Raw genomic sequence first — 288,358 nt, forward strand, 5'->3', positions numbered from 1 at the left:
ACTTTTGAAGAAAAATGTTAATTTCTCTTGGTCTATGGAATGCGACAAGGATTTTAAGGATATTAAGACTTCAATTGCTAACGCGTCCTGTCTGAGCAGTTTTGATCCTTCTGCGGAGAGTATAGTAACTACGGATGCAAGCAATAAAGGCTTGGGTGAGGTGTTATCTCAGTACGCAGGTAAGAGCAAGGAAAACATCATTGCATTTGCGTCTAGATCCTTGTCTCCGTGCGAAGAGAAGTACCCAATAATTGAGAGGGAGGCATTGGCGTGTGCATGGGGCCTTGATCATTTTAAGTCATTCATTTGGGGAAAAGCATGCACGCTTAGGTCTGACCACAAACCTTTAGTTAAGATTTTGTCATCTGAGGGGTCACCTAATGTCTCTTCTAGATTGTCTAGGATTTCTATGAGAATGCAGAACTTTACGTACAAAATGGTATATACCCCCGGTAAAGATAATTTGGTTGCAGATTTTTTATCCAGAATGCCAGTCAATTTGGAAAAATGTGAGGATGAGGTATGGAATGATTTCCAAGTGGCTTTAATCCATAAACAGGGCCGTTCGTCCATCGATAGAGATGAATGGGATTCTGAATTTCGCAAGGATGAAACGTTATCTAAAGTGGTATCTTTTTCCTTGGAGGGCTGGCCACGCAAAGATAGTATTCCCAACCTGTTGAAGCCTTTTTGGGAGATCAGATCGGAACTATCTTTTGCTGATGGAGTTCTGTTAAGAGGTGAAAGAGTAGTCCCCCCTGAGAGTTTGCGGTCTACTATTGTGGAATTGTGCCATGAGGGTCATTCTATTATTTAGAAATTTGAGAAGTAAGCAGCTAGATTAAGCACATTTGCACTGCCTGAACATGTCACTTTTGAGTAATGCGTGCGTTGCCCACCTCAAATGGCCAGCCGCTTAAAAGACCATAAACAATAATGCTAAACACAAGATATGAGAGGCAACGCGAGAGTGAATTGGCTAGTACAGTGTGATACACTGTACTAGCCAATTCACTCTCGCGTTGCCTCTCATATCTTGTGTTTATCATTCTGGTATTTCTAGAACTAAGGCAGTGATCAAAAAATTATTTTGGTGGCCTGGTGTGGACATCGAAACGGAGAGAGTAGTTAGAAATTGTACTACTTGTGGCAATTCGGATAAGTCTTTGAAAACGTTTAGACCTCCTATGTCGGAGGTTACTGTGGCAACAGAGCCGTGGGACACTGTTGCTATTGATATTTTGGGTCCCATTAAAGATCAGGGCGGCGATTCTCAGAAGTACATTCTGGTTCTTATGGATCTTTTTTCCCGTTGGCCAGTGGTAAAAATTGTGGAAAAGGCAGATACTTTGGCGGTACTGGAATTCTTGGATGACGTGTTTTCTTCAGAGGGTATTCCTTTGTCCTTAATTAGTGATAATGGAGTTCAATTTGTCTCGAATATGGCTAAGGAGTATTTTACAAAATTGGGGGTACGGCATAGGACCACGTCGTTGTATAACCCTAGCGGGAATGGTATGGTTGAGCGATTCAACCGTGTGTTGAAAGGGATAATTCAAATTGCTGCCAGCAATGCACAGGATTGGATCTCACAGGTTGGAAAGGCTGTCTGGGCTTACCGTGTGACTGCTACTGAGGCAACTGGGTTACCTCCGTTTGTTATAATGCGGGGGCGTAATCCTCGCTCAAAATTTAATCCTAGTTGGTTATTCCCATCAGGATTGATAAATTGGTCAAAGGAGGAAGTTTGGAACAGAATGCAACGTATCCAGAAAAAAAATAGTGATTATTATAACATTAAGCATTCTACCAAACCAGCCGTGATTGAAGTTGGAGATTGGGTCAGAGTGAAAAAGCCGGGTTTTGTGTGCAAGGGTGAAAGCGCTTTCTTTGATGCTGAAGAGGTAGCAGAGGTGCTCCACAATGCAGTGAAACTTAAAAATGGCCAAGTGTGGAATTTAAAAAGGGTGGCTATGGATCATCAGGGGAGGTTGCGTAAAAATTTGGGGGAGGCGTTTTGCAATTCAGACTGGTTGGAGGATGAATTCATCGAGGCAGCTGCTTCTTCCTCTGTGTCAACTGAGGGTACCAATGTACAGCTTCCAGTTGCTGCTCAGGAGGGGGATGGGGTGGTCTCAGATGCTCCAGAGGAGGCAGGTCCTAGTTCTGGGGAGAACATTCCGTTTCCTGACCCTCCTGTTAATAATCAGAGAGTGTCACGTTCAAGGAATGCTCCTATTTGGCTTAGAGACTATGTGGTGAACAATGAGTGAGATTGTTGCAAATTTCAGCAGGATTAAAATTGTGTGTTTCATTTATTGAATTAATATATTGTATAAGAAAGGGGGAAGTGTTGTGTTGCTAGGTAACGAATAGTTACGCTTCGCGTGACTGTGAGTTACTGGGCATCCTCGTGGGTTGGAATTGTTTGGGTTGGAATGGATAACGGGTTCTACGGGATTCCGGTATTCGTGGTGGAAGGAGAAAGATGTATCTATGATTGCTCCTCAGCAATAAAGGATTATGATGTTACCCACTCGTCATCGTCTAGGGTTTCTAGGTCGCCCTCCCTTGCCATCCTCAGTGGATCGAGTAGATCTCGGGATTTATTTATTAGTTTTGTATATTAACGACATCGCCTTGGTGGTCAAGGGGGTCCGTTAAATCGGTCTTCCAGGGGGGATGCCTCTTTCAGAGCCTCCCTGTAGGAACCTGGCTCTATATATACCACACCAAAATGAGGTATAGTGATTATAGAGTCCAGGCGACCCCAGAGGTAGGCAGAGGTTAAAGTTAGATATAACCTTACTCTCTATTTGTGGTAGAGTGGTCGAGCAGTAAGGCAGTATCAGAGGACAGTGTTAAGAAATTGATGTACACTCAGTCAGCAAATGAATTCACACACTCAAGAACTGAACTCTAGGCCAATTATTTTTGTATAAAAAATATACTGTTGTTTTATTTTTAGAACCAAGCAAGCCTGGCACAGGTAAGCATTAAATACTTTACAGTAACAAGCTGCTGGTTGTAGAACAGTTTGAAAATGCAATAGGAATTGTACTTTGTTTGATTTACAGGGGATGCAGTAGGTTGCAATACTTTTCTAACTCCTTGCTGGATACCTAGATTCAGCACTGGGACATTTCCTGCAAACAGGTAAGTAAATATGTTTTGGTTCTTCGTGCGATTTTTAAAGAATATTTTTAGATTTCAAAACTCCACACTTAGAAACTTTTTGGAAGAAAATTGTCAATGTTATCCTATAGAGGAAAACAGGTTATCGGTTCACAGGTAAGTTATCAACTGTGGGAGTTAAGGTTCTGGAGTTAGACTCACGGGTCCCCCAGGGTCAGTGATGCACTCTTGTTACACCCTCAGCGGCACTAGGGAGGTCGGGTGCAGAGTGTTGAGGCTCAATGTTATCCAATGAGGGATAGGGGGCCTCCGGTTGGTGGCTGCTGGCATGCAGGCCACTGGGCTGTGGGAGCAAAGCTCCTAGGGTTTAGGTCAGGGCAAATGGGGAAACAAAGTAGCACAAAAGGTGCACCCTCAGCGGCGAGGGTGGCCAGGTGCAGGGTGCTGTTTCGAGTTCGGGTGCCCTGTTGGTTTCAATGGAGAACCTCCGGTTTGCATAAGCACTGCCAGCAGGGAGATGAAGAACTTCTGGATGTGACCACCACTTCTAGAGATAAGTTGGGAAGTTAGGGGTTGGTTAGGCACCGTCGGTTTGGGCACACAAGGCTGTGGAGCGTCGGGTGCAGGGGTGCTTTTTGGGGTCGATTCTTCTTACCAGCTCCTGGTCGCAGTTAGGGGGGGCCTTCTGTATTTAGATTGCAGGCGTCGGCTGGAGGCTTGCGGCAGGTTAGGGGTTGCCGGATCTCGGTTCAGGATCGCCGGGGTGACCTCCTTATGATGTTTTTCCACTCGAGCTCAGGCCGGGTTCGGCGGGTGCAGAGTGTGTTGGATTCGCGGTCTCCGGGTGCTACCAGAGGTTGCAGTTGAACAAATCCAGTATTCACAGGAGAAGCAGTCTTTGGAAGTGAAGGCAGGCAGGTCCTCCGGGGTTTTTTAGGTTGCTGGCTGCAGGACACACCAGGATTTCACAGGCGCAGGTTCGAGGGGAGACGGCTTATTAGGTCCTTCTTCTTTTCTACTTGTTGTCAGGCTGGATCTGAGGAAGCAAGGTTTGAGGTGCCCTCTAAATACTAGATTTAGGGGCGTTACAGGTAGGTAGAGGGCAGGGACCAATGGGTCCCCTCCCTGGGGTGGGTACACCCCCTATTGTGCCACCCTCCAGTGGGAGGGGGCACGAGCCTGTCCCTGGTTGGTTAGGTCCCCCCATCCTCAAGATGGCGGGGACTCGGAGTTGCGCTTCACCTCTCCCTCACTTGTTTTTCCCGCCGGTTCTCCCACCCAAAGTGGGGGGCAGAACCAGTGGGGACCAGTTGCTGAAAGAAGCAAGTGATCTGTGGAAGATCATAAAGGTGTCATGCCTTTGAAGCTTCCCCTTCGTGAACCCTGCCAATCCTGGGGAGGAGACTTGGCACCTCCTCCCAGGATGTGCATTGTTTCAGGCCCCCGAGAGCAGCAGGCTCTCGACCCAGGGGTCCAGAAACATGTCTGTTGATGGCAGCCTAAGCAGCTTCTCAGTCGGGACACTAGAGGTGGGTTAGTTTTCAGGAGGCGTCTCTGAGATGCCCTCTGTGTGCATTTTTCAATAAATCCCACACTTACATCAGTGTGGATTTAATGTGCTGAGAAGTTTGATACCAAACTTCTCAGTTTTCACTGTAGCCATTATGGTGCTGTGGAGTTCAAAATGACAAACTCCAAGCACCATATACTCTTAATGGCAGCACTGCATTTACAATGTCTAAGAATGGACTTAGACACTGTAGGGGTACAGGGCTCATGCACCTGTACCCCCACCACTGGTATAGGGCACCCAACTAGAGGAGTGACTGATCTATGTCAGGGCAGCATGGCACACAGGGATGTGTGCCATGTCGACTCTTCAGTTTGTTCTGCACAAAAACATGCAGCCTGCAAAGGCAGTGTGTGAGATTAGTGGTACAGGACCTCTGAGGGTGGCACAATAAGTGCTGCAGCCCTTAGAGGCCTTCTCTGGTCACAGTGCCCTGGGTACCTGTGGTACCATTTCCCAGGGGCTGACCTGTGGCCAGAGATGCCAATTGGGTTTAGTTTTGGGGATAGAACACAGGCCCTGGGAACCTGATTGGCAAGGACCCAGGGCACACCAAGTAAAAGTGCATCCGTAGTCTGGCAAAAAGTGGGGGGGTTACTGCAACAGAAACCCACCTTCCTACACTAACCCTCGGTGATGTGTTTCCTGAGGGCAGAGCCCAACTGTAGGTATTTTAACCACTCACCCATTCCCATTTCATATTCCTGTTGTAGTGTTTCGAATTTAGTGTATGCCTGGTCTCTCAGTATATTCAGAGCGTCTCTAATACCAGTAGTTTCCATTAATCAAAGTTCTTTAACTCTTTCACAAATTGAAGCATACTGCAGTCCCAGAGTGGGGTCATTTTTGTGAGTTTGCCCTCCCAACCTAGGTATTTGTCAGCTGCGTTCCACACATTTACTACAGTTCATGTGTGGGTTTAAGTCGCTGCACTTCATACAGCAGGGGAAGGCACCCTCTTTCTCCCATGGCTACCCTATATACCCTCCACGCGGATCTGTCGATCCCCAAACATCCAGTCATTGACAGTGACCAGTTGTGAGGCCCAATAGTAACTTTTAGCGCCAGGGATGGCTAAGCCTCCTTCATACACCCCTTTTTGCAGTTTGCGAAGTGCTATGCGTGGGGTGCCGCAGCTCCAGAACAAGGAATACAGTTCCGTCTCCACCCTTTAAAAAAACCCTGAGGCATCTTGTAGGGTGTATTTTGCAGTACATATATGAGGCGGGGGAGCGTCATCATTTTGGATGGGGCTGCACGACCCATTAGCGTGAGTGAAAGCGCTCCCCACCACTTTAAATCTTTTATGAATCTCTCTAATTGAGGCATCAGATTTCTTTGGTAAAAGTCTTGTGAGTCTCTGGTCACGTCAATTCCCAGGTATTGAAAACCTTGTGTCTCCACCGGAACCTTGCGTCTGGTAGTTAGGTCAGGGTCACCACTCGTCAATGGGAACAACAGGGATTTATCCCAATTAATTCTGTAGCCCGAATAAATCCCAAAGATACAGAAAATCTGGGGACCCTGTCTACCAACTGTCGTGTTTTAAGAACATACAATTAAATGTCATCCGCATAGAGGGAAATGCGTTCTTCCCATTTCTCACTCCCTGGAATACCCCATATCAAAAGGTCTTGTGTCCAAGCCACAAGTGGCTCTAGGGCAAGGGCAAGCAATAAGGGTGAAAGGGGGTAACGCAGTCTTGTCCCTTTCCACATGGAAAACACTCTGGACAACGTGCCGGTTACTCGTACTCTTGCCAATGGCTGGCGATAAAGCAGTTTCACCCAGCCAATACATTTCTTTCCGAACCCCAAATGGCTCAACACGGTGAAGAATAGTACCATCCTAGCTGGCGTCCAGGGACAAGAGGGCCATGGGTTCTGTCCCACCTCCACTTGTTACCTGGAGGACCCCAAACAGTCTTATTAGGTTTAGTCTGGTGCCTCTAAGGGGCATAACTCCTGATTGATCCGGGTGTATCAAAGAGGTGATTACTTTACATAAACATGTAGCTAAAACCTTCACCTTGTAATTGAGCAGGGAGATTTGCCTGTAGGAACCGCAGCTTGTTGGCGGTTTCCCTACCTTGGGGATGACCACTATCAATGCTGTTCTCTAATCGCGGAGCAGGACAGCCTTCTCTCCTGCCTCCATTAGCATAGCCAGTAAGTGGGTCAAAATTTTGCTCAAAGTGCATTTAAACAATTTCACCGGAAGACCATTTGGTACCGCAGCTTTTCCTGATTGTAAGGTTCGGTTTGCATTATTGATTTCCTCTACTGTCAGGTCGCCCTCTAACATTTCTGTATCATCAACAGTAAGCTTCGGTAAGGGTATATCCCCCAGGAAATCTCTACATTCCTCTTCCGTTTTGTTAGTCACTGGAGTGTATAATGCCGCCTAATAAATAGTAAATGCTTCTGCTATCTCCTCCCTGGTCTGGTGGTGTTGCCCCTCCATATCTATTATCTCTGGAACTCATCAATTACCTGTCTTCCCTTTATCAAGCCACGCTAGGAGTTTACTGGCCTTGTCGCCCACCTCACATAATCTATGCTGAGTGGCCAAGGCTTGCGCCCTCGCAGTTTCTTTCAGTATATTTCTCAACTCTTTTTCTCTCAGTTGAAGCTGGTGCTTCAGTTCTAACGTCGTCTTCCCTTCCTCTACAATGATAGCTTGTATATTAAATATCTCGGACTCTAGAACTTTACCTTTTAACTGTGCAGACCCTCTCAACACTGCCTTAAACACCTCCCACAATGTCACCTTGGAATCCACCAAGCCCACATTTTCATTGAAGATGTGATCAACCCCCTTCCTGTTATCTGCTGAAAACGTTATATCCTTAAGGTACCATGGGTCTAACCTCAGGGGTAGGGCAATATTCCTCCAGGAGCCCGTTAGGGCCACCTCAATGGATGCATGATCCGCCACATGTGTAGCCTCTGCAAAGTCCCCCAGACTCCCGGTCTGTATGAGTAGGTAGTCTAGTCTGCACAGACTTCCATGGGCTGCTGATAGATGTGTCCAAATATCACTGAGACCCAGAGCCGCCAGAAAGTCTCCCAGGTGGCCCACTCTCCTCCCAGCGGTGGACACACCCATCACATCCAGTTCCCCAGAGACTATGTCGTTCATATCCCCTCCCATGATCAGGTGACTTTCCGGAACTTCTAAAAGTCTGTACCCCAATATATTTAGTGTGGGTGTCTGCAGCCCCGGTAGGACATATAACGAGCAGAGATTAGGTCGTTATCCCTCCCAGTGGCCACTCATTGCAACATATCTCCCTTGTTCAATTGAAAGGAAAGCGAGGCTTTGGAAAGTATACCCACCCCCCTCGAACCAGTGATGTACCCCTAGTATGCCTGCAATATATAGCTAAAGCGATTCAGTGTCTTACACCGATTGCCTCGGAGATGTGTTTCTTATAACAAGATAATGTCTGGGGCGTGTCTCTTAATAAATTGCATTACTACTGTCCATTTGATTCTACCATTTAGACCATATACATTCTAGGACCATATTTTTATATCCCTCGTTCTGTTCTATCTCCTTTCCGCCCACCCGGACTCCTGCAGCTTCTACTGTCTTAAGTTACTTGTGTGATTTATAATATCTGTTCCTCCTCTTTTTCATATGAGCACTGAATTTAAAACTTGTAACATTATAACAAAAACCCAAGATCTCCCAACTATTACCCCCTCCCCCTCCCTGCTACCCTCCTACCCTGCTGAATCGTCTTTCCTTCCCCAACTTCCCGACTTGCCTGTCGCCCCAATAACAGTTCGCACCAATCACACTGCTGGGGGGGAGGTCTAGGCCATGCTGAGTGGGTATAAGTAGTCGAACTTGTGTGAGACCCCTTCTTTTTTTTTTTTTGAAAAAACCTTTATTTGACACAGCAGTTATGTACAGTCACGGGCCTACAACCTCCGAGGCCAGCCGCTAGTGTGCAAAAAGGAAAATCAGTACAGCGAGCAAATGAGCAACCTGCACGAGGGGGCGGCTAATCGGCCCACAACTGGACTCCATACAACAAGAAGGTTTTGAATTAACATTTTATGAGAAAAAAACAACAATACAAAACTAAAACCAGGCATGAAAACTATATAAACAGGGACTTGCTCTCCCATGGGGGGGGGGGGGCAGCCGCCTCTCAGCGGCACTATAGGCAAAAGCTAATATTAGGCGAGGCGGGAGGGGGGGCAGGGAAGTACACATGTACCGATTCCAGGAAGGAACAGGAATATCCGAGCTAAGGGGACAGGGCTACATCGGAGGCGATCACCAGGGGGGGGCGTGCATATATCACCACGGTAAGAATTCCACGGACCCCACATCTTATTCCATTTTTTGGGTTTGCCTCTAGCAACATACACGGTTTTCTCCCGGAACATGCACCAGTCCATGTTTTCTCTCCACTTCGACACCGTAGGAGACCTACCCGAGCCCCACAGCTGCGCGATGTCTCTTTTGGCTATCATATTACCCAGAGTCACCCAGCACTCCTGGGCCGCGTCACAATCAGTCGGTTCCCACACATTCAACACACAGCGCCGCGCCTCCGGGAGTAGGGCCACACCAGTGACCTCCTCCATCACTGCATGCACCCCAATCCAGAACCGGACAACCACTGGACATTCCCACAAAATATGCAGAAAAGTACCAAGCAGGCCACAGCCACGCCTACATAAACCATCACTCGAATATCCCAAGCGAAGCAAGCGGGGACCGGTAACATAGACCCTGTGTAGTATCTTTAACTGCACAAATCTGAGGCGAGCGGGTATGGCCACCTCTCTCGGCGAGGCTACAGCCGCAACCCAGTCCTCATCATCCAGCTCTAGGCCATCAGCGACCCATGCTTCTCGCAGGCGGGTGAGGAGGTCAGCGCGAGTATTAATCATTTTTTTATAGATCAGGGAAATGGTGCTGTCTGGCAAGTAACCATCGAGTATACAGTCTTCCAAAGGGGAGGCCTCAGGGATATCAACCGGGTTCGGAAAGGCAGAAAGCAGGGCATGGCGGATCTGCGCGTAATGAAAGAATTCCTTATCGCTCAGGCTATATTCGGCCCAAAGGACATCGATCGTTTTAAAAGCGCCCTTCGCCCACAGATCCCCGACGCGGCTAATACCAATCGTGTCCCACTTCTCAAATCCCTTAGTGCGCCACAGCCCGCCCAACTCTTCAGAGGCATACAGCGGAGTCGCCCGAGTCAGGCGACCCTTCCAGCCCGTAGCAGCAGTGGCGCCGTGCCATGCGCGTACAGCATTGTTCGTGGGGCCCGTGAGTTTAGCGCGCCCCTTCTTGGAATAAAGCATTCGATTGAAATCCCCACCCGGCAACGGTAGCTTATCCATCTCATACGCGGGGTTCAAAGCCGGGCCATACGTCCCATGGTTCACTGCCACCAGCTGGGACGCCCAGTAATACCGTCTGATATCAGGAAGAGCTATGCCACCATCGTACCATGGAAGAGTCAGCTTAGCAAGAGCGATGCGTGGTCTCCCATCCCACACCAGCTGTCGCTGCAGGCTTTCCACCTCCCGAAAATATCGTGCAGGCACCACGTCCAGCGTATTCTGTAGGGCGTACAAAAAACGTGGCAGAGACATCATTTTAAATAAGGCCGCCCTGCCCAGCGGCGATAACGGAAGCCTCCGCCACCGGACTACGTCCGTCCGAAGCCGCTGAAGCGGCGGCAGCAGGTTCAGGGAGTAACGATCCGCTGAACTCAGGGAGACGTGAATGCCTAAATATTTAAATCCAGCCGGAGAGATTTGAATCGGACAGCCGCGAGGGAGAAGAGGGGGTTCGCCAACCAACACATATACACAGGACTTAGCCCAATTAATAACAAGCCCAGAATTGCGGCCGAAGGAGGTCAAAACATCGAACATCACCATCAATGATTTCCGCGGCGAGGTGAGGTAGAGCAAAATGTCATCAGCGTATAGTGACACACGGTCCTCAAACGTCGGAGTCCACCGGATACCCGCCATAGAGGGTTCCCACCTCAGCCACGCCGCCAGAGGTTCCAGCGCAAGAGCAAAAAGAAGCGGGGACAAGGGGCAACCCTGGCGGGTGCCCCTCCCGAGCACAAAGGGGGCAGACACCCTGCCATTCACCACCACCTGCGCCAGCGGCTCCACATACAACAGTTTCACCCATTTAATGAATCCGGGTCCAAAACCAAACTTGGCCAGTGCTGCCCAAAGATACGACCATTCCAGCGTATCGAACGCCATCGTGGCGTCCAAAGACGCCAAAATGGTGGGCTCCTGGATACAGTCGACTTTTGCGAGAACTCCATGTAGGCGCCGCAGGTTCAGCGCGGTGTTGCGATGCGGAATAAAACCAGACTGATCCGGATGAGCCAGGTCGCCAATTACAGTAATCAATCGATTTGCCAGGACCTTCGCAAGAATTTTGGGTTCGGCATTCAGGAGTGAGATAGGCCTATAAGATGCACAACCGTCTCGCGGCTTCCCCTCTTTATGGAGAACCACAATCGTTGCAAGCCGTTGGTCTAGCGAAAGGGAGCCCACCTTAAGCGATGCATTAAACATCTCACGGAGATGAGGCGCCAGCGTCTCAGGACGAAGCTTGTATAACTCGATCGGCAGACCATTCGGGCCCAAAGCCTTTCCGGAGCGGAGTGCGTGAAACGCCAGAGCTATCTCATCATTCGTCAATGCCGCGTCCATCAAATCCCGGTCGGAGACAGAGAGGCATGACAACGTAATATCTCGTAACAATTGACGAGAGTCATCCTCCGGCCTATCCGAAACCGACGCATAGACGTCACGCAGATGATCTGCAAAACAAGTCACTATCTCTCCGGGATCCGTGACACTCACACCGTCAGCGCGCACAATCACCGGAACCACTCGATTCACTCTTTCGCTCTTTTCCAGCCACGCAATCAGTTTTCCAGCCTTGTCACCCACATCATACAAGCGCCCCTGCTGTTCCCGACTAGCGAGCTTCGCAGCATTCGTAACCAGCGCCCTATAGTCCGACTGCTTAAGGCTAAGGGCGTGAAGTTTCTCCCTCGTGACTCCCCGCCCAAGATCCTCTTCCATACTAGTTATGTCAGACTCTAGGTGCACTACCTCTTCGTTTTTACGCTTTTTAGCAAGGGAAATCAGGGATAGCGCCTGCCCACGGATCACCACCTTAAAGGCCTCCCACAATGTCAAAGCTGACGCGACGGAACCCTGGTTTTCCGCGAAAAACCGGTCCAGGGACTTCACCAATTGGGCACGAACTGTGGGGTCACGGAGATACCAGGGGTTAATCGGCGCCACCCTCCCCCCAGCCCCCAAGGCAATATCCAAGTGGAGCAGCACCGGGGAATGATCCGAGATGCCACGAGCCAGATGTTTAACTTCCCCAATCATTGGGGCTTGGGCGGCCGGCATCAGTACATAATCCAATCTAGACAGGGAGCCGTGGGCCCCAGAGTGAAACGTAAACTGGGCCAGCCCCGGGTGCATCGTTCTCCAGCAGTCAACCAGCCCCATAGTGTCAATAAAACCACCTAACCAAGAATGCGCCCCAGGGAGGTCTCTGGGCGGGTGTCGATCCTCTCTACCAGACACAACAGAGTTAAAATCCCCACCAACCAGCAACAGGCCCTCAGGGAGCCCAAGCAATAGACTTCCCAGATCCGCGAAGGTGGTAGTCTGCAACCCAGGGGGGACGTAAACTGAAACCAAACATAAAGTTCTACCCTCCCACCGGCCAACCAGCACCACGTAACGCCCCCGGTCATCGTTCTTCACCTCATCAATTTCCAGCGGGAGAGAGGCTCGAACCATAATGCCCGCCCCTCTGGACCCAGTAGTAAAGCCGGAATGGGCCACCAAACGGTAGCCCCGTCTATTCAATGCCTGACAGGAGTTGCCCACCAAATGCGTCTCTTGCAAGAAGACGATATCAGGAGAGAGACGCTTCAGATATTGTAGCACCACCCCTCGCTTCACACGATCCCCCAACCCATTGACATTCCATGTTAAGATTTGCAACCCCCTACCCCCCATCCCAACCACAGCGATCGTCCCACCCACTACGAGAGCAAAAAACAAAACATCGATCACCTGGTGTAAAACTAACCTGAAACAACAACAACTCCCCCACCACCACCCCCCAACTCCCATGACATACCCCCCCACCCTGCACCCCTGCACTAGAACATCTAGCCACCCCAACTCGCAGTGTGCCTGTCGCCCCGACATAAACCTAGTCTACGAAAAGAATGAAAACTCACCCGGAGGAGGAAGAGTCTCACCAGATACCCCGCAGCCCCCCAACACAAAAGGAAGGGCAATGCAGTCCCATGTACTAGGTCGCCCCTGACCAAAGTCTGAGTTCAACACACGATTAGCCAGGAACAATAGTTCAGTAGTTCACGGGTGCTCCGCCGAGCCACCCCCGTCGTCCTCAGTCCGCTCGTCTCCCCCGCGCCGATGATGCAATGTATCAAGCCATTCCTCCACCGCATCAGGCCGGTCGAAAAAGTGGGTTTGGTCCTCCAGTTCAATACGAAGCTTAGCCGGGAAAAGCATGGCGTACTTCAGGCCCATGTCTCTCAAACGCCGTTTCACAGTCAGAAACCCCATGCGCTGTTTTTGGACTGTCTGAGTAAAGTCAGGATAAAAGCTAACGTCCACGTTCTCATACTTCAGCGGGCCATTTACACGGGAGGTCTGTAGGATGGCGTCGCGGTCCCTAAAGTTAAAGATCCTGGCGATGATAGGACGCGGTGGGGCCCCCGGCTTCGGTCGACCCCCCGAGACTCTGTGGGCCCGCTCCACCATGAAGTATTTACTGAGGCCCTTCGGCACGAGGTGGTTCAGGATCAATTCCTCCACAAAAAGATCCACTGACCCATCCTCCGAACTCTCCGGCACACCTACAATGCGCACGTTGTTTCGGCGTGCCCGACCTTCAAAATCCTCCAGCCGCTTGGTCGAGAGGTCGGTGAGGGTCCTCAGACAGTGAAGCTCCGTCTGCATGTCAGTAACATCTTTCGTGAGGCCCGAGGTCGTGAGAGCAAGTGAATTGACCCTGTCGCTGGTTTTCGAAAGGTCCGCTCTGAGGAGGTTTACATCAATTGACACGGTGTCCAGCTTGTGGGCCAGAGAGTCAAACCGCTGGCCAACCGATTCCTTCATGGCGTCGATGGCACCCATGACATCGTTAAGTGTCAGCTCCGCCGAGGATGACGATCCCTCTCGAGCCACCTCTGCGGGCCCACTCGGACCAGGAGACCCCTTCTGATGGGCATACCGATCCATGTTATTCGTCTGCACATAGCCACCTCTCCGGGTAGCCTTGGGCCTTAGCTTGTCCCCGTCTAGTCGGGCCGCCATTACCCGGCAGGGGAAACCAACCACCGGATGCCCGAGTGTTGCAGTGGTTCCCTGGGGGGGGGCACACCGCAATCAGTGGTAGACAGCTCCCACTACCGATCTCACCCGCCGGCCTCCGGGCTGCTCAGATGTGGAGCCTTCACAGGCACCCGCTCTCCACGCCACTGAGTAGAGTCAAAAGCGAAAGTGAAACCCGGGGTGCACGGGTCAGCCCGACGCTCCGGAACCATTGTTGTTCAATTGGGACACGGGGAAGACGCCAACCCGAGCCCGGGGCAGCGTCGCGGAGCAGGCCTCTTTCCCAAAAACCGAATAAGTAAAGTTCCCAGAGTCCGATTTGCGTTTTGAGAACAGGGGTGTCCTCAGCGTAGGTTCACCCGTAGTATTCCTTCAAAAGATCAGGATGAAATCCAGGATAATCGTGGGAGGCTGCGTGAGTCTCGGGAGCTCTGTGCCTACGCGTCCATCATGGTTGCGCGCTAGGCTCCTCCTGCTCGTGAGACCCCTTCTTGACTCAGACTGTAGTTTTCCAAATCAACATCTGCCATGGAGCGTTCACTTGTTGCAGATGGGGGCATAATAGCATAGTCTTGGTGACCCTGTGTGGATCAATTTCCAAAGTCGAGTCCTTTGCCTTCTATATCCAATGACTCTTGGGTGTTCCTCACCTATCCAGGCGATCCCTTATTCCGCCTCCTGTGTCCCATCTTCGTTGTGTTGGGCTTCCAGGGAGACTCCTGTCTCCCATTGTTCTTTTTACACTTTTGTCTTCCTGTCATGGTTTGGTTCTCCTCTGGGGAGCCTCGGTACTTTACCCCTACGCCGGGGGGCCGTACAGCATCCCTCCAGATATTCCCATGCTCCCTCTGGAGAGGTGAAGTGCCATGTCTTGCCCTCTGCTATTATGCAGAGTCTGGCTGGGAAAAGCATCATATAATTTATGTCTCTCTCTCGCAATTCAGGCTTTACTCCTTCAAAACTCCACTGTTGTTTTTGTACTTGTAGTGTGAAGTCTAGAAAAAAACAGATTTGTGTATTTTCAAAATGTATGCCTTCTTTAGCCCTAGCCGCTTGGAGGATCGCAACCCAGTCGCGATAGTTAAAGATTTTGGCGATTAGTGTTCGCGGAGGAGCTTCCGGCTTGGGCAATGTGCCCTCTATATCAAAAAGAATTTGGACAGTCTTTTAGGTTACAGCGTATTTACTATGAAGTCCTCTAGGAAGAGGTCTACGCATGGCCCTCGGCCCCCTCGGGGACCCCCACTATGCAGGTGTTATTTCTTCTCAAGTTTAGCCACTAAAGTCTTAGTCTGCTGTATTAACAATTGTACTTGGGTTTCTATACGTTTCCACGTGGATTGGAGCTGGGGTATTTGAGTCTCTGCCATTGTGACCTTTTCGGTTAATATCTGTAGGTCTGCTCTGATCAGGGTGACCTCCATTGTCACAGAGTCTATCTTTGGCTCTAGCGTGCCTTTGAGGTCTTCTATAGCTGCCATGATTGCTCCCAGAGAGAGTTCCGCTGCTGCTTCTCCTTCTGCTGTTAGGGGGGCTTCGGGACCCCACAGTTATCCATTTTATTGGATTGACAGGCAACTGGCCCCTTTGATTTCACCATCCTCTCTTTCTGTATGTATTATGGGATCTATCTCCCCCAAACTGTTCCGGGCTCACAGTGCCAACCTCCAGTTGGATTCACACAGGAGCGTGGTACAGGTATACTTTGTTGTTTGCTCCAGTGGCCTGATCTGGTGCACCCTGCCTCTTGGGGGAGGGGTAGGAGAAGCCAGAACGATGTTTAATACCCTCCAGAGCGTCCAGTACTCCCTAGGGTCACAGTTCCCTGTGCTTCCCACAGGGTCGAAACAGGGCACTTACCCTTGGTAGGCACTGTAGCTTACTCTTAAGTGTCTTTAGCTGTAGATCATTTTGTAGTGAACCACTGTATGTGGTGCCCCCCTTTGTATCAAGGAGTCATTGTTTACTGAGCCCCTCCGATATTGAGTTTAAATGGTGCTTGAGCTGTCTTGACACGGGAGCGCCTAACACGCTATACATGACACATGCAGCTTTACTGCACTATATTAAAAGACAGTGGTCTCCACAACGGGAGGAACCCCAAGCGAACGAGTTAGGTGAGTCTCTTTACTATATGGGACAAGGTAGCCATCTCATTAAATGGTTATACATTAGCACCCGTACACATGCCAGAATCCCCCAAGATACTGTTCGGGCACAATGGGCAATAGACATGGGACGGGACTTAATGGACAGGGAATGGATAGATATATTGGAATACCCACAGAAGATACCACGCAAGGCCAAGTTCATCTTTATTCAATGTATGATTTTACACAGAGCTTATCTGACCCCACATAAGCTACAGACAATGTACCCGGCTACTACCTATCAATTCCCCGGGTGCAAATTACCAGAAGCTGATCTACTTCATATGCTATGGGCGTGCCCATGCCTTGATGAGTATTGGAGAGGGGGTAAGAGGCTGATAGTGGATACTACTTATTAGGTGTCCGTAGACGTAAGAAGACACACAAGGTCCGGCTGCGCTTTTTGGACTTGGTGCTCATAGTTGCTAAGAGGTCTATCATAATGCCATGGAAGTCAGCCAGAGCTCCCACGTTGCGCATGTGGCATAGCGAACTGACCAGGTGGGCGGGGGCTGAAAGTGCAGCACTGTGCAGGGAGGATGCCCGTGGTCTACAGAAAAATCCAATCTCCCTGGATTGGGACGCAATGGTAGAAGCCTATAAAAATACTAATCCCGATGATATCCCTGACGTTCCAAGTATTCAACAGCTGATGTAATACAGAGTTTTATGCAGTCACTCAATGATGGTTATGGACGGAGCAGTGCGACAAGTTATTGTAATCAAAGAAACTTGTTTGGAGAGGGATGATTTCTCAGGATTTTGTATCACGCAGCCAGAGCCAGGGGAGGGGGGGCGGGATATAGAAGGGGAAGAGGGAGGTGTTATTGGGTACTAGTTCAATATTACTGTATGTATAAATGGTTTATGTCCTAACACATAGAAAGTAGACTATGCAAGTATGTTTTCGTTTCTTTTTCTTCTCTCTGACTGTTTACATAGAGGGCCATAATGCTCACGGTATAGAGATATTATATGTACACTCTTGCACAACTTATACGCACAGTATGTTTTTTATTTGATAAAAGACAAAAACCCAATAAAGTTTGTTTTAAAAATAAAATTGTGCTTGGGCTTTTTGTAAGGGGAAGGCCAGCACCTCCGGCTATAGAAACAACAGGGGGCCAAAGACCGAATTAATCTTGACCCCCCCGCAGTCACACAAGCGCTATGTATGGGCAGGGAGCACTGGTCTGGGGAGTTTGCTCCTCACCTTTGGTTCGGCACCCGCTGCATCTGAGCCAACGTCCCCGGAGGCCAAGTAGCGGTTCTCTGCAAGGTTGGATCTGGCCTCATCCCCGACACTGCTGTTGCCCCACTCAATGTCTCACGGGCGCCGCCCTCTCAACATTGCCGCTGATCTCCCACCATCCACAGTTCCTCAGGAGTAGTGATCTGCGGGCTCCCCCTCCACCGTGAAGGACAAACTATTGTGCATTCCGGTCGCCTCACTTCTGTTCTCTGGCCGTTCATTTCAGCGGCTGCGACACACCCACTGCAGCCACCACAGACATGGCACCAACTTGTTTGGGTTCTGCGGAGGCTTAGGTTCCGAATTTCACCCCAGAGCGATCTTACATTTCTCCGCGGTTCTTCCCATCGTGGGAGCGATGTCTGCTGGTCCGGATGCTGGACGGATTACAGGGTCAGCTCCCTGCTTTTATGGATCTCTCCTACAGTGCGGCCATGTTCAGCTGCGGCTAAGCCATGCCCTAAAATATGCAATTTTAATATTTTTTGTGAAACTTGCACCTAACAGCAAGAAAGCGCCACTTATAGTCATCTGGTCATGCTAGACTGAGGGAAAGTCACAAGTTCAGGCCACTGGAGAGTACCCTTCTGAATCTGGTGGAAAGAGTTCTGTTTGCGGTGGAGGAGGCTGTGAGGAATAGGAAGGGCATTGGTTGATGGTTGTCGCTGTAGAGCGAAGAGCAAGCCAGGCGTCCCAGGCTGTTGTCGCTGTAGCATGAAGAGCCATTCGGGCACCACAGACAGTCGCTGCTGTAGCTTCACATTGACATTCACCATGGGCTGTTGTTGCTGTAGTATGAAGTGTGGCTCTCGCATTGCTGGTTGTCACTGTTGATCATTGTAGCACAAAGAGCAGGTCTCATCAGAACTTCGCAATGGCGGTCGTTGCATATGGCAGAGCCTTGGCGCGAATGGGCTCCTTTGTGGTCACAAGGAGACCAAACTTCAGGATTTTAAAATTTTCTTGAGGAAGAGTACTCTTTGAAGTCAGCCAAGGGACCAGAACCTGGGAAGGCACATCTTTGGGATCATAGATTCTCTCCAGCAGAGGCCAACAGGGCCTGGGGGTGGTCATATTGCAGGTCCAGTTGCTGTGTGTCAGATGGGCAGTTAAAGGGAGGCCTCTAAAACTTGTTATGTCTCTGTAGCTCACTCAGGAGGTCAGCCTACTGACATAGGAGTCACTCTGGTTAGCCTGGAATGGAGGCAAGCTAGCCCAATCTTTCTTCTCAGGCAGCAGGACAGTCCTCTGGAAGCAGGGCAGTCCTTCTCCTGTAACTATCACAGGTCCAGGAGTGTTCTGAAGAGTGGCTCTGGAGATCCAATATTTATAACTTGTGTCAGCCTTTGTGTAAAGGGATTACCCGTTCTACCCCCATATCTGGATCTGGAAAGGTCTTCCACTTCCCGGTCAAGGCTCCAAACTGAATTGTTTGTAGCTTGCTGATTCATTTTCGACTGAGTCCTATGTAGTGGCATTTGTATAGTCCTAATAGGACATCATTACTAACAGTGATGTCTGAATACTGTGTGAGAGTTGTAGGTATCAGAAAGTATGTCAACATATTCTCACTGTACAAAACAAGTCCCTTGCCACTTTGTTGACGTGCTTGAAGTGAGAAGTTAGAGTCCATGATCACTCTAAGGTTTTTAAATTCCCTTGATGTTGCTGGGGTCGGTCCCATTCCCATAGGCCAAGAGACTACATGGTTATGAGTTTGCCCTGGTCCACAGGTGAGTATTTCAGTTCTTGCTCAGTTACGTTTGAGATGAATAAAGTACCTGAAAGCCTATAACGCCACATGCAGTCATCTAGTCGTGTTTGATCGTGGGAAAGTCCCAAGTTCAAGCCAACCGCAATGGAGCGCGGGTCAGATACAGGGACCAAGTTAGTTGCACTGAAGAGCTATCTCCTGTGTTCAGAGCAAAGATTTCCGTTCGTGGTGGAAGAGGCCACAAGGAATAGTTAGAGCGTCACTGATGATTGTCACTGTACCATATACAGCAGTGCAGGCGACAAAAGGCATGGTAGGCGAGGTGTCACATTCCTTTGTGTATGTAGTAGGCAAAGCCTTTTGAAGTGTAAGTGGGACTGGGTACAGCCCCTCCTCCAGCCATCCTGCCAGGATGGTCCAGCCTGTCCACACCAAACCCCCCTATAAGTTACTGTCCGGAAATAATACAAAAACCCCAACAGCAGAGCCATTCGTGTGACTTAGGACACTGGCCGAAGGCACAAATGGTTAGGACAAGAAAATGCCAACTTTCTAAAAGTTGAACTAACAAAAACCAATATGCAGCTGGAATTCACTCTGTAGTACTAGTGCAAACAAGCTTAACTCATATACAAAATTTTATCAAAATCACGTGTGCACCTAGTTAGGGGCTCTGCCAGCCACCTGATTCATAAGTGAAAGTTAAAAAAAAACAGATGTATATCCAGGAATGCCAGGTCACTACATACAAGTCACTATATAAGTGTACGCAAAATTTTCAAAAATTATTAATACAATTTTGAAAAATGTTGACTGTTCTTGAAAACATACACCAAACTATGATCAATGCATCCAATGTTACAAAAGAATACTTCGAACACGAAGCGTGGTTCACTCTGCTTTATTCTTGATTGTCGCCGATGAAATATATTTCATGAAGAAAAACAAATATGCTTGGGGAAAGTCTGGAATTTTAGCCAGTTCTGTTGTGTTTAGTTTGTGTCCATTGACTATGAGCACACGTTTACGCCACGTTTCACTTTAATTTCGAGTGTTTTAGATGACGTTGGTCATGCGTTCTCACACACTCCTTTTGCTTTATTTCTTTTTATACACAGGGCACAGCATGTGGTCGATCACTGAAACAATTTCTTTCTCTACATTTATCCTGTCCTCTATAGAGCCCTGATGTTCTCTTGTCCCTTTTTTAATTCTTTGACCAGAATCAGTAATTTAGTTCATTAATGTATTTCAGTTTCCCCTGACGAAGGGCTCACATTTCAGCCCGAAATGCATTGGGAAATATTACGTTGTTAATTCTTCCGCTGATATCAAGCATATTTGTTTTTCATGAACTATATTTCATCTGCGACAATCAAGAATAAAGCAGCGTGAACCACGCTTCATGTTCGACAAATTCTTTTGTAACATTGGACGCTTTGATTATAGTTTGGTGCATGTTTTCAAGAATGGTCTACATTTTTCCTAATTGTATTAATAATTTCTTTTCATTTTGCGTACACTTATATAGTGACTTGTATTTAGTGCACCTGGCATTCCTGGATATACATCTGGGTTTTTTGAACGTTCTAAAAGTGGCATTTTCAGAATAGTGACCTAAAATCTGGTTTTACCATTAAAGGGTAACCCAGTGTTAGTCAGTGGGAGAGATACGGCTTAAAACTGTGAAAAACGACTTCAACTGTCAGGACATGTAAAACCTAACTACACATGTCCTACATTTTCAATACAATGCACCCTGCCCTGTAAGCCCTTAGGGCCTACCTTAGAGGTGATTTATAGGTAGTAAAAAGGAAGGTTTAGACCTATCAAAAGGTTTATTTTGCCAAGTCGAAATGGCAGTTTGAAATTACCCCGCAGGCTGCAGTGGCAGGCCTGAGACATTTTCTGAAAGGTTACTTGACACAATGTGTGCCGCTGGCCCACTAGTACCATTTTATTTACAGGCTCTGGGTACATGTTGTAGCATTTACTAGGGACTTGTCAGGTAGATGCCAATTGTACCATAATTTAAGGAGTGAGCACAAACACCTTACCACTGGTTATCAGGGAAAAAGTGCACAGAGTCCTAATGCCAACAAAACAGATTTAAGAAAGGAGGGCAAACACCTGGAGGAGACTCTGCCAAAAGGGCCATGTCCAACAGTGTACAAATTGGGTATATATGCAGTAAAGTCATGACTATGTCACATACATTTCCCAAACATCTCTTCACACCAAACTTCCACAATGTGTAATCTAAAGTGTGAACTCCATAAGTGCAATTAAAATATAAATAAAAATTGTGGCAATACGGCAATGTAGATACTTTGCACCACTAATGGGTGTGGCATATGTGAATACAGTAGGATATTTTTTTTTCCATTGATAAAAAACAACTATTCCTACAACACAGATTTGTTAAACACCAGCTAAAGGATATATTAGGAAAATTTGAAGACTGCTGAATAATTAATTTCTCAATGCCTTCTCTTTATGATGTTTCATTTTTTATGTCCAGAAAGTTTACTCTGCACACTGGCAGGAGGCAGCCCCCAATAAACATGCATGTAGAGTGTGTGTTTTCTCATTCCTGGCAGCTCCTCTGAGATGGATGGTTGCCATCTTCCAGTCGCAGTTAGGCGGAAAAGGTCATAAAGGGTAGAATAAATCTCCAAGGCAATCTAGGGAAATCTTTATTGTAGTTGATAATTGAAGTTAAGGGTGGAAAGCAAGGCACCAAAACTACACTGAAATTAGTGTTGAGTAAGAGCCCAGCTTATGATCCTCCAGAAGAGAGAATCTCAAAGAGATCCTGAAAATTAAAAAAAGCCAAAAAACACGGTCAAAGCAATAACCAAGTGGTCAATGAAAGGAACGAAGTTAGAGAATATATTTGTTGCAATGCATCCATCTCCAGCACACACCTCCGTATATATGATCTAGACAGGAAACAATATCACAGGGAAAGAGACTGGCACCACACTGGATTGGAAACTTCAGGACAACAATGGAGAGAAGGCCATCTTGAAAAAGCACATAAATAAGACTAATCAGGCCTACTTTTCCAACAGAATGGTGTTTACCAAAATTGGCAGACAAAGGAAGGAGAACCATATGGTTGACATCCCTCATACTGTTGCATACTGCCAGATGCCTCCAGAGCTCTGCTGAGCAGTTGCCACCACAGCTTCCGACCAAATGCAGCCTGAGCATCAAAGACATGCTTTCTTCTTCTTGTACGCAAGAGAGGCCTGGGTAACATGTTGCTTCTAGTAAGACCTGCTCTTAGATGTAACAAATAGGGGGGGTTTTAGTTGTTTCTTAATTGAGGGGGTACAGTTGGTAGTTCAGTTGGGAAAAAGTTCTAGAAGAATGTAGCAGTGCCTGAGAAGGGTTTGGTTTAATGCTTGTGAGGGGCTTCAAGATAAAGACCATTTGCTAATGTGGCCTCTTTGGCTGCCTGAAATGTTAAAGACCTGAAGCCAAGTAAGGAGTCAGTTTAGTAATATGATTTTGTGAGTAGGCCAGGTGATATGGAATTCAATCCTGCTCAACGTGAGCCTAAGATAGGCAAACTGTGGTCAAAGTTTCTGAAGAATGACAGGACTGAGGCTTCAGACTGGAGTACTGCCTTGAATGAGGCAAGCAAAGCTTGAGGGACACCACTGTGTGTGTCATTGGCAGAATAACGTCCAAACATGAAATGCATGTGTAGCAGTTTTCAGCAGTGCTATTTAGGAAGAGTTTGATCTTTTCAAGGAGTGCAGATGGAAATTGGCAGATTCAATAATTCTGTTTATGCGTGGAGTGGGTGGCAATTTACCAGGTGCACAATTCAGCGATCTCACTGAAGTTGAAAGTAAAAGTGCAAAACCATCCACTCTTGGATTCACCAATCAAAGTTGGGACCCATTTGATTCTGTGTTTTTTTGTACAGCAGAAAGGATTCTATTTTCAAACAATGAAGCAGCAATAACTCTCCAACATCCAGGACTGAAGTTTGGGAAAGTTGTAGTGGAGGCTGTATATTTCACTGATGCATGGTGGAGAGTGGATGAATTCTCCCATCCATTTGAGTATCTAGGTTAGGGGGTGAAAATACAGGCTGGAAACAGCGAGGACTAATATGAAGCCCTGAGGCTTCAAATATGACACCTATGACTTGGGTGCAGTCAACAATTTTCTCTAAAAGCAATCTGTTATGAAGGAAGTGAACCAAGTCAAGACTTGGCTGGGGAAGCCTATCCATTCCCCCGTGGTTTTATCCTGCGAGGACCAATGGTATTGACCGCTGAGAGATAAAGGGGAACAGGTCTGCAAGACCCTCCACACCTAGAATTAAATACACTTCACACAGTATTTTTAAAGCTGCAGTTTCAGGGTGGTATGTTAATGCCAGCCTGGTGTTTTTCCAATAGATATTCATTATTGACATAGGACACCGGTTAAAAGTAGACACAGCTTTTAATAAGTTTCCCTAATCATGGTAGGTTCGAGATGGTGTTTTAAACTGAATCGATGATTGGAATTGAGGTTATTTGTTTCTTAGATTGGGGAGAGTTTTCTTAATAGTGCTTACTTGCAATTGCACTTTACAATACAATATTGCAATTCATCCGCTCCTACTACCACCCCAACACATGCTTTAGTTTTCAAGTACAAAAATGTCTCCATTGATTCATAGACAAAATCAGCGCCATGTGATACAATTTTGTGCCAAACTCCATTCAGTGTGTTTTTTTTCTACCATAAATAAACTATAGGAAAGATCCCCTTTTTATATGGTTACCTGCAACTTTTTGCTCCAAATGCTGATGGTTACGACTCTGATAATGCACTGGAGTCTGCTGCCCAGACTCCAGTGCCTGTGCTCTCTACCAAAACTGTTATGTTTGACTTGGGAATCCCAAATTGGCAAAGACTTTATCTCCTTATAAGTCCCTAGTGTATGATACCAGTGGTACCTAGGGCATTGGTGGTAAAGGGGTCCCCAGAGCTGCAGTACGGTTTTGTACCACCCTGGGTGAACCATGGAAACTACTGGCAGCAGGCCTGCTATTGCAGATAGCAGGTGCAAAAACAACAATTGATGGACAGAATGCAGAACAATGTCATACATTCACCCCAGTACAGAGATCTGGGCCTAAATCCATAGTTTTTTTGCTCACCATGCCGTTCCAGTTTGAACCCAGCCATATGCAAATCAGTCTTGACCCTGTGCCTCATGGGAACAGTCCAGCCCAAACTGCCAAGCCAGGTCCTCCCTGGACTGGAAACAAGCATCCTAGGACCGGTTTCGGGGTTTCACCCCTCTTCAGCCAGGATAGCTTGATTCCAGTGGCATGGAGAGCAAGGGACCCACGTCTGGGCATACCCTTCCCACTCGGGGCGACAAATGCAAAAACAACAATTGATGGACAGAATGCAGAACAATGTGATACATTCACCCCAGTACAGAGATCTGGGCCTAAATCCATCGTTTTTTTGCTCACCATGCCGTTCCAGTTTGAACCCAGCCATATGCAAATCAGTCTTGACCCTGTGCCTCATGGGAACAGTCCAGCCCAAACTGCCAAGCCAGGTCCTCCCTGGACTGGAAACAAGCATCCTAGGACCGGTTTCGGGGTTTCACCCCTCTTCAGCCAGGATAGTTTGATTCCAGTGGCATGGAGAGCAAGGGACCCACGTCTGGGCATACCCTTCCCACTTGGGGCGACAAATGCAAAAACAACAATTGATGGACAGAATGCAGAACAATGTCATACATTCACCCCAGTACAGAGATCTGGGCCTAAATCCATCGTTTTTTTGCTCACCATGCCGTTCCAGTTTGAACCCAGCCATATGCAAATCAGTCTTGACCCTGTGCCTCATGGGAAAAGTCCAGCCCGAACTGCCAAGCCAGGTCCTCCCTGGACTGGAAACAAGCATCCTAGGACCGGTTTCGGGGTTTCACCCCTCTTCAGCCAGGATAGCTTGATTCCAGTGACATGGAGAGCAAGGGACCCAGGTCTGGGCATACCCTTCCCACTCGGGGCGACAAATGCAAAAACAACAAATGATGGACAGAATGCAGAACAATGTCATACATTCACCCCAGTACAGAGATCTGGGCCTAAATCCATCGTTTTTTTGCTCACCATGCTGTTCCAGTTTGAACCCAGCCATATGCAAATCAGTCTTGACCCTGTGCCTCATGGGAACTGTCCAGCCCGAACTGCCAAGCCAGGTCCTCCCTGGACTGGAAACAAGCATCCTAGGACCGGTTTCGGGGTTTCACCCCTCTTCAGCCAGGATAGCTTGATTCCAGTGGCATGGAGAGCAAGGGACCCACGTCTGGGCATACACCTTCCCACTCGGGGCGACAAATGCAAAAACAACAATTGATGGACAGAATGCAGAACAATGTCATACATTCACCCCGGTACAGAGATCTGGGCCTAAATCCATCGTTTTTTTGCTCACCATGCCGTTCCAGTTTGAACCCAGCCATATGCAAATCAGTCTTGACCCTGTGCCTCATGGGAACAGTCCAGCCCGAACTGCCAAGCCAGGTCCTCCCTGGACTGGAAACAAGCATCCTAGGACCGGTTTCGGGGTTTCACCCCTCTTCAGCCAGGATAGCTTGTTTCCAGTGGCATGGAGAGCAAGGGACCCACGTCTGGGCATACCCTTCCCACTCGGGGCGACAAATGCAAAAACAACAATTGATGGACAGAATGCAGAACAATGTCATACATTCACCCAAGTACAGAGATCTGGGCCTAAATCCATTGTTTTTTTGCTCACCATGCCGTTCCAGTTTGAACCCAGCCATATGCAAATCAGTCTTGACCCTGTGCCTCATGGGAACAGTCCAGCCCAAACTGCCAAGCCAGGTCCTCCCTGGACTGGAAACAAGCATCCTAGGACCGGTTTCGGTGTTTCACCCCTCTCCAGCCAGGATAGCTTGATTCCAGTGGCATGGAGAGCAAGGGACCCACGTCTGGGCATAACCCTTCCCACTCGGGGCGACAAATGCAAAAACAACAATTGATGGACAGAATGCAGAACAATGTCATACATTCACCCCAGTACAGAGATCTGGGCCTAAATCCATCGTTTTTTTGCTCACCATGCTGTTCCAGTTTGAACCCAGCCATATGCAAATCAGTCTTGACCCTGTGCCTCATGGGAACAGTCCAGCCCGAACTGCCAAGCCAGGTCCTCCCTGGACTGGAAACAAGCATCCTAGGACCGGTTGAAGACGGCTGAAATGCCAGAAACCGGTCCTAGGAAGCTTGTTTCCGGTCCAGGGAAGGCATGGCTTGGCAGTTCGGGCTGGACTGTTCCCATGAGGCACAGGGTCAGACTGATTTGCATATGGCCATGTCTGAACTGGGGTGGCAGAGTGGGCTAAAGAATGGTGATAGATCAAACCCAGATCTGTTGACTGGGTGTGAGTGTTTGATTGGTTCTGATGCTCAGTCCATCACCACCCCCTTTTGTACCGCTTTGTTCGCCATAAGTTGGCAGGGTATGCTCAGACGTGAGTCCCTTGCTCACTTTGCCACTGGATTCAAGCAAGCCTGGCTGAAGACGGCTGAAATGCCAGAAACCGGTCCTAGGAAGCTTGTTTCCGGTCCAGGGAAGGCATGGCTTGGCAGTTCGGGCTGGACTGTTCCCATGAGGCACAGGGTCAGACTGATTTGCATATGGCCATGTCTGAACTGGGGTGGCAGAGTGGGCTAAAGAAAGGTGATGGATCAAACCCAGATCTGTTGACTGGGTGTGAGTGTTTGATTGGTTCTGATGCTCAGTCCATCACCACCCCCTTTTGTACCGCTTTGTTCGCCATAAGTTGGCAGGGTATGCTCAGACGTGAGTCCCTTGCTCACTTTGCCACTGGATTCAAGCAAGCCTCGCTGAAGACGGCTGAAATGCCAGAAACCGGTCCTAGGAAGCTTGTTTCCGGTCCAGGGAAGGCATGGCTTGGCAGTTCGGGTTGGACTGTTTTCATGAGGCACAGGGTCAGACTGATTTGCATATGAACTGGGGTGGCAGAGTGGGCTAAAGAACGGTGATGGATCAAACCCAGATCTGTTGACTGGGTGTGAGTGTTTGATTGGTTCTGATGCTCAGTCCATCATCACCCCCTTTTGTACCGCTTTGTTCGCCATAAGTTGGCAGGGTATGCTCAGACGTGAGTCCCTTGCTCACTTTGCCACTGGATTCAAGCAAGCCTGGCTGAAGACGGCTGAAATGCCAGAAACCGGTCCTAGGAAGCTTGTTTCCGGTCCAGGGAAGGCATGGCTTGGCAGTTCGGGCTGGACTGTTCCCATGAGGCACAGGGTCAGACTGATTTGCATATGGCCATGTCTGAACTGGGGTGGCAGAGTGGGCTAAAGAACGGTGATGGATCAAACCCAGATCTGTTGACTGGGTGTGAGTGTTTGATTGGTTCTGATGCTCAGTCCATCACCACCCCCTTTTGTACCGCTTTGTTCGCCATACGTTGGCAGGGTATGCTCAGACGTGAGTCCCTTGCTCACTTTGCCACTGGATTCAAGCAAGCCTGGCTGAAGACGGCTGAAATGCCAGAAACCGGTCCTAGGAAGCTTGTTTCCGGTCCAGGGACGGCATGGCTTGGCAGTTCGGGCTGGACTGTTCCCATGAGGCACAGGGTCAGACTGATTTGCATATGGCCATGTCTGAACTGTGGTGGCAGAGTGGGCTAAAGAACGGTGATGGATCAAACCCAGATCTGTTGACTGGGTGTGAGTGTTTGATTGGTTCTGATGCCCAGTCCATCACCACCCCCTTTTGTACCGCATTGCAGATAGCAGGAGCAGTGCAAACTGCTCGAACACGACTGTGACCTCACCATGTCTGGCCTAGTTAAAGGCAGTGCCTTTTAATGTATGTATAGCACCCTCAGCCCAGGAGGCAAGGTGCATTATATTAAGGATGTGGACAAATAAGTGCAAGCCTATATGTCTCTATAGTAGTTCCCCCAATTGTAAACTACTATATATGTTAGCGGTCCATAGGATAACAGAGGCTGCCAACCTGCACTCTCGAGGATGGAAGCTACATTATGATACCACTAAAATAAGGCATGTTTGGTATCAAACAACATGCCTTCTCATCCCTGACATGATGCTCATGTCCTGGGTGATATGGCATGCACCCAGGTGACACCTTAGAGATTCCCCATCTGGTTTCCCCAGCTTCACTATGCACTGACTGACCAGCATCAGTGGTCTGCTAATGCTGCAGTGTTTACTGTGTTTTGTATTTTTTATATTTATTACATTTTCCTGTTTTGTCTCACTTTACACATGAGCACTTCTATGAGCACCCTTCATAAACTATTTGGAGCAACCGTAATAGTAATGAATGTATACATTATTGATTGACAAATGAAAAATGTAATTTATTCCGCAGATCTTATGTGTTAGTTTATTTTCTCTCTCTCTCATTAATCAATTTGTGTTGATTACCATAGGTTAATTTATATTGTATATTTGTTTTTATCCTTGCCGCTAAGACCATTTTGTTGTTTGTATCTATTCTATCTGCCAGCACCATTTATAGTGAGGGCAGAGCCCTGACGCATCTGTGTTCCAAAAAGGGGCAGAGGCAGATCTTTGGCTCAAATTTCTTTTGGCTCACCCACCTGTAGGTTCGGGATATTCTTTTCTTTAATTTGAAATTCAGTATGCTCTCAGATAATTTTCGGTAACATTTTCTCATCAATGTTGTGTGACTGGCAGATGAGAAACTTGATTCTGTCAATTTATGTTTCTTGTACAATCATACTATCAACCATGTTCTCCAAGAACAAAGATAGGGGACATTGTTTGCAAAGATTGCAAAGGTTGCAGAGATAGACCATCACTCTTGAAAGAAAGTAAAAGATCATGGTGCACTCATGTTTGGGCCTTGGCTTTGTTGTCCTTGAGAGGGACTTAAGACTGCATCCTCAAAAAAGTCAGGAAGACAAGAACACATTCAAGGGCGGATGTATGATGTTACAACGCATGCTTTTACAACGCATGCTGTTACAACTAATTTTTTACAACGCAAATGCTGTGACAACGCAAGTCTTTACAACGCAAGTCTTTACATCGACTTGCAGTAGATGGCGTGCTAACATTAAAAAAGGGTAATTTTCTATTCTAACTCCAGTCCACGTTGCAGTAGGGAAGGTGTTTGGATAGTAAACTACACTATTTTTAATGTTAGCACGCCATCTAGTGCAAGTCGATGTAAAGACTTGCGTTGTAATGGCATGCGTTGTCACAGCATTTGCGTTGTAACAGTTTCGTTGTAATGGCAGTGCGTTGTAAAAGTTGCGTTGTAATGGTTGTTCCCCTTCAAGGGCACTGGAACATAAAAAACAACATAAGTAAGAAATGCTTGAAGTATGACCAGGATACCTATAACAAATTCAATGTATAACCACTTGTGTTCTTTTTCAATGAAGTTATGTGTTTTGTAGTTTTAGTATTCTTTTGCATACCAAAAGTATTTTGGTGAAAAATAACAACAGACAAATATTATAGAGCATTACATATTTATTCAGAACAAACTTCAATAACCCCATTTTACTCAGAAATGTTTTGCTTTTATTGAAGGAAGTCTTCTAATCGAGATGGCCTCTTCATTGACCAAATAGTCACTGCCAGCTGCTGCTGATGGTCCTGAAATATTCCTCAAGTACTGCAATTGAAACACTGGAACAGAGGTGGATTAATATGCCTTATAACCAATAGCATGACTGTGAGAGAGAAATGGATGTCTGGACTGATTCAATATGGGATGTTCACCATCTTAAAGGTATGGTTGAAGTGGGCTGACCCAAAGCTCTGTGTATTATTTCAGAACAAAATGGCTTGTAAATGTCGGATCTAAAAATAGGTGAACAAAATTGATGAAAGAAGACTTTGGTACCACAGGTGATTTAATTGACTTTCCAGTGCTGCACAGACATATAATGAAATTGCCTTCATTCGTTTACACCATTATCAAAGATGGCATCTTTCACAAAGAAAGGCCATTTAAAATCAGATATTTGCACTTGCAGGATTACTCTCAGGATTGGAGAAAATGTCTGACTTTCATGACATTCCCAAAGATACCCAAGCAAATTCTATGATGATCGTGGATTTCAGTAAGTACCTCATTGCTTAAAAATGATGTGTGCAGCATCTATTTATGAAAATAATCTGCATGCACAAGTGCAACCCTAATGTGCATTTGCAAAATTTTTACTCTTCTCCACATAGAAAACCTTTTTCTTTGCGTAGGAGCACCTATGTCTACAACTCCATTAAATGTGGCAGTGTTCCCTTCCCACTGGCATCCTATAAACACATTTACCTTCCTTTGACAAAAGTAAATTTGTGCAAGGGTGTTGCAAAGACTATGTGAATACCGGCGAAACGTTTAGGTTTGTGGGATTTCACCTACGTTTACAAGTAGACTCACTTACAAACATCCATAAACACAGTTCAAATGATAAATTTCGGGGTCATGATTTTTATTCCCCAGTTTTCCAATGGCCTCACACAACTAGCTACAAAGCGCCTGAATACTCTCACGGGTGAATAGATTACTGTGAAAACACTGATTACATAACAACACGAAAGCTTAGATATTGACAAGATAACAGAGAATTGCATTGTTCCAGTGGTCTGTTGAGCATTACCCAGTGGTCCATGGTAAGAATAGAGCATTGACACAGTGGGTACTTTGAAAGGGCAGAATGGTAAACTGTATTTGATTGTTGTAATATATCTATTTTCTAAGTGGCCAGAAGTGGCTCGTATGAGTGGCATTTCCTCAGGGGCGGTCATTCATTTTCTAGAAGGATTATTCAGAAGAGAGGGAGTTCCCAACACTTTGCTGATAGACAATGGACTGCAGTTTTGTTCCAAAGAGTTTGAAAGTTTCCTCTATTTGTATGACGTAAAATATTAGAACACAGCTCTCGATCATCCTTAGTTTAATGAGATGGTGGATAGGATCAACAAAACCATTAAAGATAGTGATATACATGCCAACATTTTAGAAGAGAGAAGTGGTAGATTTGAAAACACAATCAGAATATATTTCCTCCATTGACTTTCGACTGAAGCAGAGGCAAAATAAAGCCATTTTTATACGCAAATCATGAGTTTCCCGTCTGAATAGGTTCTACTGGCATGTATGTAGTTAATCATTGGCAAAAAGTGGAGGTTTAGAGTGGAATAAAGAAGAGAGAGAAAAATCATAGTATTTTAAAGACCATGGTCTCATGTAATGTGTTTTAACAGCCGCGAACCCAGCAATTCTGTAAATCTAAGCATTTACAACCGCTAAAAACACTTTTTAATGTACTAAACCCATTTAATGATTCAGATTTTTTTTTCCGAATTGTTAAATGAGTTTAGGAAGTATTAAGGAACTGCAATTTACAAGGGGTGCTTTAAGGGTGTCCCTTCCAAAGACCAATTCATAAAGGTATGTATTAATGGTTTGCGACCGAAATCCAGTCGTAAAACAATATTTGGTTGTAACCCATTTGTGAACCGACCAATTAATACGACCAATTAATACATAGGTCGGTTCTTGGTACCCGAGGCCCCTGTTTGATATTTGACTATACTTGTGTATGAAAATCTTTTTTCTGTTTTGGGTACTTCTATTATCTGGTTACCTATCTGTAAGTTCCTAGGTTCAGGAAAGATTATTTATTGTTGATGTTTGTATAAGGGAAGATGTGTGGAATCCCTTTCACGTCGCTGTTGCTGTACACTGATCCTGTATTCATGTTTGCCGTTCTTACAGTCTGTACACATAAATGTTGGACTGAGAGGGCATTGTTATGGTGTCTGTTGGAAAGCGGAATAAAATGAAGTAGAACGCACTTTCCAGTTTTACCTATTTATCAAGGAGATTTTTTCAACATGATGCTTTCTTAATCTGTTGAAGGATGTACTGAAACAACGCTCGAAATCAGTACTCCGATAGAACGAGATTTCAGAGGAATTATTGTGTCTGCCGATTTAACTAACAGCATCATTGGGTTTATTAAACGTCGTGGTTACAGTTAAATGCAGTGATTTCTCCACCAGATGACGCTACGAACCAGTTCACAAGCAACGGATGCATCAGTGTGTGCGAGGAACACAAATGATCCGGTTCGAAACAGAAAGAACCTGTGGTTCACTTCAGAACATAGTCCATAATTCCGTTTGTAAAGAGGGCAGGCGGTTCCGTTTTCTGTCACCGAATTTATACAGTTTGCACGTCTCTGGGAGAGCCCGCCTCCAACTCTTCGTTACCCGAGGAAAGCGAATCTTCGCAGGAGTTCTAGTGACCCCTGACGGTTTCGATTGTTTCAGTGCGACCTGTCTGCGCGTGAGCGAACGACGTGTGCTAAGATCATCCAGTGACGCACCACGACTTCGTCACGAAATAACCACCCTCCACCGATACTGCTTATAATAGACTCTTTTCATTGGTGGGACGGATATCAAGGTTGGCAGTTTCATAAACAATGGATTGAATGGTGGGTATGAACGCAGTTTGGACACAGGTGACACCATTTAGCAAATGTGCCAAATAACAGGCAGTAGGGGCCTCACGCCCTCAGCAAGTAAGAGTAGTTCTTTTGACGTCAGCTTGTTGCAAGGGGTGCTCAGCGCACACTTCTAATGAAATAAAACGACATGCCCCATAATACAAATAGCTCCTGGGCTATAAAACCAGGAGTGGCTGACAGCAACAATCAGGATTTTCGTCTGGATGGGCCAAGGGTAAGTTCGGGTGGGACAATGTGGGCCCAATTTTTGTCAATTCTGGAGGTAGCCTACAAGCCAAAGATAACATCATATCTTCTTCCAAGCAGTCATACAGTGCATCTAGAGAGTTATTTAAGAGTAGGGGCTAATGCATATTACTCAACTGCCCCAATCCTTATAATTTCCAGCAGGCCAGGCTTGAACAGAAGCACCTGGATTCCTTGCAGATTTTAATAGTAGTTCAGGGTTAAGGAGGTCCCTTTTACCACACCTAAGCCTTGACATTTCACACTAGGAAGAATGGCTACTTACTTGCAGTTTGCCCAAACACCTGTAATGCATACTGTGAACTTTGTAACTGTTTATTTTTATGTCATTCTTTTGCGGTCTACTTTCATTGATAAAAAAAGTTTAAAAAACATCAACACATTTGGAAAAAAAAAGAAAGCAGTTTTCATGCCTTAGAAGTGTAAAACCATTCTTTCCAGTCAAAACAGGTAACCTTCTGGGGCCACATTACTGTGCTTCGGTTACAGCAGGGGCTGTAGATACTTGTGCTGCCCCTTCTGTAATACTGAAGCGCTGGCACACATGTAAAACCAGAGCTATATTCAGAGGATGATCCCTCATTTGCATGGGGCGTGACCCCACGCAAACAAGGGAAACATTTTACCTCAGCCCATGCATAGTATGGATGTGGACGCGGAGGCAAACAGACACACAACATGAGAAACTAAAGCAATCATCCAGACTCACAGAATACTCCAGCATGGCTGGGTTTTGTACCAGTCTGAACTGAATGCTCTGTAAAGTGCATTTACTTCTCTCTGGTCAGGTCATTTTATGTTATGTTGCTTTTTAAAGCACACTGTCACCTAGAGGGCATCCTGGAGCCTAATGTGAGGTTAGCCAAACCTGGTTCCTTTTTTATAATTTTTTTATTTATTAGCATTTTCATGCAATCAGTACAGCTTATACTTAACATCTGCTTACAATAATAGAACAAGTGAAAAATACATATTTCTTACAGTCTCAGTATTATGCATTGTAGTCAGTGCATGTTGGCGTAGGTGTGTTACATTTATCAGTACCCATAAAAAACATTGCTTGTTATTCGCCAAGCCTGGTTCCTAATGTGGTTACTCAAAAATCCAGGTCTTCAGCTTCTTGTGAAATGAAAGAAATGAGGAAGAGGCTTTGATATGTAACGGCACAACATTTCATGGTTTAGGAGCGATGTAGGAGAAGCCTCAACTGCAGGATCTGGTTTTCCACATGAGTGGGTTGCTTGTTTATTTCAGCGTAGAGAGTGTTATTGTAGTCTAGGTTGCTGGTGGAAAAAGTGTGGGTGATGATTTTCCGCATGTTTACTGGGACCCGTTTGAAAATCTTCCTCAGCATCTTCAGTGTGTGCAAGCATAAGGCACTGATTACGTTGACTTTGGCTGTGATGTTGGGTTTGCAGTCAAGGGTGAGCCGAAGGTTCTTGCCTATGGTTATTTAGTTCTAAGGTAAGTCTAAATAAATTAGCATTAATGCCACTGTGTGTATATCATCCCACATTACATAGCCATGCTTTCGACACGGTCGACTATACCATCTTGGTCGACCGTGTCGAACAGGCAGGCCTCAGGGGCCCTGCACTGAGCTGGATCCGTTCATTTATTACTCACCGAACTCAATCGGTCAGACTAGGCTCCTTTACGGCTCCCACCATTTCCACCATCTGCGGAGTACCTCAGGGCTCTTCGCTGTCTCCCCTGCTTTTTAATTTGTATTTACGCCCTCTTTTGTACTCCCTCAGGCACGCTAAGGTCACCATTTTCAATTACGCCGATGATTTGCAGCTCATCTTTCCTTTGAACACCAAGGACTCTGTGGTAGAATTCCAAAACACCATGTCCCACATTTTGAGTTGGATGAGCTGCAATCATCTTAAACTTAATCCAGGCAAGACCGAATTGGTCTTGCCGGGACAGAGCGCCCTCAGCTGGAACCCTAGCTTCTGGCCCACATGCATGGGCGCCCCCCCATCCAAATCATCCTCGGTCAAGAGCCTCGGCATTTTCATCAGTGAGGACCTCTCTCTGAAAAAACAAGTTGGAGCTGTTGTTTCCTCCAGTTTTTTTCAGCTGAAGAAAATAAAAAAAATCGCCCGCTTCTTTTCCCAAGCTGCCCTCACTCAGATCATTATCTCCCTGGTTTTGTCCAGATTGGACTTTTCCAACAGTCTATACCTTGGGCTCCAAACTGGAGAGCTTAAACGCCTCCAGCTGGTTCAAAACCAGGCAGCCAGACTCCTCTTGAACATTCCTAGAAGGCAATCAGTCAGACCTGGCTTGAAACAACTGCATTGGCTCCCGGTCGAGCAACGTGTGGCCTTCAAAGCTGGTTGTATCCTTTTCAAATCTCTACACGACATCGGGCCCTTTTTCATTAGAGACCTATTTAAAAAATATAGTCCTCCCCGTAATCTCCGGTCTGCTCATAAAGCCCTTTTGACTATCCCTCCTTACAAGAAAAAGCGTCTCGGAGGCAGCTGCTTTGACCATCTTGCCGCTGTCCTCTGGAACTCTTTCCCTCTTCACCTGAAACTTAGTGATAACATCCTCAGCTTCAGACACGCTCTGAAGACCTGGCTCTTTACCCAGGCGCATCACTAAGCTGCTTTATCCTCACCCACCGATGGCCACGCCTGTTCCTTACTACAGCGCCATGAAGCCTCCGGGCGTACGAGCGCTTAACAAATGCCAAATAACATTAACATTAACATTAACATGGTAGCCCTTTATTGAAATAAATTAATTATGATCAGTCCTAGTGCAAGTAGATGTGGTTAGACAAAGAGTATCACCAGGGCCACTGAAGTTATGTGGTAGGAGAGGACCAAATTATGCAGCAAAGTTGACTACATTATGCAGCAAGCAAAGGCAAATTAAGTGGTGTAATGCAGTGACATTTTCTGATAGTATACTTCATTACTTTTTTATACTTGTTACTACTGTCTGGGCCTAGGTTGCACCTCATGAATACAAGTTTAACATGCAAGTAGACCAATAAACAACCGAAAGGTGAACAGTCAACCTTTGCAAAGGGTCTTCAGCTGTGCTACAACATCTTTTGACAGATTGGAACGGATTGACAGATTGATAGCTCTTTCTCGATACTGTGGGTGGTGGTGCATGGCCGTTCTTAGTTGGTGGAGCGATTTGTCTGGTTAATTCTGATAACAAACGAGACTCCTCCATACTAACTAGTTACGCGACCCCCAGCTTTTCACAATTTTATGTGTCTTTTGAGTAATCGTTTACTTTCAACTCTATTATTGTTATTGGTGTTAAATCTAATGTATTAACTGTTTGTTGTTTCTCTTGGTCATGATATGTCATAAATGTTATATGTGTAAACTGAAAAATAATTGAACTAAGAAGGTGTAATAAAAACACCATACCACTTTAGTTGACGTAGTGGTCTTTGTTGAAATAACAGTAATTTGAGATATACACTGTTACATTTCTTTGTATAAAAATATTGATGGGGCCCTGTTTGGGTGTGTTATTGAGCCCAACCCCTCTTGTGGTTGTTAACAACATCTATTGTAGCATTTTTTAGTAACTTTCTATCCCTTTGAGCTAGGTAATTTTTTTAAAAAAACTATAGATTATGCAGCAGATGATAGATTATGTGACAAATCCATAATTTTGCGGCAAACACCACAGCCATAAAAATGCATATTTCAGTGCCGTCGATTATAACCCGAGAATGTGAAATGCACAATAACAGAATATGAAATGCTCATGTTTGTAACTGTGCTATACTGGTGAGAACAAATTCAGCCCAACACAGTATCTTACTTGACATAACCTCAGCATCTGGCAAAAAACAGACAGATACACTTAGCGCCCCATTCATAAGGTAAACTAAAACTTTTGTGTAGGTTTACTATTTTTTGGTGTTCATAAACTACAAGTTTAATTTTATGAATAGTAATTTTAGGACTGTGGAGCACCGCACTGGTGGTAGATACTCTGCACATAAAAAGTTAGGCCTGTTCCATCTTTTTAAGTGCGGAGCTCTCCACCCCGACTGCAGCATCCCGGAGTCGTAAAATTACCTTTAGTAAAAATAAACTCGTAGTTTGTGAATACAAAGAAATAGTAAACCTACACAAAAGTATACGTTTACCTTTATGAATCAGGCCCTTACACTATTAGGCATTGTAATTCCACATTAATTCTTGGAGGACATTTATGATTCCCTCGCCCTGGTGGATGCTCATCCAATGAGACATGCACGGCTACTAGCTGAATAGTTTAATGCATGCCCCATCCTACAGAATATTACTGCGTTCATCTTACATAAGCAAAAATTATTAAACACTCTCAGAACCCCCACACAGACCATAATTAGCGTGCAGAAGACTGTCCACAGGCCTTGGCGTCACTGTACCTGCTGCATCTTTGGCAAGTAAACCTCAGTTTCCAATCTCCCAACTAGAGATGGGGGACCGGCTGAAAGCTTGATCTGTGCTTGTACCTGAAGCCTGGCTCAGCTTCAGGGGTGTTGGGACTTCAAACCAATAACGAGCCAAGCTTAAATGTACCTGCCACTTTCAATGTACCCAGGATGTGGCATTACAGCGAGAGCTTCCAACTTTGGGAGTGAACAAGATAGGTTTTAGTCTCGCACTGGATCAACATCCTGTTATTCTGGGTAAATGTGCAGTGCCTAAAAGAAATGAATGTGACTTTGTAATGTAACCAGGGTTCATGTAAAGTGCTACAATACTTCTAGATTGTATTAGCACTACATAAAAACTGCTGAAAACTGCACAAAGAGGTAAAAAAAAGCAATAACATAAAAAAGCAAGAAAAATAGATAGCCATTTAGTGGCTAATTTGTACAAAGTGAGAACATAAAACCTGGATATATTGCAGATTTCCCACTTAAACTGTGTGATCTTGAGCAAACATTTTAATTTTAAAAAAACTTGTTTTTCCTTCATATTTGTGCATGAAAGCACATTCAAATACATGAATTTGAAAACGGGCAATTAAAAAAACCTATTGTGTTTGATTTAATAGACTAACGTTGCTCTATATTAATCTGTGCCACCTACAGGGTCCACAGGACAACTGTCTTGCCTGTTGCTTCACTAATCTCACTGTCACCAGTGTGAGGCCGAGCAGGAATGACTCTAAGCTCATGTTTAAAAGCTATAACTTTTAATAAGCGCTATATTGTGACATATTAATTGGCCAATGTTCTTTCCCCAAACTGTACTGTTGCAAAACCCAATTGGCAACCCTCTGGCCACATGTAAGTCCCTTGTGAAAGGTACCACAGGTACCAACGCTACTGTGACCAGGGAAGGCCTCTAAGGGCTGCAGCCCTTATTGTGCCACCCTTAGAGGCCCTGTACCTTTACACACACACACACACTGCCACTGCAGGCTGCGTGTTTTGGTGCAGAACAAAGTGAAGAGCCGACATGGCACACATCCTTGTGTGCCATGCCTACAATACACTACCCTGGCATAGGTAAGCCACCCCACTAGCTGGGTGCACTATACCAGTGGTGAGGGTAGAGACGCAAGAGATCTGTACCCCTACAGTGTCTAAGTCAATTCTTAGACATTGTAAGTGCAGTAATGCCATAAAGAGTATATTGTCTGAGAGGTTGTCATTACGAACTCCACTCCAAAATAATGACTTTAATGAAAACTGGGAAGTTTGGTATCAAACTTCTCAACACATTAAACCCCCACTGATACCAGTGTGGGATTTAATGAAAAATGCACTCAGAGGGCATCTTAGAAACGCCCCCTGAAAAACGACCTAACTCTAGTGTCCTGGAAGAGTGGCTGCTCACAAGCTGCTACCACCAGACATGTTTCTGGACCCCTGGGTCAAGAGCCTGCCGTTCTGGGGGGCCTGAAACAACGCACATCCTGGGCAGAGGTGCCAAGCATCCTCCCCCAGGATAGGCTGGGTCCACGAAGGGGAAGCTTCAAAGGTTTGCTGCCTTTGTGAGCTACCTCAGCCATTTGCTTGCTCCCAGCAACTGGCCCCACCGGTTCTGACCTCCACTTTGGGCGGGAGAATCAACGGGAAAATCAAGTTAGGAGGCGAGGTGAAGCACAACTCTCAGTCCCCGTCATCTTGAAGATGGGGGGACCCAGCCAACCAGAGTGAGGCTTATGCCCCCTCCGACTGGAGGGTGGCATAATAGTGGGTGTACGCACCCCAAGGAAGGGACCTATTGGTCCCAACCTGTACCTACCTATAACGCCCCTAAATGTATTATTTAGGGGCAACCCTGAACCTTGCCTCGTCAGACAAGAAGAAACAAGAAAAAGAAGGACCGAAGAGCCATGCAGAAGAAGAGGAGGACACCAACTGACTTGGCCCCAGCCCTACCAGCCTGTCTCGACATCAACCAACTACAGCGAAATCCCAGGTGTTCTGCAGCCAGCAACCCCCAAGAACCCGGAGGACCTGCTGTGAGAAGTTGGCCTGGTATATGCTGTCCACTAATTAAAGTGGGCACCTTGTACCAGTCCAAACAACCCTTATTGATGATTAGGTTAAAGACAACCTTTATTGAAAGCTATCCTAGTGGTAGCTATGGAGAGCAGCCTTCAGGCTAAGTCTCGAAGGAATGTAAAGCAGCTTGTTTTACCAGATCAGAACCTCCTGAATGACCAAATGAAAGGAGAACCACACTAGAGATATATAAAATAAATATATTTAATACTGAACACTCTCTACTAACCTCTTTATGAGATTAGAGCACAAAGCACACAATATTAAATCACTAGAACGACAGTAAATAGCACAATACACAGCGGACTCCAGGGGGAGACCGAACCATATACTAAGAAAGTGGTATAACAACCACAACTTAACTAGACACAGTGCCTAGAGCATGTAGAATTGCTGGGACCCCAAGGAACCACCCAAAGTAGTGACACAGGGGACCCACGGAGGACGGGTGCAGTGTGTGAACACAGGCGCGAGCTCCGTACAATCCTATGTGAAAGTCGCAGTTGGAGTTTTAGAGATTAAGGACAATTCGAAGAGGACTTTAAGCAAACCCCTTGGAACATAGAAGGTTCTGAGGCCAGCACTCTTGAGAGTACCCAGATACCCGTGTTACCTATCCGAGAGGAGCCTGGTGCATAGGGGTCAAGTGGTGTCGGAAACCTTAGTCGTTTTCAATGGCGTGATGCGGAAAAGTGCTGCTGCTTGGAAGATGAAAAGTGTCCGGTGGGATCCAAGTCTGGATCTGAGGTGAGAAGACCCTGAAAGCAGAGGGGACAGAGTCTGGGTCACTTCAGGGTGACCAGGGGCACGATAGACGAATACCCACCTATGTCGGGTGCTTCAGGTGAGATGATGCGATGCTTGACTCTGCAGCCACGGGGACCAGGAGATGTCGACGATGACCAAAGTCCGGAGGTGAGATGTCCCACGAAGGATGTCAAGTGCTGGTGGGTCAGGGTCTGGATTGAACACCAATAAGCCTTTGCAACTGCAACCCATGCGGGCAGGGTAAATAAGCTTCAGTGAGGACCAGCAAGGTCCTGGGGTCGCTCCAAGCAATGGAGAGTCAGGGCACGTCTGGAGCAATCAGGAAAGCCCACTGAAAGTCAAAGTTACATTCACAGGGACCCATTGGTCAACGGACCAGGGATCGCGAAGGGACCTCGAGCTGAATCCCAAAATACCAGCCAACGGAACACCCATGGAGTGTTGGCCGGAAATCTTCAGTGGAAATACTGCTCGGGATCAGGACTACACGTAGTCCAAAGCACAGCCTCAGGGATTGCCAAAAAGCATATGCTGCTGCAAAAGTACACAGTGCACAGGGGTTTGGGTTGCACGGTCCCCACGAGGGATACGGGTCTCAGGATTGCTGAGAGAACTGACCAACCTCAGGGACGCTCGGGAACCCACCTCCTGTGTTGCAGAAATCTTCGGAGTCCTCAGGAGCTCAGGAGATGCAAACCGGTCAGATGCGTTAAAGGTGCCTGCCATGCAGGGGAATAACTCCTTTACTCCAAGGGAGATTCTTCAATCATCCAGCGTAGTGTAGATCATCAAAGTACTTGGTTTCTGTAGCAGAGTTTAGTCCAGGTAAAATCTAAAGTCCTGTAGTCAGGAAGGCGTGGGACACACTCTGGGGACCCACCTATGGGAGGGTCAGGACAGAGGGGTGGCTACACCAATGTCCTTTGCCCAGTTTCATGCCAGAGCAGGAACAAATGGCTCCTGCAACCGGTTTGAACTGGACTATGCACAGGGACACCAAATGTGCCCCCAGTGCAGACTTCAAACACTCTCAGAGTGCACCCACTCAGCCCCAATACACTAAATCCTGTCTGGGAGGTGGTCACACCTCCCTGTGACAGGAAGCCTATTGTCAAGCCTTCCCCTGCTCGAGCTTGGCTCAGCAGCAGGAGGGCAGACATGTGTTTGTGGCTGGCAGCATCCATTTTGTGATGCCCAGGTCAAGAAAGCTGGTACCAGGTGTACCGGTGTGTCACATAAGTCCCTCTAGAAGGGTGGAATCATACCTCCCCCGCCAGTTACTGGCGGGGAGGTATGATTCCAAGGTGTTTGACACCAAACACTACATGTTTTTAGGTAGCCATTTTAAAGTTAGCATTTACCGCGAGGTTATAATGCACTTAAATATATATGGTTGGCTGCATCATAAACAACCCCCGGAAAATAGGATCCGAAGGTTGCAGAGGGGCTCTGCTCATGCAGGTGCACCATCTCACATAAAACCCAGAACCCTGCCTTCAGTATTGATAAGGCCTGCCATAGGGGTGACTGATAGGTTTATATGTGCAGTGATTTAGAATAGATATAGTGAACCTATATCTAAGTAAGGGGTGCATGCACCACCTTACACAGGCTGCAATAGCAGACCTGTGGTGTCAGTTTGAATGGTTTCTCAGGGGTGGCATAATACATGCTGCAGCCCCAGGGAGGCCTCTGGGGACCTATGCCCTGGGTACATAGTAAACCATATACCAGGGACTGATAAGGGTACCCCAGAATCCAATCTGGAGTGTACCTAAAGTACATGCAATCAATTTGGAGGAGAAAGCAGCTAGAGTGGGGCCCTGAATAGCAGGATCCCAGTCAGACTAAGTCGAAAACAGTGATACATCAGCAAAAAAGTGGGGGTAACTATAAGAAGCAGATCCTACTCTCCTACACCTGCCATGCCTTCGCCATCCAAAGACTTTGTCTCCCGTGAGCACTGGACTTGCTCAAGATTATCCGACTCTGACTCCGGACGACTCCATGAGTCCCCCACCATTCAGCACCCGGCACCTTGTGCCCGAATCAGAGTGGCCCAACACCCTAAGGTGGTCCCCCAGCGATCCTAGCCTGGGTTGCGGTGACCCCTGAACCCCCACAAGCTTCTAACCCAAGCCTGCATCCCTTATCTGGAAGGTCCCTCCAACCGCGACTGAAGGCGACACCCCGACGTCCCTCTGACGGAAGCGGTCCAAGAAGCCCGACCGCCCGACCGACTTCGTCTGCGAGTACTTGCGACCACAAGGGTTCAACTCCCAAAGACCCCATTCGCCGCCCACTCGCTGACTCCCTCTCAGAAATCCTCTACCAACCCTGTTGCATGGAACAAAGCTGACGGTGTCCACTGAGAAACCCTGGGGCCCCTGGCGACCGCATCCTACACCCAGCCGCCTCTGTGCCACTGGCAGTGTAGTGCTTGTGCCGGCCATTGGGCCCTTCAGTGCTAACCTCGACACCAAGAGCTTTTAGTTCCATCAACCATACCCTACTTTGGTATAGTATGTACAGAGCCAGCTTCCTACATTGGTGGATCAGCAGTGGGATCTACAACTTTGCATTTTTTGGACTGACTTGGGCAACACCATGGGGTATCAGCGGTGGGATCTACAACTTTGCATTTGTTGGACGGACTTGTCAACAACTGATCACACGACAGAACTCTTAAATTGTCTTTAGAATTCTGAATTTTTTAATTGACAAATTTTTCCAAATTACTAAAAGTCTTGTTAGGGCCTTGATTAAGTCCCTTTAGAATTTTAGAAAAATAAAAGCTCACTGTAGTTAGGGGTAAGAGGGTTAGAAACCTTTTGGAGAATGTTTCTTTACAAGGACCCAGCTATTAGTGAAAATATCACCAATGACATAAAGAATCTGGTTAAGGAGCTCATTCTCACTCCTTATCTCCACTTAGGGAGTTAAGGTCTCTATGTAAATTTATAAACATTTCCATGGGGTCCCATCCATCCAAACAAAAGCTCCAGGAGCTGTTGGCTGGGTATCCTAATGGCCATCCCTCTGAGCAAAGGGAAGACCTCTCAGATGGGGAAGGGGCAGGAGGGGATGAGGATAACTTCAAGCCCCCCCCCCAACTTCCTAGGGAGAACAGGGCCGTGTGCTCATGACTCCAAGAATACAACTCTCAGCACCTAGATCCCACACAGTTGGGTCAGGTGCTTCTGAGTCCATTGAGGACAGCCTCAATGAGTAAACCAACCTCTTAGTGAGGTTGACCAAAAGATTAAATCTAGAGACCAGACTCCTGGCTCCAGAGAAAGAAAGAGCAGAGATGGGCTTAGCTCCCATGGGAGCAACCTACTAAATAGGGGCAAAGAGCAATCTTACGATACCAAAATCCCCAAAGGGATTGTCCCCAAATTCGAGGAAAGTGATGACATCATCGAATGGTTCACAGCTTTTGAGAGAGCTTGTGAAATGAGAAAAGTGAGGAAGTCACAATGGGGGACACTCTTTTGAGAACTGTTCACTAGTTACTGCAGGAACAGATTCCTGACCCTTATATGGGCAGATGCGGGGTCTTATGACCTCATGAAGAGCACTCTGATTGGGGGCTTTGGACTCACAACTGAGGAATATATGATTAGATTCAAGGGGGCTTGCAAAATCCAAAACCATTCCTGGATTGACTTTGTAGATTACTCAGTTAAGACACTAGATACACGGCTAACTGGAAATAATTTGCATGCTTTCAATGGACTTTGCAATCTTTTTTATGAAAGAACATATTTTGAGTAATTGCACTAATGAGAAGATACATCAACATATGGTAGACCTAGGTCTAATTTCTCCCCAAGAATTGGGAATGAAGGCAGACCACTGGGTCAAGACTAGGGTAACAAAAACAGCCACTGGTGGTGACCAAAAGAAAGGGGTTAACAAACTACCAATCCGACCCAGGAGAAAAAGGGGGGGGGGCGACCCCAAAGGCAAAAAGCCAGAGTCTTCTAAAGGGCCCTCTTACCAAGTCCAATGGTAGGTACAAATGGAAGAACTTTGATCCCCAGAAGGCCTGGTGTTTCAACTGTAAGAAGTTGGGGCACTTAACTGGAGATGCTACTTGCCCTAGGAAGAAGCCTCCTAGTCCTCCTCCAGTTGGTACTGGTGTAGGCAATCTCCAGATGGGATCAACAGTGTGCCCAGAACGAATCAGGGTTCACCCTGAAGCAGTTCTAATCACTTAGGTTGAAGTTGAGTTTGCCACTTTAGCTGTGTGGTCTGCCAACTTAAAGAAGTATTTACAATACCCCTGGATAAATGGGACTACCATATAAGCCCTGAAGAATACATGTGCCAGTGTCACCATGGTGAGAGATACACTGGTTTCCCCAGAGCAATACCTGATTGGAAAATCTTATCCAGTCACCAACGCTGACAGTGTTACTACTAACCATGCCATGGCTATGGTAATAGGGAGTGGTCTCTCCAAAACTTCTAGCTGTCTGTCTGCTTGGAAACGTCCTGGAGAGTTAAAAAACCCACGCAGGAATTCTGGACTTCCCTGAGATTGTGTGTGTCAAGACTAGAGCACAGAGCCAAAAACAGGGTAAAAAAGAAGTGTTGGAGTCTGAAAGAGTGGCCCACCCTTCCAAGAGGAAAGGTAAGAAGACTGGGAAACCAGCTTCTGACCAACAAAAGATTCAGGACCCCTCTCCCCAGGGAAGCCCCAGAGAGAACTGAGCCCATGTAACTTGACACTTACCAGGTTGAGCTCTTGGGTCCAAGGGGACCCACTATCAATCAATCAATCATAGTATTTATAAAGCACACTACATACCAGTGAGGGTCTAAAGGCGCTGGGGGGGAGGGGAGAGCTGCTACTGTTCGAAGAGCCAGGTCTTGAGAAGTCTCCTGAAAGTTAGGAGGTCTTCGGTCTGCCGCAGGTGGATGGGGTGGGTGTTCCATGTCTAGGTAGCAGCTGTGCCTTGTACTGCAGACCTGTCCAACTCTTGAAGGCCCGAGGCAGCACAGGAAAAGGGAGATGTCAGTGGGACCCACAGAGCCGATTGGGAGGAGGGACTCCTGTATACTAAGGCCAGAGACCCAAATCCTGGTGCCACTAGGAGAGTGGTAGTGCCCCAAATGTTAAGATAGTTTTTACTCACTTTGGCTCATGACATCCCCCTAGCTGGGCATCTTGGTTAAACCAAGACTTGGAAAAGGCTAGTTAGCCAATTTTACTGGCCACAGATGTCCCAGAAAGTAAAGGGGTTTGTAAGCTCCTGTGTCACCTGTCAAGCGGGTGGCAAAACAGGTGAATACCCAAAGGCCCCCTTAATTCCACTACCAGTGGTTGGGGTTCCCTCTGAGAGGGTAGGTGTGGACATAGTGGGTCCACTTGAACCTCCCACAGCCTCAGGAAACACATTTATGCTGATGGTAGTGGATCATGCCACGAGGTATCCTGAAGCAATTCACCTTAGGACAGCTCCTGCAGCAGCCAAGGCCCTCATTGGTATTTTCCTCGGGGTAGAGTTTCCTAAAGAGGTGGTGTCAGACAGAGGGTCAAACTTCATGTCTGCATACCTCAAACACATATGTAAAGAGTGTGGAGTGCACTACACGTTTACTACACCCTATCACCCACAAACCAATGGTCTTGTTGAAAGGTTCAAGACATTGAAGGGCATGATCATGGGGCTCTCTGAAAAACGCAAAAGGAGATGGGATTTACTCTTGCCATGCTTGCTTTTTGCCTACAGGGAGGTACCTCAGAAGGGAGTAGGGTTTTCCCCCTTTGAACTTCTGTTTGGCCATCCTGTTAGGGGACCACTCTGTCTGGTTAAAGAGGGTTGTGATAAGCCTTTATAAGAACCCAAACAGGATATTGTGAACTATGTATTAGACCTAAGGTTCAGAATGGCCGAGTACATGGAAAAAGCTTCCAAAAATCTTGAGTCTAGCCAGGAACTACTTTGGTATAGTATATACAGAGCCAGCTTTTTTTTTTGTTTATAAAGCGCATGAATCACCTCCCAAGGGGTATCTCCGCGCTACTGAACTGCTTTTGTCAGCCAGAGAAGAAGAACAGATCAGAACAATGCAGTCTTAAGGAACTTACGGAACTGCAGGTGATCAGAGCACTCCCGCAGATGGCTCAGTAATTGGTTCCAATAGATAGGGGCCAAGTGGAAGAAGGCTTTACCATTCAGCCAAGCTTTTTACAGCGTGGAACCACAAGTAAGGATTTGGTCCCTGAGCATAACGCCCTGAGTGGCAGATATTTAGAGAATTTTCTGCCTGATAACTGGGACCTTTGCTGAAAGCTTTGTGCACAATGCAACAGATCTTGAATCGGATCCGCTTCCGCACTGGAAGCCAATGCAATCGCTGCAAGAGGGGGAGGGAGGAGGTAAGGGGGAGCATTGGAGACCAGTCGAGCTGCGGTATTTTGGACCACTTGCAATCTGTTCAGTGACGCTTGGTTAGCTGAGAGCAGAAGGGCATTGCAGTAATCCAGGTGACATAGCACCAGTGCCTGGATAAGGGTTTTCCAAGTGGTCAGAGGAAGGAAGAGAAATACCCTTCGGAGGAGGCTTAGCACATGGAAGCAAGCGCTGACGGTGGTTGAAGCATGTTCCTTGAGAGTTAGCTTCTGGTCCAGGCAGAATCCTAGGTTTTTGTCAACAGTCTTGGGGACTGATGCGGAACCCAGCTCTGTAGGCCACCAGCTCGGGGACCATCTCATGGATGTGTCACCAAACAACATAATTTCGGTTGTTCCCGCATTGAGCTGGAGGAAATTATGCCTCATCCAGCTAGCTATGGTCTTCATGCCTTCTGAGAAGGTGAACTGAGCTTTGTATTATTTTTATCGAAGGAGAGTAGGAGCTGAGTATCATCAGCATAAGAAATAGGCATGAAACCTAAATTCCTAAGTAATCCTGCCAAGGGAGCAACATAGATGTTGAATAAAGTGGGATCCCTGGGGTACTCCTTTTGTCAGTTCAATGGTCTTGGAGCGGAATGGGCCCAGGTTAATAGTCTGGGTTCTATGTGAAAGGAAACTCAACATCCATTGTAAAGCTGTTCCTTGGATTCCTATTTCTCTGAGTCTCCTGAGCAGAATTAGATGTGAGACAGTGTCGAAGGCCGCTGACAGATTAAGCAGTACAAGAAGTACTGCTTGTCCATTGTCCAGGGACCGTCTGATGTTATCGGGGACAGCAATCAGTGCTGACTCAGTACTATACCTGTGTCTAAAACCTGACTGAGAATGATCGAGACAGCTGGAGGCTTCAACAAAGTCAGACAGATGTTTATTGATACGTTTTTCTAATATCTTGCTCAGGAGAGGTAACAGTGAAATAGGGTGATAGTTGGAAAGGTTGTCCATAGGGGCCTTAAGGTTCTTACATAAGAGTATTATTTGTGCCGCCTTCCACTCAACAAGAGATTAAGGATTGAACAGATTGGAATAGCGAGCTGTTTGGACAGCAGCGTGGTGGTCTTGGCTGGGATGATATCAAGAGGGGAGCCTGATTTTACAGTGTTGAGTAAAGACTCTACTTCACCGGGCGTGAGCATTGTGACGTTTTCTAGCTTCTGCACGTTATACAGGGCGGGGGAGTGGTCGGCTACGGGAACCTGTTGAAAACTTCCATCAGAGGTGATTTTATAATAGATTAAGTTGATTTTCTTTGTGATGTGAGTTGCTATTTTGTCGCATAAATCTTGGGAGGGAGCTTCCTCATTGTTGCATGCTTTTGGATGAGTGAAAGTTTCAAGAATTTGATAGAGGGTTTTGAGGGCATTCCCATCCTGTTCTAGTTGCAGTGCGATATGGGCTTTGCAGACATTTTAAAAATATTTTTAGGTTATTTAGTCAGCAGTTTTGTAGTTTGCTTTATCTAGTGCATTATGGGAAGGCACCAGCGCCGTTCCAATTTTTTGCAGAGACTCTCTTCTATCTTGAGGTTGGGAGAAAACCATGCTGTCTGAGTACGCCTGGCTGAGCAAGAGCATTGCTTGAAAGAGGCAAAGAGATCAATGGCAGTGTTTATAGTATAGGGGTCCTGATACCGCTTAGCTGCTATTGGAGGAACTCTTGACTCTTCCTAGATTAATACTGCGTCTGCCACCTTTTAACAATTGCTAGTTGGCTCATGCTGTTTTAAACAAATGTTATTTTTTTTTAATTAAACGTGTAATATTTTGTTGTTTAAAACATGCCTGCACAATTCCTGATTGCACTCACCCTCTTGTTCTTGTATCGAGCTGTGTTCAATGCTCGTGGGGAGATTTTAGCGCTTAGTCGGCTTCGCTTTTGGCGGCCATTTTCGGGTCAGCGTTCTAGTCACTGAAATCCGACTTAAGGGATAAATAGACCGATGAAGCGACCGCGCGCAGCGGGTGCGCCTAAGGCAAGCCCGTCTGCGCCCGGCCGGGTCCAGTGACCACGATCTCTGGTCCCTCTGCCCCAGTAAGGTACTGCTACAGTCCGGCTCAGCTATCTTTCCTTAACATTATCCCGGAGATGAACTGCCTTCATTCCCTTGATCCCCACAGTCCCGTATTAACCTGCCAGCATTGCCCGTTCGGGATACAGAAATCTCTCCCCCCTCCAAATCTTGTGGAATTGTTCGTAAAAACATTTAAGATTTTTCTACTTAATTGTAGATCCCTACCTAAGCATTCCGCCAAACTGAATATTTTGTTAACTACTGAAAACCCAGATTTGTTGTTTCTCACTGAAACTTGGACCAACTCCAACTCTGGCCCTGATATCATTCATACTCTTCCGCCGGACTATCTAATACAAAGGTTGGACAGGCCGACAGGGGTAGGAGGTGGAGTAGCCATCATTTATAAAAACAATTTGACTTGACGAATTTTTGGAAGCCCTTTGACTGAGTGTGAAAACCTCCATTTTTCTGTAGGTTTCACTCCTCTGCTCTCTCACTCAGGTATCCTCATATACCGTCTCCCTGGACCTTCGGCCCAGTTTTTATCCTCCTTACCTGAAGCAATCACCAATTTAGCTACTACAGCCTCTAATTTCGTTATTCTAGGGGATTTGAATATTCACTTTGATGATCTGACATCTAAAAGTGCTGTAGAATTCTCTGCCGATCTTGCAGCTCTCCAACTCTTACAAAGAGTACCTTATGCCACTTACGTGAAAGGACATCTTCTTGACCCTGTCTTCTCAAATCAGCAGGAGCTGCACTGTCGGAATCCCATACCCTTCCCCTGGTCTGATCATTACCTGATCTCCCGCGATTGGTTCCCCCAAGGTGTCTATCCTTTCCGCTCGGCCTGTAAAGAAAACTACCCTGTGTTGGCAGAAACTGCAACTAGAAGAATGGACCCTCTCTTTAGATGGCAGCGTACCCTCAATTAACCCAAATCTGGAAGTGGCCAATGACCAATTCAATCATTGGATGGGAGACACTATAGAGCTAGTTCTCCCTAAAAAGACCTATAAAGTGAAGGTAGGCCCCAATAAATCAGCCTGGTACACCCCTCTGTTACGGAAATTAAAACAGATCTGTAAAAAGATGGAGAGAGCGTGGAGGAAAGACTTCTCCCCCTCCAGGAAAAAATTATATAGGGACACTGTCAAAGCTTATAAGATGGAAATTAAAAAAGCCCAAGGTGGCTTTTATAGTGAAAAAATCTCTTGTGCAGCAAACTCATCGTGTGAAACCTTCCGTATTGTCAAGGAACTCACACAAGGTACAGCTGCCCCTGATGCCCTTGAGCCTACTGATGAACGCTTTAACGAGCTTGCGGATTACTTTCACAACAAAATTCAATCAATTCGAATTTTGTTTACCGAACCTGACTTAAACTTCCTTTTCGAAGCAACTACTGACAGGAGGGAGACTCACCTACTGGAAGCATTTCCTCCCTTGAATAAAGAAACATTCCTCACCATTTCTGCCTTGGTCAAGAGTGGATCACCTCAAGATCCTGTTCCCCCTAAAATTCTCAGATCCGCAGCCGGTTCGGTCAGTCCATCCCTCATAGATATGATTAACTCCTCTTTCTCTTTCGGAGTGGTCCCTCCCTCATGGAAGAAGGCGTTGGTAAAAGCATTGTTGAAGAAGTCTGGCTTAGATCCAGACTGTTTTGCTAACTATCGTCCCATTTCGCTTTTATCTTGGGTTAGTAAAATCGCAGAGAAGTTTGTCAACATGGTTCTCTCCAAGCACCTGGAAGTGGGTAAGCTCCTACATCCAACTCAAACTGGATTCCGCCCCTTGCAAGAGACTGAGACTGCCTTATTGGCCGTCGTAGAGGACTCAAGAAGAATCCTCGATGCAGGGGGATCCTTAGCCGTGATACTGTTAGATCTCAGCGCGGCATTTGATATGGTGAATCACCATATCTTAATCCATCGACTTAAGGATTTGGATGTAACAGGAACAGCGCTCGACTGGTTGTGTTCCTTCCTGGAGGATAGATCCTACCAGGTTTTTGGGGGTGAGGGGCCATTTCAAGTCCCAGACCTTTGTATTGTGGAGTGCCTCAGCGGTCATCCCTGGGCCCCACTCTTTTAAATGCCTATATGGCCCCCCTTGCAGAGATTGTTTTGCCTTTTGGGGTGCATATAATTACGTATGCCAATGATACCCAATTAGTGGTGGCATTCAATCATAAAACCGGCCCTTCAACCAGTCTGGGCCCCTGCCTGGAGGAGGTGATGAGATGAATGTGCCATTCCCATCTTAAACTGAACGGTGACAAGACTGAGCTCATGCTGCTCGGTAATCCCTCCCCCCTCGAGGTTGCCTCCATCTGGCCAGCATGTATGCGCCCTTTGCCGGCTCCCAAATCGGAAATAAAGAGCTTGGGTTTCTGGCTTGACTCTGAACTTAACCTTAAAACTGAAGCCGGGAAGGCTGTTGCCTCCTGTTTTGTCATCTTAACATTGTCGCGTAAAGTTCTGCCTTTGCTTCCCCTTTTAGCAAGGAAGCTCGTAGTCCAGGCACTTATTTTATCTCGCCTGGACTATGGTAATACTCTTTATCTTGGTGCCTCCGGTGCGGTTTTTAAAAAAACTATGCAGAATTGTGCCACCCGGACTCTTGAGGGTGTCCCTAGCCGTCAATCAGCTAAACCCGTCCTCAGATCCTTACATTGGCTTCCTATCCAGGAAAGGGTTCATTTTAAAGCTCTGTGCACCACTCACAAGATGCTTGGGGGTAAGGGACCGGATATTATTTCATCTTTTGTCCGACCCTATAAAGCTCATAGACAGTTACGCTCTAATGATCTTCATCTGGCGTCTGTTCCCAGAATTAGGAGGTCTAGAAGCGGCGGCTGACTTTTATTTATAATGCCACCAAACTCTGGAATACCTTGCCGCTGCATTTGCGTAAAGAATCAGACCACTCCATCTTTCGTAAGAGGCTTAAGACCTGGCTCTTTCCACACTGATTGCCTTAGTCCACTGCGGTTCGACCCTATCGCGCTGGGATGCCTCCGGGTAACCATGCGCTTTATAAATGCTACTTCATTTAATTTCATTATAGTAGAGTTATAGCGGGCTAGCCCGTCCACTATATTCTCTACGTCGAGGTTCCAAAATGTAGGAATTAAATCCTGAAAGTCTTAAGGAATGATTTTATGCCACTGTCTACGCCAGCTCAGAGGGGTTGAAGGAGGAACATAGTGTATCCTGGGGCCCCTAATTTGGAACTCTATAAGTGAATGGTCTGTCCATGTGTGAGGGCAGGCGGCTCTGCAAAGTATATTAGAAGAGTTGGTAAGAATGAGATCTAACGTGTGTCCCGCTTAGTGAGTGGGGCCATCGTTGATCTTATTTAAATCTAGCATTAATAAGTCTGTTAGGAGTGACGAGGCATCCTTATTCAAGGTGACTTCGCTATGAACATTAAAGTCACCCAGGAGAACATTTTTTGTAGAAATGACATGCGGGGAGATTAATTCCATTAGCTGGAATGAGAAGTCTCGGAGGGGGGGCGTTAAATCAGTGCGGGTTTCCAGCTGTATTGCGGGTGCAGGTCGATTCTAAAAACTAGTACTTCAATTCTGTCATTACTTAATTGCTCCAATATTGTTACTTTAGTGGAATCTTTATGAATTATAGCTATACCCCACCCCTACTTTACATTGTTTATCCTTAGGATGCGATATCCCTCTGGTAGTGCCGTTGCTATAGCAGGGGTGGAGCTAGGCTTTAGCCAGGTTTCAGTCAGGAAACCAATATCGGGGAGTTTGGAAAACAAAAGGTCCCAGATTTCCACTGCGTGTTTAGGCAGCGATCTCACATTGCTAAGAAGGCAGTTCCAGTCTTGGTTTCCAAAATGATTCTGAGGAGAGAGTTCTGTCATTGCATGGGGCTGTGCTGTCTGTTTCTATTAACGGGTATCGCATCATCGTTAGGGTGCTGTGTCAATTGCAAGCTCTGAAATCTGCAAGACCTGCATGCAAAGGGCCCCTCCAGTGTCACAGGGGTGCAAGGAGTAGCCTTTGCTAGGTGTAGGCATTTTTTTAGGCTACTTTGTCTAATCTCAAAGAGTTCCTCGCTAGTGTAGGTTCCTATAGCCTTTGGGCAGTTACGTGACTCTGGCATAAAGCATGAAGAGGTCCTGGCTACGACCGGGCGCAGACAGGTGCAGACGGGCTTGCCTTAGGCGCGCCAGCGGCACGCCCGCTACACGTCGTGCCTGGCATGCAAATTATATAGGGAGGCCAGCTACTAGAGCGTAGACCTCCGTTCCGTTCCTCCGGATGTTCAGCTGCACTACTTCCCCCGTCTTGCAATCTCCCGCCACACAATCGGGAAAACCCATGGTGGACCGAGGAGAGAAGCGGATGGCTATGCAAGTGCGAGTGCAACTGACAGGAGGTAATTTAAAAGTGACCACTAAAATTACTGGTTAAAAATTAGCATAAAACAATTAGCAGACCTGCTAAATGTTCCCTTAGCAGGAGAAAGCATTTAAGAATCTCACAATTCAATTTGCCTGATTCAAGCGCATCCTTCAGCCACTGCCCGTGGGACCGCACCAATACATTTGTGGAGTGGGTAACACAATAAACTTCCCCCTGGATACATGGTTGTGTCCCACTAATACATTTGCCAGTTATGTCACTGGTACAACATTACACTTAATAACATTTCCCCAAACTTGTCTTCAGCTCCAAAAGACTATCTTTCACCCTCAGGTAACTACATATCAAGGTGTTGGAGGGGGGGCATTGTGTGTGTGTGTACAGAGAGAAACAGAATAATTTAATTCTGGTTGGCGCAGTAGAGAATAGTGCCACGAGGCTCCAGAATATGATTGGGAAAGCAATTTTACTATGAAACTCATTAATTATATTACACACAGTAAAAATGTTTCTCAAAGTGTCACACATTTGGCTGTAGATTGTCACTCGGAAGTACAGGAAAACTATGGAAATGTCACGCATAGCAATTAGAAAACATGCTAAATATGCTTGACTGGATACAGCTGTGAGCAGAGGAGTTTTGGTAGATGAGGAATCCAAGTCCTGCTTATCCGCTAAATAGTTGTGGTCTATCTTATGCTTAAGTAATACTTCCATTTTAAATGTAATGCATTATATAGTGTTTATTTTCTTGAAAACTGCCATTGGTAATCCCGTAGCCACGATTGTATTGCTCTCTGAAAACCAAGACACTTCTCCCTGGCAATCGACTCTCCAGGGGCAGAAAAATGATGGTTTAAACTATAAAGCATTCCAGTAAATACACTAAAATGTCCGGTCACTACTATATCATCTAAGAAGAATAGGACTTTTATCTACTTGTGAGTAAAATGAGTTGTTCAAAATATGATACAAACGTTCTGGCACTTTCTGGAATCACAGTAGAACCCCAAGATGTTTTATAGCATTGGTCCTATAGTGTTTGTTTTTTATATATTATAACACATTCCCAATTCCCAATACCATTTATAGTCACAAAACATGCAATCAAGAGGGCCACCTCAGACAGGAAGTTAAAAGAAAGCCAGATTTTAAGTCTTTTCCTGAATACAGCTAGGGAGTTTGTCTCCCTTAGATGGAAGAGAATAGCCTTCCAAAGCCTTGGTCCAAGGACTGAAAATCTACGGGAGTCAATTGAGCTGCCAGAAGCTTGAGCAAAGAAAGGTCTTCAGTACAGGGTGCCCAAACAGGTCAAACCCGGGAGATTGGCAGCCTGGTATTTAGGAGCAAAATTATGGAGCCATCTGTGAACAAGAATCTTGAATTTCACTCTATCCTTTACTGGCAGCAAATGTAGAGCCTTTCTCAGATGAGAAACTAGTAACATGTTTTCGCAAACCAAAAATCAGACGCACACCGTCATTTTGAACAAGCTAGAGACAAGACAAAATGTGCGTTAAGTCAGCTGGGTGGCAGTTACCATAAACAAGCTTATATTATAATATTAAAATGTAATATAGAACAACATTATAAAATAATCCAGATATCAGATGGATCAACTGATATTTTCTAAATTCGGTTAAAATATAATATTTTTAATACTACGCTGAATAAGTCACAAAGAAAAAGTACAGAAAAAAACAAGATAATAATTGTCAAGAGTCCTAAATACAACCTGATGTAGATCTGTAGGTAGAAAGTGGACGTTTCTTCAGGTTTGTTACAACTTAAATAAAGAATAGTTATGAAATTTGGCAACATATGGAGCCCCACTTATTATCTGCATTCCAGATAAGACTGATGTTTTGTAGTGTCTGAGAACTTGAAGGATACATTTGACATGGTATGGCGACAGAGAAAGAAGGATAGAAGATATTCCGTTTAAGACTGTTATTCCTAGCCAATGTGCTACATTTCTAAAGCTGATGTTAAGCTCCTCAAAAGGCTCTGAAGTTTTGAGAACCTTTAGATATAATTGGGTGTCACTGGCGTATGATTAAAAAATGAAATCGTCAGAACAGGTGGCCTCGAGATAGTGTTCTTTTAGTGGTGGAGTCACTAGCACCCGCTTAAGGGGATAGAACAACAATGTGTACCAAAGAAGAACAGTTTACCATTTTAATTAAAATGAGGCAAGCACCTTAGCTGAGTCTTAGAAACTGCAGCAGAAGGGAGAGTTTCCTGTTTGCAGGTTGGTTTTAATGATTTGAAGTACCCCTAGGCATTCATCATAAGGGATTGGTTGTGGTTTGAAGTTGGGGGAGGAAGTGCTCCCTAATCATGCAGTAACATTGAGTTTTGAATGGTCAGGACCTCATTAATGAACAATTTATTGATTGTCCCCGCCCATGTTATATCTCAGTTTTTGCCCCTAATACAGAGGGGTAGAAAATGATAAAGATACTAGACCAATTTGTGTAGTTTGTTCACAGTGGTTGAGAGTTTATTAAAGATGAACCCTTTTTTTACAGACATCACCTTGTAGATCGTAGAAGCCGCTTTCCAGAAGCCTGATTGGTTGCATTCTGTGATATCTTCCAAATAGTTTCCAAATACCATACCTTTTCCTTTAAATAGAAGATGGGGTAACCAAGGACTATGCTTACATTGTAGAGGACACAGTCGGTTGTGACTAACAGGTTGGTTCATAAATAGATGTAGATTGCTCAGTATATGATACAATCAGAAGTAAAGTTAATCTGGTCTAGGGTCTCTACCAGAGCAGACCCAAGGGGCACAGACCATATTGTTTTAGAACATAACGTTAATGATAATGAATATCCAGTTTTGTGGGACCTGACCGGTTCAAGTCGAACACCAAAGCTTATCCTGTTAGGTCGCTCTCATGGAAAATTGGGAATATTTGTGACTCATCAATTTTTCTACTGGGGCAGGCAAAAACAACATAATGTACCAACCTTGCTATGAAATATCTAACACTGTCAGGTGCAGAGTTTCTGAAGTGGAATGTGGATACTCTACTAAGTAGGCGCTGCTGCTTCTAAAGGATTACACAGAATCTAGGGTGATATACAACTAGACTCAGTCTAGTCCAGGAAGAGCAGACTGGAAAAAGCCAATTCTCAGAGGAACGAAATCTGAGTACAGATTAACAAAAACTTTGCAAGGCAGGCAGTGAACATGCAGGGGAAAAGGGAAGGATAATTGAATGAAAATAACAGCTCAGACTGATCCAGAGCAAGCAACGAACTAGTACTTTTGCAATGTATTGAAACTCAATTCCTCTCTGCTTATCTAGGTAGGTATGCCCTTTGACCAGGAATTTCTTTGAGGCCAATTTGTGATGGGAGTTACATGCAAAAAACTAAAGGTTGCAAAAACAAAACCAAAAGTAAAATATGCATTGGAACAATAACCCAATTAAAGGTAGGGATCTGTATTCAACGCCTGCAATTGAACCCCAGCAGAGACATCCAAAATGGCACAGTCAGAAATGCCATATATGCAGTGGTAGCTGCAATGAGAATTACAGGAACTGCTGAAGATTCCCAAGGTGAAAAAAAATGCAACGAGGACTTATCCAACTGCAAAACCAGCCGCCAGCAAATGACGCAGAAACTCCCCAATAATGCAACACACAGCCAAGGTATTTCCAACCTCAAATGTAACAGAAAATATTGTAGCACTTAACACTCTACTGTCCACCCCTTGCTAAGACCTCCTTTATCAAAGATCTGTCTATGAAATCCTTTAATTATTCGAGGAGCATGGGCATAAGTATCTGGCTCCCAAAACCTTTTAGACATGGGAAAAACTTCCCAATCAATCAAGTATTGAAGTTTTCCTCTGAAACTTCTAGAATCACAAATATCTTTAATAATATATTCTGCATTTTCTTTTACCATAGACAGTTTGGTTGGAGTATTTGTTTTATGCATCTTAGAAACAAACATTCTTTTAAACAAATACATGAATGATGGAAGGAATGATGAATCTCATAATTGCGCCTAAAACCGTTGGAACTTGGAATGGACACAAAACAGAGAAATAGTTTTGATCTTTTGATTCTCCTCTGTAAATGAAGACTAAATAGCCAACTTTTATCTCCCACCTTGTAGTTGGATGTCTTTCTTCTTTTCCTTTTTGTCAACCTGATTTGTCTGTCTTGAGTTTTCTTTAAATTTAATGTTAGCGTGTCTTGAACGCTTTGCAAGATTCTAATTAAGTCCTGAACAGCTGGAACTGAGGTGTCTGACGTGATTGGTAGCAGATACATGTGCTACATGTGGTAGCAGTAGTTTGTTTGAAACATTAACCACATCCCATTGGGAAATAAATACAGTTAGTATAAGGAAAGTTTGCTAAAAGGGTATAACGATTTTCGATTGGAATATATAGAATTAATAAAGCAAAGGAAATATTAATCTAAAGTCTTGTTTAGTCTCGTTTTGCCCATTAGTCTGAAGGTGATATCTAGATGACAAGGCTCGATGTCTTCCCAGGTATATACATAATAAGAACCAAAATCTAGAGACAAATTGAGAACCTCTATCTGAGATAATTTTTGTCAGCAATCAATGGCAATTCCTTGGGTGGAAATAATAAATCCCAAATATTCTGCTGAACCTTGATCAAACATTTTTCAGGTATAACCTGCAAATGGTTTTCCTTTAGGTGTTTCAAAACTTACTTTACTTCATTGTCATGTCTAGCGGGATCTTTGGAATCAGTAGGTTGTATGTTAATACTGCATGAAGAAGGAGGTCAGAAAAAAAGACTTCATGTCCCTTGAAAAATAGAAAGAGCATTACATAGTTCGAATGGCATCACCCCACACTCAAAGTGTATATCCAGAATGCTGTTTCCCACTCATCTCCACCTCCAATTCTTGCTGTTTCCCACTCATCTCCACCTCCAATTCTTGAAAGATGATATTCTCCCCTAAAACCAGGTTTGGTGAAAAAAAGTAACTTATTGCAGTTTCGAGTATATCAGAGATCAGCAGTGGAGGTTAGTGATCCTCAATAGTTACTTGATTCAATCATCGATAATCAATGCAAAGTTGCAATTTGCAAGGGCACAAAAACAGGGACTCTCCTGCAGGTGATCTAGAGGGAAAGATTAAACTATTCTTTAAATTCTTCTCCAGATATTCTCGAAGAACCTCCCTTTCTTTTTTTTTTTTTTTTTTTTTTTTGAAAACCTTTATTTCTAAATTCAGGACACAGCTATTCAGCCGACAGCCCGAAGGTTCGGCAGCATTGCAAGTCAGATACAGTAATGCGTCCCGGATACAGTACGAAGAGTAATGCAAAGGTCCAATTTTAAATAAACACAGAAAAACACACAACAAACCCCAGCAAGGCAGAACATTGAAATCCCATGGCGAAAGCCCCCAGGGGAGGCAGGACCCCACTCATCTACTAAGTATAAGACTGTGTGCGGAGGAAGAAGGGGAACGGCAGAGGCCCAGAACGGGTACCAAAACCAAACTGTGCTGGAAGGTAGGTCAGGGGGAAAGCTGTTCCTCGGGAGGTTCCAGATCCGGGGCAAGACATATTCCCCCCCTGTATTGGTTCCACCGCCCCCAGATGGCATGCCACTTCCGGGGGCGACCTCTAGAGCAGTAGACCGTCTTCTCCCTAAACATGCTCCAATCCATGTTCTCCTTCCACGCGGTCAGTGTAGGGGGACCCGAGGAGCCCCATAATCGCGCGATATCCCTTTTAGCTACCATGTTACCCAGAGTCCCCCATTGGGTCTGTGCCTCATCGAGATCAGTGGGCCCCCAAACGTTCAGGAGGCAACACCGCGCCTCCGGCTGTACCACAATGCCCGTCACCTCCCCCATAACTGCATGGACTCTCCTCCAGAACTCCACAATGACCCCACATTCCCAAATGATGTGCAGGAAAGTACCCACCATACCACATCCCCTTCTGCACAGGCCATCCTCCGAGAATCCCATGTGGACCAGCCTTGGCCCCGTAACATACACCCGGTGCAGTATTTTAAGCTGCACCAGCCTCAGACGCGACGGGATCGCAACCTCCTTAGGCGAAGAAACCGCTGACTGCCAGTCCTCATTATCCAACTCGAGGCCATCCCTGGTCCACTGTTCTCTCAGCCCCAATAGCAAGTCTGCCCGGACGTTTATCAACTTCTTATATATGAGCGAAATCGTGCTCTCGGGCATATGACCATCAAGGACTCGGTCCTCAAGGGGAGAGGACTCCGGCACCTTCTCACCCTCCACTAGGACTGATCGGAGGGCGTGACGCAGCTGGATATACCTAAAATACTCTGAAGGCCCTAGCTCAAACTCAGTCTGCAACTCCTCGAAAGACTTCACCCTCCCCTTATGCAGCACATCCCCCACCCTGGATATACCTATCAGTTCCCACTTATCAAAGCCCTTCGTATGCCAGAGTCTTCCCAACCTTTCCGATTCAAACAATGGGGTAGCGAGGGTTAGCCTGTCCTTCCAGCCCAGCGAGTCGGTCGCCATCTTCCATACGCGCACCGCCACACCTGTGGGCCCCGTGAGGGACGAGTCTAGGGACCGCGAATACAACGCCCTGTAGTAGTTGCCGCCGCGCAGCAGCCACCTATCCATGGCATACCCAGGGCTGAGGGCAGGGCCGTAAAACCCATGGTTGATCGCGCTCAACTGCGTGGCCCAGTAGTACCGTCGGATGTCTGGGAGCGCAATGCCCCCATCGTACCATGGGAGCGTCAACTTTGAAATAGCTATTCGCGGCCGCCCATCCCACAGCAACGTCCTTTGGAGGCCTTCGACCTCCCGAAAGTATTTAGCCGGTACCCAGTCCAAGGTGTTCTGGAGGGCGTAGAGGAAGCGGGGAAGAGACATCATTTTGAACAGGGCCGCACGCCCAACAAGGGAGAGCGGCAGCCTCCGCCAACCTTCAACATCTCGCCTCAAGCGTGCCAAGGGGGGGAGCAAGTTCCTCTCATAGCGCACAACAGGATCCATGGATATAAAAATCCCCAAATACACAAAACCTTGCTGGGCAACCTGTATCGAACATGTTCTAGGGATCGGTGGGACCTCGCCACTAAGAACGTACAAGTACGATTTGCCCCAATTAATCACAAGCCCCGAGTTCCTACCGAACGAAGCGAGTACGTCACAGACCACTATAAGTGACTTCTTTGGTGAGGCAAGATACAGCAGGATATCGTCGGCGTAAAGCGAAATACGGTCCTCGTGATCAGGCGACCACCGAAGGCCCCGTATATCCGGGTGCCAACGTATCCACGCAGCCAACGGTTCAAGGGCGAGGGCGAACAACAGAGGCGACAGGGGGCAGCCCTGCCGAGTACCCCTTCCAAGCTGAAACGGAGCAGATGCCCGACCATTCACCACAACATTCGCTAGTGGCCCCTCGTACAGCAACCGGACCCAACTCACAAACCCGCGACCGAAACCAAACTTGGCCAGCACGGCCCATAAATATGCCCACTCCACCGTGTCAAAGGCCATCGTGGCATCGAGAGATGCCACAACAGCCGGTTCACGCAGCGTGCCCGCCCTGGCGATGACGCCATGAAGACGCCTAAGGTTCAATGCTGTGTTTCGGTGCGGGATAAAGCCAGATTGATCCGGGTGGACCAGATTGCCAAGTACCCTAATCAGACGGGTAGCCAGGAGTTTGGCCAGAATTTTCGGCTCAGCGTTGAGGAGTGAAATGGGCCGATAGGAGGCGCATCTATCTCGGGGTTTACCCTCTTTGTGTATGACCACGATCGACGCCAGCCGCTGATCCAACGGAAGGATCCCACCTCCCCGCGCCTCCAAAAACATGGCGCGCAGGTGAGGGGCGACCCTATCCGGGAACAGTTTGTACAGATCGATCGGCAGTCCGTTCGGTCCAGAGGCCTTACCCGAATTCAACGCGCGAATCGCCCCCGCCACCTCGTCAACCGTGATGTCGCCATCCAAATCGTCCCTATCTATGTCAGAGAGGCAGGGCAACTCGATATCACGGAGGAGATCAGACGAGTCTTCGGGCGGCCTGTCCGACACAGAGGAATAAACCCTATGAAAATACTCCGCGAAACACTCCACAATCCCTTCAGGTTCCACAATCGCCTCTCCCCCCTCTCCAATCAACTCTGGCACCACTCTATTGACCCGTTCCTTCCTGTCCAGCCACGCCAGGAGTTTCCCTGCCTTATCTCCAACATCATACAGACGGCCCTGTTGTTCCCTGCTGAGGGTCTTGGCGGCGTCCGTCACCAGGTCCCTATACTCCGCCTGCTTCAAGCAAAGCTCATGCAATGAGGACTCTGTGACCTCCTCCTCCATATCCCCTTCAAGGGCCGCAATCTCCTCCTCCACTTGCCGCACTTCGCAATCCCTCCGATTCTTGGCAGTCACCACCAGGGAGAGGGCCTCCCCCCGAAGCACGGTCTTAAAAGCTTCCCACAACGAGATCGCCGAGTCCACGGATCCCAGATTGTCCTTAAAGTAATTATCTACCTTCTTTAACAGGGCGCTGCGCATCTTGGGGTCTCGGAAATACCAAGGGTTAATGGGGGCCACCCTCCCTCCTCCCTCCCGACCGAGATCCAGCCGGATCCACACTGGCGAGTGATCAGAGATACCACGTGCCATGTGCCTCGCCTCGGATATCAACGAGGCATGTGCGGCCAGAGTGAGCAGGTAGTCAATCCTGGAGAGGCTACCATGCGCCCCGGAGTGAAACGTGTATTGACTCTGTGTGGGGTGCCGGAGCCTCCAGCAGTCTATCAGGCCAAACGTGTCTAGGAGGTCTGGAAGCCATTTCTGGCCCCCCCCTGTGTCCCTGGGCGGGTATCTATCCAGCAGTCCGGAACCCACAGCGTTGAAATCCCCTCCCACTACCAGCATGCCCCCCGGGAGAGTCAGCAAAGCCCTGCCCAATTCAGCAAATGTGGCGGCCTGCAGGGCCGGCGGGACATAAACCGAAACCAAAACCAAAGTCCTTCCTTCCCACCGCTCCGCCACCGCCACAAACCTCCCCCTATCGTCAACAATGGTGGAGTCCACCTCAAAAGGCAGCGATGCTCTAACGAGGATGCCCACACCCCTGGACCCAGAAGAGAATCCCGAGTGTGCAATGAATTTATACCCCTTCCTATTCAGGGCATAGCACGTATTGCCTATGAGGTGCGTCTCCTGCAGCAGTACAACGTCTGGCATTGAGCGTTTCAGAAATTGCAAAACAATCCCCCTCTTAATGCGATCCCCCAAACCATTAACATTCCAGCTTATAACACTTAGGCCTCTACCCCCCATCCTCAAACGGAAAGAGGCCCACCCCACACCCGAGGCGCCACCATGGAACAGCCCTGAGGATAATCATCATGCCTTGCAGAAATAAACCCCCCAACAACAAACTCAAACTCCCCATAACTCCCCCCACCCTGCACCCCTGCTGCAGCTTAAAAAGCCCCCCCAACTTGCAGTGTGCCTGTCGCCCTACAAAAACAAAAATCTACAAAAAGTACCCTAAGGGAGGAAAAGAGCACCCCTCGTCCTCCCGCAACCCTCCACAGTTACTGCACTCTGTTCAAATCTTCAAATATGGTCAAATCAAGTCAGGTCGGCTTTGAGTTATCAGCCCTGTCCATCCCGGCCACTGTCTCCATGCTCAGCTGTGTCGTCCCCGGTCCGTCGCCGGGGCAAAGCGTCCAGCCATTCGTCGGCCATAACAGGAGAGTCAAAAAAGAATGTCCTATCTTCATGCACCACCCGTAGTCTGGCGGGGAAAAGCATGGCATACTTTAGGTCCCGCTCCCGAAGCCTTCGCTTCACCCCCAGGAAGCTCTGTCGCTGTCTCTGCACCTGCTGGGTAAAGTCCGGGTAAAAATTCACCGACGCATTCTGGAAGGGGACTGGGCCCGTCACCCTCGAAGCTTGCAGGATAGCGTCCCGATCTCGAAAATGAAAGAGCCGGGCGACAATCGGCCGCGGCGGGACACCCGCCTTGGGCCGTCCGCCCGGCACCCTATGGGCCCTTTCCACCGCAAAAAACTTTCCAAGGCCCTTAGGCTTCAGATGATTGAGGACCAAATCTTCCACAAGCAGGTCCGCCGAAGCCTCATCCGAGGACTCCGGGACCCCGATTACGCGCACGTTGTTGCGCCTGGACCGGCTCTCGAAGTCCTCCAGCCGGCGGGCGGCGAGGTCACTCTCGGCCCTCAGCTTCCGGACCTCGTTCTGCAGGTCCGCAACCTCATCAGTGAGGCCCGTGGTCTTGTGGTCCAGGTCCTTAACGCGCTCGTTAGTCTTGCCCAGGTCCGAGCGGATCAAGTTGACATCCACCAGGATGGCGTCCACCTTATGCGCCAGGGCCTCGAATTGCCTCCCCATCGAGGTCTGCATCCCATCAAGCGCGCCCATGACATCCTGCAGGGAGAGCTCCGGGGTCCCAGGCGAGTCCTCCTTCTGGGCATCCGGCGCCTGGCTCGATCCACTCGGCGATGTCTTCAGGAGGGCGTAGCGGTCCATACTGTTGACTTGGGAATACGTTCCCCGCCTGGTGGACTTAGTCTTCAGCCGATCTCCTTCTGCCTTGCCCGACATAATGGACTCCAGGCAGTCCAATGCAGTGAGGACCGTCCCCTCTCAGAGAGAGGTATAACGAGTGAGCAGGTCCGCCTTGTTCTGCCAAAGTAGCCCACCGAGCGTCCCTGGGGTTATAGAGCCACCCAGAGCACTACAGTGTCCGGGCAGACAAAGGGAACGAAACCGAAAGTGAAAGAGCGAGGGCCTCCGTCCGGCAGTTCACACCTCACCAGGCCGTTGTTGATCAACTAGGAGTCGGGCATCCTGCCAACTCTAGCCCCTGGCATCTCCGGGAAAGAACCTCCCTTTCTGAACATGACAGCAGAGAGTTCCTGCCAAATGCTACCTTGGTATTGGATTCTAGTTCAGCTGCACACTAAAAAATTCTACAAGGTGGTATTTTTCGCACCAGATTCTAAAAAGATTACTAGAAAGTCGCAGTATTTAGTTGAATGGAGCTTATTTGAGAAATGTGTGATGGGAGTTGGTTGAATTATGTAGTTCAGGCTTTGTAACCTTTCTATCTTAACAACGTAGGCAAGGTTGAACACAGAAATTTAAGCCCAGAACCTGAATAATTGCAGACCAATTTATGAAGGAATTGTGTTTGGATAACCAACTTATTCCTGACATCATTGGGTACCTATGAGTGAAAACAAAGTTAAGAGAGATATCTGAATAACAGGTTGAGTTTATTCTGCCACAGGGCCTGAGGAAACTGCAGTACCATCACCTGCTTCAGTTAAAATGAGTTCATCTTTTAGGATTACAGAAACTTGATGTTGTTTAGCCTAATATACATCTAGGTAATTTGCAGATCCTCCACAATCGATTATTACTGAAAGGGCTATGTTCCTGTCTTCAAAATGTATGACTGTTCGAAAAATAATGAATACGAACTATTAAAATCTGACTACACTGGTGCAAGGTATTTTACTTACGCCATTCCCTTGCATCAACACAAGTCTTTTAGTTTTTCCAAAGGCTTCGTACGTCTGACTGGACAGTTATTTAACAGTTGACCCTTCTTTCTGCAATACAGGCATACACCTAGTCCTTTTCTTGTCAACCTTTTTTCTTAAGATAACTGATATCTGGTGTGGCATAACTGCATAAGCTCTTCCCCAGAACATTTAAGAGGCAGCATGTTGATGAAAAAATCGAATATCAATCTTAATTCTAAAGTGTAAGATATTGGTTTATTGCTTGAGGGGCTGGAAGCCTCACTCAGGGAACAACCACAATCTTTGTCAGGGTGAACCACAAAAGTCACTAAATTAACCTTTGCTTAACCTTCTAGTAGCATGGCGCAAAGCAGTCAGTATTTACTTCTAGGCAATGTATAAATACTTTTTTCAGTACACAAACAGTAATACAGTGAAAACACAACAGAAGAAAAATCACATAACAATTTAGAAAAATAAAGTACATTTTAATAAATAAAATGATACTAGGACACAGGTCTTCAAATTGGGGGACAAGACCCCCTGAGTGGGCCTTAAGTGATCTCAGCGGGGGAGGCACCAGTCTCTGGCCAAGAGAAGTATCATGCTTTGTTTTGAGTGTTAAAAACATGAGCGTCAGGAAGCCACTTTGTAATGGGCCTTCACTAACAACTTTTGTCATGTATATCCTGGCTGGGAATATGTGTAAGAAGGGATAACAGAGCTGAACTGCTATGTTTAAATATGTTTAGGCATATTTAAACATGACCAATTTAGCAGAATAATTGTGAGCAAATTGAGGGGAGCCCGAGGATTTTTTCTGTTTTTTTACAGAGGGGGCTTACAATTAAGAAGTTCTAAAACCACTGTACTAGGAAGGCAAACATCAAATAAGTAGAACCAGGGATATTCAATTGTAGAGTTTTAAGTAGGTGTAGCGCCTTAAAGCACAAAACGCCACTCATGGTCATCTGATCATTCTAGACTGGGGAAAGTCACAAGATCAAGATGATCGCGATGGATTGCGGGTCGATACAGGGACCAGGCTAGTCCCGTTAATGTTTGGTGCAAAGAATTTCTTTTGTGGTGGAGGCCACGAGGAACAACGAATGCATCGCAGATAGTCGAGACTGTAGAGTGAAGAGGAGGCTGGGCGGCACAGATTTTCATAGCTTTAGTGCGAAAAGGTTGTTGTGTGTCGCTGACGGCCGTTGCTGGAGCTTTGGTTTGGCGGTCATTGCGGGCTGTCGATACTGTAGCGCAAATTGCTGATCTCACGTTGGCAGTCACTGTAGCCCTAAGTGCAGGGCTTTACCGGAACTTCACGTTGGCTGTCATTGTAGGCAGCAGAGTCTCAGTGCAAAGAGGCCTGTTTGCATTTGCAAAGAGCCCAAACTTTTGGATTTCACATTTTCTCTTCTTTGAGAGGAGCACAGACTGATGCTAGCCAAGGGTCCAGGGCCTGGGGGGCCTCCTCTTAGGGATCAGGAATGCACTCCAGCAGAGGTCAGCAGGGCCTAGGTAGGTCCAGTTGCAACGGGTCAGCTGGGCAGTTGCAGGGAGGCCTCTGGAGCTTGTTATGCCCCTATTGCTCAAACAGGAGGCTATCAAATTGACCCTTGGAGTCACTCAGTTTAGCCTGAGATGAAGGTAAGCATGTCCACTCTTCCTTCTCAAACAGCAAGGCAGTCCTCAAGCAACAGGGCAGTCCTTCTGTAATGCCTACAGGTCCAGGATTGTTCTGAAGAGTTGGTCTGAGGGTTCAATAGTCATAACTGGTGTCAGCCTTTGTGTGAGGCGGGTCACCCTGTCCTATCCCCACACCAGGTTCTGGAAAGATCATCCCTTCCCCTGTCAAGACTCCAAGAAGTCTGGGGAGACAAAATGTCGGAGTCAAGTTCCTTTGTGTATGTTGGAGGCAAGCCCTTTGGCATGCAAGTGGGGCGGGGAATAGCTCCACCCCAGCCATCCTGGCAGGATGGACCATCCTGCCCACATGTAGTACCCTTTGTGTCACTGTCTGGGAAGAATACACAAACTCCAACAGCAGAGCCATTCAAAGTCATATGACCCAGGACACTGGCAGAAGGCACACATGGTTACAACAAGAAAATGCCAACTTTCTAAAAGTGATACCAAAGGGGATGATGGATGGAGCGTTTGAGCAAATCAAACACTCACCCCCAGTCAACTGATCTTGGTTTAATCCATCATCATTTTTTAGGTCACTCCACCACCCCAGTTCAGACATGGCCATATGCAAATCAGTCTGACCCTGTGCCTCATGGGAACAGTACAGCCCGAACTTTCTAAAAGTGGCATTTTTATGAATTGTGACTTTAAAACGGACAACCATTGAAGAGGATTTTAAATTACAATCATTTGAGTGTATACAGCATATATTTATCTGCTCCCAGTCCAAAGTTATCACTTATTAAATGTAATAAGGTAGCCCAGTCAACAGGGAAAAATTACGTTAGGAGTTTTTCACTTCCAGGGCTTATAACATGTACATGTCCTACTTTAAAAAAATACAATGCACTCTGCCCTATGAGCCTTTAGAGCCTATTTTATATGTATTAAAAAGGCAGGTTTATGCCTGGCAAAATGCTTATTTTGTCACGTCAAAACAGCAGTTAAAAACTGCACTTCAGGCTGCAGTGGCAGGCCTGGGACATGTTTTAAAAGGCTACTTTGGTGGGTGGCACAATGAGTGATGTACTAGGGACTTACAAGTACATTATATGTACCAATCAGGTAGATGCTAATTTTTACCATGAGAGATATTAATTCAGATATGCCAGGAGAGAAACTCTGGTTAACTTATTTTCGAGCTAATCTTTAAGACATTATGGAAGACAGTAATTAGAGAAGCAGCCGTCCAATCTATCTTTCAGGCTAAAGAATTCAAATCAGTAACATAGTATTGTAACTCTATAGAGCTTTGCTTAGATCCAGGAGTTTATCTTGGGCAGAGTATGTTTGACCAGGTATGTTGAATATGTCCTTAAAGGCTTCAAGGGATTGCGTAGACTAAGTCTCTGGCTCAGCTCTACAAGGTTTGGTTTCATACCCACGAGTGACATGAGTGACCTTAGTCCAGTGCACCAGTGCTGAATGTAAAAGACAGGTTATTGTAGCCCGGCAGGCCCACACCCAGTACATAAATGAGGTAGTGTCAATGCTTTTGGGTTACTAACAGAGAGCAGGGGGAATCCAAATGATCGTTCATTAATACAGACATTTTGCTTTTTGACCTGTTTTTTATTAGTTTTAGCACTCTGGGCACTTTAACACTTCTATTCAGTGCTAAAGTGCATATGCCCTCCCTGTAAATTGTATTATGATTGGGATATTTGATTCACTAGTAGGTCCATAGTACAGTGCACTGTGTGTGCCCAGGGCCTGTAAATCAAATGCTACTCATAGGCCTGCAGCACTGGTTGTGCCACCCACACACGTAGCCATTCAAAGATGTCTCGGACCGGCCACTGCAGTGTTTTTGTGCCGTTTTTACTGCCATGTTGACCTGGCCTGTGCACCCACTTACTAGGCCCTAATCTTCCCTTTTCTTACATGTAAGGCACCCCTCAGGTAGGCCCAAGGTAGCCCCATGGGCAGGGTGCAGTTTATGTGAAAGGTGGGACATGTACTGGTGTGTTTTACATGTCTTGATAGTGAACTACTGTGTAGTTCGTTTTTCACTATTGAAAGGCTGTCTGCCCCATAGGTTAACATGGAAGCTGTCTTCTAACATCTTACAAGCGTAACGTTCCGTTGGGACAATATAGAGAAATGGAGTTTAGGCTTCCTGAACTCAGAATTTAAAAATACTTTTAGTGAAGATGATTTATATATTGTCTGTTTGAAAATTCCAGTTTTATAAAGTGGGCATTTTCTTGATTAACAACCTTGTGTGCCTCTGCCACTTGTGTAGTCACCCTCAGGGTTTGGAGTGACAGGAACTGGAGATGTGCATTCACGCTAGACAGATACAAGAGGGAGGTGGAGGTGTTTCATGCCTTTCATGGGTTACTCATAGGCAGGCTGAATAGACCTGGCTGCATTTAGAGTAGTGGGAGTAGTTATCGCTTGCACCTGAATGGACTGTGGCTGCCTTCCACAAAGCTGTTTTCACCTTATGTAGTGCACCTGGCCTGCGCCGGACAGAACTGGTTTATGTGTGCCAGAGGAACTTTGTACCAACTTCAAAGGAAAATATGGTATAAATATTGGGGCCCTGACCCCAGAACTCTAAATTACTGCTGGACAAGGGAACCTGCCAGGAAGAAGAGCTGCCAGGAGGAGTACTGCCCCTTTGCTTTTGTTGCTTTTTTGAGTTTGCCTGCAATTGCTTTTTTTGTCTGGGGCAGGGAAAGGAATGACCTTTTCTTTCTGCATACTAAGTATCTCTAAGGGCTTGATGCAGAGCTTGCCTCCTGTTGGAAGTCTAAAGGAAATCAAAGACTTCAATTTCTTCTGGGTACTGACTTCTGGAACTGGAGGTTTCAGCTGCCACTAAGGTGAAAGGTAACCCGACACTATCAACAAAGTCGCTGCCTACTCCGTAACATGAAGGCACCGCAGAAGGCAGCGCCGCACTTTGCACTGCAACCCTGTTCTCACCGCCGCCGCCAACCAGCCGCTGACCTATGGGCACTGCACTCCGCACTGCCTCACTTCACACCACCGCACTGGTAGCCCCAAAGACGCCTTCACCGATGCCGCTGCCTGCACCGTGACATGTGGAGAACACGGAGCACCGTCCCGCTTTGCACCGCAGCCCTGCTCTCATTGCTGTCGCCGCTCCAAGCTGACATCAATGCTGTTGCCTGCACCGTGGTTTGGGGGCACTGCTTGCAAGTTATTAAAATGCACTGCCCAGTCTCATACTGCAGCCTTGGCCCACCAGCGCCAGGTTCACCGACTTCAGTTCGTCAACTGACTTCTCTGCCTGCACCGCGCCCTGTGCGCCCCGCGCACCTATCTAGCACTGCAGACTTTTTTTTTTTTTAAACTTTTATTGAAACTTTATCCGTACATACAGTTAGGACTTTGGAATATTGTCACAGACATAAAGCGATACATCAGCATTTCTTCCAGATGTAGCTAGCCCCAGCATGGCATGATTTGACTGAAACGTGCATATCTATATACAGTCATGGCTAAACAGGTTGACCCTAGGTATCCCACAGGTGCCATGCACACACGTCTCCTGAGCCTGGTTTAATTACCTTTCTCCGGAGCTGTGTGACCGTCAGGGACAGGTCCATGGCCCAGCGTGACACCAATTGGCGGGGGTAGGGGCGGGTGCTGAAGTGTCATTTTGCCTGTCTCCAGGGGTTCCCATATGTCTCTTTTTCACAGGAGAGAGTGAGAGAAGCAGCACGGTTGCAATCTCCCAAGTACTGTACTATCACTAAAGGCACTGTTGTCTACTGTTTTCCGTTATGGCTATACAGTTTTCAAAACCTAGTTTCTTATCAGATGATCCTTGAACAATTGGTGTGTCCTATAACCACTTAGTATGGTGGGATATCCAAAGAGATTGGAGAAGACGCCTCACTCACTAATAGTGACATGCTTCATCATAGGCGTCTTTCCACACCCAGGTAAGATGGTACTACCTGGGCGGACTCAACCAAAGATGTTCTGGGAGTTCTTATATAAAATAACAACTGGTTAAGCAGGGAACCAGATAGGTGATATATTAAAAATACCTACAGGTATACACAAAATCTGTGTTTTATTCCTAGGGTACCTGTGGTATGTGGAGTGGGGTTTTTTTAATGCAATTTTTTCAAATGTACCCTTTCTATAATGCCAACATGTTTCGGCCCTCGATACTAGCCCTACCGGGTCTGGGGCCTTCTTCAGGGCTAAGATATCTACTCTTTAATGTCCCTGCCTTATGTTAAGCAATGTTTTCATGCACAACACTAATGAGGCCTATTGCACTCACCTAACATTTTTTATTCATCCAGCAGTTTTTCTACAAGACAAAAAGGAACAAGGATAGACAAACAGCTTTGTCGAAAATGCCAGCAACTTCCGGAGCGCAGCCCCATCGCTCAGAGTTACACAGTCTCACAGGGCAACACAAGTTTCAGGGAGCAAGTGGTCCAGCTGGTCCCCAGTAGTGGAATGTCTGCGGGCTGCCAGTGGATGCCAGTGTATTAATTAACTCTCCTTGTCGGGTCTCGTCCAGTTGTCAACCTGTCCTCGACGCCTCTACCACATGGGCCTCACACCCCACATACTTGACTAGGATTTCTAAAGGTAGGTGGCCAGCGACAGGAAGGGAGGGCTGCCATTTTTTTGGGGGAGTTTCCCCTCCAGGCCTGGGAGAGGTCACATATCAGGCAGTGCCTCCGACAGGGAGAGGGGGGTGAAGAGAAGGCAGTCTTGCATCGGTGCCCTTGTATCGTTGTTTGCCCCCCCCCCTCCTGCTGAGTAGCACCTCCTCACCTGACCTGCTCAGATTCAGCAGATCCCCCGAAAATTCTCTCAAATGCGCGCCGTCTCTTTGTCGGTGTCCGTGGCTGTTCTACAGCACAGCCCAAAGGCGCAGGGCCTTTAACCTCGGTCAGCTCCAGGCTGCATCTCCCAGCCGCACACAGCCACCGCCGGGTCCGCAAGCCCCGCCCACAGGCCTTGCAGAGCCGGCTATACCGTGGGGCCTCCCGGCCGCAGCCGCAGCATCCTCCGATCACACCTCTGCACAGCCTGGGCCTCACAGCGCCTCGTGCCTCTGCACTACATTATTTCGATTGTTGTGGTTATATGACCTTGAATAGGCATCTGTCCCAGACTGATGTTGCACTGGGGGTTTTGTTTATGTCTATATCTGAATGACTTGACTGTTTCACAGTTCTTGGAAAGATAGGCACAGACGACATCTGCGTCAAAGGCAGACATGTTAATAATTCTGCATAATTTAAGGAAAAATGACAGCCTCTATTGTCAAAGATGGCAGCCTCCATGGTCTAAGATGGTAGCATCCATTACCTACGATGGATTCTGGGCCAAAGGTAAACCAGCTGGGCATGCTAACTAAAATAGAAACTATTGCTAAAATGTTTCCTGTCCTCAATGTGTTTTAAGAGAATATGCCACCTTACTACGCATTCTTTTTCCCCACAGGCAATTACAACGCGGTCATTGCAACGGCCGCATTATAACAACGCATACCATTACTCCGCAAGTCGTAACAACGATTTGCTCTAGGGGGGGCGCTAGATGTTGGAATAGTATAATTACTTATTTCATCTCCAGTATGTGCAACTGTAGAGAAGGTGTTGGATTTTAAATCCAACACCTTCTGACCCCTCCGCATGTCGTTGTTACGGCTTGCAGAGTAATGGTATGTGTTGTTACAACGCGGGCGTTGTAACGACCGTGTTGTAAATGCCTGCGGGGAAAAGGATTTGTGGTAAACTATGTTTACCATTTTAAGAACCTAAAACTAAAAGACAGAAGCAGTCAAAAGATTTTTGACATTCCTGGAATCATTTCTAAGCTAAATAGTTACTAAATTATCATTGAATGTGTTTTGATTTATCTTGCTTAATCAGACATATTCATTATACATTTACAGAATAAAAGCACATGCCAGAAATGTTAATTTGATGAGACAGCAATGCATCACTTGCTAGCATGTGCAATAACCCGTCTTCGAACTGAAATGAAAAATGGCTCTCTGCGCTGTAAGACTTGATCCTTACAAGATCCCCCCACTTGATAAGAACAATGTATAAAATGACATTCCTTATAGTGTGCAACATCATATGTGAGGAATATAAACAATGATTTTATTTGCAATGGAAATTAAATGGAACAAGACAATGTCTTTCACTTTCCAATTATTGCGCTGGGTACAGAAAGAGAAACAAAAATATAAAAAAGGCCAAAAAGTGTAACCTTTGAAATTCCTCTTGTTTAAAAAACACAAGTATGGTTACTTTGGTAAATAGGGATACAATTCAGCCACCTTTGTTTCTTTTCGTTGATGATGTGAACGTGAGCTCTCCATTGACTTTGAAGGTTGAGCATTGGTGTTTGGTGATGGTTTGTGGAAACACCGTGGAACAAATAGAACAGGAACTGCTGGATTAGATTAGATGGATTTGCACCTCTCAATTTCAACGGAGCAAACAAAGCACACAATTTTCTGATATTGCTGGAGCAGACAAAACACTTCCTTGCTGTTGATGGAATCCAATGAAGAAGGGATGTCTTTTGGGCTTACACTTACGAGAGCAGGTTTTGGAACTGCTCATGGATTAGTATTTGCTGATTTTGATGACCCATGAACTTCTGGATGCTTTAGGATATACAACTGCAATGCAGTGCAACAGGTTAGTGCAACCTATTTTTTTAACCGTTCCTTTGTTTGTATACTGACAAAAATCAAGTTCTCACAGATAGTTGCTCCCAAGCTAGAATGACACGTTTATGTCACTGCTTCTCTGTATCTAAATGTATTCCACGTTGCTTGTTTGAAAAGTAGACGTTGTTGTGCAACAAGGCACCCAAGTCAGTAGAAAATACAGACTTTGAAAGTTTTTCACCCTCAGATTAAAAGTAAGCTCTTTTCAGTAAAAAAATATTTTCTTGCTGCTAAAGGTCAAAATACCTTTTTTAAAACTTAGGTCATAACAGGCTCTTTTCAATTAACAAAGCGCATTATCTATCAAATCTAGATTTGTACCATGGCTTACTTTTAAAACAATATTTGTCAATTGGAAAAATAAACTAATATAAAGTTGCCATTTATTTTTATACAGTTAGCATGTAAGCATAACATAATAAGACATGAATCATTGCCTAGAAGCATATGTGTGTATCTTGAAATCATAAGGCTTTACATCAAAATCACATACAGTGAAACAGAAAATACTATTCTGAATACAGTCAAATTGAAAATATCATTCTGAATCGTTTCAGTTTCCAATCCTTGTAGCCTTGATCAGTAAGAGTTTCAACAAAATGTGCAGTGTAACTGAGTTCTGTGATTGTTAATTGTGTTATTCAAATTTCTCTGAAGTTTATCTGTTTTCTGCATGTAGCAAAAAAAAAAGAGGCAATTGACGCATCCGCAACCTTAAATAAGAGAACGTTTCCTGAAAGTTTTATGTTTATTTGTGTTCAAGCATTGCAGTATTCCTATTGTGTATGATGTGTATAACTGTACATTTCTCAGGATTCAGAGTTTTTGAGAATTTCTTAATATCTATAATTATGAAAACAGTACATTATTTTGTAATTTAGATCATGACAACATGAACCTTATTTTTCAAAGTTAGCATAAACAGAAAAATCAATCACCAACTTGTTGTACAGTATCAAAGTCCTATGAACCTGAAAAGGAATCAGGAATAATCATACAATTCATTAAAAGTTTCAAAACATATGCCATTTGCAATGTCTCATTGGGTCCCAAAACGTAATAAGGAACCCTTTCCCAAACTATGAATTCGGCAACAGGATAAGCTGTAATGCTGATGGTGTAGAGATCTTGTCGAGCTCTATGGAATAATAGATGCAGTTGAAGTTTTTGAACCATGGTTTGTGGAACAGTTCTTTCAGGGATGTAATGTCCATTCAGGTGCAGTAGAACAACCATGAGTGTTGTTAGCTACATGATGAAACAGGAATACTGTTGTAGCAATCCAAACATAGGACCACTGTGGTATCAGGAACCTGTAACAAAACGAATGATTTGCAAGAAGAAATTGATGGCGCAGAGTGACTGTGGATTGTGATGAGAAGTCCTCTATGTAGAATTCAGATTCATTTTCCTAAAGTGTTGTCGCTCAAAAAGGCATCATCGATGTTGATGTTGACTCATGCTGAGGTTTATGGTAAGCGTGTCCCTTTTTGACATGGTCACCCACACTTTTTGCCTGGTACATGATGTGATTTCTACTGGAAGTGCACTGGATTCTTGCTAACCAGGTCCCCCCTGCCAGATCTCTTTCCCCAAAACTGTACAATTGTGTTCCCAATTAGCAATACCTTTAGCACTCTCTGTAAGTCCCTATTGAATGGCACCCCTGGTACCCAGGGCTTCAGGGACTAAAGAGCGTCCCCAGTGGCTGCAACACTAATTTTGCCACCCTAGGGGGCCACTCACCAAACTCATGCAGGGATCGCATCGCAGGCTGTGTGTTTTGGTGCAGACAAAAGTGAAAACATGTCATGACACACATCTCTGTGTGCAATGTCCCCTAACACTGCATATAATTTTTGTAAATCACCCCTACAGCAGGCTTACAGCCCTAAGGCAGGGTGCCTTATATTACATGTGAGGACATATTTGCATGAGCAGATAAGCCCCTGTTCTGGTCAGTTCCATAGCTGCCAGTACAAGTGATCAGGAAAACAATTTTAACCCATGTGCTTGACACTGGTGAAAACGAGTTCCCCAGCTACACAATGGCTTCACTGAAAATAGGGATGTTTGGTATCAAACATCTTGTATTCACCAATCCACTCTGATTCCAGTGGTGGTTTTGTGAGTTCACGCACACAGAGGGCTCCTAAGAGCTGCCACCTGAAAACCTACTAGCCTCTGGTGTGTTGGCAGACTCGTCTCTGCTGGCCTGCCACCGAAGACAGCTTTCTGACCTTCCAGGGTGAGGGCCTCTGCTCTCAGGAGATCAGAAACAAAGCTTGCAAGGGAAAAGGTTGTTGACACCCCCTCCCTCCGAATGATGTGCTGATTAGCATTCCAAATGCAAAAAGAACAATTGATGGACAGAATTTAGAACAATGTCATACTTTTACCCAAGTACAGAGATCTGGGCCTAAATCCATCGTTTTTTGCTCACCATGCCATTCTAGTTTGAACCCAGCCATATGCAAATCAGTCTTGACCCTGCAGCCAATGGGAACAGTCCAGCCCGAACTGCCAGGCCAGGTCCTTCCTGAACTGGAAACAAGCATCTTAGGACCGGTTTGGCAGTTTCACCCCTCATCAGCCAGGATAGCTTGACTCCGGTGGCATGGAGAGCACGGGAGCCACATCTGGGCATACCCGTCCCACTCGGGGTGACAAATGCAAAAAGAGCAATTGATGGACAGAATGAAGAACAATGTCATACATTCACCCCAGTACAGAGATCTGGCCCTAAATCCATTGTTTTTTGGCTCACCATGCCATTCCAGTTTAAAACCAGCCATATGCAAATCAGTCTTGAGTCTGTGCCCAATGGGAACAGTCCCGCCCGAACTGCCAGGCCAGGTCCTCCCTGGACTGAAAACAAGCATCCTAGGACCGGTTTTCGGGGTTTTGCCCCTCATCAACCAGGATAGCTTGACACCAGTGGCATGGAGAGCACAGGACCCTACTCTCCCCTAACGCCCCTAAATTCAGTATTTAGGGGAGCCCCTGGCACCAGAAAGACAGATCCTGCCGTCCTGAAAGAAGAAGACGGATGAGAAGAATTGCAAAGAGCAAAAATTTAAGCCCCAGCAACTCACATGGCACCAACCCTGCCGGCCTGCCTTCTGCCTTCGATGATTGCTCCAAAAGATGACTTGTCCTGCAGCTGCTGAGTTCCCAAAGTCCGGGAGATTTGCCAGCGCTTCACCCAGGAACCTAGCACTCCTGAGAAGTAGCGGACCGGCTTCCCTGCATCCTGCAGGCACCCAAAGACAACTGAGAGGACTTTGTGAACACAGAAACACAACACCTGAAGACACCACTGCACCTGTCACTCCAAGCCCAAGTTGAAGTGGGCTAACGGCGTCTACTTGGTCCCCCAGCCCTCCAGAGACCTAGTCTCCAGTGAACTCTTCGACGTCACCTGCATCCTTTGCACGTAGGGCCCCTCTACAGTGACTGCTCCCCGAAAATAAAACCTGACGTCTAAAGACACGTCTGCACCGTCTCCCCTAGGCCATGGAGAAGAGGACCAAAGGAGTCCCTACATCCCGAGCAGTGTGAGGCCTAAGTCAGGTTGGTTCAGCCTGACTGGCCTCCCAGTCGAAGCCTGCAGCCACTTTACGCACAGACCAATTCGCTTAGAGTAACATTGGGTACGCAGCGCTGTTTTGCACCTGGCTGCCCTAGTGCCACTGGTGGTGTTCTGCTGGTGCTGCCTTGGACTTTGCCCTCCACTCACCTTAACTCCTGGAGACTGGTCCCGTAAGTCGCTGAACTGTACCTGAATGCCGCACTTGCTTTTTCTCCCATAGGATAACATTGCTGCTTCTGAAAATTGCACTGTCAACTTTTTAAACACAAAAGGTTTTCTTTTGAAAAATGTACTTACCGGAACAAATTGTTTCTGGTGCCTAAATATATATGTAAGATACATGTTATTTTTATAAATTGGTGTGGACCTCCTTACTGAGTCATGTGTCTCACTTATTGACTATTGTATGTATTTGTGAATATCTAACTCTCCCCTGCAATAAGCCTAAGGATGCCCGGCCACACTTACCACCTAGAAGAGCGCCTTGGGATTGCTAGAGCAAGCCCCTGTCCACTTATGAGAGAAACCATGGACTCTTTTTACGATATAACTCATTTTGATATATCATATAAAGAGCCAGCTTCTCACAAGGTTCCTCTGTGGATTCTGGAACTTGGTATAAAGCTGGAGACACAGTAAGCTAGGCAGTCCCTGGATTGGAACTTAGTATACCAGCATCAATGTACTCTTCCCAGGGTAGTTCCTCCAGAGTAGGGAGAGACTAAGAGGTTGTACTCTGAAGGCACTTTGGTCTCAACAGGGGGTCTGATGAACAGAGGCAAACACATGATGCTTTTTTTAATGTGACCGATGAACATCTTCTTGTTTTTCTTTGAATCAGGCAGTGGAAGCCAGATTATAGCCCATGTGCCTTCTATCCCAAGAACTGGACCGGGTGGTATGTAAGATTACTCAAATACTTGTTTATCAGGAATCTTTTCTCAAACTTTGATGAGACATCCGTTAGCAGCTTTGGAAACCTTATCTACGCAGGTGGCACAGTTGCAATGTGTCACATTAGATAATTTATTTCTGACTTCTTGAATGTTTTGCAACAACTTTTGTTCAGTTTCTGGGTCAGACAGTTTTGCTTCTGCCCCCTTGCCAGGGAGATCCAGAACAGGTATATACCACGGGGAGCACATAATATCTAGTGCAACCACCTATTACTTATCTTGGCAAATTATTTAATGCTTCTCGACTTCCCACAGATTATGCAGCCAACTCAGTCCGGCATTCAGTACCCCAGCGGTCAGGACTTATTAAACATATCAAAGGTCGTTCATCTAACCAATTGCTTAATAGTCAATATAGGATTGGCGGATAGCAGATAAACACCCAGAGCAGACATAACATTCTGTAAGTCTTTGAGGCAAATGCAGGTCCATTGTCTGAATGAGAAGAATAACAAGCATTTGCAATGCAATAGGTCTCGCATTTGTGAGAGTTAGAGATATTGGTGTTGCAAATTGCAATGTCTTCTACCTCTGTGTTTTGGTTTGGAGTGTAATGGATGTAGGTGGTGTGGAGTGGAATTATGTGTGGTTTATTGGAATTGTTAGTTGGGGAATTGTATGGTATGTAGTGTATTTGTGTAGTGGAAATATGTGGTATGGTGAATAGATAGGGGTGAGAGCTGCACAGAATATATAGAAAGGAACAGAGCGAGGGTTAGGTAGTTTTTTCAGGAAGTGGTGAATGAACTCGAGACAGAGGAGCAGAAAATGCATGAGAAAGAGAGAAAGAATGCTACAAACGCATAAAGAGAGAGCACCTGTGAATGCAGAAGACAGTCTAAGAAGGGGAGAAGGTGGGTTTGAGGGACGTAAACTTTGAAAAGGCACGTTAAAGAACCTGTGCTTGAAGCCCTGAAGTGAATCATATGAGAGAGGTGGGAACAGTGCATGAGAGAGAGGGGTGAGAGAGAGTATGAGAGATAGAGGGACGAGTGGGAGGGGCACCCAGATAGGAGTGGGGGGAGGCGAGAGCTTTGCCACAGCGTCAGTATGTACAGGAAGGTAGCATGTGTGAGCAGGCAGTATAGAGAGGCGATAGGGAGTATGAGGTAGGGAGGAGAGGGAGAAGTAGGGTTGAAAGATGAAAGGGGCAGTGAGTGTGTGGGGGAGAGATGACCGGGTTGGTGGAAGTGCAAGGGAGAGATGTATTATATTGTAAACAGGCGATGACGTTACGGAAGAGCGCTAATATCCTTGCCAAACGCACAAAGGTGTACCATATTGTTCCCAAAAAATAAACAAAACAAACATTTAAAGCTTTAACATGCTGACTTAATATCAAAATGTAATTAGAATACTGAAATAAAAAAAAGCTCCAGTCATCTATGTAGCTTAAACAACATATAAAAACGTATCAAAATTTGAATGCCATTACACGGCAACTGAAAATACAAAGGTGATTATAATAACGAACATAAAGAAATACAAGTAGTGAACACACGCAAAAGAAAGTAAAACTTCAAAGCTTTTTCTCACTGGCTCAGAGTATGAAAATTGTAAATGTCATAGTATATCTGCCACTAAGAAGATTGAAAAGGGTGAGTCACAGAGTTCGCAAGAAACACACGCATTGAAATGTTGAGAAGTGTTTGGGAGGTAAAAACAATCACTTACAAAAAATTACATCTGCAATGGTTCCCGTATGTCCTTTCTCTGCAGCCATGCATGCTAGAATCAGCTGCCATGCCGCGTCTCTGTGCCGCAGTACCAGTGCCCCCAAAGCCGAGCATGATGGGAGCATGCCCACCCCTTCAGTTAAAAAAACAGCCTAAGACATGTTTTAAAGGGCTATCTTAGTCGATGGAAGAGGTGGTGCTGGAAGTGCTCTAGTAGCATGTAATGTACAAGCCCTGGGTACAAGTGGTACCATTTAATAGGGACAAATAAGTAAATTAAATCTGCCATGTATATGCCAAACAAATGTCAAAATATTGGGATATTTAGTTTAATTCACAATCAAATTTGTAAAAGTTTTAGAATTTTCAGTTTTGCTTCTTTATTTGTATATACTTTTTAAATTTATTTTCATGTATTAATTTGAATATAATTACATTTTGCAAAACATCCGTGGACCCCCTGAAGAGGCCTTCCAGACCCCCAGCAGTCCCTGGACCATAGGTTAATAATCACTGCACTATAAATCTATTCGAAATGAGAATACCAATCTGAGTTCCATGAGCAAAACGATCTCTGTATGGAATGTATATCTCCAGGGGTTTTTAAATCTTTATTACACAATTCAAATACTCTACAACTGGAGCAAGTGAGAAAGTTGTGTATTTCTAACTAGTGTGTAAGATCAGAAACATTAATATTTGTGAAGTTTCTTTAAAACTTGCTGATAAAATGTTTGTTTCTTGCTTCATTTGGTTTGCTTTTAGAGTGGTCTCATTAAATATATCATACAATTACAAGAGTTTAATAGGAAGTTTATTTATGTTGAGGTCTTCGAAACAGTGTACATTCTAGGAGTTATTTTTTAGGTGACAAGTGAGACTGACTGCATTCTTGCATGTGTTCTTTGTTATAGTTGATAGTTGTGCAGCACCACATGTCACCATGGTAAATTCAAAGTGCTGGAAGATAAACCTACAGAATAAATAAAATGACATGGGAATGGGATTTGAGTCCAGCTGGGTTCTGGGAGTACTCTAGATCTGCCATTCTTTGATGAATCCCCTTGATGAGGTGCATTCTTCAGCATAAGGGCCACAAAGATATTTTTTCCATGCAGGTAGTTCAAGATGCTCCCTGTTAACTCATCACCTCCAAGCTGACAGCACCCATGTCCCACTGCTGGTCATGCAAAGGAGGCACTCCACCCATCCTAGATGGGGTATCCCAGCAAATGGCAAAATTATTTAGGGGTAACAGTCCATGCAACACCTGTTTTGCCTTATTAGGTAACTGAGCTGGTAAACTCTGCTGCATCACCAGCAGCTTTCACCCTAGGTCCTGGTGGGCTCTGGGTGACTCAGCTGCTCTGGTTACTTTAGGTAACTGAAGCTCGTCATGGATAAGATACAAGTCTTGATAAATGTGTTATATTTTACTTTCTATTATTCGGGGCATCAATTACACACCACCATTAGCAGACGCTGCAGGAGTAAAACAATATTTTCTTTAATAGCCCACATTGTTTTGGGGAGTGAGCTCCAGAGACGCTTTCACAGGCAAGCAAGTCAAGGCAACACGCTCCTGTGCAAGGGGTGAGGACTGGGCTTGAAGGGTTGGAGGCAGGGCTGTCACTGTTTAGTGAGCCAATATTGCAGGAGTAAGCCACATCTCTCATGCAGACAGACCCTCATCACTGTACACCAGCAGTGGCAATGCCCTCCTCTGACTGCTGCCCACTCTCTACCCTGGAGCAGCCTGCCTGGAAGCTGCTACGTCAAAGGCTGTGGGCTGTGTGGAGTTTCCTGTCCATGGCTCTGCCCATCGCAACATGCACAGGGGGGACTTCTACACCCGTGGGGTGTGGGACGAGCTAGTGTGTAGCTTCCCCGAGTCCGTGCTGGCCGCCTTCACTCAGCACCACCTGCCAGAGCAGCTGAGTCACCCAGAGCCCACCAGGACCTAGGGTGAAAGCTGCTGGTGATGCAGCGGAGTTTACCAGCTCGTACATACATACACACAGTGGAGGAGTGTGGCTCAATGGTTAGAGCGGCAGACCCTGAAGCAGAGTTCTGGCCAGGGACCAGGGTTCGATTCCCGCCTCGGCGGGGCTCAGGCTCAATTTCCTCCGACCTGTCTATTCTCGCCTCGGTGCCTATTCTAATCACGTGCCCCACGCTGCAACTCTGGGCAATAGCTTGCTTAGCCTCCACACCAGCCCCAACAGCGCTAAGGATGCCTGGCTTCACCCTGGGGGTGCCCAGGCGTGGACACTTCACATGGAAAGCCAGGAGGGGTTCCACAGCGACATGAGTATCAGCGCCAGGAAACCGCAAAGGCAACACCGCAAGGTGTCCGTCTGGTGACAGTGCGCTCTATAAGTACCTGGGCCCAACACTCACTTGGGCCCATATACATTCAATGAGCTTAGCAAATATCCGCTGGTCATCAATTTTGTTTTACCTTAGAGAACCTTTTACACCAGTATCCTTACCATCCCTGTCTCCTAAGTAAATGTACTATGTCGATAGATCTAGTTGTAGATAAGAACAGGGAGGAATTAATAACAGATTTAACTTTTATTTAAAAACCACAGACTCAGTAGGAGTTTTAAAAGGTTTATCTGAATTAATAATGTTGTGAGTCAAATCAGAATACACGTAGATACATCAAAATTCTCCATCAGGAAAAATAGTACAGTTAGCTTATAATTCAATCACATTAATAAATTTCTTGTGATGACAGTACCTGAGGAGAGAAAGAACAGAGAGCAACACCAAGCACAACCCCACAGAACTATATTTACCTAGAATGGTGTGAGGACCTGGACATCAGAGTGACAAGGATTCAGGACAGGTTCAGGACCGGGAAGCTCTTCTAGTTGCAACACCAGCGTTTCACCCCTTTCTGTTACTACTCTCTCCGGCTCGGGCTCGGGCTCGTCCGGACCCTTTCCTAGATGTGCCTCCTCGGTTGTTCCGCGATTCTTCCCTAGTGTTGGATTCTTCCGTCAGATTGCAGCAATATCGGGCAGCATCTCAGCATAGCATCGGCATCTATTCGGTCAAGTGTGTCTAACTAACTAGAACTTACCTCTGTTATACCAATTCAAATGTATGATCCACCCCCAAATGTTTCAATTCTATGTACACCCCTCAATTTGATTGGGCCAAGCAGTGGGGTGAGGGCATCACACCATACTAAGTGCAATAACTTTCTTTAGTTCTATTGTCTAATTCTCCGCCCCTTAATTTTAATACCCACAAGCTTTATTCCCACAAGCATTTCATATGTGGATCAATAAATCTGTAATACAATGTTTTGGCTTCTTCCTCTCGTAGGGTCAGAAGTTGATCTTCCCATGTCCTTGCTGGGCACATGGATTGGCAAGCATTCAATGATTTAATTAGTTTCAGAAGAAGGAGGTTGCACGCATGCGTGTTTGTCACAAAGGCTAGGGACATCGGTCACCCTCCAAGGCCCAAATACAAGCTATTAATAAAGTCAGAGAAAAACATGTTAGAATACAAATTTAAATGAATTCACTGTATACCACTTACTTCTACTCTAACCCCATTTACTTGATATATTCTTTGCATTAATGGCTTAGTAAAACGTGCATAGGTTAGTTTCAGCATAGCATGTGCATTAATGCGAGGGTTTTGAGCAGCCATGTTAAAAGCTATTGCACAGCTTCAAAGATTTCCCACCAAGCGACAGACGACGTCATACTACGTAGATGCATTAGACGCAGGCGCAGAAGAGTTCCCGCGTTTTGGCAGCCATTTTTAAAAGACACCCGGGTTACTAGTTAGTAGAGTACATAGAAAAGCTCCCCCTAGATACAATATGTAAAGTGTAATGCAAAATTAATACTCACAAACATGTTGATTATAATGTTACAGGTTATTTGAGAGAATTGCATACGAGCAAGTTTCTTGTTACACGAAACCTTGCTCCATCAATCCCTTCTCTTATGGCATTTTATGCCATCACTAACTTCTATTAAATCAGATGCCAACTTTAGCATTCTACCATTTCGATTTCTTCAAATCTTTTATCCCCTCCTTTATCCTTCTTAAATTGTGATCCTTTCATTCTTTTGTAGATATTTCCCTTCAGTTCTTCGAGTTGTATTTCGTCTAATTTTCTTTTCCTACACTTTTCATTCACTTTGTACCTTTTTCTTTTCCCACTGCATTTGTGGCAACATATTATCATCAGAACTAATAAAGTTATGCCCATGATCAGCAATAATATTTGACCTAAGATTCTCCTACCTATGTTAGAAAACCAACTACTAATAGTGGAAAACCCATTGGTTATCTTCTTCCATACACTATCAACCTCCAGTGGTTTTAGTTCTTCCAAATGTGTAATATTTTTTAATATATCTTCCAATTTCTACTCTTTTTTCAGGTATATACGTGCAACAATGTTGCGCTTTCAACATTTTACAGACTCCACCCTCTTTTGTTAATAAGATATCAAGGGTAAGGCGATTTTGCACAAACATTAACAGCAACTAATTCTGTATTGATCAATAAAAATCCTCCAGCAGTGTCAGTAGATAACCGATCAATTACTGTTGACAATTGACAGATTTGTCGAGAATTCAGCAGAACCCCCACTGAAGGTATCAATGCACCAAATATATCACCTACTATTTCTGAAAAACTAGCTCTTTTATATCGGATTAGTCCATTACTGTCATTATTGCTTCCAGTAATTCTTTTAAGATGATAAACTTTAGGGAATACTATTCCGAAATAGCAACTCCCATACCAGTGATCAGGCAACCTAAAATAGGCTTTGTTTCCACAAATATAATACATTCCAGGAAATACTGGATCAGTTCCTCCTTTTAGTCCCCAACCCCCGATTACTAAGAAGTTATGTTCACATTCACTGGAACCAATACATACATTCTTATATTCTGTTTTTAGTCTATGGAGACAGATTTTCCCTTTCTTTTCAAAATCCAGAGACATAGCAGCATGAGTCTTGCCAGTTACCAAAAGGTCTCCCCTTTCAGCCTATTTAGGTATATGAGGTTTCGGTTCTAAGGCCCTTCTTTGGAAATCCTGTCTCCTCTGTTCTACTGAATGCAAAAAAATCTTTTCTTCTTTATGTAGCTTACATGTTAGGTTGCGTTTGTGTGCATCTGCTATATCTATTGCCTTCATTGTTAGGAAATATTCACCCATGAATTGGGAGTCTCTAGTACTAAGGACAGGGTTCATGCTCTTTCGCATAAGGACTTCTGAAAATATTACATCTACATTTGAATAATAATACTGCAGTTTTCCAGTCCTATAAAATAAACTAGCCAATACGCTACATGAAATACCATATGTCAAGGGTAAGTGATGATAAGTTACCCCTTCAGCCACTGAGGTTGGTAACAATCACTAACTTCCATTGTTTCTACATAATGTACTAAGAGATTTGCAAACACATTTAAATCAGTTTCGTTTTTATCTACAGTATGGTGTAAATCTAACTCATCTGGTGTTTCTAAGTCTCCTCTATCTCCTTTAATGTTTGCTACTTCCGTAAGTGCATTAGTACTCTTCTGTTTGTCAGTAACCATCAAATAAGGAATAGCTATTGCTAATATTACCCATATTATGAAGACTAATAATAAGCTACATATACAGATCCTACACCACTTCTTTCTACTGCTTTGTTTTGGTTTTCCAGTAACTTTAGCATCAGACATATTTGGACAAAAAGATTTGTGTCTTCTTTAATTCAGAACTTGGTATGAGATAATACCTTAAGCGCCTTCTCTCTTTCAAGTCGGTCTCACTTCTTCATCAATTCGTTCAACATTCAGTTCTTCGTCACTTTCTTCATTTAAGTCGAGATTTTCAAAGTCTTCAAGAATGACATATGTCCACTCAGGACCCTTGAACTTGTTATTTAATGTCTCCAACCTTTGACTCCTTCGTTTTGGTGTTACAGAGGAAGGTCCAGATTGACTGGATACTTCGTTCACTTGATCAGGTTCTTCACTGATTATCTTAAGGCGGTATTTCAGTCTCTTGATAATTCTCGGCCAATTATCACCTTTTCGACTTTTCTTGATTTTCACTGCACTGTCAGTTTCTTCAAGGCTTCTTTTCTTTTCTTTTATTTGTGGCACAATTTGATCATCTTCGTCTTCAGATTTCCTCTCTATCTGACCTAGTCCAGGGCTTATTGTTCTGGCCTGTTCTGCCTGGATAGGTTCATCTACCTCAATCTGACCCTGTTCAGGATTGGTGATGTCTGTTTTTTCTTCTGTATCCTGAACTTATGTCTCTATGCCTATCTGGTCCTGTTCAGGTCTTTTTACCTCTTTACCTTCTTCTGCCTGAACATTTTCTCTAAACCATATCTGTCCCTCCTCAGACTCAGGAATGGGACTTTTGTTTTCTTCTGTCTGAGGATATTGTTCTCTCCTTAACTGTTCCTGCTCAGGTTCCCTAATAGTTGTTTCCCTAATTTCCTGAGCGAGTTCTTCTACACCTGACTGGTTCTCACTCTTTTCCTGTCTATCTAACTGAGTTTGGCTTTTGGTTCTTATAAATACTTCAGGTATGTCCACCACTGGGATCCAGTCATTCTGATAAGTGCTTGGTTGTTCTTGGGCAGCTACCTCAGGACCTTCTATAGGAAGTTCTTCAGCTGCACAACCTTCAGCAACTTCAATTTCTCGTTTCAATTGAAATTCTTCTTCTTCAGGAGCTGGTACTCTTTTGGTATGACTTGCGTGAATCCAATTAGGCAATCCTGCACACTTTACAGCTGTCGAAGTAGTATGTATAACCTGATGCGGTTTGTCCCACCTTGGTGCTAGGCACGATTCTCGAGCGTGATTCTTCACAACTACCCAGTCACCGGAATTCAGGTCATGCGCTTGGCTCAGCTGTCTGTTGACTGCGTTTTCCCCAGCCTGATGAGAGATAGAACGCACTCTATCAGCCAACTCTTTGCAATACTCCAAAACCAAGTCATCAGTTATATTCAACAGCTTGTGTCCTGGTACGCATGCTTGTCTCATTGCTCTTCCCATGAGTATTTCATGGGGACTCAATCCAGTATTTCTGTCTGGAATACTTCTGAGACAGAACAAGTGGTAAAGATCTGGCCATTCCAGTGGGGTGGATGCACACACCTTTCAGAGTCTTGACTTGATTGTGCCATTCAATTGTTCTACCACCCCAGAAGCCTCTGGGCGGTAAGCGCAGTGCAATTTTTGTTCGACTTTGAATGCTTCACAAATCAGTCGAATTATTTCATTATTAAAATGAGACACTCTATCTGATTCAATCGTTACTGGAAAACCAAATCTAGGAATGAGTTCTCTTAATAGGTGTTTGTCCACTGTCAAGCTTTCATTTCTTCGGGTCGGGTATGCTTTCATCCACTTTGAAAATAAACAAACTATGACAAGTACATATTTCAACCCTCGACAAGCAGGCAGTTGAATAAAATCTAATTGAAGTCTTACAAAAGGACCTTCTGCCTTTACAATCCTCCCCATGTTAACCTTAGTTTTCCTGCCAGGGTTCATTTGTTGACATGTTAAACATCTTTGGCAATGACTCTCTGCTACATTCCTGAATTTTGTGTTAAACCAATCTTGTCTGAAAAGTCGAATCATAGCATCTCTGCCCACATGCGTGTCTCCATGATACATTCTAGCCACGGGTGCAAGCATGCTGTCTGGCATTACTGGTTTGCCATCATAACAAACCCACACACCATCTTCTGCCCTTCTTTGACCTCCTATTTTCGACCACTCTTCCTTTTCTCTCATGTCTACTGCATCCTGCAGATCTTTCACCTCCTCCAAGGTTCCCACTCCTGCAAGTAGCATAAGTTGGCAGCTGATTCCACAAGTTTCGATTTTCTTATTTAGTGCAATTTTATGTCTTGCACAGTGCTGGGCAACCTGGTCAGCATATCGGTTACCGGCTGTCACATAGTCATCTCCTGACTGGTGAGCAGCACACTTAACCACTGCCACCGCTTTTGGTAATTGAATTGTCTCAATTAATTCTCTCACAAAATGTCCATTTTTGATAGGAGTTCCTGAGGAAGTCACGAAATCCCTTTGCATCCATAGTTGGCCAAAATCACGCACAACCCCATAACCATATTGGCTGTCCGTAAATATGGTTATTCTCCAATTTTTCCCAATTGTGCATGCTTTAATTAAAGCAATTAATTATGCTACTTGTGCAGATCTGACTTCTGGTAAATAGGATGCTTAGACTATTCCAGTTAATGTACACACAGCGTAAGCAGCACTCAATCCTCCCTCCTCGTGTCGCATGCATGAGCCATCTACAAATAACTCATGATCTGCATTTTTCAGGGGTTCCTCTTGTATGTCAGGACGTGGTTTGGTGCTAAGTTCAGTCACATCAAGGCACTCATGTTCGGCCTCATCTTTCACCTCTTCTTTGTTGGGATCAGGTAGTAAGGTGGCTGGATTAAGAACAGTACACCTCACTATAGTCACATTTTCAGCCCCCAGTATTATTCTCTCATATTTCGTTAATCTACTGGGAGTGAGATACTGTGTTCGGGTTTTGGTCAACAAAATCACAACTGAATGGGGAACATACACCTTGACGGGGTGTCCCATCACAATTTACTTACTTTGTTCTATGCTCACACAGGTTTCAGCTACAGCTTTCAGACAACCTGGTAATGCACATGCCACAGGATCTAGGGTATCAGAAAAATATGCCTCTGGCCTTCGCATTAATCCATGTCTCTGTGTCACAACTGAATGTGCACAATTACCCCGCTCATAGCAGAATAATGCAAATTATTTTGAATAGTCTGGCATTCCTTAAAGCAGGTGGTTCACACAAGCAATCTCGTAACTTTCTGAATGATTTCATGCTTTCATCATCCCATTCTATGGGGTCCTTTGCTCTCTTTCTGGTCATCTGTATTAAGGGTTTAGCTAATAAAGCAAATCCTACAATCCACTGCCTACAATATCCTACAACCCCAAGAAACATTCTTATTTCTTTTTGGGTTCGTGGCAACTGCATTTGTCTTATTATTCTGATTCTTTCTGAGGTCACTTTCCTAATTCCTCTTTCTATCTGATGTCCCAGGTATTTAACTGAGTTTTTACAAAACTGATGACACTTTATGTCCACCCCTTTCCAAATGATTTAGCAATGCAATTGAATCAGTGACACAATCATCTCGAGTGTTTGAAGCCACCAATAGGTCGTCAATATACTGCACCAGGACTGAATCTCTGGGCAACACAAGTGATTCAAGGCTTCTTTTGAAAATCTGATTAAAGATTGAAGGACTTTCAGTGTACCCTTGAGGCACACGATTCCACACATAAACATGCTCTTCTAATTTAAACGAAAATAAAAACTGGCTATCTGGATGCAATGGAATAGACACGAATGCATGACATAAATCGATTACTGTGAACCAACCTGATTTCCGTGGTATCTGATAAAGAATCACAGCCGGGTTGGGCACTACTGGACAGCATGGTACAACAATCTTATTAATTTTCCTAAGATCTTGAACCACCCTATACTTGCCGTTAGGTTTCTTAATGCCAATTATAGGTGAGTTACAAGGACTACTCATTATTTCTTTCAAAATGCCTTGTTCAACTAATTGCTCAATCTCTGCTGCAACACCTGCCTTTATTTTAGGACTCATTCTGTATTGTCGAGTATTCGGATAAACAGCACCTTCTTTCACTGTCACTTTTACAGGATCTACATTTGCCATTAATCCTATTTCTTTTCCAGTAAAATCCCATATCTCTGCATTTACAGTCAGTTCAACTTCAGCAGGTAACTCATTTTTGGTTATCATTGTATATAATTCATTTACTTCCGTTCTCTGTTTAGCTAACATAAACTTGTAAACTCCATCTTCATCTGGGGTTTGTATTGCAACACCATCCGGTGTGCAATATATGGTGCAATTCATTTTGCGCAACAAGTCCCTTCCAAGCAAGTTTACAGGACTTGAGTCACAGACCACGAACTTATGCATTTCTTTAAAATTTCCAATTTGCACCTCCATTGGTTCTGTGATCGGGGTTCTAATCTGTTTGTTCGAGACACCTACTACTTGGATGGCTTCACCCGAGAGGGGCAGGTTAGGTGCTGTTCTCACAGTAGACCTGGTAGCACCAGTATCCAACAAGAAAGTGATATAATTTCCTTCGACCTTACCTTCTACGTATGGACCTGATTGATCTACCGGTAGGGATGCGCCAAGTACACACTCCCCTTCCTCCCCCCTCAGGCACCGTCATTCCTGTTCATAATCGATTAGTGGGTCCTGCAAAAGAAACTGCGATGTTACAAAAAATTTCTTACCACTTCCTTCTGGAAATCCGGCGTCCACACTGTACTTGGCTTGACTCACAAAATTTGACTTAGGGGCAGGTGGCAATTGACTCTGTAGATCTATACCCTGTTGCGGATAACTCATTACCACCTCATTCTGCGTCTGTGGATTTAAATTTTGATTCGGGCCATTATTAACTTGTATGACTTTACACTCATTCTTCCAATGCCCCAACTTTTCGCACCCTTGACAGGGAAACCTTTTCTTTGCTTCCTCCCTGTTCAATCTTCCCTGTGGCTTACCCCCATTATTTTCACCGTGACCTTGCACTCTTCCTTGATTTTCGGACTGTTTATTCAATTGAAGCTCTTGCTGTTCGGCTAACTTTACTTGAGCCCTCATTACTTTTTCTTCTAAGGCTTTTCGTTTGTTAGCAATTTCATCCCCACAATATTTGGCATATTTCAAAATCTCATCTATGGGCTTTGATTGCCAACACAACATGTGCTGCTTAATCATTTGAGATATATCCAACCTCAGCCCTGTCACAAATCGATACATAAAATGTGTCATGTCCTTGTTCTCTAAACTTTCAAACCCACTGTACTGTTTGAACACCTGTAAAAGACGTCCATAGTATGCATGTACAGACTCATTTTTCTCTTGAGTTGTTCTATCTATTTATACTCAATCAGTTTCTTTCGGGGGAATTTTACTCTTCAGAAAAGTGATCACATGGTGATATTTTTTCATTACGTCTTCTGACGGAGCTCCTGTTTTTGAATCTCTTGGATATTCTTCACTAGGCCAATCTATAGTAATTTTACACTCCGTCCACAAATCTGCAGGTAAGACTATGTCAAACAGAGCATCCAGATCTTTTAACAAAACCTTTGAAACTTTCACAAACCTCTCGACTTGTCTGTACCACTCCACTGGTTTCTCTCTAAATTTAGGGAAATCATTCGTAAATATCAAAATATCCTGTCTAGTCCATGGTACATGTACGTACCCCCCTCCGGATACTTCCCTCATCGGATACAACTTCTCAGCCTTTTCTGTTTCTCTGAAGGCATATTCAGATGTCGTTCGATTTACCTGTGCTTCTTCCTTTTTCTTTGCCCACCTAACTTTCCATCTTTCAAGATCCCCCCATTTTTGTAACAGAAATAACAACTCTCTGATCTGTAATTTTCTTCCAGACACGTTCATGTTTTCCAAATCCTTATCAGAAAATTCTGCTCTATATGGTTTCTGCAACACCTTTGACTTCCCTAAGTCAATTCCCATTTCAGATGCCAAATTTGTCAGCTTTTCATGGAATGTCTTTGTGTTTCGTGTAATACTGCTACAAATAAACAGTAATTCTTCCTCACTGCATGTGTTTAATCTGTCTAGACCCACATTTCCAGCAACCATTTCTTCCAATTCTACTCTCAATTTGAAAATATCTAATAATTTTGGCTGTGACTTTGGCTTTTCTATTTCTTGAGACCATCTCTCTATATCTTCTGGGGTTACTATTGTGGCACTTATAGTTCCTGTTGAGGTTTCCAATCTAACTTCCTTTGAACAACTGGGCAAATTTCTCCTCACGGTTTCCATTATTGTCTCTCTTATGGGCGAATCCATTAAGGATATTACTGATTCACATTCACTTACTTGATCACCTATTATTACCTTTTCTTTTCTATGTTCTATAGTTGGGGTAGGTATTACAGGAACTTTGGGACAATTTGATTTTTCGCCATACAATGGGCCTACTGGACCTATTTATACTGGTATGGTCAATGCTTCTGGATGAGCATTTATTTGAGCTATTTTCTGGATCAATTCATCTCTCTTCTTATTTATCGCTTCCTTTTCTTTTTCTTGAAGTACTCTGTCTGCTGTGTCATGTACTATCTGAGGAACCAAAGGTGTTCCTATCATCGGTGCACTAGGGGTCATTTTATTGAATCCATCATTATAAGGTGGAGGACTTTTCATCAATATGTCTTCTAAGTATCCTTCTTCTGCATCCCCGCTTCCTAGCAGAGTTAAGTGCTTGGTTTTCTCTGTACATGTACCTCCTGTCTGCTCTTCTGATGTCAATACAGGATATAAACCTTCTGCCACCATGGCATGTCTCCACTGTTTCATTTGACTATCTCTAGTCTCTCGGGGAAATTTCGAATAATATTTGCTTAGGGTCCTGTTACTTCGTGGTCTATCTCGTTCAAAAGCTTCCATTTCCCATTCTTCTAAAGCCTCATACTGGGTCAATCTAGGTCTGGGTTCTAATTCATTCATCCGTGTTCTTAAATTGTACAATATCCTTCCATTAAAGCTTCCGTACTCAGGAAATGCTAATATTCCATCATCTTTTGTGTATTCTACCCAATTTTCTAACCATACACAAGTATGATTGCCTCTTTCCATCATCATGTATGATGCAGGCGTATTTGGAGTAGGAATAAGAGTCCCTTCTCTACTCTTAATGGGTTTGTCCTTTTTAAAATAATTCTTAACCTTTTGCATAAATTAAAGTTTTCTCTTTTCTCCGTACATTGCGTGCTTGTGCCTATTAAGGTACTGTTCGTAAGCAAACCCTATAAATCTTCTGTCTGGTCGAGCCCCTATAAATGTTGGATCGCACATACAAACTCCACTATCTATTATTATCCTTGGAACTTCTAGTTTGATGACCAATCAGATGCTTGCTTTAATTCCAATGTTTCTCCAATCGCAGCTCGCTTTCTAGTCCGAGGACCAATCAGCTTCTACTCTACTCGCTCCCTCAGCCAATGCTTGCGCGGCTTTTCTGTGACGTCAGTATCACTCCTTACTACTGACCCCTCCTTTACAATTTCGCATCAACTACACACCCGCTGTTTCAACCAATCCCAGCGCGCCTCTCAGTTACGTCAGTGCAGCACCCTCAACTGACCCCTCCTTTACAAGGTAATGCGAAAACTTATTTTCTCACAAACTTTTCGCACAATTTTCATTAATTAACAACGTATAAACATTCGCTATTGTGTCTGACCCACTAATTCAAAGGATAGTAAAATGTATTTCACTGCGAGTAAAACCCTTCTGCTTACTCTTCATACACTACGAGTAAAACCTTTCCGCTTACTCTTCACACAAGCACCAGAGAACCTGCTACTCCTTCAGTATTACCCTTTCTAGGTGATATAATACCAAAATTTCACCAGCGAACTCCTCGCTCTCAATTACTCTCACTAGCATACAAGAAATTATTCCCTAACGTAGTGCTTTTAGTCCTGCGTAACTCCCAGCACTTTCTCGATCCAGACCAATAACCTCACTGTGTGGATTCCATTTACCACCCGCTATTCAATATTCCCGGGAATTTCCAGACAACATAAAACAATACATAATGGGTTTGGTTAAACATAAATCAATAATTCAAATTTCAAATTCAATCCTCGCCTAACTAACTAAACTAACACTCAGTTGGGTCCATATACATTCATACATTCAATGAGCTGAGCAAATATCCGCTGGTCATCAATTTTGTACACCAGTATCCTTACCATCCCTGTCTCCTAAGTAAATGTACTATGTCGATAGATCTAGTTGTAGATTTGAATAGGGAGGAATTTATAACACATTTAACTTTTATTTAAAAACCACAGACTCAGTAGGAGTTTTAAAAGGTTTATCTGAATTAATAATTTTGTGAGTCAAATCAGAATACACGTAGATACATCAAAATTCTCCAACAGGAAAAATAGTACAGTTAGCTTATAATTCAATCACATTAATACATTTCTTGTGATGACAGTACCTGAGGAGAGAAAGAACAGAGAACAACACCAAGCACAACCCCACAGAACTATATTTACCTAGAGTGGTGTGAGGACTTGGACATCAGAGAGACAAGGATTCAGGACAGGTTCAGGACGGGGAAGGTGATCCCTTCTAGTTGCAACACCAGCGTTGCACCCCTCTCTGGTACTACTCTCTCCGGCTCAGGCTCGTCCGGACCCCTCCCTAGATGTGCCTCCTCGGTTGTTCAGTGATTCTTCCCTAGTGTTGGATTCTTCAGTCAGATTGCAGCAATATCGGGCAGCATCTCAGCATAGTATCGGCATCTATTTGGTCAAGTGTGTCTAACTAACTAGAACTTACTTCTGTTATACCAGTTCAAATGTATGATCCACCCCCAAATGTTTCAATTGTATGTACACCCCTCAATTTGATTGGGCCAAGCAGTGGGGTGAGGGCATCACACCATACTAAGTGCAATAACTTTCTTTAGTTCTATTGTCTAATTCCCCGTCCCTTAATTTTAATACCCACAAGCTTTATTCCCACAAGCATTTCATATGTGGATCAATAAATCTGTAATACAATGTTTCGGCTTCTTCCTCTCGTAGGGTCAGAAGTTGATCTTCCCATGTCCTTGCTGGGCACATGGATTGGCAGCCATTCAATGATTTAATTAGTTTCAGAACAAGGAGGTTGCACACATGCGTGTTTGTCACAAAGGCTAGGGACATTGGTCACCCTCCAAGGCCCAAATACAAGCTATTAATAAAGTCAGAGAAAAACATGTTAGAATACAAATTTAAATGAATTCACTGTATACCACTTACATCTACTCTAACCCCATTTACTTAATATATTCTTTGCATTAATGGCTTAGTAAAACTTGCATAGGTTAGTTTCAGCACAGTATGTGCGTTAATGTGAAGTTTTCGAGTAGCCATGTTAAAAGCTATTGCGCAGCTGCAAAGATTTCCCACCAAGCGACAGGAGACGTCATACTACGTAGATGCAGTCGACGCAGGCGCAGAAGAGTTCCCGCGTTTTGGCAGCCATTTTTAAAAGACACTCTGGTTACTGGTTAGTAGAATACATAGAAAAGCTTCCCTTAGATACAATATGTAAAGTGTAATGCAAAATTAATACTCACATACATGTTGATTATAATTTTACAGGTTATTTGAGAGAATTGCATACGAGCAAGTTTCTTTTTACACAAAACCTTGCTCCATCACTGGGGAGAAGAAACTATTTGAGATGGGTAGAAGTACATAGAAAAAGACCCACCTCTGCATACAAACACACAGCCTACATCATGCTCTTCTGGACCTCATCATATCACTTCCTATAACTGGATCATAACAGTCTTACAAAGAACACTTGCAAAGAATTACATCAGCAATAATTACCGTATGGCCATGCGTGCTGGAGTCACCCACCATGCCGCATCTCTGTGCTGCAGTTCTAATGCCCCCAAACCAGAGCATGATGTGAGCATGTCTGCCCCTCCAGTTAAAAAAAACAAGCCCAATCCCCTTTCAAAGGAAACCAAAACCTAAATTCTTACCAAAAGCAGCCCAACTGATGGTCGACATCAAGATTTTGCATAAAGACTAAAATAATAAGAAAACGAGCAACAGAGCGGGAGGCAGTACTAACATAACTGTGGCATTAGGAGGAGGAGGGAGGGATAAATGCTATATGAAAATATAAGCAGCTATGGCACCAAAGCTGAACACAGGGAAACAGTAACAGAGTAGGAAACCAAGAAAAAAATGATCCCCCAAAGAACAGATAAAGAAACATAGCGTAATTATACAGTACTACGTTGGAGGAATGGAAGGGAAAAGGGAATGGCAAAGAGGCAGGACTGACCACAAGCAAGCAAGTATTTTTAAAGGACACTGACATAGACAAATGAAAAGCAACGGCAAGCAATGGGTGGAGTTGGAACTCCACAAAGTATATACAACAGGTCACTATGCGACAGCGCAAGAGCTGTCTAGGCTCAACCTAAAAACTGCTCCAGTGGCATTGATATTACAAGCCTTTTCGACCGCCTAAGCATATCAGCATTCTTTGTAGCCCAAACCCATAAGAATCTGGAGCCTGAATCAACAGAAACTAATCTAAAATAATAATAGGTACATCTGTGATCAGCCTTGACAATGCCAAGGGAAAGATCACAATAAAAGGACAATTAAAATAGTGTGAGGAGTCTGCACAGGCCTTTCAAAAATAAAATGTGTCATTTATTTTACAAAATATTGCATCACTGTCCATATTTATTTTTCCTCCAGTTTGTTTAGTTGAAGATGGCTACTTTAGGCACCAGTTTCGATGCTTTAGCTTTGACACTGACGATTTTATGCCAGCATCTGCAAACCCATTAACCCCTGAGCTGCTGTGATTAATTATAATGTAGTTCACTCATTTAAAAGCATGTTTCTCTTTCGCTCCCGGTTTGAAAACCATTCAAGTGTTTTCTGAATTGAGGGTGTAGGCGTGATCCAAAGACTTATGTCCAGTTGAAGTTACTTAAATCACAGTTAAAATATCTCTGCCTCTCTTGGTTTGAGATTGGGCTACCCGCAGATTCCTTACAAAAGTATGATCTTCCTCTACAGCAAAGCAAAGTTTGGCACACAGTTCCCTTGAATGTGAATTCCTTCACTTTTATGGTCCATGGTGTGTGGCATAGACCAATAGAAGCTTGTCTCTGAAAGACAGCTACCTTCCCCAGAATTTCTATTCCTTTATACACTTTTCCTCTAAGGGCCCGATTATGATGTCATCTGGAAAGCAGTCCAACTGAATCGGGTTCAGGGAGTCCAACCGTTGGATTACGGTGTGTTCGAACACCGTTTGGTCAGACTCCCATTGACATCAATGGGACCCTATGTTCTGAATGAGAACACAGACTCCCATTGAAAAAAGGGGGGGTTGGGGAAAACCTTGCACCCTGTGGCAGGCACCATGTGCATGCAGGGAAGGGAGGGACCCATGGGTACCCCCACGGGCCCGATTCAGAGGGCCTCGGGCCAAGGGGGGGCTGCTACGTGCCCCCAAAGTCAGATTCCAACAGCCGATCCATGTCGGAACAACCAATTTGAAAAGGCTGTCCAAATCAAACATCATAATTGCTCGTCTGGAAACGCGTCCCGTAGACCTGTACGAGTCGGCTACGACCAACACCGTTAATCCGAATGCCATCCGGAACCAAGTCTGACAGTTCGAACGGTTTCCAGATATCATGATTGGTCGTCCAGAAATGTGTCCGAGTCGCTCAGAAACAAGAGTTCCGAATCAGATTCGACCGAATCTGAAGCTGTTCGGAGCCTTTCCGGACAGCATCGTAATCGGCCCCTAAATACGTTTAGGTGGTAATGCATGCAATATAACTATAAAACGGATCCCTACACAATTCTAGTGTGGGAACTAAAGGATCAGCTTTAAATAATGAAAGTAACAGGGATTGGGTATTGCTGTGCAGGTGAGACATCTAAAAAGCAATAATGTGTGTGTAGGGATTTGAGGTTGCTAGCGCCAAAAGTTTACTGACCTGCAAGACTAGCCTGCCACCGACTGTAGATCCATTCACAGAAAATAGCTCTGTTGTACTTGTATGGGTAAAACATTTAGGAGTTGCTTGTAATGTTTAATGATTTATTAATATTAAGGCTTTTAAGGCATTGCAAAAAATTGCTGCTTGCACAATATGAGATAAGATACAAAATTTGTATGAACAGTGTTTAAAAGAAGAAACTTGCTGCACCACAGATTTCTCTGTGTGGGGGAGTGAAGCTTGCTTTCAACTGTGAAAATGTGATTAGTACAGGAATGGAATTCCTTTACGACCTTCTTGTGAATTACGTGCCAGTAGCCTAACAGTGCTGAGAGAAAAGAAAAAGGTCTAAAAAATGCTTTGTTTGTTCTGTCTCAAACATGTCACTTTTCAGTTCATGTGAGATAACTGTGAGCATTTTCGCCGAAGGTATTTCAGAAAATATGAGAAAAAATAAAGCATTACAAAAGGCTTCACTTGCTTAACCTAAAGTAGCAAGTAAAATCTTGAAAGTATGAAACCCGCAGTAGAGATTATATATTTTTTTAGCATAGAATGTGAAATAATCGCAGTCTGGTGCTGGATAAATCACAGCTAAGCAAAATTGCATTAAAGTTCACAATTTTGCATTTTTTATTAGTTTCGTAACTGTGGGTGGTCAGTAATGCTCTACCCTTGTCAGGCATTTAGAAAAGCGAATTATAATTTGTGATGTGAATATTTCAAGGTATGGATCTGCCCTGATATTTTAGCTAGTTTAGGATAGCTTTTATGTCATTTTTAGGTCTCGCCTTGGCAGTGCATGCGCTGCATGCGCTGTCTCAGCGAGACTTAAAGTAATCTGAATATTGGCTTCAACTCCGTGTAATTTCTCCTGCCCCTCGCGATTGGTTCAAGTCTGGCATTGCTGTTGTTTTCTTGAATTCTTTTGGCTGTTGGCCCTATGGTAACTTCCGTGTAGTCCCGAGGCAGCGGCGCTTAACTACAGTTTTGCTCCGCTCTCACTTAATTGCCTGCAGTGTGCCATCTTGTTGGGGGCATGGCCCCCCTCCTCTCCCTCATTCCGCGCGGCCGCTTGTTATATTTGGCCTCAAAATGGTGGCTTCTCTCGCGACCGGCCGACAGGGATCTTTATCTTTATCTGCATGCAGCAGAGTGGTTCCATCTGCCTGCTTAGTTGAGCCTCCAAGCTAAGCCCCAGCAGGTAGGCCAGATGCCGTGCAGTACCGGCAGCCACAACCTCGCACCCTCCTGCGGTCCCCTTCGCAGCATCAGCACAGCTCACCGTCTCAGGCTCCCGATCGTTGATCTCCACCTCCGACGGTGACACGGCACCTCAGCTACAGTTCGCGGGCTGCAGAGTTGTGGCTCACCCGTCCCCTGTCTCGACACCCCCACGGGATCATGGACCTGTCTGTGCCCAGTCGCACACACCTCGCGTCCATAGCCTGTGCGTGCCCTCAAGCAGTGTTTCAGGACAGTATTATGCAGCGGTGTCCCTTCTGCGCTCTCATCGCATATTTTGGGGTCCGTGCTCACTATTGCAAAGCGGCAGTGAACTACACGACCCCGGAGCAGATGGCTTGGTTTCACCCGGCCTTCCTCCCCGTCTTGTTTCCTTGATTGTGCGATCATGCGCGTCGGTGCCTATTGTATTCTTGTTGCGTTTTGACTTGCAATTGCATTTTGACTGAGAGTATGATTGTGTGCATTTTGTTTATGACTTCCTGCGTCACAGGTGTTTGTGTGTTGTGTGTGTGTAGTGTATGTTGGTATTTTTTCAGGTCTGGAGTGTTTTCTGGGCTCGAACCCACATGTTGCCCGGTTTCTGGGATGGACCCAGCTCGCACTGTGTGCAGCCCCCCGCCGTGCTCCGGTGCAGAGAGAGGGCATCCTGCCCCGAAGCCCCGCACCCACCTCCGATCCTGGGTCTACGTCGTTGACAGCGATATTTACAATTTGTTATATTTTATAATTTTGAATATTTGGATTTCTGGTCGCAATGGAGTGCTTTCTTCAGCAGTTCGCTCTGCTCCTGCCCCTCTGCCTGGCTCTGGAAGGTACGTGCCCCCCATGTGTCTGGTGTTGTTTGTGCCTCTCTTCGCCAAATGTTTGCCAAACGTTTCAGAAAAACAAAAACTTGAGCCTTTGGGGGTCTGATTTGGAATGGCGGGGCGCTTCCCTTTGTCAATAGGGTTCCCCTGTGAGTGAGGTAGCCCCGGGGGCTCGTGTGCCTGACGCAGATATCAGTCTAACTCGTTAAACGACGGTCCATTACAAGTGAGGTAGAAAAGTGGATTAACGAACCTACTCCTAACATCTGAGCAACCTGCGCGCCCCGGTGCATACCCAGACATGCCAGGCTTGCATTCCACCCTCAGTGCAAAAACATTTTAATTTGTGTTTTGTACTTCGAAGTTCTGTGAAAAGCAGCGCCAAGAAATGTCAGTGTGTGGTGTGCGCTAGGTCCTTTCTAAAAAAAAATGTATTGACATTTTCATATACTTACATAACAACATATTTCTCTCCTCAGCTTCCCCCCGCCACGCCTGAGCCCACTGCACAAATGGTTCCCAAATGTCCAGAGGATGGGAGGTCTGTGGCATCAATTCCCAAAACGTGGTCAGTTGCGAATGCCCATAAGCCACATCCGCCAACCATCCCTTCACCGAAGGCACCCGGCTTCTACCCCAATAAAGCGCCACCTGCCTTTTAGCGAAGAGAAGAAGTAAAGCATGCAATTTGCGTAATTTAGGTGGGGTGTCCTTTACGTATCCCAGTACACCTAGCTCAGGGGATGGGACATCGGATCGCCCAACAATCTGATTAACCAACATAAAAACCTGAGACCCGAATCCTTCAAGGCTTGGGCAGGACCATCCCATATGTAAGAAAGAGGCAGGCGCGCCCATGCATCTCCAACATCCATCGTCCTCTCTGAGCCCCATACTATGTAGATTAATCGGCGTCCTATACAGTCTGTGCAGATATTTAAAATGTATTAGCCGTAGTCTATAATTTGGAGAGAGCTCCACTAGCTGCCCACAACAAAAGTTCCACTGTTCCTCGGATAGCGGAGGGTGGAGCTCCTCATTCCAGTGTTGAAGGGATTGTGGTCGGACCACTGGCGCCGTGTTCTGCATCTGTCTGTATAGCCTAGTAACCAACCTACGTGGAGACGGGGAGCTCACCAGGCTCTCCAACACCGGGAGGGCTGGGGGATCCAACGGAAAATTCTCGCTTAGCGCGCGGCATGCCGACCGCAGTCTGTGATACAAAAATAGTTCGGAGAAGGATACCGTCTGCCCCTCCGTTGCCACCGGGGGCGGCATAAATTTATTATTAGGGAATAAATCAGCAAACGTATGAAGGCGCATCTTCCGCACCAGAGGCATACCAATTCCGCCTTCGATACTCGGCAGCAACGGGTTCTGTGCCAATGACACAGATGGGGCATACAAAAGTGGCACACCTGCCCTCTGTCGTAGTTCCTCCCAGACCCAGCGCAACATCTCAGCAGAGTCTACATCTCCCCTAGGGCGGCGCCCCTTCACACAAATGCCCACTTTCAGCGGGACTGGCACCACAATGTCTTGCTCGACAGCCACATGAGGCTGGAAGGGAGTCAGTGCACCCAAAAGTGCAAAAATTGAGCTTGTGCACAAAGTGCATATAGGCGCATGTCAGGCGCACCTAGCCCTCCCTGTTTCAAAGGTAAGGTCAGCATGTCCCAGGATGCCCATGCCTGGCCGCCAGCTCACACCAGCGCAAGCAGGAGTGATCTCAGCGTCGCAAAAAATTGTGATGTTAAAGAAACTGGGATATTCGCAAAGAAATATAAAAATTTAGGCAATATAACCATTTTAACCAAAGCGATCCTGCCCGTAAGTGACAAAGGCAGTCTCGCCCATATCTTCACCTTCTCCTCTAGCCACGCGACAGCTCTGCCGTAGTTCAGATTCCAAATCTCCTGAGGTTCTCGGCTCAACCAAATTCCAAGATATTTAACAGCCTCCGCCTTCCACCTTAGGAGGTATTCTGAGGTGACCCTCAGGGTGCTATCAGTCAGCGGAAAGACCACCGATTTGGGCCAGTTCACCGAGATCCCAGCCAAACCTTCAAACCGGATAAATTCGCGCAGCACTGGGTCCAAGTTATCCTCCGGGTTTATGAGGTAAAGTGTCACATCATCCGCATATAGCGATATCAGCAAACACCTGGAGCTGAACCCTATACCTCGCGCCGTATGGTGCTGCCTAATATGGGCTGCTAGAGGCTCCATCGCTATTGCGAACAGCAGCGGGGACAGTGGGCACCCCTGTCGCGTGCCGCGCTAAATGGGAAACGGGTCAGAAACCATTCCGTTCACCCTGACCCTGGCACTGGGCATAATATACAACAAGCTAATCTTTGTAATAAGAAGCGGGCTAAAACCTATCCGACTCAATATTGTAAATAAATATGGCCATTCAAGAGTGTCAAAAGCTTTGGTGGTATCTAGAAATACCACCGCGGCATGAACTTCTGGGTGCAGATAGTGCAGGGTGGAGAAAATCGTACGTATGTTATGGGATGTAGAACGCCCCGGAATAAACCCTGAATGATCAGGAAGAGCTATCAGAGGTAGCATAGGTTGTACTCTGTTGGCAATCAATTTGGATAGAATTTTCACATCCACATTTATTAGAGAGAGAGGTCTGTATGAGTCCAACTCCAATGCCGGCTTGACAGGTTTTAGCAGTGTGATTATCAGTGTTTCGCGCTTTGTTGCAGGCAATATCCCCACCTCCAGAGCCTCTTCGTATACTGCCAGCAGTCTGGGAGCCAGTTCCTCAGCGTATGCCTTATAAAAGGCAGTGGTCATGCCATCCGGGCCAGGGGCTTTATCCAGAGGTAGGCTTTTGATTACTTGGGCAACATCCTCCGCATTGATCGGAAGGTCCATATATTCCCTATGGGCATTATTAAACCAGACCAGCGCTATGGACTCCAAAAAAGCTTCCATCCCCTCCGGACATTCAGCCTGAGTGGCAGTATATAGGCTGGAATAGAAGCTCGAGAAGGTATTCAGGATATCACCTTGTCCTCTAATCAGGGTGCCCGGCTTCATGTATAACTCGTGAATGTATGTCGCGGATCTGGGTGGTCGTACCATAGTTGCCAGCGTGCAACCCGGTCTATCCCCCTCCCCATACCGCCTGGCCTCATTATATTTGCCCAAAAATGTCACCTCGCGCTGTGCCTCCTCAGCATAATCTAGTAACTTAGCCTTCAGTAGACCGATGGTGTCGGAGGTGCCCATCTCATAGAATTGTTTTTCAAGGTCTTTTATGCCAGTCTCCAGGGATGCAAGCGTGCCTCGCATAGCCCTCAGCACCCCAGCCTGACTAGCTATGCATTGGCCTCTAATAACAACTTTAAATGCCTCCCAGAGGGAGGATTCAGTATCTACCGACCCTGTGTTCAGCGCAAAATACTCGGTAATATCCTTCCTAATCTCTTCTTTGAAAGCCTCACCTAGCAGGTCATGAGGCGGGAGGCACCACGAAAAGGTACGACGAGGCAGTTCTGGTATCAACAATCTCAACAAGCAAGGGGCATGGTAAGACAGAGAACAGGGCATATGGTCTACGTCCGTTGTCCACATAGCAACATCCCGGGATAGCAACCAATAGTCCAAGCGGGACCATGCATAGCGGTGATCTGAGATACAGGTGCTCTCCCTCAGCTTGCCATGTCTGTCCCGCCACACATCAATCAGCCCTCCGTCCGCCACTATTGCCCCCAGGGTGTCAGGTGCTTCCAGTACTTGCGCAGGAACAGAGATGCTTTTTCCCAATGCCCCTCCAAGGAGATCTCCATGTACTGTTTTATAAATACCAAGCAGAATCTCCCAAGGGGGGAAGGGGGAGTGGATAAAATAAATAAGAAGACAAAGAGACTGCCTGCGGTTATCTGCGTCCAGCCTTCTGTTTCTTCTTCGCCTAATGTTGCCAGCTCGGCCGTTTCCTCTGTAACCCAAAACAGTAATTTAACACAAGTGTCATATAAACTCTAATTCCCTTCTAGTATCCAACCCACGTACCAAGATAACCTTAGGCCTTGCTTATCTTCAAATGTCTTCATGTGTTCTGCTACCGTGAAGTAGCCATTCTTTATTGTGTGGTGAATTTCTGTTACAATCAAGAAACATACACTAAGTTAATCTTTATTTCCACCTACCCTGTTTGTTTATATTTTATAGTTATTTAGTGTACTGACCCTATTCTTATTATGATCTTTTTCTCATTTTCCACAGGTGAACAACGGGTGGAATCAGTTGATAGTTTTAACTCATGCAGACTTTACTGGAGTGACTAAATTATAGTTCTATTCTTCTAAATGCTCAAACATTATCTGGGTACTTAGCTCTGGCTGCCGTTGGTTTCTAGTACTTAGCTTGAGGTGTCTCAGCATTCATTTCCGTTGAACTGAGTGGATGAAGAAGCCTTTTGAGTTTTCCGCCTCCTCAGACACTATACACTCGACGAGGTAGCGTCTTCCTTCAATAGCGCAAGATTCAAGAAGTAGCGTTCTCCACAGTAGTGATGTGCGCATGAGTTCTGAAGGAAGGCGTTCACAGGAAAAGGAAATAACTGCTCTGAACTCGTATTCGTTTCAACTAGGGAATAATGTGAAGCTCACAACCGAATGCCCGACGGACTCGACGATAACCTGACTAAACTAACTAACTAAACACGAGATACTTGAGGTGCGTGCGCTTCCGTCAAGAGTTCAGGTGAAGTGCATCAACGTTCTATTGTGAGCGCCTCACGTAACTCAGCTTGCAGAGGAAGACTAGAACTGCACTCGCCGTGCATTGTCGGCCATCTTGGAGTAGTTTAATCTCCAAGCTTCTTTCCAGGTAATAGCCTTTACCTTTGGTAAACATGAAATTGCTGATTGTAGACAAGTTGAACAGACAGAGAGGTCTAGATCCTTGGAAGTCCTGACAGTACCCCCTCGCAAGGGAGGCTCTTCCGGTCTGGGTTTTCTTGGAAATTTATTATGGAAGGCCTTCACCAAACGAGGAGCATTTACATCTGTATGTAGTTCCCAGGATCGCTCCTCTGGGCCATACCCTTTCCAGTCAATCTAATAATAGTTTTTCCTTTACGTTTTGTAGAATCTAGTATTCTTTTAACTTCAAATTCTTCTCCAGACTCTAATTGTACTGCTCTAGGAGGAAGTGTTAATCTCAAATCTGGTGAAGTTTTCTTTAACAGGGAGACATGAAAAACTGGGTGAACCCTCATTCTTTTGGGTAACTTCAAGCGATAAGTTACTGGGTTAATTATCTTTTCAATTTGGTAGGGGCCTACAAACCTAGGCTGAAATTTGCGAACCCCTTTTAATCTAAGGTTTCTTGAATTCAACCATACCTTGTCTCCAATTTGTAAGACTGGGCCCACTCTTCTCTTTTTATCTGCATATTTCTTATAGGTGTCCTTAGCTCTACGCAGGTTTTCTGTAGCAGTCTGATGGACATGAGCCAGATTTTCAATCAAATCCTTTACTGCAGGAACGGAGATTTCTCTCTCGTTCGCAGAGGAATTTGGGTGTCTCCCATAATTTAAATAGAATGGCGAGTATCCTGTGGAGACATTTTTTGCATTATTATACGCAAACTCGGCTGCCCAAATATAGTCTGGCCAGTCCCCTTCCTGATCGAGTAGGAACAACCGTAAATATTGTTCTAACTCCTGATTCACTCTCTCTGTTTGCCCATCTGTCTCTGGATGAAAGCTAGTGGAGTACCTGGTTTCTACACCCAGCCCTTCCATGAATGCCCTCCAAAAGTGGGATAGAAATTGGGAACCCCTGTCTGAGACTATTACCCTGGGTATACCATGAGCCCGCACTATGTGTGTGTTGAAAAGAATAGCTAATTCTTGGGCTGTTGGGGTTTTCTTTAAGGCAATAAAATGGGCCATTTTGGTAAAGGCATCAACAAACACTAGTATAGTGTTGTAGCCTTGGTCTGAAGGTAAGTCCACTATTAGATCCATTGTGATTGTATGCCATGAATATGGGGGAGTGGGCATGGGTTGAAGGAGTCCCTTGGGAGATTGTCTCTCCGATTTTCCCCGAGCACAGACCTCACATGTCCTCACGTAAAAATCTATATCTTTAGACATTTGTGGCCACCAAAAATTCCTTTTAATCAATTCTTCAGTTTTCAAAGTTCCTTTGTGACCAGCCAACTTGTTGTCATGTTTCTCCTCTAAGATCAATTGTTGCAACTCTCGATTTGGCAGGTAAAATTTTCCGGGGCGAAAAGTTAATCCGTGTTTTATTTCTCTCTCAACTTCTTGTTTTGACCATTCTACCATCTCTTCAGAAGTCATGGCCTTTTTTATTCTTTCCTCAATGGTTTCTTGATTTACAGTTGCCACGATCTTATTGTCAGGAATGATCGTTTGTTGTTCTGGAAGTTTTTCCACTTTTTCCACATCCAATCTTGACAAGGCGTCGGCCTTTCCATTCCGGGTTCCTGGTCGATAGGTGGTCACAAAGTCGTAGTCCGCGAAATATAATGACCACCTTAGTTGACGGGGAGTAAGTGTTTTAGCTGATTTAAAAAATTTCAGGTTTCTATGGTCCGTGAACACTGTCACCGTATGTCTGGCTCCCATCAGGTAGTGCCTCCACTCCTTAAATGTGTCCTTGATGGCCAATAATTCTTTCTCCGTAATCGTATAGTTGATTTCTGCTGGGGTTAGTTTTCTAGACCTATACGCCACCGGATGAAGTTGCCCTGTTCTCTTGTTTCTTTGAGAGAGAACTCCACCAATCGCCAAATCTGAAGCATCTGTTTCCAGATAAAAAGGTTCTGCAGGGTCAGCATGCAGCAAAACAGGCGCGGTAGTGAACTCTTGTTTCAGTTGTCGAAAAGCTTTTTCTGCATCTTCTGTCCAATTAAATGGAACACCTTTCCGAAGGAGCCGAGTAAGGGGTATGAGCTTATGTGAAAATTCATTTACGAATCTTCTATAGAAATTGGCAAACCCGATGAAGCTTTGTAGTTCTTTTACATTCGTTGGGGATTTCCAGTTCAAGACAGCCATCACCTTCTTAGAATCCATTGTTATTCCAGATGGCGTTAGGACAAATCCCAGAAACTCAACTTCTTTGGTATGGAATACACATTTTTCCAGTTTTACATACAAATGGTTTTCTCTTAATTTTTGTAATACCTTTTTCACTTGATTTGGATGATCTTCTTCAGATTTTGAGTAAATTAAGATGTCATCTATATATACAATAACGGATTGGTCTATGTATTCTCCCAAAACTTGGTTTATAAAGTGCTGAAAGGCAGCTGGAGCATTACATAATCTGTAAGGCATCACTTGGTATTCATACAATCCAAAATTAGTCCTGAAGGCTGTCTTCCACTCGTCCCCTTCGTTTACCCTAACCAAGTGGTAAGCTCCTCGAAGATCCAATTTTGTATATATCTGTGCCTCTTTCACCTGGTCCAATAGCACAGATATAAGCGGTAAAGGGTACCTGTTCTTAACAGTGACCTTATTAATTGCTCGATAGTCGATACAAGCTCTAAGCTCACCTCCTTTCTTGGGGATGAAAAATAATGGCGAGGAGACTGGGGACTGGGAGGGGCGGATGAACCCATTGGACAAATATCTTTCAATGTATTGCTTCAGATGTTCGTTTTCCTTTTCCGTAAGAGCGTAGACTCTACTACACGGTAGATTTGCTCCTGGCTCCAATTCTATTTGGCAATCAAATGATCGGTGAGGTGGCAGTTTTTCTGCCTCAATTTCGTCAAAAACATCTTCAAACTCCTTGTATTCTGACGGAATTTCTGTTGTGTGAATCACACAAACAGATTCATCTTGCTTACACAAAAGCGAAGTGGGTCCTGGTTCTCTTGATCTTGTTGGGGAATCAAAACAATTTTCCTTACAAAAGCTGGAATTCATATCTACTGTTCTTTTTTCCCAATTAATACTTGGATTGTGTTCTGAGAGCCATGGAATTCCTAATATAATCTGAAATTGCGGGGCATCTATGAGGTTAAATTGTATGATTTCTTGATGGCCTTCTTTTAGGATCATTTTGATTTGTTCCGTATGACTGGTGATGGGCCCGGAAGAAAGGTTTGTTCCATCCACTGCTCTCACTGGTTCACTTGTAGCCTTTTGGATAGCTCTCAACCCAATTTTCTTGGCGTACCTTAGATCGCAAAAGTTTCCAGTCGCACCAGAGTCTAGCATGGCCGAAACCCCAGTCAAAGTATGATTTCTGAATTTCAATGTCATGGGGATTACTAAATAAGGGGAAGATGACTGTAAAGTATTTGCCAATAGATGCTCTTCTGGAGTTGATTTATTCTCTGCGACCACCAGTCCAACTCCGTTTACTGGTGGTGCTTGAAGTTTTCCTTCTCCTTTGAAAACATCTTGGGCTTCTTTGGACACATCTTCACAAAGTGTCCATTACCTCCGCAGTACATGCATAAATTATTTTGTCGTCTCTTTTCTTTTTCTTCTTTAGTCAGCGGACCACGAACTGCTCCAATTTGCATTGGCTCCACCCCTGGTTGACCCTCGGTTGTTCCAGTTGCTCTCGTTGAATCTGTCTTAGCTCTGTCGAACCTTGGAATGTTGAACCTGAATTCTTTTCTTCTTTCTCCTTTCCTCTCAGTCTGTCTAAAATCAATCTCTAACACCAGATCTATTAAGGCCGAAATATCTGTGGGACGATTGGGAATTTGGGCTAAAATGTCTTTCAACTCATCTTTAAGACCTCGATAAAAAACTGCTGCTCTTTTGCTTTCCGGCCAGTCTGTTTCAACCACCAGCTTGTTAAACTGGGCCAAGTATGCAACCAGGTCCTTATTACCTTGTTTTAATTCTAGTAATTCGTTGTCTGTAGCCTGTGATATCTTCCGCCGATCAAAGATCCGAAGAAATTCTTTTTTAAAGTCTTCAAAATTATATAACAAGGCATCATCTCTTGAAACTAAAGGCATTGACCAGTTGGCGGCATCACCACTGAGGTAAGACAACATGAAGGCCACGCGGGTCTGTGCATCCGGAAAAATCGTAGGACGACACATAAAGTGCAAAGAACATTGAGTCAAAAATGTCTGGGCCTTTTGTGGATCCCCACTAAATCGTTCTGGTGGAGCTAACGGAACCACTGGGGAAAGGGAATGCACTACATGCGTTGCTAACCTAGACGTGGAACCCAAGGTTTCTCCTCCAGAGTCTGAAAATCTCTGACTAGAAGTTTGAGTCATGTTAGCTAATATAGTTGCTAACTCTACAGTTTCTCTTCTCGCATCCACCATTTCCTGCCTCAATCCTCTATTCTCCTCTCTGACTACTGTTAATTCTTTTTGGATTAAACCAAGGACTTCTCCCAAATCTTTTAAATTTAAGCCCTCAGCCATTTCTGCTCAGGCGCAAGTTTCAATACTTGGGCACTTCACTCTGTCAGGTGCTTCCAGTACTTGCGCAGGAACAGAGATGCTTTTTCCCAATGCCCCTCCAAGGAGATCTCCAGGTACTGTTTTATAAATACCAAGCAGAATCTCCCAAGGGGGGAAGGGGGAGTGGATAAAATAAATAAGAAGACAAAGAGACTGCCTGCGGTTATCTGCGTCCAGCCTTCTGTTTCTTCTTCGCCTAATGTTGCCAGCTCGGCCGTTTCCTCTGTAACCCAAAACAGTAATTTAACACAAGTGTCATATAAACTCTAATTCCCTTCTAGTATCCAACCCACATACCAAGATAACCTTAGGCCTTGCTTCTCTTCAAATGTCTTCATGTGTTCTGCTACCGTGAAGTAGCCATTCTTTATTGTGTGGTGAATTTCTGTTACAATCAAGAAACATACACTAAGTTAATCTTTATTTCCACCTACCCTGTTTGTTTATATTTTCTAGTTATTTAGTGTACTGACCCTATTCTTATTATGATCTTTTTCTCATTTTCTTATCTCCACAGGTGAACAACGGGTGGAATCAGTTGATAGTTTTAACTCATGCAGACTTTACTGGAGTGACTAAATTATAGTTCTATTCTTCTAAATGCTCAAACATTATCTGGGTACTTAGCTCTGGCTGCCGTTGGTTTCTAGTACTCAGCTTGAGGTGTCTCAGCATTCATTTCCGTTGAACTGAGTGGATGAAGAAGCCTTTTGAGTGTTCCGCCTCCTCAGACACTATACACTCGACGAGGTAGCGTCTTCCTTCAATAGCGCAAGATTCAAGAAGTAGCGTTCTCCACAGTAGTGGTGTGCGCATGAGTTCTGAAGGAAGGCGTTCACAGGAAAAGGAAATAACTGCTCTGAACTCGTAGTCGTTTCAACTAGGGAATACTGTGAAGCTCACAACCGAATGCCCGACGGACTCGACGATAACCTGACTAGACTAACTAACTAAACACGAGATACTTGAGGTGCGTGCGCTTCCGTCAAGAGTTCAGGTGAAGTGTATCAACGTTCTATTGTGAGCGCCTCACGTAACTCAGCTTGCAGAGGAAGACTAGAACTGCACACGCCGTGCATTGTCGGCCATATTGGAGTAGTTTAATCTCCAAGCTTCTTTCCAGTTAATAGCCTTTACCTTTGGTAAACATGAAATTGCTGATTGTAGACATGTTGAACAGACAGAGAGGTCTAGATCCTTGGAAGTCCTGACACAGGGCTGCGCTAGCCATCGGGAGCAGGGTACGGGCAGCGCCCCGTCTGTCAAGTGTATCATCCAGGACAGCATTGAGGTCACCTCTCCAGAGAATGGTATTACACCCAGTTGCGCTCACCATCGCCCAGATCTTGTGAAAGAACTCAGGAGAGTCCACGTTTGAGCCATATACAGCCACTATGGCCACCGGCACTCCGCATAAGATCCCCCGAACCAATACATATCTCCCCTCCGGATCCCCTTGTGCCAGCCCTTCCTTCCAGTCCAACCCTTGTTTAATCAACACAGCCTCCCCACGAGCATAGTTTGAATATATGGCAGAGTATACGTGGCCCCATCTAGCATGACGAAGTCGGGGAGACGGGGAGGTATTCAAATGCGTTTCTTGGAAGAGGCATATATCAATGTTGTGACAAGCTAAGTAGGCATGTACCAATCTAGCCTTCCTGCAATCATTCAATCCCCGAACATTCCACGTTAAGCAGTTTAGAACATTAGCGGACCTGTGTGTGTCGCCATCAACGAATATTCAGGCAGCAATAAACCCAACAATGCCCACATCCTCCAAATATGACATCAACCACAGATCGGGCAACATTGATACTGGCAATAAAGAACAAAACAAGACCCCAACTACCCTCCCACCGCCCACTCCAACCCCCTAATCAGGTTGTAGATTACCCATCCCCAAATAGAAAGCATACAACAAACCAGGGAACCTTCCCATGGGGGCATGACTGTGCCAGCATCTACCCCGTGTTGAACAGGGTGGCCGGAAGATCTGCGGATGGCTCAGCCCGCCCAAGGCCGCACTAACGAAGACCGGTGCACAGCAACAAGGCTGGGACTCTTAAAGGAGGAGTGTATATTCACAACAATAAGGCACAGGCCCCCCATGTAGCACAACCACAGAGTCAATAGACAGCCTTGTTAGTCATTGTCACTCAGGTGGCCTCCTGTTGCCTCAGCGCTCTCGGTTTGCCTCTTGGGCTTCTTGCCACCGGAATGTTTGGCGAATTTTAACGCCGACTTGGCATCCGTGAAGAAGTGGGTGGTGCCCTCAAATGATACCTTAAGTTTCGCCGGATACAGCAGGGGATATGCGCTTGTAGGAGAAGTCTCTTGGCCGGGAGGAACTCCCTCCTCGCCGCCTGCACAGCTGGAGTAAAATCCAGGTAGAACGAAATGGTGTTTCCCTGGTGCGTAATATTGCCCTTTTTTCTAGCGAGTCTGAGGATAAGATCTCTGTCCTGTTAGTTCAGCAGCCTGGCAATGATAGGCCGGGGCGGCGCCCCAACAGGTGGTCTCTGGCCTAGCGATCTATGTGCTCTTTCCACCACAAAAACTACAGAGAGGTGCAGGTCAAAGAGCTCATGAAGTAATTCCGCAATATAGGTCTCCATTTTTGATATGGCAGTTGTCTCCGGAATTCCCGTTACGCGAAGGTTGTTGCTAGGCGATCTGGCTTCCAAGCTGTCGTTCTTCGCTCTAATGACTTGCAGTAGTTTATTCATATGCAATAGTTGCTCCTTAGTTTCAACCTGGAATTCGTGGAAGTCAGTGGTACGATTGTCAAGCGTGTCCAGACGTGACTCGTGCGTGGCCACTTGCGACTTAACAGAGTCCAATTGCAACGTGAGGGTATCCAATTTAGTATCAATGTTACGGAGGCTGGACCTCATCTCCAGCATAAGGGTCCTCAAATCATCTCCCTGATCCTCTGCGATGGGATCGCACCGACCCTCTGCCTGCGTCTCAGATTCTGAATCTGCATGTCTTGTCGTTCGCTTATGTTCGAAGGTGAGCTTCGGCTGTTTAGCGTCTTGTTTTCCCATTATGGCGGGCACGATTCACCACCTATGAGCCGTAGGGTAGATAAAACCAGCCGTTCTATAATCAGAACACACACTCCGTGGCTTCGCCGATCATCAACAGCAGTCCATCTGGGGGCGGGGGGTGGGGGGCAGGTGCACAGGACAATTAAATCTTCCTCCAAGCAGCACGGTGGAACCAGGCCACAGCTCCTCTCCTGCACTCTAGAGTGTGCTGCCCACCGTGGATCGGACAGCCCAGGATTCACACCCACCTTGCCAGCTCTTGAACAGGGGCGTTAGGGTGTAGCCTGCCAGGCAAGCGACCTCAGCTCCACCACAGCGCGGGCCCAAGAGTCTACATCTATGACTTATCCACAATTGTCAATATCAACACTGGCAACCTGCTCCGCCCAGTGATATCACTATCATGATCACAAAGCCAAGTGCCCACAAATGCAGTTAGTTCAGGCGGCCCAGAGGGCAGATCCAATTGTGTCGTCCGAGACCCCCAAGTGAGCGAGATGCATACACTTGAGTCTAAGGGGGGGCAGGAAGTGCAGAGAGACAGTGAATCGCCACCACACACCGCAGGGGGGGTTTACATTCCGCACCAGGCTCCACCGGATCTCAAAACAGGCACACGCACGTCTGTGGCATCTCACCGTCTTTGCCTCTCTACGTGGGGCACGCTCGGAGTCATCTCCCGGTTCGCCAGAGAAAATGGCGGTAACCCACGGTCCCTCCGCAGGCAGATGCCCGCAAATGCAGTGCAGGGTGGCAGATGCGGCAGGGGCACAAGGGCATCCGAACCTCTCAGTTCAGCAGCGCCCGCGCGTCTAGTCCGGCGCTCGTTGCCCCGCCACGCCGCACAGGGAGACTCCGCAGGCGATCCGATATGGCGCCGCTCTAGCAACAGCAGCGCTAGGGCTCAGTCAGCCGCCCAAGCGTCATATCCATGCACGCGAGCTGTCGGGTGGGGCCGTCGCACCTACACCGGAGTCGGCTGTAGGGCTCCGCAAGGCCTCCCTGCAGGGCCGCCCTCCGCCGCAGGTGGGGGCCTCCCTTCCGATCTCAGGGCCTTAGGTGGCGCGGGAGACCCGGGCTCAATTTCAGCATTCCCACCTGCGCACCAGGGAATTGTCCGGTCCCCTCTCGGCCAAGACCTCGGCAGGCTATTTTGCAGTTGTCCTTCGCAGCTTCACCCCCAGCTTTCGCCTACTGGTGCCCCGTAGCTTGCGTTAGCTCCACAGTGGGTCCGGACGGGCCCCATTCGATCCGAAGTGCAGGATTATTAAAGGATACTTTTCCGGCCATTTCGCAGCTCAGCAGGCCACGCCCCCCGTGTGCGCTAGATCCTTGATCACCTTCTGTGTTGCGCTGCCCCTCAACCTACAGGAGCGAGCATAGAGCTTAAAATGTGAAGGAAAAAACTCTTCTGCGTCTACTTATCCATGATCAATAAGGAGGCGCTTGGGAGTTTCTCCCGCCGCACAAGGCACTATATAATAGGACAGTAGACACAGCTCCAGGAGCATCCTAAGCACACAGGTCTTCTAGGCACTTTATAGAAGCTACTTTTCCAGATTTTGTTTTTCTCTTGCCAGGCACACGCTATGTGGCCTCTAATTGTATCCATGGCCGCCAGGCGAGGCTGCAGTTGTATAAATAAATGTTTTTGGCCCACATCGCTGCTAATGGCTCGGCTGGAGGATCGTTTGCCGACCCGCTGTGCTTCGAGGCCGTGACCTCCACCACTTCTGCGGTTTTTGCACTGGACTTGGATAGGGACTGCCTCTGTTGCCGGCCCGATGAGTTGGACCGGCCCGGATGCCTCCACTGGTTTGGTGCCATTCGGCAGAGTCTAGATTCTGGTTTTGACTGGCGTTTTGTTTCTGCACTGTTCCCTCCTCCCTACTCTATTGTTCCTTTTTTGCTTTGTTTGGGTGGGGATTGCCTATGTTGCCGGCCCGGTGTGTTGAACCGGTCCCGGATGCCTACATTATTTTTGGTGCTGTTCTGCGGAATCGTGAATTTTATTTAAACTTACGAACGTTTCTGCCCTATTCCCTTCCCCCCACTCTATTGTTACTCTTCTCCAATGTTTTACACCTTGATCCAACGCAGTGAGTGGGTCCGGCACTAGATGTTTGTTATTACTTGACCCCAACCTGTTTGTTGACTCTTTAACTCTTACTTCTTTGGTGTCCCCTCTAATCCTATCTCCCATTGCCGGTCTGCCATACCTAATCTACTTTCTAGCCCCCTGATGCTCCCCAACTATCTTCTATGCTCCATGGACTTGTTTGTGTGTTATTCTATGTTCTAGTAACTAATGTTATTATGTAACTCTGTTTGTAACGTTAACCTCATGTAAAGCGCTCTGATACCTCCGGGTCTAGCCAGCACTATATAAAACTCTGCAAATAAAGTACACAGAGCTGCTTCGTATGAGTCTTCGGCATTTGAAAGCTCTTTTCTTCTTCTCCATGGATTTATGATGCGCTGTGAGGGGGCATTAAAGGAAAAGCTGATAGATGCGAGCTTTTTATGATATTGTGCTACCAGTGGAAATGGCAGAGAGGCATTCACTCTGGCTCTCTTTATTACGCTGCAGACTCAGAACTGTTCTCCCGCCAAGAGCCATCTCTCATTGACTGGGTTAATATCACACGCCGCACATCAGTTCTAATGCCTGCGCAGAAAATCACAACCCTTTTAAGGATGAGCAAGAAAGATAAAAAGAAAACTAATTTGTGTTATAAAAATTGTAATCCACCCGCCTATAAGGTTTGATTGCTCTTTGTACCTTTGATTTGTGGCGCAGATAGAATCGTGGAGAAAACAAACTGAAAAGGAAGTTTGTCTTTGCCCTGAGCGGTCCATTTCCACCGAAGACATTCTAGTGTGGAAGTTACTTACTTCTACCTAATACTAATCGAATAATCTCACTTTCCTGCTACCTCACACTACTCTTCTACTCCTCTCTCCTTCATTATGCCTCATACTGCTCTACACACTTTCCTTCATTCAAAAGCACGCTAATCTCCAACACGCTTTCTTCCTTCTCCCTCATACTACTCTCCCCACTACACTTTCTTCTGCCTGATGCTACTCTACTCCTCTTTATACTTCATTAGCAAAGCAAACGGCTTTAACTTAAACAAAAGCGAGACCTATTGCATTTTCAATGCTTGTTAACTTCTGTCTTCAGAGTATATTAAGCCTGCACTTGCGGTCACTCCTTAAGGGAATGACATGTGGAACAGTATTTTTTATCCCAACCACTTTATTTCTGTACAGGGCTGGAGCCTATTTTAAAAGCTCACTTGCTTGAAAATTATTTTCCTGAGTTTTTCAGGTACTAAGGAGGAAAGGAGGAAAAGATAGCAATATTATTACTTCCACATTTTGAGGTACATCTCTTTACAAAGACTGGAGGCCAGTCAACCTCGTCAAAAAAAGATGTAAAAAATGATGTCACAAACATCAGATAAATGCGGCCAGAATGTTGCTTTCATTTTGTGTGGTATGCCCACATCAGTCTAAATATTGTTTAGTTAAATTTACCACCAGATGTTATTTCAAGATTCTCGTGTACTGCGGTTGCACTAGCCCAAAGCGCTATTCATGGATTACTCACATGTGTTTTATGTTTTGAATGTGTGCACATGATGTGCAGGTCTGGGAGGAACTAGTCATATAGAAGTAATTTGTATGACCCATTGTGTAAGTCAACTATAGACTGATCTTACTTGATACATTAAGTGTGTTACTTGTGGAAGTGTAAAAAAATGCATATGTCAGCACATGGTCTAAACCCAGCCAACACATGACAGGTGACTCTGTCACTCTTTAGCAAACCCTTACTAACACTCTGTGATGTATGGGGCATTTGACCACCAACCCATGTCTGGTGTTCATGGTGTCTCACAGAGACTTCTAGGTCTCAGTAGAGTACCTTTTTAACTACAAACTGTGTAGGTCTGTATGTCTAAAAGCTCCTAGTATTTGGGAATATATCATCAAACTCTAAAACTCCACCCGGTAGGTGAAAGTATTTGCATTAGAAATGCAGCAAATGTATTTACAAATATTTCAAAGTGGTATGCGGCATGTGCATTCACACTTTCTTCCTGTGAGGTACACATCTAGCAATGGGATATGTGTGCCTGCCATGAAATAACTCCTATCACAGTAGAAGCTACTTGCATCATGTTAGAAATCAAATTCAATAAACATAAGATTCATACTCAGAAGTCAAATGGAGAATAACCTTTTATCAGTCAAGCACTTAAAAGACCTATGTTAAATTGTGCTCCCTATTTAACAAGCAGGAGGTAACACACCCATGTTACGCCAGATTGTCCAGACATCAATTTTTAAGCGTAAAATTGGTCTTTTGAGTGTGCAATCAAAAACTACTAAAACTTCCAGAAAATCCGAACACCCAATGTTGGGTGGCAAATGTTACATAAACTGAGTCTCTGGCTCAGCTCTCCAGGTTTTGTTTTCACACCCATGGGTGACACCAGTGAACTTAGTCCAATGCACTAGTGCTTAATGTGAAAGACAGGTTATTGTAACCCCGCAGAACTCCACCCAGTACATAAGTGAGGTGGTGTCATTGCTTTTGATTTTCTAACAGGGAGCAGTGGTAATCCAAATGATCATTTACTGATGATTTACACACTCAAGATCACTAGAAATGGAAAATGTATTTCAACATATTTACTTTAAATTAGTTTTTTTAAATGCCGGGATCTAGTCCATATGATATTTGTAACATCACAGAAGATAATTAAAATCAGCTAAGCTTTTTGATACCAGTGAAACTGGGAAAAATCATAACATCACAATTTATAGCCCTTACACTCTCACTGTGCTATCTCTAAGTGCTATGCTAGTTCTAGCAGACAAATAAATATTAAGCCTGAATTTTGGAGGTGGTGCGCATATCTGAACAACAGGATTTGTTGTCTATTTGGAATAGCTTGTTAGGTATTTTGAGCACAAGGCCAAGAGTTAGGAGGTTCTATCTATGAGAGAACACAATCCTACCACAAGTTCATGAAGGCATAATACTTCTCAGAGCCTCTGGTTTCCTGCTGAAAGCTTCTTCGGTGAAGACGGAATCTGGTGCCACGATCATCTGTATCTGCGTCTGTGACCTGGGTGAAGTTTCTCTCCTAACTAAGGCCCTAATTAGGTCGTCGGTTGTTAAGCCTCCGACTGCTCGTCGGAGGCATACCAACTGACATTCCTGGTTTGAATTCTGACCGCCGTATTACGATAACGGCGGTCAGAATTTAATCTGGCTGGCCAATCCGGCTGGCTTCCGACGGGCTCAAGGAGCCCGTCGGCCAGTCGGAACCACCAACATAATCCCATAAGGACCGCATTTCCGCCGTCGGGATTATGATGTCGGTTTGCGACAGGCTCAAGCAACTTTTTTTCAGCAGCCTCCGGTTGCTGAAGGGGGCCATGTAAATCCCTGCACCGTGTGGCAGGCACCATGAGGTACCTGCCACATGTTGCAGGGATTTACAGTGACTCCCATTTCCCTATGGGAGCTTGTGCTGCGGACCTTTTCCGTCCGCTTCACAAGCTCCCATAGGGAAATGGAAGTCTATGACTGCACCATGTGCGGTCGCATTGTAATTGCAGTTTCGGATCGCGGACCCGAAGTCGGTCGGTCTCCAAACCGCAGGGATGTCGGTCGGAGCAAACTCCGACCGACATCCAAATTAAGCCCTTAGTGGTCAAGTGGTAGTACTAATATGTTGTATCTTATCTAAGAAGGAATTTGCATTGTCACATCAGCGATTCTATTAATATGAGAAACATGTCCAGAAGTGGACTACTCAGAATCACCAAGGGGGAAACCCATGCTAGGGGATTTGCAGTAGTATTGCTCACTATGAAACACACCTTTAGAAGCATAAATGTGAGGATTAAAAGTGAAGTACACTTTATAAGTATCCAAAACTCTGTGTGTTTCCATCAAACTTTTATTGGCATGTACAGCAAGAGGAGGTTCTAAAGCCCCCTGTTGTAGAATTGCCAACAAAGACCTGAGAGCGGCATTTCCACTGGTCTGCACTTGACAGTCTGCTTTAATTCTTGCCCTTGGCCCAGTCCCTTTGGAATTACAATCTGTTTGGTCCTGCTTTTCTGAAGTGGAATGCGGACGCTCTTCTTCCCTCATTGAGATAGGACCTGTTGCTCCTAGAAGATTGCCTAGGCTTGGTTCAGTCCGGTAACAGCAGATTCAAAAATCCAGTTTACAGAGAAAAAAATCTTAGCACAGGTAAAAAAAAAATTAACGCAGGCAATTAACAAGCAGGGAAAAAAGGAAGTATAGCTGGATTAAAATAACAGTCCAGACTGATCCAGAGCAAGCAAAGATCAAATACTGTTGAGATGTACTGCAACTTAGTTTGAGTTTGCCTATATCTGCAGCTATACCCTCTGACCTTGAATTTCCTAGAAGCCATATTGGATTTTAGGCTACCTGAAAAAGGATAAGGGCCCAGAAAGAAAATTCAAGTAAAATATACAACTGAGGTCATGGTAACAGGTAAATGAAAAGCCGATGGGGACACAAAGGTGCAGAAACTCCCTTATAACACAGTACAAACCAAGGTGTTTGTAATCTCCAAAGTAACAAAAAGTATACTCGCACTTAACAGACACTATTTTCATGATCTCTGACTCTGGATTAAAAAATGGACAACTCAGTGGGCTCAAGCTCCAGTCCTTAAGTTTTCAATCTGAAACAATAAAATGGTCCTTGCTCTCAAAACGAAGGGTTACTGCCAAATAAAATCTGGGGTGTACTTTAGGGGACAAGAGAATGTCCACGTCAGTGATAACTAGTAGTCTGGTAAGAGATATTCGGCACCAAATAAAGTAAAGGTTAAAAAATGATTAATGACTCAACTGCCTTTAAAGCCTTCAAAGGGGGTCGTGGCCAAGATGGTGGCTGCTTAAGAGGGCCTTTTCACCTCTTCGATGATCGGCCCAGCCAAACTAAAGCCTGCATTCTCCTAAACTCATTGGGTACTGCAGAAATCGACACCTCGGGCCCTGACAACAGAAACAGCAGCAATAAACGTGCGGTGCGCTCCACCACCTGGAGACTGCAAGGGGTGCTTAGCCACAAGCCAGACATAAGCAACACACGATGAATGAAGGCTGCAATGATTCAAGCTTGTTGTCCGGTCTAAAAGGAGATGCCTAGCTGACCAGCAGGCCCACCAGTGCAAGCTGAAGACCCCACTTTTCCCTACTTTGTGTTGAACAGAACTGCATCTGAGGAATGTAACAGCATAGTTGTGGTCCTCTCCCACACTCCGGTGCCAGTAGAAGAGGTCTTGTGACTGTGGCCCACCACACCCGCACAGCAGTGGATAGCTTCAATGCCGCCTCAGGTTTGCAGCCCTAGGATTCTAACGCCTGCCTCGACCTCTGGGGAACTGGTGGCAGCAGGGCACAAGTCAGGGGTACATGCAGGTACACGGCGTCCACCCACTATTTTCACAGGGTGGATGCCGTCTCCCCTGCCAAGAAGTTGGGCCCAGAGAAATATGCTGAAATTGTCCTGGTGTAAGACACCGGGACACGTTCAGCAGCGCCTGCACGTTGTCTGCTTTCCATTTCCAGCAGGAACGTGCAGGCAGCAAGGGAGCTTTTTTTTGGGTCGAGCCTTGTGTTGCAGCGCGCATGCGCTACGCTCTCTGCGAGGCATGCAGTAGTCGAGTATGCTGTGGAAGCCGTGCCTTCTCTCCGCCCATATTTTTGATCGGCTGGTGTCATTGTCCTTGGTAAATGCTGGCTTCCGATTGATAATGAGGCTTGTTAACCCCTCCTTGTTACCGCCCTGTCGCCATTTGGTACCTCCCATGAGGACTGGATCTTTTACTTGTGGCGTTACTCGGTCTCCATTATTAGTCGGTAAGCACTATTTTTTTTCAGTCGGCTCTGGCGGCTATATGTTTATTTTTGCATCGCGCTTTCACTTTAACAATAGCTGCCGGACGACCCCGGGTGTGCTATGTGGGGCGGCAGCTATTGTCAAAGTGAAAGCACAATGCAAATATAAACAAGCGGCTGCCTTTGCGCAATGCCGACAGCTTGTTATATTCTTTTTTTTGTTTGTTTATTGATTTTCATAACATAACACCCAAAAAATACATCATTGTGTTTACATAATTACAGAATACAGTGTAGCATTTGGGCCCATCGTAGCAACAGTGCAGCAGTGACAGTGAAATACAGATCATGACTTGAACAGATAGTGTGTAATGGTTTGCCATGTGGAACTTCATTAGTCCTCTTTCCTTGTCGTCATATATGCAGTAAATGGACCCCAAATTTCACGTGGCTTGGAAGTACTTAGCAGCTCTTCAGCATAACATGTAAGTTGGTCACGACAATATGCAATATCTTTTAGCCAGTGTTCTTGCTTAGGCGCAGGTCTGCCTCCCCAGTGAATGGAGACTCTTCGTTTTGCTAAGAGTAAAGCTATGGCCACCAGTTTGCGATGAACAGCTTTGATTTTGTGCATATTACCTAATAAACATATTATCATAAAACAGTCTACTTGCTCGCCCACCATTTCGGTCAGTGTACATGTAACCTTTCTCCAAAATTCATACATCTTTGGACAACTCGATGCCAAATGCCTAAAGTCAGCATTATCTTCACCACAACGTATACAGCAATGAGAGTCTCTTAGACCATATTTATAAAGTTGTGCAGGCATATAATACATTTGGTGTATATATTTGTAATGAATAAGTCTGAGATTCCCATTGGCAGTTAGTCGACCTGTCATCCTCCAACACGCATTCCAGTCATCCTCCGTCAAGGACTGGGATAGTATATTGTTCTATTTCTCCATGGGACCCATTTCAATATTCGCTGCATCTGTCTGAGAGGCTCTGCATAAACGAGTAACCAGTTTAACCTGTGTCTGTGTTGTATATATTTGTTGCAGTGCTGCTAATGTTGGGGACTCCTCAGGAAAACAGGGGTATAATGTCCGCAAAGCTGCTCGCAGTCTACTATATATGAATGCTAGCATGACGGAGCCCTCCTTATCTCCTATTAATCGTGCAAGCTCAATAAATTTCCTGTCAGGAAATATATCTCCCATGGTATTTATTCCCGCGCTTTGCATAACCTGTAGTGAGCCTGTCTCACATGTTACAGAGAGTGCTGTGTGATGCAACAGCAGCATTGCCGGAGCGTACAGCGGCAATCGCCGCGCCTTTTTCCCAAGTTCCTGCCATGCGTGAGCTGTACAGCGCACTGTATCAATTTCGTCTTGTTCGAATATAGTGGTGGTGTTAACAACCATTGCTTTGAGTGGTGTTGGGTGAACAGCGCCAGCCTCCAACGCCACATGTGGCGTGTATTGTGGTGCATGTTGCCAGTAGTAGGCATATTGTGCTTGTGCACAAAGATAGTATAATTGTAGATCAGGTACTGTAAAACCACCCATTTCATAGGGTAATGTGAGTATGTCCCATTTAACTCTCTGCTTTTTACCACTCCAAGCTAGTGTAATTAGCAAGGTGCGTAGCGTATTGAAGAAATGTTGTGTTAACTTTATGGGAATATTTTCAAATAAATATAAAAACTTAGGAAGCACAACCATTTTGATTAATTCTATGCTGTCCGCAAACGTTAACGGGAGTTTAATTACCTGCGGATCCCTATGAAGCCAAATACCCAAGTATTTAACGGGATCCATTCGCTAAATCTAGTGGATACCCCAAGTCCACCTGCAACGTACAATCTCTCAATGAGAGCACAACGGATTTATTCCAATTAATGTAGAGTCCTGAGTGCCATTCAAAGCGGATGTATTTCCGAATTAGCCGCTCTAGATATACTGCTGGCTCATGCACATAGAGCACCATGTCGTCCGAATACATGGATACTTCCAGCGGCCTCTGGTGGAAGCGCAGCGCCGCCTGTGCATGCCACTGATGTAATATATAGGCCAGTGGCTCCAGTACTACAGCAGACAGCTTGTTATATTCGCTCGGTGATACCAAACCCACCGGTTCCGCTTGCATTTCTGACAGGTGCAGCATTTCCGATGTCAGGGCTTGACCTTGACTGCATTTCTAAACGCAGAGAAGCTTGCGCCCCCCGAGGACACCTCTGCAGTGTAAGACAGCGTTGTACAAGCTTCTGCAAACAAGTGTAGGGCTGGGATGTGCAGGTCTGTGCAATCACACAACAGCCCACAAATGCCACCCTATGTAGCACTAGGTGTGGCTGGGTGGCAACAACTTTTCATCACATCTCATTTAGTGTCTTGTCCAACTCACTCATTCATTAAAAGGTGTATTTCCTGCTGCAATATTTTTGTTCAAACCACTGAGCTTCTGGTGATGTGACGCCAACTAATTCTCAAGGTCATCTTTGTCGAAGTATCTTTTATTTTTGAGGTTACGAGTTCTGTCTGAGTGTCTGTTGCTTCTCTGTTTCTGATTCATGCTGCTTGTGGGGGGCGGCTTGTGATTTCTGTCTGGTTGTATATTTTATTGTATTGTAATTGCATTTGTATAGCGCTTACTACCCCTGACGAGGCGTCAAAGCGCTTTTTCGGCGAGTAACACGCTACTCCGGGACCCATAGAGGATTAGTGTTGAATTAGTACAGTGGAACATGCAAGTACATTTTAAGTGGTGGATAGAGAAGGGCAGGTGGCTGCTGAATTAGTATGGTGAAACATGAAATTCATTTGAGTGGTGTATATGTTGGTCAGTGTTTTGGATTGAGAAGGGTTGGGGAGGGGTAGAAAAGGGAAAAGGGTTTGCATTTATATAGCGCTTGTAACCCTTGTAACCCTGATGGGGTGTTGAAACGCTTTATTGGCGCATAGCACGCTACTCTGGAACCCATAAAGGATTAGTGGTGAATTAGTATAGTGGAATATGAGAAGTGAACATGTTAGTCTGTTATTTTATTAGGTCATAGTAGTAGGAGGAGGCTTTTGGATGAGGAAAAAGGTTTTTTGGAGGGGAAGAGTCAGAGGGAAGAGTTTAGAAAGGTTTGTTTTGGGTGATCGGTATAGTAAAAGAGTTGTCAGATGATGCAAGGAGGGGTACAGTAGGAGAGAGTCTAGCAAGGGTTATTTTGGGGATCATAGTAGTGGTATGGGGTTTGGAATAAATGAGAGAGTGGATGTAGAGGATATATTGATAGATGTATGGGATGAGAGATAGGGTAGTGCATTGGAAAGTGTAGTAGAAAGAAGTTTGAGATGAGTCAGAAAGTTGGGCTAGAAGATATATTGAGAGAAGTATAGGCTGAGAAATAGGGCAGTGCATTGGAAATGCTAAATTAGAAGAAAGTAATAAATATATAGATCCATAAGTAAATTGAAAGTATATAGATGCGTAAAGAAGGTAAGTATATGTAGATTAAAGATATTGATAGAGGTACAGGATGAGAAATAGAGTAGTGCATTGGATATGCTTTTTCAGGAGAAAAGTGACAGACACACAGATCCAAGTACATGGAGGTACATAGATGCACAATGGAAGCAAGTACATGTAGACCAAAGATGATTTTTTTTACAACATAATTATTCTACATGTTTATACACATCAATACCCAAAGATAGGTACATATCTATAGTGAAAATAAATGCTTATATACAGAGGGATATGTTGTAAATTCGTTTCTGTTTGCGTATGGTGCCTATGTGTGGAAGAACCAATTCTTGAGTAGTTTTCTGAAGATAAGGTGGTTGTCGGTGGATCTTTTGTTGGGGGGGTAAAGAGTTCCATAGTTTGGCTGCTTGAACAGAGAAGGTTGGCCACCCATGGCTTTTTCTTGTATCTTGGGATTTCGAGGCGAGATGCCCCTTTAGAGCGGAAGTTCCTTTGTTGAATGTGTTTGGTGATTTTATTCCTGATAAAGAGAGGTCCCATTCCATGTATTGCTTTGTGGGTGATACAAAGTAGCTTGAACGTGGATCTTCTGGCAACCAGTAACCAATGCAGGAATTTCAAGGCAGGTGAGATGTGGTCTCGCGGTTTGATATGCAAGAGTAGACTGGCAGCCGAGTTCTGAATCCATTGTAGTCTTTTCATGGTCGTTAAAGGTGATCCATGGTAGAGGCTATTGGCGTAATCGAGTTTGGACAGAAAAAGGGAGATGGTAGCTTGGACTTTGTGTGGAAATCCCAAATGAGGGAAAATTTGTCGCAGCGTTTTTATAGTGACAAAGCTTGATCTTGCTAGTTTGTCCACTTGGGCATTCATCGACCGCTTTGAGTCCATGGTCATTCCGAGGTGTCTATCTTCCTTCGATACTTTAGGCGTTGATCCCAGTTCATCCCGCCAGGCTGCAAGCGGGTCATAATGTTTCCAATCGCCACACGTGAGTATTTCCGTTTTGTAAGCATTCAATTTGCGATGGCTCCAAGTCATCCATTGATCCACGGCTCTGAGACAACTGAAAATCGGGGATTTTCCAATGTCTTTGGGGCATGCCAGTTGAAGGGGTATTTGCGTGTCATCTGCATAGTTATAGCACGTGATGTGAAATTGATTGATCAGTTCTGGTAATGACTTCATGTAGATGTTGAAAAGCATGGGCGAGATGATAGAGCCTTGATGGACCCCTGCTTTTGTGGAGTATGGTTTGGACGAGAAAGGTGGGGTATGGATGACATTAGTTCTGTTTTGAAGGTAGGACGCGATCCAGTCTAGAGCAGTTCCATCTATGCCGGCTTCATAGAGTCTTTGTTTCAGAGTGTCATGGTCAACCGTGTCAAAGGCAGCCAAGAGCGTTGCGGTCTATTGTATCCTTCAGGTCATCCCAGATGGCAAGGAGGGCAGATTCAGTGCCTCTTCTCGGATGGAATCCTGTTTGGAAGTCTGAAAGTATGTCATTCTCTTCAATGAATTGTGTGATCTGGGCGAACGCTGCTCTTTCTATCAGTTTGCCCAGGAAAGGTCCATTTGTAATGGGTCTGTAGTTGTCAGGGTTCAGCCTGTCCAAGTTTGTTTTCTTCAGTAAAGGGTGTATGAGTGACTTTTTGAGTTCTTCTGGAAATATTCCGGTAGTTAAGGAATCGTTGATGATTCTTCTTACTGGATTGGCAGCAGAGGTTGTTAAAATAGTTGTCTTGAAAGTTTGTGGTGGACAGGGGTCAGAAGGGCTGCTGGCAGGCCTGCTTGCTTTGACCAGGTCCATAAATTCATTGTGTGAGATGTGTTGGAAGGAACGGACGGAGAGGCTGGGCTAGAGTATTCTTGGATTGTTGTTTTGTACAAGAGTTAGTGCTGGTGCTTTGTTTCTGTTTTAAGTACGGGTCCAATGTGTCTGCTTTGTCCGTGTAATGATTTGCCAGTTTGTCTGTGAAATCTTGAGTCCCAGGATGAGTTCCTTTTATGCATTTTGGTTATCAAAATTAATTGAGTATTTTATAGAATTCTTTATTTGCACATTTAGCATTTTGAATTCTGTTTGAATAGTACCTTTTCTTAGCTTTTTTGACAGCTGACTAGTATAATCTGTTAATTTTCTGTAGGTGAAGTTTGTCTTGTTTGGCGTTTGTTCGTGAGCCAGGTATGTTGCAGCTTTCTAATTTGTTGTTTTATATCTTTTATTTCTATGTTTCTCCAAGGCGCTTTTTTTCTTTTGTTTTGTTGTGTGGTTTTGAGTGGTATCAGGATGTCAAAAGCATCCTGTAGCCACTCATATAGATTTTGAACAGAATTTATTGTTTCCAGATTTGTACTGGATGTTAGTTGTGTTTTTAAGTGTTCCAAATTGAGTTTGTTCCACGGCCGATAGGTGGATGGATGTAAGGTAGTTTTAGGTGAGTTGCTTAGTGTTGTTTTATGTTGGAAAGCAAGCAAGTGGTGGTCTGACCATGTGACTGGAGTTATAGTTTGAAAGGTAACTAGTTCAGTATTAGCAAAAATGACATCTAGGATATGTGTGTGGGTTTGTGGACAATCTGATGCAGGTTCAGTGCGTCTAGGCCAGTGATTATTGTTATTGAATGGGTCATATTGGGTTTGTCAAACCAAATGTTGAGGTCACCCAGAATGCATAGGTTGGAGTGTATTGTTATCAGGTTTGAAACTGTGTCTAGAAGTGCGTCTGGGAATGTCGCCTTGCTAGGTGGAGGTCTGTAAAGGAGCAGGAAGTTAAAGGAGGAAGACGGTGTAGGATTCATTCTTGTTAGAAGAGCCTCACAGTTCTTTATGGAGATGTCGTCAACTTCAGTGATAGGTAATGTTTGCCTGAACACAACAGCTAGACCATCTCCTTTTTTGCCTATATGGTTTTGGGTGATCGTTTGAAATATATGAAACAGAACATATATGAAATATGAACAGAGCTGGGTCCCCTCCTCTGCATTCAAGATACATTTTGTAGAGTAAAACACAGTGGCAGAGCCTGACTGCAGCACCATGCAGCGCTTTGCCCTAGAAGCGCTTTTTTGGCAATATAAGTCTTCACCTTGAATGTATTTCAAACACTTTATGCAGTCAAGCAACAGCGACCTCCTTGTTAGCTAGGGCTCGCGAGCGCAGGATACAAGGGAAGTTAAAATGGTGGACTCATTGGCCTTGAGCACCCGCAGGCCCATCCAGTGTGTCCCCCTCTTCTCTGCTGAAGGTGGACCCCTCCAATTCACATGCAAGGCAGAGGACCCCCTGGCACTACCACCTCTTACTACGTGACGTCATGCATCGCGCACGCCACACTTGTTGCGCAGTGCATCACGCATCCACCCTCTGTGTGTGGAGAGGCCAGTCACTGCGCCCCAGTACAGCTCAATGCTCACTGTTTTATGCTGTCTTTCCCCTCTCTGGTGTAATGGACAGGATCTTTAGACAGAGTTATCTATTTACTTTGCAGTTTTGATAATAGGGACCAATCTGCTACTTGCCTCAGTGTACCGGTGACATTGGAAGGGCCGTTTCAAACCTTTCACCTCATGGACACACAGTCCATTTGCACAAGGCATCATATTGCTTGAGCTCCTTCGGCTGAAAGTGAGCAGGACACAGAACAGAGAGTGTAACAATCCCAGACAGTACTGTCTTCCGTTACTTAAGCTAGCTCGGCGGGTGTTGCGCTTGCCCCGGCGCTAACAGAAATGCATCGATGACACTTGGTATCTGATGCAAGATTTGCATTGGGATACAGCTTAAAAAGCCTAAAATAACCATCAGAATTCCAAGCCTTGATTCACTGGAGGCTTGGGGCCGACCTAAGAGTAGGTGGACAAGAGAATGGCAGAGAAGCACGAGCGAGTACCAGAACTCCCACCATCATGGGTAGCATTACAAGAGCAGCAGCCATCTTGTATCAGATGGAGGGGTGGAACAAGTCTTGGGGCTCATTTTCGGAGGCTGAGTGGGCCACAGTTCGGTGACCCCTGTAGTACTGAAGCAACATTTCTTAGGTGAATTCTGACACTTGGATCACAGTGCATTGGAAGGTGAGGGTAGGATGGCACAGATGTAGCTGAGCCCAGGATCACCACAGGGCCTGTTGTGGGGAGAAAGAGGTGGATGAGACAGCAAATCAGCACGGAGAGCTGCGCTAAGAGCCGGCTCTGGTTCTAAGAGCCCATGCAGGAGCCGAGCCTTGAAAATATTTTCCATGCAAATTATGCACCAAACATAATGTTACAATATGATAGTGTCTTCTAAATTCAGAGAGGTGTTCTTCCTTAACAGTGGAAGCATTTCACTTAAGAATATCAGATTATTGAAAAGTACTTCTTAAAAATTAGAGTTTTTAATCATGAACTCGGAAACATTACATTTCGCCTCCACCCATGCTCTGAGGAAAATGGTATCAGTCAACTAAGATGCAAGTCACTTGTCTTGTGCACCCTATATATGGCGCCCAGGGACATAAGACCCCTTCATAACAGACACAGACTATGCTACAGGTGTTTTTTGGGCTTAGGGAGGTTTGCTGGACGCACCGGATGCTGAGCGGAGGCCAGCACTTGAACCTGAATGCCAGTTCTGGCCACTAGGACACATCGCCTCTGTGAACCCTGGCTCGTTTTAGGCTCGAGTTGACGAGGATCTTGAGCTGAGCCAGAGCCGGCATCTGGATTGAGTTTTCAGTGGTTCGCCCCCTTGGGGTGGGGTGGGGGGGGGGGGGGGGATCCTGCTGCAGAGGTACAACAAGCTGACTTTCATGTCGACCATAATGGGGTGGGCTTGAACTTCATCAAAAGGCAATAAGCCGACTTTCTTCATCACAACATGGGAGACTGTGAGACTGTGTCCTTCTAACCTCAGCTTCTCAGTCCTGGTGTTAATGTGACTGATGTCAGTGATATTAAAGGCCCCCTCTGGGTAATGTAGTCATAAATTGTCTCAAAACACTAGCAGGCGTCATTAAAGGTGCGTTCTAGAATGATTATTGTTGACTTTCAGTGTTGCAGGACCGAATAAAAAGACCGTTTTTTCCCATTACACTATACGCCCCCTATTAGAGTTACACATCCATAATAGAGTATCCTTTGCAACTGAGCGCTTTGGGCATTCATAACTCATTGAACATGAATACATGCCCCCCCAACCACCTTTACTGTCATGCTGCTCGCTCTGTGAGGCATGCAGTAGTCGAGTATGCTGTATAAGCTTCGCCTTCTCTCCGTCCATATTTTTGATTGGCTGGTGTAATTGTCCTTGGTAAATGCTGGCTTCCGATTCATTATGAGGCTTGTTAGTCCCTCCTTGTAACCGCCCTATCTCCATTTGTGACCGCCCATGATGACTGGATCTTTTACTTGGCTCCGTATACGGTTGGCTTTATCCAGGGGATGAGCACTATTTTGTTTATGGCCACTTATGGGGACAATGGCAGCTGCTATTTTTATTTTTGTATTTGTATCCTGAGCGCAGCGCCCGCTTTAAGGACACCGCGCTCAGTTTATTTATTTTAATTTATTAATGAGCGCTTCTCGGGCACCGCGCTGTTTAATTATTATTTTTATTACTTTTATAGTTTGTATTTTTTTTTACCACAAAACTGAGTGTGGCGCCGCTTCAAGGACACCGCGCTCGGTTTCCTTTATTTGTTTTTAACTTTAACACTGAGTGCTGCGCCCGCTTCAAGGACACTGCGCTCGGTGTTAAAGTTAAAAAAAAAGAAACCGAGCGCAGTGTCCTTGAAGCGGTGCCGCGCTCAATTTTACTCTTAAACAAGTATTTGCAATGCAATAGGTCTCACATTTCCGCGAGTTTAAGGTATTGGTATTGTAAATGACAATGCCTTTAATTTACGTTTTAAAAAACTAAAATAATTGGCATTGTCATTTACAATGCCAATAGCTTAAACTCGTGTAAATGCAAGACCTATTGCATTGCAAATGCTTGTTTTTACCTCCAGCCAGGCCGAAGTTAAGGGGCCATCAGGCCTCCTATTTTTTTAATATCTTGACTGGAGGCGGCCTGGAACTTCACAAAAATGTAAATGCAACAGAGGGAAACAAAGGCACACAGCTTGCTATCTCTTCACAGGTACTTAAAAGATGCATGCGTTTGCCTTTGTTCTGTGCAGACACTGTAAGACTCAGATGGGATGGTCTGTCCCAGTATTTACACAAATAATTTAAATAGCACTATTTTACTTCTTTCATAGTGCTCCGTCGTGACATCATGTGCTGTGGTGGCATGCGTCATGATGTCACTTGCATAGTGTCTTACTTGGTCAGCCCCCCTACTACTTTTTATAGGACTTGTGCCCCGGGTGGCAGTAAAGGTCTGGAGGGCTCCTGCCTGCTTGAGAGTTGAGGGTGGCCACCTCTGGAGGGAATGTGCACCAATGCGGCTTGAGCTACTGGAGCACTGCAGATACAAAATTGAGGCCTCAACTGGCGGGTGGGGGGACAAATAATGCACTGATGGATCACTTGAGCTGAGGACAGCTGCATTGCGGAACCAGTGCTCAAGATTGTGCCCAGAAACAAGAAGGAGGGGAGGATGATGCTAAATGGCAAGATGGCCGCTTGAGGGATCAAGACTGTCAGATATATTGAAAACACCTTTAGAAGGGAAAAAAGGACACAGACTCACCTACAAAACAAGTGTAGTGAAGGAACCAGGCGGAGAGCTCAATGAGACACTGAATGTGGGAGATGCTCAGGGGAAGAACTCATGTACTGCGCACTAGCACCAGTACAATTGCCAAGAGACAGCTCATGAAAGGAGAGACAGTGGCATGAATTAGAACACAAAAGAAGGGAAGTCGGTGACCCTTGGGATTTGGTGAAGCTTGGTGCTTCACCAAAAGAGAACCTTGGCAACAAGACAACAAGACAGTGAGGGATACCTTGTGATCTGCAGCATCAGGGATCTGGCCTTTCAACTAGCCAAGGGACCAGTGGATTGTGTGGGAACGTTCAAACACTGCTGACATTAATAAATGAAAGGGGCCGCTCTCCTAGACAAATAAATCAGGCAGAGGCACTGTGCCTGAAAGGCGAAACAGAAGAGCCTTAAAAAGAGACCAGAGGCATAAATAAATAAATCCTTTTGGAATAAAATGGACAGTGGATTGTGGGAACAAATCGCTGGATGATTACAAAGCACACATAGACATGACAAGATAGGCATGGCGGAAGGCAGCAAAGACAACACTCTAAAAGATCAACTACTAAAGACCCACAGAGGTAAACAAGACTACGCCAAGCATTGGAATTGTAATGATTCCTCGAGACTGCCCACCAGAAAAAGCTGTATTTCTGGATACCAGGCAATTCATGGCAGATTGTTTAAAGAACTAAGGGAAGACATCACCGCGTTCTGGAACAGCCTCACACAGGCTATCACAGAAATGAAAAAAAGAATTGAACAATATGGGAGAAAGACTTTGCTCTAGTACAAACGGAAGGTCATAGATCGGGTGAAGGAAGAATTGTTTTTAAACAGGATCCTCTTTGGCTGCAGTACAAAAACTCAGAGGTTAGAAGATTTAAAAAACAAGTCAAAAAGGCACAATGTTCACATAAGAGGACTATTAAAGGAGATAGAATAAAGAGATTAGGAAAGCTTTGTCAGGACCTGTTCTGCTCCCTGCTAGGTCTGGACTTCAAGGAGTAATTCAAATAGGCCAGCACTCAGAAGGATGTGCTACAACAAGAACACGAGTGCCCAGGCCGAGATTCTTTGACGAGGATCAATAAATACAAGATTAAAGAGAGGCTTATTGACACAATGCAAGAGAAAGGAGAGCTTGATTTTGAGGGACTGAGCATATCTCTTTTTCAAAGTCTCTCCCCAATAACGTTACTGAAAAGATGTGCCTTCAGAAAGGTGAAAGACTTAGAACTCTGTACAGATAGGGAACCTGTAATGATGAGTCCTTCTCGAAGATTTGGAGTAGATGTTTATTAAGTAGAAACATATAAAAACCCACCAGTGAGGAGAACAAAGCACCTCCAGCACCGGTCAGCTTAAGATCATTTTCAAGTCCGTAACATTCTAAAAGCTCACCTAGCAGCACAATATTCTACATTCCGCTAAAGACACGTTTGAAAATGACATATATAGAATGCCACTCAAGTGACTCAACATAACTCCTTTTTTTTTGGGAAAGGCAAAATAAAAGAAAAGAGAAGAAGAAAAAGAGAAAGGAAAACAAAGAAAAAGAAATAACAAAATAGGAAAATGTACTCTAAAATAAAATCTTCTAATCTCTTGGGTAATTTAACAACCCTTTTCAAATGAGCATCAGATTCAAAACTTTCTAGTACAGAATCCTTAGAGCAAGGAACATCATGAACACGAAAAGCAGGAGTTTCATGAGAATTAACATCAGAATTAGATGACCCTGAAAACAAATTTGCATTACAGTCAGAAGCCGCACTGACCAGTGGGGTACCAAGTTCAGAGTTTCTCACACAGGCAACAATAGCTCCACATTTCTCCTTTAAAACATTTAATTCAAAAAATGAATCATCAGAATTTGAGTCACAAAACATTTTTTCCTGACCAGGTTTTAGTACAACTATGGAACTTTTGTTCCACCACCCTCTTTTATGTAAGAGAACAGCACTGCCAGAAACTTTGATGACCTGTACAGGTGCAGAAAACTTAGAGGTACCTTTACGTTGTAAACCAGGCTTTATGATGTGAACCCAGTCACCAGCACAAATCATTTTGGATTTGGTTCTATGCAAATCATCGTGATATTCTTAGTTTTTTAAAGTAGCTTCATCCAAACTTTTCTTAACTTTGTCTACTACGTCTTCAAACTCTTTGTGAACAGTAGTATCAAAACAAGGAGATAAAAGAGTACAACTCTCTCTCCCTCTCATCAAGTAGTAGGGAGATACATCAGTAACAGATTGTGGTGTGGTATGATAGGACCACAGCTTGTCTTTAAGAAAGCTAAAAACATTCCTTTTGCTCTCAAGAGCAGCTTGTATGCCATCCTTAATTAATCTGTTGGCCCTTTCCAATTGAACATTTGCTTTTGGACAATATAAAGGAGCCCTTTCAGCCTGAATACCACACTTTCTAAGAAATTGTACAATTTTGACTAAATAAATTGTACTCCATTGTCCGACATAAGTCATTTGGGAAAACCTTCAATTTGGAAAACATTTTCTAAAAATGCAATGACTTCATCAGTGTTAGGATTCTCAACAAAGGAATGATAAATCCACTTAGAAAAATTGTCCACCAGCACAATCAAAACTCTGTGCTGTCTGCCTAAATTTTTGTCAGGCCCAGAGAAATCAATTGATACTTTCTCCCAAGGTCTTTTAGGACCCTCCTGCAGACCAACAGGTTCACATGAAACTCTCCATGTTTATCCGACTGCACACATACAGCACAAGCCTCAACAAATCTTTCAACAGAGGCATCCATTTCAGGCCACCAATAATGTTACTTGAGAGATCTTTTGGTACTCGATACACCTGGATGGCAATAATGAGCTAATTCAATAAGCTTAGCTCTAAGACCCATCGGGGGAATAAATAAGTTATGTATGACTAGTATGCCATTCTCAATACTGAGTTCACTAGACACCTGCGCATAACTCTGTAATCCTGCCTCAAGATTTCTAGAAGGAGGCCACCCTTGAACAAGAAACTGCTTGACTTTACTCAGCAAAATATCCTCTTGAGAAAACTTGATCCACTCGGTTTCCGAAATCCTGCCATCGCAATTGTGTAAAATATCCACCAGATCAACTACACACTCATGCTGATCGACATTACTTTCCTCACTCAAACCTTTGGACGGCAGCCTAGATAAGCAATCAGCTGTAATATTTCTTCCTCCAGAGATGTGCTGAATTTAAAAATTGAACTCTTGCAACCTGGCAATGAGTCGCATAAGCCTTGAAGAGGTTTTCCCAGATCGCAAACCATCCATCATGTACACTAATGGCTTGTGATCAGTAATCAAATTAAAAGGTTTCCCCAATAGAAAATATTTAAATTTCTCAACAGCCCAGATGCATGCAAGCGCTTTTTTTTCAATGGTACTAAAATGTAACTCAGCACCCCTTAATGCTCTAGAAATAAAATTAATTGTTCTTTCTTTGCCATCCACAAACAGACTAAAACAGCACCCAATCCAATGGAGCTGGCATCAACAGTTACAGCAGAATTACCATTAGGAACAAAAGTTTTTAGTGCAGGTGCCTGCGAAATGAGTGCTTTGACTTTCTCAAAGGCTGTATTATGTTCCTCCGTCCACACAAAAGATACACCTTTCCTAAGAAGTTGCCTTAATGGTTCAACAACAACGCCATATCCATGCACAAATCTGGCATAATATTCTCCATGTCCCAAAAAGGATCTCAGAGAGTTCTTGCCATAAGGTTTGAAAGCATTGTTCAAAGCGCTGATTACATCAACTTTAGGAGAAATGCCCTCACAAGAAATTTTGTGCCCCAAATAATCAATTTCTTTCACAAAAAATGTGCATTTCTCTTTGCTAACAGTCATACCTCTGGTTTCTAACTTGGTAAGAACATTATGCAATATCTTATCATGTTCCTCATGGGACTTTGCGAAAACGAGAATGTCATCCTGGAAGGCTTGTACTCCCACTAGATCCTGAAACAAAACATCAACCAATTTTTTTAAAACACTAGCCGCAGAGGCTAGTCCGAATGGCATTCTCAATAATCTATACACTCTGAAGGGAGTGGCAAAAGCTGCCAAATCTCTAGAATCTTCAACCAAGATAACCTGATGGTACGCTGACTTGAGATCGATTATAGAAAAATATTTAGCATCATTGACAGCTATGAGTAATTCTGTATCCTAGGTAGTAGGTGACTGTCAATAATAATATTTTTATCAAGCGATCTCAAGTCCACACACAGCCGTAAATCGCGGTTTATTTTAAGTGCGATTACAATAGCCAAAACCCATTCAGAACTGTTAGTGGTTTCAATTATTCCTTCAGCACGCAAGGTCTCCAGATGTTCTCCTAATGGTACCATACGTACTTTGGGTTGAACAGGTGTGGCATTTTTTATTTTATTTAATGTGATGAGCAAAACCCTTCACTTGTCCAACTTTATCTGTAAAAACAGCATTATGTTTTGCTATAACAATATAAGTACTGGATTTTTAGGTTTCGATCTGATTCACTGAAATATCTCGTAATGCAATAGGACAATCAGTACCAGGACACAAAATGATACCTAATTTGCCTAGATCGAACCATCCAACAATGTTCTTCCCATTGACAGCAACATAAATTTTTGTGAAAATATTGCGCCCCTGAAAATTCAAATTGTCTTAAAAAAAAAAACATTTCAAAGTCAAAATTGCCAAATGCTTTAGGATTGCCATCTGTGACTTAAAGTTGTGTACCTTTCCATTTTTCTCAAAAGTAACATCAGAAATGACTGTAATAGGGAAAACGGAGTCTGCCATCACTTCTAAAATAATATCCCCAATGTGCACTTCCCCTAAAGGTGCCCTGAACCCAATACCCACAACATTTACATTAATCATAGGATCATACTAAGTGATAATCATATTCTCTAGATTGTCATTCACTTCAGTGACATAATTCACGCTTACATTTGCACAACTCCTCATATTCCTGCATAAACTTTGGAAATGACCAACTATATTGCATTTGGTACATCTTCTTCTGATAGCTGGGCATTCTGTGCTATTCGCAAGATGGAATTTGGATCCGCATCTATAACAACAAGGTTTGACCGGCGTAACAACGCTATTAGATTTAACCATTTTCTTTCCAACTTGGATTGCACAAACTGGATTGTTGATAACACCTTCATCAGATGATAACACTTTAGATGACTGAATGGATCTTTCTATGCCCTTGGCTATATCTAAAACATTATTTCATGTGGGATTGCGACAGGCTAATAACCTTTCTTGTATTTTTTTAGATTTGCAATTAAAAACAAATTGGTCCTTAATGCATGTGTCTACATTAGACCCAAACTAGCAGCAAGTACTCTTAATGCTTCTACATACTGTTCAACAGTTTCATCCACAAATTGTTTCCTATTATGAAAAGCATGATGTTCAATTAAAACATTAGGTTTTTCAGTGAATTGTTTTTCTAATCTAGCAACAGCTTCTTTAAAAATATCCCGAGTGACCTGCACCCGCTGGTGTTGCTATAGCAGGTAGATTTTCAAATATTTCAATAGCCGTTATACCTAAATAAGTAAAGAAAAGTGCATGTGTCCTCTCAGCACAAAACTTTTTTCCATCAATGGCAACGATGTAGTTCTTAAAAGTTATATCCCATTTTTTCCAGATCAACGTTGGTTTCCCAGGTACAGTTGAGAATATTGATGGTTGATTGCATACTTGTGATGTAACCAATCACAAAAGAGGGACTCTGGGCTTTTTGGAGAGGTCCAGCATACATGCTCAAACTTAGTAAAGATACAGAAAGTATACTGTTCCTAATTTCGAGACCAGGGAAAACTAGAGGAATTGGTTTTGCGTGGTCATGAGATGTAGGAGAACGGGGATTCCTCCCCTTGGAATTTGGGGCCCTAACACATCGGGTATTGATGAAGTAAAATGAGAAACCCGACTGGGGTGAGTTCATCATTTCTATCTGCAACCATGGTGGTGTTCCACCATATGTGCCTGTGTAATTTTCACGATAATAGGTCTCTCACGTTGTGTATGTTTTTAGCCATCACCACTGTGTGCTGTGAGCTTGTCACACAGAAAACACAAGTGTTTTGTTTATTCTAAAGTCTCAGATCTTAATATTTGTTTTTATTCCTTCAGCAGGGTGGTCATGTTTTATCAGATACTACACATAGTATGTGTATTGTATTGTATTGTATTGAGAATTTGTAAAGCGCACTGTGACCCTACGGGTATCCTGGCGCTAGATCACGTGGAATCAGTTATCCTAGAGTGTGATGATGGTTGCAAAGATAAAAAACACTAAACTACACCGTGGGAAAAAGCCAGGTCTTCAGCCTCTTTGTAAATGGCAGCAGGTCATCTATCTGTCTGAGTTCGGCTGGGAGTTTATTCCACGCCAAAGCTGCTGCAATGCTAAAGGCTCTCCCGCCAGATCTAACTCTAAACTTGGAAACTCTCGCCAATTTGGCTGAGGAAGAGCGAAGATTGCGTAGGGGAGCGTACCATTCGAATCTGCTCTGTAAAGTCTTGGGCCCAATGCCATGTAGAGCTTTGAAGACAATGCACATTGATTTGACTTGTACCCTCTGTGTGATTGGGAGCCAATGGAGCTCAGCCAGAGCCTGAGATGATGAAGACTGGCGAGATCTCGTAAGTGCCAGCTTAGCTGCCATTGACTGGATTCTCTGTAGTTTCCCCATCAAGTATTTAGGAGACTCCAGCAACAAAGCATTGCATTAATCCAGTCGGCTGAGAATAATACTCCTTACTACCAGCGGCCTGGTCTGTTTAGGAAGCATTGGGAGAATTCTTCGTAGCACCCTCATCAGAGCAAAACAGCTCCCAACTGTCTGGTTTAATTGAGACTCCAGGCTCAGTTTAAAGTCAAAACTGATTCCTAGGTTACAAACTACCTTTGCCGGGGTCAAGGGGGCTGTCACTGGTAGTGGCCAAAACCCAGTGGGTAGTGGATAAGGAACCTTCCCCACTGAGCAGCACAGGATCTCAGTTTTTCCCCATGAAATTGCACATAATTATTTTGAAGCCAAAGAGCCGTATCTTGCATACAGCTATGAAATTTGTCCAGTAAAAGTGCCTGATGGCCTTCCAGAGTTAAGCTGGTTTAAAGAGGTAGATTACACCATATAACCACCTGTGTGTAGATAGATTTGATTTTATAAGGTCTTGACGAATCGCCACCAGATTGATTGACTACTAGGTGAGAAACATGTTGACCACACAATAGAGCGTCCTACCCGAGACATAACTTCAGACATGCGCCTTTGTTTCTTTTAATCAGGGTGGGAGACCTATTGATTAAATTTGTTTTCGTTGGTACTTCCAAACCTGTTTTAAACTTCCTTCAGGTTACACACCTCCACTTACTCATCTACACTGGTTAGGCCCCTCACCCACAAGGCACCAAACGGCAATTTGGAATAAAATATCTCCGCCAAAGAGCCTCTCATAGGGAGCCCGTCAGGTATTGCCACACCGACCTGACGAGGAGCAGCCCTATGTGGAAGCATGACACCCAGCCAGGTGTGTGAGGGCCCCAAATTCCAAGAGGAGGAATCCCCATCCTCCTACATCTTATGACCACGCCAAACTGGTACCCTAGTTTTCCCTTGTCTCGTAATTAGGAACAGCATACTTTCTGTGTCTATACTTGTGAGGTAGCCATGACAGTTTGACTGAAATAAAACCGGTTAGTAAATTATAAATTTTGGATATGTAAAGTTCCTACGTATAATACACCTAGAATACAAGTTAAAAGTCAAATATAAGTATATTTTCAAGGTGCGCGCATCACTGGTACAAACACGCACTAAGGATGAAGTGTGCGCATCACTTGTATTAAATAATACACACACAATCCAATTGTGTGTACTCCTAAGTGTAAATTACCTTGAAATAGTTGGCCGCCGTATGCAGCATAAATGTAGAAATTATAAATTGCTCCGTGAAAGATTTGAACTGTGTGTATCACTGATACACTGCGTGTTAAGTTGCATAATGAGTTGCTGCAGGAAATCAGATATGAGCGAGAAATAGACCAATTAAAAATGGCCATGTACTAGGTCACAGACGTGGTGTTTTTATTTCCAAGAGGAATTCAACCTTGTTGAGGTGACGTCACGTGAGTTGGACAGCAGCAGAAACAAAAGCAGCACGAGCCTTGCAAGTATTGACGTGGTTATAAAACATCCCTCACGTGCATGTACAGCATAGACGGCACGAGTCAGTCATCAAAGCTCGCGCGCAAGAAGCCACTCCAACTGCCGACCGTCACAGCCAAAGATTATGGTAAGAACAATACCTTAACTGTTGATAACTGACTAGAAAACTGCAGCGGTTCTTGTAGCGTAATCCGTGAAAGCGGCTAAAGAGCCAATAAAAAACCTTTCCGCTAAATCTACGATATGTAGAGAGTCTGTCTCTGGTTCTTTCTTCACAGTGGGAGTAATCCCAGTCGTCGCCAATGTAATGATGAGTCCTTCTCGAAGATTTGGAGTAGATGTTTATTAAGTATAAACATATAAAAACCCACCAGTGAGGAGAAGAGAGCACCTCCAGCACCAGTTAGCTCAAGATCATTTTCAAGTCCGTATCATTCTAAAAGCTCACCTAGCAACACAATATTCTACATTCCACTAAAGACACGTATGAAAATGACATATACAGAATTCCACTCAACAGAACCCATTTCAGCTGATTTTTACCTGGATTTACCAGCAGAACCAGCTTAAGTGGCTGAGAGAAACCAAACATATATTAGGAATCCAGGAAGTGAATGCTGCTTTGAAAAGAAGGAATTAAACACACATAGATTCTCCCCCCACCTAGAAACCGAAAGAAGAACAATGGAAAACTGTGCAACGAGAGATCAAACAGTTTGGCCCAATCAGGTATACATGTACGGGGAACAACATAGCCCATACAAAGGTGAACTGCAGACAGTAGGAGCCGAGGAGAAGGGGCTTGGCAAGAGCGATGCGTGATACAACGGTAACTAGAGCATAAGATGCAGAAGTACATAATTCACATGGTTGGTATAAGTTAAGGTATACGTTTATTTGCATAGTTAATTCAAACCGTTGCAAAATGCCAACATGATCAAAAAAAGAACACAATTATATACATTTACAACACAATCCTTCATAGTTATTAAGTTTAAAAGCTTTATAAAAAAAATTCTAAAATTAAGCATCTTTAACAACGAAGTGTATAATTTCTGTCCAATTGCTGCCCGAGCATTCCGGACCATCCAAACAAACTTTCTGTCGACCATTGACAAGCCCTTCTAACCTTGGCGACCTGCCCCTTTTAAAAAACTACCGACTCTGTGTGGCATGCCCTCAGGTACTGTACTGTCCGACCACCGCGTACTTCAGATCTAAGAGTTCATTTCTTTGAGGGGAATTTCTCGAGTGTGCCTCAGAACATTTGCCCATGTGTTCCCTGCATAGATTCCTTATGTCTCCATTTCAGGCATTTTACTATCGCAGTTTCAGATACTTCACTAGGCTGCAATTCAGTTGTGGATCGCTCAGTGAAAAACATGTCAGTAGAGCTTGCCTCCTGGTGCAAATCCCCCGCTGATTAAAGTGTCGCTTCAACAGTTGTTTTAGTTCTTTAAGCAGTTTTTTGCAGGAGCACAATACACGCAGCAGATCTTCTGATGCTGAACCGATTCAAACGCCGAACGAGGATCTGCTTCTCCCACGCCCTCGTTGCCACCAGGATTCAATCCACCCTGCAACCCAGGACCTTCCACCGATTAACACCACGGATCCCTGAGGATTATTTCACCTCCCTTCCCGCCGATGTTCTACCCCTGACTCAGCAGTTTTTTCACAGACCACTCGATCTTCGACGAGACAGTCCCTACCAATTTGGATTCCTGATGCTTCCTTCGCCTCTCCTCCCAGATTTGTTCTAATTGACGCGATCCACCCCTTGCTGGCACATCTAGTTCTCTTTTTTTTGCCAATACAGCACCATCTTTTAACTCAACAATCCGGTCCTGAAGATGATCCTGAATCAGAGGATCGAAGCGCCGTCGACCGTTCAGCGCAAATAATAGCGCATTGTCTCTATTATGGTTCTTCCTAAATGATTTCCTTTAGTGCAAAAACTTATTTCATTCACTACTTGAACCATAATACTCTCACTGTATATATTCTGTAACTATTGTTTTGTTGCGCCGTTTTCCACTGATTACACAATTGTCACTTGCATCGCCACTTTGTGTGTCACTTACACATTCAGCACCAAATCCAATTTAGGTTGTGTCTACTTGCAATTGTTGCCTACAGTGCTGCTACAACTGTTAATTGCCTTATTTCATTCTTATGAATATAAACATTTGATGCCTAGTGCATTTTTCAAATTGATTGTTTTGCCCGAGTCTCCCTTTCTCTTCCTTGCTAATGTCATGTACATGCATTTATAATTGTCCTGTTTAATCATACCAGTTGAGAACTGTTGTCCATTATTTCTCGAACCACATAAGCAGCACACTGTGCCCGCTTTCTCTCTTAACCAGGGTGGAAGATGTTAAATGCAGGGTAACAACCCCAATCTGTACTTTATGAAAGCAATTTTTATTTTTTTGTCATACATTGAAATAGGCTTGGGTGGCTGACTCCGTATATATCTTTAATGTCATCCAGACATGGGCCCTTTTTGTCATTGTGGCCTTGTCCTCCAACAAGGAAAGATGTTTCACTGTTTTCCACACTAGTTTTTTTAAAGTAGTAGTGGTTGTTGATGTTTCCCAAAGCTGACATAGGCCCAACCCATTTATACTGCTATAAAGATATTCCGCGGCAGGTGATTTGGTATGTTGTTCTATCTCCTTCCATAGCTGTTCATTTAATGTACCATGTGGAGCTTTTCGTACTTTGTCCCATGCAATGATGAATGCTCCTTGCCTTGCAACTGTTTGTTTTTGAACACCAAATTCGCGCTGGCGAGGTGTGTTTGGGCAACCCAAAGATGACCCTATATACGGTTGTTACTACGGTGTCAAGTATTTTAGCGTCTCTGCCTTTCTGAGCTTTGCTGCCATAGGTGTTTGTTGGCAGCTGCTTTGCCCGAACTACCTCAATCAAAGGGAGGATCGGTGGTCCTCTCAACTTTGAATTTAGTGTTTTTAGAGTGGAAGCCAGTGTTAGGCCTTTGTGCCTAATGCTGTTCTTCTGTGTTGCGAAGCGACCCCCGCTATCCAACTTCACACCCAAATATTTATATTCCGCTGTATCCTCAATTTTAGGTTCTCCCCAAAACCAGGCTCCAGTTTGTCTCCTTTTTTTCCTGATTATCATGGTTCTCATTTTATCCAAGTTGATTGTTTAGGAGACATTGTAGTCCTACTTTTGTTTTACTTATCAGGACTATGTCATCCGCATACAAGGGGCAGGGTATCAAAATGTCTCTTAGTTTTGGGGCGTGTGAGTTGCAGCTGATCAGGAGTTGTACTAAGTCAGCTGTATATAAGTTGAAGAGAGTCAGTGCTAAGACGCAACCTTGTTTCAGTCCTTTTTTTGTAGGGATGCGCCTCAACAGGGAAGTTCCATCACCCAACTTCACCTGCAGGCATGTGTCTGTGGGCAAGTTTATTAGCAAATTTAACAAGGGCTGTGGCAGCCCCCATCTGTGCAGTTTGGACCAGAATTTAGTGCGGTTGACTTATACATGGTTGGGGCTTAATAGATATTAAGGCTGGCCATAGAGAATGAGAGGAGCATAGGAAAGGGCAAGGGGAGTGAAAGTAAATGGACCTCAAGAGGGACCTAAGAATGGGGCATTTGGATGACATTAAGAAGGCTAGGAGGATAGTCTCCTAGAGAAGAGTCCACTACTTACGTTTGAGAACGTTCTTTGTTCAATTTTCAGTGTTATGCAGAGTAGGGAACACAAAACGCCAGGATAAGTGGAGAACCACGCATGGCAATCACCACAACAGAACACAGGGAGGAAGTGGGCACAAAGACATTAACACCACATCATGGTGGCAACATTAAACATAATAATCTTAATGTGCGGGGTCTTAATGCCCCAGTCAAGTGGCGAGCAGTGCTCGATAAGTGCCGGGTCTCCTAGAGTCAGACCAATCTGGCTTTGTGCTGGGCAGAGATGTGGAGAGAACCCAATGAAACTGCTGCATATCATAGATAAGGTACACAGAATCTGAGAGGGAGTGCTCATGATAACATTAGTTACAGAGAAGTGTTTGATGGGGTCAATTGGCTCCTTCTTGAACACGCTGCTTTTGGATTCGGTGACAGGTTCAAAGGCTGGGTCATCAGTGGGTACAATAGAACAACAATGGTCCTTGTGAAAAACACTAGCTCCGGAAGATTTGGTTTTGAAAGGAATACCAGACAGGGCTTTCTGCTTACCCTCATGCTCTTTGCCTCCACTGTAGAGTCCCGGACAGGGAAGGGAGAGGGCGGGATCAGACAGAATATGAGCAAATAAAATTGGTGAAGGTAGGAAGAGAGGAGCATAAAGTGGCGATGTATGAAGATGACATAAGGGTCACATTGACTCCCCCAAGGCACTCTCTGACCACACTAGATCCTAACCAAATTTCAAATCTTAAACCTTTACACCATGAGAAAAAAGGTGGTGCTTATCCGGCAGGATATTCCCTTTCAGTGGGCAAAACACCAATTCACTTACTTGACGATTCAAATAGCATCCGAAAACAGGTACAGTTAATTACAATGATGAGGTGAAATCTCTAAAGCAGGACCTGTAAAATTGGCACATGGGAGGATTATCTTGATGTATTAAAATAGCAACAGTTTGTGGTAAGTTACTTCCAAATTGCTAAGTAAATCAGAAGATGAGATACTAAATTAAGTAATCAATAAGACATAACACAGTTGTAATGACGTCGCTTTCTAAAATATATATATCTTCAAAACACTACCTCTTCAAACTCCTAAGGCGCCAACAGATGATAGACAATTTGATACAGGTGGATAAGAAGAAGCAATTATCAAGATCATTGATGCAAAAGCAACCAGGTGAGGAAGAACCGGGAGCCCCTGATATTACTTGATATTACCAAGTAGCTCAACTGTGCTATATGGTTGAGAGGGAACAAAAGGAGTCAGAGAAGCATTGGCACTTTATTGATCAGACCATAGAGGGGACAAGTATAAAAGCAGTAGCTTGGGTTAGGAGAGAGCTTAGATCTTGTGATCTTTACTCATCACCAGTGACTAACGCTAATCTATGGGAAGGAGATAAGGCAGAAGTAGCACACAATCTGCCCACTTTTCCAAAGCCGTTGGCATTTGGTGCTAATTTCAGATTTATCACAGGGAATGGATAAATATCTATATGCTCACATGGTTGCAAAATACTGTGACTGATGTTTGATGAAAATGGAATAAAATCATTTGAGTCCTTCCAAAGTCCTCTGTGTTTGAGGATAAATCCTTCTGTGTTTGAGGAAGACTGGGCACAGATACTGTGATATCTAGCCAAAACATTCAGGAAAAACACCTGCCCTAAGTATCTACATGTCTTATCATAATGTAGGAATTACTGAAGGAGACGGGCACATCAGATGCTAAGAGAAAAAGAATCGCTGGTGAGCACCATCAAGGACCCTATTATGAATTTGTCCAATCATGTATTGACTAATGATGAACATAAGGTTCTCAGTAAAGGGCTATCGTACGTCCCCACCGCATACCCTAATAAATTTAATCTGCAAACTGAATTACACCGTTTCTTTCGTAAGATGAGGTTACGCTATTTCTTCCGTCAGTCCCCAAGTCAATCTACGACATCTTGTACTGGACTCCGGACTCCATCCTCATTTACTCCAACCTCACAAATGGTTTCACATCGGCTGTTAACTTATGAGAGTATTGTGCTCAAGGAGGCCCTCAACACGTGTTCCATCAAGAAATATGTAACGCATAACGTTACCAGTGGTGAAAGGAAAGCCCTTAAGAACCTCAAAAACAATCGCTCCATTGTCATCAAACCTGCTGACAAGGGTGGTGCCATTGTGCTTCAGAATGTGGAGGATTACAAGGACGAGATTTACTCTCAACTGAATGACGGTGTTAGTTACACCAGATTAAATTCCAATCCCTCCAAGAAAATCAGCAGCATGATTTTGCGGACAACTCAAGATGGCCTTGCCCAAGGTTTCCTCTCGAATTTGGAATTCGCCTACCTGAACCAGACTCACCCTCGCATTCCAACGATTTACACCTTACCTAAAGTTCATAAGAATCAACAACGACCACCTGGGCGCCCCATAGTTTCTGGATGTGGGTCTATTCTTGAACCACTGTGTAAATACGTGGATTTCTTTCTAAAACCTTTGGCTGAACAAACCAGGTCATATGTACGAGACACGATGCAGGTCATCAATTTAATTGATGGTATGTCTTTCAATCCAGATACCCAGGTCCTTGTCACGCTGGATATTGTGTCACTATATACCAGCATCCCACAGCAACATGCTCTAGATGTGATGTCAAAATATTTGGACACTAGAACACAACCCACACATGTTCCATCCGAGTTCATAATTCAGTTACTCACTATAGCGATGACACAAAACTTTTTTCTCTTCCAGAATGAGTATTTCATGCAGACTAAAGGTGTTGCGATGGGGGCCAGCTTTGCACCGGACCTGGCGATCCTGTACATGGACGATTTTGAGCAGACTTTTGTGAACAACATTACAAATCCATTTAATAGGCAAGTTGCATACTGGAAGCGTTACATCGATGATGTCCTCATGATTTGGACAGGCAGTGATTCAGAACTCAACAATTTTTTCAAATGGCTCAATGAGAGAACAGGCGACATCCAGTTTACTATTCACAAAGACAAGTCCACCATTGACTTTTTGGATATCTCTATCAAAACCGCGGATGAGTGCCTATACACGACCCTTTACCGAAAGCCTACTGAGAGAAACACGCTACTCAGATATGGGAGTCACCATCCAAGAGGCCTGCGTGATAATCTGCCCTTTGGCCAGTTCCTGAGGATCAGGAGAAATTGTACACGGAAGGAGGATTTCTTCAATGAATCTGATGATCTGATTGTTAGACTAATTGAGCGTGGCTACCCCAGACGGTTGGTTAAGAGGGCCCGCAAGAGAGCGTGGTTCAATCACAGGGACATGCTTCTAACTCCAAAGAATCGTGTTGAGGACCTCAACAGGCTAATATGCGTTACCACCTTCAGCACCAGGAGCAACGAAATTCGGCATATCATAAACAAACACTGGCATTTGGTATCATCGGAACTACATCTTCCTGAACCACCCATGCACTCCTTCAAGAAGGGCAGAAATGTCCGTGATCAAGTGGTAAAGTCCTTTCTGGACATACCTCCTAAGCCAACAATCGAATCAATGTGGCAACTACCGGCACCAGTAGGCCATGTCAAATGTGGACAATGCAAAGCGTGCAATCTTACTATTGAAACTAAAGTGTTTCAATATAATAATTGCACGGTGCCCCTAAAGACATTGACAAACTGCAACACTAAGAATGTCATTTACGCGATTGTCTGTCCCTGCAACAAGATATACGTAGGTCAGACCACTCAGAGGATCAAGTGCCGCATCCTACAACATTGTAGCAGAATAAGATGCAATACCACGGGGGCCCCCATGGTTGAACATTTCTTAGCATCTAACCATCCCCCTGAATCGATGAAATGGCTAGTTCTTGAGGCCATCACTTTGGGTATCAGGGGAGGCGACCTGGGAGCAATCCTCAACACCCGTGAATGCAAATGGATGGACAGGTTTGATTCTGTCCTTAATGGCCTTAACGAACTTGACGCTACATATGCACAATTATCCCTGTTGAATAACACCTAGCCTTAAATTTGGGGTAATCTCGACCATATATACTCTTTATGGATTTTCGTTACATGATACACTATCTCCGTCCTTTCAGGCCTACTATTGCCTTGATCCCGTTTTTTAAAATCTGAGCTAAACTCTATCTAGATATTTATTGTTAATTCGTTGAGGGCAGTTTATCTCTGCATCAGAATGTAAGCTGCCTTTGCAGTCAGGTCATTACCTCTGTGTATACATTTCAAACATGATGCTTAAATGCTCGCCTCCATTTTATATGCTGTTTTATGAATTGGTTTTCATATTTATGGTTTCCAAGTTGACGTATATTTGACAAAGTGGCATTACCTATCTTTGCATTCACGTACATTATTGAAATTACTATGCCTCAATGTTATGAACAAGATACTTAGATTGTAAGCTGTTTGACAGCAGTTTCAATTCACATATTCAAGTGCCCTTCGCGCGCTATGGAACTTTGTTTGCCGCTCGTGTGATAACACTTTCAGTTTTACAGCATCTTAGTTGTCAGCTGTGCTGATACAGACACACCCCCTGCCCCTGTCCAATGAGCGCGTCACGCGCTTATCGCTGACGTACTTGCTTTTGTCAGCTACTTAAAGGGCCACGTGACACCTCCCAGGGTTAGCTGTCAGATGTTGTTGACGCTGCCTGGGAGGTATGTCACACCGCGAAGTAAGCGCGCGCTTTCCTGGAGATTGTATCTCACCGCGCCACTCACTTGCCTTTGCCCCACTAAGAGATTAAGTGTTGCTCCTCTTCACCTCTCCATTTGGTAATCTCCCGTTGCGAGTCACATCTCTGTGTTGGGTTTAGTTGTAATAACCGCCATATGTAACTAGATTCCGGGCTTTAAGAGCCGTTAGGCGTTTTACACTTTAATTTCGTAACACGCTGCGAGACAAATCTCCTATCTTTGGTTTTCTGATGTTAACGCCGCCTTGGGCTTTCGCCTGCCTCATATCAACTGTCTGGATTCCGGGCCTTTAGAGGCGGAGGCGGGTTACATGTTAATTCTGTAGCACGCTGGGTGATTTCCTACTATAGCGGATTTAAACTCTTAAGACCCCGCAGCGTTGGCCATACTCTAACTTACCCTTGGTGTCTCCTCACGGTGACTCCTTTTTAGATACATTTGCCGCCAATTTGTTTTGTTTTTTTTAAATAATTTTCTTTACTTGTGTGGGTCCCTTTGATGTTTATACCATAATTGGTTTAGGTACATTTCCAAACCCGGTTGTGAGATTTGAAATTTATGTTTTTGCCCCCCCAGCTTTGGTTACGTTTGAACCACTGCCTATTCAGATTCATCATATACCGATAAGAATATTGCCATCAATAGCACCGGTTTTTCAACATTGAATGGTGAGTAATACACCATCTTGGTTTGACCAGTAGGCCTCAATTGAGACCCCTCACAGATGTGCATTCTCCTCCTGTTCCGTCTTTCTGTTTTGTTTTAGGAGCCGTTCGGGCCCATTCTACAAATAGTCCAGCATGAGTCTTCCCTGCTGTTGTTGGTAAATAATATCTCATTTTTACCTAATGACAATTAATGATCCCATAGACACACCGTATTAATACTACTCATTATCCCTAGGTGTAAGTCCATCTTCTCTACCCCCCACTGGTCCTGAAGAAGACCCCGCTTCCAAGATTTCCTAATTGCTGGCTCGATTAGGGGTCGAAACGTCGACGACTTTTCCCTTTGTTCAATACACGAGACTGACAGTGATTTTACAACTGCTTTTCTTGCTTATGTTATTGCATTTGTGTTATTGCCATTCGAGTGGCAGGTTAGGTCTTCAAATTTATTTTGGATGTTCTTAAATACACGACCTTCCCCTTCACATCGTCTGCACTTATCCCGATTTATGTTGCACTTTTCACTTCACTTACACCCTTAGTAATTGAAAATGATGATTTTGACATGCGTTTGTCTGTCTAATAGGTTGATATGTTGACCTTTTTCTATGCTCAATACGATTAAATGAAGTCATTTGTGTATCTCAATAAGGTGTTGTCATAACTCAATTTAAGTTTATATTCACAAACCTGTGTTCTAATTAAGCTAAATTGTTCCACTGTGACTGTTTTTTCATATACCAAGAGAAAAAGAACAGCATGAATTGCCTGAACATAGACCTGAACTATAGGTATCCTAGACAGAAGTAAGTGATGCTGTCAGTGGGATGGTATGCGTGGAACTGGGAGCCAGGTGGTGATTTAATTGATAACGGTTGAAGTTATTTTATTTGACTCACTAGCTAGCCAGCACATGTAGGCAACGTATGTGTAGTTTCCTATCCTCTGGCAAAACTAAATAAAAAGATTTAATCCTAAAGTTTGCAAAGGAGGGCAGATGTAGCTGTGATTCAGAACCCATTAAGATGTCCCTGTGGAGGGATGGGCGAAAATAATGCTTGGTAGGCTTGTCTGATTTACTAATGATGGCTCTCTTGCCAAACTCAATTGAATGTGAACACAAAGCACAGATGTAAGGGAGATTACAGAAGAGGAATATACAATCTTTGGAAGTCATCTTGAACTGGGGGGATGGGGAGATGAGTGGGATGTTCAGGAAGCCAAGTTGGATTTCTAATAATAATAATTTCTTCTGTTCCCATATTTGGCTGGATTATGCCACCAGTTTCCTCAGAAAAGGGAAGGATGCCCAGTGAGTAAAAGAAAATGACATCCCACAAGTCTTCCTTATTTATTCTGGGTGGATGGGGTGCCTTTTCTTTTGGTTATCCCCCTTTATTCTGTTTATTTAATATTCTGGGTAGTGGAGAAAAACAATCTCTTCACCAATACTCACCCTTGGTTTCGCCTCGATACGGCCCTTACTCTCAGGGTTGTCACACTTTCTGGTTCAAATTAGGTCTCTTGAGATGGCTTAATCTCCCTCATCTTGAATTATATCCATTGGGTTTACAACACACCCCATTTCATGTCCCATTCAGGTTTTCCATTCACCCTTGAAACATTAAGGCAAGCAACATAAATTAGATAGAAGAGAAAATCCCAGCGAACAAAAGAAAAGTCCGAGTGCAGGTGTCCCCATATGCATTTGGAGTTTGGCTCTTCATCACTTGTGATGCGCTCACCTGGTTCCGACAGCAGAGATGAAACTGGAGCTGATGTTGGATCTCCTATCCCACCCGAGGATAATGCAAGCCATGGACCATAACCTTAGATCTCACACAGTCCTGGAGAGGTAAGGGAGGTTGAAATAAAATAAGAAAAGAGAGACTTGCGGTACTGGATCTGCTCAGCGGCTGTGCGACACTGCATTACAGGATTTATCACTTCTGAGACCCTCTATGTTTGCAAGGTAGATGTGCACTGGATCAGAACCTCTGGCTTTGAGATGACACAATGCAGTGGAAATAACAAGAGGAGGAAGTTACCATCAGTACACTAACAAATCTTTATATACAATGAACATGCACTCCTAAGGATACTCTCAGAGCAAAGATTGGAGTTACTTGCACTCCTAGGGATACACTCAGGACAAAGGTTGGAGTTACTTGCCCTCCTAGGGATACAACTGAAACTCAGGGTGGGGTACAAGGTTGATGCATATATCAAAGACTCGGAAGCGCTTTTTTTTTGGCATTACTGTTCATCAGAGAAACACAGGACTAAAGTTTTTTTTAATCCTTGCACGGTGACAGTTCTAGCATCAAGGTTGTAGGAATAGTTTGGAGGATAACACACAAGAAGCGCTGCAGTAATTCACAGAGAGGACATGGAGGTAAAGTCTATAGTCTTTGAAGACAGGGATATTTCATCCTGTTTACTACAGTAGGAGGTTTAGTGTGCGCTAACCTGATATACAGTACGTAGCCTAGTTCTTCCACTTGACTGAAGTTGGAAGAAGATCTTGAGGCTTTGACTCAGGGAGTCACAGGGGGTTCAGCGTAGCTGTGCAGGAGGGAGCGAGGAGGAAGACGTCAAGGGAGCGGGTGCCACTGGAAGCACTGGTTCGAATGGACTTTAAGGAGACTGGATCTTTCTTAGTTCTGTCAAGATTCTTCAGATGAGTGGAAAGGGTGAAGCTTGTTCCGCACGGAGCAAGTCTAACCCACGATTCGAGTTTTAGAGGGGTTTATATACCCTCTCGAAGGCTCAGTGAATGTAGCTAGATCACGTGAGGTACGTGGGGCACAGGCCGTCTGGCAGGTTCTGGAACCTTGGGGAAAAAACGTGTTAGTACACTGTCTTTGACCTTACAGAATGGGCAGGTGCAACTTGTTGATTGGAACCACATAACAGAAAACAAATGTATCATTTTTGCTCGACGTGCATAATGGAAAACAACACCATTGGCTCACAGGATTCTGGGGGAAGCTTGCAGGAATTAAATGGAAATCCACACAAAGGCCCTAGGACAAGCGAGCTCAGATAAACCATTGGGTCATGGGACTTGGGGAACGCTTGCAGGTGTTCAAGCGTAATGGAAATTATGGGTGCTGGGGAAGAATCGGTCATGAGGATGCTGGGGGATCATCAGTCATTAAGGGTACTGGGGGAACATCGGTCATGAGATTTCTGGGGAAACATCGGTCATGAGTATGCTGGGGAAACATCAGTCGTGAATGTGTTTGGGGGAATATCAGTTATAAGGGTACTGGGGTAACAACGGTCATGAAGATGCTGGGGAAACATCAGTCACGAGGGTGTTGAGGGAGCATCAGTCAAGAGGATGCTGGGAAGCCATCAGTCATGATATCATAGCTTGCCATAGGGCATCATAAGAGTAAAGCAGCATGAGCCCTGTGAGCTTGACCACTATGCAGGGGAGGCAAAAATGGGTTGTGACAGAGAGGGAGCAGGAGGGGATCATGACATCACTCTCCTAGGCAGCCACAACTCTCCTAGGTTGTGGAGGGCGAATCCACATCCACTAGGGCTATCCACCAGTCCTCCGACCATCCGTCCTCCTCTCCACTCTCCTCATCGTCTGCTCCGTCTGTGGGTGTGTCCTTCTCCTTCAACCCTCTTGCACTTGGCTTGCCACAATCTTCCTCTTTGCTGCCTTGCAGGATTACTGTTTCTGGCGACTCCATTGTTCATCTGCTATCCGCTGTCCTCCATCTGTCTCCTCATTTGTCTCTCTCCTCCGCCTCCTTGCAGACGGTTGTCTCCTACTCTCCACCCTCTTCCTGTATGTACGACTCACTCTTTAGTTTCCACTCCTCTCTCCATCAACGCCCTCTCCCCTCCTCCTTGTCAAACTAGTGTCCTTCTTTTCTTTCTAGGTTACATGTCCGATCCAGTGCTGCCGCCATGGGACTGATACCCTCTGGACCAGGTAAGGGTCTTTTTCTACCTACGACTCCTTCACATCTCCCCGCTCTTAAATTCTTACCTTGAAAAATCTAATCCTTGGGGCATTGTGAGAATAAATCTACATTTGTTTGCTCTCTTAGCTCCTAGGCCCACCCCGGGTACATCGATTTCAAGGAGACTGTATCACCGGATCAGATGTTAAATATGCCTTAAGGCATCACAAGAGAGTAACTCTCTTTCTGCTTCTTAGGTTTTTGACAACAGATCGTTTAAAGGTGTAGCCCACTGTGAGAATTTTGGGATAAGTTTGCGATAATATCCCATAAGACCAAGAAACATCCTTAAGTATTTTTGTTTGGGGGATGGGACCTGAATGATGGCCACTACTCTTTCTGCTTGGGATTGTATCTCTCCCTTCTTCAGCAAATACCCAAGGTATTTGACAACCTGCTTTGATGCTAAATGGCTTTTCTTTGGGTTTACTTTAAGCCCCACTTTGTGTATGGTATGTAGGACTGTTTTTAACTAGTCCATATTTCTTACCATGACCTGCTGTGAATGAATATGTCATCTATTTAAGGTGAGGCTTATTGGCTTTGGAGTTGGAGTAGGGTATTCATCATTCTTTGAAAAGTGTCTGGAGCACCATGATGGCCAAAGGCTAATAGGGTAAATTGGTATAGGCCGCCTGGTGTAGAAAACACAATTTTCTCTGTCTGTTGCTTGGATTCAAGGGGATTTGCCATTAGCCCTTACACACATCGAGGGTGCTGATATATTGTTCTTGTACTAACCTTTCTATCATCTCATCAATACAAGGAATTGGGTACGTGCCTAATGTAGATATTTCGTTTACCTTCCAGAAGTCTATGTAGAAGCAGATTGTACCATCCAGCTTCGGGACTAAAACAGTAGAGAATTACACCTGCTCACTGATGGTTCAGTCAGACCCAACTATAACATTCTGTGCTTCCTCTTCTATTGCATTACGTCTTGCTTCTGGTATGGGGTATGGTTTTAACCTTATTTTCCTCCTGTTCTCTGTGCTTATGGAATGTTGAATAATATGATTGCAGCCTGGAGTTGACTAACATATCCCAGGATAGGACATTAAACAGATAGCTCTTGTCACTTAACAACACTCAGATCTGGATCAATACACTGTACATTTTCCTTAGTTGCTTCTACCCCTCCTACATTTAGTGAATTGAGTGGCCCAGCCATTTTTTTCAGCAGTTTTATGGGGTACATTTGTGTTTCTTTTCTCACCTTATGAACCTCAAGCCTATAGATTGCTGCGGTTACATTTTCCATTATTTTCTACGGGCCCTGCCATCGGCTCAGCATTTTTATTTTCCGTTGTGGGTAACAATATTAAGACGTAGTCTTCCAGTGAAAAGGTTCTTAGCTTATTCTCCTTGTCATTATGTTCTTTCTGTGTGTTTTGATGTTGTGCTAAACTCTGCTTCGTAATCTCTCTCATGTCCCTCAAGCAGGTTTTTAGGTGGCTTACATATTCTAGAATAGTTTTGGATGCATCCCTTTCTTTTTCCCACACCTCTCTGGCTATATCCAGTAAGGTCCGGGGTTGTCTATCAAACAGCAACTCATATGGAGAATAACCCATACTGCTTTGTTCTTTGCATCATAAAGCAAATAAAGCTATGGGAAGCATCTGGTCCTATTTTCTGATTTCCATCTAAAGTAGTTTTTTAGGGTGATTTTTAGAGTGGCACTATAGCCTTCCACCAGGCCATCCGTCTGAGGGTGGTATGCTGATGTCATAATCAGTTGTATCCTTAGTTGTTCACACACTTGTCTCATCATTTAAAGGTAAAAGGGCTTCCCTTGTCTACGAGTATTTCTCTAAAGAACTCCACCCTTGAGAATATCTTTTCCATGACTTTGGCTATTTGGGTAGTATTAGGTTGATGCAAGGGAACAGCCTCGGGATACCTGGTTGCGGAGTCTAACATGACTAGAACAACGCTATACCCAGTTTGAGCATGCATTAAAGGTCCTATTTTATCCATTCCTACCCTGGAAAATGGGTTCCTCGATAATGGCAAATGATATACTCTCTACAGTATTTCATTACTTGACTGTATCTTCTGGCCCAATAAATTTGTTCCAATATAGTTTTCTCTTTCTTTTCCCAGCCTTTTCTCTAAAGGAAAACCTGAGGACCTACCTCTGAACGTCTTCTGTTTCTGAGGCTCTAGCCCAAGCTTCATGAAGAAGTGTGTTTTCTCTCTCGGCCGCTTTGAAGTTTCTGTTGGACTCCCATATAGCTTCCTCTTTCCTGATCAGAAAGATTACTATATTTCTATGTATTTCCAGTCTTTTCTGTCTCTTACTTTTCTTCTCTTTAGGGATGGGCCATTCAGTATCCTCCATCTCGGAAAGGGTGCCTCTTCCCACCATTAATCCTGCTGTCTCCAAAATACCTGAACCAAAGATTCTAGTCTTGGATAATCGGTACCCATGAAAAGAGGTTCAGGTAATTTAGGCATTAAGACGACATGTAGGGGATTGGGAGTCTCTCCATTTTTTTGTATATCAACCTGGACTGCAGTCTCTGTGCACACATTGAATAATTGAAAGTGTCATTGCATTTTTATATTGCTTACTACTCCTGACGAGGCATTGAAGTGCTTTAAGCCGGGCAGCATGCTGCTCTGGACCCCAAGGTTAGTGGTTAGTTCAGTGTTATAGTTTACTCTTAGATATTGGGATTAGTCATGTGCGCTCAAAGCAAACCATTCTCTACAGTCATTTCAGTTTTTTATGGTGGACCAAAGCAATAGTGTTTTGTTGTGATCATTAGTGGAGGGGTGAGCTCAAGCACATAGTTGGTGGGATTAATACAGGAGTTAGAGGAGGTTAGGTATTGTTAGGTTGCTTAGGTATGACATTAAGTGAAAGGAGGAGAGATTGTCATCTTGTAAATGAGTTGTGGGAAAATTGCTGAAATAGAGAATAGTCAAACATGCATGTGTCAGAGTAGGTTGTGCTTGGAGGAGGCATGCAGAGGGTGAAAGGAAAGTTCAGGGACATTTCAAGAGAGAAGAAAAAGAAGAGGCGACAAACAGAAGTTTTAATTCAAGAACAGTTTTGTTTTTAATGGCAGATTTAAGGAATGTAGTGAATGTTTTTTGAGACCCCATGCAATTTGAGAATGCACAAATGTAGAAAGGAAACATTATTTACTTGTGAAGATTGTGCTATATTGCAAACTTTTAGTAGGCACTCGAATCAGGTAAACCATCTCCCTACTTCTAGACTATTGCTAGACCACTGATCCAGCTAGTCAGTTGATTAGCTCAAGGGTTGCAAGTGAGAAATAATGGCTGGACTCATGTCAAGAAAATACATGGGAAATAATGTACAAATTGAAAAATAGGAACTGGAGTTCATCCTCAGATATGACTTGTGGTATTAATTATACAGCAGAGTGGGATACATTTAAATTCCTCTGGTTGCATTGACACCAGATGGAAGGTGTGGACAGCTTCGCTCCACAGATGCACGGGCAGGGGCGAGGTCTTCCTTCTCTGTGTCAAGTTTATTTCTGCCGCTAGGCGCTACACTCAGGCTGCCTTCTGGGGACAGCGTGTCGTAATGAGGAGGTAAGGTGGTTGCTGGTACATGTGATATAGAGGGTGAGCTGTGGGGTGGGGAGGCAGCCCTTTAGGTCTCACTGAGAGCACTGTGCCTCATTTCCTAGAGGGCTGGTGTAATCTGCAGGTTAGGATGTTACCATGTCACTTTTGAAAGATGTTTTTGGCTTCAAATTACTTTGTGAAATGACGCTTAGGCAGAGCTGGCATGGAATTTCTGTAATTTTAATCGTACTTTGTGTGTGTGGCAGGGAGACCGGGTGCGCGTCATAAAAGTAAATTTCTCCTAATTTATTGACTAATGATATTTCAGGGAAGAGCTATGCTAGGGAGGGTTATGGTGGGATGATGAGTCCATGGAATGAGGGGGCACTGGTTAAAATATCCAAGAAGGCGGTGATCCTGCTGCACCCACTGCTTTTAGGGGGGTTGCGAGACAGAAGTGCACAGCCCCAATAGCAGAGATCTTCAATCTGTGGGGCACGACCCCCAGGGCGGCCCTGGAGTCCTGGAAAGGGGGTCGCGCATTCCCCAGCTTCACTTGTCCCTGCAATCCAAAAGGTGTGCTTTCCTTTTGGAAAAAGACAGCTGTCCTGGGACAGCTAATTTAGATTAGCAGCTGCTTGCGTGAATGAAATGCAAATCAGTTACCCTGCAAGTGTAAAGGAAGAGCAGTACTGGCTTTAATTGATCAAATAACACCAAGGTTTGTGATAACAAAATCAAATCTTTGAGTGGAAGTGCAAAAAGCTACCAATTGGGCTGGGAAGTGCTTGCTTGTAATTTTAACTGCATTTACACAGCCCTTAATACCCCTAAAGAGGTGTTGACCCTTATGTAAAAATAAAAATTGCATTACATACGCTCTAGTATTACTAAAATCTACATTTTGGAAGCACCATTTTATAGTAAAACGTCTTGCACGTTTTGCAGCATTCTATCTTACACTGTGTGTAACGCTAGTATAAAGTAATGACTTGCATATTTACAGTACTTTCTGTCACAGGCTGGGACCTCGATGCACTAAAAATACACATCACTATTATCCGCTGCACCAATCCAGATTTAATTATGTGGCTCCCTGGTTACACACAAACCTCTGCAGTGCATTAACTAACAGAAGTTTTGTAATGTACTGCAGTGCATTTCCCACTGAGTAACGACTTTTTTATTTATTCATTATTTACGCCGCCCATTATGTTATATGAAGATGGCTGATAGTGAAAGACCTAAAAAACCTACAGAATATTTTGGTGCTTATTTATGAGAGGCTTGCATCGCCAGAGCATCACTTTTTTTGACGCTCCAGTGGCGCAAGCATCTCAACCATACATATGAGGCGGTGCAAAGTCACTATGCATGGCTTTGCATGGCCTCATAGATATGGAGTAAGACATAGCAGGGCAAGCCCCTGCGTTGCCTTATTCTGCGTCAAGGAGGTGTTCCATGGGCTTTGTGTGGTGTTCCCATGGATTTTGATGCTACCCCATATTTACAAAATCACGTAAACCTGGGGCAGCTCCAAAAACAGACGCCTCCCCAGTGGAGGCGTAACGAGGTAGAAATGTTTTCTTTTCTCTTCGTATTTTCTCTTTCCATGTGCATTGCATTCTGCAGCTCACATAAAACAAGCATTGGCATAGTCAATAGGTCTCGCTTTTGGGACCTTATAAGTGTTTAGCCATGCAACAGTTGCATAACTAAATACTTATAAGGTCCCAAAAGCGAGACCTATTGGCTATGCCAATGCTTGTTTCTGTTTATTACTGCTCTGTAGTAATGGCGGCGCACGGGTGCCACCATTACTACATAGAAGTAATGAACAGGCTCACGGAATACATCAAAGCGGCAAAAGTGAAAGTGATCGCGATCAAACATCAAAGCGGCCGTACGGCCGCGAAAGTGAGGCGCGCGCGCCCGCACACATGCACTGTAGCTCTAGGCTACAGTGGTAGCACTTTTTTGAGCCCTCACAAAATGTCGCGCCAGACCAGCGCATGCGCTGGGGCAGGCGAGACCTAAAAAAGGAATCTGTCTTCCGGGGGTGCCCTTTCCTGTGCAGAAACAACCCTGCCTGTGTTGGTGCAAGGCAGCATATTTCATAAATTTAGTGCATTCTTGCCCTTTTACATTGGCATAGGGCAGCGCCAAAGAAGAATTGCGGCACTGCCCTACTCCAATTCCTCATAAACGAGGCCCTTTGTTTTTAGCTACACCTTTGACTACACCCCCACGCTCACTGACCTTTGGTTTGCTAAACACTGTTCAATATTATTTCCCCACAGTACAAAATATTTGCTGTGGGGATTGGGGACTTTTATGGTTATCGATGATGAGGAGTACCAGGTTCTAGAAATATTTGTCAGAAGGGGGTCCTTACATCTAAAAAAGTTTGACAAGGGGGTCAGCATCAAAATGTTTGAAGACCTCTGCCCTATAGATTAAGACAGCCGACTTTGAAGCTCCGGAGCAAAGTCTGAATGTAGGCGCAAGCATCCTGTGACTTTGGGCAAATCACTTAATCTCTCCGTGCCTAAAAATGAATGTGTCTGTCTGTAATACAACTGGTGTTCATGTAAAACGCTCTGATACCTTTGGGTCAAGTTTGCACTATATAAAACTGCAAATAATTTATTTAAAAGCCGGTCCAGCTAGAAATGGGCATTCCCTGTGAAAATCAATTTTCCTCAATTTTGCAGAAGCCATAATTCTGCCCTAAAATCCCGCAGCTGAAATGCTATTGCACCACTTTTAAAAGCCTTCGTTGGGATGCGCTGCGACACCATCCCAATGACAGGCTGTGCGCTTAAGTGTACCATTTCTTCGGAATAGCATAGTCTAGAAAGAGGCAGTTTGAAAGAAGCCGCTTTCTCCCCGGAGCTTTAAACATATTCCAAGAATATGCCTGGCAATAACTCCAAGCTCTAAGGGAGGTGGGATTGGGTGTTGGGGTTGGGGGTTGTCATTTGATATTGACGGTCCGAGGACACACATTATTTGTATGGACAGAAGGCAAATATCGATTTTACGGAGTGCTCTACCTCGCTGGGTATTCGGTGCAATGCAATAGACCCCCCCCCCCATCCCCCCCGCAGAGCTACAACAAAAAATACATGGAAAAGTGCCTCTTACAGGAAAGGGGCGGCTCATAGCGAAATTCAGCGAAGGCCAGAAGGCCTGGGAGACAGCATGTCACAGGTCAGATGAGGCTGACGTGTGATTGACTCTGACCAACACTACCGGCCCTTCAAAGGCCCGCCCCACTTGTTTGGATTTATCTGATTTTTTGGTACAAGTTCGTCAGAACGCCTCCTTTAGGCTTGGCTGGGTATCGCAGCAGGCGTGGGTGGTCTTTGTGGCAGATGAGCTTCCCATGGACACGTTCGTGACTGGCTCGGCTGCTGCGCCACCGGTAAAGGGGGCGGGGATCTAGGAATGACCCTGTGTGCATGGCAGGTCGTGCTGCGGAAAAGGAACACCTGGAAATCCTGGCCCAGCTGCTGGGCACTGGGAAAGCCCTGAAATGATGCCTTTGTGAGAAAGGCAGGTGCCGGTGTCCCCTCTGCCTGTCTATGTTGTTGTTTACCTTCTGTCGAATATCCTTGTGTCAATCCTGCATCTCTCGATGTCATCAATAGTTTGGTTTGGTTGTGAATGGAAAATGAGTTAGTGCTCTGAGCACTCTACCTGCATAGCTGCCTGCCTTTCTCATTTACCTAGTTCAGCGTTATTACTAGTAGTATAAAAATGTGAGCAGCAAGGGTCATGCACTAACATGTAAAGCTGCCTGTGTTTTGCTGCTACCTGTAGATGTCAGATTTCGCAGCTTCCGCGAGGCAGAGGTACTTTTACCCGTCTCTCCTGGTTGGAATACTTTGAAATCCTTTATCTCTGCAAGGGGCGTTTTAATATACTGTTATCCTGTCTTTAAAATTGCCCATATCCATGACAACAGGACGGAGACAGCTACCTTTCCAGGCTGACCTCCAGACACATCCTTTGTGTAGTTATGTCCCTCACAGCAGCACTGTCTCCAGACTGGAGCACCCACAGCAGAGGCACAGAGAGGTGTGAGAGCTCTGCATTGCGGTGTGATCAAGGTAGAGAAATGCTTTGCCTCCCCTACAGGGCCCCCTTCAACCTGCAGCTCCACCCCTACTCACATGTAGCATCTACAAAAAGGGCAGTTCTTCAGAAGTCTAATCAGAAACCATTTGCTAACAAAAGTGTTCATTGAATTTGTAAAGGGAGCCCTTTCACCATCCCATCACTCACACCAGTGTTTGCATCCCCTGTCAAGCAGCTACTGGAATGCAGGTAATACACTTCTGAAGGAGCCAGGTTCCACATTCTAGACTTACTCTGGAACCCCAGGCTGATTACCTTTTTGCCGGCTTGCAAGTGTGGAGGAGAAGAAAAATAATTTGCCAAGTTTTTCACAAATTCCCATGAACCCAAAGGACCACAGACTCCTAATCTAAATTATATCATTTTATTATAAAACCAAAAATAGTTGGACATATAAACACCTCAATACGAGAGTGTAGAAATATATGGCCACTAATACAAATCTGTATCTACGAATAATATTTAAGCGGTGCAAAATGTACAGAATAGCAAATTCCAAAATCAAGATGCAAATGATCATAGAAACCGCATCCGGGATGTTCTTCATTGATGGAAATGGACATGACACTATCTGTCCCTACACTACCTCTATTGTGGCATCCCTACTTAGCATTTTCCAGGGAAGCCCCAGAAAGGTGTCAGCACGTGAAGACTTTCTAAGAAGCTTACCTAATATCAACAGGAGAGGGAGGGAAAATTATATAAGTAACACTCTTGGTCCCCCAGTCAAGGTAATGAAAACAACAAAAGAGTGTGCCTTCTTACAAAGAAGAGCAGGCATGAAGAATCTTACTAGGTTCTTCAATTTCCTCACACAATCAAATAATCCTGCTTCGCAGTAATTCTGGCGTTGAAGCACACCGGGGAGGCATTCGGCCTCTCCTGGTGGGGCCCAATGATGAAGCATGTCACCAACTAGGGTGGTGAGTGAGGGCTTTCTGAAAGAACCTAGTCAAGAAGTCTAGTCACGTACAACGCCGATACATAATCTAGTGATGCATACGTCTCATATACCCAATGTCTCAGTCCCTTCCTGCTACCTTTCGAGATAAGAACTTTCTAACTTATTAACATTAGTAGTACTAGTTTGCACCTGTTGTCATAGGTTTCATGTGCAACAGTATGTGAATGTGTGGCCGTTAGCACCTCCCATGTCATGGGTTCCAGGCTGCTACGTGCGAGAGCTAGTGGGTGCCCCTTGTTCTTGTGTGTGGGGTGGTGATCCCCGTCTTGTGTGGCATCTTGGAATTCTGCCAGTAGGGCGTCCCACGCAGCTGCTATGGGATATTTGAGAAGCCCCTTAGCGTCCTCTCTGTGCATGGCAATGTATTCACGGAGTGTACCCAGCCTGACGAAGTGGGGGGATTAGGAAATGTGCCTTTTCACGTGATCTGACACTTATCGAGTATTGTGTCCATGTCCATGAACTGGAAAAAGTCTCTGTTTCTATTGGTGCAGCGCAGTTGGCTTGATAGGCAAGCGCCCCAATTATGTGATGTTGTATATTCTGCGCATCTGGCTAAGTGGGTTGTACCCGCATGACATAACTGGGATAGCAATAGGCACGCACAGAGCATGTGAAGGGAGTTTGCATCTATTGTGTGCAGTGTAAGCAGACAGCATCGGTGCGCTGGAAGTATCTGTTGATTTTTTACCTGCGATTCAAGGTGACTGGCACACACAACCAATTCAAAGTCCTTTCTTTCAGACTAAAACCTGCTCTCCACATCTTCTCCAAGTGTCTGGCTCTGGTGGCAGCTCATTTGAGACAAAAATAAGTGCAGGTATTCCCATACCTGGACGACTGGTTAATAAAGGCGGCCACATATCAGCAGACAACAACAAATACAGCAACCTGTCTCACGCTCTTCAAAAAGATGGGCCTCACAGTCAACAAACAAAAATCCTATCTCACAGCGATGCTGCCTTTCCTGTGAGTGGTTCTAGATATGAAATAGAACAAGGCATTCTTCTCACAAGAAAGACAGTTGAGGATTCAGCAACTGGCTCAGCGACTAAGCAAAAGAAAGTCTGTTTCAGGTCAACTGTACAAGTTACTCCTTGAAATGTTATCCTCTTGCATTCCACTGATCCCCAATGCCCAACTTCACATGCGAACACTGCAGAAGGAACTAAACAAACAATGGGTGCAAACCAAAGGGTCATTCGATGACATCATTTGGATTATCCAACAATGATAACATCCTTGAAATGGTGGACTCAGAGTGCAACGTCGCCAAAGGACTAGATCTCAGACTTTGTTATAAGAACAGATGCGTCCTTAGAGGGATGGGGTGCTCATCTTCAGGATTTGACAATCGGAGGGAGGTGGAACCCTCCAAAAGAAGATGCACATAAACGTACTCGAACTCAAAGCCATAGAACTGGCCCTTATCTCTTTCCTTCCCAGAATAGCAAACTCAACTGTGTTAATACACATGGGCAACACCACCTGCATGCATTACATAAACAAACAGGGAGGAACAAGATCATCAGGTGTCCTGCAAGTACATGTAATATGCAAATGGGCCCTGCACAACCAAATAACACGGAAGGCAGAACATGTACCAGGAGTAACCAATGTCCCAGCGGACACGTTAAGCAGAATGACTACAAGCTGCCACGAGCGGGAACTCAATCAGCAGATTCTAGACAACATCTTCGATCACTGGGGCAAACCTGGATCTGTTTACAACCAAGGACAACCAGCATCAACAGGAGGGGCCATGGGAGAATGTGTTTTTGATCACATGGTCAAAGATCTTTGCGTATGCTTACGATTTCCCCCTGATCCCATTAATCCTGAGGATCCTCAGAAAACTCAAGAGGGAAAGCCGCCTAGTGAACCGGATAGCTCCCAGATGGGACAGACAATTGTAGTACACAGAACTCGTGCTCCTTTCAGAACAAGCCCACATTCTGCAGAATCCCATACCAACGTTGTTAAAGATGAACCAAAGTCAGGTACGTCATCCGAATCTGACCTCACTAAACTTGTCAGCTTGGCTCCTGAATTCAATGAATTCGCAAGGTTGAATATTCCAGCAGATTGTAATGAGATCCGTGCAAAGGCCAGGTGTTAGATTTGGCATCTTTTGGTGTGTTTCCCCTGAGTTTTTGCTTTCTGCCCTCCCGGTTTTGACTCTGTTTTGGCTGGCGTAGTGTTTCTGCGCACTTTTCTCACTGCTGATCAGTGGTAAAGTGCAAGTGCTCCTGTGATAAATTGTGTTATGGATTGGTGTTTCCAGGATTGGGTATTTGATTTACTGGTTAGTCCCTAGCAAAGTGCACTGAGTGTGCCAGGACCTGTAAATCAAATGCTACTAGTGGGCCTGCAGCACTGATTGTGCCACCCACGTGAGTAGCCCTAAAAAGGTAACTCAGACCTGCCATTGCAGAGTATGCGCGCAATTTGTAACTGCCATGTCAACTTTGCGAGTGCACCCACTTACAGGCCCTAAACCTTCCCTTTTCTACATGTCAGTCACCCCTAAGGTAGGCCCAAGGTACCTCTATGGGTATGGTGCAGTGTATGTGAAAGGTAGGACATGCCCTGGTGTGTGTGGCATGTCCTGATAGTGAACTACAGCCCATTTCGTTTTTCACTATTGCAAGGCTACCTGTTCCCCTTAGGACAGAATGGGAAGTTTGTTTATATCATCTTATAAACATAACTGGCCCTGGGACCTAGGTGGGACAATAAAGTTTAGCATGCCTGAACTCAGAATCTAAAGATGCATCTTTCAGTGAAGGTGATTTTTACATTCTGTGTTTGAAAATACCACTTTTAGAAAGTAGGTATTTTCTTGCTCAGTCATCCCATGTGCCTCTGCTGGAATGTGGATTGCCTGTCTGGGTTTTGGATGACAGAAGGCTGGGGAGCAGGATTGGTTCCAGATAGTCTAGGTAGGGTCAGAAAAGGGCTGAATAGACATGGGCTGCAATGGGGGAAGGGGTAGGAGATTTCCTTGCACCTCAAAGGGCCTGGTCTGCCTCTGACAATGCCGTCTCCACCTCCTGCCAGGAAATCACACCAGAGAAGGTATACCTGGTTCTGGCTGGGCACAGACACTCTCTGCCTAAGAGAACAAAGGATTTTTGGATATAAATGTTGGGGCCCAGACCCCTGAACTTTAGCACTCTTTTGGATCACGAAGACTGCCAAGAAGAAGAGCTGGAGAAGCTGTGAGGAGGACCTACCACTTTGCTGTGTGCTTTGCTGTGTTGGCCTGCAGTGGCTGCTCCTATCTTGGGCAGTGAAAGGACAGGACTAAACATTCTGCAATCTGCTTTGTGAGTTTCTCCAAGGGCTTGAGGCAGAGCTTGCTCCCTGTTCAAGAAGTCTCAGGAACAGAAAAAGACTTCAAGCTCTTATACCCGCAGCACTGGAGACTGTGTGTTTTGTGCTGCAGCAAAGGAAAAGCAACTCGACGACGTCTATGACGCTGCTGCCGACTCCGTGTCCTGACGGCACCGCAGAGGGTACAGCCACAATGCCGCACCGTGACCCTGGTCTCACTGACGATGCCTGCTGATGCCGCCACCGAGCCGCTGCTCACACCGTGACCTCTGGGCACCACACTCCGCACCACCTCACTTCACGATGACGCCTTGGCACCGCAGAGGGCACCGCCACAATGCCGTACCGCGACCCTGGTCTCACCGACGATGCCTGCTGATGCCGCCACCGAGCCGTTGTTCGCACCGCGACCTGTGTGCACCGCACTCCGCACAGCCTTGCTTCACGACGACGCCTTAGTATCCCCGACGATGACGCTCCACCGTGGTTCGAGGGCACTGCTTGTAAAGTTACACGACGCACCACCCTCATCCCACATCGCACCACAGCCTTGGCCTACTGACGCCGGTGCCATCGACTCCAGTTCGTCAGCCGACGACAGCGCTTCAGCAACGATGACGCCGCTGCTTGCACCGTGACCTGCTAGCACCGTGACGAGCATTGCCTTCATCTCGCACTGCGACCCTGGTCTCACCAACGATGTCACCTGACGCCGCCACAGAGCCGCTGCTCGCACCGGGACCTGAGGGCACCGCACCGCTGCACTTCGCACCGCAGCACACGATGCCTGCTGACACCCACGATCCTGACTCCAACAGAGAGATCGACCTGCAACGCTTGTGACTTCGAGGGCACGACGACTCCTGCACCAACCTCCAGAATCAATGCCTGCAGACGCCGTGTTTTTGGAAACTCAACGAGAAGCCGCTGATGCCTTGCATTTCTAAAAGGTACTGTTTGCGGGTCTTCCCGACACCGTAGCTGGCCGGCAACGCTGCGGTCAGCCAGAACTATTTGTATTTGTGTGCTCATGACACCGTGATAGACCCGGACAGGGCTATCAACATCAAGGAACGGTTTTTAAAGCATATTTTGATAACTGTAGATTTTTAAGTACTTTATTGTGGATTTTTATCGTTTTTGGTCTTGTATATAAAAATATTGGATATTTTTCTAAACTGGTGTGGTGTCCTTTTGTAGTGCTTACACTGTATTGCTGTTGGTTATGTGCAAATGCTTTACACACTGCTTCTAAGATAAGCCTGACTGCTCATGCCAAGCTACCAAGGGGGTGAGCAGGGGTTATTTTAGGAATGTAACTCCCTTATCCTGACTAGAAAGAAGTGTCCCTATTTGGACAAAGGTGCAAGCCCTTGCCAACTAGGAACCCCCATTTCTAACACTAGAGGAGACACTACCAATGAAACATACAAGCTTAAGTGGAAGCATTTTTGTCTGTGGTGTCAAGTGTTCATCCTCTCTCATCCTCCCCAGAGCAAATCTTCCCATATCTTCTTCAATTGGCAAAATCTGGTCTAGCTCACTCATCCATTAAAGTGCATTTAGCAGCAATATCAAGATTTTTGAAGATGAGATAAGTTACCTTCCCTATGGTTGACAAGAGTGATCAAATAGTTTCATAAGGGACTTTTGTGGGTGTTTTCTCCAGTGAAGAAACTTCCTCCTGCTTGGCATCTATTTATATAGTACTAGGACAATTGAGCCCATTTACAAAACAGACTTAAAATATTTGACATGGAAAACAGTACTGCTTTTGACTCTAACGTCAGCAAGAAGGTTTAGCGACATCCAAGCATTTACAAATAAAGAACCATTCATGCAATTCAAACAAGACATGGTGGTATTGAGAACCAATCCTTAGTTTATACCAAAGGTTCTTTTGGATTTCCACCTTAATGAACTCATAATAATGAGAGCATATTTTGCCAATCCCCACATTATGGCAGAAAAAATGCTACTACTGGAGGTCAATAACATCCGACCTTTATTTACATGCACTGTCTGCAATTCCTCCATCTTACCTTCTACCCAGACAAACTGTTTTTTCAAACTCGAGCATCCTTCCTTCCGAAGGTATTAACTCCTTTCCATGTAGGACATGCTATCACTTTGCCTACCTTTTATGCTCTACCTCCCCCTTCTAAAGAAGAGGAGAGACTTCATCGGCTGGACCCATTAAAAAAATAGCGTTGTCGTTCTGCCTTGATCGTACTTGTGAATTTCAGATAGACATGAAAACAAAAGTAAGAGAGGTACAAAAGAGGAGATAATTAGACAATGCCCTTGGGATAGTCCCCAAAACGGCAAAACCACGATGAGAGAGGTAGTTGTTCTTTTTGTGTCCTTAATATTCTTTAATTAATTTCTTGACACTATACATATATCTTAGTCCAAAAACAGCCAAAGCATTTCACCCACACTCCGGGCTTCTCCAGGGCTGTAGACATAACAAAACAACATTGTCACCACATTTGACATAACACAATTATAAAAGGACAACATGTCCATGTACACACATAGTACAATTACATGAAAGACATAAAAACACATAAATACATTATAACACTTACAACATAGTCTCAAATCCTAGATCATTTTTTATTTAGACATAAGCAATCCCCTCCATAGATAAAAATAACAGAATGACAAACCTGTCTTATGACTTTAAGTGAACATATCAAATGTACAGTGTGGACACAGATCGATACACTCTTTATGGACCTTAATTTCCATTATGCATTACAGCGCTATTTCTCACACATTCTTTGGGATGGTGCAAACATTCGATTAAGACATCAATGTTTTGCCGTTTTGGGGACTATCCCAAGGACATTGTCTAATTGTCTCCACTTTTGGGCCTCTCTTACTTTTGTTTTCATGTTATTATATTAAGGACCATTGTTGGTGGCTGGTTCTTGAGAGGTTGGCACTATATTGGAGAGCTAGTGTGAAAGTAGCTTTGGTTCTTACTCTAGTCAAAACACTGGTAGTGGTACGGCAATTTATGCACCCTGCCACTAATATCTAGTTAATTTTGTTAATTTCAGGTAAACGATCAACCCATCATGGGGTATGTTGTGGCCATGAAAGAAAGGACAGTGCAAAGAAGACTATCTCATGATGGATAGTGCTTTGTATCAAAATCTGCTATGGATTAGTCAAAAAACAACCCCATGAGGGTTTGCGCACTCAGTCTACCAGAGCCAAGGCTGCGACTACAGTGTTAGCCCATGGAGTTCCTGTCCAGGATATCTGTCTGTGGGCTTCCTTGCACATGTTTACAAAACACCACTGCCTGGACAGTAAAGTCCGGCTTGACGGTCACTTTGCTCGTTCGGTCCTACACGACTTTTTAGTCTAATCTGCATTGCAATCTCACCTCCGGGAGGTATTACTTGGGTATCTACTCTAAGGTAAGGAAACTGCCGCTAGAAGTCTCTGTCAGATAAACAAGTTACTTTACTTAAAGTGCTAAATTTGAGCTAGTGGTTTCTGGTGCTCGGCACTAGCACTGTTATTTTCAACATCGGCTCTTATGACAGCCTGCCACATAGTGGCACTGCTTGTCTAATTTGTGAGGAGCACAACAACAGTTGCTTAATACTTAAATGTACATTAAACCCACTAGTACCTGCAATCTAAAGCTATAGCAATAGCTTGAGCGGTATCTATTTGTCACTTTTAATGTATATTTAAAGTCTATGATTGTTAGTTGTGATGGTACTGCAATTGCCAGCGCTAGTGGGGGCAATGCGTGGTGCAAGCTGCGGTGGCTTTCTGACGAAGACCCTGGAACTTATGTGTTTTGCAAATTAAGCACTGGACTTACTTACCTTTGGTAATGCCTTATCTGGTAGAGGTTATCTAGCCGCAGATTCCTTAAAGAACCTCCCATCCTCCGGCTCTGTGAACGATTTATAGTATAAGGTAATTACCCTTTGAAGGTAGCTTTTCACAACTGTGGTCAGTGTTCCTCATGGCTCCGCACTTCTGGAGTGGAAAGTTGCAAAAAGAAACTACCGGCCCGTAGGGGTATTGCTCACCAAAGGTTTCTGGATACAGTCTGACACCTGGGGAATATTCTAAGGTAAAGATCCTGTGGCGAAATGGAGTCTCTACCAGATAAGGCGTCACCAAAGGTAAGTAACTTGTTCTATAGTGTGAAAAACAAGAGTGAATCTGAAGTTGTGGATAGTTCACCATTTTCATTCTTGTAAGCAAGGGGATTATTAGTTGGGGAGGAATGTATGTCCTTCCAAGTAATAAGTCCAAACTCTAGTCAGGTCCAACACACAAGTTGAATAAATAAACAAGGGCTCAAGGTTTATTATTTGTCCATAGTGTTTTCTATATGGAACTTCAAAAGACTGCTGCTTGTGCCGGAGCCGCCTGACCTGAGCCGAGCTGAGTACCGCACCCGCTCCCTCTCCCGCCGACCGGTATTGCGGCATCTCCGAGACTGGCACAGGAGGGGGGCTGAAAAGCGGGAAGAGGATGCAGAGGCCTCACAACCGCCGGATCTCCAGAGCTGCTGCGGAGGGGGCTACATGCGCAAGGAGGCAGCATGGGACGGCAAGGAGGAGGTTGACAGGCAGGTAATTCAGCGGAGGAGGCCAGGCCGGCGGTGGCACCCTACCGAGACAGAAGCGGCTGACATTAGGCCGGTGCGGCTTGTCTCGGTGGGGACCTCGCCCCCACACATTCCTGCTGCTGGACGTCGCCGTTGCTGTGGTGCCCTGGTGTCCGGACGCCCTTCCTGCACTCTGACCCCACCCACCTGCGTCAAGGGAAGGCAGGGGAGATCACCAGGAGGCAAGGTGAGGGAGGGGGACCGCCACAGTCACACCCACTCCAACAACACCCTGTCGCCCCTGCCCCCATTCCTCTCCCACCATCCCTGTCCTACCTCCTGTTATAAGAGGACTTGAAAATCTTCCTTTGCCCCTGCCCCGACTCCCACCAGACAAGAGAGCCTTTGGGCACGTGAGACCGGAACTGGGGCTGGCCCAGGCAGCCGCCCAGGCTTGCACTGTCCTGCCCAGGGACACGCACCACATCCGGAGTCAGCCAGAGAGTGAACAAAGGAGAAGAGCGACTGGAAACTTCGTGACACCTTCCATGCAAGTCCATTGAAAGCAATCAAAAGGCAACCACATCCACGAGACTAGCTGGACCCGGAGAAGTCCAGCTGAACCATGTCAAATGACATCAAACATACCCCAAAAAACCCAGGAGAACAGACTAACTTGGAGAATAGCGACCACTGACATTCAAATTCCAACGTCATGACAATCTGCAAGTACTTCACTCCAACACCTGCCGTGCTGAGTGCACAAGCGAAAAGGGAGCCACACAGTAAGGCTACACCGTATGAACCACCCTCAGCAAACCAAAAGAAGCAACAAGCATACGACGGTCAGAGTCAGGAAACCTATTCGCATATTTGTGAGAAGCTGGCCAATGGGAGTACCTCCTACCCCTTGAAAAGTGGAGCTGGTTGTTCTTCGACCCAGGATTCGCTGGGACATTGGTTACTCCGGGCACGGGGAGACAAGGCAAGGAAAACCCGAAGTCCTAGAAATATCATCTGCACTGGAGTCCCCGGAAAGGGAAAGCAAGGCGACCCTCTGGATGAGTGACAGTGGCCCTCACCATGATCTGTCCCTCTCACAAAGCTTGTCAGCAATGAAGCCCTACACTCTCAATTAAAGCACATCTTTCTTGAGTCTGGGAGACAATAGTCCCTTGGGGGAAGAGATCTGCCACCACCTACTAGGCGTGACAAAGCTCACAACCCAACCCAGGTGTTCCCACCAAAATTCTCTTTTATCCTCAATAAACTCAACATTGACGACCGCTTTCAATGCCCTCACATGGCAAACGCAAAAACTTGATATCCAAATGGACACCATGTAGGCAATAGCAACAGCCATAATGAACATAGCAGTCAAAATTGATCATTTAGGGGGGAATCTGTAGCTGTTGAAGAAGCAGCACTCTGCGAGGTGTTCATTCCTTCCAATCGTTGAGAAGCTAAGCTCTCTGACAGAAGTTTTTACATAACTAGTCGCAGAACTAAAACAAAGAAAAACAACGATCACAGACCATCTGGACCATTACATAGAGGTAAAGGCTCCAATTAAAGCAAAAAACAACACAAGTAACGAGACAGCAGCAGCCTTTTCAACCATGCCACAGCTGATAACAATGAAGAGCTCAAATCACGCTCCGCAGAACCAATATTTAAAAGATTGGTCCCCCACCTACCCTAACAATCAAGCTAGCAATTTCATAGTAGGCCCAGACACTCCTCCAACTTCATCACAGCAGGCAACAGCGACGAGTCAAAACAAAATTCTACACGACTCAACAGCAATGGGTATAGATGGGACCAGGAGCAAAGGTCCAACCAACAACCTCAAAGAGACTAGTAAACTGCTATCCAGAAGAGCAAAAACACACCTGAAGAAGCAAACAAAAAACATCCAACACCGGCGCTGTGTAAAGGAGCTACACTTGCGCCTGGTAGCCTCAGACGATAACCCGGACTGGGAAAATGGACCCAAAGAACGACCAACAATCAAAACCACCTAGGCCACAGAAACTCTACCCAATCTTTCAAAAGGTGAGGCCCATGGTCAGTCCAGGGAATGTCCAGTTAACCACAGCACTGGTAGTACACCCCCTCATTCAATCGTGCCGCGAGTTGGCCCGGCCAATGAAGGGCAGAATCAAGCCCCAGAGGAGATCGACCTACCCTCACAAATTGACAGCAGAGGGGGTACAGACATAGCACGACGCATAAACAGACGGGAGCAAGATGGGCCTCCATCTAAAAGGGACACTATAAGAACGCCTCTCCCCCATACAAAAAGTACAGTGGTGTGGTGTGGGAGATCAATGGTGACACCAGAGATCAAACCAACTACAGGATGATAGCCCTTCTGAATATTGAGGCAAAGGCATACGCAAGTCTGCTCCTACAAGATCTACACAACTGGGTTAATGAGGATTGAGTACTACCAGTCTATCAATACAGCTTTAAGGCAGGAGCATCAACATTGGATAACATTCTAGCCCTAGCCTACCTGGTAGATCAGTCCACCCGGGGAAAACAGCGCCCCCTTTTTGCACGCTTCATTGATTACTCTGCAGCGTTCGACTGTGTCAACAGAAACTTACTCTGGCGAAAATTACAAAACTGGGGGATCCCAACCAGGCTGCTGAACGCCATAATTGCCCTCTATACCAGAAACTGGGTATGCGTCAAAGTTACCTGGAACAGAGCCACAAAGAAGGTATACACGGACCGAGGGTTGAAACAAGGCTGCGTATTGACAGCTTTACTTTTTAACTTATATACTGCGCACCTTGGCAAAACAATATCAAAAGCCAAACTGTTAGCACCCAAAATTGGGATGAACAGACTGTTCTTAATTCAATACGCTGATGACATGGTCTTAATGGATCACACAAAGACGGGCCTTCAAAGAACACTGCACGCACTAAGTACCTACAATGAAGAAAATTAATTGACAGCCAACACTAGTAAAACAAAGGTAGTGATCTTTGGAAAATATGTCAACAAACTCAACTATCTATGGAAAATGGGTAAACTCAAAATATCAACAACAACCAAGTATAACTACCTCGGGGTATGGATCACGAGCAATGGCAAGCCAACAGCACAAATTCCATCCATAGAATCAAAAGCCAAGGCGGTGACGTATGCCCTCTGCAAACTCAATCCCAAACTGTGCAGTCCAACAACTGAGCCCATCCGAAAGGTTATGAAAGCCAAGCTACTTCCTTCAGTCTCTTACGCGCAACTAGTCTTTCCTGAGGCTCTAATTAACATCACAGAGTCTGCCAACTGTCGAGCATTTAAACCGATTTTCCAGATACCGACTCAGGCCAGGAATGCTCTAGTATGACTGGAATACAGACTAAATAAACAATCCTACAAACACTGGGCATAGATTATCCGCTATTACCGAGGGATGCGCAGCCCCTCCGAACACAATGAAAGCAACCCTGAAGGAAATTTTCAAGAAAGGCAAACATCTTTGGGCAGATGCCCTATCAACTGCCCTCACTGAACTGCACCTTGATTTGTCCAACTGGGGTTACTTACGGATGTATGATGGTACAACGCGTACCATCACAACGAGGTATGTTACATCGCGGTTTTGACAACGCAAGTCGTTACATCGACTTGCGTTGGAGGGCGCTGGATTTAGGAATAGTGTGAATTACTATTCCAACTCCAGTCTACGTACAGTAGGGAAGGTGTTGGAATAGTAATTCACACTATTCCTTAGTCTAGAGCGCCCTCCAGTGCAAGTCGGTGTAACGACTTTCGTTGTAAAAACCACGATGTAACCATACCGCGTTGTAATGGTTGCGTGGTAAAGGATGTTTCCCTAAAGAACTCATAAGCAAAGATTGAGCCTTGGTCTAAAGGGAGACCTCAGGCCCAAATCAGTGAGCATATATTACGTTTTTATGGACTCCTATTTCATCTCCTGTGAAACTGTTTGAAATGTACTAATTGAAATGATACAATTTTGTTTTTATTAATGACTGAAGAAGGTCCATGGAAGGACACACCACTCATGGCCTTTTGTAACAATTTTTATTAATTGAAACAATAAATGTATTTACCGTTAACAAGGGCTCAACCTCTGGTAGCGGTGGCACAGTGCAGACAGCCTTAACTTAAAGAAAATTGAGTAAAGTATTTAGCAGTACAAAATCAATTAAAAAGTGAAACCATAATACAATAAAAACCCACAACCAATTTCTAAAAATAGAGAACATTTTAATTTGAAAAATGAAACAAATGTCATTAAAATACAATAGGGGAAATCAGAGGTATGATTTTTTAGAAGTTTTAGTCCAAATAAGCACCAAGAATTTTCCGTTATAGTGGCAGACACACAAAAATTACACCCTGCAGCTTCTTCCTCTTCTTTGGGTCAACCTGATAGAGAGTAAGCAGATCGATGCCCTTGGTAAGAAGATGTGTGGAACATCGGCATCTTATATGAAGGTTGCGAGTTCGTCTGTTTTGCTTGGGGGATAATACAGATCCCTATGGGATTCGCTAGCCAGGTGAATGTAGAAACTGCCTAAGGAGGATAGGCAGGATTTTCAAGAAGTGCTGAATGAGGATGGCCTGTTGTTGAATCAAATTATAAGTGCAGCTGCAGATGCATCAGACCTAGCACCGCATGGTTATGCACACAGCATCTGTGCAAGGTGACCTTGGCTGCGTCTTACTGGCTTGAAGCTAGAGGCACAACACCGAATCATGAACCTGCCATTCTCGTGTAACACCCTTTTTGGTACCCATGCGGATTAGGAGATGTCCAGAATGAAGATATAATTGGACACTCTCGAAGCTTTTGGTCTGGAAAAGAAAAAGGTATTCCGCAGACGGTACAGACCTTATGACAGATAATCATTCCAGCAGAGGATTCAAACTCCTCACTGGAAACATCAGCAGCATGCAAGGTCCCACTTTCCATCCGCGCAGATTATTCAGAGGAAGAGGTTCACAACAGCAGAAAAGCCTCCTGCAAAACAAGGAATAATCACTTCCCCCTTCTCTGCAGCCCGCTCCGATGGGGGGGAAGTATTGTCAATGACTTGGAGGAATAGTAATCAATCACAAAAGACAGATGGGTCCTGAATATTGTACAGAATGGCTATTCTCTTTGCTTCCGGTCCCCTCCTCCTACTGTTCCTTTGGCGAAAACATCCTTGTACCAGCTAGACCTCCTACAGTCGAGAGTCAACACTCTAATGCAAAAAGAGGCCATAGAAGAGGTTCCATGCCATCAAAGGGAATTGGGAATCTATTCCTGTTACTTTCTTGGAAAAAAGAAAGGACTGACACAAGAGTTCAGACTCATCTTAGACCTGAGAGTACTAAACAAATACACATGACGCAAAAGGTTCAGAACGCTGGCCCTTTACCAAATGTATCCCTAACTACATTGAGGACATTCGATATGGGCAATAGACCTTCAAGATGCATATTTCCACATTCCAATTTCCATAAAGCATTGAACTTTCTCCGTTTCCAAGTGGAATCTCATCACTATCAGTAAAAAGCAATACCATTCGGCCTCAGTCAGCCCCACAAACATTTTCAAAACGTTTGGCTGCGGTCGCAGCATTCTTAAGGAAACAGAACATCTTTGAGTATCCTTACCTGGACGACTAGCTGATGACTAGCTGATAAAGAGTTCCTCCCCATCACAGACAAAGGAACATTTTCACATTTGTAAACAATATGACTGGGTGATTTGATGGGCGATGGCGCTAAGAAACAAATCCACTAGAAATTTTGAAACCCGACAAATCTCTAGCACTCAGGATCTCCCTCTAAGACAAAACACATGTTGGCTACAGAAACAAGAAACAAGCGACAAAAAGAATAAAGAAAAGAAAGAATTCCCGAGCATGGGCAAACTACTTGGTTCAATCTGCATTAATGGACTGTTTATTCAATTTGTACACTCTAGTTAGCGAGTGCTAGAGATTTGTTTGGTAATTTTCACATTTGTGTCAAGACACTCACCAATCTGGGTCTTCGTATCAATTTTAAAAAGTCTATAGTGTGCCCTGCACAAAAATTACTTTACCTGAGGGCCACACTGAACACACAGGAGCATATATACAGAAGAATGGAGAAGTGTGGTGTTAAGCAAACATTGCTAACGCCATGCTTCTCCATTCTGAAAATGCAGGGATGTGCCATATTCACAAGAATGCGGCGCACCCCTGCGTTTCCCCTAGTGCTGGCGCTGAGTTCAGCTGTCTAGCGCCAACACAGGCACCCTTGCACATAATCAATCTTTAAATGCCGTTTTGTAACGTCTATGTGTGCTTCCTAATGCAGCACGCATAGAAGCTGCAAAACGGCATTTTAAAAAAATTATTATGTGCAGGAAGGGGGACCTTCCTGCGCATGAACAGTCATTGGCAATTTGCTGTTTCTATGTGAGCTGCACAAGGTAACTCACATGGAAGCAGAAAAAACGCGGAGAATCAAAGCATTTCTCCTCATTTCTCCTCATGCTGCCTTTGTAAATAGGGTGCAGCGTCAAAATCAATGGGTGTTGTGGTGGAACTCCCATCACAACACCCATTGCCCTCCCCCTTTACGCTAAATACAGCATGAGAGTGTTTTCCATGTGTCAGTGTCGCGCCGGAATCTCTGCAAGGCCGGGAGGAGGTTCCGCTTGTAGCGGGCCTTAGTGTCAGTGGTGAAAAATACACCCAGGTATTTAAAGCCTTCTTTGGCTACCTGGATAGGACAGTCGGCTGGCAGGCACGGGGGGTCCCCGTGTAGGACATGTAGTAACAATTTACTCCAGTTAATTTTGTATCCGGAGTTCCTCCCGAAACTAGTGAAGATGTCCAACACCACTCTTAAGGACTTCCAGGGGGAGGCAAGGTAGAGGAGGATGTCGTCTGCGTACAAGGAGATCCGGTCCTCCACCCCTCGGCCCATTTTAGTCCCCAGATCGACGCGTCCCCTCGTATCCAGGCCGCCAGTGGCTCCAGGGAGAGCGCAAAGAACAGCGTTGAGAGCGGACATCCCTGCCTTGTTCCCCTTCCGAGCGTGAATACATCCGAGATTTTATTATTAACTACTACTTGCGCCAGGGGTTCCGCGTAGAGGAGCTGTACCCATCCGACAATATTAGGGCCAAAATCCATCCTTTTGAGTACTGCCGTGAGATATGCCCATTCCAATGTGTCGAACGCCATGGTGGCGTCCAAAGAGACCACCATCGCGTCTTCTTGTATTGTGGAGCTGCGCCCCAGTACTCCGTGCAGACGTCTCAAGTTGAGGGCGGTGTTACGGTGTGGCATAAAGCCCGATTGATCTGGGTGTACCAGCTTGGCTATTATTGGACGGAGTCTGTTTGCCAGCAGCGTAGCTAGTATTTTGGGTTCTGCATTGAGCAGGGAGATAGGTCTGTAGGAGGCACAACTGTCTTTAGGTTTCCCTTCTTTAGGTATGGCCACCAGTGTGGCCATACGTTGGTCTCTTGGCAACAGCCCTCGTCTTCTACTGTCTTTGTACATACTTTTAAGGTAGGGCGCCATTTTTTCCAGTTTGAGCTTGTATAGTTCTATGGGTAGGCCATTAGGGCCTGATGCCTTACCAGGGCGGAGGTCACGAATTGCCCTGGCCACTTCATCGTTCGTGAGCGTATTGTCTAACGTCTCCAGATCCAAGTCCGAGAGGGTCGGCAGTTGTATGTTTGCCAATAGATCGGAGGAGTTTTCCTCTGAGAGTTCCGTTTCCCTCTTGTACACACTCTGGAAGTGTGTTGCGAATTCTCTGACAATATCGTGGGGCTCAGTGAGAACCGTACCCGTGCCGGTTTTTAGCTCTGGCACCACTCTCCGCGCCCTCTCTTTTTTATCTAACCAGGCTATAATTTTGCCAGCTTTGTCTCCGTGGTTGTACAGCCATCCGTCGCTGTCCCTAGCAAGGGCCTTTGCAGCGTCAGTGGCCAGGGCCTTGTATTCAGCTACTTTTATTTGCAGTTGGTGGATAGCAGCGTGATCCGCGCCCTCCCCTGCCTCCTCCTCCAGGCGGCTAAGGTCTTGTTCGATAGCGACCATTTGTTTCCCTTTCTCTTTACGCATCCCCGCTATTGCTGAGAGGGCTTGTCCCCTTAATACCGTTTTAAATGCTTCCCACAGTGTAGTGGGGGAGTCTACCGTACCCTAATTTTCTGAGAAGTATTGGTCTATGGCCCGCGTGAGGGTGGCTTTGATTACTTAATTTTGGAGGTACCAGGGATTTATCGGTTGCCAAACATCCTACCCTCCTCTCCCCAAACGTGAGGTGGACCCTTAGGGGGGAATGGTCCGAGATGCCGTGCGCTAAGTGTTTGATTTCCTGGGCGGTCACGCTCTGGTGCAGGTGCATAAGGATGTAGTCTATTCTGGAGAGAGTATTGTGTGCCCCCGAAAGGAACGTATATTCCCGTAGAGTGGGGTGTCGTCGTCTCCAGAGATCTCCGAGGCCAAATGCCTCGATGAAGTTAGGGAGCCAGTTGTGGCTGGCACTAATGTCCCTAGACGGGAGCCGGTCGATCGCTCCTGAGACGATCGAGTTGAAATCTCCCCCGATTATAAGTACCCCCTCTGTAAGGGAAAGCAGTAGAGTGCCAAGGTCCTTGTAGGACTGTGTTTGAAGACCTGGGGGGATGTAGACTGCTAACAGAATCAGTGTTTGTCCTTCCCGTTGCCCCGAGACGGCCGTGAAGCGTCCCAGTGGATCCGCCCACGTGTGCTGGATACTGAATGGGAAAGTGCGTTTGAGTATGATACCCACCCCTCTGGACCTGAACGTAAAACCGGCGTGCGCCACCATTGTGTATCCCCATCTGTTAAGTGCTTTACAGGTATTACCAATCAGGTGCGTCTCCTGGAGCAGCATGGCGTCCAGGAGATATCGCTTGAGGTATTGGAGTACTATACTCCGTTTCACCTTGTCCCCCAACCCATTGACGTTCCAACTCAAGAGTTTCAGACTTTTATCCCAATGCATCTCGGGTGTGACACTGGCTTTCTCTGTACAACCTGCGACCCTTGCGGTTCCATTGATTCGTTATACTATGTATTCTGCATGACCAATGAACAACCCTTCCGGTTCCCCCCCTCCGCAAACAACAAATAGTGGGCATAGCGCTGCTGACCCGGTAACACTCCCCCGCTCCCCCCCCTCCCTGCTACCCTGCCACATAGGTCTAAAACTACCCACATTCCCAACTGGCAGAGTGCCTATCGCCCCGTGAACTGGTCAACTATGACGTGAGGAAGTGGGCTAGAACCAACTCCGGCCGCCCAGAGCTTCCCCCACCCCTCCTGTAAACGTGATTATCCCCAGGCAGTTGAGCTCCCAGGGTAGGGACATCCCCATCATATAACACAGGTATCACCATCACTTTCCCTGCAAGGCCCCCGCCCAGCCCTCAGCGAGGCAGAGACAGTCTGCCCGCCCGGCACACCCCCAGCACCGCCAGGGGCGAACGCGGGGGCGGAGCGACCTCCCTCCCAGGGCGACCGGGCCGCCCCAATCACCCGCCCCCATCTTAAAGTTCAACAACAATGCGTACGTTACGATTTTCAGGTATTGTCTCTCTGAGTCCGGGTCAAGAACTCCGGTTCCGTCAGTCTCTCTGCGCTGCGTGCGCCCCCGGACTGCTCGATCTCAATCTCCAGGAGCGAGTGCCACCTCGTTCTGCGTCGGGCCTCACGCCCCTCGCCCCCGACTCACGGGTTTGGGGGTCCCTCCAACCGCCTCTCGCTCCGGAAGTCTTCTTCTGTGGCGACTGCCCATCTAGCCAGTCCTGCGCCTCTGTCGGTGTGGAAAAAAAGAGCGTCTTTCTGTCCGCTATTACTCTGAGTTTCGCTGGAAAGAACATCATGTACTTCATTCCATGCTGCTGCAGGACTGCCTTCACCCCTTCGAAGGAGCGTCGCTCCTGCTGGACCTTAAGTGTAAAGTCCGGGAAGAAACAGATAGTAGAATTTTCATAGTGCAGGTCACCCTGGTCCGCATGTAAAATTGCGTCGCGGTCTCTATAGTTGAGGATCTTGGTGATAATGGTACTGGGAGGTGCCCCCGGCTTGGGCCTGGGGATCGGCGCCCGGTGCGCCCTCTCGATAGTGAAGAGTGAGGAGAGCCGCTTCGGTTTAAGGTGTTTTAAGATGAGATCCTCCAGGAAGAGGTCCACGCTCGGCCCTTCCAGGCCCTCAGGGACCCCAACCACTCTAACGTTACTCCGACGGGCCCGCCCTTCCTGATCTTCGAACTTTAGGGCCATTTGGCGGTGCTGGTGTGTAAGATTGTTGATTCGCTCCTCGAGTTCTTTTGTTGAGGTCTGGAGTTCCAGCACGTTGGCTTAGTTTGTTTTAACCTTGTCCGCCGTTTTGTTCATGTCTGCTCGCATCAAGTTCATTTCGATGGACATTTTATCCATTTTGGTTTCGAGGGTAGTTCCCAGACCCTTGATAGCCGCCATTATGGATTGTAGAGATGGTTCTCCCTCGCTAGGCTGATCTCCCTGTGCATCGCCGTCCTGTGGCGCTGGTTTCGGGACTGCGTATTTGTCCAGTTTGTTTGATTGCACAGCTGTAGCATGCTTGGGCTTCATGGTGCTGTTCCACCCCCTGGGTCCCACCACGTTGGGTCGATAACTGTGCAGGCCGACTGAGCGCCCCCCGGGGTTGTCTGGATGCACTTACTCGGTGGAGCGTCCGGCCGGCGAGGCGGCCCGGGATGTCTGGAGGAGTACGCCCCCTCCTTGCCTTTGTGCCCATGAGCACTGATGAGGACCCACCGCTGCCGGTCTGCCGCTCCTCGGTTCCCTAAAGGATTGTACTCCGCCCGTGCTCGCCAGCCTCCGTATCAGCCCGCGCTCACGGCGCATGGCGCCCCAGCAGTCCGCAGCCGGCGTCTCGGTTCCAAACTCAGGGGAGGAAGGGCGCCCCCAGCCCTCCGGTTCCGCCAGCGCAGCTCTTCCCTCGCCGTCCGCCCCCTGGCAGTGTGACCCGGGCCAGTGCACCAGAGCTTGGCCTCCACTCTTGGAAGCTGTCAATGGAGGCGGTGGGGGCCCTATAGGGGCTCCATGCGCTTGCTGCCCGTCACGAGCTGAGGGCAGTCTGGGTGCCAGGCCCACGGGTCCTCAACCAACGTTGCCCCCTTTTATTTCTTCCAGCAGTGCTTCCTTGAGGTTAGGTGGGGGGCGAGGTAAGGCCCCCAACAAGCTTCTCAGGTCCTTCCCCCACACGGGCCCCACAGCTCCGTCCTGGCTCTCTGTGTTATAGTCACCTCAGGGGATGAGGGCCGCCGCCCCCTCAAGTCTCAAGTCACCACCGGCCGTGGGCGTGCACCGGGCCGCGGGCTCCGCGCTATGCTCACAAGAGCGTATGGGCAGCGCCGGAGCCGCCGCGCCGCTCTCCGCACTTCCTCTTCCTGATTTTCTCCGCTGCGACGGCAGTGCCACCAATGTCGCGAGCCCCGCCGTCCCCCTCCAACACGATCGGAGGGCTCAGTGACGATTTGTGAGTCTCCGGGTGGGGGAGCGCGCACTGCGCACCTCAGCGGCCGTCCCCGTATTCTCTAGCCGCGCCCCTCTTTGCCGGCCCGGCTCCTCACAGATCGAAGCGCGGCCGCTGGGCATCCGTTTTCAGCCGCGTTTTCGGCGCTTTAGTCCCACTGGATTATGACAAATCATGGGGCACCCTGGGGCTCATCCTGATCGATATTTTACGGAGGTATGAAGGGGTTAGGGCCTCGGCTCCGGCGGAGCTCGCCTCTTAAGCAGCCATCTTAGTTGGCGCCAGGCCATGCCCCCCCATCTCTCAGAATCTTGTTCATTTTCCTTTCCTTCATCCTTTAATTGTGCTTCTGTATTTGTTCCCTCAAAATCACATTGTTTTTGTCTGTTGCTTTTGTAAGTTTTAGGTCCTTAATCTACTCTTCCAAACTCTCAATATTGCCTCTAAGCTTTAAACACTTTCTATCAGCATATTGTATCAATGTCTTCATCATTATGAACAATGAATTGTGTATATTTTCTTCCCATTCAGATAGTAAATCTGGATACAGATCATCAAAGTTCTGAAATGTGAGTATTCTAAGACCTCTTGGGACCTTTTTATTTTCCAAATATCTTCAAGGTTACCCTGTCCCACCATTTGGACAATTCATTTTTTAAAATTTTGCTAGTCTTATAACTTTAGACTTAAGGTTCTTTGAGTGGATTATTAATGCTCGTTGTCCCTTTGTTCTGACCCTTGGATCCAAATAGTTGTCTGGCCATTTCCTCTCAATCATCATCAAAATTCATATTCTCACGGTTTACAACTGTATGAAACACTTGTGTGCTGGCAATCCTGTATTAAGAGACTGAACAAGTGTAGGCAGCAAGGGGACCCGTTAGCTGCACCACCACGTGTGTTATCAATGTTTTTAGGATCATAAACAATTGCCCTCTTGAGATGGCTAGCCACCAAAATAAGCCATTCATTATTCTATTAGTACACATAAGGTTTGAGAGGCAACTTCAAACAACATAAGTAAAAGCCCATTACATCATTAATCACAACAAAAGATTAATTGAGAGGTCTGTTTCTTGAATGTTGTAATTCTTTTAGTCAAGGTCTTCGTGATCCATGCAGCCAACGCGTTTTGCGTCTTCAGGGCTGCAAGCCTATAAAATATATGACTAACATTACTTCCTACTACAACACTATGCCTACAATTTAGACACTACATAAGATAAAAGGCCTGCCATTTAGGATTAAAAATGGGAAACTTCAAATACAACACCAAGAGAACACACACTATCAATCCTTACATAAACTGCCAGTCGTGTTACACTATCTATGTAATTATTTGTGTCCGTGAAGGGGAGGGGACAGAGAACTGTTCCTCTGCCAGTTGAAAGGAAAATGGATCTGTGAACTGAGATCTGTGAATCAAGGACTCAATTTAGACAATGAGCCCCACTACTTTCTGTAATGGGTGTGTATAGGATGCAGAGTCAAACATTCATGTAAAAATGAGTTTGAGTTACACCATAAAGAATATATGGAGTGTGATAGTGGCTCTGTTTTGAATATGCAGATAAGGTTATGTTTCCATTGAGGAGCTATATATATATGTGTGTATGATTGGTATTTTGGAAGGCTAATGAAATTTCCTCATGGTTTTAATTTTCTGTCATCTTTTTGGCAATATTGTTTATGTTTTTGCAGTAAATATGATTTGGCAGACTGGGTTCATCTGCCAAAAATTGGGTTTTGAAATATCAGTAAAAAGTAAGGAATATACGGAAAACAACGTGTTGTATCTTGCCTTTTAAGTGCGATGCACCTTTAGGAATGTTAGGTGTCGACTCGTTCTATTAAAAAGGAATTGTTTGAGACACACTATGTACAATATTACAATTCATATCATTGATCGACATATAGGCCTCAGCAATGGAAACAGAGACGGCCAAAGAACGTGGTATTTTTTGTAACAGAATAATGGCAAAATTGTGCCCTGTATGCTGTACGAAGCATGCTGCATTCTGTGTGGCCTGCATGCGGGATCAATGTTTCTTGATGGAGTTAGCGGTGTAGTGTATTGAACTCCAGAAGTAATGACATGCTTCTGTGTTTCAAATGTAATGAGAACACATGGGAGGCATATTACGAAGCCACAATCTTTATAAAATTGGCTTTACGTAGCCGTAAAGGATTAGCGGGTTGACGGTTTAGCTTCTCTGTCCTCCGAAGCTCTGTAACCCATAAGTATTGGTCTACGCCTGTCTGAGAAAGGGAAGTGTATTTGGTAGTTGCAACTTGTATACAATTCGTACGCAACCCGCTACAAGTATTTGCCAATGAACACTGGTTGATGGTCTAGTTTTTTCTCTCTTCTTATGTCACCTGGGTATTTAACTATTCGAAAGAAAGGGGTTCGCCCTAATACTCCACCCGCATCTGGGCAAAGAAACAGTGGAAAATAGAAGAAATGATGCGGCGGAATAGATCTGGAAATCTTTTATGTTGGAAGGACACTTAAAATAATCCTTCGCCTGAATATATCCAGAAGATTTCTTTATATATTCAAAAACCATTCACCAGTATATGGTCCAAAGATGTGTTTATATTTATATCCATATGTTTTTTTTTTTTAGAAAAGTCAATATACAACATATAGACACCAATATATGTACATAAACAATCACAAACACATCTGTACACAAATATATACAATTCCTATTTACCCTAACTGCTATTGTGGATGCAAAACACGATTTTTTGAAACACAATAATTATGTTTTGCAATCCATATTAATGAAGATAACCCATCTGTGTAAACACAACAAGAGAGAAAGTTAATAAACCCTCTTCAATCATTAGGTTGTGCTAAACAATTCCTTTTTGCGTATGATTCAGATTTTTGGGGCTTCTCCAAAATGTGTGTCGACGTGTTTCAGCCCGATTAATTCGGGCCTCATCAGGACTGGTGTAAAAATGGAAACCTTAACTTGTTCCAGCTTGCTTAATGACCCGAGATAACCAATTGCCAACTAACAAAAAAGGTCCCGGGAAGGAAAGTTTTTTGCGATACAATCAAAACGTGCCGTTTGAGATTCCCTGGAAGGAACCTCAAGTATCATGGAGGAATCGGGCCACTCTCGCTTTTTAAATCTTAAATTTCCCTGTTTCTACCTCTGCTCATGAATTCTAGCACCATGCGTACGATGAATCGTCTGCGGCAGAACTGCTCTCGCAATGGATATTTAAGGCGGCACCAAAAACTAGGGTTTTTGTAATAGATTCTGAAGAACGTCGAATATGTATGTTATCGGACGGCCGAACACGGGTGAGTGAATAGAGGGATACTAGCATTATGCCTGGACCGGGAAAATCTGTAGCATCTTGGTAGCAGTGGTTGGGGACAATAGTGCCTCCAGCTTTATCTCACATTTGCATAACCGTTACTATGCGGTCTGGAGCCATGTAGTTTCTGGAAGGAGGATGTAGCGACAAATATAATGTTCATGTAACATAATTTAAGTAGCTAAGAAGTTCCAAACTTTGACTACTCAAGACTAAATGCAATTTGATTCAGTTTATGGCGAATATGCATATACTTTAATTTGATGTCACGGTATATGCCATTAATCTACAATGACGGGATAATAATTCAGATATATTAGTTTAGTGAACTCCATTATACAACAGCCATATAAATCAAATTGCCCTTCTTTGAAAAAACTTTTTGAGGTATGGATTTCTTTTCAGGAACTTTGAGGTAGCCGTTCGTCGTTCATGCTATACGATACATGACTGACAACTGGGTATGCAATAATGCGTTCTTTAATCTGGGGGCTGTGATTGTATTATCACATCTGGAGTCTGGTTGTTTGACTGTTCAGGTTTCTTTGTTGCTTCTCCTCTCACGTCTGGTAAATTGGATTCACAAGGGATTGAAACGTTTGTTCAATGAGAAGCCATTTGGTAATAATTTATAGAATCTGGTAGATTTCCTGTACCCATTCCAGTTGCAATTTCCTTTCTAGATCCTTGCCCTCTGTAGGTAATAGAGATATGCGTTATTCAAGCCGTGTATGGATCTGGACAAACTGGGCAATGCCCTTTGGAAATAGAGAATAAATAAATGAAAAATAATTCTTTGGGTAAGCTGTAAGGCAAAGTTTAAAGATGTACATATGAATGGTTAGCCTAAGGTTTGATATTGTTAAATGAAAGTCTTTAGGTGTCTTTTTAGAACCCCTTTGTCTCTTCTTCCTTACATTGTCTCTCTTGTTTTATGAGCAAAATAAATGTTTTTATTCTCCCGTTGTTTTCATTAGATGTAAACCTATGAGTAACAGTTTAGGAATTTTTTCCCCAAGCCAGTTTTCATAAAAACAATATCAGGCATTAATATCCGAGATAGCGTGTCACAGTTTACTCTTTCTTTGTGTGGCCAGTAAATGAATGTCTCGAAAGAACACAAACGCAATGATGATGAAACAAAAAACAATAAAATGTGTAAGAAATGACAATTTAAAAAGCAGTTATAATTATGTAAGCTGATTTTATGCGTGTTAAAGATTAACTTTATGAATTTTTGGAGACACTTTGCACAATGGAATATTGTGTTTTTCTTCTATTGAAAAATATGAAAAACTGTCCCACCATATTTGGGGTTTTTATGATTGTATGTGTTGCACTATGTTGTCTTATGTAGTGTCTAAATTTTAGGCATAGTGTTGTAGTAGGAAGTAATGTTAGTCATATTTTGTATATATTTGCAGCCCTGAAAAAACCCATAACTCGACAAAACGCATTGGCTGGAGGTGTTCCCTTACAGTCAAGAAGACCTTGAATAAAAGAATTACAACATTCAAGAAACAGACCTCTCGATTCATCTTTTCTTGTGCTAAATGAATCAATGTGCTTCTACTTCACTTGTTTGAAGTTGCCTCTAAAGCCATGTGTATACATCCCAACTTTCCCTCCTTGGACTTGACAGCATGGCTCATGAATTCTTCCAATATGGACATTTAGGCCTTTCTAATGAATGTATGGACATTCTCAGAGAGGCTAAGAGACCTTCCACTAGAAGCTTTATATGCCTTCAAATGGAAAAGGTTTTATGGTGTACACAAAATTCAATTTTCTGCCAAAAAGACGTATTCATCCCGGATCTTCTACACTTGGCAAAATTAGGGCTGCACTTTTCCTCAAATAGGGCACACTTTGCACCCATTACGGCCTAAAGGAAATCTCCTTCACAAACATCTTTCTTTAGAATTCTAGTGGTGAAAGACTTTTTAGAATGAATGATATGATTTATAAAGCGCACAAATGCCCGGAGGCATCTTGGCGCTGAGCGGAACTAAAGGAGCAGATGAAGGCAAAGTGTGTGAAGATCACTGGTTAAATTACCAGGTTTTTAGACTTTTCCTGAAAATCATGACGGAAGGTGCTGTCATTTGAGTTGGTGGCAGACCTTTCCACTGATTAGAGCTGTGAGCCTGAAGACACTTCTTCCCTCCCACGTAGAACATTTAAAGGAGGCAACCTTCAGCAAATTGGATGAGCCAGAGCGCAATGCTCTGCCAGGAATTTACAGCTCAAAATTCTTCGTGAAGGAGGCTGGGGCTTTTCCATATAGAGTTTTATAGGCTAAACAAAGAACCTTAAAGGAAATCCGATGACAGACTGAAAGCCAGTGCAATTGTCTAATAGAGGCCCTGGCTGATAGGTGTTTAGGAATTCTCAAAAGGAATCGAGTGGCTGCATTCTGGATGGTCTACAATTTTTTGAGTGGACCTTTTGGAAGGTTAATGTAAATGCCATTGTAGTAGTCCTGTTGCTATAGAACTAGAGCAATGACCAGTACTTTCAATAGATCAGCCGGGATTAATCTTTCAATTTAGCTTTAGGATTGTAAGGTGATAAAAAGTGGAGGAGGAGATCTGCTTCATTTATTCTCTGTGTTTTAGTTCACTGTCCAAGAGAAACCCCAAACTTTTTACTATTGAAACTGACTCGGGCGATGTACCCAGTCAGACGGCCACCCGTGGGGAGACCAGATTGCTGGATTGTTCCCGAGCTAGATAACATCTGTTTTGGAGGAATTAAGCTTTAAACAATGATTGGCCATCCAGTTATTCATTGCAAGCCAAACTATGCATCATCCAGAAGGTGATTATCCTCCAAAAAAGGTGGAGAGTTGGCTAGTCATAATTTTTTCACCTACTTTTGCTGGAAAAGGATATCTGGAAATAGGTTGATAATTGTTGGGATCTAGAGGGTCAAGAGTCGATTCCTTTAAAAGGGGGAGCACTGACGCTGCTTTCCAGATGGTGGGAACAACGACAGTATTAAACATAGTAGAACAAATGGGAAAGAGGTGTTGTGCTATGATTTCAGGAGCCAAATGAATGATCTTGGGTGGGCACAGGTCAACTGGAGATCCAGCTTTAACCTGCAGGTCTCTGTTACTGAGGAGGTACTGTAGTGCCTAAGACTGGTTAGCGTAGGACTAAGATCTAATGCTCCTTTTGACAGACCGCACTTAGTGAAAACATTGAAAATATTCAGCACTTTATCCTGGAACGTGCTGGCTAAGAAATGATGGTCTGGAACAGAGTTTTGGAGACATTGCTAGCCGCTTTTATTTGTGATGTATAGTATTTGATTTTGGCCTCCAAAATTGATTGTTTGTAGTTACTTAGGAAAGCTTTATATTTGTCTCCTTCCTCTCTGCTATATTTTGACCGTCATATGCGCTCAGGTCTGCAGCATTCTTGTTTAATTAGTTTAAGTGAGTCATTAAACCAAGGCTGGGAAGACTCTTTATAAGTTGTTTTCAAGGTTTTGGCAGGAGCGATGACATTAAGGGCTGAGATAAGCCAGTTATGATAGTTCTCTGCCATCCGGTCTGGACTAGAATCCTTGATAGTAAGTGATTAAGAGAGTAGAGAGCCCAAGGCACTAGATTGGATTTTCGAGATATCTGATACCAATTCTGGGTCCTGGGGAGGATTGTAATATAACTTTAAATCCCATAGTACAGCATGATGGTCTGTCCAGGTTAATGGCTTGGTATGAATGAAATTAATGGTGGTATTGTTTGTGAAACTACCATCCAATCGATGGCCGGCTGTATGAGTAGGACCTTCCACAATCTACAAGGGGGAAGGCTGCTACTGCAGCTCTATTAAGGAATGTACCTATTTTAAGCCCGGATGGGGAACTCCGCTCCACCAGCGGAGTTTTGCCAACTCCACGCTCCACTGAGAACGCAAAGTTCAGGCAAAACTCCGACTCCGCACCTGAGCAGAGTTAGCCCCTGCCCACGACCAATAAAAAACAGGAAAAAAACCACTTACCTGGTCTGGCGTCTCTGGGCTGCCCTCCTCCTCGCCGTGGTCTCTCCTCCTCGCCGGTCACAAACCCCTGGGTTGTCCGTCTTGTGTGGACTGCACATGTGGGTGCGCAGTCCACGCAAGAAGTACAACGAAGGGCTTTGTGACCGGCATTTATGAGGATGGTGAGGAGGGTAGACCACGGCGAGGAAGCGGGCAGTCCCTAGATGCCAGACCAGGTAAGTGGTTTTATTTTTCTATTTTTTAATTATTGGGAGGGTGGTGTGGAGCGGAGCAGATTTTTAACTCCGTGGAACTTCGCGTAGTGCCACTATGCGTACTCCGCCCAGGCTGAAATTTGTAAAGCAGCTACATGGTAATCTGCTCATCCCTTTACTAGGTATTATTGTGTGGATTCATATGCTAAAGCAGATACTCAAGTAGGACAGGCTTCTTTGAGATATCCTTTTAGTTAATTTTTAGAGCTGCTCTTGTTTCCAAGTCTGCGCTTTGTGAGATGGGCTTGCTATTCTATTCCATGCTTAGGACTATGAGGATCCCTAGAAGAGAAGGATACATTGCTTACCTGTAATCCTAGTTCTCTTACAGGGGAATCCTCATCAAAGTCCTAAGCAACCCACACACCTCCCATGATTGAAACATTGCAGTTCTCAGCATGTCTGTAACCAGGATTCCTTAGTAGTCCATAAAAATGCCCTGTTAACTGTCACCTGTGGGGTATGATGTGATACATTGGGTGCTGTGAGGTTCTTAAAGGCACAGCGCCAGTTTTATGTGTTATTCTTTAAATGGAAGTAAACCAATGTCTAATATTTCCTTTCCTTTTCTTTTAAATAAAGGTTAGTGGAAAACTTCCTATAGTCATTTTTCATTATTGACATGAATTTATTGTATGTCTAACTTTTAAAATTAAAAGTAAAAGTAATCTGGCCATTTTTTAGGTTTCACCTGCACAATGCTTGCACTGTGCTTGTGAAATCTATTGTATTTAATATGTCTTAAAAGTGGCTTACATCCCGTAATAATAATAGAGGAATGGTACCATACAGCGGAAAGGGGGTCCCTAAACACCGATGATGATGGTGCACATGTTGACGTTTCTTATAGTCATTGTCCCTCATAGATGTGTGCATTTCTTGCGGGCATTGTTACTGCAAAAAATAATATGTAATGCAGCACCTACACCTAGCCCACCCCCTCCATGTATCGAGAAATGTAAAACAATCTTTTAATTTACACCCTCTCTCTGCATTGTTTATGTGTGGTTACGTCTGGTTATAGATATTCACGCTGTTTCTAACATGCCTGGGCAGGAACATAGTTTCCTTGTCTGAAGTGGCCCAACTAACTCACATTGTCCTTCTTCTGTCTCCATGGAGGTTAGGATGCTAAAGATCACCTCAATCAGTGGACTAATGCAACATGCGCACTTTTGTGAACTGCATTGGTGTACATTCCCAGGACAAAGTGTTCCTAAATGCGTACACTGCAACTCCTCTCCTCACAGTGCCAATAAAAACCTCCTACACCTGGCAGCATGCCCATATTGTCTGAGCGTCACCTAACATACCCAGTTTCACTGTCCACCAACAAATAGGTTCCTTGCAGATTTCTCATGTTATCTGCAGGGCTGCATCACCACCTCATGGTTTCCTTTTCGTTTATATAGTCACCCCCTTCCGAGTTGCCCATACCTTCTTTACAGATAATAGCTCTTTTACCCCTGTGCAGCCTTAAGCTTCCCTCTTTCTGGAGATCTGGACACAGGGAATGTCTATGCTAAAGTCCCCCCTCCCAACTCCTGAGGGCCCGTCCATCTTCAGACATGTCCGCTACGAAAATCTGCTGGCCGGCCTCAGCGGGGACTTGGTGTCCACCCAGGTACTTCACCCATTGGACCTCTTCAAGATCCGCTTTGCAGGAAGCGTCTCTCACTATCCTTCTTCCCTTTTTAGGCTTAGCCGGCACTGCACAGTCTTATCTCCGAAAGAATGCATGGGTACATCAATCCCTCCCCTTTGCTGCTCTTGCAAGCGTTGCACAGATCTATCCACCTCACCTCAAAAGGCGTCAGGTCTCCCTACGAAGGGCTCCAGTGTAAAGTTACTGCACCTAAATACTTTCATCATTACAATTATACTCCACAACGGATAGCTAAATTCGGTGGGAGGGACTGGATTAAATGTGTGAGATGTCGTACTTTATTAGCTGACTTCTTACATATGGCTTGGTCATGTCTGGGGCTTACAACCTACTTGCAGGACGTTTTTCATAGTGTGGCGGCTGCCCTGGATGTCACCATTGATCCCTCGTCCGTAGCTTGCAGTGATAATATTTTGCACACTGCTCACTGTCGGCAGTTCCTAGCAGTAGATATACCAGCAAAGATTGTAGTCTTAATATTTTGCACACTGCTCATTGTGTAGTTACAGTACTGAGCCCAGGTTTTGTCTGTTTCCCTGCCCGCTGTCAAGCGTACAGGGAAACAGACGAAACGAGTGCTCTCACAAAGGGAGCTGCATGTTTTGCGAGCAAAAAGAGGCAAAATAAAGGTCAGAAACTAGCAAAAAGAGGCAAACTACAGGTCAAAAACTAGCAGAAAGAAGCAAAATAAAGGGCAGAAGAGGCAAAATAGAGATCAGTAATGAGAAAAAAAGAGGCAAAATAGAGCTCAGAAACGAACAAAAAGATGCAAAATAGAGGCCAGCAGAGCAGAAACAGGCAAAATAAAGGCCAGCAACACGGAGAAAGAGGCAAAATAAAGATGAGAAAATACCAGAAAGAGGTAAAATAAAGGTCAGAAACGAGCAGAAAGAGGCAAAATACAGGTCATAAATTAGCAGAAAGAAGCAAAATAAAGGACAGAAGAGAGCAGAAAAAAGGCAGAAAATGCGCAAGGAATGAGCAGAACACACTCAGGCTCTCATGCACCCACTCACAGACGAACTCAGACATGTACACCCCCTCACAGACCCAGTCAGACACTCATGCACCAACTTACAGAATCACCCATACTCTCTTTCACCCACAGAACCATTCAGGGACTCACAGACCCACTTAGAGACTAACACACCCACTCACAGACCTACTCAGAGACCAATGCACTCACAGACTGACTAACACACTCTTGGAGGCCCTCAGAAACCCACTCCCACAAAGGCACTTAAGCACCCACTCACAGATCCACTCAGACACTCACACACTCACTGAGGTCCTCATACACCCACTCACACACTCACTCTCAAAGGTTACAGAGATGTTATAGTTAGGAAATAGAATTTAATGCACCCAGACCAATCTAAACCAGCCCTTGCACAGCCAGCTGAGATACCTTCTCACCACATGGGCTAAGCACACCTGAAACATGCACCTTCAAGATTGGAGGAGAACCCAGAATTGAAAGGGTATAATATTAGCCAGGACTGCCACCTGAAGAAAACTCCTCAAACAATTATTTCCATCGCTAAGGAGGCCCTATATATCCAGATCCTCAAGAACCAGGAGGGGGACGACTAATGAGTAATCACTCTCCCTCCAGGCTGGTCCTATGCCAGGGAAGTCTCTATGCTGATGGATGTATGGAGAAAATGAGGAACTGTTTGCACGAAAATCTGAAGTGTGCCTGACTCTGCTCCCCAACCAAGCATAGGTGACCGTTCACCAGAAAGAGAATGTAAGTACGTACAAGTTGTTTTTTCAGTGGGCGCTTCATTCTTCAGTGTGTATATTTTTGAGCCATTTTTAGGTTCCTTTCTGGTGCACAGGCTGCGTTACTAAGATAATTTCTATAACTCAGATCGCTGCATACCAGAACCAAAGGATCCCTTTGTTAATTTCCTTTTATTTCTTGACTTTGTAAAAGAATAATCAGAAAGCATCCAAAAAAGATCCAAGTATAGACAGACAGACCCCATTGGAAAACATCTGTATTAGCAATTAGTGTTTTTTTTTATTGTCTTTATAGGTTTTTTACAGGTTATGCATAATACAATCTGCCAGCTTTATTATACAAAACAGTACAGTGACATTTACACACTTGGCGCTAGGTGGGGAACCAGGCTGCGCTGAATGTTGGTGACATAAAAGAAAACCGAATCTAACTTTTTATACATGTCTATGTATTGAGGAAATATGAATTTTGTGATCAGTTATGTCCCCTATCGTAGACCCCAACGGCTCCATGTACATGCTATAAGTACATGTATGTTCCCGCCTGCTCCAGTTTTGAAGACGCAAATATATGTGCGTCCACCGTCAACATGTCCTCTTTCAGACCCGCCATGAATGGGTCAGATATTCCATTCCTAAGTATGAAAGGCCACCGACTTTATGTGGTTCACTTTCCACATTTTACAGATTCAGGCGAGTAGGCCCCGAATTCTGTCATCAAGCCTTTTCCTGCCTTCTGCCTCTGAAAGCTCCAGTCTGAGCCTACATCTGTATCCATGAACTTTGTCCTACTCCCTGCGCGGCTAACGGTGCCTGATCCAGCATATTGCTTGCCAAAAACTGTATTTCACCTTCAAGATTATCTCCACCCTCCTCATCCGATGCATTCCTGTCTAGTAGTTTAGGTAAACATTCCTCCAGCTACCGTGCAAAGGGGCCAGGCCTCGCTGTCCTCATGCAAGTAATTCATAGCCCCGTTACCATGGAATATTCCTACCCCCTCGCATCTCATGTAGACACTTAGACGCTTGTACACGCACTAACAGTCAGTATAGAATAGATTCTATCCTAGAGACCTTTCCTTTTGGATAACACAGTTCTTTAAACATAGGATATTAGATATGATTTGGGATTAGGTTGACATAACCCCAGACTTCTGTCTCCACATGTAGAGCTAAATGTCAAGTCCCCTTCACCCTCTAGTTGCACGTCAATCACACGTCATGCGGCTGCGCGCGCATCTCTGCCGAATATTTCTGCTGACATTGCAGGATTCTTTTATGGATCCACCCACTTATGACATCATGTTTAATGACGTATTTTAGTTACACCCATGTTTACGCCTCTATTAGTTACGTATGTACAGTTTATCTGAATTATCAGCTGTTACGCCTCTTGCATCTGTTTCACTGTAATGTATTTTCTATAAAACTGCTTATCTGTCAATAATATATGCCCCTTCCTTCCTGAACTTTCGTGGTGATGGAATAGAAGGCCCACAATTCGAATTGTATTCCTTTATATAGGAATAAAGCCTTTTAAAACCTCTAATACCACGGATTCTGCCTCTTATTTTTACTGAGTTATTCTTACTAAGACTTTACCGCATAAAAAATAGTACCGGTAACGAAATATTTACCACATAAATTGGCGCCCGAACAGGGACACTTTCTCATCTCACGCGCCGGCGGTGCGTTGCAGGCCCGGTCTCCTGCCACAGCTGAACGGACAAAAACGCGTACCCGCAGGATTTCCTGTATCTCCCTCCGGCCAAGCGGGAGCGACTGAGGCTGCGATCAACACCCAGACGAGGCGGTGAGAAGTGCGAAGTATCCCGACCAGAGCCTAGCTGAGAGAGCAAGATCCGAGGTATACAGAGTCCCACCGAGTTCCGAAGTTCCGAGTCCAGTCGAGTCGAGTCCAGTCCGGTCCAGTTTCAGTTCCGTTCCGAGGCCTTCCGTTCCGAGCTACCCGGTGAATACCATTACCGGGGAGGCATTTTACGTGCACATAGTCTGTGCCGGTCAAGACGGGTTTGGGTACACAAATCCGGTCTGCACTGTTTCAGCAGTGTATCTGTACTGTTTAGCAGTATATATAGTATGTCTTGCATATAAATAAGTATTATCTAGTGTCAGTATTATGTCAGTAACTAGTTTTCTATTAGTTATCATTGTTCGTTAAAACTGTTAAATGTTAAATGTTTTAATACGTTCTATACATTGTGGTGTGAATGACTGTTCATTATTATGTTCATTGTATAAAGTGTGTTCTAGAAACAAGATCTAAAAATGCCGCTCTTTTCGAAACTAAGACAGATCAAAACTAGAAAAGGTGTATTCGAAGAAGCTGTTCCCATCCCACCTAGGGACACTCCAGGATACTTTATGTATCATAAGCATGGTCTAGATGCCGTATTATTTCTTGATTTATGGGTGGACTACACCAAAGAATTACCAGAGAGTCAGAGATGGCCCGCAGCAGGGACCTGGGATGCAGATTGCATCATGAGAGTAGAAGAAGAATTATGGAAAAAGAAAGCCAGACAGTCACAGAAAGATGCCATTGAATTATGGCGTAAAGAATCATACAGACGTACAGAAAAAGCACACAGACAGGAAGAGAAAGGTAGAGAGAATTCAAATAAAACCCGAGAAAATCTATTACTTGAGGAAGGTACCCGAGTAAAATCAGAACAAATAGATAGACAAAGAAACACTCTTACGAATGGTATGTATCCTCTTCTGGCCGAAGGGTTACCTAAGGCTACCCCGGAAATACCAAAAGATTTAACTCCTCCATTGCTCCCGATAAAAGCACATCCCATAACACATCCCAAAACAGCAAAGGACGTTTTCCTTTCCTCCTATTTAGATGACGTAGCTCCCGAGTATGCTAATGCCATACCGCACATACCGCTTGCCGATGGTGTTCAACACCAAGAGCATCCGTCTGTATCCCCGCAATTACAAACTCCTACACAAGTTCCCACAGGTCCGTCCGTTTCTACAGTTTTTCCCGCATCTACAATCTCTATCCTACGCCCAACGAATCCTTTCGTGCCTAGCACCTCAGACGGTGCTACAGGAGGTACGACAGACATGTTTGCCACCCCGCCGCGAAATAAACAGACCCTTAGAGATTTAGCACTCCAACGTACACCCCAATTAGCGACATCCGACATGTTTAAAGAACAGCTTGTGGATTGTAGATACGACCCAGTACCAGGTAGACAGGATAAATTGCTCATATCATCACTACGTATAAGACGAGCTACATTATATTTAATGACAATACCAGGAATGGGTGATCACCTAGACGAAATATATCGCTTTGTCCAAACAGGGCGAGGTCCAGAAAGTATTAACGAAGCTATGGAATACCAGAAAGTGGATGTCCAAAGACAACTACTACGTTTTTTCATAAATTGTGTAATTAGGAATCAAGACAGGCCCGGGGCAGATCACGATACCATGCAAAGACTTGTCAAATGGGGTCAGAACATATCAGAAGAGAAACACGATAGACAGGCGTGTATAATCGCCATGAGTCGAAAGATCCGCAAGGAAGTAGAACGAATACATAAAGAAAGACGAGAAACAGACAGAGTAGAATCAGAGGAGGAGGAGGAGCAAGAATCAGAACAAGTCGAGACAATAGCTTATGTAGGTAGAGGAAGACCCCATAATAATACTAGAGACTTTAACGACCCGATACGTCCAATACGTCCAGAATATAATAGACATTTTCCAAACCCTATGTTAAATACAAAATCCCCCGAACACCTATTCCAAGCCGTTGATAAATTACTCCGAGATCGAAGAGGGTACCATATGCTCGATTCCATGGACGAACAAGAATTAGCTAGGTCAGCAGTACAATGGGCTGACAGTCCCAGCGAATACAATGATGATGTACTTGCACACACGTTTCTGAATCTTGACCCATACGAACAGCGTTTAGCTAGTATATACATGATTCAACACCTCCTTATATTATATGAGAGCCAGCACTCCGATCCAGGACCCTTACCTGACATATTGACAGAACTGCTCACGAATATATGGAGAGGGTCAAGTACTGATTTGATTAAAGAAATTCTAGAATTTCGAAACCAATATTTAAATTTCGTATGCCCAGAACACGTTCCAGTTCCCATCATGGGAAGAAAAATGTATCACATAGATAGACAGAACCCGTTACGCGAAGTGCACCCAATTAGAGGTGCCGGTGATAATTTTACACGCGTGTTTGTGTACACGCCTATAACTAAACTAGAATTATTGGAAATGAAGAAAGTAGTACCCAGCCATGACAAGGACCCAGCAGGTTTCCACCGTGAAATAAAGGACATGTTACTCATGGGAGAGTATACCTACCCCGATATTATGAAAATATTAAAGGTCCTATTACCCGCCGGTGTTTATGAGAAACTCAAAGAAAAGGAATGGGAGGTGGGAGACCAAAAGATAGATTGGACAGCATTAGAAAACGAAGAAAAGGCCCGAGCTGCAGGATCAGGACTTGGGGAAAAGACTACAGCACTAGCAGGACTATTAGTGCAGGTACTACCACGTTTATTAACTACGAAAAAGGAAGACTGGGGTGCAATATCAGCCTGTAAACAAAAACCAGATGAAGACACTAGTGATTTCTATTCCCGATTTGAAAAATGTTTTGGTATAAATAGTGGCATAAAAGCGAGTAGTGAGTCATATCCACATCTGTTCGTGACAAAATTAGTTGAAAATTCTCTGCTACAAGTTAAGAATAGAGTATTGAAATTCGAAAGTACCTGGCAAGGTAATACCCCATCACAGATGTTACAGATGTTACAATATCATCACAATAGAATTAGAGAAGAACAAGAACATGAACAAAGACGTATGAAAGATACAAAAATGAAAATGCTTGTTGCACAGTCAGTCCCAGCCGATGGTCATCAAAAGGGTAATTCCGCAGGTCCTACGAAAGGGACATGTAACTATTGTAAACAACAGGGTCATTATATACACGATTGTCCAGTCCTGAAACATAATATTGCTACAGGTAGAACTCAGGAGAGACCACGTCCACCTAGACAGGATCAGAATACACAACAAATCCCTCAGCATGCACAACCTAGGTTAGCTCCGCAACAATTAGCTCCGCAACAGGGAGCTCCACAACAGACCATAGCACCACCACAAGCGCAGCCTATTGCTGCAACACAAGCAACAACACAACAGATGTATCAGTATGCACAAGCAGATTATCCCGATTATCAGCGATACTCATGAGATAGCCTAGAGAGGGAAGTTGGCTTACCCCTTATAGAGGTTCCTGTAGACCAAGAGGGACCTTATGTACATAGTGAACTATTAGGGGACGACAGAAAGTTTTTACTTGATACAGGGGCAAGCAGAACAACTATAAGACGCAGTGAAGTTCCAGGGGCACCCCTCTCAGGCTCACAAAATATTTCCCTTGGATTCTCAGGAAAACCTAGAATAAATGACGTGACACAACCTCTTCCACTTACGATTGGTCCATTGACACGTACTACAGATTTATTGCTTACTAAATCATGTCCAGAAAACTTGTTAGGTATAAAAACATTGAAAGCTCTAGGAGCTATAATATGTTGTTCTCCGGAAGGAGTACGACTATTTCTACGTGACTTCAAAGGTCACTACGTGTCCAGAGACATGGATCACCGACTGCAGAATTTACCTACACATTTATGGGCACAAGGCCCCACTGATGTTGGTTGCATGAATATTACACCATATCGTGTCACACTAAAAACAGGAGTAATATTACCACGAATAAGACAATATAAGTTACCACCCGATGCTGTTGTGGCTTTGCTGCAAATCATTGACGAGCTCATTGCACAAGGAGTGGTTGTCGAAACCGACTCCAATGTGTGTAATTCCCCGATAATTCCGATTCTTAAAAGAACGGATCCAAAAGCATCACCAGTATATCGATTAGTTATTGATCTGCGCGAATTAAATAAATGTATTGTACCACAATACCCCGTGGTCCCAGATATCTCTTCATTACTAACAGCTATTGACTCAGAAGCAACGTTCTTCACTGTAATCGATCTCAAGAATGCTTTCTTTAGCGTCCCAATCGATCCGGAAAGCCAATATTTGTTCGGGTTCAGTTTAAATGGACGAAGTTTTAAATTCACACGCGCACCTCAAGGATTTACAGAAAGCCCCAGCATCTATAGCCAAGCACTGAAACGAGAACTTGACAGTATCCACATGCCAGTTAACACTGCCTTGCTTCAATATGTCGATGATCTGCTGATCACCGCCCGAAGCGAACATGAATGTGAAACAGCGTCACTGACGGTTTTAAAATTTTTGGCTGACAAGGGGCACAAGGTGTCCCCTTCTAAGCTGCAATTCTGTGTCCAGCGAGTTGTTTACCTTGGGCACTCGCTGTCCAAGGAGGGAAGGCAGCTTACACCCGACCGCATCCAGTTAATCGCTAACATGCCACTACCCAAGACACAAAAGGAGGTACGAGCTTTCATAGGCCTCACTTCATACTGTAGGCAGTGGATCCCTCAATATGCATTTTTAGCAAAACCACTCATCCAGTTGACATCATGGTTGGTGAAAACTCACCGCCATTTGGCGGGTCCGGGTCCTGGGGCTGGATAGCTGTGGGTGCCATCTTTGATTGGGGTGAGTGTGTCCTTGCGCGGGCGCCATCTTGGAGCGTCCCGACGCTCGTGCTGGTTGGGGAGACGCCTATTTAAGACGGACTCACACTGTTAAGTGTTCTGATCATTGCTGCACTAGCGCAGGTCGCGCTGCCAGCGGGCTTTGATATTTTTAAATACCTTAGTTTATCTTGGCTGATTTTCGTTTTTTCCCCTGATTTTATCCATCGCTCTGCTGGGCTTCTGTCCCCTTACTCGCATTTAATTTGGTGAAAACTCACCGCCATTTGGCGGGTCCGGGTCCTGGGGCTGGATAGCTGTGGGTGCCATCTTTGATTGGGGTGAGTGTGTCCTTGCGCGGGCGCCATCTTGGAGCGTCCCGACGCTCGTGCTGGTTGGGGAGACGCCTATTTAAGGCGGACTCACACTGTTAAGTGTTCTGATCATTGCTGCACTAGCGCAGGTCGCGCTGCGAGCGGGCTTTGATATTTTTAAATACCTTAGTTTATCTTGGCTGATTTTCGTTTTTTCCCCTGATTTTATCCATCGCTCTGCTGGGCTTCTGTCCCCTTACTTGCATTTAATTTGGTGAAAACTCACTGCCATTTGGCGGGTCCGGGTCCTGGGGCTGGATAGCTGTGGGTGCCATCTTTGATTGGGGTGAGTGTGTCCTTGCGCGGGCGCCATCTTGGAGCGTCCCGACGCTCGTGCTGGTTGGGGAGACGCCTATTTAAAGTCGTCCTCCCCCGCGCAGTGGGAACGCGCAGTGGGACGCCGTCGCTTAGCCGGAGTTGTGCCAGAGTCCTGCCCGTCTGCGCTCGTCCGTGTCGAGGTAGCGGGTGCGGGCTATGGACTCTGGCTTCCTGCCATTGCACCATCATGTGTAACATAGCGACACTCAGGTACGGTCGTGCTGATCTCTTTTCCATAAGAGACAGCCTTTTGGCGTGTAACTCTGTCCCTGTACCTCCTCTCTCGGGACCTTATGACTGTTCTTGCGGCAGTTTCTCCCTGGCTACTCCCAATGGGGTACGACTTGCTGTAGGGACTGCTCGTGGCATTCATACGGATTGCACCGAGCAGGAACTTAATATATGGAGCTTGAATGTTAGATCTTTGGTCAAGCACCATCAGTCACTACGGGACATGATAGATACAGACCTTCCTGATATCATTTTTCTTACCGAAACTTGGTTACAGGACGCTGACACTGCCATTATAAATCTGGCTTTCCCCTCTACCTACACGGTGTTTACCTTGAACCGTTCGACTAGGGGAGGTGGTATAGCCATGGCGATTAAATCCTGCTTCCCAGCTGAGTGGAAGGCTTTTGATCTTCCAATGTGTGAAAGCGCCTCGTTTAAGGTAAGGGTTAGTCATCAATTTACCTTCAGTGGTGTGCTTATCTATCGTCCACCGGGGAACGACACTGCTTTTAAGGCTGCCCTTGCGGATGTGGTTGGCTCGCTGGCTCCTAGGTGTGCTAACTTTAGCATAGTAGGTGACTTAAATATACATCTTGATCAGACGTCATCTCTATCCATCAGCTCCTTGTTAGCGGACCTGGAAGCGATGCAATTTAACCAACTAGTCACCTCCCCCACCCATATAGGAGGTCATATACTTGACCCCTTTTTTACCACCCTAGTTCGGGCTAGATCATCTGAGCCGATGGTGGTGGGTTGGACTGACCATCTGTTGGTCAAGGTGTCATGCCCCCTAGAAAATCCGCAATTTAAACCTGTGGATAAACAGATCTTAAAGCGCAATTGGCGTAAACTCAAGTTGGAGGAGTTTGTCAGGATATTGGAGGCACAACCCCTGGGCAAACTGCAGAATGTGCAACAGGGATATGAACAGTATTGCAACTGGGTCCTTACTGCCCTCGATTCTCTTATACCTCTGCGCTGGGCTAAATGTCACGTAAAAAATCGCAGCCCTTGGTATAATGAGACTCTTGCCGAACTTAAGAGAACTTGCAGGCAAGCTGAGAGGGCCTGGCGAAAATCCTTTGATCCCACGTTAAAATCACTGTACTTTGCCCAGCTTAAGACCTATCACAGAGCTATCTGTCAAACCCGGGCCGCTTACTATGCAGCTGAGTTTTCCAACAGCCCTAACCCTTCTAAGTTAATTTTCAAGGTACTCAAAGACCTGATGGGGAAACGGGCTACCTCACAAGAAATCTGCACGGACTCTCACTGTGAAAGTTTGGCATCCTTTTTCGTGGGGAAGGTGCAGACAATCTATCGAGGATTTATACCATCTGTCTTCGGGGATGCTCTTAGTGATATGAAGGTCCCGGTGTCCGAAACTCTGTCCATCCTGCCGGCTATGTCTAACGAGGTATTTGACACTCTGAGCCTTAAAATTAAATCTGGCTCCCCCTTAGACCCATTGAAGCCGGAGTTCCTTATTCGTCTCCCGCCTCTCTGTCGTGAACCCATTTTGGACGTGATTAATCTTTCCCTCAGTGAGGGCGTGGTCCCGCCATCCTGGAAGCAAGCTGTGGTCAGCCCTATTCTGAAGAAATCCAACTCTGACCCCTTGCTCCCGGAGAATTACCGGCCCATCTCCCTCCTGCCTTGGACCGCCAAGGTCACTGAGGCACACGTGAATTCCATCTTGTCTGCCCACCTCTCTCGTAATAACATTCTTGACGAGAGTCAAAATGGTTTTCGCGCCCAACACAGCACTGAAACTGCTTTGCTCTTCATGACCGAGCATTTGCGGTCAGTGCTGGATGCGGGGCAGACTGCGGCACTCCTATTGTTAGACCTGAGCGCCGCGTTTGACACGGTGTCTCATGACATTCTGATGCGGCGCTTGGAGGAAGTGGGTATTGGGGGGAAGGCTCTTCAGTGGTTCCGCTCCTTCCTCTCGGACCGGTTTTTCAAAGTAGCCATTCCACCTGGCCAGTCCTCTTTCCATTCTTTGGAACTGGGAGTCCCTCAGGGTTCTGCTTTAAGCCCCACATTGTTCAACTTGTATGTGAAACCGTTGGCCGCTGTCGTCAGGCATTGTGGCCTTACCATGACATCGTATGCCGACGACACGCAGCTGGCGGTGACACTCAGTGGGGACCCTGAGGTGACTGCGCCCAGGTTCCGTGCAGGACTTATAGCTGTGGCTAGCTGGATGCGTAGCAACTGCCTACAGCTTAATGCTAAGAAAACCGAGGTCCTGGTTGTGGGGAAGCAGGCAGAACTTTGGGGAGACCAGTGGTGGCCTTCTGAACTCGGGGTGTCCCCCATTCCAGCGGCCGAAGTTAAAAATCTGGGGGTGTGGCTGGATTCCAATCTTTCTTTTACCAGCCATACAAAGAAGACAGCTGCTACCTGTTTTGGTATTCTGCGAGGGCTGAGGTCAGTCCTCAAATTCTTTGACCCCCCCACTCGGCAACTGGTGGTTCAGGCCTCTATTCTTTCCCGGCTGGACTACGGGAGTGCCTTGCTTCTTGGAGTCAACCAGGCTGAGGCTACTAGGCTTCAGAGGGTACAGAACGCTGCTGCACGGGCCATTGTTGGCCTTCCGAGACGAGGCTCTGTCTCTGCTGTTCTGACCTCCCTTCACTGGCTTCCGGTCAGACAGAGAATCAAATTTAAGGCTCTCTGTCTGACATTTAAGATCCTGAAGCTTTCCTCTCCCCCTGCTTTGGCGGGCCTTATTTCTCCTTACGTCCCCACGCGGTCTCTCAGGTCTGAATCTTACCATCTGGCGACTAAGCCTAGGTTCAGGCTGAGTAGGATGGGAGGACGCTCTTTTCGTGTTCTGGCGGCTGATCTATGGAATTCCCTTCCTTTACATATTCGCGCCCTAAACAGCCTGACTCTTTTTAGACGCGCCATTAAAACACATCTGTTTGCCCCTGCTATCTGATTTCTCTTTTCTTGGCCTTGACCTGTTGTGTTGTGTACCTGATCAGGCGCCAGGACGCCCCTTCGCTGGGGCAGCTGTGCGCCTAATAAAAGTGAATAACATAACATAACATAACATAACAACACAGGAGGCAGCCACATCGACTGTCCTCCCTTGGACTCAAGAACATACACACGCCTTTGAAAGTTTAAAGAAAGCTTTATGCCAAGCACCTGTTTTAGCAACACCATGTTACAGCAAACAGTTTACACTCTTTGTTACAGAACGCGAAGGTACTGCCTTGTCAGTACTCACTCAGGAACAAGCAGGATCACACAAACCATGTGCTTATTTCTCTAGTACATTAGATCCAGTAGCTCAGGCTCTTCCTGCGTGCCTGAAATCGGTGGCAGCAACAGCTTTAGCTATCAGACAAAGCGATGCCATAGTGTTAGGACATCAATTGACAGTACAAGTACCACATGCAGTAGAGGTTCTCTTGAACCGCACACAAACACAACACTTGACTATAGCGAGACTCACCGGTTACGAACTGACATTGTTTCAGCCACACATAGAAATCAGACGTTGCAATACGTTAAATCCTGCCACACTGTTACCAGTGAGCGGAACAGATCCATTGGCACATGATTGTGTCGAAGTCATTACTATCACGACGAAACCCAGACAAGACTTGACAGATATCCCTTTGTCAGATCCAGACTTGACATTGTATGTAGATGGGTAATGTATGAGAACAAGTACAGGAGAGTTAGTGGCTGCTTACGCAGTCACAACAGACATTGAAGTCATTGAAACAAATCGTATTAACACTTTGTCGGCTCAAGCAGCAGAGCTCATCGCTCTGACACAAGCCTGTATTCAAGCCAAAAATAAGAAAGTCAACATATACACAGATTCACGTTATGCATTCGGAGTCGTCCATGACTTCGGCGTACTATGGCGAGAGAGAGGTTATTTAACTTCTCACGGTGCCCACATCCAACACGGACCCCTCATTCAAACCCTATTAGACGCGATTCATCTACCTACTGCAATATCGATTATGAAATGCAAAGCCCATACAAAAGTTACCGATATCATTTTTCAGGGTAATGACCTAGCTGACAGAACAGCTAAACAGACTGCTCAGAATCAGACTCTCACAACTGACATGACAAAGACAATAGCTCCGACACTAACACATTGCATGACCGTTAAGGATCCCGCCCTTGATGTAATTGACATACAGACACATGCTACACCAGAAGAAATAAAGAAATGGACTGAATTATGAGGGATCCAAACGGATCAAGGATGGATGACGAAGGAAAAATCTATATGGTTTCTTCCCGACTCTATGGTTCAAGTCATCATTAACACAATACATAGTCCAGCGCACCTAGGAGAAAAAGCTATGCTAGACAGCATTCAACACATTTGGTTCAACAAACACTTGCGAGCAGCAGCTAAACAAAAAGTTCGTACCTGTATGATATGTTGTCAGTTTAATCCAGGTAAAAGCATCCCCGTAGAGCAGGGTGGATTTCAAACTCCCGATCATGCTTTTGAAGTCCTCCAGATGGATTATATCCAGATGGAACGATGTCGAGGATTCAAATATGTTCTCGTAGTTGTCTGTGCTCTTTCCCGTTGGACAGAAGCATACCCGGTTTCAGATTACACTGCCCCGACTACTGCCAAACAGTTAGTTCGAGAATTCTTCCCACGGTACGGTTTACCACGTGTTGTCTACTCAGACAACGGCCAGCCGTTCTCATCCGAACTAATGAAACACGTTTCCCTTTTGTTAGGCTACCAATGGAAATTCCACTGTGTCCGGCATCCCGAGGCCGCAGGTCTCGTGGAACGCCATAATCAAACTCTGAAAATTAGATTGTCCAAAATATGTAGGGAAAAAGGTGTCGACTGGATAGTAGCCTTACCAGTTGCGCTCTTTTACATGAGAATGGTAGCACATTCTCGAACTGGGCTATCCCCGTACGAAGTGATCTTCGGTAGACCACCAAATATGTGGGGGACGCCTATACCTCGCAAAATAACTGATGTTGACTGTAATATGCTGACAGATTACCTGGCTTCCTTGATGTCTGCACTACAATCTTGTCGTTCACAGGTAGCCGCAGCTTTTCCCGATAATACTGAGGTGAAGCCCCATGACGTGGTTCCTGGTGACCTGGTTTTGGTCAGGAATTTCGACCGGAAGACCCAACTGGATCCTAGGTGGAAGTCGCCTAAGTTGGTTCTACTGACTACAAGGACTGCCGTGAAGATTGAGGGTCGCAAAGGGTGGTTGCACTCGAGTCATATCAAAAAAATGTATGGACTACCAACCAGTGTGATTACTCAACCCTGTATTCCCTCACAGACAGACTCAAAGCTCCCCTTGGTTGAATTAACCAAACCAGAACTTTATAAACTAAAATTGAGGTCTAGTAAGTCAGACAATTTGATTGTTTAAGTCCTCTCCAAGGTGAATCGGTTGAATTTGTTTCTGACATGTATCCTCTAGACCGGAATAGAGAAAGAAATCATCAGATGCAGCTCAAAAAGCATGCGTATTGTAAATCACTTCGTAGTCACTGCACAGTAACATTATTAATTTTGTTTTTTCTAAGTCTTCTGATCATTATTTTTAGCATACTATTGCATATGTATTACCCTATTCTTAAGCGTGCTTACAACATAACTGCAGAACATTCTTTTAGCGAATTACCTCCGCATGAGTTGTCATATAGATTTGCGCTGCGCAACAACACATTCATTAGTATGTTACATCATTCCCATCAGACCAGCAATGCCACAAATTGTTGGATATGTGGCCGACTCCCTCCCTATCAGAACTATAAGGGAGTTTTGCCCCTCTTTCCATATCCGTTCACACATAATGGCTCCTGTGGAGCATGGTTTAGTTTGATTAATTCCCTAGATTCAAATTCCGCAGTTTATCAAGACAACTGGGTTTGGGGAAACCTGAACCTAGTTTTACTTAAAGTCTGCTACCCTAACAAGGAGGGACTCCCCAAAAGAACAGGAACTGATCTAGAAAATGAAGTATATGGATTAGGTAATTTTACACTTAACCTCATGATCCTGAACGTTGAATCTGAAGCTACACCAATCTTGCCCGCTATGTCAGTATTCCCAGTAAAAGGGGAATTATGTATAAGAAAGAATGGTTCCATACACATGGGCCATAGTAAATGTACCACTGTAATAAAATTCAGTGATCAAGGCAAGTCTACATTTAGAGCTTCCCATCATTCCTACTTCATATGTGGCCAGACCGCATATATATGTCTACCTCTAGATTGGGATGGTACTTGTTACATAGCATTCCTTCTGCCACCTGTTTTCCTAGCTCCTCCTGATTATCATAGAAATACCCATTTAGTACACAATAGACAGCAGAGAGATCTCCCAATTGTCGATTACACTGAAACAGCATGGGAAAAATACACAGATTTCAATAAAGGATTCTTTCCCTATATCGGTACAGTCACTAATAGTAAGCTGATACGTAGATTAACCAGAACCCTTGAAGCAGTAGTGAACGAGACTATTTCCGCCTTAGGCAATTTAACAGAAGAGCAGTCTGCTATGCGGATTGTTGTGCTTCAAAATCGTCTTGTCCTTGACGTCATCCTGGCCGATAGGGGCGGAGCTTGTAGGGTCATCGGATCAAGTTGTTGCATTTTCATACCAGAAAATTCGCCGTCAGTATATAAAGCCATAACCCGCCTTCATAAGATTATAAGCCAGATACACCAGAGTCCAGGCACCTGGACTTGGTCCGGTTGGTTCTGGGGCGTGTTGTCAGCCTGGGGATGGAGAATCCTATCCTTCCTAGGTATTGGCTTTCTCATACTATTCAGTTGCTGCTTATGTCTACAATGCAGGCCAGCGATTTGTGGTCTGTGTGCCACATCGTGTATCCCACATCCACGTTTTCATTCAAGATCCCGGAAGAAGAAAGAAGAACAAATGATGCTATATGAACAGATCGATGGATTGATGAAGATCGATATCTCCTGAGGGTCCGTAGGGGACAAGGAGGGAATGAGGAAATATGAATTTTGTGATCAGTTATGTCCCCTATCGTAGACCCCAACGGCTCCATGTACATGCTATAAGTACATGTATGTTCCCTCCTGCTCCAGTTTTGAAGACGCAAATATATGTGCGTCCACCGTCAACATGTCCTCTTTCAGACCCGCCATGAATGGGTCAGATATTCCATTCCTAAGTATGAAAGGCCACCGACTTTATGTGGTTCACTTTCCACATTTTACAGATTCAGGCGAGTAGGCCCCGAATTCTGTCATCAAGCCTTTTCCTGCCTTCTGCCTCTGAAAGCTCCAGTCTGAGCCTACATCTGTATCCATGAACTTTGTCCTACTCCCTGCGCGGCTAACGGTGCCTGATCCAGCATATTGCTTGCCAAAAACTGTATTTCACCTTCAAGATTATCTCCTCCCTCCTCATCCGATGCATTCCTGTCTAGTAGTTTAGGTAAACATTCCTCCAGCTACCGTGCAAAGGGGCCAGGCCTCGCTGTCCTCATGCAAGTAATTCATAGCCCAGTTACCATGGAATATTCCTACCCCCTCGCATCTCATGTAGACACTTAGACGCTTGTACACGCACTAACAGTCAGTATAGAATAGATTCTATCCTAGAGACCTTTCCTTTTGGATAACACAGTTCTTTAAACATAGGATATTAGATATGATTTGGGATTAGGTTGACATAACCCCAGACTTCTGTCTCCACATGTAGAGCTAAATGTCAAGTCCCCTTCACCCTCTAGTTGCACGTCAATCACACGTCATGCGGCTGCGCGCGCATCTCTGCCGAATATGTCTGCTGACATTGCAGGATTCTTTTATGGATCCACCCACTTATGACATCATGTTTAATGACGTATTTTAGTTACACCCATGTTTACGCCTCTATTAGTTACGTATGTACAGTTTATCTGAATTATCAGCTGTTACGCCTCTTGCATCTGTTTCACTGTAATGTATTTTCTATAAAACTGCTTATCTGTCAATAATATATGCCCCTTCCTTCCTGAACTTTCGTGGTGATGGAATAGAAGGCCCACAATTCGAATTGTATTCCTTTATATAGGAATAAAGCCTTTTAAAACCTCTAATACCACGGATTCTGCCTCTTATTTTTACTGAGTTATTCTTACTAAGACTTTACCGCATAAAAAATAGTACCGGTAACGAAATATTTACCACAGTATGTTGCCCACTTTGTAATCAGCAAATAAACCAACTGACTTTTTTCTATCTCTATATTTTCACACCAACCATTTCACAGTGAATAAAAACTATACGATCTCAACCAACCCATATGTACTATGTGATTCGGGTCATATATGAGCTAGGGTGACTGCTTGTGTGTGTACTTTTTAAGGACAGTGGGAACAGTGAAGAGGAGGAAGGGGATGGGGGAATGTGGCACGCATTGCGCAGTTGTGTGCTCGTGAAAGCCGGAGGTCTTGCCCAATTAAGCCAGGTCATGCCTGGAGAGGTGCCCAACTCGCACACCGCTATATGTTAGCATGTTATTACTACTGCCCGACATAGGAAGCCATCTCATCCCTGTGAGGAACTAGGTGTATTCAATTTGCTTTCCACAAACGACAAGTATTCCTGCCATTGCATGGGGTTGGTCTGTGGGGGGTCTCAAGGTGCCTTCAGTGTTTGTGTCATGTGCTCTGCCACCAATGCCTTGCGGAGATCCAATAGCCAAATGCAAGTGCTGGGATCCGCGTTCGATTTCCAGGACACAGCTATTCTCCACTTTGCTAATGCCAAAGCTAGGTCAAGGAATTTATTGCGGTTTTTCTGCGCTGCAGTACGCTTGGTGATGCCAAGTAAGAAGTGTAGGCCTTGCACGGGAATTGTAGTGTCGGTTGCTTCCCCTAATGTCGCCACGATCTCGTTGCTGTAGGCCCTAAGGCAAGGGCATGCCCAGACAATGTGGATGAACTTTGCATCTGATCCTGAGCTGTGAGGGCATATGTTGACAGATGTGGGGTACATGCAGGCCAGTCTGTGTGGTATTAAGTAAGTACTCATAGGGGACAAGGGGAGACCACGCCAGAATGGCAGCATTGCACCCGCTCTGGATACTGCCTTACTCAGGTTACCCTCTATAACTTCTGTGCCAGAGTGATAGATCTGCACGCCCAAATACTTGAAGGTGTTGAATGCCCTTTCCAGCGGGGTTCTAGGCATAGCCTGTCTTTAATCCAGAGGGATCGCTTTCATGGGAAAAACTACTGACATGGGCCAGTTAACCCAATGGCCTGATGCCTGAGGCCTGAGCGTGAGCATCCAGGAGCGCCATCAGATCTTGTAGTACAGTGCCTTCCGCCCGGAGGTAGACCAGTGCATCGTCCGCATATAGCGAAATTATATGCCACTGTCTATCTGCATGGATACCCCAATCCAGCATCCATTGTCGCAGTTTCCATGCTAAGGGCTCCATAGCAAATGCAAATAGAATAGGCAACAGGGGGCAGCCCTGTCTGGTGCCTCGCTCCATAACAAACTGTGAGGATCTGTCTCCACCTGTTCTTACTCTTGCCTGCGGGTTAGTGTATAATATATGCACATAGCACAAATATTTGCGCCCAATGCCAAATTGAGCCAGCACTTCCAGCAGATTCTGCCACCCTAAGTTGTCAAATGCCTTTTCAATATCCAAGGCTGCTAACCAGGGGGTGTCAGTCTCCTCACGGGCCCAGTCCAACAGCCTGAACAGTCGGCGCATGTTCCATCCGGTACTGCTCCCCGGGATAAAGCCGTTTTGATCCTCATGTATCAGAAGGGATGCCGTTTCTAGTCGAGTATATGCCAGCACTTTCCTCAATATTGTATACTCTGCATTTAATAAGGACAGGGGTCGATATGATGCCATCTGCAGCGGATCCCTACCCAGTTTAGGCAGTATTACTAACAGTGCTTCTCGCAAGGATGCTGGGAGTTCTCCTCTTTCATAAGCGTCATTACAAACATTCAGTAACTGGGGCACAAGTTTTTCAGAATAAGTAGAGTTAAACTCCGAAGACCAGCCATCAATGCACAGAGACTTACCCACCGCTAACTGCTTAATGGCGTCTGATATTTCATCATCTGTGGTAGATTCCTCTAGTGAGTTATGTCGGGGTTTCGTGACCTGCGGAAGCTGCACTGGTGCTAAAAACATTGTATATGGGGGAGGTCATCAGTGACTGGCGCTCTGTACAAAGTTGTGTAGTATATAGAATGAGTGATTAATTGCCGCCTGTGTGTTTACTAGCACGCACTCGTTATTGTATTGACTGTCTGAAGTCTCCTTATATGCTAGCCACGCCGTGGCCAATAGGGGAGTCACCTGAGGGTCCGTGGGCAATAGGCTTTCACATCTTCGGATTTCCGTCTCGTGTCTGCGTAAATCTGCCATGTGTGAGCCGTATGTCATTTTCGATGGCTTTTCCCCGAGTGACCGTTTAAACGCATCCCATTCTACGCCCCTATTGGAGGCAGTACCCGTATTCTCCTAGAAGTATGTGGTGATCGTCTGTGATATGGCAGAGCGGGAATGTCGGGTCACTAAGCACAGCAATGGAGACGCCAGGTCGGGTTCCTAGCTCTGCGAGCGCACCACGAGAGGTGCAGCTGCAATGGGTTGTGGTCAGAAAGCACCCGTGCTAAATATTTTGTTTGCGTTACCCTAATTAGGGCTTCCATGGAGCAGTATATTGCGTCAATCCACGTGTGCAGATCATGCAACAAGGAGAAATGGGAGTATGTGTGCAATTCAGGGTGCTGACTGCGCCACGCGTCTTTCAGTTGCATGTGGTCTGCCCAGTCCCTCAGGTGACTTGAGATCTGAATGGATTGTGCTCTCAAGAGCGGCGGGCGTGAGTGGTCCAGGTCGAGGTCATATGTACAGTTGTATTCCCCCCCCCCCCCCCATAGTTTCGACGCTGTAGGGTCGGATAGCAGGGATGGCGTGAGTGATTGTAGGAGCTGTGCTTGCCCAGTGTTCGGGGCATACAGGGAGACTAGCGCCAGCGGAGTTCTATCGAGCCTATTAGCAATTAGTGTTAAATATAAAAATTTGCGCCTGGTGTTTACGCTAGCAACTTGTTCTTAGCGATCATTCTGGCCCAGAAAGTGCTAGGTGTTTCAGTTTTTTTCTAAGAATCTGTAATACCTTGAGAAATTCAGGTGCTGGAAAGGAGTAATTGGTCATGCACTTTGAATGGAATAGTATTGTGGCCCCAGGATACAGGTGGTAAATGATAATAATGGTACCACTTATTTCCTAGTGGCATGTGACTGCCCTGGGATCCCAACAGAAAGCTTCGCAGACACAGCTTGCCTGTATTACAAGTAGGAAAGTAATCATACAGTGGTTGCATGCTCCCCCTTAACTGAGCTATGTTTTCATCTTTTAGTGCTGTCCATTGTCTTTCTTGAAAGTGACATGAATTAGTTGTAAGAATTCTGTGGGAGTTATTTTGTTGAATGTGCCTATTGTGCTACAATAGTGAGAAATTGTTGTCCGTACAAGTGCTAATTAACAATGACAACAGCAGCAGAGCACTCTCTCTTAACATAATGAGCTGTAGAAGCTCCCTGAGAATCTAAAATAATATGTTGTTATGCATTGTTTGTGATGTACTACTTATGGACATAGTAATTTGGTTATGTCAGATACACTATTCAGAGGAAATGGTATTTTGACAGTAGATTATCAGAGCGGAGATGTTTGGTAAACACATTCCAAAATACTTTCAAATCGAGTACATTTGAGTACTTTGCATCCTTTATATAAATGGTTCCATTAGAGAGGTTTTGGTTCTGGGACCTCCACCCCAAGTTGTAACGCATTGGTTGAGTGTAAGTCACCGGTTCTTGATTATTGACGTATAATATTGTAGACAGATGTAAGTCTGGAAAGAACAATAGCTTTTTTCATCTTCACCCACCTATTTTATTTTGAGTATTTATATAGCACAAACACGACCCAGGGCATTGGAGCACTTTACATGAGCCCCAGTTACATTAAACAAGGTCACCATTTTTTTTCAGCAGGGTAGATTAAGTGATTTGCCCAAATCCCAGTATGTTGAGCCGACGTCCAGATTCGAACCTAGTTCCCCAGTTCTAAAGTCGGCAGCTCCAGCCGCTACACCACATCCTCTCTTGCATCTGTGTTCTGCTAACATGTACTAAAGATACCAGAGCTTTCCCAGTGCTTCCAGTAAGTAGTTATGCTGATGATGTATCACTGTCCACAGCGACAGCTCAAAAAAGCTATTGGTTGTGCTCCCTGTTATATTTTCTTTTTATTAAAATGTTGATGATTGTAAACCAACAGTAGAGAGACGTCATCATGTGCAAACAATACAGGCAGTCACATGCATGTGAAACATATGTGAAAATCACTACAGAGTCAACATCTGAACTTCACCCTGGGTACCTGATTACAAAATCATAAAATTGACAATAGCATGGAGGTGGGTATGAACCGGCCATAATCAGAGACTCAGAGAGTAAGCAGCATCAGAACATGTATCAAAAATCTCTGGACTCCAAAGGGTAATATGGTCATTCAACCTTCGGCACAGAGACTGCAGATGGGCTGTCCGGGGCGGTGTGAAGTAGATAAGAACTGTATGGTGCCCAGACATTTCAAGGGCGAGAAGAAGGGAGTTGGCGCATAGGTTTTTTAAATGTATTTATTTCTAAAGTTTTGTATAGCACGAACAAGACCCTAGAGGGTGTCAGAGCGCTTCATATCATATTTATTTTTTATTTATAAAGTTTTATATAGTGCGAACCTGACTCACGAGGGTATCGGAGCGCCTAACAATATACAATTATTTAACCTTAGATGGTTGAAGTAGTATACATACATTCGGTATTGGCAATTCAGTACAAAGGAGGTAAATAATAGTACATGGATAGCATAGGTAACTAGTAGTCAACAAAGAATGATCCACGAGGGAATCAGTACGCTTCATAATACACAGTTATCAAACATTAAGTGATTGAAGTAGTAAACATACATTCGATAATCGCTTTCAATACAAAAGAGGTAGGCAGTAATATGTGGATCACATAGGTGACTAGAGGTCAACATAGAGTTAAAGTCTTAGGATGTGAATTTGTTCATTAGAAGCATTTTTAATTCTTTTTTGAAGGAGGTAAAGGAAGAGATTCCACGTATCATTGGAGGTAGGGAGTTCCAAATCTTTGGTGCAATCCCTGAGAATGCCCTGCAACCCGTTCTCTTTTTGTGGAAGGATTGTGGCTTCAGTAGCAGTGAACTCGCACTTCACAATTGTCTGCATCCTCCCGATCTCTCTAGCTTTAAAGCTAAGTAACTGTGGTATTGCTATACAGTGCTTTATGGGTCATGCAAGCGATCTTTAGGGGTATTCTTGCCTCATAGGGTAGCCAGTTTAGAGCTTTCAAGGTCGGAGAAATGTGGTTATTTCTTTTAGTTCCTGATAGCAGTCTGGCCGCAGCGTTAAGCAATCCCCTCAACGGGGCAAGCTTGTATTTGGGGAGACCGCATAGAGTGGTGCATCCATAGTCTAGTCTAGGAAGCACAAGGGCTTGTGCTGCCATTTTTAAGTCGGTCTGAGGGAGGAAGGGTTTAAGTTTCCTTAGTATACTCAACTGGTAATTAGCTCCCTTGGTGGCATTAGTAATTTGCGCCTGCATGTTCAGGTGTTTGTCTCTGGTGACTCCCAAGGATTTTGCCAAGGCAATGATGTGGGGAGCACAGCCAAAGGAAATTAGATGTTTCAACCATAAGTCTATCTTGGGTGTGTGATTGGGAGGGGAGATGAGATGAGATGAGAAGGAATTCAGTTTTTTTGGTGTTGAGCATGAGGTGGTTGCCAGTGACTTGAGTATTCTGTAGAATAGCGTTGAGGGAGATGAAGTCATGTGGGGAGGAGATTTTCATATATAGTTGTGTGTCGTCCGCTTACAGGTGATATAGAATGTTCCCTGAGTTCAATGCGTTTGCCAGGGGCTCCATGAGTAGATTAACAAGCATTTGCAATGCAATAGGTCTCGCATTTATAAGAGTTTGAGCTATTGGCATTGTAAAATTACAATGCCTTTTATTTATGTTTTGGTTTTAAAACAAATAAAAGGCATTGTCATTTACAATGTCAGTAGCATAAACTTGCATAAAAGCAGTGTGTGGAGTGCAGCAGTGTGCGGCGTGCAGCAGTGTGCGGCGTGCAGCAGTATGAGGCGTGCAGCAGTGTGCGGCGTGCAGCAGTGTGCTGCGTGCAGCAGTGTGCGGCGTGCAGCAGTGTTTCGTGTAGCAGTGTGAGGCATGCAGCAATGTGGCGTGCAGCGGCGTGCAGCAGTGTGCGGCGTGCAGCAGTGTGCTGCGTGCAGCAGTGTCGTGCAGCATGCAGCAGTGAGTAATGCAGCAGTGTGCAGCAGTGTGTGGCGTGCAGCAGTGTGCCGGTTGCATCAGTGTGTGCCGTGCAGCAGTGTGTGGCGTGCAGCAATGTTTCATGTAGCAGTGTGTGGCGTCAGCAGTGTGCGGCGTGCAGCAGTGTGCGGCGTGCAGCAGAGTGCGGCAGTGTGTGGCGTGCAGCAGTGTGAGGCGTGCAGCAGTGTGTGGCGTGCAGTGGCATGCAGCAGTGTGTGGCGTGCAGCAGTGTGAGGCGTGCAGCAGTGTGAGGCGTGCAGCAGTGTGAGGCGTACAGCAGTGTGTGGCGTGCAGCAGTGTGAGGCGTGCAGCAGAGACACGTGGAGGGTAAGGAGAGACCGAGGTGGAGGGTAAGGAGAGACCGAGGTGGAGGGTAAGGAGAGACCGAGTTGGAAGGGAATCAGAAGTGACCGCTCCGTACTTGTTGGTAAATAGAGGTTCACTATCTGTCGATAATGGGATTCACTTGGGGGGCTGACTTACCTCCTCCACCCCCAGGGCCAACACTGAGAAGGCATCAGAGACCTGGTGCTGCCTATGCTGCAGTACTGCGAGAGAGAGGGATGGGGGGGCGGGCAGAGGAAGAGGAGTGGGGTTAGAGAAGGGACAGGTGGGGAGAGAAAGAGGAGAGAAGGGAAAGAGACAGAAAAGGAGCAAAAAAGAATTAGAGAGAGTAAAGAGGAGAGTTGGGGGAAATGAAAACATTACGAGAGAACATGTAGCAAAGAGGTGGAGAGAGAAGATGGGAGAGAGTAAGGACGCAGCCAAGAGATAGGGCAGAAACAAAAAGAATCGAAACAATACAAAAGTATTTTCCAAACTCGTAAATAACCACGGGCCAAACAACTGATCTGCAATGAAGCATCCAAATCCGGTATATCATGACGTTAACCATGCAATAAATTCTTTTTTTTTTAAAAACCACCCAAAAACACGTATACACCATGTTGACCCTTTTCCATGCAACGTATTCTAAAACGCCATTCTCATTCATACATTCACAGCAAACCTGTTCACAAGAGTGACAGAAAATGTGGTATTAGTGTTACATTTTTGTTTACATCCATACCCGCTCACTTATGCAATTAAAGGATTCATGACCACACGGTTAAACAAAACGTACTGATTGGCCTTGCCGTGAAGGAGAAACACGTGTTGACACACACTTCCGATCTGTGAAACGTTCACCCCACTTTCTCGAAATTGAAACCAGTGCATGTGTCCGACGAACTTCCTGCCGCTTATCTGAATGCACCAGTGGCAGAAGATAGTCACCATCTTGCAACAACACAATTAAAGGGAGGCATGTCTGTCTCTCCCCACCGCCACATGTCTCTGAGACTTACTGTCTCATGCGAGATCTCCCTCTAAGAGACAGCTGACACCGACTCTTCCCCTGAGACAGTACGGGAGATGCGTGTGTGTGCATAGTGTGTGTGTCTATATGTATATATCTGTGTGTGTGTGTTTGTATGTGTATATGTTTGTGTATGCATGTGTGTGTTGGTGTGCAAGTATGGGTGTGTCATTGTGTTCATTTGTCTTCATGGATGTGTACACATATGTTTGTGTGTATACCTATGTCTGTGTATGCATGTTTGTGTGTATGTATATGTGTTTGAGTATGTTGGTGTGCGTGCTTGTTTATATGTGTATGTGGGGTTGGTGTGTTGGTGTGCATGTATATGCATATGTTTATGCATGTCTGTGTGTGTTTGTATATGTTCATATGTGTGTGTAAATGCATGTGTGTGTTTGTATGTGTGCATAGTTGTGTATGCATGTGATCAGAGGGAAGAGTGCACTTGAGGGCAAAGAGGAAAACATACAGGGAAGAGTATGTGAGGGCAGAGAGAAAAATACAGAGGGAAAAGCACGTGAGGGCAGAGAGAAAAATACAGAGGGAAGAGTCCATGTGAGGGAGGAGAGAAAAATAGAGAGGGAAGAGCTCATGTGAGAGCAAAGCGAAAAATACAGAGGGTAGGGCGCGTGTTAGACCGGAGATAAAAATATAGAGGGAAGAGAGCATGTGAGAGCAGAGAGAAAAATATAGAGAGAAGAACACATGCGAGGGCAGCGAAAAAAAAAACAGAGCGAAGAGCACATGTGCGAGCATAGAGAAAAAATGCAGAGGGAAGAGTACATGTGAGGGAAGAGAGACAAATACAGAGGGAATAGCATGTGTGAGGAAAGAGAGAAAAATGGAGAGGGAAAAGCACATGTGAGGGCAGAGTGAAAATACAGAGGGAATAGCACATGTGAGACCAGAGAGAAAAACATAGAGGGAAGAGCATATGTGAGGACAAAGAGAAGAAGTACAGGCTATGCCAAGCGGAAGTGATCGCGTTTGCGATCAAACATCAAAGCGGCGAAAGTGAAAGTAATCGAGCAGTGCATCAAAGGGCTGGGTGAGAAGGGAGGGGGGAATGCAAGGGTCAAAGCGGCTAAAGTGAAAGTAATCGAGCAGAGCATCAAAGGGCTGGGTGAGAAGGGAGGGGGGAATGCAAGGAGCAGAGGAGCAGCTGTGCACGTGCACGCCATCGTGCACTCAAGCCCTAGGCCAGCAAAACCATGTGGGTAGCACTTTTGAAAGCCCACTTACAAAATGTCTCAAAGAGACAGCTTTCGCTGTCTCAGCGAGACCTAAAAAGAATGGGTGAAAATGCTGATTCCTGTGGAACCCCTATGGTGACCATGGAGGTTTGACAGAGTGAATGCTTCATCTTGATTCTTTGTGTTCTGTTATTTAGGAAGGAGGTGAACCATTGTAACACTGAGCCCGTAAGGCCCTTCCTTCGTTCCAGTAGGGACAATAGATTGTCATGCTTGACCGTATCGAAAGCGGAGGATAAGTCAAGATGTATCAATAGGCATGATTCGTTGTGGTCTAGCATTTTTAGTATGTCATCCATTATGTGAGTGAGTGCAGATTCCGTGCCGTGACCTTGACGGAAGCCGGATTGGTGTATGTCTAGGAGGTTGTGGTTCTCGATGTGGTTACATAATTCTATTAGTACACATTTCTCCAGCAATTTCGCCAAAGTGGGGATGTTGGATATAGGACGGTAGTTGTTGAGATCTGAGGAGAGGGAGCCGGATTTCTTTAGAATAGGTGTGACCTGTCCTACTTTAAGACAGTCCGGTATGGAGCCTTGTCTCAGAGAAGCATTTACAATCTTTGCCCATAGGGGTAGAATAGATGTTTTTATCATTTTGAATAAAGAGGGAGGTAGGGGGTCAGAGAAGTGATTGGAGGGGTTGATTGCTAGAAGATTGTTATAGATTTCTTGTTCAGGGATGGGAGAGAAGGTGTGCCAAGAGGCATTGTTTTTTGTGGTTTCCATCGGAGTACTAAAATGGACCTTGATCTGAGAGTAAAGTTTAGTATCATGAGCAATAGGTTGTGGGAGGGCCCTCTTAGATTGGATGTCGAGTTTAATGGACTTTGTCTTTTCTAAGAAGAAATTGGCAAGCTCATTGAAGTTGGATGTAGCCGAATCGTTCCATAGAGTTAGGCGTGTTGTGCGCTTGTTGTTTGATGATTTCGAAAAGTTTTTTGGGGCGGTTGATGGCTTGGTTCAATTGGGTGTTGAAAAAGTCTGCCTTGGCCTTTAGAATCTTCCGTTGTATAAATTCCTCATCACTCTAAGGTGGTATAGGTGATCAGAGGAGGGTGCTGATTTCCAAAGTTGCTCAGCTGATCTTAGCTTGCGCCGATCAGAGTCCAGCATCTCATTTAACCATGGTTTGGAGATTTTGGAGGAAACATTTTTTATTTGGAGGGGCGCTGTAGAGTCAAGGATTTCAAGCATAGTGGAATTGTAAAAGACATTGAGGTCATGGAAGTCAACCATGTCTTTCGTGGGGGTCAGGGTGGAGTTGCAGCGGTTTACCAGGGAGAAGGGGTTAATATTGTGAATATTCCTTTTCCATTGTTTAGTTTTAGTGGGTTGGCCCCTTTTTGGGATTACCTCGATATTAATAGAGAAGAGAATGTTGTAATGGTTCGTCCAGTCACATGGAGTGATGGACTCTAATGATACAGTGTTCGTTTTCACTATGATGAGGTCTAATGTCTCTCCCTTGTTCTGGGTTGGACTGTTACAGAATTGGGACAGATCCTGATCTGACAGAAAAGATTTAAGACAGCTTAAACCATAATCGTTTGAGTTGTTCCAGTGGGGATTGAAGTCACCCAGGAAAATCTGTGGCACTTGTGAATTGTCGTTGGATGAAACGACTTCCATTATCTCATCGATGAACGTCAGATTATCACCCGGTGGTAGAATATGTGAAGTTTGCTGGCAAGGCGCTTATCGTCAGAGATGTTGATACATAGATATTCGCAGGAGGATAGAGCGATGGAGTCTGCTTGATTAACTGAGATTGTGTTTCGATAAATGCAGGCTAGCCCGCCACTGGGTTTCAAGTTTCTGTCAAGGCGGATTAAGTCATAACTAGGAGGAACCAGTAGGTCAAGGATGGGAGAGGAGGAACTATTTAGCCTATTTAGCCATGTTTCAGTAAGGACGATAATGTCTAGATCATTCTTGATGATGAGGTTGAAAATGTCAGGGGCATGTTTGCTAGCGGATCTGCAATTAATTAGTGCACACTTCATCTTGCAAGTCGAATGGGAGAGAGTAGTCTGCAATAAGTTGATGTTTGTGAGGTTTTCTCTATTTATGGATCTGTAGTTGTGAGTCGGTGCATTGAAGGGGTTGGTTTGAATGGAATGGATAGTGCCACATCGAGACTTACTGTTGTCAGTTGGACTGGCAAAAGATATGAGGAGGTCATCTATGTCGTTGTCAGATAGATCAGCAGTTGCCCTCCTTGGCTGGGATGGGTCATTGGGGTAAGGTATCGTACTCTGTCTAGTGTCCTTAGGGTGTGAATTCTTGGCGATGTATCTTCTAGTTTGGTGACTGATTCGGTGTAAGGTGGAGTTGGTGGTTCTGTGTGTGTTTAGAATTTCTGTGGTGATGGTTGATAGATTTTGCATCTCGGCCTTGAGCTGGGAAAGGCCGGTGGCTAACTCATTGAATCGTGCGATCCAATCAGAATTGGGAAAGTTAAATGTGTGTGTGGGTCTGTGTTCTATTATAGGGGGAGATCCACAGGTAAATTCTGGTTGCATGATCTCGTTCTCAGATTGCCTGGGGATATCCTTATCAGGGATCAATGGGGTTAGTTGATCATGGAGGTTTGTTGGTGGGTCCGAATCAGTGTGGGGGATGGCCTTGAAGTGTGACAGCATGATAGGTGCTGCCGCATGTGATCGGGGTAAACTCGTTGAGTGTTGAGTTTGTATGAATGGAGTGAGCATCAAGGGTGTTGGGAGCCGATCAGATATCGTAGTATGGGTCATGGGGAACTTAGCTTGCTAGTTCAGTTTTAGGTGGGGAGAGAAGGATGTCGTGGGTGGAGCCTGGGTTGGTGGATTCTCTCTTGGGCATCCCAGATATCAGTGGTGTGTCAGCAATGAGGTGACCAGTGGCTAAGTGTTACCCTGTCCCTCCTGGGCCTGGGGACCCTGGTATGGTTGAGACCGATGTGATGGGGGGGTGAGGTTCATTGGGGATGTGGAGAGATTTCGGCTCACTTGAAGTCGTTATTGGATTTTGTAATAGAGTTGGGGTGGCATCTGGGTGATTGGGATGAATAGTTGCCGGAAGTGTGATTTTCTTGCTGTTCACTGCTTTCTTGAGAGTAGGGAAGATCTTGTCTATGATAGCGAGATTCAAATTAGAGGCTTGTATAAGGATATTACCATTGTTGTAAATGGAAATGGTAGCGTTCGCAGAGCATAAGTCCAAGGCTGTTACCGACAATTTGAGGGTGTGCAGGTTTTTTTTTACATTGGAGATTCGGAGCATAGAGTAGAGGATATTTCTCCACTGAGCAAGTTTTTTTGTGTGGAAGATGAGGTCATTGGATATTATAATAATGTTTAGGAAACCACGCACACCAAAGTTTTTACGAATATTCACAAGATAAAGCGTGCTGTAGAGGTAGACGTCACCTAAACCAGGGCGTGTGAATAAATGAAGAATGCACTAATCATATCGAGAAGTGTCCCCCTAAGCACAGCCAAATTTGCAACGAAGTTGCAGGATAAACAATGTTCCAACTCAAAAGTGAAATGACAATAAATTCTTCATTGTTGTAACCCTCGTTTTATTCACGGGATATGTAGATTGTGAAAGTAGTCAAACCAAGGACTCTTAAATGTACTCAATGCATTTCGGGTTATAAACAACCCTTCATCAGGAGAAGTCCTATAAAAATACACAAAAAGGAGAGATGTATTGGCCTGTTTTATCAAGAGAGCAGTTAGGTTAGTGCCTTGTGGGTTACAACCAAACGTGATGAAATAACGGTGAAAAACATAAAACTACGAGAGTGGCGTGCAAGATAACGAAGTGGAAAACAGTATATCGTGGAGTTATTGTTACTATAAAACAATAGAACAAGAGAAAACGTATTTAAAGCCAACGGTAACCCAAGAACCAAGGTGAAGATGCTGCTCAGGTCAAAGGTATATAAATAAATAAAAACTTACACGTTAAACCACTACGGCAAAAGCCGCACTAAACCCGAGTGTATAATGAACCTAGCTAGCGTGCAGCGTGGCGCAACATACCTGGTAAGTTTGAATGATGGAAATAACTACAGTATCGACGCGTACAGAAAACAGTCAGCGTGTGATCATGCAGCGCAACTCCAACGAGTGAATCAGTTAATGGAAAGTAAGGAGAAACCTACTAATGTCCAAAACGGGATAGTAGAAAGTGAAGAAGGGCCGGATTGTATCAAAGAGTCTATACGACGGCGGCCATATTGTAATGGTATTCACAAAAATAACGATAATAATGTTTATGCAGTAATTAATAGATAGTGACAGATAAAACAAATGCAATAAATAAAAAGAATAAAAGTGTCAGAAGGATGTAGATAGACAAAGACGCAAGAAACGACCATGTTGGAAACGTGAAAGTCGTTATGTAGGCGGAAAGAAAGTTAACAGAGTTGAAACCAAATAAAGTTAGATAAAATTCAACATGTTGAAAATAAGATGAAAAGGTAAAATGTAAGATATATAAATGAGGAAGGGGAGGAAAAAGATAAATGGAAATGGTCGAAATAATGTAATATAAGCAATTATATGAAAGACAGTAAAGATAATCAGGTGAAAAAATGGAGAAGGAAGTTCAGAGGGATAGGGTGCACAGAGCAATAATTACAGGAAGCAACTCAATTCAACGCGGTCATTGAGTCCGTGTGGTGCCAAGGCATTTATTTTGTAAATCCATACAGTTTCTCTCTGAAGAAGATATTTGCGGTTGTCTCTGTGTTCTTTAATCGGTACCATTTCACAAACCAAAAATCTCAATTGGCTGATATTGTAGCCTTTAGCAAGAAAGTGCGTTGCAACTGTTGATTTAGTGTTCTTGTTGCGGATGTTGCTTTTATGTTCTGTTAGACGAACTTTTATTTTTCTTTCAGTTTTGCCTATGTATACAAGGCCACATGGGCATTTAAGCATGTATACAAGATTCTTTGAGTCACATGTCGCCGTGACATGTAACTTGATATTGAAACCTTGTGTTGGATGTTGGGTTGAGTTACCTTTGATAATGCTGTTGCAATGCCCACAGTTATGACAAGGTATAGTACCTTTGTGGGGTAAAGCCGAATCAATGACGGGTTGAGAACGCAAGAGTTCCATCAAGTTCTTGCTCCTTTCATATGCGAAAAGAGGTTTATCCAGAAATTTATCCTTGAAATCCGGTTCAATCTGTAGCATTGTCCAATGTTTCAAAATGGTTCTCTTGATATTAAAACTCTCAGTCGAAAATTTGGTGACTAAAACTGATCGTGACGTGGACGATCGGATTGAGACTACTCTATACAGAAAGAGTACTGAAATAAAAGTTCGTCTAACAGAACATAAAAGCAACATCCGCAACAAGAACACTAAATCAACAGTTGCAACGCACTTTCTTGCTAAAGGCCACAATATCAGCCAATTGAGATTTTTGGTTTGTGAAATGGTACCGATTAAAGAACACAGAGACAACCGCAAATATCTTCTTCAGAGAGAAACTGTATGGATTTACAAAATGAATGCCTTGGCACCACACGGACTCAATGACCGCGTTGAATTGAGTTGCTTCCTGTAATTATTGCTCTGTGCACCCTATCCCTCTGAACTTCCTTCTCCATTTTTTCACCTGATTATCTTTACTGTCTTTCATATAATTGCTTATATTACATTATTTCGACCTTTCCATTTATCTTTTTCCTCCCCTTCCTCATTTATATATCTTACATTTTACCTTTTCATCTTATTTTCAACACGTTGAATTTTATCTAACTTTATTTGGTTTCAACTCTGTTAACTTTCTTTCCGCCTACATAACGACTTTCACGTTTCCAACATGGTCGTTTCTTGCGTCTTTGTCTATCTACATCCTTCTGACACTTTTATTCTTTTTATCTATTGCATTTGTTTTATCTGTCACTATCTATTAATTACTGCATAAACATTATTATCGTTATTTTTGTGAATACCATTACAATATGGCCGCCGTCGTATAGACTCTTTGATACAATCCGGCCCTTCTTCACTTTCTACTATCCCGTTTTGGACATTAGTAGGTTTCTCCTTACTTTCCATTAACTGATTCACTCGTTGGAGTTGCGCTGCATGATCACACGCTGACTATTTTCTGTACGCGTCAATACTTTAGTTATTTCCATCATTTAAACTTACCAGGTATGTTGCGCCACGCTGCACGCTATCTAGGTTCATTATAATACACTCGGGTTTAGTGCGGCTTTTGCCGTAGTGGTTTAACGTGTAAGTTTATATTTATTTATATACCTTTGACCTGAGCAACATCTTCACCTTGGTTCTTGGGTTACCGTTGGCTTTAAATACGTTTTCTCTTGTTCTATTGTTTTATAGTAACAATAACTCCACGATATACTGTTTTCCACTTCGTTATCTTGCACGCCACTCTCGTAGTTTTATGTTTTTCACCGTTATTTCATCACGTTTGGTTGTAACCCACAAGGCACTAACCTAACTGCTCTCTTGATAAAACAGGCCGATACATCTCTCCTTTTTGTGTATTTTTATAGGACTTCTCCTGATGAAGGGTTGTTTATAACCCGAAATGCATTGAGTACATTTAAGAGTCCTTGGTTTGACTACTTTCACAATCTACATATCCCGTGAATAAAACGAGGATTACAACAATGAAGAATTTATTGTCATTTCACTTTTGAGTTGGAACATTGTTTATCCTGCAACTTCGTTGCAAATTTGGCTGTGCTTAGGGGGACACTTCTCGATATGATTAGTGCATTCTTCAGTCATTGGATATTATGCCTTTGCTGTTGCAGAAGTATGGATCTGAGATAAGAGTCTCAGGGTGCGTTTTCATTAACCTGTGCTTGAACTTCTTTGCTGCATTTTTTGAGAGATTGGGAGGATAGATAATGGTGAAGGCATGGAGGCCTGAGGGTTCTAGGTTTTTATCCATTTTATTCCTTCTTCTCTCCTTTTTCACTTCTATATTTCCCTACTTCTCAGGTTTTTTTTCAATGTTTCCTTCATTCACCTGTTCACTAGTAGCATTATTACCTTTCTGCTATGTTTAGAATTGTCCTATGCTATTTCTTTGCTATCTCCTCTTATCTGGAGAGGACGTTGTTGAATGAATTAAAGCCCTTCCAAGATGGCCGCCGCTGTTAGCTTGCCTAGTATGGTCGACAATTGTGTTTTGATGATTTAGGTCAACTAAATACCTGTAAGATTTGCCCTATATCGGTTCATTGTGGGATGTATACCTATGTGTCTGTTTAGAGCGGCAAATGGTGCTTGGTCCTTTATTATGTTAGTGGTGTGCAGTAATGCTTAGTCTTCTGTCTCTTTCTGTGAGTCAGTGTAAGGAGGGTAAGTCCTTTCTCTGTTTCCGAAATATGTGCAGTAGTGCTTAGTCCTCTGTCTCTTTTTGTGAGTCTGTGTAGGGAGGGAAAGTCCTTTCTCAGTTTCCAATTTATGTGGCTTAGCCTTCCATTATGAGGAGGGGATCGGTAGAAGGTCCCCTGTGAAGTCTAAGATGGGGTCCCTGTGCTGCCCACCGCACAACGTTAATTGCACAGGAGCCACTTGCACGAGTGAATCAAAGGGTGTAACAAAAATGTAAACACTGACCGTACTGTTACTTGTGTGAATTCCGGTGTCCCCATTTGGTGTATAAGCGCAGCGGCTACCACCATGTCTTCATTTTTTTTTTTTAAACTGTTTTTATTGCAGACTCACAGGATTATCATTGTACATACATAGCGGTCCTGCGCCGCAAACATCAGTGCCATTTCTTTGCTAGGCCAGAAGGCATTCAGACACAGTTTATTAGCCCACATCCCTGAGGCCGGGCAGCGTCAACACGTGGGCCAGTGTACCCAATCTAAATCAGCCTCTAGTGTCGTTAGTATCCTTATAGGATGTCTACCTTCTGCTTTGAAGTTTTTTCGCCCCCCCTACCCCCCACCCCCTCAGAACCCTCCCCCTGTCCCTATTCGCCCTTACCCTCCCTCCCCACCCAACCGTGCTCTCGTCGACGACTGGTGTCGGCTCAAATAAGTGGTCTCGGGTACGTATCAGAAGTGTATACCTATCTACTGTGTGTGTGTGGCCGGATTAGTCCGGGGGCTATCCTCACTGTCCGATGGACCCACTCCGTCCCCATCCGCACTGGTGCGCAGGGCCTGGACCAACACCTCCCACGCTGTGGCCGTCTCCAGCGCCTTATCGTCCTCCCTACGTCTCGCCAGCTGGTATCTAATTGTACTTTCACTCGCCGCCCATTTCTGCAGCTCCTTAAGCCATCTCCTATGCGTGGGGCCCACCTTCGACTTCCACAGTCTCGTCACTTCCCTTTTTGCTAAAAGGAGGCCCATGTCTATGAATCTACTCGTGGTCTTGTTCTTGGGAGTGTGTGGGAACCAGTGCAGAACGCAGACCGCTTTACTATATTGCAACTCCCTGTCCGTTACCTCCGTCAGCGTCTCGCCCACTTCCCTCCAATAGTCGTGCAGGTGGGGGCAGTCCCACAGCATATGGCCTAGCTCCGCTCCAATCGTGCCGCATCTAGGGCACGCCGCCTCCTCCGCTCCGAAATATTTCCGAAGTTTACCTGGTGTGAGGTAAGCTCTGTGGAGGATATAAAAGTGAATCAGTTGGAAGTGTGCGTTCCTTGTACCCTTTCTGGCCCTTCTAATCAAGCCCGCCCACGTAGCGTCAGGTATCTCTGTTTGTAAATCCAATTCCCATTTTTCCTTCAGGGCTGTCACCGGCTGTAAGGTTTCGCTCAGCATTCTGGAGTACAGACAGGTCATAGCTTTGCGGGTGCCAGCCGACATCATAGCGTATTGACAAGCCGCAGATGTAGGAGGCTCGCGGAGCCCCTCACCCCAGTGCTCTTGCATCGCCCCAGTCACCGCCACATGCATCAGGTAATCTCCCCTTGGAAGGTCGAACCGCTCCTGCAGCGTTTGATAAGGGAGCATCTCCCCCTCCTCGTACAAATCGCCCAGCATTTGGAGGCCCGCCTCCTCCCACACCTGTAGTCCCGACCAATCTCCCCCGTGCACGAGCGCCGTCACCATACCCAACGGTATCTCCGGTGCATATGGGCGCCGCCCCCCCGCTCGACGCTGCGATCGATTCCAACATTGTCTGAATGTCTATTCCTCCATGGACAAGTCCCCAACAACCAAACGCTGCTGCAGCGTAATATACGCTAGCACATGGCGGGGAGTGCCCCCCTCTCTGTCCCGCTCCGGGCCCCGGTATACTCTGGCGACCTCCTGTGTAAAGATCTGTAGCTGCGCCGCCAGATAGTAAAATTCAAAGTCCGGGACCGCCAGGCCCCCCTCGTCCTTTGGCCTGGTCAGGGTTGCCAACGCGATTCTGCGCCGTCCCGTACCCCAGAGGAACGACACTAATAAGGATCGCAGCTGCCGAAAAACAGGACTCGGTATCCATACCGGGAGCGTGCGGAAGTAGTATAACAGGCGCGGCAAGGCAATCATTTTCAATAATGAGATGCGTCCCGTCACCGAGAGTGGGAGAGTGGCCCAAAAGGCCATACTGCCCTTCAGTGCTCTTATACAGCGTCCCATATTGCCCTCCAGCATATCGGAAGCGGAGTGGTATATATGTACCCCTAAATATTTGAGGCAGCTAGGCTCCCACTTGAGCATTGGTCGGACGTCCGGTCTCGGGTCGCCCTGGTGCAGCGGGAACAAGCAAGTCTTGGACCAGTTGACTTACAATCCCGACATCTTGCCGAACCTCGCAAGAAGCCTCTCCGCGCCAGTCAGTGCGTCTGCAGCATCCTCCAAGAACATAAGCAGGTCATCTGCGTAGAGTGAGATGAACTGCGGGGTCCCTCTGTAGACCAACCCCCTGTAGCAACGGCCCGTCCTGGCCTCTATCGCGAGGGGCTCTATTGCCAGCGCAAACAGCAGCGGGGAAAGCGAGCACCCCTGTCTGGTGCCGCGGCCCACCCGGTACCGATCGGAGACGAGAGAACCTACCCGTACCCTCGCCACCGCCGAGGCATACAGGACCTTCATCCAACCTATGTATCCCTCCCCGAGACCAAAGCCCCGCATGGCTCTGTACAGATAGTCCCACTCCAGGCTATCAAAGGCCTTCTCTATGTCGATCGACAAAACGAGCGGTGCGCGGACTCCCTCCATCGGGTCCCCCAGCAAGCGGATCAGACGGCGGATATTGGCGGTGGTGTTTCGTGCAGGGATGAACCCCGACTGGTCACCATGAACCAGCCTCGGCATATGCTGCAGCAACCTGGTCGCTAATATGGTGCTCAGGATTTTGTAGTCCGTTGTCAGCATTGACAGCGGCCTATAGGCCGCCGGGTCAGTACCCTCTCGTCCCGGCTTCAACAGTGGGATCATCAGTGCCTCGCGCATGGACCGTGGCAATCTCCCTCTATGCTTGGCCTCCTTATATACCTCCTGCAGCCGCGGGGCCAGCAGGTCCAGGTACCTACTATAAAATTCAATGGGCAATCCGTCCAGGCCCGGGGTCTTGTTCCGCGCCATTCGTGTCACCGCCCCCTTGATTTCCACTAGGTCTATATCTTTGCCTAATGCCTCCGCCTCCTCCCGGTCGAGCCGTGGCAGCCGCAGCCCCTCCAGAAAGGCCTCCGTGTCCTCCCCCTGCCCCTCTAGCGCGCTCTCGTAGAGTGTCCCGTAGTATGAGCAGAAACTATCTAGTATGTCCCCCTGAGTTGTGACCGTGCCTCCTCCCCTCCTCGCTATGGCCAAAATCGGTTGGCTGCGTTTAGTGGGATTGGCCAGCCAAGCCAGTAGCGTACCTGCCTTATCCCCCTCAGCGTGCGCCCTCACCAAGTAGGTCTTGTTATCGTAGCTCCGGAGCCGCTCCACTTCGACCGCCACCGCCTCTCTAGCCTCGCACACCGCTTCCTGGAGCTCAGGACGACCAGGCCGCGCTGTCTCAGCCTCCCGCAATTTCCCTTCTGCCTTGTCCAAATCTCCCAACAGAGTCTTGCGCGCGCCGGCATACTTCCCTATACAATGGCCTCTCACCACTACCTTGAACGCGTCCCACTCCAGCGCTCTGGCCGCCGTGGATCCGCTATTCTCAGTAAAATAGTGTGTGATCCTCTCCCGCAGAGCCTCCCGGAACGGTGGGTCATCCAGTGTATCCGGCCGCAACTGCCACAATGGGACCCGCGGGGTCTCGACCATCCATTCTAGGGACATTAATAAGGGGTTGTGATCAGATATCGTGCGGGTTAAATACTCTGTGTGTGCCACAGTCTGAAGCACTGCCGGGGAGCACAAGAAAGCGTCTAGCCTAACATGCAAGTGGTGTAGAGGTGAGTAATAGGAGTAATCCCTCGTTGCTGGGTGTTGCGCCCTCCAAGCATCTGTCAGTCCCAACCTCTCCTGCCACTCGAGCCTACGCTTCGCTAGCCTGTGGACCGGGGACGTCCCCAGGGGCGGGTGGGACCTATCTAGTGCGGGGTCTGCGATTGAGTTGAAGTCCCCTCCCAGCACGATAGGGCCTGTCAAGTAGCTGGCGAGCTCCCCGGACAATTTCGTGAAATAGGGCCCCTGGTCCAGATTAGGTGCATACAGACTACAGAGCACTATATCCCTGCCCCTGAGTTTGCCCTCAACAGCGACATACCTGCCCTCCGGATCTATTGTGTGCCCCACTACTTGAAAGGGGGTGCCCGCTCGTATCCAAATCAGAGCTCCCCTCGCAAACGCGGAGTATGCTGTACTAAACACCTGCCCTCTCCACCTACGCTGCAATTCTATGCCCTCTTGCTTCGTTAAATGCGTTTCCTGCAAAAGCGCGATCTGCACACCCCTGCGCACCAGGTACGCGTGAATCTTATGCCTCCTTGCCATGGTGTGGAGTCCCCGCACATTCCATGTCACACATTTCACCATCCCCACATTAGCCATAGTCCCATGTCAGAGGCCACGATGTAATAACCCTCCATGTCCAGCCGCGTTCGATGACACTGTCCCACCCCTCCCCAGGAAAAACTCTTGCCCCCCCTCCATCCCCTCCGCCTCGAGCCCCCCAACTACTCTCGGCCCCTCCCCCCCAGAACAGGACCCAACTTCGAAGAAGCAGCCCCCATCCAAACTAAAGGAGAGCAAACTCGCTCAATCAACCACCTAAACCGCAGTCTGCACTGCAGTGGCCTTATGGGCCTCCAGGGAGTAGCTCGGTGCCGAAGGAGGCTACCACAATCCCGTCCCCCCGCTCCTCCCATCCCCTATTGTCACTCACGAAAATCTGAGCATCTCTTCTGAATGCGTCCACCTCGGTAGGAGTCGGCTCCCCAGCCCCCGTGCGTCGGCATTCCGGCAGAGCCGCCTCCTCAGCCTTCAACAATTTCCCCCGATGTCTGCGGGGTCACCACGGGGCCTTGGCCTCCAGTCAGTACTGAGCGGTCCGACTCCGAGCTCGTGACGTGGCTGTCCGAGCCCGTCCCGCGGGATGACTGAGTCGCCACCTTTCCGGACAATTCCACCACTGCTTGCAGCGCCGCTCTCCTCTCTTCCTCCGTTTGCGATTCCGTGGGTTTTCCAGCTCTCTGTCTCCTCTGTCGGAGCCTTTGCGACTTCCGCACCGGCTGCGAACCCCGCACCTCCGCAGTTCGAGCTCCTGTCCCTTTCGTTCTTGCCTTGTAGGTGTCCCACCACGTCCAGGCGTCCACCGCAGTCGGGAAGAAGAGCGTCCTGCCGTCCACAATAACACGCAGCTTGGCCGGGAAAAGGAGCGAGTACTGTATACCCTCTGTTCTCAGTTCGCGCTTAAGTGATAAGAAGGAGGCACGCAGCTTCTGAGTTTCAAATGTATAATCCGGGAACATTGTGACGCTACTGTTGTCCACGTGGAATGGCCCCGCTTCTCTGGCTCTCTGTAGCAGCCAGTCCCTGTCATTGTAATGCAATAATTTTATCACCACTGGTCGCGGAGGCTGGCCTGGTTTGGGGGGCCTCGCCGGCACTCGATGCGCCCGCTCCAATGTAAAGAAGGGCGAGAGGCCCTCCGGAGCCACCTCGGAGCACAGCCAAGCGTCCAGAAATCCCACCATATCGTCCCCTTCTTTGTGTTCCGGCAGACCCACCAAGCGGACGTTGTTACGACGACTGCGGTTTTCGGCATCCTCCGCTCGCCGCTCCAGGACCTGTATGCGTTCCAACGCCTCCGCTAGACGCCCCTCCTGAGATTTATGTGCCGGCAGTATGTCCTGCAGCTGATCTTCCACCGTTTTAACTCTGTCTTTCAGCTTCCCATGGTCCGCCCGCAGTGTAAGGAGGGTAAGTCCTTTCTCTGTTTCCGAAATATGTGCAGTAGTGCTTAGTCCTCTGTCTCTTTTTGTGAGTCTGTGTAGGGAGGGTAAGTCCTTTCTCAGTTTCCAATTTATGTGGCTTAGCCTTCCATTATGAGGAGGGGATCGGTAGAAGGTCCCCTGTGAAGTCTAATATGGGGTCCCTGTGCTGCCCACCGCACAACGTTAATTGCACAGGAGCCACTTGCACGAGTGAATCAAAGGGTGTAACAAAAATGTAAACACTGACCGTACTGTTACTTGTGTGAATTCCGGTGTCCCCATTTGGTGTATAAGCGCAGCGGCTACCACCATGTCTTCATTTTTTTTTTTAAACTGTTTTTATTGCAGACTCACAGGATTATCATTGTACATACATAGCGGTCCTGCGCCGCAAACATCAGTGCCATTTCTTTGCTAGGCCAGAAGGCATTCAGACACAGTTTATTAGCCCACATCCCTGAGGCCGGGCAGCGTCAACACGTGGGCCAGTGTACCCAATCTAAATCAGCCTCTAGTGTGGTTAGTATCCTCATAGGATGTCTACCTTCCGCTTTGAAGTTTTTTCGCCCCCCCTACCCCCCACCCCCTCAGAACCCTCCCCCTGTCCCTATTCGCCCTTACCCTCCCTCCCCACCCAACAGTGCTCTCGTCGACGACTGGTGTCGGCTCAAATAAGTGGTCTCGGGTACGTATCAGAAGTGTATACCTATCTACTGTGTGTGTGTGGCCGGATTAGTCCAGGGGCTATCCTCACTGTCCGATGGACCCACTCCGTCCCCATCCGCACTGGTGCGCAGGGCCTGGACCAACACCTCCCACGCTGTGGCCGTCTCCAGCGCCTTATCGTCCTCCCTACGGCTCGCCAGCTGGTATCTAATTGTACTTTCACTCGCCGCCCATTTCTGCAGCTCCTTAAGCCATCTCCTATGCGTGGGGCCCACCTTCGACTTCCACAGTCTCGTCACTTCCCTTTTTGCTAAAAGGAGGCCCATGTCTATGAATCTACTCGTGGTCTTGTTCTTGGGAGTGTGTGGGAACCAGTGCAGAACGCAGACCGCTTTACTATATTGCAACTCCCTGTCCGTTACCTCCGTCAGCGTCTCGCCCACTTCCCTCCAATAGTCGTGCAGGTGGGGGCAGTCCCACAGCATATGGCCTAGCTCCGCTCCAATCGTGCCGCATCTAGGGCACGCCGCCTCCTCCGCTCCGAAATATTTCCGAAGTTTACCTGGTGTGAGGTAAGCTCTGTGGAGGATATAAAAGTGAATCAGTTGGAAGCGTGCGTTCCTTGTACCCTTTCTGGCCCTTCTAATCAAGCCCGCCCACGTAGCGTCAGGTATCTCTGTTTGTAAATCCAATTCCCATTTTTCCTTCAGGGCTGTCATCGGCTGTAAGGTTTCGCTCAGCATTCTGGAGTACAGACAGGTCATCGCTTTGCGGGTGCCAGCCGACATCATAGCGTATTGACAAGCCGCAGATGTAGGAGGCTCGCGGAGCCCCTCACCCCAGTGCTCTTGCATCGCCCCAGTCACCGCCACATGCATCAGGTAATCTCCCCTTGGAAGGTCGAACCGCTCCTGCAGCGTTTGATAAGGGAGCATCTCCCCCTCCTCGTACAAATCGCCCAGCATTTGGAGGCCCGCCTCCTCCCACACCTGTAGTCCCGACCAATCTCCCCCGTGCGGGAGCGCCGACACCATACCCAACGGTATCTCCGGTGCATATGGGCGCCGCCCCCCCGCTCGACGCTGCGATCGTTTCCAACATTGTCTGAATGTCTGTTCCTCCATGGACAAGTCCCCAACAACCAAACGCTGCTGCAGCGTAATATACGCTAGCACATGGCGGGGAGTGCCCCCCTCTCTGTCCCGCTCCGGGCCGCGGTATACTCTGGCGACCTCCTGTGTAAAGATCTGTAGCTGCGCCGCCAGATAGTAAAATTCAAAGTCCGGGACCGCCAGGCCCCCCTCGTCCTTTGGCCTGGTCAGGGTTGCCAACGCGATTCTGCGCCTTCCCGTACCCCAGAGGAACGAAACTAATAAGGATCGCAGCTGCCGAAAAACAGGACTCGGTATCCATACCGGGAGCGTGCGGAAGTAGTATAACAGGCGCGGCAAGGCAATCATTTTCAATAATGAGATGCGTCCCGTCACCGAGAGTGGGAGAGTGGCCCAAAAGGCCATACTGCCCTTCAGTGCTCTTATACAGCGTCCCACATTGCCCTCCAGCATATCGGAAGCGGAGTGGTATATATGTACCCCTAAATATTTGAGGCAGCTAGGCTCCCACTTGAGCATTGGTCGGACGTCCGGTCTCGGGTCGCCCTGGTGCAGCGGGAACAAGCAAGTCTTGGACCAGTTGACTTGCAATCCCGACATCTTGCCGAACCTCGCAAGAAGCCTCTCCGCGCCAGTCAGTGCGTCTGCAGCATCCTCCAAGAACATAAGCAGGTCATCTGCATAGAGTGAGATGAACTGCGGGGTCCCTCTGTAGACCAACCCCCTGTAGCAACGGCCCGTCCTGGCCTCTATCGCGAGGGGCTCTATTGCCAGCGCAAACAGCAGCGGGGAAAGCGAGCACCCCTGTCTGGTGCCGCGGCCCACCCGGTACCGGTCGGAGACGAGAGAACCTACCCGTACCCTCGCCACCGCCGAGGCATACAGGACCTTCGTCCAACCTATGTATCCCTCCCCGAGACCAAAGCCCCGCATGGCTCTGTACAGATAGTCCCACTCCAGGCTATCAAAGGCCTTCTCTATGTCGATCGACAAAACGAGCGGTGCGCGGACTCCCTCCATCGGGTCCCCCAGCAAGCGGATCAGACGGCGGATATTGGCGGTGGTGTTTCGTGCAGGGATGAACCCCGACTGGTCACCATGAACCAGCCTCGGCATATGCTGCAGCAACCTGGTCGCTAATATGGTGCTCAGGATTTTGTAGTCCGTTGTCAGCATTGACAGCGGCCTATAGGCCGCCGGGTCAGTACCCTCTCGTCCCGGCTTCAACAGTGGGATCATCAGCGCCTCGCGCATGGACCGTGGCAATCTCCCTCTATGCTTGGCCTCCTTATATACCTCCTGCAGCCGCGGGGCCAGCAGGTCCAGGTACCTACTATAAAATTCAATGGGCAATCCGTCCAGGCCCGGGGTCTTGTTCCGCGCCATTCGTGTCACCGCCCCCTTGATTTCCACTAGGTCTATATCTTTGCCTAATGCCTCCGCCTCCTCCCGGTCAAGCCGTGGCAGCTGCAGCCCCTCCAGAAAGGCCTCCGTGTCCTCCCCCTGCCCCTCTAGCGCGCTCTCGTAGAGTGTCCCGTAGTATGAGCAGAAACTATCTAGTATGTCCCCCTGAGTTGTGACCGTGCCTCCTCCCCTCCTCGCTATGGCCAAAATCGGTTGGCTGCGTTTAGTGGGATTGGCCAGCCAAGCCAGTAGCGTACCTGCCTTATCCCCCTCAGCGTGCGCCCTCACCAAGTAGGTCTTGTTATCGTAGCTCCGGAGCCGCTCCACTTCGACCGCCACCGCCTCTCTAGCCTCGCACACCGCTTCCTGGAGCTCAGGACGACCAGGCCGCGCTGTCTCAGCCTCCCGCAATTTCCCTTCTGCCTTGTCCAAATCTCCCAACAGAGTTTTGCGCGCGCCGGCATACTTCCCTATACAATGGCCTCTCACCACTACCTTGAATGCGTCCCACTCCAGCGCTCTGGCCGCCGTGGATCCGCTATTCTCAGTAAAATAGTGTGTGATCCTCTCCCGCAGAGCCTCCCGGAACGGTGGGTCATCCAGTGTATCCGCCGCAACTGCCACAATGGGACCCGCGGGGTCTCGACCATCCATTCTAGGGACATTAATAAGGGGTTGTGATCAGATATCGAGCGGGTTAAATACTCTGTGTGTGCCACAGTCTGAAGCACTGCCGGGGAGCACAAGAAAGCGTCCAGCCTAACATGCAAGTCGTGTAGAGGTGAGTAATAGAAGTAATCCCTCGTTGCTGGGTGTTGCGCCCTCCAAGCATCTGTCAGTCCCAACCTCTCCTGCCACTCGAGCCTACGCTTCGCTAGCCTGTGGACCGGGGACGTCCCCAGGGGCGGGTGGGACCTATCTAGTGCGGGGTCTGCGATTGAGTTGAAGTCCCCTCCCAGCACGATAGGGCCTGTCAAGTAGCTGGCGAGCTCCCTGGACAATTTCGTGAAATAGGGCCCCTGGTCCAGATTAGGTGCATACAGACTACAGAGCACTATATCCCTGCCCCTGAGTTTGCCCTCAACAGCGACATACCTGCCCTATGGATCTATTGTGTGCCCCACTACTTGAAAGGGGGTGCCCGCTCGTATCTAAATCAGAGCTCCCCTCGCAAACGCGGAGTATGCTGTACTAAACACATGCCCTCTCCACCTACGCTGCAATGCTATGCCCTCTTGCTTCGTTAAATGCGTTTCCTGCAAAAGCGCGATCTGCACACCCCTGCGCACCAGGTACGCGTGAATCTTATGCCTCCTTGCCATGGTGTGGAGTCCCCGCACATTCCATGTCACACATTTCACCATCCCCACATTAGCCATAGTCCCATGTCAGAGGCCACGATGTAATAACCCTCCATGTCCAGCCGCGTTCGATGACACTGTCCCACCCCTCCCCAGGAAAAACTCTTGCCCCCCCTCCATCCCCTCCGCCTCGAGCCCCCCCAACTACTCTCGGCCCCTCCCCCCCAGAACAGGACCCAACTTCGAAGAAGCAGCCCCCATCCAAACTAAAGGAGAGCAAACTCGCTCAATCAACCACCTAAACCGCAGTCTGCACTGCAGTGGCCTTATGGGCCTCCAGGGAGTAGCTCGGTACCGAAGGAGGCTACCACAATCCCGTCCCCCCGCTCCCCCCATCCCCTATTGTCACTCACGAAAATCTGAGCATCTCTTCTGAATGCGTCCACCTCGGTAGGAGTCGGCTCCCCAGCCCCCGTGCGTCGGCATTCCGGCAGAGCCGCCTCCTCAGCCTTCAACAATTTCCCCCGATGTCTGCGGGGTCACCACGGGGCCTTGGCCTCCAGTCAGTACTGAGCGGTCCGACTCCGAGCTCGTGACGTGGCTGTCCGAGCCCGTCCCGCGGGATGACTGAGTCGCCACCTTTCCGGACAATTCCACCACTGCTTGCAGCGCCACTCTCCTCTCTTCCTCCGTTTGCGATTCCGTGGGTTTTCCAGCTCTCTGTCTCCTCTGTCGGAGCCTTTGCGACTTCCGCACCGGCTGCGAACCCCGCACCTCCGCAGTTCGAGCTCCTGTCCCTTCCGTTCTTGCCTTGTAGGTGTCCCACCACGTCCAGGCGTCCGCCGCAGTCGGGAAGAAGAGCGTCCTGCCGTCCACAATAACACGCAGCTTGGCCGGGAAAAGGAGCGAGTACTGTATACCCTCTGTTCTCAGTTCGCGCTTAAGTGATAAGAAGGAGGCACGCAGCTTCTGAGTTTCAAATGTATAATCCGGGAACATTGTGACGCTACTGTTGTCCACGTGGAATGGCCCCGCTTCTCTGGCTCTCTGTAGCAGCCAGTCCCTGTCCTTGTAATGCAATAATTTTATCACCACTGGTCGCGGAGGCTGGCCTGGTTTGGGGGGCCTCGCCGGCACTCGATGCGCCCGCTCCAATGTAAAGAAGGGCGAGAGGCCCTCCGGCGCCACCTCGGAGCGCAGCCAAGCGTCCAGAAATCCCACCATATCGTCCCCTTCTTTGTGTTCCGGCAGACCCACCAAGCGGACGTTGTTACGACGACTGCGGTTTTCGGCATCCTCCGCTCGCCGCTCCAGGACCTGTATCCGTTCCAACGCCTCCGCTAGACGCCCCTCCTGAGATTTATGTGCCGGCAGTATGTCCTGCAGCTGATCTTCCACCGTTTTAACTCTGTCTTTCAGCTTCCCATGGTCCGCCCGCAGTGTAAGGAGGGTAAGTCCTTTCTCTGTTTCTGAAATATGTGCAGTAGTGCTTAGTCCTCTGTCTCTTTTTGTGAGTCTGTGTAGGGGGGTTAAGTCCTTTCTCAGTTTCCAATTTATGTGGCTTAGCCTTCCATTATGAGGAGGGGATCGGTAGAAGGTCCCCTGTGAAGTCTAAGATGGGGTCCCTGTGCTGCCCACCGCACAACCTTAATTGCACAGGAGCCACTTGCACGAGTGAATCAAAGGGTGTAACAAAAATGTAAACACTGACCGTACTGTTACTTGTGTGAATTCCGGTGTCCCCATTTGGTGTATAAGCGCAGCGGCTACCACCATGTCTTCATTTTTTTTTTAAAACTGTTTTTATTGCAGACTCACAGGATTATCATTGTACATACATAGCGGTCCTGCGCCGCAAACATCAGTGCCATTTCTTTGCTAGGCCAGAAGGCATTCAGACAAAGTTTATTAGCCCACATCCCTGAGGCCGGGCAGCGTCAACACGTGGGCCAGTGTACCCAATCTAAATCAGCCTCTAGTGTCGTTAGTATCCTCATAGAATGTCTACCTTCCGCTTTGAAGTTTTTTCGCCCCCCCTACCCCCCACCCCCTCAGAACCCTCCCCCTGTCCCTATTCGCCCTTACCCTCCCTCCCCACCCAACAGTGCTCTTGTCGACGACTGGTGTCGGCTCAAATAAGTGGTCTCGGGTACGTATCAGAAGTGTATACCTATCTACTGTGTGTGTGTGTGGCCGGATTAGTCCGGGGGCTATCCTCACTGTCCGATGGACCCACTCCGTCCCCATCCGCACTGGTGCGCAGGGCCTGGACCAACACCTCCCACGCTGTGGCCGTCTCCAGCGCCTTATCGTCCTCCCTACGGCTCGCCAGCTGGTATCTAATTGTACTTTCACTCGCCGCCCATTTCTGCAGCTCCTTAAGCCATCTCCTATGCGTGGGGCCCACCTTCGACTTCCACAGTCTCGTCACTTCCCTTTTTGCTAAAAGGAGGCCCATGTCTATGAATCTACTCGTGGTCTTGTTCTTGGGAGTGTGTGGGAACCAGTGCAGAACGCAGACCGCTTTACTATATTGCAACTCCCTGTCCGTTACCTCCGTCAGCGTCTCGCCCACTTCCCTCCAATAGTCGTGCAGGTGGGGGCAGTCCCACAGCATATGGCCTAGCTCCGCTTCAATCGTGCCGCATCTAGGGCACGCCGCCTCCTCCGCTCCGAAATATTTCCGTAGTTAACCTGGTGTGAGGTAAGCTCTGTGGAGGATATAAAAGTGAATCAGTTGGAAGCGTGCGTTCCTTGTACCCTTTCTGGCCCTTCTAATCAAGCCCGCCCACGTAGCGTCAGGTATCTCTGTTTGTAAATCCAATTCCCATTTTTCCTTCAGGGCTGTCATCGGCTGTAAGGTTTCGCTCAGCATTCTGGAGTACAGACAGGTCATCGCTTTGCGGGTGCCAGCCGACATCATAGCGTATTGACAAGCCGCAGATGTAGGAGGCTCGCGGAGCCCCTCACCCCAGTGCTCTTGCATCGCCCCAGTCACCGCCACATGCATCAGGTAATCTCCCCTTGGAAGGTCGAACCGCTCCTGCAGCGTTTGATAAGGGAGCATCTCCCCCTCCTCGTACAAATCGCCCAGCATTTGGAGGCCCGCCTCCTCCCACACCTGTAGTCCCGACCAATCTCCCCCGTGCGGGAGCGCCGTCACCATACCCAACGGTATCTCCGGTGCGTATGGGCGCCGCCCCCCCGCTCGACGCTGCGATCGATTCCAACATTGTCTGAATGTCTGTTCCTCCATGGACAAGTCCCCAACAACCAAACGCTGCTGCAGCGTAATATACGCTAGCACATGGCGGGGAGTGCCCCCCTCTCTGTCCCGCTCCGGGCCCCGGTATACTCTGGCGACCTCCTGTGTAAAGATCTGTAGCTGCGCCGCCAGATAGTAAAATTCAAAGTCCGGGACCGCCAGGCCCCCCTCGTCCTTTGGCCTGGTCAGGGTTGCCAACGCGATTCTGCGCCGTCCCGTACCCCAGAGGAACGACACTAATAAGGATCGCAGCTGCCGAAAAACAGGACTCGGTATCCATACCGGGAGCGTGCGGAAGTAGTATAACAGGCGCGGCAAGGCAATCATTTTCAATAATGAGATGCGTCCCGTCACCGAGAGTGGGAGAGTGGCCCAAAAGGCCATACTGCCCTTCAGTGCTCTTATACAGCGTCCCACATTGCCCTCCAGCATATCGGAAGCGGAGTGGTATATATGTACCCCTAAATATTTGAGGCAGCTAGGCTCCCACTTGAGCATTGGTCGGACGTCCGGTCTCGGGTCGCCCTGGTGCAGCGGGAACAAGCAAGTCTTGGACCAGTTGACTTGCAATCCCGACATCTTGCCGAACCTCGCAAGAAGCCTCTCCGCGCCAGTCAGTGCGTCTGCAGCATCCTCCAAGAACATAAGCAGGTCATCTGCGTAGAGTGAGATGAACTGCGGGGTCCCTCTGTAGACCAACCCCCTGTAGCAACGGCCCGTCCTGGCCTCTATCGCGAGGGGCTCTATTGCCAGCGCAAACAGCAGCGGGGAAAGCGAGCACCCCTGTCTGGTGCCGCGGCCCACCCGGTACCGGTCGGAGACGAGAGAACCTACCCGTACCCTCGCCACCGCCGAGGCATACAGGACCTTCGTCCAACCTATGTATCCCTCCCCGAGACCAAAGCTCCGCATGGCTCTGTACAGATAGTCCCACTCCAGGCTATCAAAGGCCTTCTCTATGTCGATCGACAAAACGAGCGGTGCGCGGACTCCCTCCAGCGGGTCCCCCAGCAAGCGGATCAGACGGCGGATATTGGCGGTGGTGTTTCATGCAGGGATGAACCCCGACTGGTCACCATGAACAAGCCTCGGCATATGCTGCAGCAACCTGGTCGCTAATATGGTGCTCAGGATTTTGTAGTCCGTTGTCAGCATTGACAGCGGCCTATAGGCCGCCGGGTCAGTACCCTCTCGTCCCGGCTTCAACAGTGGGATCATCAGCGCCTCGCGCATGGACCGTGGCAATCTCCCTCTATGCTTGGCCTCCTTATATACCTCCTGCAGCCGCGGGGCCAGCAGGTCCAGGTACCTACTATAAAATTCAATGGGCAATCCGTCCAGGCCCGGGGTCTTGTTCCGCGCCATTCGTGTCACCGCCCCCTTGATTTCCACTAGGTCTATATCTTTGCCTAATGCCTCCGCCTCCTCCCGGTCGAGCCGTGGCAGCCGCAGCCCCTCCAGAAAGGCCTCCGTGTCCTCCCCCTGCCCCTCTAGCGCGCTCTCGTAGAGTGTCCCGTAGTATGAGCAGAAACTATCTAGTATGTCCCCCTGAGTTGTGACCGTGCCTCCTCCCCTCCTCGCTATGGCCAAAATCGGTTGGCTGCGTTTAGTGGGATTGGCCAGCCAAGCCAGTAGCGTACCTGCCTTATCCCCCTCAGCGTGCGCCCTCACCAAGTAGGTCTTGTTATCGTAGCTCCGGAGCTGCTCCACTTTGACCGCCACCGCCTCTCTAGCCTCGCACACCGCTTCCTGGAGCTCAGGACGACCAGGCCGCGCTGTCTCAGCCTCCCGCAATTTCCCTTCTGCCTTGTCCAAATCTCCCAACAGAGTCTTGCGCGCGCCGGCATACTTCCCTATACAATGGCCTCTCACCACTACCTTGAACGCGTCCCACTCCAGCGCTCTGGCCGCCGTGGATCCGCTATTCTCAGTAAAATAGTGTGTGATCCTCTCCCGCAGAGCCTCCCGGAACGGTGGGTCATCCAGTGTATCCGGCCGCAACTGCCACAATGGGACCCGCGGGGTCTCGACCATCCATTCTAGGGACATTAATAAGGGGTTTTGATCAGATATCGTGCGGGTTAAATACTCTGTGTGTGCCACAGTCTGAAGCACTGCCGGGGAGCACAAGAAAGCGTCCAGCCTAACATGCAAGTCGTGTAGAGGTGAGTAATAGGAGTAATCCCTCGTTGCTGGGTGTTGCGCCCTCCAAGCATCTGTCAGTCCCAACCTCTCCTGCCACTCGAGCCTACGCTTCGCTAGCCTGTGGACCGGGGACGTCCCCAGGGGCGGGTGGGACCTATCTAGTGCGGGGTCTGCGATTGAGTTGAAGTCCCCTCCCAGCACGATAGGGCCTGTCAAGTAGCTGGCGAGCTCCCCGGACAATTTCGTGAAATAGGGCCCCTGGTCCAGATTAGGTGCATACAGACTACAGAGCACTATATCCCTGCCCCTGAGTTTGCCCTCAACAGCGACATACCTGCCCTCCGGATCTATTGTGTGCCCCACTACTTGAAAGGGGGTGCCCGTTCGTATCCAAATCAGAGCTCCCCTCGCAAACGCGGAGTATGCTGTACTAAACACCTGCCCTCTCCACCTACGCTGCAATGCTATGCCCTCTTGCTTCGTTAAATGCGTTTCCTGCAAAAGCGCGATCTGCACACCCCTGCGCACCAGGTACGCGTGAATCTTATGCCTCCTTGCCATGGTGTGGAGTCCCCGCACATTCCATGTCACACATTTCACCATCCCCACATTAGCCATAGTCCCATGTCAGAGGCCACGATGTAATAACCCTCCATGTCCAGCCGCGTTCGATGACACTGTCCCACCCCTCCCCAGGAAAAACTCTTGCCCCCCCTCCATCCCCTCCGCCTCGAGCCCCCCCAACTACTCTCGGCCCCTCCCCCCCAGAACAGGACCCAACTTCGAAGAAGCAGCCCCCATCCAAACTAAAGGAGAGCAAACTCGCTCAATCAACCACCTAAACCGCAGTCTGCACTGCAGTGGCCTTATGGGCCTCCAGGGAGTAGCTCGGTACCGAAGGAGGCTACCACAATCCCGTCCCCCCGCTCCCCCCATCCCCTATTGTCACTCACGAAAATCTGAGCATCTCTTCTGAATGCGTCCACCTCGGTAGGAGTCTGCTCCCCAGCCCCCGTGCGTCGGCATTCCGGCAGAGCCGCCTCCTCAGCCTTCAACAATTTCCCCCGATGTCTGCGGGGTCACCACGGGGCCTTGGCCTCCAGTCAGTACTGAGCGGTCCGACTCCGAGCTCGTGACGTGGCTGTCCGAGCCCGTCCCGCGGGATGACTGAGTCGCCACCTTTCCGGACAATTCCACCACTGCTTGCAGCGCCGCTCTCCTCTCTTCCTCCGTTTGCGATTCCGTGGGTTTTCCAGCTCTCTGTCTCCTCTGTCGGAGCCTTTGCGACTTCCGCACCGGCTGCGAACCCCGCACCTCCGCAGTTCGAGCTCCTGTCCCTTCCGTTCTTGCCTTGTAGGTGTCCCACCACGTCCAGGCGTCCGCCGCAGTCGGGAAGAAGAGCGTCCTGCCGTCCACAATAACACGCAGCTTGGCCGGGAAAAGGAGCGAGTACTGTATACCCTCTGTTCTCAGTTCGCGCTTAAGTGATAAGAAGGAGGCACGCAGCTTCTGAGTTTCAAATGTATAATCCGGGAACATTGTGACGCTACTGTTGTCCACGTGGAATGGCCCGCTTCTCTGGCTCTCTGTAGCAGCCAGTCCCTGTCCTTGTAATGCAATAATTTTATCACCACTGGTCGCGGAGGCTGGCCTGGTTTGGGGGGCCTCGCCGGCACTCGATGCGCCCGCTCCAATGTAAAGAAGGGCGAGAGGCCCTCCGGAGCCACCTCGGAGCGCAGCCAAGCGTCGAGAAATCCCACCATATCGTCCCCTTCTTTGTGTTCCGGCAGACCCACCAAGCGGACGTTGTTACGACGACTGCGGTTTTCGGCATCCTCCGCTCGCCGCTCCAGGACATGTATGCGTTCCAACGCCTCCGCTAGACGCCCCTCCTGAGATTTATGTGCCGGCAGTATGTCCTGCAGCTGATATTCCACCGTTTTAACTCTGTCTTTCAGCTTCCCATGTTCCGCCCGCAGTGTAAGGAGGGTAAGTCCTTTCTCTGTTTCCGAAATATGTGCAGTAGTGCTTAGTCCTCTGTCTCTTTTTGTGAGTCTGTGTAGGGAGGGTAAGTCCTTTCTCAGTTTCCAATTTATGTGGCTTAGCCTTCCATTATGAGGAGGGGATCGGTAGAAGGTCCCCTGTGAAGTCTAAGATGGGGTCCCTGTGCTGCCCACCGCACAACGTTAATTGCACAGGAGCCACTTGCACGAGTGAATCAAAGGGTGTAACAAAAATGTAAACACTGACCGTACTGTTACTTGTGTGAATTCCGGTGTCCCCATTTGGTGTATAAGCGCAGCGGCTACCACCATGTCTTCATTTTTTTTTAAACTGTTTTTATTGCAGACTCACAGGATTATCATTGTACATACATAGCGGTCCTGCGCCGCAAACATCAGTGCCATTTCTTTGCTAGGCCAGAAGGCATTCAGACACAGTTTATTAGCCCACATCCCTGAGGCCGGGCAGCGTCAACACGTGGGCCAGTGTACCCAATCTAAATCAGCCTCTAGTGTCGTTAGTATCCTCATAGGATGTCTACCTTCCGCTTTGAAGTTTTTTCGCCCCCCCCACCCCCCACCCCCTCAGAACCCTCCCCCTGTCCCTATTCGCCCTTACCCTCCCTCCCCACCCAACAGTGCTCTCGTCGACGACTGGTGTCGGCTCAAATAAGTGGTCTCGGGTACGTATCAGAAGTGTATACCTATCTACTGTGTGTGTGTGGCCGGATTAGTCCGGGGGCTATCCTCACTGTCCGATGGACCCACTCCGTCCCCATCCGCACTGGTGCGCAGGGCCTGGACCAACACCTCCCACGCTGTGGCCGTCTCCAGCGCCTTATCGTCCTCCCTACGGCTCGCCAGCTGGTATCTAATTGTACTTTAACTCGCCGCCCATTTCTGCAGCTCCTTAAGCCATCTCCTATGCGTGGGGCCCACCTTCGACTTCCACAGTCTCGTCACTTCCCTTTTTGCTAAAAGGAGGCACATGTCTATGAATCTACTCGTGGTCTTGTTCTTGGGAGTGTGTGGGAACCAGTGCAGAACGCAGACCGCTTTACTATATTGCAACTCCCTGTCCGTTACCTCCGTCAGCGTCTCGCCCACTTCCCTCCAATAGTCGTGCAGGTGGGGGCAGTCCCACAGCATATGGCCTAGCTCCGCTCCAATCGTGCCGCATCTAGGGCACGCCGCCTCCTCCGCTCCGAAATATTTCCGAAGTTTACCTGGTGTGAGGTAAGCTCTGTGGAGGATATAAAAGTGAATCAGTTGGAAGCGTGCTTTCCTTGTACCCTTTCTGGCCCTTCTAATCAAGCCCGCCCACGTAGCGTCAGGTATCTCTGTTTGTAAATCCAATTCCCATTTTTCCTTCAGGGCTGTCATCGGCTGTAAGGTTTCGCTCAGCATTCTGGAGTACAGACAGGTCATCGCTTTGCGGGTGCCAGCCGACATCATAGCGTATTGACAAGCCGCAGATGTAGGAGGCTCGCGGAGCCCCTCACCCCAGTGCTCTTGCATCGCCCCAGTCACCGCCACATGCATCAGGTAATCTCCCCTTGGAAGGTCGAACCGCTCCTGCAGCGTTTGATAAGGGAGCATCTCCCCCTCCTCATACAAATCGCCCAGCATTTGGAGGCCCGCCTCCTCCCACACCTGTAGTCCCGACCAATCTCCCCCGTGCGGGAGCGCCGTCACCATACCCAACGGTATCTCCGGTGCGTATGGGCGCCGCCCCCCCGCTCGACGCTGCGATCGATTCCAACATTGTCTGAATGTCTGTTCCTCCATGGACAAGTCCCCAACAACCAAACGCTGCTGCAGCGTAATATACGCTAGCACATGGCGGGGAGTGCCCCCCTCTCTGTCCCGCTCCGGGCCCCGGTATACTCTGGCGACCTCCTGTGTAAAGATCTGTAGCTGCGCCGCCAGATAGTAAAATTCAAAGTCCGGGACCACCAGGCCCCCCTCGTCCTTTGGCCTGGTCAGGGTTGCCAACGCGATTCTGCACCGTCCCGTACCCCAGAGGAACGACACTAATAAGGATCGCAGCTGCCGAAAAACAGGACTCGGTATCCATACCGGGAGCGTGCGGAAGTAGTATAACAGGCGCGGCAAGGCAATCATTTTCAATAATGAGATGCGTCCCGTCACCGAGAGTGGGAGAGTGGCCCAAAAGGCCATACTGCCCTTCAGTGCTCTTATACAGCGTCCCACATTGCCCTCCAGCATATCGGAAGCGGAGTGGTATATATGTACCCCTAAATATTTGAGGCAGCTAGGCTCCCACTTGAGCATTGGTCGGACGTCCGGTCTCGGGTCGCCCTGGTGCAGCGGGAACAAGCAAGTCTTGGACCAGTTGACTTGCAATCCCGACATCTTGCCGAACCTCGCAAGAAGCCTCTCCGCACCAGTCAGTGCGTCTGCAGCATCCTCCAAGAACATAAGCAGGTCATCTGCGTAGAGTGAGATGAACTGCGGGGTCCCTCTGTAGACCAACCCCCTGTAGCAACGGCCCGTCCTGGCCTCTATCGCGAGGGGCTCTATTGCCAGCGCAAACAGCAGCGGGGAAAGCGAGCACCCCTGTCTGGTGCTGCGGCCCACCCGGTACCGGTCGGAGACGAGAGAACCTACCCGTACCCTCGCCACCGCCGAGGCATACAGGACCTTCGTCCAACCTATGTATCCCTCCCCGAGACCAAAGCCCCGCATGGCTCTGTACAGATAGTCCCACTCCAGGCTATCAAAGGCCTTCTCTATGTCGATCGACAAAACGAGCGGTGCGCGGACTCCCTCCATCGGGTCCCCCAGCAAGCGGATCAGACGGCAGATATTGGCGGTGGTGTTTCGTGCAGGGATGAACCCCGACTGGTCACCATGAACAAGCCTCGGCATATGCTGCAGCAACCTGCTCGCTAATACGGTGCTCAGGAGTTTGTAGTCCGTTGTCACCATTGACAGCGGCCTATAGGCCGCCGGGTCAGTACCCTCTCGTCCCGGCTTCAACAGTGGGATCATCAGCGCCTCGCGCATGGACCGTGGCAATCTCCCTCTATGCTTGGCCTCCTTATATACCTCCTGCAGCCGCGGGGCCAGCAGGTCCAGGTACCTACTATAAAATTCAATGGGCAATCCGTCCAGGCCCGGGGTCTTGTTCCGCGCCATTCGTGTCACCGCCCCCTTGATTTCCACTAGGTCTATATCTTTGCCTAATGCCTCCGCCTCCTCCCGGTCGAGCCGTGGCAGCCGCAGCCCCTCCAGAAAGGCCTCCGTGTCCTCCCCCTGCCCCTCTAGCGCGCTCTCGTAGAGTGTCCCGTAGTATGAGCAGAAACTATCTAGTATGTCCCCCTGAGTTGTGACCGTGCCTCCTCCCCTCCTCGCTATGGCCAAAATCGGTTGGCTGCGTTTAGTGGGATTGGCCAGCCAAGCCAGTAGCGTACCTGCCTTATCCCCCTCAGCGTGCGCCCTCACCAAGTAGGTCTTGTTATCGTAGCTCCGGAGCCGCTCCACTTCGACCGCCACCGCCTCTCTAGCCTCGCACACCGCTTCCTGGAGCTCAGGACGACCAGGCCGCGCTGTCTCAGCCTCCCGCAATTTCCCTTCTGCCTTGTCCAAATCTCCCAACAGAGTCTTGCGCGCGCCGGCATACTTCCCTATACAATGGCCTCTCACCACTAGCTTGAATGCGTCCCACTCCAGCGCTCTGGCCGCCGTGGATCCGCTATTCTCAGTAAAATAGTGTGTGATCCTCTCCCGCAGAGCCTCCCGGAACGGTGGGTCATCCAGTGTATCCGGCCGCAACTGCCACAATGGGACCCGCGGGGTCTCGACCATCCATTCTAGGGACATTAATAAGGGGTTGTGATCAGATATCGTGCGGGTTAAATACTCTGTGTGTGCCACAGTCTGAAGCACTGCCGGGGAGCACAAGAAAGCGTCCAGCCTAACATGCAAGTCGTGTAGAGGTGAGTAATAGGAGTAATCCCTCGTTGCTGGGTGTTGCGCCCTCCAAGCATCTGTCAGTCCCAACCTCTCCAGCCACTCGAGCCTACGCTTCGCTAGCCTGTGGACCGGGGACGTCCCCAGGGGCGGGTGGGACCTATCTAGTGCGGGGTCTGCGATTGAGTTGAAGTCCCCTCCCAGCACGATAGGGCCTGTCAAGTAGCTGGCGAGCTCCCCGGACAATTTCGTGAAATAGGGCCCCTGGTCCAGATTAGGTGCATACAGACTACAGAGCACTATATCCCTGCCCCTGAGTTTGCCCTCAACAGCGACATACCTGCCCTCCGGGTCTATTGTGTGCCCCACTACTTGAAAGGGGGTGCCCGCTCGTATCCAAATCAGAGCTCCCCTCGCAAACGCGGAGTATGCTGTACTAAACACCTGCCCTCTCCACCTACGCTGCAATGCTATGCCCTCTTGCTTCGTTAAATGCGTTTCCTGCAAAAGCGCGATCTGCACACCCCTGCGCACCAGGTACGCGTGAATCTTATGCCTCCTTGCCATGGTGTGGAGTCCCCGCACATTCCATGTCACACATTTCACCATCCCCACATTAGCCATAGTCCCATGTCAGAGGCCACGATGTAATAACCCTCCATGTCCAGCCGCGTTCGATGACACTGTCCCACCCCTCCCCAGGAAAAACTCTTGCCCCCCCTCCATCCCCTTTGCCTCGAGCCCCCCCAACTACTCTCGGCCCCTTCCCCCCAGAACAGGACCCAACTTCGAAGAAGCAGCCCCCATCCAAACTAAAGGAGAGCAAACTCGCTCAATCAACCACCTAAACCGCAGTCTGCACTGCAGTGGCCTTATGGGCCTCCAGGGAGTAGCTTGGTACCGAAGGAGGCTACCACAATCCCGTCCCCCTGCTCCCCCCATCCCCTATTGTCACCGACGAAAATCTGAGCATCTCTTCTGAATGCGACCACCTCGGTAGGAGTCGGCTCCCCAGCCCCGTGCGTCGGCATTCCGGCAGAGCCGCCTCCTCAGCCTTCAACAATTTCCCCCGATGTCTGCGGGGTCACCACGGGGCCTTGGCCTCCAGTCAGTACTGAGCGGTCCGACTCCGAGCTCGTGACGTGGCTGTCCGAGCCCGTCCCGCGGGATGACTGAGTCGCCACCTTTCCGGACAATTCCACCACTGCTTGCAGCGCCGCTCTCCTCTCTTCCTCCGTTTGCGATTCCGTGGGTTTTCCAGCTCTCTGTCTCCTCTGTCGGAGCCTTCGCGACTTCCGCACCGGCTGCGAACCCCGCACCTCCGCAGTTCGAGCTCCTGTCCCTTCCGTTCTTGCCTTGTAGGTGTCCCACCACGTCCAGGCGTCCGCCGCAGTCGGGAAGAAGAGCGTCCTGCCGTCCACAATAACACGCAGCTTGGCCGGGAAAAGGAGCGAGTACTGTATACCCTCTGTTCTCAGTTCGCGCTTAAGTGATAAGAAGGAGGCACGCAGCTTCTGAGTTTCAAATGTATAATCCGGGAACATTGTGACGCTACTGTTGTCCACGTGGAATGGCCCCGCTTCTCTGGCTCTCTGTAGCAGCCAGTCCCTGTCCTTGTAATGCAATAATTTTATCACCACTGGTCGCGGAGGCTGGCCTGGTTTGGGGGGCCTCGCCGGCACTCGATGCGCCCGCTCCAATGTAAAGAAGGGCGAGAGGCCCTCCGGAGCCACCTCGGAGCGCAGCCAAGCGTCCAGAAATCCCACCATATCGTCCCCTTCTTTGTGTTCCGGCAGACCCACCAAGCGGACGTTGTTATGACGACTGCGGTTTTCAGCATCCTCCGCTCGCCGCTCCAGGACCTGTATGCGTTCCAACGCCTCCGCTAGACGCCCCTCCTGAGATTTATGTGCCGGCAGTATGTCCTGCAGCTGATCTTCCACCGTTTTAACTCTGTCTTTCAGCTTCCCATGGTCCGCCCGCAGAATCCCCAAGCCCGATGCCACTTGCGCTATATCCTGCTGCAATGCGTCCTTCGTGGCCGCTATGGCCTCCAGGATACAGTCACGGAGCTGCTGCAAATCCGCAGGACTTTGGGCGGCTCCGTCTTACGCCTCCTCCCCGGGTGCCCCGTCCCCACCTTTGGTCCTGGGCTTGCCCATCTTGTTGCCGCTCCCAGCGGTCGCGGCAATTCACAACCCGGGTGGAAGCACCACCGTCCACTCCTCCGCCAGTGGGGCGCCCCGGTACCGTCTCCGCAGGCAGGGGGACGTGGGGATCGCGATCCGCTGGGCCCACGGGCGAGCCGGCGGCGACTCCTTCACTCTCACCTCTTATCCTCTCACTTCGGCGAGCGCACCCAGCGGCCCGATCCTCCCCGCAGCCGATGTCAGGGCACCACCAGGCTTCACGTGTCACCCCACAGGCGCGTCCGACTCCTCGGCCTCTCCAAGCCCCCGGTCAGCTTGTGCTCCAAGCGTGTCTCCACCTGGTGCGCCCCGGGTATCAGCCCCGTCACTACAGCTCCCCGGTCACTCCGCAGCCCGGGCACTCTCTCTCCAGCAGGCCAGCCCCGCTCGCAATCCTCCACTCGTGCCACCTCTGGGAGATCCGCTACCCTCGGAAAGCGCGGTCCGGCGCTCTCCCGTCTGTCGCTTCCCGGTCTGGTCTCCACCGCGCTGGCCGGGCCACCGGTCGCTCCCCCTCTCAGGTTTCCTGGGACCGATTCCCCCTGCGTTCACTGCCGGTCCTCCAAGGGGCGCAGGCCGCCTCACCGGGGCTCCGGGCTACACACCTCTCTGGCGCCTCAGTTGTCCCTCCAGGTCTCGCCGGGCACCTCGCCGTCTCCCCTAGTCCGCGGGGCTCAATCCTCAGCTTCAGCTTGCGAGCAGAGGCGGCGGCAGCAAGTCCCACCTCGGCCCCGCACTCGGGCCCGCAAATCGCTGCACTCCCAGGCCGTAGCCCCGTCGTCTCGTCCGGAAGCGCTGGCAGCCGCCGGGCCGCAGGGCCCGCGCCAGTGCAGTGCCCATCCTCCGGCTGCCGATCCTTCGCCCGTGCCGTCCCTGCTCACGGCGCTCCGGGTCTTAGCGCAGCTCGCCACCCACCGTCGGGGCGATCTCGACGGGACTCGACTCCGCGCTGGCCGTGCTCTCGCAGTCTCCACTGCCCCGGTCCCTTTCAACTGCGCCGGTACTCAGCCTCGGCCGCCATTTTAGGTTCTCTGAAGCCTCGCTGCGCGCCAGGCTCGCGGCACTCTGTGACAAACCAATCCTCCCGGAGCCTTCCTGGTTTCCGTCTCCTGAGGTGCCGCTATCCGTTCCGCAGCCAACGCCGTTGCAGTGGCGCGGCTCGCGGCAGATTCCGTATAGTTAAGTCGGATTTTCGTGGGGATCGGGTGCGGAGCTCCGAGCTCACGCCGCCATTCCCCTCGGCATCCAAGCCACGCCCGACCATCATGTCTTCATAATATCACAACAATGTGGATCCACAGGTGGCCTAGAGCCTACGATGTGGTAGGTCTTGGCAGTCGCGATGCTGGACCTCTTCTCTCCCGCTTGTTGGAGCGCGCCGGTTCTGTGTTAGCTACCCTTGCCCAAACCCTCCCGTTCTGCCACAGTTGCTCGGAGACATCCGGAGCCGTGCCTCAGCTCATCTCATCTCCAGTCGACGATATGGCACCGCTCTCTGCGCACTTCCCTCGGGCCGGATCGGAGCTGCGCCTCTGCTCACTGCGCCTCTGGCAGATCACACGGCAGCGCCATCTTTACGAGCCCTGCCTGTGATCAGTGGCGTCCAGAGCCTGTTTCGGTCCGGTAGGCTGATGGACACTGCTGGCTGTGATCGGTGGTGACCGGAGACCATTTCAGACCAGTAAGCCTGTCCAGAGCCGTCCTCTGCCACCGTTGGTTGGTGATGTCCATTGTCTGTCATCGTGCTACAGACCGGTAGTCCGTTCTGCGCTGATGCTGGTAGGTGATGCCTCCTAAAAGCTTCAGCAATGTTTCATTGAAGTTTCATGTTTCATAGATGTGCGCACGGTGAAACAAAGATTCCTTTGGCGAGGTGTGTGGAGAGACGCCCGGGGCTAACAGGGATATTTTTTGCATTTTTAGATCCCTAGCTGGCGGAGGTCCCTCTTCGAGCTCCTCTTTATTCCGCCATCTTGTTTTCTCATAAGGTATGAGGGATTCAAAAGTAGGAACAAAAAAACCTCCAAAATGTGGTAGTAGCATGCTAAGGCTGGGGTCCATAGTTGTACATAAGATAGTGGATAGTCAGAGCATCGGAGTAACAGGCAGATAGATAAACATCATCATCAAAAGTCTTTATTTTGGTTATACAGTACCATAAAAGAAAAAACACACAGGTCTTACATGGCAATATTCAGAATATAAGGTGCTGTAGATGAGAATACTTCCTATACAGGCTCTTGGTAGTTTAACCCCTTCGGTGCTCATGACGGAACGGTTCCGTCATGAGCCACGGTTGAGCTGTGCTCATGACGGAACCGTTCCGTCATGACCCCGCCCGCGCAAGATTCCGTCAGCACAGCGGCGGAATCTGCGCAGCATGGAAGGGGTTAAAAGGGATAAAAATTGGAATAAACAGCTTATCACAAAGATACAATATGTACATAGTGCAAATATAGCATATTTCAGTAATTAAAAGATGCATCCTAACATCAAAATTGAAAGGCAAACAATCCAAATATTTACAATCCAAAGTGCTAGTGCAAAATATGCACCCATCTATTCAGATCATTTGGATTTCAATTCATTTACTTCCATTCAAGTCAATAAAGTCAATAGAGCCCTTCTTCTAACGGACCATAATTTACCCAAAAATATTGCCGTTGCACAGACAAAAAAGGTCTTGCATCTGACTTCAGAATGCGTAGGGCTTCTTTATGACTGTGTCCCTAGGTGTCTACATACCGGGATAAGCCAATTCCTTCTGGGTCTGGCGTAGGCAGGACACGCAAAAAATACATGGCCCATTGTTTCATTTGGGCAAGAAGGACAGCCCTTGGGCTGTGATATATTTGTCCTCCAGGTATTAGTGAAAGCGTTGATGGGAAGACAACCGTGTCTAAATTTAGTATATAGTTTCCTGTCTTCTGGCACTTTTATTAAATCAAGGAAACTTTCTAACCGGCTGCTAGATTTAATATCAATAAACAAGTCAGTTAAGCAGCCATATTGTGTATTCATAAACTTCTTCTGTTCTACCCAAGCCCAGAACTGTAGTTTTAGTATATCCCTAGAGTATGTGGGAGGGTGACCTTCTAGCTCCTTAGGCACACCTATGTCCGCCCGGATGGCATTTATATAGTTAATCCACCCAATTTTATGGTTTGTGTCCAGGGCAGAAACTTCATTAAAAGCAGCTGCATAGGACAGTTCTGGAGCTGTAACTAGTCTATACCAGAAAAGCAAGGGGCGTAGGCTCACCATATCATTGATAGACTTGACACCCATATTGAGTTTCAGGGGAAGGAGGGGAGTGCTCTGAGGGAGTGATAATAGACTTCTAAGAAACTTATTTTCTATTATCGAGAGGATGTTAACATTAATAGTGCCCCACAGTTTGGCTCCATAGAGTACACTGCTTACTACCTTACAGCTATACAGCTTCAGTGCAGGGGCTACAGGCCTAGTATATGAGAGACAATGCTCCCATCGCAGGGCCCCAGTTAACTGGGAACATTTCAGGGGTGCCCTCTCCAGATGTTTCTTCCATACCATTCCCTCAGATAACTTAATTCCCAAATAATCAAAGGAGCTCACTCGTTCGAGCGGAACATTATCAAGAACCAAGTTACCCTTAAAGGATTTATGAGGATTTAACATCATCAACTTAGTTTTAGTTTTGTTGATGACCAAACCCCTCTCGTCACAAAAGTTCTTAAAGCAATTTAAAAGTTTCTGTAAGCCCATGGGGGTTTTAGACACTAAAAGAGTGTCATCTGCAAACAACAAAGTAGCTATTTTATGATTAGCCAGCGATGGGGCATCAGCCGGGGTAGAGCACAAAAGATCAGCCACCTGATTTACATATAGGGAAAAGAGGGTGGGGGCCACGACGCACCCTTGGTGCACCCCCCGCCTGATTTTAAATGGCTCAGTGTTTTGGCCCTGGTTTCCCCACCTTCCACAGACAAAGTTATCCTCGTGCAACCTAATGAGTGGCTCTAAAAGTTCCAGAGGCATACCCATGTCACGAAGGACCTGCCAGAGCAGGTCCCTGGGGACTAGGTCGAAATCTGTTTTCAGGTCAATAAAGAGATAGATAAACAATAAAACATGCTGTATTTCATGGCAAAAACGTATTCATTAGTATAGTTTTCACTTCATAGTTAAATGAGGAGGTCAATGAGATTCAAATGATTTCCGGTGGTTGAGAGTTCCAAATCTTCGCGGTGATGCCCGAGAAGGCTCTATAGCTTGTTTTCGTTTTTGGGAAGATCTGTGGTTTCAGTAATAAAGAGTTAGCACTTTGTAAATGTCTGCATCCCCCTGATAACTCAAGCTTATGCGCCAGATATATGGGGGTCTTGGAATGTAGGTCTAATCTTTAGCAGAATTCTAGCTTCGTACAGGAGCCATTTTAGAGATTTTAGGGCTGGGAATATGTGATCCTTTCTTTTCGTACCGGTTATCAGTCTGGTCGCCGCATTAAGAGAGGCCCTTAGGGGGGCCATGTTGTGTTTAGGTGGACCGCAAAGGGTGGAACTTCCATAGTCAAGTCTCTCCGATACAATAGCTTGGACTGCAAGTTTAAAGTCATTGTGGGGTAGAAAGGGTTTGAGTTTCCTTAAAAAACTAATTTGGTGAGTAGCTCCCTTGGTTGCATTGTTGATATGATTGTGCATATTTAGGTGTTTGTCTAGAGTGACTCCAGGGGATTTAGTGGACTCAATAATGTGAGGTGTACAGTTGAAGGCTGTTAGATGCTTCATCCAGAGGTCCATCTTGAGAGTGTGTTTGTGGGGGGCTATGAGGAGGAATTTCGTTTTTGGCAGTGTTGAGCATAAGATGGTTATAAGTGAGGCAGTTTTGAATGTTCAACAAGGTTGAGTTGAGGGAGATGAATTCTTCTCGGGAGGATATTTTCAGATACAGTTGAGTGTTATTTGCATACATGTGGTAAAGAATGTTCGCAGAGCTCAGAGCATTTGCAAGTGGTTTGAAGAATAAATTGAAGAGAATGGGTGACAGAGCAGACCCCTGAGGTACCCCCATATTGATCGCAGAGAGCTGAGAGAGAGATTGATTTACCTTGACTCTTTGGGTTCGATTGTGAAGGAATGATGTAACCCGTTGCAGTACAGGCCCTGATAGCCCCATCCTTCGTTCTAGCGTGGATAGTAAGCTGTTGTGTTTACAGAATCAAAGGCAGAGGATAGGTCAATAGTGTACGTTTCAACCCGATCAATGCAAGTTGCCATTGAATGTAGCAAATCAGCACAGGTAGGGATCCTGGCGCGCCCCCAGTTCATGGCCACCCTGCGCTTAGCAAGAAGTATGGCCATAGCAGTCAGTGGTGGCTCCTCCGCTAAGGCGGAGGAACGTCGCCCTACTGAGCAATTAAAAATAGAAAAATAACATGATAATAACTTAACGTTATTATCATTTTATTTAAGCGTACTGGCACAATTGGTTGGGGGGCTGGGCTGTTTAGAGGCTGGGGGAGGAGTGGTAGGCACTTCCTAGGTGCGCATGACATTTTGCCCGGTCGTCTCAGGTGGCCAAAATGTCATGTGCACTTTGCATGTTCTCCACCCAGGCTGCATTACAGTCTGGGTGTAGAACATGCCCAGCCTCCCATCCCCTGTCTGAGCACTGAACTACGGTGCTCAGACCAATCACAATGCTGCATTGGCAGCATTCTGATTGGTCAGGGGAGTCTGGGAGGCTGCGTGTTTCATGCTGCCCCGGGAGAAGAGAAGAGGTGGCGGACGGCCAGTCAGCTGGCCGGCCGCATCCACGTAAGTGGTTTTTCTTTTTAATTCCCTCTTCCCCCAATGCCTGTTCGGTATCTGCCGCTACTGCAGGCGATGTACCATTACTGGGACGTCCTTAACATAAACTAATAACAAAAACCTCGGAGCAGGCTCCAGGGGAATTTGTATAATATCCTCTATAACTACCAGTACCGTAAGCCAAAATCTAGAGATGGGGTGCAGTCCCATGCAACATGGAAGAACCCAACGTTGTCCCTTGCCACAATGGATGTAGTTATGGGAGATAGACAGATCAATCCTATGTTGTCGAGGAGTGCTGTAAGCCCTAAGCAAATATTTATAATGTAGCAATTTATGTTGATAATCCATTGAAAACGTGGCAGTCTTCATTCAACAGTAAACCCACCACACAACAGGGAAGGGGTCACCAAACTTTACCTCCCAGTACACCCTAGCAGCCTCTGTCCAACCTCGCCTACCCTGTGATACAATTGCATAAAACCTAGCAATCCATCCAGCAGAGATGAACAAAGTTATAAGCTGTGTGAGTGGTGAGAAGTCATCAGGCTCCATCGGAAAAATGGGTAGGGCGGTTTTAATAGTATTATGCAGTCTGCATGTAATATGAAAAAAACCAGTGGGGTGGTGTTACTACTGGTAAGAAACTGCTCCAAAGAAAAAAACATCCCTTCCATGCATAAACGGCCCATCGTCATAATGGTCACTTTAGACAGAGAGGTCTGCACTGTATACTCAGCCGTGAGTAGGAGAATAGGATTGGAAATGAATGGGACAGCCGGGGAGTATAGAAACGGCACTTTGACTTCTTGACAGAGTGACCGCCATGCCAAGCAAGTGGTAGCCACGGATTGGATATCTTGTTGCCATCTAGAAAGACCCCAAGGGAGATGAGACGCTAGAAGTTACTCCTTCAGTCTGATTGCGTTCGGCGATAAGATATGGGATACGGGCATCTGGGCTACACAAGAGTTTAGCAAAGTGGCATTGAGCTGCCTCATAGTACATTTCAGTGTCTTGTACCTCAAATCCACCGTGAGCATATGGAAGAACGAAGAGGTTCCAAGCTATCCTGGCTGGCTTACAGGCCCATATCAGCTTAATCAAAAGAGACTGTAGAGTGGTAAAGAAGTGCTTGCTGAGAGGGATTGGAATATTGGTAAACAGATACAATAATTTAGGTAGAACAATCATTTTGATGATCACCTCTCTACCCACCAAAGACAGTTGGAGTTTAAGACACAAATCCACCCGACTCTAAAACATGTCAATGACTAGATCATAAGTGAGTCAAACAACCTGTTTTGGATTACAATGTACGAATATGCCCAGATATTTGACAGAATCTGTCATCTAGCTAATGGGTACTCCAGCCCAACCAGTTCGGTACATGATGGGAGCGAGAAGAGGTCTGATTTAAACCAATTGATTCAGATTCCAGTTTATGCCTCAAACTTATTGATCTCCAAGATCAGGGGAGACACGTTGACAGCTGGATCTCTATTAAAAAGCAGCATATTATTGGCATACAAGGATAATACGAGGCATCCATGACAGAAGCAGAGGCCTCAGTGGAGATGTCTGTCCTGGAGCAATCGGGCCAGAGGGTTCAAGGCGAGGATCAGCAGCAGGGATGACAACGTGTATCTCTGCCATGATCCGCATACCACAAGGAAGATATCTGAAGTAAGGCCATTAGCGAAGACTTGGGCTGCCGGACCTGTAAACAGCAACCGGATGAGAGCAGGCAGACTTTTAGGAATGCCATATCGTTGGTGAGTCTCAAACAGAAATGGCCACTCAAGGGAGTCAAACACTTTTTGGGCATCTAACAGAGCGAGTGCCACCCTGACCTCAGGATTGATTTGGTTAAGCACCGCAAATACCTTCCACAGGTTGAATGATATAGATCTGTGTGGTACAAACCCAGACTGTGCAGGGGCAACCATATGCTCCAACAACGGAGCAAGCCTGGTGGCAATAATTTTAGCTAGAATGTTATTGTCGTACTTAATTAATGAAAAGGGTTGATAGGTTGCTCCCTTGACAGTGTCTTTTCTTAGCACAGTGAGCACTGAGATAACAGCTTCTCACATCGCGAGGGGAAGTTCCCCAGTTCAGAGTGCTTTCACATAGACTTCAATAAGTTGTGAAACGAGCCCGTCGGTGCGGGGGCCTTGGAGCCACCTCCAGCATCAATAGACGCAACTACTTCTTCCTGAGAGACTGGCTAGCTCAAAACTGTCTATGACAATTATCAAGCCACACCAAGGCCACATCGTTGGTATAGTCAACAATATCACAGAGGGGGGTGTGTGCCCCAGCAGCATAGAGGTGGGCTTAGTAACTTACAAAGGTGGCCAGTATTTCTTCATTATCAGTGAGTACAAAACCGCCATCATCCTCTATGTTCGCTATATGCAATATGGCCCTCTCCCTCTTAAGCAGGGCCACTGGAATTAAGTTTTCTGCGGCAGGGGCGTTTTTTGCATAGCTACGGATTTGTCACATTTGCCACATAATTCATCATCTGCTGCATAATCCGCAGATTTTGGGTCTTAAACTGGTACTAATATGGTAAAATATTTACCCAGACAGTGTTATCATGTGTAAAAATGACAAAATAATCAAGTAATACCATGGCAAAATGTGCTGCATTATGGTGCATAATTTGCCTTATCTTGACACATAATTTAGTTAACCCTGCTGCATTATGTGGCCCTTCCCTGCCACATAAAAGTGTTTTCTGAGGTGAGCAGTCATTTGACGCTTCCATCGTTCTATGGATTGCAGTCGATTTAGTTGCTGTTGAATGTCCCTCATGCTTGGGGACAGCCTGTCCTAAAAATATAGGCTTAAAGCCTCCCAGGCTGTAGTATATTTTGGGACTGCCCCCACGTTATGCTGAAAATATTAAACTATTGCAGACCAAAGCTCCTCCCTAAAGACTGGGTCCAAGAAAGAGGAAGCCGGAAAGTGACTGCATGGACGACGTGTATTGGAGCGAGGAAGAGCAAAGGTATGCAGAACTAGGGAGTGATCCGAAAGACTGCAGGGTAAATGCCGTACATTCGACATCGATGAGGTGATTTCCGGTTGTTCAAGCCAATAGTGGAGACGTGAAGAGCATTCATGAGGCGCTGAATAGAAGGTATTGTCTTTTATAGTCAGATGTGCCGCATACCACAGATCAGAGAGTTCATATAGGTTAATAATGACATGGAATAAACTGGTTGACTGAGAATGGGTACCAGTGTAGTCCTTCTGTGGGTCATCTACCAGCTTCATGTCCCCTCCCCACAACACAGTGTCAACCCCAAAAGTGCGCAACTTAGCAAAGATCTTGGAGGAGATCTTAGAAGGAAGAACTAGGAGATCATTGGGTGCCTATGTGTTAAACAGTACAAGTTGTATGTTGTTGATCAAGCCCACAACAATAAGACACCTTCCTTGTACGTCCGCATTGGCCACGTGCAGTTTGAAAGTCACATGGGGGCGCATCAGAATGCGCACACCCTGAGAGTAGGAACTGTATCATGAAAAATACTGATGAGGCAACCATTTAGAAGCAAAAGAGTAAGAGTTCTTGGGTGCGAGATGTGTCTCCTGTATAAAAGCCATGACAACCTTGTGGTGGTCTTGGTAGGATAAAGTCCTGCAGACCTTACGGTGGCTGTTTAGACCTCGAATTTCCAGGTGAGCAACTTAAGGGCATACCTACGAAAAGTCATGGAGTGAGAAACAAATACAGAAAATTGGAGGACCGAGGAGAACAAAAACCCAGGATGTATGCAGAGGCAAAGTAGCTGAAGTAAATACTAATGTGAAACCAGTGAACAAACATAATCCATGCCCATCCCACCCGATCCCTGACCCACACTGAGAACCCCAACAGTCAGTGCAAAACCCCATGTCTAATGCCTCCCTAGTTTGGCAACCTTGGCTCTGGTGTTGCGGGCGTCATCTTCGAGGTCAGAGATTCTGCATTCCGAGCCATCCATGCGAGCTGCCTGTCAGTCCATGTGCTCTGTCAAGTGATCTACACTTGTAGCCATCAAATCAATTTTGGAGTCTATAGCTTGCAAACTAGTCATAAGCTCCATGAGGAGGGCCATAGTGGCGCCGGTAGATGGCTCGCCGAACCCACCCTGAAGAGGATCTTGAGAATTAATGGAGGAGTGCAGACAGCAAGGTGTCTTCTTGGAATCAAAAGGGAGCTTTTCCTTCTTGGGATTCCCTTGTCCATGGTAATTCACAGCCCGGGGGATAAGACATAGACAATCGGGGTGAAAGAGCAGCAAACTTCTCTCTGGGAAATATAGTGTCAGGCCGCATGTAGGGGGCCATTAAAAACCAGTGTCCACCAATTGCAAGGAAGTCTAACCCAGGAGCAAAGTGGCACCACAGACCAACCCAGGCGTAGGGAGGTCCAGGGGAACACCAAGCAAGAGGCAAGTAGAGGATCATAGCTGAGGTGTGAGAGGCGCCAAGGGACCCCCAGGAGAGCAAGAAGGACAGGCAGAGGAAGGTGGAGCGCAGCAGAAAAGGGCATTCCCATTGCGCCCACCACAGCCCCGGGGATTCAGTCTTGGCAATATCATCTGATAGGGCAAGGGTGTCATTGGAGTGGAGGGGCCTCCCCACCTACAAGGTTTCGTAGAAGATTAATTGGGAGCTGCACAGCCCACCAGACTTGGCAGGTGAGCCAGGGAACCAGCTTCAGGCTTACCCACAAGCCCTGTCGCAGCCGGGCCTCTGAGGCCAACAGCGGCAGCTCATCTACTAAGGCTGAGGAGTGCCGCCCCACTGCTCTTCGAGCAATGGAAAAAGGAAAAATGAAATGATAAGAACTCTGTGTTATCATTAAATTTTTCTGGTTTACGGGGCAGGGTGGGTGCTAGGCTGTTGTCACAACCAGCAATGGAAGGAGTAGTGGGCACCTTAACTGCGCATGATGGTTTAGCCAGCCGTTTTGGGCCGCCCAACCTGTCATGGCACTCAGACTAATCACAATGCTACCGGAAGGCAGCGTTGTGATTGGTCAGGGGATCCTGTGTGCTTCCAGGAGCCAGGAGCTGAGGGATAACGGAGAAGACACGGTGGCTGGCGTTCTGAAGGTAAGTCTTTTATCTTTTCCTTGCTTGTTTTTTCTTTTTTCAAACCCACTGCCCTGCTCCCCACCCCCGTTCCCTAGCAGCCGCCACTGGAGGCCAGTTATCCTTACCGGACCGCTGGTACGATGGCAAAGCACACCGCGGCCCTGCCACTGCTCCGTCCACACCTCGGGTCCCAGCAAAGCTGAAGATACAAGGTGCAAAGAAAAGGCCCCGTGAGTGCTGCAGAGTCCGTTAATAGGGAGGACGGGGCGCCTCAGGCAATGGGCATGCAAGGTACGCATCATCCATCCGTGCGGTGTCCTCCTGGGCTGCCTTGCCACAACAGTCCCAAGGAAGGGGGGGGCACCGGGGGTAACCAAGAAGCCTAACCGGGTTGTATGACGGAACCACGTATGCGATTACTTCGCATGTCTTAACAACGAGGTCTTTACCACAGCCGCGTCTTTACCGTGCAATCCTTTACAAAGAATTTTGTTGTAAAGGCCTGATTGGTAAAGGCATATGTGTGGTAAAGGTTACACCCCAGAGCCCTAAAATCCAGCCCCCTGCCCTGAAAAGGACCCCGACCCTAGCCCTCCACCCTGAGCCCTGAAACTGGCCCCCAGTCCTAAAAACGATCCCAACCCCATTCCTAAAAACACCCCATCTCCCCGCCCTGAGCCCTAAAACTGGCCCCAGCCCTAAAAACTAGCCAGACGCCCCTTTGGCTTACTTTACCTTGTAGAAGCGATAGCCCTGACTGTTCTTACTACTGTCTGCTGAAGATGATGTTGCTAACATTTGCAGTGTGGTCCTACTCAAATCAACTCCCACTGGGGTCAACATGAACCATGCATTAACAGCTCTGAAAGGCTTTGGCGAGGCTGAGGTTGTGAACAAGGGTGGCGTGTAACAGAAAAAGAAGCCTGCTAGGGGTGAGTAAATGCCTGCTGGGGTGACAGGGGAGTCTTGCTAGGCATGATGCTAAGCCTGCTGTGGTTCATGGTAATACTGTATGCCAGAAAGGATTAAAAGAGGATGCACTTGTGAGGAGCAGTCTGCTAAGTGTGACATAGAGCTCGCCGGGGCAAGTAGAAGCAAGCTGCTGGAGGCAATAAGAAGTCACTAGGAGCAAAGCACAGCCTTTTGAGAGAGGCACATAGACTGACTGTGGTCAGTAGGAACATCTTGCTGGAAGTCATTTGTAAGAATACTGCTATTGATTACATGGATTGTCCTGAAGGCTAGGAGAAGCAGTCTGTTGGAGGTGAAAGGAAACCTGTTGGGTTAGAGGAACCCAGTTTAGCTGATGAGAATTAATTTATAGCTTGTGAAGCCATTAAGGTGAGCCAGGAAAAGGATAAGACAATTAAATTGAATTGGTGCAATATGTATGTCTGAGTTGGTTACAATGACAAGGCCATGATTAAGCTGTAGTAGGCCTGGTTGGTTCATTGGAGAAAGTTATCACATGCCATTTGTTTGATCTGTTTATTATGAAAAGTTGTGACAAAGGCAGTAAGCCCAAGTTATTTATTGAGGAAAGGATATGTCAAAGCCAATAGGCCTTCATGGGTTAATTCTTTTTTTACTCTGTGTTAATGCTTGCCGGCAGCTGTTTTGTTTCATGGAAGCTCACTGACTACCATAGCATGGTTTGATGTTGGTTACTCCCTCTGGCAAATCCTGGAGTAGATGCTTTGTTCAATGATTTTCCCTGTGAGGCCCTCTTAGGTAGGGTTGCATTTGGTATCACCAAATGTAATTTTGTATACCTTTCTAATCTTATGGTTGTACGCATCATGTTGCCTTGTAGAAAAGCACCCATTAAATAGAGAATTCCTGAGTTGGTTATGTTGACAAGCAACGACAAGGGCAATAGGCCTTATTGGTTAATAATTTTGAAAAGTTACAATAAGGGGTGCAGGACTTATTGTGAAAATCATATTTAAACATCATTGGCCTCAAACCTTTCTAGTACAGAGAATGTGATGTTCACATCCTCCTCATTAACTCTGGAATGAGGAGGACCTGAGCACATGTTCTTCTACATGTTCTCTTTAAAACAGGATTTCAGAACTCGAGGAAAAAGCTTCCCTTTCATCTCAAAATGATTATTTTGTGTTGCATGATGCGCAGCTTGGGAATCACCTCAGGCTCACAATCACAAGTCAGGATCCACCAACTAGACACCAGGAAAAGATTTTTGGCGGGGTTGCAGCCCCTTGGGCATGGAAGAGTGCTCTGACCCTGGGCACAATTGTCTTTCTGTCTCCCTGAGTTCAGAAAAGGGGAGTCTACCCCCAATCTGCACAGAAAGCTCACTAAACATCAGTGTAAAAAACATAAGGGGCATTGCCCAGGCATTGCGCCATGCCTGCATCCTTGAACAGGGCACAGCAGTCTTTTGACCCCTGGGAGGAAGATTGCAGAATTTCCCCTAATCTCCCTGAGGCAGCCCATCTAGGCATCGTGCCATGTCCTCACCACTGAACGGGCCCAGCAGTCTTTCTGCCTCCGGGAATTGGGGAAACTTTGCAGTTACCCCGAGCAGACAGCTCACAAGACACCAGAGGTTATTTTCTTTAGGGAAAATATATAATATTGGCATGTGTCTGAACCCCCACCCCTATACGATGATGATCTAGAACCTTATTTATCAACTTAAGCACATTTTGGCATCCTTGTTTCTTTGGTACTATATACTTGTGGTCCATTGATTATTAAAGGGCATTATGGGAGATGGAGTCTTCTCTACAGCAGGTAGTAAAAGGCACTGTACCATAGTATTTTTTTTTTGTTTATTTTAATTTATTTGTTTCAAATAATGCATTCTATCATGTGGATATCTGTATGTTAAACTCAAATGAGAGAAATTGTTTGTCTACGTTGAGAATGCCCGTGAAATCTAAACAAGCATCTGTTTTCTATTTTGTTTGTCTGTCGTCGCACTAATGCTGTATTTAGCTGCTGAATAAACTGTTGTGGTCATGTGACCAAGAACCTTGTGAGTCGAAACACGTTATCGTTTCTTTTCGTGAATTCCCAAGACAATTAAAATTTCGCAATTTTGCAAGTTTCCAGAGTGGCTGGTCTCTATTCCAGCAACGTTCTGGGAAACGTCTTCTTCCGTATATAACAGTGGCGGCATCCGCTAATCCAGCCCCTTCCCCCTTGTCTGGGCGTCCTCTTCTCTTCCAATTGTCTTATGAAAACTATATAGGACGCCCGCCGGTTATCGGAACAGTTATATTCCTCCCTCAATCATGACTGACAGCCTGGGACATTGTGTCGGCCACACCGGTGAATTTGCTTTTGCCGGAAATCGATGAGGGTGTATACATTGAGCTAAGGAACTTTCCATTAACCAGGGTACACCGTAGCAGTGTCTTCGTGCAGTACTGTGCAAGCAATATAACTCAATACACTGGCAAACAAATTTTTGAAGGGACGAGAAGCATAGGCTCAGCTGATCTTTAAACCTACAAAGGTGGTGACAAGACTACTCAGCTAGCGACTGCATCAACTGGAAACATAACTACCATCAAACAGAAGGATTATCCCTTAGAGAGATTGCGAAGGAGAGAAACAAGACGCTGGTGAGAGGAGACTTCACTCCAGAATTATCTGGAAGTCGGATGGATCCCCAGAGGCCTACGTACCTTCATTATCCTGACCCTTGCTAACCCTAAGCTGCAATTATTGAAGGAGTGGTCAGAGAATACAGCAGCATGTTTCAAGGTTATGTTGGAGATTCTAATTTGCCATGTTTGTGAAGAACATAAAGAACTGATGATACAAATCTGACCAAGAAACAGCACAAGCCACGTTGAAAAGATTAGGAGATAATGTCAAAATTTATGATGAAAGACATCATTCAGAGGAAACAACAAAAATTCCAAAGTGATGAGGACACTTATACCAATGGGATGGTTCTAACCTTCCCCACGAAATTTAACAAAGCCAGATGAGAATTGACGAAAGAAAGAATGATGGGAGTAATGGACAAGGACAAAAGAGAGTCAAGCACAGACCTGAGCTCAAAATTGGGGTCAGCTGAAGATCTAACAACCAGCTAAACAAGCATTGGCATAGCCAATAGGTCTCGCTTTTGGGGCCTTATAAGTATTTAGTTATGCAGCACAATATCCTTGGTGCAACAACATCAACTGTTGCATGGCTAAAAACTTATAAGGTCCTAAAGGCAAGACCTATTGGCTATGCCAATGCTTGTTATTCTCTGTATACTCAATGTTCTTTATTACCTGTATTAAAAACCCACAAATTCAGACTGTGAAGACCGGTGCTTATCTTTCTATTGACATTGCAAAACCCAGCAATATGTGCCACTGTGAGATCTTTTTGAAAATATGCTGTCCACTACCAAACCAATATGCACATTTAATGGTAAATGATTTCTTTTTTTTTAACGGTGCATTTTTATGAATAATTATGTTTAATTGAATAAAGAACTGCTTGTTTGCTGTTGTAAATAAACACTGCTACGTAGTGTATAAATTTAATCGGACTTTTGCTGTAACCTTTGACACTGAGGACCAGATTCATAAAGGGAAACTTACACTTATGTGTATGTTTACGATGGTTTGCTATTCACAAAGGGATTTGGGAGTAGTATCAGTTTCAGTGGGACTGAAAAATGCTTCTACATTGTAGAATCTTTATGAATAGTCCTGAATGTAGAATATTATCACGGAGAAGCCAGCAGCTTCCTTATCGCGATAGCCATGTACTGGCAGTTGCTTCACAGGCTAATTTGTTTTTTTTGACAAATACCGAGATCAGACAACTTGCAAGGTTTTCTCAACTGATATTTTTGGGAAGTTTTCTCCTCAATTATAACTTATCACTTCATTTAACATCTTAGGCCTGTTTGAATACTATCCACTGTGTTGTTTACAATTGTCTTGATATGTTTGTAATGTTTGTCAAGAGCCCTCTGTGGCAGGAAGAAGACAGCACTTGAGCAAAATAATTTAGAAGTGGTCAGCTTACCCTAACAATCTGTCAAAATCAAATTTTGTCCAAAAGTGAAAAAAAGAGCCCTGAAGGATCGAGGATGTAATGGTACTTTCATGAAAGAATCTCAAGCCTTGGCCAACGGCCTGTGAATCTAATTTAATCAGAGCTGCCTATTTGGCAGTGGATGACCGAATGACTTCAAGCTTTCAGTCAGCCCCAGGTGCAATAACTGATGTCTTGTGGACAGCAATACTTTGATTGGCTAATAAAAGAGCGGTGTTCATAAAGCTAAATTCCTTCTTTCTTTCTTAGGACAATCACACATTCCAAACGGTCAAACTATAGGCTGGGATGAACACGGTTGTATCTGTAAGGGTAGTGATCACCCTAACTAGCCCCTCTCTGGAATCTTGAATGATAGAACATGAAGAAAATCTGCTCCAGCTATCTAAGACAGTGGTTGGGTAATAGATTTTATGGAGATGAGGTGGGGTCATAGGAGTCATAGGCTCAGTGTTAAGGAGTTGACGAATACAAAAATGCATATTTGTGCAATTTTTTTTTTATCAAGGCCAGTTTTAAATTCTGACTATGTCCACAGACATTCCAATGTAGTATAGTTTTGCTAACTCCACAAATCCACACCAGCTTGGGTACTGTACCACATAAATGTTGTCTAGTGGTCCACAAATTCAGTTATGTGTGTGTATGTTAATGTTTTCATTACAGAGCCCTGGGACAGCATGATTTTCTGATGCATTACAATACAATAATACTTATAAAGTGCATAGCTACCAAAAATAGACTTTCAGGCGCTAGCAGCAAGCACTAAAAGTCAACCGACATAAATCCTTGCTGACAATAAAGCCCGGTCTTAAGCTGCTTTGTAAACAGTTCTTCCGTGGAAATTCTACGCAGGAAGCGAAGTAGCTTGTTTCAAGCCTTGTTAGTCAGATAAGTAAAAGAACAACCACCTATACATTTTGGACGCAAGCCAAGAGACAAAGTACTTTACAGCTGGAAGGGGAGGGGGTTCCCGGCACTTCCGAGGGGCCCCTGCCTCCGGCCTCTAAACCCCGTTGAGGCACCGATGGCCGATGGAAGATACATTTAATCCTGAACGATTGTAAGCGAGAAGGCGGGGGGAGGGGCAGAGGCAGGGAGCAAGCAAGAGGAAAGACAGATGGGGCTGAACGCTGGCGGTTCGCGTGTGCACGCTCGCGTGAACGCAGGCTTGTCGCCAGCCAGCAGCACTTTGAAAACTCACTTACTAAAGTCTCTCCGAGCAGCGCATGCGCGCTGACTCAGCGAGACCTAAAAACAGTAGGGTTTCTGTTTTCAAGCAATACCGGATGATCCAACAGGAAAATGAATATTCCAACAGAGGCAAACAAAGAGGTCGAGGCCGAGGTGGAAAGTCAAAAGCAAAAAGCAATGAGAATGCAGGAAAAGAGCAAATTACTGGTATGGGAACAAGAGGCCAGGGGCAAAGAAAGGAATAATAGACAGACCGAACATGAAATTAACGGTATTTCACTTAGCAAAACATAAATTATCAGAGAGTGAGACTCAAACTACAACTAGGTCTGTCCTTCTGCCCAACTAAGGGGATTGATTATGCTCTGGTGAGAATTGATCTATATAAGTTTGCACGCAAATGTAAACTCTATGATACACCACCTCAAACACAAGACCAACATAACCACCCCTCTATCTTCACCCAGTCAACCCAGTCTGTCCATTAGCGACATTCAGACATTATACACGTTACCCCGCCTTAACACTATGGATGACATCTGTACAGTAGAAGATTCCAGTGACCTATTTGATCCTAGACATATAAGAGAACTGAGATTGACACATGAGTTGGAAACAGGGGCCACTTAAAATCCCAAATTTAAGACCCTGTCATGGTATATTCCGCAGTCACCCAAAGACAATATGGATTAATTTTTGTGAGGTAGTTGCCAACGATGCATTATTACTCAGTAGGGAGATCAATAGAACCTACAATCTATGTAAGGACCAACAGGAAATGATACAAACATTACAGAAAGATCCTGACCTAGTGATCAAGCCATCTGATAAATGTGTGAACATAGTTCTCATGTGCAAAGAAAACTATGTAAAGGAAGCCTTGTGACAGCTAAACAACCCTGAATGCTATTTTAAATTGAGATTAATTATATGACCAGCCTACAGGCAGAATATCACAGGCAGTTACAGGGTTGGCATGATGTACAACTTTTAACTTGGAATGAATTGTATTTTCTGAAGAATACCACCCCCACCATACCAACTCTCTATCTCTTACCTAAAGTCCACAAATGTCTACCCAACTCCCTGGGAAAACTCATTGTATCCTCAAAGAATAGTCTCTTCGAGAACATGTCAATTTATGTTGATTTGTTTATCTTTCCTTTTGTACAGTCTCAATTCATATGTAAGGGACACCACAGACTTTTTACAAACATTCCAGAATCTTTTTTGTAGCAAAGAATGTTGGCTAGTTTGTCTGGATGTTGAGAGCTTGTATACAAGCATTAGACATAAACATGGTTTAAAAGCGTGTAAACATTATTTACGTACTAGAAATATCAGCACGTTAGAACACACTCACATGTTAAAAATGATTGAGTAATGCCTACAGGAAATGTATTTCTATTTGAAAAGGTTATATACAAACAGATACAAGGAACTGCGATGGGCACCCTTTTGACCCCCAGTTACATGAACCTAGCAATGGGCTGGTGGGAGAAACAGGTGCGCTGGGGCAGTGATTTGGTGGAATGGATTGAGAGGATTAGCATCTGCTGTGGTAAATCGACGATGTGCTTTTTGTATGGGAGGGAAATGAAAGAGATTTGACTGTCTTTGTAAAAAAATTGAACAGCAGTGATGTTGATCTGAATTTCATGAGGCATCATATCCAGGAGACTTTTGAATTCCTAGATACAAGAATTAACATCGTTGATGGGAATTTATAAACCAAATTATTTAAGAAATTCACTGCAGGAAACTCCTTCCTGCACTCGGCTAGTTGCCATCGCCACAGTTTTCGGTGGAGTGTTCACTGCATTGAGTTCCTTAGAGCGAGGAGAAATTGTAGCTCAGACTTAAGCAACTTGAAGATAAGAACAGAAATGTGTGAGAGGGTTTCTTGCTAATGATTACCCACAGGATAAACTTCATTTTGCCAAAAAAAGAGCTGATAACACCCTAAGAACACAGGCTTTATTTCGCCCCACACTGAAAAAAGATCTCCAAATGACGAGGAAGTACATTTTATCATGCAATACACTAACCAAGCAGGCAAGATAAGGAATAATCTCACGAAAAGGTAGGGAATTTTAACTCAAGACACAGTGTTGAAGAGTAAAATAGATATGAGTAAGCCCAAGCATGACATACCAAAGGAATGTGTCCCCTAAGGACATGTTAGTCTAAAGTCACCTGAAATCTAAAGCTACTAATTGGCTTGAATGCACCAAGGGTTTCAAACGCTGTGGGAACTGTAAAGCCTGTAGATACAGCCATAACATTTCTAAGACCAAACTTGAACGAGTTGATAAGAACTGGATAATTCCCAAATTGATAATATGTAAAATCGATTTTGTGGTCTATGCAATTGTACGTCCCCGCAACATTTGGTATATTGGATCAACCACTTTCCCTGTCCAGAAAAGAATTCTGGATCATTGGAAGGCCATCACCAATAATAATCTATGTTACAGTACAACTAGACATTTTAGTGAGGTACACCAAAGTGATTGGACCAAAGCAAAGTTCTTTGGCCTAGGTACTGTGCTCAAACATCCGAGAGGGGGCAATAGAGTCAGGGCCCTTCGCAGACTGGAATCAAGATGTATTCTGCAAGATGGTTGTTTTTTCCCAAATTGGATGAACAATGATGAGGAATTACACTCACATTTATGAGCCCATATTGATGTTCACTATTGTCCTACAACTGTATCCCTCCCCCATTTTCCCCGCATACAGTTAACTGACTGACTGTTGATTTTTAAATTCTCTTAGTGCACTATTGGTAGAGTTTGGTATTTCGAAGTGTCAGGACGGTAGACAATTATCGATTACTATTAGTTTTGTTGTTGTTTTTGCTTTCAGGATACTTGCCTTGTATCCTGTTAATAGTGGTACGTGTTGTCCGTGTACCAACACATTCTCTCTCAAACTTTTCTCCTGTCTTAACCTTGGACTCACAGATTTTAATCTATTAGTTACTTAAAATACTATCAGTATATAGGATGATAACTACAAAACTTACTAGATTTCGGATGGTTACTGGAAATTAACTATTTATTTAACTTATTGATTTTAGATTGGCACAGGACACCTTGGCATTGATGAGCACTGCGGAGTCAGGTATAATCTGCACGAAGAAGTAACACCATCGTGGAACCTCTTCTTTGAAGTATATGGCTACTACAGCCAAAAGACTATGGTTTGTCCTCCAAATTATTTTAGCTTGATCATATTATGCAGCTCTATCTGATGGACCTGCATCCATTTCTCATCCCCCACACAAGGGAGAAATTGAATTCTGTGCCTGGGTACTTGACCCCTTTATCTTTCTAAAAAATAAACATCCAAAACCTTATTTATCGACCTAAGCAAACTTTGACATCCATGTACCTTTGGTACTATATATTTGTTCTCCATTGATTATTAAAGGGCATTATGGGAGATGAAGTCTTCTATATAGCAGTTAGTGAAAGGCCCCGTACCATATTACTTTTGTGTATATATGTATATATATATATTCAATGAAAAAACCAAAGGTTTCACACATGTTATAGTTAGCTGGACATTTCACTCGTACAAAACCAATGAAATTCCCCCGTTATAGTTAATTCAGCTAACTATAACTCGCGCGCCCGCAATGCACTGCTGATGACGTCACATATTACATCCCTCATGACATGGTCAGTGACATCACTCATGACATCACTGATGACATCTCAAATGACATCACTGATGACATCACTGATGACATCATCCAGTGAATGTGTGTTTTTCTGACAATTAAGTATGTTTTATATATGTATATCGCAAGGTCGATGGAAGAATAAATGGGTATATAAGTGTCTAAATGGATGATTTGTTTTTGAAAAATTGATTGTGTAACTGACTGATTAAGTGTATCATAGTGAATACATGGCTTAGTGAGTAATGTTTTAATATGTAAATATCTGTATCAGTCTCTCACTTTGTGTATAAGTGGCTGCATGGGTTGGAGAGTAGCTACATGGGTGTCTATATAGGTTATTAGTTGGTTTTATGAGTATCAGTCTGAGTGTCTGCATGGTTCAGTGGGGGTATTACGTAGTGCATAGGTGCATGAATGAGTGACTCACTCTTTGTATGTGTTGAAGACAGCATGTGTGCAGGACTCTATGGGTGGATGAGTGAGTGTATGGGTGTGTTAGTGAGTGAATGACTGTCTCAATAGTGTCTTTATGAGTAACTACATATGTTTTAAACTAGTATATGTGACTATTGGTGTATATAAGCGAGTATATGTGAGAGTGAGAGATTGAAAGAGTCCCTCTATGAATAAGTATGTGTTTCTATAAGTGATTGTTTAAAAGACTAAGTATGTGTAAGTTTCCGTAGAAGTAAGTGTGGTGGTGTGTGTATAACTGTATATGCAAGTAAATGTATGTTTGATTCTTTATTAGCATGAGTGACTATGTGTGTGAGTAACTCTATGGATGAGTGGCATAGTGTAACAGGATGTATAGGTGTATGAGTACATATGATGAGTGAGTACATGTATGAGTGACTGTATAGGACTGTTGGTGAATGAGTGGATGTGTATGTGGTTCTTAGAATTACTGAAGAGGTTGTTGTAACTGGTATTGGTATGTCCATTGTTTTGAAAATTTTTGTCTCTATTTTTGAATGTGTGTATCAAAGGTTATATTAGGGTGAGAGGAGGTCTGCCACTCTATCACATGGATGACGCCATCAATGATGTCATCAGTGATGTCATTTGAGATGTCATCAGTGATGTCATGAGTGATGTCACTGACCATGTCATGAGTGATGTAATATGTGACGTCATCAGCAGTGCATTGCGGGCGCGCGAGTTATAGTTAGCTGAACTAACTATAACGGGGGAATTTCATTGGCTTTTTACGAGTGAAATGTCCAGCTAACTATAACATGTGTGAAACCTTTGGTTTTTTCTAAGGTTTTTTAAATGCTAATTCCTAACTATAACGTGTGTGAAACCCATGGTTTTTTCAGTGAATTTGCAAGGTTTTTTAAATGCTAATTCTTTTTTTTTTTTTTTTTTTTTGCAATGTTTTTTACATATTTTTATTTGAAATTTATATCCTCTTTAAAGACTATGTTTAAATTGTAAAAATTCTACAATTTATTTTTTTAAACTAAACAGGTAAGATTTAGTAGTATAACATAGTGAATCTTTTTTTTTTTTTTTTTTAGTTTTTTTTTTAACGTGCGCTTACCGTACGCGCACGTCTTGCTTTTATTACGTTAGATTTCTACGCTGTTTGCGTACAGTTACGCAATTTGCGTAGACGTGCGTCAGGCGCGCGCGGCGCGTAACGCGTACGCTGCACGCGCATGTTACGCGGAAGTGAAGGGGCGTGCCTGTTTTGCGCATGCGCGCGTGCGCGTGTCTTTTTTACGCGCATGCGTACTTTTACCGTAAGCGCTCCGTAAGCGCACCGTAAGCGTAACGTACGCGCACGTTGGGTCATGTGATCAAGAAACAACACTTTTGATTGGTTTAAACTACTTTCAGTTCTAGAACTCTCCTACACCACACCCATTCCCCTCATTTCTGCTTGTGATCCCTTTGGAGAAGGAGCTGAGTTGTCTTTGTGATACGATGGCAGAACAACAGACCTCTTCAGAGAGTGAGGCTAGCAGCACTACCTTGAGGCAGAGAAGGAGGAAACAAAAGAGCTCTTTCATATGGGAGTATTTTTCTTTTCCAGAGGGCAAGAAAAAGGTAAATGCACCTTTAGTGACTTGTAAGCTTTGTGACCGTGTACTTTCAAGAGGGAATCCTAACAAGAAGTATTCCTTCGGGAATCACACTATGTTGAGACACCTTCATGATGTACACGGTAGGACATATGCTCGACATACTGGAGGGAACCCTTCAGTAAGTCAACCAAGCACATCCACAGCAGCTCAGCCTGGTCCATCATCTGCAGGGCCGAGTCCATCTTCGGCAGGTCAGCTGAGCCCTTCATCTGTGGGGGGAGCCTCTCCTTTTTCTGGTCCTCTGGAAACCAACCATCGGTTTGCGAGGGTTACAATGCGGTGCGCCACTTGTCATGGTCTAATTTGTCATAGGGAGACCAGTGTTGCCCTAGTTAACAATAAAATAGACCAGCACATTTGTCCTACCGACTAATATTCCCATTCTTTCTTTCCTCTGTCCCTGTACGAACACAACGGCTCTTTTAAGAGCCAACCTTACCTTTCAACTTTTTTTTATATATTTTTGTAAACTTTTTTTTGATTTTTTTTTACCGTACGCGTACGGTGCGCGTAATTTTTTTTTTTTTAAAAAAACACTAAAAATCAATTATCACATTACAAGGTCCTTGAGAGACTACAATGAAAATCTGAAAATGTGATTGTGGAGAAGTGGAAAAAAGGGACCATGAAATTTCTGACTTACCATACCCACTCAAAAAATTATTTATTAATTAAAATATAATTTTAATTGCTAGAAAAAGGGTTCAAGTTTTCGAAAATTTTCTTTCTCAATCTGAAAAAAAAGAAAAAAGTATTAATATTTAATAAAACATTTTATAATACAGTACACATATTTACATATTTTCCAAAAACAATTTTTTGCCTTTTTTTTGCTGTTTTCAGAATATATTGCATTTCACTATAAATCGTGAAAGCAATTGCATTCATCACTTAACAGCGGGCAAAAAAAAATGACAATCTCAAAGATTGTTTAAAAAAAGCCCAGAATCTCTTCTCAGTTAACCCCCTTTCCATCTAATGCAACTGTAAAATTACCAGAGCAATACCAAACAGCTTTCTGAGACCATCAACATGTGTAACCTGGGTGACTGACTACACTCCAGCAAGGGCAACCAGCCTTACTAATTCTGAATGTATTTGCATTACTGACTGCAACCTCAAACCCCACTCGGTTGTGAATACTGTGCATGATTCCACAGGATAAGCAGCTGGCTGTGTGCTAAGAGTGTGCTTCTGCACAAAAAAAATAGCTCCCCCTTTCCAACTAATGCAACTGTAAAATTACCAGAGCAGTACGCAATAAATCTCTGCCTGTAATTCCTATTTGCACATAGAGTCATTTTTTTATATTAGTCACAAAACGAAATTTCTTTGCCAATTTGAAAGCACACTTACTACTCTTTTTTTTGGCAAGTGATAAGTACTTTTACAGACTGACACATTATGAATCCACTTTTCAGATTCTTAAAAAACCACATGTCCAAACAACATTTTCAGACCAGCAACATGTGTAACCTGGGTGACTGACTACACTCCAGCAAGGGCAACCAGCCTTAGTGATGCTGAATGTATTTGCATTACTGACTGAAACCTCAAACCCCACTCGGTTGTGAATACTATGCATGATTCCACAGGATATGCAGCTGGCTGTGTGCTAAGAGTCTGCTTCTGCAGAAAAAAATACCTCCCCCTTTCCATCTAATGCAAATGTAAAATCACCAGAGCAATACCAAACAGCTTTCTGAGACCAGCAACATTTGTAGCCTGGGTGACTAACTACACTCCAGCAAGGGCAACCAGCCTTACTGATGCTGAATGTATTTGCATTACTGAGTGCAACCTCAAACCCTTAAAGTATTCCTTATTTATACCAGTACACCTTAATTTATCGTGAAAACATAGTCCATATTATTTTACATGTTCCTCACATTTAAATTTCTCCCAAAACAGAAAATGATAAACACAACTTCAACAAAAGGAATTCCAATTCTATTATTCATTTCTTAATTTACCATATACATCCCCTCTCAAACTCTAAACTCACCTTTAAAATTAGTTAGCTGTGAAAGAAATGTGGCACTCAAACAGCAGATTATCAGAGCCAGGATCTCTGTTCTGTACACCTCTCTCCTCTCAGCAGAACCAGATAATGGCAATGTTTCCCTCTTTTTTTCCACACATATACATGTTAATTTCAAATCTCAGTGCTTCCCCCTTTTTTTCAAATGTAATCACACATTTCTATTGGTTGAAAACCAACCCTTTTCCAAAAGTACCCTTCCCCCAACTTGACTTCAGCCTAGTACCCTTCCCCCAACTTGACTTCTGCCTGCTACCATAGCAACAGCTCTTGAAACACTGCTGTTTAGAGTTAGGTCAGAAGTTCACCACACAATGTTTCATTTCCAAAGAGCAGGAGTGCTTGACTTTTCAAACCTAACAGCAAATCCATAGTACTGTTCTTTGGTAACACATTTTTCTGTACCAATACAAAACACGCTTCTATAAATTTACACATACAGCCTAGTTTTTATTGTAGAATGGTATGAAACAGCCAATCAGTTTAAAAAAAAAAAAATATGTATGCCTCCATTTCCAAACTGTCTTTCATTTCTTTTTACCATTCTACTGAATTACACCTCCTGAGTGCATCCAGTTCTCCTTTGAAGATGTTCACAGTGTGGATTGTAGGGCACAGCTATGTCTTCTGGAGTGAAAAGTATGCAGAGAAAACAGGTATGGTGAGAGACCTTGCTTTGCCAAATGTAGACATTAAATGGATTGGTCAGAGAGGGTTAAAGTGGCACCAATTGATGCCATTGGTGAAATCCTTCATGCAAATCCAACACCCTGACCTCATAATAGTGCACTGTGGTGGCAATGACCTAGGCACTTTGACTGGGGTAGGTCTGGAAATGCTTATGAAGGAGACCTTTGCACAACTGTTTTCACTTTTCCCTAAAACTGCCTTTGTGTTTTCTAACATATGCCAAAGGCAAAAATGGAACTGGTCCAATCATTTTTGTCCACAGATTGACAAAGCAAGAAAGCACGTCAACAAATCTGTTTCTGCTTTCCTCCGAGACTATGGTATGGGTTCCATTTACCACAACAACTTGCGTTACGACATGCAAGACATTTATAGAGGAGATGGTGTACACTTCAATGATGAAGGGAACAGAGTCTTCCTCTTGAACCTTAGACTCTGCATCGGTACTAACTTGTAGGTACCACTAAAAAATCACTTCATAAACACAACGGCTCTTTTTAGAGCCCCCTAATATCTAAACACTTAAATCTGCATTTCATTTCTTTTTTTATTTTTTTTCTACCGTACGCGTACGGTAAGCTTACCGTAAGCTTACCGTACGCGTACCCCGCGATTTTTTTTAAAATTAATAAATGGTTTTTTTGTACTTTTCTGTCCTTCTTTGACCCCCTTTCAAATGTTATGGGGTCTGTAACTCTATTCCTTGCCCCCTTTTCAAGTTATCACCCTTTTTTTTCTGAGTGAAACACACAAAATGGCGGCCGCCGCTTCCTGGTTTCGACCGATTCGAATGTTTACTAAGATCTAACAGCCAATCAGAATCGCGCTCGCGCACGTCACCGTACGCGTACGGTAAGCGCACCGTAAGCGCACCGTAAGCTGGCTCAGATATATATATTGATTTAAAGGCTATTTTCTCAGAATCTACTGAACAGATTTACACCAAACCTACAAAAGGCACTTCCTTGACCTGAGGACTACCTCTCTGCCAAATTTCATTTAACTCTGTTCAGCCGTTCGGGCTGTAGCTGTGACTAAAGGTCCTATAGAAAAATGCATGGGAAAAACGCGTTTTGGGACCCCCCTTTTTTCTCAGCCCCCGCTTGACGAATCCCTCCGAGACTTTCAGGGTAGGAGCGTAGCGTAGCGCCCCACCTATTTTGAAAATTTCGCGAGGATTCGTCGACCGGCGCCAAAGTTATTCAAAATAGAATGTTGCGGTTTTCCTATGGTAAGAGGGTCCTAACTATAACTACCTACTGGCGACCGCCAGTAGGTAATATATATATATATATATATATATATATATATATATATATATAGATATATATATATATATATATATATATATATATATATATATATATATATATATTATCTACTACCGGTCGCCAGTAGATAGTTATAGTTAGGACCCTGTTTCCATAGGAAATCCGCAACATTCTATTTGGAATAACTTTGGCGCCGGTCGACGAATCCTCGCGAAATTTTCAAAACTAATGGGGCGCTATGCTCCGCTCCTACCCTGAAAGTCTCGGGGTGATTCGTCAAGCGGGGGCTGAGAAAAAAGGGGGGTCCCAAAACACGTTTTCCCCATGCATTTTTCCATAGGACCTTTAGACACAGCTACAGCCCGAACGGCTGAACAGAATTACTTGAAATTTGGCAGAGAGGTAGTCCGCAGGTCAAGGAAGTGCCTTTTGTAGGTCTGGTGTAAATCTGTTCAGTAGTTTCTGAGAAAATAGCATTTAAATAAATATATATATCTGTAAGCGCTCTCCGTGCGCTTACGGTAAGCTTACCGTACGCGTATAGTGACGTGCGCGAGCGCGATTCTGATTGGTTGTTAGATCAAAGTAAACATTCGAATCGGTCGAAACCAGGAAGTATCGGCCGCCATTTTCTGTCTCTCGCACTGAAAAACAAAGGTTGATAACATGAAAAGGGGGCAACGAAGAGAGTTGCAGACCCCCTAGCGTTCGTCAGGGGGTTCACAAAGGACCAAAAAGTATGAAAAATAAATTTAATAATTTTTTTTAAAAATCGCGGAGTGCGCGTACGGTAAGCTTACCGTACGCGTACGGTAAGCTTACCGTACGCGTACGGTAAAAAAAAAAAAAAAAAAAAATAATAATTAACAATCACATTTAATATATAAATCTAAGGACCCCCAAGGGAGAAAAAAACAATTGATATTTTGTAAAAAATGGCGTGGCGTGCACGGTACGAAATGCCCACAGCGTGCGCACGGTGCGCGAAGCACACCGAGCACGCAAAAATTAACAATAAATAGATAACTTAGCATTTAAAAAACCGTACAAATTCACTGAAAAAACCATAGGTTTCACACACGTTATAGTTAGGAATTAGCATTTAAAAAACCTTGCAAATTCACTTAAAAAACCATAGGTTTCACACAAGTTATAGTTAGCTGTACATTTCACTCGTAAAAAACCAATGAAATTCCACGTTATAGTTAGATCAGGTAACTATAACTTGCGCGACTGCAATCCACTGCTGATGACGTCACATATTACATCACTCATGACATGGTCAGTGACATCACTCATCACATCAATGATGACATCTCAAATGACACATTGTGGATTGCGGTCGCGCAAGTTATAGTTACCTGATCTAACTATAACGTGGAATTTCATTGGTTTTTTACGAGTGAAATGTACCGCTAACTATAACTTGTGTGAAACCTATGGTTTTTTAAGTGAATATATATATATATATATATATATATATATATATATATATATATATATATATATATGTACACGCACATTTTGTATTTGTTTTTAGGTTTATAATACGGGATGGGGCAATATGCATAGGCATCTCGCCTATACCCCATCCCTAAAGCACACATGGTCATTCTGCCTCCCTGGGGCCTAGAGCACTCCTATCTCCATAGAAAGCAAGAGGAAATTTGGATGTTTTAGGCATATTTTCGACATATAACCTGGCAGAGATGGGCGTATACTTACAATTTCCATTCACTTGCTATGGTGAATGGCTGCTCCATTCAACCTGTGGTCGGCTGGAAACTAGGGAATCTTATGAACCCTAGGCTTTTCTAAAATCTAGAGACCCAAATGAATCCAGGGTGGGGTGGCTTGCGTTGATCTAGGTGCGGCTAGCGATGATGTATAAGGATTAGTTCCTTTGTGTCTTCTTGCCACATGGTGGCCCTGCCTTGTTTGCTCCCTCATGCAGCATCGCAGTGCTGGACACCTCCCCTGAGCCTGGCATGTAGTAGAGTTTTTACGTGACTCGATCGAGTTCTTGTCCAGTGTTTGTCCGATTTCTGATTGCGCAGTGGAATAGGGGCGAATCACACTGCATGCCGGAATCAGACGTGTTGCATACAGGAGAGTTCTTGCCTTCTACCTCTCTAGAATTATTGATTAGGACCTTAACTCTGGTTGATGTTTACAGTTGTAATTATTATTCTTTCATTTGCAAATGTATTGTTTTCTTTTAATATTTTTATCCCAGTCCCAGAATGCCGAACCTCTTCTTGGATGATGTCATTTCCTGTTTTCCACTATAAAAAGAGCTCCATTGTGAAGTCTAGTGCCGTTGCAATTGTTCTTGAATCGTTGTTCTCTTACTGGATCCCCTAGATTTCCAGCGCTTTCTCCAGTTCCTGTACTATTCCTCTACTATTTGCCTTGCTGCTTGGCATGGTCAGGTTGAAGCTGTTTTCTGGTATCCAGATTTTCTCCTTCTTGCTGGATTATTTTATGGAGCATTGCTAGACTACCTCTACTATCTTTGGTCTGGTACTGCTTCTGGAGACTAGCAGCCATTTCTACAAACTGAGAAGACTCTCCAAGTGTCATCCAGAAGCCCTGTACTTGACATGATCCTGTTATCTTTGCTCACCCAGAATTAAATGCAAACATCTACTCTGGGTAAAATCATACATGTTCCTCACATTTCTGTGAGGGAAATTTACAGAATCTACAGGGATCCACAAAATTCCTATAACCTTTCTGTTTCCACATTTATCCCTATAAAGACTGACCTGTGTGGCTGGGTCTATCACCCGCAACAGGAAGGGACCAAAAGAGGGACCAGTAGAAGAGCAGATTGACTTAAATTGTACACAGTTTTTATCCGTTCCTTTACAAAAATTGATGCATATTTGGCATGGATACCTTTTGTAGAAAAAAGTTATAAAGAAGTAAAAGCGAAGCGCCCAAATCTTTTTTTTTAAAGTGCTTAGCACGGAGTGAAAAAGACCTATGCAGCTTAGGCATTAAGGAGGTATTTTTTTACACAGAAATTGACAGATTATCATAGAACGTAAATGTTTTGGTGCTGGTGACACCCTCTGACAAAATCTGGAGCAAAAGGTCTGCGATATTCCTTATTAGGACATCTTATGAGGGATTGTGTATTGTTTTGCCAGCCATTATTTTTTTCTCTAGTTCTAATTTCATGTTCATTTGTAGTTTAAAAAAAGCCAACAATAAAAGTTATAGGTCCTTATTGTTTAATTGGGGAAACTTGTTTTATATACAAGAGGTCAGATCTGTTTATTATGAAAAATTACGACAAAGTGGCGGAACTGCCAAATCTATTTTGGAAAGCATTAATGGTAGGTTTTACTTTCACTGTACATGCACTAGACACAATACTGTTCCAAGATGGCCAACCACTACTATGTTTATTTTTTTCATATTTTTTATTTTAAGAATATACCTGCCAAGTTAAGGTGTAGATGTTTTTTTCTTCTTTCTCATTTTCTTCTTTTAGTTTTTATTGCATATGGTTGTTGCATGTTGTATTTGTGTTTTATTGTGGATAGGTGAATTGGTGAATGCAAGAATGACTCAATAGATGGGTGAACATTATCTATGAGTAGAAAGCTGATATTTTGCATGTATGATGAGGTTTTGAGTGCCCAACTTTTTCTTTCCAGTTGTCAGCCAGACCTCTTGGCATTGGCAGTGCTTGTTGTTGAACGAAATTGATTTTGGAAGAAATTGCGTTGTTATATATGGAAGACTGAGTGGGCAAGATAAACAAATGCAAGAGGATCTAGGGGAGAAACTGTATTTGTCACAAGACTTTTGTTCTCTACAGAAACCATTGACGAGTTTTCTGTTGAGTCACAGCTTAACAATTAGAAGTGATGTTTATGCCAAACCACTTCGTTTACAACTGGGAAAACCTGTTTTTATTCTCGGTCTTGGGTTCTGGGTAGAAGAGTAACCATAGCTGAAGTCATTTCGTAACATCTCTATTCTCATTAAGAGCCAACATTAAATCTTTTTAGATGAAGTCATTTCAGTGAGTAACTTTGGAATTCAGACAAACACCTAGAGGCGACTGAGTGCTCATAGGTGAGGAAGGCACACACTTGATCGCTCACTCATTTCAGCAAATGCTACTAGTGGCCACATTATAACTTCCATACAGTGGTGGATGAAAACTTCACCTATTGAGAATACAAATACCACCGGCTGTGATATGCAATTTACTGTACCACAAAATGGCGGACAATGTGCTGTGTGTTCCTTGTGCAAACTTGGAACGTGCTGTGTTTGCCTGCATGAATTGTGGCAGGTTTTACCGGGAGTAAAGGATGTGGACAGACACCAACAGGATGCTCTCTTGACTTGCCTCATCTAATGCAGATTCGGTCACAATGGAGAGTTTGAAAGCAAATCACGATTTACAGTGGGGTATGAATGAGGGCCTTAATATGTGCTCTGCCTCTTAGGATATTTAGAGGTAAGGGCAGACAATCACAGAATATATATTAATCCCCCTATGCTCTCATTCATGGTCCAAATTATACAGAGTAGCATTCTAGCAGTCCATCTAAAGCATTTTGGCAAATTGTCAGGGGTATGCAGCCTTATACATGGGCATTTCCAAAGGAAGGTGTTGGGACCATCATCTTCAGAAGCCCACTAGAGGCATGAGATTTCTGGAAAGTATCCAAGGCAGACATAGTTGTGGTGCCACAAGCCGGAACAGAGAGATGGCCATTCCACCATACGCTGGTCTCACTAACATCACTTGTGGAGAAATGGCTGTAGCTATGTGCATTACTATATTAGGTGTTTTGAGAACTTTGCAAACTCCTAGCACTGATAGATATCAGGTGTTTCTGTTTACCTACTCAGTGCATAAGAATGAAATGTGAAAAACAACTAGTCGAGAAGGCAACCTGTAGCTCAGAAGTTATACACAGTTCTCGTAGCAAGCGGAACTTTCCTGCAACTGTACATCACTTGTAGGGGCAAGAATTTACCAATATTTTATAAACAATGGGAATATTTTCTTGAGTTCATCAAGTATCGATACGTGTTCAAAATATTCAGCCTTGGGATCAAGTCAGCTAAACAGTTAGATCCACTTTCATAGATACGTATTATATGCATAAAAATGAATTCAGGAAAGACGCAGTTGACAAATCGAGGCTGCTGAAATGGACTTCACACATTTTCTCTTAACATAGGTTTTTCTGACTTGATGATTTTTTTACCAATTCCCTTTTTTATCAAATTTGTTTGGTTTTGAGCTGAGTTTCAAAGGAGATCAGTAGTGCCCTTGTTTTTAATTAATAAATGAATTAGTACTTATAAAACACTCCTCTGCAACCCTCCACCCGCAGGACCACAACTCCCAGCAGCCTCTGCTACTGGGAGTAAGATCACTGAAGGGCGCCTCCTCCTGCATCACGGGTGGGTCCCGGAGGTGCCTTGGCTGGGCCACCCCTGTTTCACCTGACCCCTTCTTCAGGTACAAGTGCCTGCCCCCTATTCCTGTCCCTACGCTGCCTGCTGGCCCTGTGCTTCCTGCTGTCCTTGGCCCTGTCCCTGGCCCTGCGCTGCCTGCTGTCCCTGCGCTGCCTGCTCTCCCTGTCCCTGCACTGCCTGCTTTTCCTGCCCCTGCGCTGCCTACTGTCCCTGCGCTCCCTGCAATCCCTGCGCTGCCTGCTGTCCATGCACTGCCTGCTGTCCCTGCACTGTCTGCTGCCCCTGCATTGCCTGCTGTCCCAGTCCCTGTGCTGCCTGCCATCCCTACGCTGCCTGCTGTTCCGGACCCTGCTCTGCCTGCTGTCCCTGCCCTGGCCCGCCTGCTTCCCTGCCCCTGCGCTGCCTGCTGTCCCTGTCCCTCTCCTGCCTTCTGTCCCTGTCCTGCCTGCTGTACCTGCGCTGCCTGCTATCCTTGAGCAGCCTGCTATCCCTGTGCCACCGGCTATCCCTGCCACTGTGCTATTTGCTGTCCTGGTCCCTGCTCTACCTGCTCCAGATGCCTGCCCAGTTCCCTGGTCCACTAGGACTGCCTACCAGGACCACAAATGGAGGCCTGTGCATGGCAATGCAATGGAGGCGTGCAGCGGGTGTGTCGCCCACGCACTGCCGGTTGGACAACACCCAGCACCAGGACCCCTGCCCTCACGCCACTCAACAGTACACCGCCAAGGAACTCCTGGACCCCGAACGCTGAAGCAACAGCTGCATCTCCTCCTCCCTAAGGTACACCAAAGGACCCTTCACCTACTAACACTGCCACTTCTCCTGGGACACTACCCACAAAAGATTACGCACCACTCCTGCCCACAAGACCAAGAACAGCCCGCAACTGCTCAAGTGTATCCTGCTCAACTCTTGCTCACTCTGAAAACACGCCATGGAATTGTGGAGCACCATCACCACCCTCTCCACGGACCTCACCTTCATCACCGAAACGTGGCTCAACCCCTCCTGGAACCCAGATATCACTATTGCCACTCCTGAAGGCTACAAGATGATACACTGAGACTGCGCCAACAAACAAGGTGGAGGAATCACCATCATCTTCAAGGAAACCATCAGATGTACTATAACGAACGACGACCCCACGTCGCTCAGGGAACACCCCAACTTCCTACTACAAACGGACATGAAGACCACGATAGGAGGCACCCTCACCCACAGACCCCCGGGACTCCGAGCAACATTCTGCAACACAGTCTCTCACCACTACGTCCTACTCAGCGACCTTACATTCCACATCGACAACCCCAACGGTGCCAACTCCATTGCCCTCTGGGAGAATCTGCTCAAAATCGGCCTCACACAACTGGTCTCCGAACCCAATCACAAAGCCAGACACACTGACCTAATTTACACCTCCTGCGACAGAATCAAATTCAGCCACACCACAGAACCCACTTGGACTGATCACACCATCGTACACTTCACCATCACCAACGCCCAGCACACCATCACCAGGTATCAGATCTCCTCTCACTGCAACTGGAGCAAAGTCACCAAAATCTCAGGCCCTCACCACCTCCCACCTTGAGGCCTCAAAAGACCTCGACCAGGCCGCCCAGAAATTCGCCACCTGGATCACCGACAGTGCCGACAGAATAACCCCACTGAGAACAACAAAACCCAACAAGACCTCCAAAAATGCAAACTGGTACACCCCAGAACTCAGGATCCCCAAGCGCAACTGCAACCAACTGGAGAAACGATTGTGCACCACCAAGGACCCTGCCAACACAGCAGCTCGCAAAACAGCCCTCAGCAACTATCACCGGCACATCAAAGAATCCAAGAAAGCAGCCATCACCACCTGCATCGACTTCGCTGCCAACCACACACAAGAATTTTCCATTTCACCAGCCATAGAGAACACCATCCACCCCTCCCAAGAACTCTGTGATACCCTCTCAGACTGCTTCCATATCAAGATCACCAGCATCTACAGCAACTTCAACCTCCAACCCACCTCCCTCAACCCCTTCGACCTCAACCAGCTAGTGAATATCAGCCAAACCATTAGCACCTGGTCCCAACTCACCCCCTGACCACCTCAGCCATCATGTCTTCCATCCACTCCTGAGCGCCCACCAACATCCTGCGCCGCTTCTGGTGGCATATTGTTGTAATTCTTTAAAGCCGTTTATCTGAACCGATGTTGTTGACCAGGTTTCTTGAAGTAATAAAATATCAAATTGTTTTAGGAATACTAATAGGTCTGCATCCTCTGTTTTGCTGCCTAGTCCATTTATGTTCCACGAGCATAGTTTCAAGTTGCATTTTCATGCTTCATTTTTCCTGTGGTCCATGGAACTTGGTATTGGGGGTAGCACTTTCTTAGTTTGAGTGGTTGCTCCTGATGATCCTCGGTGGATGATACGTAGATTGGTCCATCCTTCCTTGGTGCTGGTGGTAGGACCTACTGCCCCCCAAAGTAGTCCGCTGTCTGTTTGTAATCTTGACTCTGCCATCGGGCATAACGGGCCTGGATATCTTTCTGTTTCCGTTAATCTAATTTGAATTCCCCATTTGGCGAAATCTTCTCTGTGCTGCCAAAATTCTTTAGCGTTCTTTGGGTCGCTCCAAGTTACCACAGTCTTATCTTTCCCCTTTGCACTTGAGAGTGGTTTGAATTGGATGCTTTCTATATGATTTGTTTTCAGGTGTTTTAATGTTTCGATTGAGTTGGCAAGTTTTAAAATTACACTCCGATTGAGGATGTCATGATTCCCTCTGGAGCTATAATGCATGATAATTTCTAGAGTTATTAAACCTACTGGATAATTTTGTTCTTCGTTATCATTTGAATCAAGAGACATGTTTTGGGAGCTTGTTTTTAATTTATTGACTGGATTGAACTGGTCGGTTTTCTTGTACTGTGCTGTTTCCCGGTTGCCTAATGCCGGCGAGTGGACTGTCAAAGTCTCTGGCCCTTGTGTAGTAATTCTTGGTTGTTGCACTTTAGCCATGATATTTCCTTTTTGAGCCTTTGTAATTTTGGAAAAGTATTGAGATATACTTTTTTGTTCTGCTCGAGTCTTCTGTTTTAATGAACCATCTGCGAATTGATTTTTGGTGTGACCTTGTGTGGACTGAGAGTCTTTTAGGCTACTTAGCTGTGCTGTTATTAAGACTGTTGGGGGCGTATTTGATCTGCGATGATCGTGTTCTTGTCTAACTTCCCCTAGTTCTTCCTGGACCCTTATGCTTGCCTCTTTTCCCTTCAGCCCATTTTCAGGAATTGTTCCGGGCGAATATGTATTCTGGCAGCTTTCCAGTGATGTCTCTTGAGCCTGATGCTGAATGAAGAGTGCTGTGGCTTTGTTACTTTTTTGCTTGTTTTGCCTTTCTTTTCTCAATCTCTTTCGTTCGCGTTTAGTTAAAGTGGTGTAAGATTTTTGTTGCTGATTTAACTGTGGCCTTGTTTCTTCAGTCAATTGATCGTCATGTTCTTGTATTTCTTTGTGAATGTTTTGCATTGGCATGCTTTGTGGTGTTTCAGTCTGGGTGTCTGATGTAAGGTTATTTAAAATGCCTTCCATTACATCCACACTTGTTTCCTCATTTACTGAGTTGTCCAGGCTGGTAGTGAGCTTCAGTTGGTCTGGGTCATTTTCTGTGCAGAAGCTTGTGATGATGTTGTGGTGGTCATTTTTTTTTTTTTTACCTCTGCCAGGATATCTGTTAGAATTATCGTCAGGACCTTAAGTTGGTTCATTGTTCCGGAGCATTGGTATTCGTGGTACATTGTGTGAGGGTCTTTCTGTACCCGCTCGATGAGTGACTTTAAATCTTGTATTTTTCTGTCTATACCAACCACGTGGGATGCCAAAATTTGCAAGAGATCGATTTGTAGCTATAGTTTTTCTGAGTGTTGGAGTAGTGCTGAGGATATGGTTTCCATGATGCCAATAAACGGCGGCCACAATGGGGCCTGTATTGATAGGAAGTGTTCTGTTTGGTTAGCGCCTACTTGCTGGCTTGACCAGGTATCCTCCCCTGGTTTATTCCAGATGTTATCTGGTAGTTCTCCTCCCAGACGTGCGCCTAGTTCAGATTTTGTTGGTTTATCACGTTTTGTTTGGGAGCAAGGACCATCCGCTAGTTGGACCTTGATTGGTGAAAGGATGGTGTGGTAGATGTAAGGAAGTCCTGTCGGACCATTTGGTAGAATTTCGTTTAACTCATAGCAACTTATTGAACTAATTAGACAATCCTGTGTTTTCTGTGTTTCTGAAACTGAAGCCGATTTTGTTATTTGCACTTCCTGTGTAGGCTCCTGACTACTTGTTAAACACTCCTGTGCCATCTGTGTTTCTGAATTTAAATTTACATTGTTTTTAGGCTGGACCACTGCTTGATTTACTGGGGTTTCTTTGTTATTTGTTTCAATGTCCATTATATCCATGCTTGAGGCTGACGGCTGGACACCCCCGAACTCGGACCCCTGCACACAAAAGAATGATCCAAGGCTTATTGATCGTCGCTTTGTTTTTCCCTCTGATGCCCCTGATAGTATTTTGAGCAAATTTGATTGACCAATATTTACTGCTTCCCTTGCGTTTATTTGTGCTGTCACAGTTATTCTGTTAGCGTTCATTTTGGGGATCTTCCGGGGGCTTTGGCTGTTCTCTAATGGGATATTAAACTGTGTCTGTGGCAGGTTAGACATGGAGCCAACTGAGTGGGACATCCTTTTTTTAATGTCCTGGGTGCTGGTGACAGTTATTGATTTCTGAGCTCGTGGCGCTGGTGAAGCTGGTGAAATTAGGAAATCCGTGATCTTTGTGTTCGTGAGTGCTGGTGTTTTCAATGGCATCTTGGGAATATGGGTATTGTTCTCTAGCGCTTTATCTTCTTCTAGGGAAGCACTTGCTCCTTCGCTCGACTTGCCACTATACTGTTGGTTTCTTTTTTTTGGTTTTGGTTTGGCCTCTGTTCTGTCTCTCCCTGATCTCATGGTGGACTTCGATGTTGTCATGCTCCTAGGGTTCCTTTGAGGAGCCTTGCTCAATGCTTGGCGCTGGGTGGGCAGAGGTAGGAGGATGGTTGGGGAGTGACTGGTTGGGCACCCCCTAGCTCCTACTCCTACTCCAACTCCAACTCCAACTCCTGCTCCTTTCTCCCACGCTTTCTCCTCCCGCTAAGCTCTGAGCCCCCTCCCTGTACTCCACCCGATGAACCTTACCCGGTCTCAAGGTTACTGAGCCTCTTTCCACGGGGGGGGCGGTATGGGAGTCAGCAGTTGGCGGTCAGCGGTTGGGCCGGACGTCCTCGGGTGCGAGCAGCACTGCACACGCGGGGCTCTTGCGGTTCCTGCAGCCCTCGCTGGGCTCCTCGCGGTTCTCTCCCGCTGCTCTTGCTGCGCTCGCGGGGCTCTCCCGTGGCTCTCTTGACTCTCGTGGCTCCTGCGTCTCCCGCTGCTCTCGCTGGGCTCCCGCGGCTCACACTCGGTACTCGGTGCTCAACACAGGCCAAAGTGTGTACTATTTCTCAGAAATGTCTCTAATTATTACACCTAATAAATCCGTCAGTAAGACAGATTTCCTCTCTACTAGGATCTATGGCCTTGTGCATTTTCTAGTCCCCCATGCTCATTTCAACTTGAGACCACTACCGCAATGCTTATAAGACCAATAGTCCCAACACCAAGAGAATTGGGAGAAGAAAGTGATGATAACGCTACAAGCTCGTCAGTTGCTCCATTGGTGGCTCTACAAACACAATCTCCTCAAAGGATTCTCCTTTTAGCAAGATCTTTCCTACTCTGACAATTATAATGGACACCTTTCAATGTCGCTCATCTGAATAAATTCAAGGTAAGTGGTCCCACAAATAGCAGCTGCAGCACATCAATGTCCTTTAACTAAAAGCAGTGCACTTGGCTCTCAGGGCATTTCTTCTAGCTCTAACTTCAAACAGACTACTGGTACAGATGGACTGCTATGTATTATTAAAACAAACAGGTAGGAACAAGATCACAGACTCTTTCATTAGAAGCACAAACAGTTTGGCTTTGGTTCATAGCCAGAAATTTCTCACTTCAAGCAGTTCATCTTTCAGGCCTACAAAACAAGCAAGCAGACTTACTCTTAGATTTTTCTATGGACACCACAGTTGGGAACTCGACAATTCTGTCTTGTACCTCATCTTCAAATACTGGGGATATCTGGAAGTAGACCCTAGTTGCCAGCTCACAAAATGTAAAATGTCAAGACTACGGATCCAGAATCTGGGATCACCATTCAAAGGGCAATGATCTTTTGATCAACTAGACCAACATATTTCTGTATGATTTTCCTCCAAACCACTCAATGCATCAGTAATTATCAAACTCAAACAATCATACTCAACCATGAACCTGATAGCTCCTGGGTGGCAGAAATAATAGTGGTATGCAGAGCTACTTCACCTATCGCTCAAGCCCTACAGGAAGTTGCCATGCAATCACAACATACTGTCTAGAATGGGAGGCAAAATCTGTCACCTGAACGTACAGTTCCTGAATTTGGCAGCGTGGCTCCTGAGGTCATACAGTATGGACATTTAGGTTTACCTGAGGACTGTATGCAGACATTCTAAGAGAACATCCACCAGAAGATCTTATGCTTTCAGATGGAAAATATTTGTATTTTGGTGTCTTGCTACCAAGTATGATCCACTCTTATGCATAGAAAATGCCATTCTTCCCTATTTACTGAACTTAGCAAACTCCAAACTGCCATTTTCCTCAATAAAAGTGCATTTGGCCGCTATAACAGGGTATCATAAAGGCCTAAACCAATGGTCTTTCTTCTCTATCCCAGTCATCAAGGATATTCTGGAAGGATTAAAGAAGGTGTATCCCTCGATCAAGAGGCCTGCTCCTTCATGAGAACTAAATCTGGTTAGTTCCAAACTTATGGCTCCTCCTTTTGAGCCTATTCATAAAGCCACATTGCAGCATCTCTCATGGAAAGTTGCCTTTTAGTTGAAATCACATCCATTAGAAGGGTTAGTGAGTTGCAGGTCTTATCTTTTCTTATATTATTTAATATTTCATCACAATAGAGTGGTCCTGAGAACACAATCGAGTTTTTCATGTAAATTAATCCATCTCTCTTCCTGTATTTTTTCCAAATCCTTCCTCTTCGACTGAGAGATCTCTCCATCCTCTAGATTTAAAAAGAGTTTTAAAGGTGTACTTAGACAAGACAAACCCTATTAGAAAGACTAGACACCTGTTAGTTAATTTTGTTCCTTTGAGGACAGGTTTAATATCCTCCAAACACTATTGTTCATTGGATAGTCTATTGCATTTAATTTTGCTACCAATTGGCAAATAAGCCCTTACCTGGTAAGCCGTCAACAGTTCATTCCACTATGGGGAATGCAGCATCTACTTCTTGAATCAAAAAATGTCCCCTTTTAGAAATGTATAAATCAACAACACGGAAATCTAGTCACAATTTCACTAGACATTATAGTCTAGATGAAGATTCTAGAACTGATACTGTAGTGGGACAGGCAACCTTGTGAGTTGTATTTAATTAATTAACCTTAACAGGTTCCTTGACTCTTCTGCTTGCTTGATTGGTATATAATTTAATATTTTTATAGCACTGAGAGCTGTGAAGCTGGGATATGCATGATACTTTATTCTAAGTTCATGACTATCAGTGATAATTCTACGATACAGACAGAAATGTTATTTGAACACACAGCGTGGTTCAGCACTCAACGTCACACTTAAACAAACAAGTAAAGGAGATTATAATCCAGTCAGTCAGTCAAAAAAACTTTATTCGGTCATTACGACCATCAAAGTGCAAAAATTACAAAGTAGTGGATTCACCAACACATACAATGCCTTAATTCATTGTACAGACAAAGTTAAATGACAGTTTAAAACATATCATCTCCGTAAAAGAGATTCAAATTAAGATATAGGGTGGGAGTATGCCAGTTAAAAGACTCACACTTATTGGAGCCCTACTAAAATTACATAAAAGTGCACAACAAAAAATAAGACCTGCGCAGAAATATACTCTGGAGAATGCTCTCACGAATTGGACCTCTCGGACAGGTGGAAAAAAAAGGTGCTAGTACGTTTGGTGCAGAGGTACCATATTACATACATATTAAAAAGACCGATGAAGGCACAGCTTACAATATTAGTCATTTGGCATCATTGAAAAGAGAAATGGTGGCTCTGGTAAATAAGGCAGCAAGAAAGATAGTTCAGTAGCGTTGCAATAATACCAAGAGCCCAAGGAATGTTGTGCATATAATTCTTCTACAGAAACACAGTGACATAGTTACAAGTTCAAATGGTTTTGATATATGAAACACAGCTATGGCTATGGGCTAATAGGGATAGATATCTAGTTAAGAACTACAAAGAGCGGTGTAGCCATTCTTCAATCTGAGCCTCCTAATAAGCCACATTTCCCCCAGAAATGTGGCTACTGCGCAAACTAGTAGTGGCCTGGATTCTGTTTTTAAGATGCGGAGCGCCTCTTGGTGGCATCAGGTACCCATCTGCCTGCCAGGGGCTAACCATTTAGGTCTCAGGACATACAAAAATAATGTGTTTAATCGTCTCATGGGCCCCTGGACAGCAAGGATAGCAGCATAATGCATCTGCGGCTCCCCGCTGCCAGGTCACTGTGAACGATTTCAAGGGGAGGGTACCAAATCTAAACTGAATGTACAACTTTCCATCATTTGGAATGGTGATGACCTCCATATACTGCTCATACATGCTCAGTAGCTTGAACTCTAAAAATTCTGATGTGAGACGGCCGACTGTTGATAGTGTGGCATTTCTCTGATCCACCCAATTCCAATAACGGGTCTTAACGCAGTCTCTACTAGGGAGCAAGCTGGTATCATGCTTGGCCCACAAATTTCTTAGGCCTACTGCGGAAAGGAGTGTCTGGATATTGCTAAACCACCCGATTTTTTTTAACCGATCTAGGATAAAAACTTCTTCAAGGGCAGCCACATAGTGGATAAGCTCAGGTGCCTAGTCTTGCTTTGTCCATTACAGTGGTAGGGGAAGGAGCGGGGTACTCTGGGGTAGAAAGCAGAGCGACCTCAAGAATTTGTTTTCTGTATGGAGAAGGCCCTCTAAATTGTCGAACCCCCAAATTTCAGCCCCATAGAGAGCGGAACCTACCATCTTCTGATCATATATCTGGAGCAATGCTGCTATCGGCCTTGTTTGTGAAGCCCTATGTTCCTTAATAAATGCCCCTGTGGTTTTCCCCTGCTGAAGGATTCATTTTAAAATGTGATGTTTCCAGGACATTTTCTCCACAAGGGTTACACCCAAATAATCAAAGGTGTCCAATCTCTCCAGAGGGGCCACCCCCAGCAGCACTTTACCCTTGAATGATTTGTGGAAGTTTATCAGCATAAGCTTTGTTTTCGAAGTAATAACCTCTAGTCCTCTCAATCCACAAATGGCCATGAAACGGTCGCGTAGCAGCAGGAGGCCACTGGGGTTTTTTGAGACCAGCAGAGGGGCATCTGCGAACAATAATGTGGTTATTTTAACTCTCCCCATTGTGGGGGCGTTTGCGTGGACCTCTGCTAGGTACTTTACCACTCCATTTATAAAAAGTTAAAATAGGGTGGGGGCTAGTACACAGCACTGCTGTAACCCTCTGGCAACTTTGATTGGGTCTGACTAATGCCCTTGGTCCCACCATTGCACCCTTGCATAGTTGTGCTCGTGTAATTGAATTACAAGTGCCAAGATGTTATCTGGGAGCCCCTGATCACGTAGGACCTGCCATAATTTGGGCATGGGGATGAGATCAAAATCTGACTTTAGATCGATAAAGACAGTGTAAAGACTGCCCTGTTCTTATGACACTGTCTTCCAAGCCAGCAAAGTGAAATGAAATACTTGCTCAATGGTGCTGACCTTCTTCCTGAAATCCGCTTGGAAGGGGG

The 288,358-nt window shown here is 45.8% G+C and overlaps 1 long non-coding RNA gene across 2 annotated transcripts; it reads left to right on the top strand.

The window, feature by feature from the left end:
* Nucleotides 1-29,852: 29,852 nt before the first annotated feature.
* LOC146812417 (uncharacterized) lies at nucleotides 29,853-184,755 on the top strand. 2 transcript variants are annotated; one of them, XR_014966856.1, is made up of 6 exons: nucleotides 29,853-30,049; nucleotides 30,297-30,383; nucleotides 150,808-150,860; nucleotides 151,702-151,840; nucleotides 179,540-179,577; nucleotides 183,772-184,755. It is a non-coding gene; the product is annotated as an uncharacterized LOC146812417 (long non-coding RNA). The 2 variants fall into 2 exon arrangements; XR_014966857.1 differs by lacking the exon at nucleotides 179,540-179,577.
* Nucleotides 184,756-288,358: the final 103,603 nt, after the last annotated feature.

Source organism: Triturus cristatus, chromosome 7 (assembly GCF_964204655.1).
Source record: "Triturus cristatus chromosome 7, aTriCri1.1, whole genome shotgun sequence".
Classification (NCBI taxonomy): Eukaryota; Metazoa; Chordata; class Amphibia; order Caudata; family Salamandridae; genus Triturus; species Triturus cristatus.